Source organism: Centruroides vittatus, unplaced genomic scaffold, assembly GCF_030686945.1.
Source record: "Centruroides vittatus isolate TY-2023 unplaced genomic scaffold, ASM3068694v2 contig_460, whole genome shotgun sequence".
Taxonomy (NCBI): Eukaryota; Metazoa; Arthropoda; class Arachnida; order Scorpiones; family Buthidae; genus Centruroides; species Centruroides vittatus.
In genome coordinates this window covers 775,259-1,015,331 of record NW_027122256.1, presented here as the reverse complement: position 1 = coordinate 1,015,331, position 240,073 = coordinate 775,259, and the positions used below count along the sequence as shown (strand labels likewise).

At 29.2% G+C, this 240,073-nt stretch overlaps 3 protein-coding genes across 9 annotated transcripts; 2 read left to right on the top strand and 1 right to left on the bottom strand.

The window, feature by feature from the left end:
• Positions 1 to 9,359: 9,359 nt before the first annotated feature.
• asun (integrator complex subunit 13 asun) lies at positions 9,360 to 51,781 on the bottom strand. Its single transcript, XM_067273019.1, has 18 exons — positions 51,237 to 51,781; positions 49,045 to 49,286; positions 45,873 to 45,947; positions 42,477 to 42,676; positions 42,263 to 42,343; positions 41,637 to 41,727; positions 38,735 to 38,863; positions 28,057 to 28,141; positions 25,974 to 26,075; positions 25,781 to 25,870; positions 18,305 to 18,483; positions 15,507 to 15,591; positions 12,668 to 12,744; positions 11,667 to 11,824; positions 11,287 to 11,559; positions 10,360 to 10,593; positions 10,198 to 10,249; positions 9,360 to 9,495 (listed from the first exon to the last, which is right to left on the bottom strand). Exons 2-17 carry the CDS (start codon positions 49,264 to 49,266, stop codon positions 10,237 to 10,239), a joined length of 2,094 nt encoding a protein of 697 aa, XP_067129120.1. The 5' UTR covers positions 49,267 to 49,286; positions 51,237 to 51,781; the 3' UTR covers positions 9,360 to 9,495; positions 10,198 to 10,236.
• A 4,537-nt stretch (positions 51,782 to 56,318) lies between these two features.
• On the top strand, positions 56,319 to 134,171 carry LOC136977518 (ubiquitin carboxyl-terminal hydrolase 2-like). Of its 2 annotated transcripts, none has more exons than XM_067273012.1 (12): positions 56,319 to 57,248; positions 89,054 to 89,149; positions 92,381 to 92,507; positions 92,772 to 92,880; positions 94,176 to 94,289; positions 100,661 to 100,725; positions 101,887 to 101,990; positions 102,057 to 102,134; positions 105,430 to 105,508; positions 108,802 to 108,909; positions 111,999 to 112,122; positions 132,679 to 134,171. In XM_067273012.1, exons 1-12 carry the CDS (start codon positions 56,649 to 56,651, stop codon positions 132,767 to 132,769), a joined length of 1,695 nt encoding a protein of 564 aa, XP_067129113.1. In that variant the 5' UTR covers positions 56,319 to 56,648; the 3' UTR covers positions 132,770 to 134,171. The 2 variants fall into 2 exon arrangements, with proteins under 2 accessions (XP_067129113.1, XP_067129114.1); XM_067273013.1 differs by lacking the exon at positions 56,319 to 57,248 and adding an exon at positions 78,704 to 79,011.
• Positions 134,172 to 145,200: 11,029 nt separating this feature from the next.
• On the top strand, positions 145,201 to 239,032 carry LOC136977517 (HMG box transcription factor BBX). Of its 6 annotated transcripts, none has more exons than XM_067273005.1 (9): positions 145,202 to 145,399; positions 202,795 to 203,025; positions 210,613 to 210,784; positions 216,381 to 216,667; positions 220,060 to 221,264; positions 223,365 to 223,628; positions 227,438 to 227,547; positions 232,399 to 232,618; positions 237,866 to 239,032. In XM_067273005.1, the coding sequence occupies exons 1-9, from the start codon at positions 145,307 to 145,309 to the stop codon at positions 237,891 to 237,893; spliced, it is 2,610 nt and encodes an 869-aa protein (XP_067129106.1). In that variant the 5' UTR covers positions 145,202 to 145,306; the 3' UTR covers positions 237,894 to 239,032. The 6 variants fall into 6 exon arrangements, with proteins under 6 accessions (XP_067129112.1, XP_067129106.1, XP_067129107.1 ...); XM_067273006.1 differs by having other exon boundaries at positions 145,315 to 145,399; positions 232,399 to 232,650; XM_067273007.1 differs by lacking the exon at positions 145,202 to 145,399 and adding an exon at positions 146,688 to 146,714 and having other exon boundaries at positions 232,399 to 232,650.
• Positions 239,033 to 240,073: the final 1,041 nt, after the last annotated feature.

Here is a 240,073-nt window from a genome sequence, read left to right as displayed (position 1 = left end):
TAATGGGCTGCTTCTTTCAGTTTTCCTCCTGTGCTAAGTCATCTGGTGAAGACATTATTCTGCGTTAACTTGCAGAAAAAATTTAAAATTATCGCGATTGCAAAAAGAGTGGAATACCGAGGCGGTAAGTTCAAGAGGCTGATGGGAGTTGGAGTGATTGGTATCGCCTAATATAGGAATAGAAGGGACGGTCCATTGCAGTGAATAACGTCCTTGTCGGAACGCAAGAAAATAAGAAAAGGTGGTCATCGAGGTAGTGTTGGTGGTCGATGAACATCCATTAAATAAAGTGGGCCCGCCGTTGGACGGCGTACAACGCGAAGTAGGAAATGTTGATTGAAGCAGGATAGAATGGACGCCCACGTTTTCGGGAAGGGTTGATCGGAGGGGATTCCCATGAAGAGGAGGGAGGACCTCTGATACTGTCAAACAAGTGGATGTTGTTGCTCAGTGTGGGTGAGGAGAGTAGTTCGTTCTCCTTCCCATGAACAGTTGGTTTCCGTGAAAGGACAGGCTAAGGGTTTGAATTGGCACGTCTGCTGATGTTCCTCCCTTAGATGGATGGGCGTCCGCAGGGGACACCCGTGAGCCTTATAGAGGCATGCAACTCTGAAAGAAGAGGCAAGTTGCTCGACAATCAGACTCCGAATTTTGCCAAGAGGTTCTCGGCAGGTGTGACAATGGTCAATTTGCGTCCGGCAAGCCGAGCAAATGATATGGCCATTAAAACAGTGAATTATAGGTGCTTGGACCAAGTCATAACATATCGGGCATGTCAACAGCGAAGTTATAGTTTTTTCCTGCTCGAGAGTGGCCATTGCGTCTGAAAGGGAAAAAGATATGTGATACCCTAAGGTGAATTGGGAGGTATCGGTTTAATTCTATAACTAAACGGAAACAAAAAACGGAATGAATCCTAAGGAACTTACCTGAAATCTTTCGTCGACCGCTACCATGTAATATCCAGTAGTGTAACATCGATCTACAAACCATCTTACCGAGAACAAAGGAAATCAACCACACACGTGTTTCCTCGAACTACAAACTTTACCCTCGACCTCAAGACATACAACCAATCAAATTTGTTTACTACTAATCAACAACAAAAATCAAGAAGAGTGTGCTTCCGTCCACATAGACGTCGAAAAATTACTATTATATCTTATATTACAATAACCATTGCAATTGTACAAAAAAAAAATAAGAAAAAATTTTGTTTTGTTTAATTTTATTCTATATTATTGTAACGCGTTACGATTAACTCTGTACCTATTTATAATAATATAACTGTCAAATGTCTGCAATTAATATATCAGCCATCCAAGAGAGAGTAATAATCGATTTAACTCCCGGACAGTTAAATAAAATCAAACTAGTACCTTTAATTTAAGGACAAGTTCGATTTAGAAAGACCGATGTGAAGACCGGACAATGGTCCCGAACACAGCCCGTATTATTTCACACAATGTTCCCCCATGGGAAAGGTTAGAAAAACTCAAAATATAGACAGGATATTCATCCTTCCTCCTTCAGAAAGAGCTTCCTGTCTCTCCAGATTCAAACCCTCAGTCACGGAGAGTTAATCATCCCCCTTCACGATTGGTGCTTGACTATAACGTGACCCAGGGTATATAAATGGGGTGAGAACAGCAAATGGGGTCGCTGAAGAAAAAGAGGGAATGCTCAGTCTCGATCCAGCAAGATCAAGAACCCAGGGCCGAAATCCGCCGCCGCCGAGTCGCCATCGACCTCTCCCGCTGTTCTTTCCGACCAGTCCGACGACCCGTTTGAAGTTCGATCCGAAGACTGAGATTGCAACGAGATATCAATACTAGGAAGAAGTATGACCCCGAAAGTTGTAAACTCTCTCTCTTAGCCCCACGGTTAGGAACCGGACTATTTTATTAAGCACGATCTCCAATAAACCGTTGTTTTGTTTAAATGGAATTGATTATTCGAATATCGCCTTGATCTTATCGACGAACCCACACGCTTCCTCCACTCGACCTGACAATTACTTACTTAATCCCGACAATTCGGGATATCAGACAAAATTAGCCATCCGTGACAGTGGACGGGTCTCTCCCCGACCTGTGAGCCGAAAGAAAGGAAGTACGACTCCGTCTACCTCCCGGCTTTCCCACATAAACAATGGGTGTCCAACTACAAACGACTTTTACCTACGTTTTTTTTAAACTAATAAATTTTTCTCTAAATTAACCGTTTTTTCGCGTCTTTCGTAACGGGTCAGACCATAAGTTTTAAACAAATACTGGAAATGACAAAAATAAACAATTTATGTATTTTAGTTCTAAAATACAAATAATACACACACAATACAAATTGATACGATACAAACAATGATAGAAAAACTTGTTTTTTTAATTATTTTTATAAACTAACTCTATTCGGCGATTTTTTCCGCAAAGTCGTTAATTACTTTATCATAAAAGTCGCTGGTCGTCGACTCCATCAACGTATTTAAAAGCACTTTTTCTATCGAAAGCAACGCTAGCGACGACAATTTTTCCTCCGACCGAGTGTTCCTGGCCAATGTATGAATTCGCTCCGTGGTCAAAAAACTGCGCTCGACAGACCCACTGGCAGATGGTACCGTAAAAATTAATGATATTAAATCATATAATTCTTTTAGTACGTCCTTATTCGGATCGACATTAATTATAATATGTTTTATGTTTAAGAGTTACTTGTCAATATAGTCCGGACACGAATATAAATACAGTAGAGCGTCGAAAATTGGCGTCAATTGGGGACTGGGGTTGTTCCAATTAGTCATTTGTTCCAATTTCCGACTTTGTACGAAAAAATATATTAACCTGTCCGATGTTCAAATTTTTCTCCGTCGCGTATCGCTTCCTGTTGAATTTTTCTCCGTTGCGTGTCGCTTCGTGTTGAATTTTCGTCGATTTTAAGCCTAACGAAAATTTTTATAATTAACGATACGATAGCCTCGATTATTAAAATTATTTCTTTATTTTGTACAAACAAAATAAATATACTGAAGAATATAAAAAAAACATGAAAATTATACTTTAGAAGTAAATCTAGTATCAAAAACGTTCGATTCAGCACAACACAGTCCGACTGAAAATCGTTCCAATTTCCGGCCATTTCAATTACCGACGTTCCAATTAACGACGCTCTACTGTATTGCGATTCGCTAAACCGGCTGAGGTTGGTGCTCTGTAAAGCGCATGCGCCAATGCCTTCTGGCTGCTTACGTCATTCACTTATTCTCGCCTTGAAAGCTGTCTCGGAAGCGCTTCCATTCCGCTACTGACATTCGAATATACAATAGCAATCTTATCGTTTTTATCACATATAGTATAGAATTTTTTAATAAGATACATAATGCAGATATAATAAAATATTAATTTTAATTAATTTAAAGTACGTTAAAATATGAAAATTTATATTTTAGAAAATACAAGGGAAGGTCATTGGAAGGTGGATGCGGCGCTTCCGTAGCTTCCAATGACGGCACACCACTGTTTATCACATTATGCAGCTAGCGATCAACGCGATTGGGATGAATGGATTCCCTACGCTTTATTTGCCTATAATACCTCTATACACGCATCGACCGATGAAAGTCCTTTCTTCCTTTTATATGGAAGAGACCCTACATACCCATTTGAACTAGTGATTAGTCCTATTACTAGAGTCTACGATATAGAGGAAAATTTTGCCTTCGAATTAAGTCAACGAATGAAATATGTGCATCAGACCGCACGATAATATTCCGAAAAAGCGGCAGAGGTAGGGCAAGAGCGACAAAGAAAACAAAATAGGCCTCCCCGATATAGACTAGGACAGGGATGGCGAACCTTTTTGAGTCCGCATGCCATATTGTAAGCGTACTTAGCTTTAAAGATGTTAATGCGTGCCAATGTCTTAGACTTTGAATAATGATATTTAAAGAAATTAAACGAATACGCTTTAATTCGAATAAATGTAAAAAATCTGATTGAAAAAAAATGATCAGGAGATAAACAGAAAGGATGATTGAAAAAGACAGAAATCATGATACATTACGTGCCACTTTGGGCACGCGTGTCATAGGTTCACCATCCCTGGACTAGGAGATAGAGTGCTGTTAAAGGAAGTCGTCACGCCGCAAGGACTAAAATGGAAATTAGCACCCCGTGGTCCGGACCTTATTGTATTATCAAAGTTCTGGGACCTGTTAATTTTACCATTGAGAATATCTATATATATAAAAACGAATGTGTGTGTGTGTGTGTGTGTGTGTGTGTGTGTGTGTGTGTGTGTGTGTGTTTGTCCTTCATGCATTACCACACCATTTATCCGATTGCCATGAAACTTCGGGAAGTTGTTTAATACACTCCCGCGAAGGTTTGTGGCATATGTGAAGACCACCATTTCTCCCCTTTCAAAAATATATTTATATATGGATTAAGGCTTTTATGTCCAACAGATGGCGCTAACTTCCGACGACCTAAGTTTGCTTTTCTGTGAGGCATTATGCTTTTCTGTGAGAATGGACTATAGCAGATCATTTTCTATCTATCTATATAAATAAAATATAACGTTTGTTTGTTCATACCATTTCCTTTGAAATTTTGACACAACGTTGCATTCTAATACGCACGTGTTTTTATATAATACACATGTCGAAATTCCTCCCACTGAGGGGAGATGGGCAGGATTATGGCTTACCGTGAAGTACTCGGCTTCTATTATACTATTTTACGTGCGGTTTTTTTGCGTTTCTGATTGCGTTTTAATAGGTTACGTCAACAGAATATACACTAAAAAGGGATTTTTCGATATTCCCCAGCGGGGAGAGGGACAGGATTAAGGCTTACTGTGAAGAACTCGGCTTTTATTATACTATTTTAGATGCATTTTTGGTTGCGTTTTAATAGGGTACGTCAAGAGAATGTACACTAAGAAGAGATTTTTTGAAATTCCCCCACGGGGGAAGTGTTATACATTTATAATAGATACATTTTGAGCCACAACAACGCGTGGCCGGGTCAGCTAGTACAAAATAAACGAAAATTAAACGTACACGCCGATCGCATCAAACCAACCACCGCTAGAAAAGAATTCCAGCTCCACGAGGACTTAGCAGTCCATTAACCCAATGTCCCATCCGATTTTACTATTCCGGAGGTTCAACAAACCCCGTCGATTGACCCATGGGATGAATTTATTTTAAACTCAATACCGATTCCACCAGCAGAAGAACCGGACGAAATAGAAAGCGAGAGTATGAGTGATGAAACGGAGCCGGAGGAGAGGTCTCCGAAACGGAAGCAGAAACTACGCCGCCCTATGCACTCCGAAGTCGCGGTCCAGTGGCTGACCAACCTTGGGTTATGCCCCGGCCTAGCCGATTTATTTCTCCCGCCACGAGCCAATCATCCTCGCCTTAACCTTCAATTATATAAATTTACTTACACTGCTATCATTGCAGGCCGAGCTTGGACGAGAATGATCGAATTTCTCGGAAATCCGAATATATGCATATATATATATCAATATCTTAGTTTTAATATATCTTTACCTTGGAGAACCACTACTCCCTGAAGATTAACAATTTTAATGTTAATAATCACATTTCTGTTTTAGGGAAGAAATATTTGACTCGGGAGAAGTACCATATCCAGGAGACCTGATTTACTCCATAGACACCTTGTTAGCTGGGCCAAGATAATTTTCCTCCGACTTACAGTCATTTTCCTGAGTATTCGATGTACAACCTTGAAAACTTCCTCGGAACCCATGAAGTTTACAAAAGTAGTAGTTTTCATTCATCAGGAAAACTTCCTAATGGCAGCCAGCCATTGGACTTTGGTCAACGATCTTACTGTGGGTCAACGATCTTACTTTGGTCAACGATACTTACTTTGGACGACTAAGCCATTATTTCATTCCCCGAGAGGTCATGTTGCGCACTCTCCGCGATATACAAATCCAACTTCCGGAAGGTTACACGATGATCGAATCCATTCGACCATTTGGAACGACATATGATCGATGATCGAATCCATTCGACCATTTGGAACGACATATGATCGATGATCGAATCCATTCGACCATTTGGAACGACATATTCAATTTATTTCACAGTCGTTAGACTATTTAGAAGAACTAAGTAAGTGTAACCCCTTAATCAATGGCTCTAGCCCAATCGCCTGGAAATTCCCCACAGGCAGATTTCAATTAGTAAAAACTTCTTTCCTCAATTACCAGCGCGAATACCGGGAGCTTTTAACACTAGTCACTATAAAGGAAAATCACAAACGATAAAGGGGCCTTATAGATATCGGAGGGAAGGCACTGAAGTTCCTTTTTGGTACCGCTACCTCAGAGGAAGTCAAAGCCTTGTTTTCCGAGATCAAAGCTATAAAACAGCGCACTGACAGAATTATTCATTTATTAAAATCCCAAACAACTCTTCTAACCGATACCTTAAATATCAGTAAAAATAATCGCCATCAAATTTTCCTTTTATTTAAGTGCATTGAAAATTTCGGAGTATTAATGAACATATATCGCTACAACCTCGCTTATGAAATTATCCTACGAACTATTGAATCTGCTGTCCAGGAATAGCATTTTCAATTGGTCGAATTACACGAAGCGATCAACATTCTAGAACAGGGACGACTAAGCCATTATTTCATTCCCCGAGAGGTCATGTTGCGCACTCTCCGCGATATACAAATCCAACTTCCGGAAGGTTACACGATGATCGAATCCATCCAACCGGATACGCTATTTAAATATTACCAATGGGTTACGACTATCGCGGTAGTCCTTCCCGGCAAATTACGAATCTTCACTAAGATTCCATTGATTACTCCGAGCGGATCCTTTGATATGTATGAAATCATAAAATTCCCCACTTACATTCCTACTTAAAACACTTTCGTACAATTTAAGACAACCCATCCGGTCATCACACTCTTGATGGACAGACCACATGCTGTTACAACGTTACGACCTGACCACGTGTAAGATCCCTCACCTTCCTCTGTGCTCCTTAGACAGCCCTATACAATGAGACCCGTTGCAAAGTTGTGAATACCCTTTATTTAGCGGCAACGAAAACAAGATCAAAGACCTCATCCCGCGACAAATTGTCCCTCGATTTTTCCCGATTTTTAAAAGAATAGACTGACAAGGAACATGAATTTATTCCACTCCTAAGCCTCTCACCCTCACCATTAGATGTCCGACCAGACGTTGCAATTTCCCAATTCTACCATCCATCAAAAAATTAAACAATATGGGAACTATTAACCTCCCTAATGCTTGTATGGACTATCTGCCCGGGATTATCCTCATGGGACACTTCCAAAGACAATCAACACTTCAATTGGACATAGCCCAACAATTAGTTGTTCCCCAAATCGAACAAATTTTAAATCAGACCGAGATACAATTACTCCAAACCCATCTGAAGGATACCCAGACCCAACCCCGAGGAAAGGAGGGGCCTCGCGTGTCTCCAGAGAATACGGGCAGCAATGGAATTATCCCGCCTAAACCGCTCAATGTAAGGGGGTTTGGTCCTGGATTTGGGATCGGTGGCGGGTTTGCTGGGTTAGCGGGCCCTGCCGCAGGTTGAGGATTGTTTTCCATTATTTCTACTAACTTAAAGCAGCTTGGATATCCTTCCTATACTATTCCTTCTACTTATAATTTAAGTCCCTAATTCGACTTAAATCGACCTTGTTACTCGAATATGGCCTTTTATTTTTCTTATCGATAATTCGAAGAAGTCGAACCTCAACCCTGACACCAATTTGTGGGAATGCCAGGAGGTAGACAGAGTCATACCTCCTTTCTTTCAGCTCACAGGTCGGGGAGAGACCTGCCCACTGTTGTGGATGGCTAATTTTGTCTGATATCCCAAATTGTCGGGATTAAGTAAGTAATTGTCAGGTCGAGTGGAGGAAGCGTGTGGGTTCGTCGATAAGATTAAGGTGATATTCGAATAATCAATTCCATTTAAACAAAACAACGGTTTATTGGAGATTGTGCTTAATACAAATAGTCCGGTTGCTAACTGCGGGGCTAAGAGAGAGAGTTTACAACTTTCGGGGTCACAGTATTGATATCTTGTTGCAATAGATCATTCCGGTCTTTGGATCGGACTTCAAACGGGTCGTCGGACTGATCGGAAAGGGTGGCAGGACAGGTCGATGGCGGCTCATCAGCGGCGGAATTCAGCCCTGGGTTTTTGATCTTGCTGGATCGAGATGAGCATTCCCTCTTTTTCTTCAGCGACCCCATTTGCTGTTCTCACCCCATTTATATACCCTGGGTCACATTATAGTCAAGCACCAATCGTGAAGGGGGATGATTAACTCTCCGTGACTGAGGGTTTGAATCTGGAGAGACAGGAAGCCCTCTCTGAAGGAGGAAGGATGAATATCCTGTCTATATTTTGAGTTTTTCTAACATTTCCCATGGGGTTTTCTAACATTCCTCATTGTGTGAAATAATACGGGCTGTGTTGGGACCAGGCAGATATCAAACTGCCAGGCAGAAACCACAAATCGCAGAAGGAAGTCATCCTATGATCAGTGGATGATCAAATTCATCTTCGATTTTGATTTTTCTCACTCTCCAGGTAAGAGTCTCGTTATGTTTAGTAACGAGGCACAAATCACTCGGGAAGCGTGATTTGAATACAACCAATCAAAATGGATGGAAGAAAGAACGGAGATTGATATAATCTCTGACAATTGAGGACACCTGGCACTTGGTTAACATTCCGAATAACCAAAACGCTGCGTGTCAATGCGCAAAAAAAAAGGAAAAAAAAAGAAAAAACAGTTTCTTGTCTATTGTGCCAACCTGTGCCAGTTCGGACTTAGACTGTGTCTCCCTGAGCCTTACAGACTTGTCAACACCATGTCCCGGGGCCACCTTTGATCGACCATCAAAGAACCACAATGACACTCAGGACGTCCAAACAGCTGATTGTCCTAAAACAAACTATTTTGTACATGGTATATGTTTATTTTATGTCAAAATAAACAGTTTTTGTCAGATACTTGTCGTCTTTGTCTCTACAGCCACCACCCATGTACGAATGAACCTTAAACCATTACTGACACGCAATTAACTGATTGCCCCTGGAAGTCGGCTTCTTACAGAATCACAGCTTCCCTATCATAAAATGTCATGGCACGCCACTGCCCAAAATAGCTAATGTACAAACGTAATTTTGAAGATTTTTCTTATAAAATAAAATATAATGGAATTGTATTATTTTATATGAACTTGATTCTAAAACAAAAGTTAAAGCTAAAATTTAAGAAATACATAACTAAAGTTTATTATTTATGAAATAAATTTTTATCATTGTCAACTGTACATATGATGATGATATTTTATGACAGATATAAAAATATTTACAAAATCATTCTAAAAAATGGCTTCTATTTCTTAAACATATATACAGTTCTTATAAATTTATAAGGCAATCATCTGAAAAAAAGAATACAGATTAGTTATTTTCATATAAAAGGATAACAATTATTTGAAGATTTATGCCTTAGCTAATACATAATTACTGGTTTTGTTCCTATAATAGCTGTGAATACTATTTTAAACTGCATCTTTTTCTCTGCGGTTGCAATAATATAATTTTCTGCATTTTTAGGAAAGTTTCTTCCTTTGTACATACCCATTGATGTCCATTATTAATAAAATATTTAAATATATATTTATGAAAGTTTTGATTTTTTTAATAACAAATTATATTAAAAATAGTGATTCACTCTATAACACTCATATAACACTTCAACATACAACTCTATAACACTTAAAAAGAAAAAATAGATATTTTTTCTTTTTAATGAGTGTTATAGAGTGATAATTGAAAGCATTTATCAAAAAAATTTTGGTTGAAGAAAGATTTCAGGAAAGTCTAGATTCCTTGGTTTTTTTTTTTTTGCAAATTCCCAGTTTTTCAGATTTTAAAAAAGAATTTATATCATAATATATTTTGTATAAAGCTAGTAAACATAATATTTCTAACAGATCAGATAAGTTGATTTTTTAAAACAACAGTTTTTAAATTTTGATTATAATTAAACAGTTTAATGTCAGCAAAAGTAACTTACAACATTTGATAAAAGAATTTTAAAAAATTTATATATATATATATTATAAACAATAAACACTTACTTAAACACTGATTATAATTAAAAACATTCTTTAATAGCATCAATCACTGTTGCTAGAATAAAAATTAAATAATGTATATTAAAATGTAATTTTATAAAAAAGATCAAAAGATTAAATTATCAATTATTAATCTTAAAAATAAACCTTTATTTCAAATTTTACCTTTCAGTATTTAGATTAGTGTATAACTTTGCAATTCCGTTATTGCTATTAATTCTTCCAGCAAATTCAACATGATGTTTTGAATGTTCACTATTAATTCTATTTGTCCACAAAGATAATAATGACTGTGGTCCGGATAACTTATTTCGAAACATATCTACTGAAGATTTGGATTTCTTCCATGGTGGAAATTTAAATCTATCATCATCATCTCTATCAACTGCCGAAGAAAAACTAAAACAAAAAAAAAAAAAAATCATGATCATTATGCAAATTAATGTTATTCACAAAAACTTTAAATTCAAACTTTCGCAAAAAAAATTCCAAAAGAATCTGAATTCTTTACAAAACTAGCCAACAAAATAATCATAATGGAATAAAACTACCATAAAGTACTCAGAAAATCACTAAACAAATAAATAACACCTTATCTTTGCCAAGAAATGTATTTATTTTAATAACAAATGTTTTCAGCATGATTTACAGGCCATCCTCCAATTTAGTTCCAATTGCATTCAAAACCTGAGGATGGCCTGTAAATCAGGCTGAGAAACGTATTTATTTCAATAACAAAGATAAAGTGTTATTTATTTGCATAATGGTATATTTGAAAATAACTATAATTAAATATTGCTTACTATATATTTTATGCTTATTTTTTATTAAATTTTCATTAACAGCTTTTATTTTAATTGTCAGTTACATAAAGTTTTTATTAACTATATTTTACATTTTTAGTATTCAGCAAAATATTTTTGATTTACAAATACAATTAAAAAAGAATAATAAACAAATCTGTTAGACTATTAAAAGAATTACCCTATGTGCTAGTGTATGAATAAACTTTTTAAATTTGAATAATCTCTCCAAAACTAGAGGTTGACTTATATAAAATGTAAACTTCTAGCTCAGTGTATAAATATATACCTTTCTCCACAACCAAATTCTGTTTCAGTAAGAAGACAACTGTCAGATTTTTCTTCTTTAATAAATAATTTTTCTGTTTTTTTTATTGGCAATGGATTTGTATTTGTTGATGAATTTCCTCCACTTAGTTTATCTCTTGAATTATTCTCACTTTCACTTCCTGGCTTCCTACATTCTATTAAACAATCTAAAATACTACGATGTTCTGCTGTGCTACAGTAAAGACGAACAAAAGTTTCAAGCTCATTCCACATTACACGATATTGCTCTTCCCTACAAAAAAATTAATATTAGTTTAAACAAATCTGCATAATTAATATTAACAGGAAATAAATAATATAGATCATGTTTATTAGAACAAGACAATAAATTAAAAATACCTTTTAGGACCTTTTCCTCTGGTACCAATGGTAGGTACTGGTAATGATGTGCCTTTGCTTTCCATTCCAACCAATTGATAAATAATTTTTTTACATTCTATAACTTCGTCTTCTGTTAAAGTAGACTTTGTTACCAGAGTCAATAATGGATTCAATTGCTAAATAAATAAATCAAAAATATCACATTTAGTGTTTTCATAGAAATGAATAAAATAAAATCATTTTAACTATAAGATTTCATCTCATAAATTAAATGCAGATATATATTCCAAAATAAAACACTCATGATTACTATAATATATCAGCAACTCATTTTAATTATGTAATCAAGAGTTTGCTAAGGATTTTTTTTAAAAATTGGAAATTTTCAACCATTACTACTAGATACACAGTAAATAGTTGTATCTTGTAATTTTGAAGGCTTTATTTTTATTCATGTGAAGGAAAAAATAAATCAATTATTAGGAATTAAATCTGTTCTCACAAGAATTGTTAATAGTTTTTTCTCCCTCTATCAAAATATAACTTTAATTCAATTTAATTCATTCTATGCATTCACAAATATGAATGAATGCTTATCTGATTCTGAAACATCAAGAGTTTAAAATATTGTTTTAATTATTTGAAACTATATCTAGAATAAATTATAACCACCATATAACTTTCACTAAGAAAGTTATAAAATTTTAGTTATATGTTTCTTGAGAAATATCATAATCCATATTGACAAGAAACAAAGATTTGTTTTTGATAATTTCAATTTTTGTTTTAAATCACATAAATGTCTTTATTTTTCTTTTCAAAATACAGAAATTCTTAATTATCTTTCAGAGCAAGTAGTTTTTCATAAAAATGCATTATTTAACTTATAGAAAATTGTTGATTTTATATTATATGTTGTACAATGTATGTTTAATATTAAAAACATATTTTTTAAATTACCAATATTAAAATTTAATGAAATGAAAAAATATATACACAGTTAATTTAAATTTACTAACCATTGCCATGTTAAATATAGTTGTATGACTAATAACCATTGGCCAGTATAATGTCAGACGTTGTAATCTTTTTTTAGCTGTACAAATATATTTGATATTATTTAATAATTGATTTTATAAAAATTATACACAAAACTTAAAATTTGAAATAAAAAAATCTCAAAAGATAATTATTTTTTAAACTAACAGAATTACAAATTTACAAAATGATACTGTAAAAATAGTAAGAAAATAAGAAAATAAATTAATATAAAATAATAGTTCTAACACAGTAGAACCTCAATTATCAGTCCCAATTAACCAGAGGTTTTGCATTATATGAGGCAAACTTTTCTTATACTGTAATTCATAAAAGTTTTGAATGCATAAATACAGCACTATTTTTAACCTCAACTGTATTGAGTGATTCTTAAAATTATTGTATATATATTAACTGTACAGTAAATGATGTAAAAAATGTTATTCTTATGTATGATTAAATTCACTAAGGTGTAAAAAAGAGGCTTGAAAGTGATACCATATAAATCTTTTATATTTGTAATTTTAAATCCAAAATTTGTAATCTTATCTGAGTTTTTAGTTATCCACAGTAGCATCAGTCTACATTACCTCGGTTAATTGGGATTCTACTATACATATATTTTTGAACAGTTACTCTTTTTTATTACTTAGATAAACCTCATACATTTTAAAGTTATTTTATTTATAAAAATATTTTTATTGAGTTTTATATACATTTTTTGATGAAACTTAATTATAATTTTATTTTACTAGGAAAAAAAGCTATTAAATCACTTTTATAAAAAATTAGCTGAAGTATCTGGCTTTGCTCAAGGAAATGATAATTTAAGTAAAGTTAGTGTATGCCTGAAATCAAAATATGAATGGATTTGATTTACTTGATCTGATGCACAGAAATGAGAGAATTCAATCTGTTGGATTTTAAAGCTTAATAACCTCATGAATATAATAAAGCTCATATATAAAACTTTCAATTTTTACATATTCTTTTTTGTTTGAGAAAGACATTTAAAATGTCAGAAGTACTTGCATTTAATTCATCAAATAAATAAATAAAATACAACATCAAAAGACAGTACACTTTCTTCATGTTGGATTTTTTTGCTGGACCAAACTAATGAAGTCAAGTGTTCAGTATTTGAAAAATAATGGCAGCTAATAGACATTTGAACTAAAGTCATAGCCAACAGCCTTTTTTCATAGTTCTTAGTACAGTTTTGAAATTTTGTTTAGCTGAGATTTTTGATTATCTTTTCTACCTTTGCTACTTGTCAAGACTTTTCAATGAAATTATGGTGAATGGGTCAATTCATTATTCCCTTCTAAAATTGCATGACATTATTGACTCAATTATATATATATATCTTTTTTAGAAAACTAAGGAGTAAATCTTTAAAATTCAGTTCAGAAAACACAGAAATACACTCAAACCTGTTTTTATGCGGTCTATTTTCGTGCGATGTTTTATTTGTGAGATTTGTTTTGTGTGATTTTTTGTGTGCGGTATATGAATTTCAATCAAATTGGTATACCGCACAAAAATAATTGCACAAAACACATTGCACGTATAAAAAAATCGCACAAAAAAGACCGCATAAAAACAAGTTTGAGTGTATAACAAATTAAAATTCCAATGCAGCACAATTTGACCATTTGACCAAAAACAAATTTTATATTTAAAGAAATTCTAGAACAGTCTGACACAGACAAATAATAATCATACATTCAGAACTTTACACATTTTGTTCAAAAAGGCCGACCATTTCAAATTTCATTTGATCAGCTTTTGCTGATGTCTACTTATGGCCTATTAATGACCATAGCATTAGCCTATCGTATTCATATTTTAGGGTTCACTTCACACCCACCAGCCATCAGACGAAATTTCCTATTTATGCAAAAAATCTGATAACAACCAGATGGAAACTATTTACTCTAGCAAACAATATCATAATTCTATCAAAGCTTATAAAACTGAATGATTTTGGAAACTAACCTATGTCCTTCCCAACAGTCAAATCTTGGTTATCAAATGTCTCACTTTTCAAACAAATCAGTTCACGAACAGAATTTCAAACTCAAAATTGCACTGGTTGCCATATGATAACTTGGTTACTGACCAAACTACTTGGCAAGAACCTGCCACAGATTAGAGACACACAGACGGTCAACTTCCTATATACTTCCTGTGTTAAAGAAAGTCAAGGCCAGACTAATCAAAGACAGGACTACTAATTCAGAAGTTAATGGCGCTGAGATTGCCTTGTGTGATTAGGTGTTACAACACGAATCATCGATGACGTTACTATTTAAATTAGATTTCAGTGCATGTGTGGGAAAGACATCACCATTTTTTAGTACACACCGCATTTCAATTTAAATCAAATTTATAATATATAATTTTATATTAATTAAACTAATATTTATATATATAATATTACACTGCATTTGTAGGCATTTTTATGCATGAAATACAGCTAAAATTGTAAAAAAAAGGGCTTTAATCTATTCCCGACCTCCCAAAATAATCTATTTTATATTGTTTTTTATGGGAAAATTTGTTTCAGTTTTAAAAAAAAAAGGTTTTAGAACAACTTTTAGGAATGTATTATGTTCAAAAATCTCGGTTTGACTATACAAAGTTTAATAGAAATAGTTCAGATGTTCTCACAATACTCAGACAATAGACAGCCATGAATTCAATTATATATATATATATTACATTACACCAAAGAAAAGTTTTTGATTTACACTGAATTATTATAATACAGAATATTTTTTTAAAAGAATATTTTTAAAAATATTTTGTTAAACTTACCTTTTTCTATTGGTGGTTCTGAACTATCTGTACTATTCTTTCGACAAGGTAATAATTTATTTTCTTTCATAAATTCTCCAAAATCCTACATAAAAACACAATTGAAAGAAATTAAGAAATTTACTTAAATTAATTAAAATTATAACATACAATAATTAAAATTTGATTATTTATATAATATTTTATTTACTAAATAATATTGATTTATATATGTTCCAAATCTGATCTTTTTTTAAGAATACATTTTGAAAATTAAGATTCCAGCCAAGTAGTTTTCTTAAAAAACAAAAAATAATTTAGATGATTTACCTAATTTATTTTTATTAGTACAAAATTAATCAATAATTAAATGAATATTTCAATAGAAATAAACAATCATCATCTCTTAATTTAATAAATAATTAAAATTAAGAGATGATCATACCATAGTTATATTTGAGCTAAATATTAATACAAAGCTGAATCTGGTATATTCTCCATCTTCTCTGCAGTACTACTAAGTGTTTGGTGTTAATTGGAGTCATTACAATTTTCTACAGATTTAAATTAAGCAAACTATTTTTATGTTGATTGTGATAACTCCAATGATTCTGCCATATAGTCTCTCTTTTCTCTAGTTTCCATCTGCTTTATAATCTACATTTTAATTTCTAAAAATATTGATTTACGTTTTTGAGACACTGTGCACATTATATTATATTGGTTTATAATACTAAAAACTGAAAAACCACTAAGCACTTACACTTAAACTTTGCATCCTACTGTACATGCTACAACAACAACAAAAAATGGTTCTTTGATCATGGAAATACATGACGAGTACCAAAGTGATGTAGTGTATGCACATTAGTGCTTTTATACTGATTTTGTTATAAAAGAACTTTGTTTCCAGAGAATCTGCTAACTGATGTATAATTGTTTTGTATGGTATTTATTTGTTTGTGAAAAAGTCACAAAGAATTGTTATTTAAATTTTCAAAGAAAAAATCTAAATGTTTTTGTCACAAGTAATGGCCCTTCCAGATATATACTGTAGACATCACTAATTAAAATAACCATAATGTAATTTAAAATTTTGTAAACCTATATCACAATTTTATTTTTAGGTAATTCAATTTAGGTAATTAAAATTAAAATATGATTTATTAAAAAATATGATATTGTAAAACATCAACCACACGCTGCGATAAATAAACGATAATGTCCACCAAAAACCAAAAACGGTGCATTATCTCATATAAATAAAATTGTCACAAACATTTTCAAACATAAAAGTTCTTCATCAGGTGAAAAACGAACAAATTGCAAAAAAACATTCGATGGGACAGTTTTCGAAAGAGCTGTGCGAAAGATTCGAAACGAAACTCGTGCGGATGTCATCATCGTTGCGCATTTGATACTGGTTTACAAAATTTTAAATTATGTTATAATTATTTTAATTAGTGATGTCTATATTATAATCTGGGGATGGCCCTTACTAATGGCTGAAACATGTACAATGCTATCTTGTACTCTGAACAACTATAACTTCAAATGTTCCAGAGTTTTAATGCTAAATTCAAGAGAAATTTGGCTTGGAGTTTGAATGATGCTTCAACATTTGAACTCTGTACACAATGAAAAAATGAGCTCACTGAATAAATACTATTTGTTGTATGCCCAAGTTGTCTTTTGCTCTTGCTGTGAAAGCATCTCATGTTACACTTTAGTGTTTTCAGTGCTTTTCTTGCTTTATTTTTGGTGTGTTGGTTATATATATATATATATATATATATATATAACAACTATCTATTAACCATGATATCCAAGAAGAGGCTGTAGTACAAAGCCTAAGAGGAAAGCTAGTATTGATGACGGATGAAAAAGGAACTTATCATAAAACATGAAAGCAGTACACAAGTGGTGGAACTAATGGCCATAGTTGATGTGCACCATTCTTAAGAACAAAGAAACAATAAAAATAGAAAATTCCTTAGGAGGTTGCTTGTTATTGAGGAGATGGAAAAACTCTGCCAAGTATGGATAAATGAGAAGTAATTGGCTGATGATATCTCCTAGAGGATTATTTCTGAAAAAACCAAGCTGGCTGCATAGTGACCTCAAGAAATGGGACATCACCATTCTTCACTAAGGTACAGTAAATGCAATTTTAATTTTATTATACAGTATTTACATATTCTATTCATTGTCTTCATGTTTTAATTTATTATTGTGCTATTTTTATCTTGAATTATGTGTACATGCTGTTTAAGTTTATCAGAATGAATACTGTTTGGGGTTGAAAACTAATTCATTTTCCATTATTTCTAATGGGGAAAATTGTTCAGTCTTCAAATGACCTCCTGGAATGAATCAAACTCAAAGTATGAGGCACCACTGTAATGTTATATAGTGAATGAAATAAAAAGCCCTTTTTAAAATGAAAGTTTTTTTGAATGATGAAATATGAAAAACACATAACTTATGTGGTTTTTCTTTGAGAATTTAAATTATGAAAAAAAAATCAGTTATTAAGAAAGTGATCATTCAAAAGAGATTGTTTTTATTTTTTTCCAAAACTAAAAACTATTATTTAGCCTTAGAATGAATAACTGTCTGCATACAGAGTTCTTCATCAAAAATATTTCTTATTTTCGTGATATACTTTAATATTATTATAAATGTGATACAAGTAATAAAGAATACTTTATTTATACGTTTTATATAAATAATGAAACTTATGATTACAATAACTACAATTACCAACTATTAATGCACTGATTCTATCAAAAGAAAATTTAAAATAAAATTAATCTCACATTAATTCTGTAATCTGTAACTCTGCCACCACAACCTTCACTTATTGAGGGAGGATCTTCTAAAATTGATCTACTTGTACCTAAAGTATGGATAAATATTTCTCCACCATGACTGGCCAGCATATGAGAGAGAACTTTCGTACCTGATTTGCGTGGCATTTCTAACATAACAGCACGTCCTATTAAAGATACATTAAAAATTTATCAGTTGTTTTAATTAAAATTGTATTATTTGTTTTGTTAAATAGAAGATTTCTAATTTGTAAAGATCTCAGAAAATTTAATATCATATATTTACATTTATAACAAAGATTTTATCATCAATTAGAGTAATATTTTTTAATTGCCTGTTACTGTATAAACCATGCACTGACATATTCTCAAAAAATAATTTATAAAATTTCCTTATTCAAATTGCTAGATATTTTAGGAACGAGTGCTCAACACAGACTGATGGATCATTTTTTTTACAATTTGTTTTGCTTGTTATGCAAATTACTCATTATGCAAGGTGCTTGTTAAGTGAGGTTCCACTGTATTTCTGTTTTAGTTTTCTAATTAAATTTTGCAACACATAATCTGCCTATTGCATAATGACTGACAAGAAGAGAAGTCCCAGATTGTATGCATGATCCATCAGTCTGTGTTTAGCACTTGTTCTGCTAGCATCTTAGTGTCGCTTGTGATCTCACATTTTTTGAAACTTGTGTTTACACATATTATATATAAACATCAACAACCATAGCCTGTTATTTAACAAACAAGCCAAATGATATGCCAAATTCTTGAGTTATGTAAAGGCTATAATTAAATATTAGAAATTAATTAATTTGACTAGAGGTAGGTGTTATGCTGCCATCTTGTATTAAATTTAATGACCAATTCCAAATTAAATTTTAGAAATGTCTAAATTAAAAAATTAATTATTTATAATTAAGACTTGATAAACACTAATGTTGTGTGTTTTTTCTTCAGAGACACTTGGCAAGTTTTCTATCAGATATCTTTATTCGTTCTCGTTGATACGGTACTCTGTCTGTACACGTTTCGGGCTCTGCCCCTCCTCAGTCAACTGTTGATTATCTTTTTTAAGAAAATGTAAAATCTTGTTAACTGTATACATTACGTTGTAAGAAGTTTATCGACTATAAAAGGTGTATTATAACTTTAAAAGTTCGCTGTAAAACATAAAAATATATTGCAAATATTAAAGATTTTTAAAACTGTTTCCGCCCCCTTTTTCTCTTCCACCCCCTCCTTGACGTTTACACTGGTACGGCCAGTGTTGCCACGTATGGCGTTCGCCGCCTTGTGGTCGTTTACCAAAACTTTTTTGCAGGCTCATTTTTTCCAAAAGAAATTGTTTTTTCCCAAAATATTTTAATTTATAATATATTAAGCCAGTTGTCGTTTATTTTAAGACTTAGGTTTTTATTTATATTGTCTTTACTTTTTATAATTTCTATGGTTTCTTTAAACTTCCGGTTGTACGTTAATTTTTCTTTATGCAGTATTTTGACGTTATCTTTGTCTATGTTGCAGTTATTTAGAGTACAATGTTCGTAAAATGCAGAATTAATTCTATTGTATTTTAGATCTGCTATATGTTCTTTCAGTCTAATTTTTACTTTTCTTTTTGTTTCTCCTATGTAATATATTTTTATTTTTGCAGGTACACGGAATTTTATATACTGCACTTTGAGCTTCGGTCGGTATTTGTTGGTTTTTTAACGGGTTCGAGGTTAACAGCTTGCTCTCTATTTTTTGATATGTTGGTGCTAATTTGTAGTTTATTCTTTTTATTTCTGTATTGATTTGTTCATATAAGCCTTTGATATAAGGAAATTTAATATATTTTGTTTTAGTTACTTGTTTATTTTGGTTAAGCATTTGTGGGTTATTAAGTTTGGTTTCCCATCGGTTTAACAGTCTTTGCGGGTATCCTGCTAGGAGAAATTTCGTTCTTAATTCTATGAGGTCTTCATATACGTGTACTTCTTGGCTTGTCCGGTTTTTTATTTTGTCATATTCCATTTTATATATATTGTACTTGACGTATAACGGCATTTTTGAGTGGTATCTAATTGTTTCCTGGTTAGAACTTGGCTTTTTGTATATTCTATATTCTAGATGTTGTTTTAGTCTTGTTATTGTAATATCTAGGTAATTTATTGTTTGCTTTGTTATATCTTCGTTTTCTATTTTAAATTTTATTGCGTTGTGTATATCATTTACTTGCTTGTTAATTTCTTCTATATTAATTTCTGTTTCGTCGTATATTATTAAAATGTCATCAACGTATCTTTTGTAAAATTTTACGCCTGGTATATTATATATTATGTTATCGATATCTATCATAATCAGTTCGGCAAGTTTTGGGCCGATCACCGATCCCATGCTTATTCCTTCTGTTTGGGTATAGTATTCTCCGTTGGTTTTGAAGTGGTTACTTCTATACGTGAATTCTATTAAATCTATTATTTCTTTGTTGATGTTTAAATTATTAAGTTTTTCTTCTATTATGTCCCAAGTTATTGATGGATACATATTAACTATGTCCAGGCTAGCCATTCTGTACTTGTCTTTTATATCGATTTTATTTAGTTCTTGTATAAGTTCGTCTGCGTTTTTAATTGCAAGTTGTGAGTTATCGTATTTTTTAAGCTTTTGTTTTAAAAACTTTTCTAGGTTGTATAAGGTTGAATATTTAAAATCTATTATTGGTCTTACTTTTTCGCCTATCTTATGTGTTTTAAGTTTTATATTTAGTTTTGGTATACGGTTATTTTCTTCGTTTAGTATAAACCATTTTTCTGTTTTAGTAATTTCGTTAAGTTTTTCTAGTTTATTAATTCTTTTTTTAAGCTCTGAATATATTACTTCTATAGGATTTATAGGTAGCTTTTTAAAATTATGATCTGTTACAATTTCTTGTTTTTTATTTTTTATCCATTCTTGAGTAACTATTACTATTTGTTTTGATTTATCAGCTTTAATAATTTCTAATGTATTATCTCTTAGGAAGTTGTTCAGGTTTTGAATTTGGGTTTTATATTGAAAGTAACTAGGATCTTTTATTATTGTTTTGTTTCCTTCTCTAGTTATATATGTTCTGATTTTATTACTTAGTTTAGTTTTCATTATAGTTGATTCTACTTCAGGTAGATCGTTACACATTTTATCTAGATTCGGTATTATGTTTAGAACATCCCATTTGTTGGGACCGTTGAAGTCTAATCCTTTATGTAATATCTCTTTGATGTCTATTGGAAGGTTTATTCCAGTTTTATTTAATATAAGTGTTTCTTTCCAACTTGCGAGTTGTATTTTAGTTGGGTATTGAAATTTTTTAATTAATTTTTTATATTTATTGTCTTCGTATTGCTGGTTATATTTTGTTAGTTCTTTAGTATCTTGTGGCAATCTTATCTTAGTTTTTTTCCCATATTTTTTAAGGGTTCTTTTTAATCTTCTAATTTTTATATATTTATATTTTATCGCTGCTCTAAGAATTTTAAAGTTAATATAATTTCTTTCTCTTGTAGGTATAGCTTCTGCTATTGATTTTGGTAAAGATAATGTTCTAAGGGGTGTCCGTTCATTTAGGTGCGCTTTTAGGTACTTTAAGTCTATAGAAAGTTTTTCTATCTCACCTTGTATTTTTTCTTCTTGTTTATAATCCTGATGTTGACTTCTTTGCATTTTATTTATAATTATTAAATTTAATACAAGAGGGGAGCATAACTGTCTACTAGTCAAATTAATTAATTTCTAATATTTAATTATAGCCTTTACATAGCCCAAGAATTTGGCATATTGTTTTGGTGAGTTTTTTGTTTTCTGCAAATCGAATTCGCATTCCAGGTTGGTTCATTCCATGCTAGAAGAAAAGATGATGATGATTCATGCTCTTTAACAATGTATATTGTATAACTGTCTTTAAATAAACATTATACATAAAATATTTGAGCATTTTTTTAACACTTCCACCTCTTTCCTAAACTGAAAACTTGGCTAACAGGGCAGAGGTTTGAGACTAATGACAATCTTCAAAACAATGTTAAGACCCATCTCAATCACTGGTAGAAACATTCTATGAAGAAGAGATTGTCAAAGCTCGTCCACAGATAAACAAATGTCTCAATCTTCATGGTGATTATATTGAAAAGTAACCATGTTTGTACCTAATTTATGTTTGTATCAAAGACAAGTGCAAATTCATTTTATTATTTACACTTGTCTTTGTTTCATGGATCATCGGAAGTTGAAAATCTGCCCTCATATATATAATTTTTCTGTTATTTTATTATCTTCCATTATTTTTTGTACAGTGGAACCTCGCTTAATGAGCACCTCACACAACGAGTATTTCACATAATAAGCAAAACAAATTGTAAGAATTTGCCTCGCTTAACAAGTGATATTCCGCGTGAGTGACAAGGAGAGGGGAAGTCCCAAATTGTGCACATGTGGCATGCTCCATCAGTCTGTGTTTAGCACTTGTTCCACTAGCACCTTAGTGTCGCTTGCGATCACATATTTTTCCAAACTTGTGTTCACACATATTACTTATAAACATCAACAACCATAGCCTGTTATATAATAAACACACAAAACAATATGCCAAATTCTTGGGTCATTAAATTTAATGACCAATTCCAAATTAAATTTTAGAAATGTCTGAATTAAAAATTAACCATTTATAATTATTAAATTTAATACGGGATGGAAACTTAACTGCCTACTTCTAGTCAAGTTAATTAATTTCTAATACAGTAGAGCGTCGAAAATTGGAGTCAATTGGGAACTGGGGTTGTTCCAATTAGTCATTTGTTCCGATTTCCGACTTTGTACGAAAAAATATATTAATCTGTCCGATGTTCAAATTTTTCTCCGTTGCATGTCACTTCGTGTTGAATTTTTCTCCGTTGCATGTCGCTTCGTGTTGAATTTTCGTCGATTTTAAGCCTAACGAAAATTTTTATAATAATAATCAAGGCTATCGTATCGTTAAAAATTATTTCTGCATTTTGTACAAACAAAATAAATATATCGAAGAATATAAAAAACATGAAAATTATACTTTAGAAGTAAATCTAGTATCAAAAACGTTCGATTCAGTATGACACAGTCCGACTGAAAATCGTTCCAATTTCCGGCCATTTCGATTACCGACGTTCCGATTAACGACGCTCTACTGTATTTAATTATAGCCTTTACATAACCCAAGAATTTGGCATATCATTTGGAGTGTTTATCAAACATATTAGCTGTGATTTTTTTTTGTTTCTGCAAATCGAATTCTCATTCCAGGATGGTTCATTCTGCGCTAGAAGAAAAGATGACGATGATTCATGCTCCTTAACAGTGTATATTGTACATTTTTTTCTGTTTTGAATAAACGTTATACATAAAACATTTGAGCATTTTTTCGGTGTGGAACGCATTATCATATTTTACATTAATTTCTCTGGGAAAAATTGTTTTGCTTAACGAGTGTTTTGCATTACGAGTAAGACTCTGGAATGAATTATGGTCGTTAAGCGAGGTTCCACTGTATTTAAATTTGTGTATTATATTTTGGAACATTGATGTTCTAATCTTCTTGTTTTAACCTGAAGATGGCCTATTGAATAGACTGAAAACATTAGTTTAGCTTTAATAAATTATCTCAGCAACTTAAGGTGTATTTTGATGGTCTACTAATTACTCTCTGAATGTGTTTTGTTAATTGCATACTGGGCAGCCACTTTACAATAAAACCAAAACCAAAAATAAAATTACAATTAAAAATAAAATCAAATTTAATTAATAAAAACTGAAATCAAATCAGTTGAAAATTACAATAATAATTTTTAAAAACCATTTAAAAGTTGTTTTGAAATTTTCAAATTGTAAATTTTATTTATAAATATAAACACCAACAGAAACCCAATACCCCAATACTAAGCAAATATACACCCACAACTGCCTTAAATGATCAGGCTATAATTTGGATATAATGATTATAGATTAGAAATGAATTTGACACTAGAGAGAAGTGTTAGGCTCCATCTCATATTAAAATTAATAATTATAATTTTCTTTAACTAAATAATTTAGATTAAACTGGAAGAAAAGCAAGACTTGAATCCGCAACTCCCGCTTACTGTGCAGACGCATCCAGTTATACTACCCAGGCCTCCGGTCCAATCTCCTCTTCCAGTATATATAAGCTAAAGATATAACCATTGTCGGTTATTACAGTGCCAACTGAGGCGCATTCAGCACCCTCGTCCAGGAACATCCTCTCAAGGCATTCTGTCGGCCCTCACAAACCTGGCAAGGCATAAATATACAACACCAACAGAATCCCAATACTAAGCAAATATACACCCAGAACTGTCATAACTAATCAGGCTATAATTTGGATAAATTTAAAAATTAAATTAAATTTTAAATTTATGTTATTTGTGGGCAGTGGTGAAAGAACATTTTGCTTTTAATATATTTACAGATTTAACGATTGTATTTTTTATTTATATGTTATTGATAGATCCTTTTTAAGGTTTTATGATTTTTATGATTTTTTAAATGATTTTCTAGCTTTAGTTTGTTTCACTGTTTTTATGGTTTCCATTAACTTGTCAAACCATATATAATAATTTTGGTTTGTTCCATTACCAATAAATTGGTTTCCACTGTTTATAAAGCTATAAATAACTTTAGCATGCATATAGTCTCAAATGAAGTCCTCGTATCATTATACAAAAACTTTATCCAAGACTACAATAATTACACCTCACATCCAGTGGCGTAGCGTGGGTGTCAGCCACCCGGGGCAGAGGAAAATTTCGCCGCCCCCTTATTTAGGTATTTTTACAAGATATTATTATTTATTGTGAAATTTGCCGCCCCCTATAAGTGCCGCCCGGGGCGGGCCACCCCTGCCGCCCCCACTACACTACGCCACTGCTCACATCCCAAATCTGCATTGGCACATTCATACATCACTAGACTGAATGGATTTTATTGTGGAATCCCAAATTTTTATTGGAGGAATTCTAGGGTTCCATGGAACACAAGTTGTGAATCCCTGATCTATATCATCATCACATCAAAAAAGAACCTACATTTTAAGAACAGAGCTTCTTATAAAATTTAGATTAAGAAAAACATCAAATCAAATGAACAAATACTTAAAAATTACTATTACTATGTGAATTTAGGAAGTATACTTTTCAATTTAAAACTTATATACCTTTGTTAAAAATGTCTAATTAGAGGAGAGACATGTTACACAATTAACCAATCACAATATGAATTGCTTCAGTAACAAAAATATTTTAACTAAAATAAAGTGTAAAAGAAATAATTAATTTTTTAATTCTTTATTGATATTAATGAAAATATTAATAAATATATATATATATATATATATAAATAATTTCTTTAAAATTTTAATATTTAAATGTTAATAATAATATAAATTTGTACCATTTAATAAAAAATTTGTAAGGCAAGATGATGGTCTGCTATTTACATCAACAGGAGTTATGCGATATGAACCAGTACAATACTGAAGTTCTGAAAAATATTTCAATAATAGAGGAATTTATGAACATGAAAAAATTGAGCTAAAAATATTTCATATGATAGATTTAAAAGTAAAGTCTATAGAGAAACTTACCAACTGCACTGGATCGAGGAGTACACCATTTTAATGTCACAGTTTCATACACTTGGCCTTCTTTAACTGTACTTACATGAATTCCTTCGGTATTTACAAGGCCTATATAAATATAAATATTAGTAAAAATTAATAAGCAATCATAAATACATTTTAAGATAATTTTATTTTTTCTACTAACAGTAATATCTATTACTTCAATGATATAATGTCACAATCTGTTTTTTTCAAAAATTAAAACTTAATATTAGAGAGGTTGTGGCTGAAGTTCAAACGTTAAACTTGTATGGCAAACAGAAGTAAATGTTTGACGTTTGAACTCCAAGTAAAACATATTGCACCACATGTTCATGTCACGCACTGACTCATGGGATATTGTTGAAAAATGGCAGAACATGTTTAATGACGACAAATGTTACTACAGAAGGTAAACAAATTAAACTATTTTAAAGTATTTATAGGAAGTTTAATAACACTAAATAATTATTTTTAATTAGCTACGTGTCTCCTACTGTACGATAGGACTATCTCACACTTTTGTTGAGGGAAGTGGTGGCTTATGTAAATCCAAAAGCAGCTCAGGAAATTATTTTTAGAAAATTTACAAACGTATTATGCTGTGGATAGTAGATGCTATGAATGAACAAACCTACTCCTACAGAATTATGATAAGCTATTATAAACAGAAATATATGTGAATTCTATAAGCACTTCACATCACTTGCAAAAAAATTGAATAATTAAATAATTTCTGGATTAAAATCATCTGTTTCTTTACAATATTATTCATAAATGCTTAAATAATCATTATTTTAATAAAATATGTCATAATTTTAACCCCAAACACAAAAGAATGTAGAAGTTTAGGCTTATCTTTTACTCGCTATGCTAGATGTAGCGAACGCAATTACAGTAGAGAGTCATTTATCTGAACGCTTTTCAGTCGGACTGTGTCGTGCTGAATTGAACGTTTTTGACACTAGATTAACTTCTAAAGTATAACTTTTATGTTTTTATATTCTTCAATATATTTATTTTGTTTGTAGAAAATAAAGAAATAATTTTTAACGATACAATAGCCTCAATTATTATTATAAAAATTTTCGTTAGGCTTAAAATCGACGAAAATTCAACACGAAGCGACATGCAACGGAAAAAAATTCAACACAAAGCGACATGCAACGGAGAAAAATTTCAACATCGGACAGGTTAATATATTTTTTCGTACATAATCGGTTATCTGAACAAATCACTTATCCGAACAACCCCAGTCCCCAATTGATTTGGATAAACGACTCTCTACTGTATCATCAACTTTCTAGAATTGCCAGATGGCAGCACTCAACCTCCAACATTTACACTTTGGGCTGAAAACATCAGCTGCAACCTCTCTAATATGTTAACTTTTATATATACGGTTAAGTATATATAAAAGTTCCTTTCTACATATTGGATTATATAATTATTTTAATAAGACATGATATATATGTAGGAAATCATTCAAGTTTACAAATTAATATCAATCAAAGATAAATGCCGTTATAAAAACTTTCTACATAAAATATGATGAAAACAAATCTAGTTTCATATTCTAATTTTGTAATCAAGCAGATATCATCTTAACTTTTTATAAATGAAATTTGATTAATCATCATTTAAATTTTTTCAATATTACATCTTAAGTTTTTAACAATTTAATGAGTACAAATGAGCAAACTCTATTATTAAATATATGATTTATTGCTTACAATATCTTATACTTCAAATTATTTTCAATTGTTTTTTTTATGCAATTTTCATTCATTTATATGACTGATAAATTATTTAAAGTTTTTAAATTTGTTAAAAAGTTAAGAATCAAAACACTGCTCATCATAAGAGATAAAATTGAATAATAAAATAAAAATACAATTCCTTAACTCAAACTAAAATTGCATATTATCCAAAAAAAACCAAATGCTTATTAAAAACAAAAATATTTTTCAAGAAGTTTTGAGGTTTTATTTTATAAGTTATATTAAAATTGTCATAAGATTATTGATTTTTAAAATTTTATTTACTTTTAAAAATTATTTTTACTCACCAGTTTTAAATATTTCTGCATGAGCATGTACTGGATGTAAGAGTTCAACATCATAATTTGCAGATGAATTAGCATTTTGTTCTTCCTAATAAATTTATGAAAAATAAATTTAATAAAATATATTTGTGTTTATCTTTCAATTATTTGATTATAATGATAATTATATGAATATTTTTAAAAATACTGTTTAATGTAAGATACAGAAGGAAAAAAACTATTTTTTACAATAATTTTATATTAAAAGTATTAATCATTTGAAAATAGTACAAGTGTAAAAAAATAATAATAAAAATATTTCCTAATAACTGAAATGTTAATATAGAAAGAAAAATTACAAATTGATTTGATTTGTAAATAATAATAAACTAATGAGAAAATTTAAATTATTATAAATGTAACATAAATATTAGTAGTCCATGGCATAAAAAGAGATTTCCAGTCTAGATTCCTTATTTTAAGTCAAACATAATAATAATAATAATAATGCAATTGGTGATCAGTTAACGAACATAATCTGTTCCAAGACTGTGTTCACTATCCAAATTGTTTGTTAACTGATTATTGATTTACCATAGATTTTTATGGAAATTTGATTAATCTGTTCTGGAGACTGAAAAAATAAATAAAAAAATTATACACTTTCTTACTATGATACACAGTCTTGCATTTTTATCAGTCATGTTTTTTCTGTTTGTGGCGCATCAAAGTATCTGTCCAATGACGATTGCTTTTCTCTCTTCTTTAGGATTTTTCAGAAGTAATTAATAACATTGTTGTTGTAGAAGTCCCTAAGCCTGTTAACCTCAACCTGGTTTGGATGCCATTCTAAGACTATTGTTCTGACATCCTCCCGTTTCTTCAAAAGATTTTTAATAGCAGATGTCAGCATTAATCCTCTTTTTTGGAAGAAAACGTATCTCGCTGAGTTTCTTGGTGTTCTTCATTCAAGAGTTCTTGGCGTTCTTCTGTTGTCAGATCAGTTTCAGGTTCCATTATAAGCTCTTCAATGTTCTTTATTTCTCAGATGTGATTTTTGTTACTCCTTAAGCTGCTTGAATCTTTTTGATTATACTATATCTTTCTTAGATAAGATTGAACTGCAGCCTACTGTAGACCTGTTCAAGTCATACTGCCCAGCAACATCAGACATCTTCTGCCCACTCTCTACCTTTGCTATTATACTCTCACCTTTTGAAAATAAAAACCAATGCAAAACTTAATGAGTCTCTGCCCGACAGTCTTGCAAATACTATAAAAGAATTGTTTCTGTCAGAAAAATAAAAGGCTAGAATTACAAGGGAGAGTTTCAAAGTTTAAAGGAATACTATCCAGGTTGAGCTTTGATGTTGACATCTCCTGCACTCCTAAAAGTTTCAAATTGTTATCTGAAGACAAGGGAATACCAATTGGTATTCATTATTTTTCATCACTTCTTCTTGTATTTGTTCTATGAGATGTTCATTGTCCAAACATAAAAATCTTTTACAAAAGTGGTCATTGTCCAATTTGTTCATAGTCCAAACTGTTCATTAACCGATCACCCACTATAATAATAATAATAATAATAATAATAATAATAACTCTCCCGTGGTCACCACCTGGTCGTGGTGGGAGAGCCCAGTAATTTTACTGATCCATAGGGCAATGCAGGCTGGAGCATAAGCTCCTGGTAGGGACACCCATGCCAGTAAGGTCTATGGGGAGAAATGAAGCTAAGAGTGACCACACCCACATTCTGTGGAGATATTCATCATGGTAATAACTAGATCAAAGTGTGATACCGGCTCGGACGTCGCCCGGGTTAACAAGGTCCGCGTTCGTGGGTTAGGCAGAGGCTCACGTTCGAAAAATAGGCCACAGTCTCCCTTGGTTACCGGTGGCGAAAGCAGCACCGGCCCAAGCATGGCTACTGCAATGCCCTCAACAGATGTGAGGAACCAACCCAGCCTTGGTGTTTCTGTGGTAATGCATCCACAGACCACAAAGGCTGGAAAACCACGCCAACGGATGAAATGGACAGTAGAAATGAACGAGTTTATCATCCGTACTTATTACACCATCACAAAACTCGAAACAAACATGACAGCATACAGACAACAACTACACCATAGATTCACACAACAGTATCCTCATCTCACTGTCACCGAACAAAGGGTTGTTGATCAAAAAAGAACAATTATACACAACAACCTTATTCCACAAACAACACTTGAACTTATCAAACAACAGGTTGCTGATCAAATACATCAACAGACAGAAACATCTAACATTAATGAAGATCATGTAACCTGTCAGGATAATCCAGCAACAAGCATTGATAATAACACACATACAACAATTACCACTAATGATACTACAGACACTTCCTCATCCATCACTGATAACATAGACATGGATTTAGTTAATACGCTCTCACTTATATTTCAGGAAACACTCACTAAATATACAGGCACAGATCCCACACAAAGACCACGAATACCAAAAATCAACACGTCGAAGGAAGTAGGAAAAACACTAAATTATGTAAACACTCACTTACTACCACACTACATTCATTCAATTTCTACACTCGCAGACATTCATACATTAGTTTATGCTGGGGCAGTCACAGTAGTGACACACCATGGACTGAAAATACAATCACAGACAAATACACAGAAAACACAATTCTATCACAAGCCTGCCTGGCAGAGAAGAATAGAAACACAAATAAATGACATTAGACAGCAATTAGGCAGGCTGACACAATACACTAAAAACAACATAACACCCAAATTAAGGAAACAGCTCAAAAACATTTTTAAGAAAATAAAAACGCATACAAAACATGAACATCACAACACACACATTACAGAATACATTGATACACTAAAACAAAAACTTGCTGCCAAAGCACGTAGACTCAAACGATACAAAACATGTACACTACGAAAACAACAAAATAAATTATTTACAAACAATGAAAAACTCTTTTACAGACAAATTAATAACAAAGCAAACACTGATACACAGCACAGTGGCACACCAACAGAAGAAGAACTCACAACATATTGGTCTTCTCTTTGGTCCAGTGCTGTCACGCACAATGCTGAAGCAGGCTGGATTGAGGAGGAGAACAAAAACTTACACAACATACCAACTATGCCCTGTGTTGAAATAAGCATACATGATTTCCAATACACTGTTAACAGAACACACAACTGGAAGACACCTGGTGTAGACAACATTCACAATTTCTGGTACAAAAAGTTTACATCACTGCACCAGGAGCTAGCTAAACACCTAACACACATCATCATCAATCCACAAGACATGCCAAATTTTCTTACTCAGGGCATCACCTACATGAAACCTAAAAACAACAATACCACAGACCCCACACAATACAGACCAATTACATGTCTCCCAACACTCTACAAATTATTGACATCCTGTATTGCAAACAAAATATACAAACATGTTGAAGAACACGACATTCTAACAGAACAACAAAAAGGTTGCCGTAGAAATCACAAGGGATGCAAAGAACAGTTACTCATAGATTCAGTCATTCTACGGCAAGCACACAAACAACACAGAAACATACACATGGCATATATAGACTACAGAAAAGCATTCGACAGTGTTCCACACAGTTGGCTGCTACATATTCTACACATGTACAAAATACATCCATCACTCATTACATTCTTCCAAAACACTATGCAGCACTGGAGAACAACACTACATCTCAGGGTTCATAACACTTCCATACAAACAAACCAAATCTTTATTAGGCGAGGAATTTTTCAAGGAGATTCCTTGAGTCCTCTCTGGTTCTGCCTAGCCTTGAATCCATTATCCAACATGTTAAACAACACACAATATGGCTACAATATCAGGCATGAAAAAACAACACAGTATACACTGTCACATCTCATGTACATGGATGACATAAAACTTTATGCATCCACACAAAAACAACTTCATCAACTCCTACAAATCACACATTCATACACCAAGGACATACAAATGGAATTTGGCCTAGATAAATGCAAAACAGTTCACATAGAAAAAGGAATCCTGAAGAAAGAAGATTTTGCGCTTGGAAATGGAGACATAATTGAATCCATGGAAGAGGGCGAGTTCTACAAGTATTTAGGATTCCAACAGGCCAAACTAACAGAACATACACAAATAAAGCAAAGATTAATTAAAGAATACCAAAGTAGGTTAAATGCTATTCTCAGAACACAATTAAATGCAAAACACACAGTTAAAGCAATAAACACATATGTCATCCCAGTACTCACATATTCTTTTGGAGTTATACATTGGACTCACACTGATCTTGAGCAACTCCAAAGGAAAACAAGAACAACACTTACTAAGCATAAACAACATCATCCTAAATCCGCCACAGAAAGATTAACCCTTCCACGTAAAGATGGCGGACGTGGCCTGATTGACATAGTTAACCTTCACTACAAACAAATACAGTCACTGCGAGAGTTTTTCTACAAAAAACAAGAAACATCACAATTACATAAAGCAGTAACTCTAGCAGACTCGAATAACACACCATTAAACTTACACTCTCATAATATGGACACAACACAACATATAAAAAGCATAGACACCATTAAGCAATCGTGGGCTCGAAAGGCACTCCATGGCAGGCATCCTTACGATCTGGCCCAGGATTTTGTTGACAAAACTGCGTCAAACAGCTGGTTAGCTCGGGGATGCCTCTTTGGGGAGACGGAAGGATTCATGATTGCCATACAGGATCAGGTCATAAATACTAAAAACTACAGAAAACACATACTCAAAGATGCAACACTCACAAATGACACATGCAGAAAATGTCACATCATGCCAGAAACTATACAACACATCACCTCTGGTTGCAAGCTCTTGGCACAGACAGATTATTTACACAGACATAATCAAGTAGCAAATATAATACACCAAGAGCTTGCAAAGAAACACAAATTAGTAGACATCCACGAACCATACTACAAATACATTCCACAGACAGTATTGGAAAACAACACGCACAAAATGTACTACGACAGAGCCATAATCACAGATAAAACAATTTACCACAACAGACCAGACATCACACTCATTGACAAACACAATAAAATCACATACATTATAGACATATCCATTCCAAACACTCACAATATACAAAACGCATGCACTGAAAAAATTAGCAAGTACACAGAACTCGCCCAGGAAATAAGGCATCTGTGGAGGATGGATAGGGTGCTTATTGTACCTGTTGTTCTCTCCTCTACAGGTGTCATACCACACACACTACACAAAAGCCTGGGCACATTAGAATTGAATAGAAACACATACATCACACTACAGAAGGCCACTATATTGAATACATGTCATATTGTGAGAAAATTCCTGAATACAGACACACACACTGATACACTTCTTTAATTTCTGTTTTGGTTACTATGCCTTGACTTTGGTCCGGCATAGTACACAGCCACCGGTGTTAACCGAGTATATCTCACTTAACCCAACATAATAATAATAATAACTCTCCCATGGTCACCACCTGGTCGTGGTGGGAGAGCCCAGTAATTTTACTGATCCATAGGGCAATGCAGGCTGGAGCACAAGCTCCTGGTAGGGACACCCATGCCAGTAAGGTCTATGGGGAGAAATGAAGCTAAGAGTGACCACACACCACATTCTGTGGAGATATGTATCATGGTAGTAACCAGATCTAAATGTGATACCGGCTCGGACGTCGCCCGGGTTAACAAGGTCCGCGTTCGTGAGTTAGGCAGAGGCTCACGTTCGAAAAATAGGCCACAGTCTCCCTTGGTTACCGGTGGCGAAAGCAGCACCGGACCAAGCATGGCTACTGCAATGCCCTCAACAGATGTGAGGAACCAACCCAGCCTTGGTGTTTCTGTGGCAATGCATCCACAGACCACAAAGGCTGGAAAACCACGCCAACGGATGAAATGGACGGTAGAAATGAACGAGTTTATCATCCGTACTTACTACACGATCACAAAACTTGAAACAAACATGACAGCATACAGACAACAACTATACCATAGATTCACACAACAGTATCCTCATCTCACTGTCACCGAACAAAGGGTTGTTGATCAAAAAAGAACAATTATACACAACAACCTTATTCCACAAACAACACTTGAACTTATCAAACAACAGGTTGCTGATCAAATACATCAACAGACAGAAACATCTAACATTAATGAAGATCATGTAACCTGTCAGGATAATCCAGCAACAAGCATTGATAATAACACACATACAACAATTACCACTAATGATACTACAGACACTTTCTCATCCATCACTGATAACATAGACATGGATTTAGTTAATACGCTCTCACTTATATTTCAGGAAACACTCACTAAATATACAGGCACAGATCCCACACAAAGACCACGAATACCAAAAATCAACACGTCGAAGGAAGTAGGAAAAACACTAAATTATGTAAACACTCACTTACTACCACACTACATTCATTCAATTTCTACACTCGCAGACATTCATACATTAGTTTATGCTGGGGCAGTCACAGTAGTGACACAACATGGACTGAAAGTACAATCACAGACAAATACACAGAAAACACAATTCTATCACAAGCCTGCCTGGCAGAGAAGAATAGAAACACAAATAAATGACATTAGACAGCAATTAGGCAGGCTGACACAATACACTAAAAACAACATAACACCCAAATTAAGGAAACAGCTCAAAAACATTTTCAAGAAAATAAAAACACACACAAAACATGAACGTCACAACACACACATTACAGAATACATTGATACACTAAAACAAAAACTTGCTGCCAAAGCACGTAGACTCAAACGATACAAAACATGTACACTACGAAAACAACAAAATAAATTATTTACAAACAATGAAAAACTCTTTTACAGACAAATTAATAACAAAGCAAACACTGATACACAGCACAGTGGCACACCAACAGAAGAAGAACTCACAACATATTGGTCTTCTCTTTGGTCCAGTGCTGTCACGCACAATGCTGAAGCAGGCTGGATCGAGGAGGAGAACAGAAACTTACACAACATACCAACTATGCCCTGTGTTGAAATAAGCATACATGATTTCCAATACACTGTTAACAGAACACACAACTGGAAGACACCTGGTGTAGACAACATTCACAATTTCTGGTACAAAAAGTTTACATCACTGCACCAGGAACTAGCTAAACACCTAACACACATCATCATCAATCCACAAGACATGCCAAATTTTCTTACTCAGGGCATCACCTACATGAAACCTAAAAACAACAATACCACAGACCCCACACAATACAGACCAATTACATGTCTTCCAACACTCTACAAATTATTGACATCCTGTATTGCAAACAAAATATACAAACATGTTGAAGAACACGACATTCTAACGGAACAACAAAAAGGTTGCCGTAGAAATCACAAGGGATGCAAAGAACAGTTACTCATAGATTCAGTCATTCTACGGCAAGCACACAAACAACACAGAAACATACACATGGCATATATAGACTACAGAAAAGCATTCGACAGTGTTCCACACAGTTGGCTGCTACATATTCTACACATGTACAAAATACATCCATCACTCATTACATTCTTCCAAAACACTATGCAGCACTGGAGAACAACACTACATCTCAGGGTTCATAACACTTCCATACAAACAAACCAAATCTTTATTAGGCGAGGAATTTTTCAAGGAGATTCCTTGAGTCCTCTCTGGTTCTGCCTAGCCTTGAATCCATTATCCAACATGTTAAACAACACACAATATGGCTACAATATCAGGCATGAAAAAACAACACAGTATACACTGTCACATCTCATGTACATGGATGACATAAAACTTTATGCATCCACACAAAAACAACTTCATCAACTCCTACAAATCACACATTCATACACCAAGGACATACAAATGGAATTTGGCCTAGATAAATGCAAAACACTTCACATAGAAAAAGGAATCCTGAAGAAAGAAGATTTTGCACTTGGAAATGGAGACGTTATTGAATCCATGGAAGAGGGCGAGTTCTACAAGTATTTAGGATTCCAACAGGCCAAACTAACAGAACATACACAAATAAAGCAAAGATTAATTAAAGAATACCAAAGTAGGTTAAATGCTATTCTCAGAACACAGTTAAATGCAAAACACACAGTTAAAGCAATAAACACATATGTCATCCCAGTACTCACATATTCTTTTGGAGTTATACATTGGACTCACACAGATCTTGAGCAACTCCAAAGGAAAACAAGAACAACACTTACTAAGCATAAACAACATCATCCTAAATCTGCCACAGAAAGATTAACCCTTCCACGTAAAGATGGCGGACGTGGCCTGATTGACATAGTTAACCTTCACTACAAACAAATACAGTCACTGCGAGAGTTTTTCTACAAAAAACAAGAAACATCACAATTACATAAAGCAGTAACTCTAGCAGACTCGAATAACACACCATTAAACTTACACTCACATCATATGGACACAACACAACATATAAAAAGCATGGACACCATTAAGCAATCGTGGGCTCGAAAGGCACTCCATGGCAAGGCATCCTTATGATCTGGCCCATGATTTTGTTGACAAAACTGCGTCAAACAGCTGGTCAGCTCGGGGATGCCTCTTTGGGGAGACGGAAGGATTCATGATTGCCATACAGGATCAGGTCATAAATACTAAAAACTACAGAAAACACATACTCAAAGATGCAACACTCACAAATGACACATGCAGAAAATGTCACATCATGCCAGAAACTATACAACACATCACCTCTGGTTGCAAGCTCTTGGCACAAACAGATTATTTACACAGACATAATCAAGTAGCAAATATAATACACCAAGAGCTTGCAAAGAAACACAAATTAGTAGACATCCACGAACCATATTACAAATACATTCCACAGACAGTATTGGAAAACAACACGCACAAAATGTACTACGACAGAGCCATAATCACAGATAAAACAATTTACCACAACAGACCAGACATCACACTCATTGACAAACACAATAAAATCACATACATTATAGACATATCCATTCCAAACACTCACAATATACAAAACGCATGCACTGAAAAAATTAGCAAGTACACAGAACTCGCCCAGGAAATAAGGCATCTGTAGAGGATGGATAGGGTGCTTATTGTACCTGTTGTTCTCTCCTCTACAGGTGTCATACCACACACACTACACAAAAGCCTGGGCACATTACAATTGAATAGAAACACATATATCACACTACAGAAGGCCACTATATTGAATACATGTCATATTGTGAGAAAATTCCTGAATACAGACACACACACTGATACACTTCTTTAATTTCTGTTTTGGTTACTATGCCTTGACTTTGGTCTGGCATAGTACACAGCCACCGGTGTTAACCGAGTATATCTCACTTAACCCAACATAATAATAATAAAGTAACAAATAAAATACACCAGAAAAAACAATTTACCACAACAGACCAGACATCACACTCATTGCCAAACACAATAAAATCACATACATTATAGACATATCCATTCCAGAACACTCACAATGTACAAAACACATGCACTGAAAAAGTCAGCAAGTACACAGAACTTGCCCAGGAAATAAGGCAGTATGGAGAATGGATAGGGGGCTTACTGTACCTGTCATTCTCTCCTTTACAGGTATCATACCACACACACTATGCAAAAGCCTGGGCACATTACAATTGAACAAAAACACGTACATCACACTATAGAAGGCCACTATATTGAATACATGTCATATTGTTAGGAAATTCCTGAATGCAGACACATACATTGACAGTTTTTTAATTTTTGTTTTGTTTTGGTTGCTATGCCTTGACTCTGGTCTGGCATAGTACACAGGCACCGATGTCAACTACACCCAACATAATAATAATATAACACACTTGCACTTACATTGCACTTCAAATTAAATCTTTATCCAGAAATAAAAAATGAGTGAATTTTGAATTTTTATACTCTTGATATTAAATGAGTTTTGAAAGTCATTATAATAAGTTTATTTTTTCATTATCAAAAGAAGCATAATAGATTTAACTAATACATTTAAAGATACTTTATATACCATTAACATAAACAGCAACAATTTATCTTTGAAACAGTAGATATAAACATAGACATAGACTTATTCCAATAGGAAAAGGAGTGCATTAAGTTAAATAGAGGAATTTAAAAAATGTTATACATTTAAAAAAAAATAAATTCAGAAAGTATATCAATATTTTCTTCCATAACTGTATTTATTGTTTTCAAGTAAAAACTCATAAAATTTTCATATTTAAACAACTGTATTGATTAAATGACAAACTGAAAAATAAATTACAATCTGTAATATTTTTGTTGCATGCAATATGAAGAAAAATAATTTAATTGTCAAAGAATAAAGGTAATTTGATAAACTATTTTTATTTTAATGAAACAAATTAAAAGAAAAATTATAAATAACATGTTTCTTTTAAATAAAATAAAATAGAAAGGAAGAGTAAATAAAGGAAATATATTTTGAACAGGAAATCCAAAAATTATGCCACAAGAAGGAATTTCAAAGTAAATTTAACATTAGCTTTTTTAAATTTAGATTTACCTTCATTGGAATTCCAGTAACTGTAGTAGAAGCTAAATTATAATGCTGTTGTACTAAATATCCTAATTTTGCTGCAAGATTGCGACCAGATTTCACTACATGAATCTCACTTGTTATTTGTGGTGTAAGCTAAAATGAATAAAAATCATATTTCAAAATTATTTATTCTACAGTAAGTAGCTTAATTAGTAAGTAGATGAAATTTTACTTATGGAACCCTAATGGAGGTACTTCCATAATCTTGTTAACATTGCAATTAGATGATAATGTGTTCAATTCTGGTGACCATCCGTTGTTTTTTAGTGGTAGTCAGTAGACTGTAATTTGAAAAGTGTAATGTGATGTGTCTTGTGTTGTAATGCACAGTTGCATTATTAGTTTGATAAATTTTAATTACTTTTTGTGTTTAATGAAGTCATGCAAAACTGTCCAAGAGATTTGTTGACAGTTCTCAAGAAAGACAGATCTCATTCTTGGATGTTTTCCAGTTAATGTTTTATTTGTTTCCTGACATTGATGTCAATGAGCAAATTTTGTCAGATGTGAAGTTTGCAATTAAGTTGGGATTGCAGCCAATGGAAGTAATTTTTAAAAAGTATCAATGTTGGAGGAAAATTACTTTTCAGAAGGTTTCTTTTCAGTGCCATAAATGCAACTTGTTTACATCAGCAATCAATGGCACTTTTAAAAGTAATTTTGGAAAAATTTGTGGGGGACTATTCTGTTGTTTGTGTGACATATAATTTGCATTGAGTGCACATTGACTGTGGCATGCACTGATGTAGATTGGATGAATTTCATACAGCACATTATCATTATTTCCATTTTTAATTTAGCATTAATAAAAATTGATGGTCCCAGCAATGCATTTCATAAAATGATATGTTCAATTTGTATTTATATGCTTTTATGTACAAGAAACTTTTGCATTGGGAAAAGTTAAAGCCTAGCAAAAGTTTTGAGATGTTTGTTCAGCATACAGGAAAAGTGTACCATTTCTACAGTTCTGAAATCTACAGCAAAGAAACATGTTCAATGCAAGGAAAAATTGGGCCAAGATATGCATTTTGAGCACAGAAGAAACAGCCAAGAAATTTGCATGGAGTATGGAAGAACCAGAACAACCTTATACATCCAGTGGTATTCTGAAAAGAAAGAAGAAACAAATTTAGGCATATATTTTTGTGAGTAGAATTTAAACATTTTGATTGTTGCGATAAATAGTAGTGGCACCGGTTGTTCTCCAGTTTATGGACATCATGTTTACAAGCAAGGATGCTGATTAGCATCATCATTGGGGTTCCATAAGTAAAAATTTACCAGTAAACTAAATTTTCATTGGTATTATACTATTAATTAAGTTAAGTTTCTTAGCTTGTAGCTCAATTAATAGTTTAATACTAATGGAAATATATATATATATAGACAATTCTTATCCTTATCTAAGATGTTATCTTTAATTTACATTAATTATTAACTGTAAAAATAATTTTTTAAATTACATATGATGGTATGCAATAATTAATTAAAAACATACAGCTTATAAGTTTTAATTATAATTTAAATTGAAATAAAAACTTAAAAATATGAAAATGAATTACAATATTAAATATTTCTTTTCACTTAACTCATTTTAACATACAAAAATGTAATTTCAATAAAGATATAAATAACTAAAAGTAATGAAGACAATTCCATATATTTTTCTAGAGTACTTTCAAAAAATTCTCCTCTGTCAAATGTTTATACCGTATTAGCCCGAATATAACGCGATATTTTTCGACCATTTATTTTCTGTTAAAAAATTGACTCGCGCTAAATTCGGGGTTTAAGTAATGGAATGTAATATAAACAAGGACATTTTCCTACAGAGATTGAAACGCTACTGAACGTCAGACCTAGCTCAACCGACCACTTCAAAACAACCATGTGATCTAGTTAGTAGGCCTGCGCTTTTGTTTGCATAGCGCTACTATAGTAAGGCTATGTCTCCGCTTGTTCGAAGTTCATTAGTCACGTGATTTTTTGACCGCCTTTTAGTCACGTGGGCTCTCACAGACGCCATTTTTTATCTTAAAATTGTGAAATTTTTGGCTTTGCTCAAAAAATTATTATTACATCTTTCTTTTCTTTATTTTCTCTACTTTTAAACAATGTAAAATATTTTTATATTGACAAAAATGCTTTATTTGTGTCGAATTTAATGTAATTTGATACGTAAAACGCAAAAAATAAACATATCAAATTTCAACTCGCTGTAATTTATCTCATGTTTCACAGATTGCCATCGGGTTTGTTTGTAAATGGGGAAGAAATATGGCTCATTCAAGTTAAGTCAGTAGAAATTTCGTACTACTGCGAGAAAATTTGTCAATAGACCCGCTTTACCCCCTAACGCGAAAGTCAATAATGAATAACGGAAGTCAATGAGTTCTCATTCTGAAAACAGTTCAGATTCTGAATAAACATTTCCGTTTTTTGTTGTTACTTACGTAATATTAATTTTGTTTTACATTACTTAATTTTATTGACATGAATGTAACCTCTGTTATTAGCTATAAATACCTAAATAAATACTTATCTGATTGAATTTTACTTTCTTTGAATTCTTTTATGAGTATTATTTTTTTTTCTAAATATCTTTATGAAAATTTTGGAGTCGCGTTAAATTCGGGGTCGCGTTATATTCGAGCTAATACGGTATATTTTGTTGATCAAATAAAAAATTTTTACTTTGAAACTAATATTAAATTTCAAATAAAGATTTTTTTTTTTAAATAAGAAAATTTATGTTTACTTTCATAAAAATAATGTCCAATATAAAATAACATACAGAATATATTGATAAGTAATCAATATGTCTCAAATAATCTATTAGATAAACAGAGGTTACTAAACTTACTTCTCTTTTGGAATGGCCTTGAATAGTAGTTTCTTCAGTTGCAGGATAAGTATGTATAAGTACTAATTCACAGTGGTGAATTGGTATTAAACTGAAATAAATCAAAATTTTAATATTTTATTTCATTATAAAAATTATAGTAAATGTGAAAACATACACATGCATTATATACCGTATTTTACGGACTATATTCGCACTTTTTTCTTCGAAAAATTGCCTCCAAAATTCAGGTGCGTCTTATAGTCCGTAGCGTCTTATAGGTATTTTTTTTTTTTTTTAAATTGCTTAAAAATTAAGGTGCATCTTATAGTCTGTAGCGTCTTATAGTCCGTAAAATACGGTGTATATATATATATATATATATATATAATGTGTGTAAATGTTTATTTTTTCAAATAATTATCAAACAATAAAAAATATAACAATATTTTTAGGTACTGTTATTATCTCCAAAAAATTTTTTGCATTCAACTTTAAATGGCCATTTCTAGAATTGCATAGTGTTTTGAAATTTATTTTAATAAATTTGAAATTATAGTTACAATTAATATTTATAATTTAAATAATTTTTATATTTTTGTCTATATTTATATAAATAATAAATCATTATTAAAATAAAATAATACCTGTCAGAACTTGCAGCTAGTTTATTTTGTTGAGCTAATGCATCCTGAAAACACATTTCTAAAGTTTCTGCATGGCCTTTACTAAAAAGAAAAATAAAATTTCTTTATATATAAATAATATAAATAAATATATAAAAAAATATGAATGAATATATATATTATTCATATTTATTCATACACAAACACACATATATAAATGTATAAACATTAATACCTTCTTAAATAAGTAATGCATACTATTCTTCCTCGATTCATCACCTTTCCAGCATTTTCTGTGAGAGATGTTCTTTTTTCATGTTGAACTTCACTACACTGACAAAGAGATTCTATTGCCGCTCTCAAACCATGATGAATGTTACAATCTTTTTTCATTTGTGTATCTGGTGTACCAACGTGTGCAAGAGAACTCATCAGCTATAAAATTTATTTATATGTATAATTAGATAATTTGAATTATCTTATTTTTTAATTCATTTTTCCAATGTTATCTAATTTTGTAAACTAGATTAATTTTGAATGTTTGAGATACTGTTGTGAATTATTATTAATTAATATCAGTTATACAAACAACCCCAGTTCCAAATTTCAAACATTCTTGTAAAACTTAAGAACGTCTATTAGATATTTAAACACATTTAAATGGTTATTATAAAAGTTTTCCAATGTGTTAAAGTATACAAAATTTAAACTGTAATCACAAGTTCTGAAAATTTTCTTCATGCTAATATTATAATTAAGGAATGAAGGTAAAAGCATATTTTTTCCAGGTTTCCCTTGTTGAAAGTACTTAAAAAACTAAATTGTTTGGTCCAACTCCTGTTACTTTAGAAGATATATGGGCAACCTGCGGCCCCCGGGCCGCATGCGGCCCGCATTCATATATTTTGCGGCCCGCGACGCATAAAATGTGAATAAATATATCAATTTCCCAGCTTAAGGAAGTATGTAGCAAAAATTCAAACGTTATTTTTACAACTTATGTATGTGAATACTTTTTCCCGCAATGAATTTAGTAAAAATTAAAACATGAAACCGGCTAACAGACATATGGAAACTAATTTAAAACTAGCAGTGACGAATATTTAACCAAATATTTCCAATATATTACGTTTACATCAGTTCCAGAAGCTAAATTAGGTATACCTAATCTAATTTATAATTATATATGAATAAATAATTCTGATTTACCAACATTTTTTTTCCTCTTTCTCTTGTATGCGGCCCGCATCAGTTCAAAAGTCTTAAAATGCGGCCCTTACATAGAAAAAGGTTGCCCATCCCTGCTTTAGAAGATATAAAAGCATATTTAACAAATTTGAGACTAAAAAGCATGTTTTGTTACTTTCTTAGGTTTTATGCATATGTTATATTTCACATGTTAATAGCATGATAGATTTCAATAACTAATTGCCAATGAATTATCTTTATCATACCCATCATAGCCAAGTCTTATCAATATATCTAAATTAATTAAAATTTCAATGAATAAATTATGTATATAGAAGTATTACGTTTACATCTATTATTAATTTTGAACTATTTGATCTCATTTTACACTGAAGTAACCAACCACATTTCTACTGCCTCCAGGCAAAAGGCTCTACCTCAAAAAAAAATTTTAAATCAAATTGTGTACTTGATATTGTACCTAATTAGTATCCTTTATTGATTATTCTGACTGCTTTTTGTCCTGTTTTGTATGTTTTGTGTTAGAACACTTTTCCCAAAGACAGCTTAACATACTGGATTAAACATGGAACAGAATGATCCTGAGACACATAATTTACAGAGTAATTCTATGTATTTATTTTACAATATTCATTTCAGACAAAACAGGTTCCTCTTCAGTCTTAATACGTATCCTTTTATTTAGAATTTGTAGGCATATGAATATACATTAGTAATTTCATTGTAAAAACCTTACAACATACAGTAGATGCAGCCGCAACAAAACTCTACCAAACAAAAACATTTAAACCAGGATATAATCTTGAATGAAAATTTGTTCAATTCAATACAACCACCAGAAAAACTGATGAAGCCAAAATCAATTCACAGTACTATTATACTCTAGTAGAATTTACTAACAATATCTCTCTTATGTCTCTTACACATCTTTTATTGATACTGCCCAATATCTAGAATAAAAAACATTCTATAATAATTGCAAAAAATTTTTAATGCTAGGTGTTTTGTAGTATCAATGAAGAATAAAGAATACTAATTAGACATGATACCAAGTGTTCAACTTGATTTTAAATTATTTGGAAATAGAGCCTTTTGTCTTGGAGTAACAGATTTATTGGCAAAACATGGATCGAAAATTTAAAGCTGAATTTTAAATCAATTGCATATTAGATCAATCATATACTTTTAATACTTAAGTGAAATTAATGCAAAATTATAAATTAATAAATTAATCTTCTAATAACAAGACATAAATCAAAATACACTTGTATAATTCAACATCATTATGCAGGCCTTGCACATAAGTGAGAAATCTGTTATCCGAGGACCAAAATGATTTGATTTTGGAAAAATCTACCTGTATACTTGGTATTGTACCAAAAAGGTGTCAACCAAAATTGTTAATAACAGATGTCTCACTTACATGCAAGACTTTTATACAATTGATGAACCGTATTTTAATAAACTAATTTGATAGTAAAAATTATAATTATAAAATCAGAAGAATTATAATTAAAACATTTTGAATTTATGATTTGGTTATTTTTACTTTACTGGCTCTGTTATAAATGGCAGAGGGAAAGTATGCAATTGGTCAAAAAATGACTCCCAAGCTTTTTAAATTTTTGGACTCAGAAGACCTTGAAACATTGAGAAATGCAGAAAAATTTGGGAGTTTTTTCTGTATGTATAAACATTTGTATGGGGGGCATGATTTTGTTCCTCTTTGAAGCTTAACTCCTGTACTTTTTGTCAAAAATTTCTAAAATTTTACAGGGAGGTTTGTGTATTAAGGGAATTGAGGCTATTAAATTTTGGTGGTTAAAAGTCAAGGGGATGGGGGAGTTAAAAAAGGTCATGTGTCATATCTCAAGTAGAGTCGGACTTAATGACAGTTTTACTTATCAGCATTTACAATCTTTTATTAAATCCATCCCTACCTTCAAAATTAAACTTTTTGTCATTTATAATAATTAAAAATATTAAAAATTTTTAAAATAAAATATCAAAACAAATGGCATCACCAAAATTTTTAAATGTTGCTAGAAAAGTTAAATAACTCATTGCTGGATTTTTTAGAATATGTAGTGATGAAGTTTGAGTTAGTAACATTAGAACTTAGAACGGTCTTTTAGTGTAAGGTTTGGGCCTTTTTCATGGAAAGTGTTTTCTATTTTGGTTTATTTAGATCAATTTTTTGAGCTGACAAGTAAAATGTCATTGTTGAGAAAAAGTTATCAACAATACTCAGAAGAAAATATAAAACTGTATTTAGTTAGCCATTGCCTTAATTGAAATTACTATGGAAATACACAGATAAAACGTTTTTTTAAGGTAAGATCTTGAAAACGTTACTTATTTAATACTTAGATATATTTTCAGGAAAAGAAATACAATAGAAGTCTAAAACTAATATATTTACCAAATTCAGATTTTGCTCTGATTGCGACCATGTGTTTAAAGTCCTTGTAGTGTTATCACTGATGATAAACTGAATCTAAAAATAAAAATGAAATTGTTTTGTAAAATATAATTTTTATTTATAAAGTCATTCTCTAATTTACAGTATACTAGCAGATGAGCCCGACATTGCGTGGGTAAAAATAACAACAACAAAGATTAAGATCAATAGATTATTTCATACTTGTACTTCTAACCTTTCTGTTATATTATATTATAGTATTTTATTTATACAACTACAAAGATGATTTAAACTGTGTACAGTAGAGGAATAAAAAATTTTAAAAATGTGTTAGATTGTTCATTTGGTGTGATAAACTCTTACGTAAGATAATCTTCATAGTTATATAAATCAAATACTATAATATAACAAACATTAACACGTTTGTTTAGCAGAATAAATGAACTTTCTCAGTAATAAGGTGTGTTGGTTTTATAATATTGAAGAATCTGAGTGTGAATAGGAGAACAAACATTAAAACAAAAACCAGATCAAGTTTGATTATTTCAACCGTGGCCTGCCACTGTCATGTTTATTGCAATACTACAATGATATGAAATGGCATAATTTCATTGGTCAAGTAGACACCAATTAAAAATATGACATGTTAAATTTTTTAAAATATCATATTTTCTCCTAATGTTAACTCTAAGAAACTATCATTCACAGCCAAATATAAAATAGTAATCTGCCAATTAACAAAATTTTGTAAAAAATGGACCAAATATTTAAACTTGGCACCCTTGAAAACCACTTTAAAAATATTTTGTGCAGGCTGGTAACCTTGTATTATGTAATTTTTCAATTCAAAATGCCACCAAACGAATGGTCCAATAGAAAGAAGGGACTGTTGCTGAAGGGAGTTGAAAAGTAATTTGACCAAAAGTAATCAATGACATCCTCCTGGAAAAAGGGATGGTCAATGACTACTACTTAATATTGGCCTGCTATTAATATTTGAAAAGTAATCCATGTTGATGGCTCTGCATGTGATCAAATTGCTAACCTTAACGTTCAAAAGACTTCAAATGACTTATTTAAATAAAAAAATCTTGTAGCCTATAAATTCTGACTGTCCTTCCTCAATCTTGAGAAAGGAGCTAGATAGATGAAAGTTGAAACCAGATATGGAAAGCTTAGGGGCAGGAGGCCCAGATTAACTATGTAGAAACTTCCAGTTTAGACCAGAAGTCACATTACTTCAATTCAAAATTTTCCCTAAACAGAGTTGGATAGATGACCAACATGACTGTATTGCTAATAGGAAAAGTATGATGTAAAAGGGCAAGACACTGCTAAAAGAAATGAGAATACTTTGACAAAAAATTGCAGCCTGGCAATGTCACAATAAATAATTGCCCATTAGAATTAGTTTGTTTATTTGGTTATGGCAACATGACACATGAGCGATCTGCCGAGAGGGATGCATCCCAGGAAGACTTTTATGGGAAGCTGGACCCTATTCAGGTGTTACTAATGTGAAGAAAACCCAGATAACTCCATGTGGCCCTGTCGGCAATGCCCAAACCCACAACTAACTAATTACCAGTGTTCAGTGGTTTTATCTACTTAGCTACTGGAGGACACTTATAAGGTTAACAAAGTACCATTTAGAAATGAAAAACCAGAGTCATTAGATGTGGAAAACTAAATACTTACAGACTTTTCACAGGGTAACACTTTTGATTCCACACAGGCAAGTGCTATATGCTACTTGTCTCAGTAATTATATATGCTATTTTGTGATATATCATTATTGCAGTAATATTAAGTCAATATAATATATATTTTTCAAAATTATATTCTTTTTTATAAGAATTATATTTAGTTTATTATTTTGTTAAAACTTTTGCCAATAGATGGTGCTATGTGTAAATCAGCAAATCTAATGTAGATAGAAATTGATTGATTTACAGAAATCCAGTAGATATTTTGGAACGGGATATACGATATTATCTAAGAAGTATTTGAACAAAATTGCAGAGTTTCGTAGCAACTGGTCAAACAGCCTAGGAGTGTATAGCAAACAAACAAATGAAATCCTCATTCATATATATACAGTCAATTCCGCTTAATTGGGACACGTTAGGACTAATCTATTTTGGCCCAATTAAGCGAACTAATAATAAATTCTAAAATAAAATACATAATACGTAGGTAAATAAATAAGTAGGTAAAAAATAATAATTAGGTACCTATTTTAACACTTTATTAAACCAAAATACAGAAAATATTTGTACTATAAATTTGCCAGACTCAACCATGATAGATAACTGATTCGCATCATGCTAGTGTTGCCAAATACAGTATTAGTAGTGACGTACACAAGTGTTGACCATTTGATTCGTTCCTGATCAAACAATTTTTCCTTTCTCCCTTTTTAGTTAGAACATGTTCTGACTAAAAAGGTCTCCCTTTTTAGTTAGAACATGTTCTAACTAAAAAGGAAGAAAGGAAAGGGTTCATCCAAAAGTCACCTTACGGTTTTCCTTTGAGCACAGTTTCCTCTACTTGGAGATGGACCACTTTGGCAGGAGCATCCATAAAATCCGCCAGCTCTGGATGCTGGTCTCAACGATCAGATGGCTGCTGTTTGAATCTAGACGTAATTATGCACACAATACCTTCCAAAGAAAACTCTAGCTGTCTTCCAACTCAGTCGAGAGACCTTGAAAAATTGTCCCGGGATCTTTGTCCCTTCTCTTTTAAAGGGACTGTCTGGTCCAGTCCAGAACAGGGTCAGTAGCTCTCATTCAGGTTCATCTCAGGTGGGATCCCTGTGTAATATGTCCCACTATGGTGACCCCCTCCGGAAAAACTGAACTGCTCGAGCGAAAGACAAAATCGCTTTGTCTCTGCCAATTGTTAAGCCTACATGACATTAGTGCATGTAGTGTCTACATATTTTCGGAAGATCCCTGAAATATATCAAAACTTGCTAAATTCCTTTTCTGCTACTGTCCCAATTAAGCGATTAAATTATGTGTTAATTTATTAGTTTGGTTTCCATTCTTTGAGATTTGTCCTAATAAAACGGCTGTCCCGATTAACCAGTGGCACAATTAAATGGATCGACTGTATATATGTAAACAAAGAGAAATAGAAACCGAAAATATAAAACTCCAATACTTACTAGTTTTCCTGTTGGATAAATATCCCATACTATTCTACAGTATTCAATTGCAGCTTCAACAGCACAGGTCCATAAAGATTTTGCTATTGGAGCAAGAGGTATTATACCTGGTTGTCTCGTCTTAGTAAAAATATCAAACTCAACTGTCTGTTTGCAGGAAGAATGAAATTGTGGACTATGATCTAGCACAAATATTGTTTTATGACTTGTTGGATAACTCATGATGTCAACTAACTGCTAACCTGTAAAGTATAAACTGTTTTGAATGAATATAATAAAATTTCATAAATCAAATATGAACGTATTTAAAGTCTAAAATTCTTAAGCTGATTAGACATAATGTATAAATTTTAAATATCTTATAAATGTTTACAAAAGATTTGAAAATTTGCATATTACTATCATCACACGAAATCGATAAAATTATGTAAATTTGCATAAAATACTCTTACTTAAAAAATTTTATTTCTAAATAAATATAACTTTCATATTCTGATAGAAGAAATCATTCTTAACATTTAAGAAATACTTGACTCCATAATGTATTCCAGAATGTAATGTAATTCAAAAAATCTGCTTATATTTTATAAAATTATAGATTTAGTTCTGGATTAAACATGTTTTTACATTTTTTAAATTTGTTTTACTCCATCTTCAGATCCAATTATTAGAATCTTATTTAAAAATCCCCTGAAAAAATGCTTAATCCAGAAATAAAATTTGGACTTTATATGTAAGTGAATTTTTGAATAGTTTATTTCATGAAACACTTGAATTAACATTATTTGAAAATAATTTCTTAAAAATATCAGAATTTATTACGAACTTTCCATATATTTTAGTACTTTTTTCACTTTAAAACAAAATTATTTGTATTTTTGTTTAAATATGATAATTGTTATAAACTGTAATAATAATAAATCTATCAAATCTGTCTATCAAATCTATTTATGAATGTTGTCATTTCAAACACATCAGGAGAATTTTTACAATGTTATCAATGTATAAATTGTTTAGTGTATGTCATATGTAACAATAATTAACAGATTATAAAAAGTTAATTTTTAAAAAAAATAATATTAATAACATAAAAAATTACAAAGTATAATAATGTATAAAAAGAAATTCAAAGCTGCACATGTATTGTCTTTGAATTTTTTTTTTTCATACTCATAGTTTTGAATTGTTAGAATTAATCAGGCATTATATACCTGGCAAGCTTGGGACTGGAAATGGGGTCTGGATTTCTGGATTTTCCAGTTTTATGGACACAGGCTAAATATATACTTAAAATATAAAACAAACAATGAAAAGTAAAGAAAAAAAAATTGTATTTTACACTAGAACTGGCATTGTGCAATTATTCATGGAAAAAACAAAATAGCTGTATGGCAAACTATAGTTGTAATATAGCCAAATTCAAAACTATTTGGTTTTCTGGTAATTTCAGATTTTTGTAAGCCAGATATTTAGTCCAGTATGAATTAAAAGCAATATACCATGCATACAAAATTTCCAATAAATACTATGTATTCAAATTAAATATAAAACAAAACGTTTTCATTTTGTATTTAATTCAAATACATAGTATTTGCTGGAAATTTTGTATTCATGGTATGTTGCTTGTAATTTATGTATGTTCCTGCTATTAGTGACTTTTATGGTCCAGTAAGATATTGTGTTTTGCTAAATAATAAAGTTAGAAAAACAATACAAATGTCATGAAATATGTAATGTTTAGAAGCTGTATTTTTGTGTCCTTTTGCCTATTAATATATCAATAAATATTTGTTTTAATGGTGTATCGTAATATTATCTAGAAAAAATTTTAAATATAGTATACATGAATAAATTTTTTCACAAAATAAAATAGTAAATGAACAAAAATCAAACATAAACAATAATTATTATGTTTTGAAAAGGTATGGAAACTAAATTATTACTTTTAACGTAAGAAAATTTTATAAGCTGTATGGTAAAACCTACATAAAGTTAAGTTGTTTTTTGTTGCAAAATCAAGAGAATAACATTGCAAAATATATAAAGAATCTGTTAAGTATAATTTTAATTATCGAATATTTATTTAGAATTTTAAAAAATATATAGCATTTAAATAATAAACTGTACTCCTATTTTTATTTGAGCTAAGAGCATTACTCTGAAAATAAGATTATTAAAGAATATTTATTTACCTTAATGGAACTACCAGAAACTCCATAAAACCTAAATAATGTTAAAGTACAGTACTGTATATAATGTAAACACAGATGATAACTGTTTGTTTACATAACTTAAGAAACAAATTTCTGACTATTCAGATATTATTTCTATGTACTGAGTATGTCTCAGTACATAAAACAGTACATAAACTATGTAGTGAGACATACTCAGTGTATATAACTCCTCACTAATGTAGATTTAACAGATTTAAATAGGCTATTTTGTTTAAGTGCTTATTTAAGATTCCAATTAACTGTTTTATAAATTTAATATTGAAAGTTTTAAAGTATAAATTGGGGAGAAGATTTCTAAATACATCTAAAATAAACTGTAAATTTGGACTTTATCAATAATAGGCCTATTCAAACTTTCATAATTACAAAAATGAAAATGAAAATCATCGAATATATAAAAGTTATCTGAAATATCTTAAAAGAAAAATTTAATTATTTATTCAGTTAAGTTACACGAAAGAGTGTAATTTTCTCAATTTGTTATCAAATAAAAACTTCACAATACCGGCATGATACTTACTGTACATAATTTAACGTTGCCAACCAACATTCAATCATTCTTATATATTATATATTTTAAGTTATAAAGTTTTAACAAATAGAAAAAAATATTTATTTTCTACAACAAATAACTTATATTTGCATTATAAAATTATTCTTAAAAATTTAATATTTGGAAATTTACAATATTTTTATTGTCTATAGTCGATTATTTTCTTCGATTTGAATATGCATAAAGTGTGAAGCGGATTAAAACATACCGATAATATCTACCAAGTTAAGTATTTAACAAGAACAAATCTTTTTAATGATAACAATTAATGAAAACACGTCTTTTCAAATGATTTCATAACCGAATGTGACGACACTCAACTAACGATGACGGCAGGATAGCCGAGTGGTCAAGATGGCAGCCTACCGCTCTGGAGGACCCGGGATCGAATCCGGACGGGTCGAAAAATCCCCAGGAATTTTTCGGTGAACGGTTCGTTCGGATATATCTGGCCCCAGTTGCCTCATTATAGGCCTGACCGAACTCGTAACGGGCTTGCTAAAAAAGGCTTAGGCCAGGAACACACATGCGTAAAATTGTTTGGCAGAAAACTAAATCAGCTTTCAGTTCAGTTTCTGTTTTACGCTTTTATGCCAGAACACACATACGTAAAAATTCTGGCCGAATAGGAAACACCACTGCCACTAACAGTGCTAATTTTATTAACTTTTTCTCTCATATATCTATTCCTTTGTACCTTCCATTTTTTCTGTACTGCCTCTGCTATAATTTAGAAAATTTAAATTAATACACTTGTATTCCGAATTCAAACAAAGAACGTGTGATCTAAACACTAGGCCTATATATCGATTCTATTAGACCTCTTTGTTATTTAAACTTTTGCACCTACAGCCATCCATAAACATTGTTTAAATACAGTGTCTTTATACATCACACTGATGTGATCGAACGGATTCGATAAACTCCTCTATTTCATTTATTTTTCGTTTTTTCGAGACCGTCACAATTGTAGGGTTAACCCTCATTACCGCCATTGTTAGAATAAAAACCACGTGTCTACTTTGACGTCACAGAAAAGACTTCTCTTTAGGCCAGGAACACACGTGCGTAAAATTCAGCGTAAAATATAGCATAAAACAGAAAATGTAAAAATTTTTCTGAAATTTTGGCTGAAACAGAACTGAAAATAGAGTAGAGCATGTCTCTACTTTTTATGCTGTAAAATTTTTACGCCAAAATTCCTCCAATAAAGAGAAGTCTTTTCTGTGACGTCAAAGTAGACACGTGGTTTTTATTCTAACAATGGCGGTAATGAGGGTTAACCCTACAATTGTGACGGTCTCGAAAAAACGAAAAATAAATGAAATAGAGGAGTTTATCGAATCCGTTCGATCACATCAGTGTGATGTATAAAGACACTGTATTTAAACAATGTTTATGGATGGCTGTAGGTGCAAAAGTTTAAATAACAAAGAGGTCTAATAGAATCGATATATAGGCCTAGTGTTTAGATCACACGTTCTTTGTTTGAATTCGGAATACAAGTGTATTAATTTAAATTTTCTAAATTATAGCAGAGGCAGTACAGAAAAAATGGAAGGTACAAAGGAATAGATATATGAGAGAAAAAGTTAATAAAATTAGCACTGTTAGTGGCAGTGGTGTTTCCTATTCGGCCAGAATTTTTACGTATGTGTGTTCTGGCATAAAAGCGTAAAACAGAAACTGAACTGAAAGCTGATTTCTGATTCAGTTTTCTGCCAAACAATTTTACGCATGTGTTCCTGGCCTTATTGGAGGAATTTTGGCGTAAAAATTTTACAGCATAAAAAGTAGAGACATGCTCTACTCTATTTTCAGTTCTGTTTCAGCCAAAATTTCAGAAAAATTTTTACATTTTCTGTTTTATGCTATATTTTACGCTGAATTTTACGCATGTGTGTTCCTGGCCTTACAGGAAAGCGGCGCTGAACGTCTGACGTACACGTTTTCACGTTTAAAACTTCGGCCTCAACCTCGCTAATCTTAATCTTTGCTGTTATTTTTTGCCCGGGCAACGCCGGATCATCTGCTAGTATTTTATTAAACAAATGATTTATAATCACTTATTTGTTATTATTCCTTAAGTTTTTATTTTATTCTGATCCTAGTCCTAACAAGTAGTTTAGCGTAAACAAGTAAAAATTTGAATTTACGTGGGTTTACTTTTTATAGAATGACGCGCATTTGAATTTGCTTAATCTCATTCGAACTCTTATTTGTTCTATACATATGTTTGAAAATCTACTGCAATTTTTAACCTTATTCTTCATTCGGCTGTATTCTACATTGTACAGTACATACATTACACAGTAGTAGATTATCGCACTGTGCATCAGAAAAATCCTGAAAAAATTTCAAAATACAAACACATTTGTATTTCATTTTCTGCCATTAATTAAGTTAGAGAATTATTCTTAACAAAGTACTCGCGAAGACCACCGATTTACACATTTCAGTTCAATAATCTCTGTTTTACAGGTTTTTATTTCATGCCTTTGTATCAATACAAATTCGTAAGTTTTTAAAATTACTTTTATTTTTATATTTTTGTTTCGTTATGAATCGCGTACATTTTCTTCTACTTTGGCTTTCGGTTTAATTGTCATAAAGATTACCTTCGACTTTAATTATAAATTAGTCCAAAAATAAAATGTGTAGATATATTTAAACTAATATATGTAATCAATTAATATAAAGATAAAAAGCTTTCTCGACGTTTCAAAGTCTCCTGAGTCCAGAAATGTAAGAATCTTGGAGGTAATTTTTTGACCGATCGCCATACTTTCCCTCTGTTATATATAACAGCCGGAAAAGTAAATAAAATAAATAAATAAATAAAATAAAAAGTAACTGAAATAAATCGACTGAATGCCCATATATGTAATGGATCACATATTACCAAATGTCGAATTTGGAGTATGAAATTTTAATACTCAAATTATCCACATTAGCCTATTGTTGATATGACTAGTTTCAAAATAGGCATATCCGGTTTTCATTTATACTTTTCTTACGTAGAGGAAGAGAAAAAATCGACCGGATAGATATGAAATAAAAATAAGTTTTGCTATAGATTGTCGGATCATTCAACGTTAATTGTGATTTCGTCTAAGTTTTCGTCTTATTTCACCGTAAATCGGTGATATGACTTTCGTTATGGCTGTTTAATATTAAATATTTTAACAGAGTCGTATGAATTTTGAAGAAATAATGAAGAATGGAAAAGGGAGAAAGAAAAATACTTGTAAATATTATAATAATAATTATTAAGATTAATAAATGAAATAATAACGAAATGTTGAAATATATTATTTAAAATTTTAACTGCAAAAAGAAACTATGTTATTCTAATACTTGATTTTAATATTTTTCATTTTTTAATTAACTTCTGCGGGCGCTAACAGAGCTTTTTAATCATGACTTTCATGGGTAGCGTTGTCGACTTGGAGGAATTTTCCTCAAATTTGAAGAAAATGTGTTAGAAGGAATCATTAAGGATTCGAAGAAAAATATAGTTCTTTGGAGGAATTTTATTATGTTTTATTTAATTCATATTTGAAATACCAAACTTTCCAAATCGCACAACATGTTCGATTTGCATTAATACAAATCAAACCCTCTGTTGCGTATCACACAGAATCCCACATGTATCATAGATTTTGAGTTATCCACTATGGTATTACAGCGTCCTTTAATGCCCCAGAGGACATTTTTGCAACTAAATTTTGTTTTGTCTCAAATAAAATTCTATCACCAAAGAAGTTTCAGTGTAAAATATTGATTTTCCCAAGTTACATCTTTTTGAAACGAACTTTAATTACGAACGCACTGTATTTAAAGAAAACTATGTTCAAAACGAAAGTGAAATTCGTACGTACGGTGTATCCAAATTACTTGAGGATATTTAGAGAAATTTGTGTAACTGTTTGAGGAATCAAATTAAGATTAGATTCACAGTTTTTATCACAGATTTGGATAGGTACCGGTACATAAGGCGAGCAGTTGGATGGTAAGGGACGGGGTAAAAGGTGACTTTACTGTTTCGACCATCCGACTGTCCTTCTATTTAAATACAGCGTAACTTTATAGATATAAGAAACTAACGTAAATTGTTGCATACGCAATTGAAATTTTATATTATATTTCGGAATTATGTAATTCAGAATAAGTAAAATTACGCAAGATGTAGAACAGTACGCCGATTAATTTATAAATAATTTAAAAATTCAATGCTTAAAAAATTCAAAGCGATTTTTATGCGCGCTAATTTTTAAATTCCCTTCCCCATTTTTTAATTTTATATTTTTCTATTCGAATTAAAAAGCAAATGAATATTTATTTCAGTATATTTTTTACACGTTGTATCGCAATTAATGAATGTTTTTATTCGAAAGAAATTAATTGCCGATTTTATTTTAAACGAAATTAAAATATATTTACAAAAGATTTTTCCTATTTTAAAAATCAATCGAAGTTAATTTTTTAACTTTTATTTAGGAATAAATATAGCGTAATATGAGGAATTCTTAAAATAAACTTATTTTCTGGGGAGCTCCATTTTAGTACAACTACGCCATCAATAATAGCTTGGATGAAATGTGATGTGGAAGAGCTTTACGGAGATTCTTGAATGCGTTTTGTAGTGACAGTGTTGTGATAAAAAGATGTGTTAATTCTGTGAAAATGTGCTAAACATTGTATTGTAATTATAACGGAACATCCAGTGTGGATTTTTGTAAATGTTTAGAAGAATGTGCAAATTGAATGGGATGAAATACGATTGAATTAAATTCAATTTATTTATAAAGTTCAAAATGCCTGTGGCAACTAGCCCTCTTATAAGAAGATCGACTTCTGTGAATTCTTATACTTCTTATTATTCCTCTCCATCGGGCTCTGATCGAGATTTTTCGAAATATTCGTATAAAAGTTCGTACTTAACATCAAAGTCTTATAATCGTTATTCTAAGCCTCCTCTTTCTGGAACTTACTCGATAAGAGAATCCCGTACTTCGGATAGATACGGTTCGACAGACTACAATAGATCTTACTCTTTGCCGTCGGGCAGTTTGACTTCTAAATATTCTACCGACACGCTGCAAAATTATGAGAGAGACAGATTAAAAGATACCTCAAAATATTATAATATCATTAATAATTACAAAAATGATAGTTCTCAGTTATCGGCTCTTTTGAAGCATGCCTCTTTGTCCAACGATTATGGTAAAGATGCCGTGTCAAATTTGAATAATGACGTGGATGTGAATAAAGATTCGGGATCTCGAAATCGAGTGTCGTCGTACCAGAAGTCGTTAGATAGCAATTCAATAGACGGCAATTCGATAGACAGCGTTAGTTCGTCGAAACTGTCGTCCCGACCGTGGAGATCCCGGCTTTCTTCTTTGTCGACAAACGTATGCATTAATAATAGTTCTATATACTTATTTCAAATGTTTTGATATCTAGATAAATGAAAACCAAATTTCTACATTAAAATGTGTGTTTATATGCATATGTTTGCTATATCTGTAGCTGTATTGAAGGAAAAACTGATTATTAAAACTATTATTACAAATGAGGATATTTTAATATCATCATTTCTAATAATAGTTTTATTTACAATATGTAGTAAGTGTATAATTTAATTGAATTATACTAGTCTATCAAAAATTACACTTACGTAGCCATTAAGAGCATACGAATTACATAAATGGCGAGTGTGCATGTTTGCTTTCCTCAGGATGAATTATTACTTTCTGCAGATAACATATCTTTTATGTTTATTGATAAGTTAGATTACCTGCAGATTAATAATCTGTTCCTTTTATAGAAACAAATCAGAAAATATTGGACTGATAGAAAAGCTGAGTTAAAAATCTTGTAACAAATATTGATATATACATCAAGTACAATCAGATATTGAAATAAAAACACTCAGAAAATATTAGTGTGTCTTGATAGTAACCAAAAATATAGCTATTGCTTCAAATAAATAGATATGTAAAATATATATTTATTTTATTCTTTTATAGCTACTTAGTTGGACTTATTGCACCATGATTTTTGAGGAACTTGGTTTCTTTTTGACTACAAACACAATATAGTGCTTTTGACGATCACTTGGCTTTTCTTCTCCCTGTTATTTAGTTGAGACAAGCATTACGTGTGTATGTAGCTCATTTCAGGCCTAATATGCCCCTCTTCGGTCAACTAAATAATAAGACAATGATACTTTACAACCAATGTTTCAGGCAATGGCACTTTACAACTAATGTTAAGAACATTGGTTTTAAAAACTTTTTAACTTTAACACTTCTAACTTTAAACTTCGACTAAAATCAGTATTCTTTCCGTACATGGTAACTTAAAAGGTTGCAGGTTTCAGTCATTAATAAAACTTGGTTTCTTTCTTTATTTTTTATTAGTCAAAATCTCCAAGATGCATGTGCATTTTGGGTTTTCTACCCTTTAGTTGGAGTTTTATAATTTTAATAAGTTCAATTAAATAGTCAAAAAAAGTAGCTATAAAAGAATAAAATCCTATGGAATAGGACTAGAAGCTTTATGAATAAAGATACATTTAAATGAATTTGCTAATTTAACAATTGAACAAATAGAATACAGTAGCTTGAATATTGAATAGGTACCAATAATAATAATAGGTAGATAGATAGATAGATTTGATTTAAATACATGAATTTATTTCTTTGGTTAATGTTACCTATGGTTCCAAGATGGCGGTTTATCTCTGATTCCAGCAAATAGAAGAAGGGAAACAGTGGGGATGCATGTTCTAACCTATTCTAATAATTTTGTTGGTAATAATTATGGTAATTTATTAGAATAGGTTAGGTTAGGTTAGGTTAGAACGTGCGTCCCCACTGTTTCTTTTCTATTTGCTGGAATCAGAGATGAGCTGCCATCTTGGAACCATAGGTAACATTAACCATTTCGTTATATAAAAAAAGATTAATTTCTATTTTACTTGAATTAGTTTTTAATGCAGAACTGTAAGTATATATTTGGAAAATTTATAATGCAATTACTTTTAAATAGAATTTTTAATATTACAATATAAAATTGGAAAGAAATAAACTTTCAAACTAGCAGATTCATTTCAAAGCAAACTTCGATACTGTTATGTTCAACCCCTGCAAAACTCATTGCATGCCATGTTACAATGTTGTAATGCATCTTAATTGGATTACATTTTTAAATGAGGAATTTGAAGTGTGCCAAAACTAAAACTTAGTTAAAAATATATTAGTTTAAATAATTAATTCCTTTTCATTTATTGATTTTAACTAGTTTTTTGGTTTAATTTAATTATAGTCTGTAATAATTATAACTAAACTTGTAATAAATTTTAATAATTTGATTTTAAAATGACATATTGTATTTATTAAGTAGTATTAAATGTAGTATGGTACTGTACATGTACTATTTAATATTGTTTGTTTATATTTATTCTTAATATCAAATCTAATATCTTTTCAAGATTTGTTTATCTCTTTTTAGGTAGGTATTTAATAAGATGATATTTTATACAAGGTAAATTTATATGAATTAATCTGCTGTAGATTTGGCAATGTGATCTTGCTTCTTTATATCTCAAATGTGTTGCATGTTGTATCTCAATATCATGTGTATCACACTGCACTATTTCATGTCAGAGTTGAGGAAGTGCACTATACAAATTCCAATTTTATTTGAAAATAACCAACGCAACTTTTATAAAATTGTAGACTCATAGTTAAGTGTTTTTTTATTTTTCTTTTGTCATGGTGAGGCATGCTATTCAGAAAATCAAAATTGCAATTTATTTCAAAATTAACCAAATTGATAATCCTAAAAGTTTAAATTAGATATATTTTTTGTTAATTTTGTTACATTAAAATAATTAATTAATAATACTGGAATGACAATTAAAAGGAAATCTATTTACTTTTCTTCATCCTTCACATAGAATAACAATTCACATTTTAAAAATTGCAGTCAAAATTTAAACGAAGACAATTCCTCCAGTTTACAAACTCAAATGTAACAGAAATGGCAAAACTAAGTTTGATCTGTGCATTCATATATTACTCTTCATACCAAAATGCTCCTGAAAATTGATTTGGCATGCATCTCCAACTTGCTCTTGACACACTTAGAATAACTATAGAATGGTACCTTATACTTCAAATTTAATTTATTTCAGGAGGCTGTTCAAACTGAACAATACTCATGTCAATAAACTTAAACAGAAAATACACACAATTTAATTGTGTTATTTTTACCTAAAAAATAAATTAAAACAAAAAAATAAGTAAATACTGTATAATAAAATGAAAATTGCATTTCCTGTTCATTAGTGAAGAGTGATTATATCCAGTTTCTTAAGGTCACTATGCAGTTGCTTGGCTTTCTCACAAATAATCGTCTTGGAGATGATATCGCAGCTAATTGCTTCTTATTTATCCATACTAGGAAGAGTTTATCCATCTTAATAACATGTAATCTTTCTGGATGTCAATGTCATCACTCCTTTAGCCACATTTGCTGCTTTTATTGCCTTCTTATTTCTAAAAATTGGGCATATTGTTGACTTTGGCATCTTGAACATGGCTGTAAGATAGATCTGCCATACATGTACTTTTTCATGCTTTATGATAAGTTTCTTTTTATCTTAATTGTCAATGCTACAACCTTCCTCTTAGAGTTTGTTGCTTTCACAAACTTCTTGGAGGCCATGATTAATAGGTGGGTGTTATATAAATAAACAAACATATCAAAAATAAAGTGAAAAAACACTGAAAACACAAGAGTTTAATGCAAGAAATGCTTTCACAGCAAGAGCAAGAGATGACTTGGACTCACAACGGATGGCATTTACACAAAATGTGCATTTTTACTTTCCTGGCTGTTATGTATACATAAGGGAAAGTATTGAAATTGTTTAAAATTTGACCCTCCAACTTTTTTGCAAATCTCCATGTTTTGAAACCTCCTGAGGTAAACAAAGAGAAAAAAAATTTCATGTGTTGACATCTATTTTGTTAACATCTCAGGATGGGGTAATGATGAAGAAATGAAAGTTTGTATGGTAGCTTGTGTATAAGAGGAATTGATGCCATTAAATTTTAGTGGTTAAAGGTTGAGGGGGTGAGGAGATAAAGGGGTGTCATATCTTGAGAGGGGTCAGTCTTGCTGATGGTATTTATTCTTTGCATTTACAATTTTTTTTTATGAAATTCATCACCTTCAAAATTAAACTTTTTGCCATTTTATAATAATTAAAAATATAAAAAAATTTTTATAACAAAATCTCATAACAGATAGTGCCACAATTTTATTTATCATAATTAAGAATATACTGAAAAAGTTAATTTTTAACACCTGGGAAAGTTATGCTACTCATTGCTGGATTTTTTTTCATTGTAGAGGCAGTTTAAAGGTAGAAGCATTGTTCTGATTCTGGGTTGAATTTCTCTGGAATTTAATTTTTTAATTCTGGAACATTCAAAGTATGAAATACCACTGTATTTTATTACATTTTTTGAAAAAATGTTTGGAATGTAATATACAAAATTCCTGTAGAATACAAAATCTTCATTCTTATACAAATTCAAGGGTTGTCCTTTCATTTATTCAATCTTAAAAATAATTAATGCTAATATTAAGTACAAATATAAAATATATTAAATTTTTATAAACAAATAAGCAATTATTTATTTTGATGTCTTTGCAAAACTGGGCTGCAATTTTTATTATCTTTTAATTTAAAAAAGTCACATGACGTATGGTCCAGAAGTTCGTATATAGTTAATTGGGATTTCTAGCCTATAAGTTTTCCATATTTGGTCTGGACTTTAGTGGGGTTTTGCCCTGCACATCATACTTCTGATAACAATTGAGACATGCTGTCATCTATCTAACTCTGTTGTTGAGAATTTTTAATTGAAATTACATAACTTTTAGTCCAGACTGGAAGTTAGTACATACAATAGTTAATCTGGGCCTCTGACCCTCAACCTTTCCTTATCTAGTCTTGATTTTCATTTATCTAACTGTTCTTGCACTTAATGAAGGACAGACAGACACTGACAGTAGGAATTTATAGGTCTACAATTTGAAAATTGCAAATTTTCTTACTTAATTTTAATTTTTTGCACACTTTGCATTATGATTTAAAATGAGAAATTTAGTTAATCTTTGAGATGTCACATTGATTATAAAACAACAATCTGATAGAGAATGGCATAACATTGGAATACAACATATAACATGATGTTGGGATATAAATGATGGGCAGTATTGACAATATTTTTTTCATTATTTATTTATGTCATAAATTAATATATATATATATATATATCAATTCAAAAATCAATTTATAGTTAAAACCAAATCAAATAAACAACCAGATTTCAGGCAGTGTGTTAGTGAAGCCTCTTCTATGCAGTGGCGTAGTGTAGTGGGGCGGCAGGGGCGGCACTTTAAGGGTGCGGCAAAATTTCACAATAAATAATAATAATACCTAAATAAGGGGGCAGCGACACCCACGCTACGCCACTGCTTCTATGTGCTTATAGAATTGTGTGTATTCTCAAATCTGTTCAATCAACGTTGATTAAACTTTGCTATTTTCCATTAATTGCAATGAGGAATCCAAAAATGTAAATTTAAATCCATGTAAATGTAAAAAATAGAAGTCCATGACTTTGTTTTTGATATACAAAGGTATTAAAGTGACAATGTCTCTGCTCTCTGAGTGTGCCTGAGCATGCCTTATGGAATTTAGGTCTAAGAGTCAAAAATAAAAACAGTATTTCATTAACTTAATGGAAAATAGGTACAGAAAATGAGTAAATCACAAGAATAAGGCACTTGATGGTGATTGCTTTGTTCTTGGATTGTCTCTCTGTACCTGACCAGTGCAAGGATCGTGCCTCCCATGGCTGGCAGGTACAAGGATAGCCTCTTCTGTGCCTAACAGGTGCAGGAATTGCTTCTTACCAGCTTTGCCTCAATTCTATTGCAATATGACAGTCACGATGTCCTTGTATATTGGGCTGTAAGCCAAACATAGCCATATTATATAATTATCTGACTATAAGTCTGATAATTATATATTATAGTTATGTAATCAATTAAATACTAACTAATTAAATATTGGTAATGCATCCACACGATATATGAGAGTTATAGGTTCAAGTTCTGATCTGGGCTGATTCTTTTCTTCCAGAAAATTCTAAATTTAATTTAATTTATTATAATTATCAAATCTAGCTTGATATGGTATCATATCTGTCTACTCTAGACAAAGTTAGTATTTAATTAATTACATAGCCCATATTATAATTTGGCAATTTGTTTGGATCTAGCTAAGACATGTTTGCTGTTCTGAACATTGAATCTAGATTGGATTATCAGAAAATTTTCAAGATTATCTGGCTGAGATACTCTATATTAAGTTTGTTTCTCATCATAAAGCCAATTGTGGATCTGGCTGAGTCTACAATGTGTATGATTACCCTCTTACTGTCCATATGATGGAAAAAGTAATAAAATTATGTTTCTGTTAACAATTTCTTGCAGTACTAAAAATAACAGTATTAATACTCATAAAATAAACCTTTAAATCCAGCATATTTAACTTGGTCAAAAATATTAGCATTTTTAATTATCTTTAAATAGCCTTCTTCAGTCTATTTGTAGAACATCAAAATTCTAAATGGAATGGAATAAAAAAAATAGAACTTAGATTCAAGTTAAATATAAATTATGGAACATTATAATGTTCCATAATTTAGAATTTTGATGATCTGTGAATAGACTGAAGATGGTCATCATTAGAGATAGTCAAAAGACATTAGCATTTAATGAAGTTAAATATGGTGGATTGAGAGGTTTTTTAGTAAAAATTTTAGTTTTTAAATATATTTTTCAAATTTACTGCTCTTTGTAGTTTTTCAGCACATTGAAAAGTCACTGTTGTGTGGATTCAGCCATCTATTACAAAATTGCAAAATGTGTAGACTAATAATTATGACTACTGTTTGTGTTTTTTGAGTTAATTCCATATCTTGTAATGCTCAAGATAATGATGAAAATGATCTCACTCAATTCTAATGTTTTAATATATTGAAAAGTTTTTTAATGGTGTTCTGAAAAAATTTGAATTTTTGAAATGTCAAAATTTTTACTAGACTGATTATTTATTATTATTTCAAATGATGATTATAATCAGTATATTTATTACTAAATAGTTATTGATTAGTACAATTTATTGCAATTGTTATAGATAAAATTGAATTAGTCTATTTATTTTGTGATGTTCTTATTTAAATACATTTTAATAACAACTAAATTAAATTAAATAAGAATATAAAGGACCAATATTTTTATTACATTTAAATAAATTCTATTAAAGAAATTAATGGCTTTCATGCACACAAAAAAGTTTTTCAGCTAATTAATTGCATAGTTATTATCAGAATTACCTTTAATTTAAATTCTATTTTTAACTTAATTATATGCTTATTAAATATTAAAGCACTAAATTATTAACAAGTAGAAATGTTTTATGTTTCAGAATAGTAACAAATATGCATCATATATTGCATCATATTGCATGTGCCCTTTATATATATATACACTCACTCCCTAAATCACTTTTTATCAAGCTCATTGTGGGTTTAATCAGACCCACAATGGAGCATCTAGATGGTGAGAGACGAACCATCCCTCCCTAAAAACTTCGTAGGGTTTTTGTTCCTATATCTCCTAGAGTGGCAGGTTCACACCTTAACCATTTGGCTATCCAGCTTGTCTATTACATGTGCCTTTGAGACTTCTAATGCATCTAATTACTTCTAAATTCTTTTAGAAATGAAGTTTAGAATTTTTAGTAATAAAATATTGTCTAATAATATCTTACATATAGGGCTGTATTTTATTTATCCAAACTTAAAGCTGGATTTAGAACTGTAACTAGTTGAATAAGAAATAATACTAGCTATGTTATGTAAGTTTCTATGTTTTATATAAAATAGTTGTATAAATTTTGTAATATACAAATTAGAAGGATTTATATGATTTCTAGGACAAATACATTATAGTCAGACTATACAGCTTTTATTTAAATATGCTATTATTTATTTGTTACTTTACAGAATTTTTTTTATCTTATCTGAAATGCATATTTATGTTTTTCTAAGTTTTAGGAAATTTAGCCTTTACAAAAAAATTTTGAAGAAACAAATTAAGGTGCTTTTAAAAATATAAATACATGAAATCAGATAGCATAACAAATTTATTCTTTTAAAAATAAAAGTTCCCAAAATGACTGTAATGAATGATAATGTTATGCTTTCTCTTTAGAATCCAAAAATATAATAATAAGTGGGGTCCATGACTTTATTTTTGAGATACATTGGGGTGAAGATGACAATGTCCATGCTCCTTGATACAATTGAGCTTGTCTAACAGAATTTAGAGGCAAAAATAAAAAACATAGATTTTGTACATGCCTAACAGAAAATGTGCACCAAAAATAAACAAAACACAAGACAAAGAAAGTAATGCCAAGAAAATTGGATTGACAAATTTTTCTCTCTTCCACATGCAGTAGGTATACAGATCACCTCTTTCTTTCCAACAAGTCCAAGGATTGTCTTCTTGTATGACCAGAAACTATTTTCTTCTCATCGCATATACAAGCTCTCTCTCTCGCTCTTACACACATGCACATCCATACGTACATACAGTGGTGATATTCAGCGGGTTCGCACAGGTTCGGCCGAACTGTTGTTAAAATTTTCAGTTTTCTGAACCTTGTTAAACACACGTAACATTTCTCAGTGGTTTTGTTTCTTTTAAAAAATATATTAAAATATACGTATTATACTCTGTAATACTACTAAACTAGAGCCTTATACCCTGTTCGCACTGATCATTTCAATCTAGATTGTGAGCAAGGTTGGGGACTATGTCTTGGTGCGATCTCTCTTGACCGTTACAATCGCAATCAATTCAAAAGAGTTCTTGAAACTAGATCCAGTCATAAGAGAGATCCCACAATCTCTCGTGCGCGAGATAATACAAAATGGCCATGGAACACGTGTCGGGCTGTGGACAGTGAAATAAAAAGGATATTGTATTATGAGAGATGATGACATCTGTTTACTATGAGTAGTGCCATTTGGGGTGAAAAATTTCTCTGCCTGAAAAAAAAAAAAGGTCAACAGCACTAGTATATTATTGTTATCCGGTCTTCGCCCAGGGCTCGTTACGTTCCAAATATGCCACTGATTATTAGATATATCGCAAGAAAAGGTATTGTATTTATTTCTAGCCAAAACTTCCATTTCATTTGTCAGTGATTGTTAGGGAAAAATTTTCTGCTAGCAAACACTTTGTTAAATATTTCGAATATCACCACTGCGTACATACATACATATTCAAACACGTCAGCACATGGATTAGATGGAGTGAAAGATAATTTGTATGTATAATACAATTTAAAAAATTTTTAATTATAAAAATGCAACACACTGTCTCAATCCTATTGTGATATGACAAAGATATGCAGTGTCCCAAAGATATTGTTGATTTTTAAAAGTTTGTTCATTTTTCAAGTATAAGTATCTTGAAAAGTGGAAAAAGAATTAACAGATAAAAAAATTGATGAGTTGGATTCACTCGTGATCAGGGACACCTATAGGATTTTTCTCCAAACAAAAGATATATTATTTAGTTCAATCAATCAACCAATTCAATAAATCATTTTCCTTAGAGATTTGTTTCTATTTATTTTTCATATGAGTAAATAATACAAAGGGTTGTTTCAGCCTTATGAAATATTCTTAATAACTGTTAGTTATTTGGAAAAATTACTTTTGCCACCATGTCATGTTGTATCTGCTTTCTCTGGTTTCTGGTTATTGTCTATCATCAAATTTTCCGTTGCAGAAAGACTTAGATAATTTTAGTGCAGTTTCTTTCATTCGTCATTGCAAGTTTTCCATAATCGATCTAATAATTGGGATCGACAATTTCCAAGGACTCTTTTTAATAGCACAAAGGCACAAAAATCCATGAGCACTGCATCAGATTTTTATCAAGTATGTTCGAAAAGGATATTGATTTCATACCAGTTTCTTTCTTCATCTTATTTAGAAATGCTACAGTTGAATGTAAGAGTGTTGCTTTGTTGTAATGCAATCATAGGAAAAAGTTTCCAAACCAGACAATAACAGAATTTCATGCTTGAACATGGGCTCTAGTACTTTACTTGATAGTAACTAGAGTTGACTTTGATCTTTAAAACAACTTTTCACAGTTTTACAGTGTGTTTAATAAAAATAAGAACACTTAGTTTTTAAAATTTATCTCAGATGGTGAAATGAATTATAGCCAAATTTAATTTTATGTATTTCAATGTGTTTTTACATTTATATATATAAAGTATCAAGTTTAGCACCAAACTTTCTTTGTAGTACCTTCTAAACAATTCTCCAGTAGCTTATTATCTTGATAATGAATAATGTTTTTGATCCTTCAGCTGGATCTTCTTCAGGTTGAACATAAAGTATCAAGTTCTAATATAAATAATAGAATAATTTTATTGAAGAAATGAGTTTCTTGAAATATTCAGTAATTTTAAGATCACTTATGAAAAATGGATAGAAAATGATATTTTCAAGGTTATTTATGAAAGCTAATAACCAGATTGCTCCCGTTTGTTTATGATTACTTTGAAAACTCTATCCCTCATCAACTCCATCAACTTTTGAAGAAAACCTTGAGGAATTTTCTCCCATTTCTCAATGATTGAAGTCTTTGGGTGTGTGGTGTTGTCATGTTGTTTTCCATTTGCATAGACTAACCTGACCAGAAGATCCCAGACATTCTCCATAGGGTTGAAATTCAGTGACACAACTGACTATCCATGATTTGAACCCTGTTGGCCAGAAACCATTCCCAAGTGATGTTGATGGTATAAATGGGAGCATTATTTTGCTGAAACTGCCCAGTATTTCTCCAAAGGAAAGTAGATGCATTTCTAGCTGCTAGATATATCCTTCGGCATTCTTCAGTACAATATCATTCCTATAGGAAAGGCAATATTTGTTTTCCCTCACTCTGCAAAGATAGCCCAAACTGTCATGGAACCCCCACCCATTTGTCATTTGGAGTTTTTCTCTCTTTGTTAAATCATGCTAATAGTATTGGCAACCATTTGTCTTATCTAAATTGAATGTTTTTTATCTGACCACATTACATTCCTTCATTATTTCTTTCAGGTTATGTGATTTCTGGTCCAAGTCAGTCTGGTAGCCTTGTGCTTGTCTATAAGTTTTGACATATTATGAAATAATGACAATTATGACATATTTATTCAGCAGATAATCAGCACATACCTAAAGAAGGGGTGCAAATTTTAAATCATTTTCTTAAGTCTGATATAGCCAGTAAACATATTTAAAAAAAACAAAAACAAAGAAGATTAAAAAAAATATAGAATAAATCTCCGAAAAGTAGCTCTCTCTCAATAGTGACCTCTAACTGCAATATTTAAAATAGGACAAAACTGTGGTTAGTCAGATAGATCCTTGTGTATTAATGCTTGGCATAAAAAATACTATTGAGTTTACCATAAGTTTTAGTCTAATTTTTATGTTAATGAAATAAATTAATCAAATTCTATTTGAATGGGTAATGTCCCAAGACTGTTAAAGTTAACATTATAGTTTTCTGATGTGAGGTTAGCCGACTGGGGAGCTGTCTTGATAACAGCGATCGACACAGTTGTGTGGGAGTGGAAAGACTCACCAGGACAGGTTTTCCATCTTAAAACCGTTTAATAAAAATAGAAGTTTCTTACAACTCTCTTCAAAGATTGGACAAAACCCAGCTGTGGGAGCGAATAAAAAGTTTTTTTTTTCTTTCTTTTTGGTTGAGTGTCCAACATTCAGTCTGAAGTTCTCTCAGTCCCTCGATGATATATGTTTCAGTGGACAGCCCTGGGGTGTGCAGCACAGTTTCAAATCAAAAGTTTGGGAGAAGGGTAAATCTAGGAGCAACACGCTGTCTGCAGGAGCAATTGTTAGTTTCGGGCATCGACTAGTTGGTCGATGTTGGTCCACATGGTGGCAAATCCTGATGGTGAGCACCAACAACCAGAAACTAAGAATCAAGAACTCCGAATGTCCTTGAATGCGCAGTTTTAAAAGTTTTGCATCCAAAGTCTCTTCTCCATCGGTCTCTCATCGTCACCTGGTGACAATTCGAAACCTGATGGAGGGTGTGAGAGAGGTCAACGTCGCGACAGAATACAACTCCTCTCTAGCCACGTTTTTCTTGACTTTAGTCTTTTCTATTGTTTAAATAGTTTACAAAAAAAACTTCCATTGTTCAATTGAGACATTCAATTCCTCCTATTCGCGTCTGAAAAGGAGATCTTTAATTTCTCAATTGATACCCCACATTCAGACTTTCCAGTTGACCCCAGTTCAGGTCCTCACACTGATATGACTAATATATTTTTATATTAGATCCCTTAATAATAATATATGAATATAATCTGTGTAATTTATTTCCAATGTACAAGTGTCCCTTGTCCAGTTTTGCTCTAACATGATTCGAGAATTGGGGCAATATTCCATACATTGTATTCTTACAACTGAGTTTCAGTATAATATGGTACAAGAATTGGAGACATCCCAGTACAAAATGTCACAATTTTTAAGTGTAAACATCATCATTCAATTTTTTTTTTTATTCAAGCAAGCATGTGTGTTGCCTCATATTTGTGGAGTTTAGAATATTGAAATTTTTAATGTTGTTTTGTGCCTTTTGCCTAGTTTTCTTTAATGAGAATTGATTATATAATTTTTCTTCGTCCTTATCCTACCTTCCTATTCTATAAGATCTCTTAGACAAACACAAGCAAGTGAAAATATCAGACTTTATGAAAAAAAGTAGAGAAAAATAAATGTTGCTGATACTTCAGAGTAAGGTCAACAGGAAAGCTCAGATGACAATATTTTGCCAAAAAGAAAATGTCCTCATTTAGCAGTGTTTAGCAGTGAAGAAAAAATTAATTTTAACATGCAATACTTTTGATTGTGATTGTTAGTTAATTATTGATTGCTTTAATAAACATATTTCTCTTAATTACAAAAATAATAATATACTTCTGCTAACTTTTGGAACTTAACCCTATGTTCTGTATTAGTGATTTGTTTAATATAGCATGGCTTTACATAGCATGGCACTTTTTCTTAACCTAACCACTGTGTTATATGGTAATATCTGTAATTCTTAAAAAAATAAACAATTGATTAACCAAAAGAAAACCAAAATCTCCTTTTTGTAAAAGAGAGTTTTCATTTACTTCAGTTTAAATCCTTATTATTTTTGATGGATAACTTCAATTAACTGTTTTTATTTTCTACCATATTGACTAGTTTAATATTCTTAAAACATATCACAGTAATAAATTAAATAATATTTTTATAACAAAGCACTTTATTATGTGATGGAACTAGGGTTTCTCATTTCCTGGTCTTATGCCTGTCCCGAGATTCCGGGATAAAAGTGAACTGTTTCCCGGGATTCCGGGAAATCCTGGGAGAAAATTAATTATTTTTAAGATATACAAAATATCATGAAATCAAATGATATAATTATTTTTTATTTTTTAAAGTAATTTAATACGTTCTGTAACCTCCAAAATTATATTAATAATGCTGTGTAAGATATTATTAGAAATTACCTTTGTGAAAATTTCTATGTAATTCAAAATAGAAAAAATTATTAAAGTGTTAAGACCCTGAGGTTAGACCGAGGTCTACCGGTCTACAAAAAAAAAAGGAATAAGTCGGCTTACAGAAAACGTGTTTATTAGTAACTAACACCAACTGGTGAACAAAGAAAGCGTACATACAAATTCCCTTCCAGCCTCAAGTGTACCGACAATTTTCTCGCGTGGAGAAAAAAAAACATATATAATCGTTCAAGATTGTACCTTGGACTGTCCTATGTCTGTGCTGATTCACTTTAGTTCATTAATCTTTCATACGGCTCCGATGGAATTCGATTGTTGAAACACTTCTCCTTTGTTCTCCGGGGGCTTCCCGATCTTCGCTCACGTGCTTGACACAGGTCTTCCCCAACGGACAGCATTCGGCCTCCAAAGATCCGGAAAAAAGGTGCCCTTCTACGTCAGGACCTTCTATATATATACCGTTCGCTGTTGCCGTCTCCCACGTGATCCTTCGGCAACCAATCCAAAGGCCCCTTTTGCGCGCGTCCCTCAAAGGTGGAACAAAAAGGGACACGTGTCGTCAAAGAATGACGAAACAAAGAAAAAATAACCCGTTACAAAGAAAACGCGATAAAATAATACCCGATACACAATAACGCGATAATAACTCGATACAGTAATAACGCGATAATAACCCGATACAGTGACGCGAACTTAAGTCTAATAATATACAATATATACAATCAAAAAAAAAAACGAACAAATAGTGGCGGAGCACTACATATCTCCCCACCAAAAGAAACTTACTTCCCGTAGTGTAATCTACGGAAGTCAATTGCCCGCTCCCTCAGGTTATACGGCCTAACACGCGGTTCGATGTTAGTCACCTCGTTCGCTTCGTGTTGGTCACTCTGTGTAGTGACCGTCTCGCCGCGTCTCTGCATTAATCTGTCGTCAAACAATTCCTCCTCATTCTCCGATTCAACTTTCTTGTCTTTCTTTCTCTTTGCCTTCCTCTTGCTAACAATTATCCGATCGTAACAGGGCTTCATACGATCGACGTGGATGGTCTCCACATCTTTAGAGTCGCAACTCTCCACACGGTAAGTCGTTGGGCTTAGTACTTTTGTGACCCGGAACGGGCCTTTATAATTGCTGGAAAATTTTCCTTTCTTAACGCCCATCTTCCTAACCCAGACTCTTTGCCCTTCTAAAAATTTTGTTAAAGTCCTACCTTTATTTCGGTAGTCCCTTACTTTACGATTATGATTCCTCGCCCGCATGTTCGCGCAATCCCTCAACGAACGAAGCTTGGTTACCAAGTATGCCCTTCGCTCGTCGGTGGTCCAACGCTCGGAAACATGATCAATATTCGGGACGCGGGGGTCGAGGCCAAAAAGGAGGAAAGCTGGCGATTCACCAATAGCGGAGTGATGGGAATTATTATAAGTGAAACAAGCTGAGGGAACCATCTCATCCCACTCCACTCCCCCGCTGGCGGATGATTTAGCTATCATCTCGATTAATGATCTATTCACCCTTTCACACATACCATTAGAACATGGCCGATAAGCAGTTGTAATGTTACGATGGATCCCCAACCACTTACAACAATCTGAGAAAAGTGAGGACAAAAAGTTTGTTCCCCTATCGGAGATAATAACTTCAGGTGCGCCATACCTGCAGATCACCTCATTAAAGATGGTATTGCTAATAGACCAAGCCGTTTGATCTTTTAGGGGGTGCGCCTCAACAAAACGGGTGAAAATGTCGATAATGACGAGGATGTACCGGTTCCCGTTCCTTGTCGTGCGGATGGGCCCTATTATATCGATTGCCAACTTCTGGAAGGGTGACTCAGCTTTCTCATTTTCTTGGAAGGGCGATTTGCCTTTATGCACGTTATGTTTTTGGCACTTAGCACATACTTTGACGACTTGCTCTACCTTAGTTCTCAGGTTCTGGATATAATAGTGTTTTTCGATATTCCTGATAGTTTTTTTCACCCCCCAGTGCCCAGATAACTTATTCTCGTGCACCGCCCTGACCAACGTTTCGGCGAGACTCTTCCCTACACATAGTTGGTTTACGTACTGGTCACGAGACCTTAGAAATTTCTTTCGATAAAGACAATCATCTAGCATGACATATTGAGGCAGATGCCGTTTCAAAACATCATTATCGGGGTCTCGCGTTATGTCCCTCTTGATGGGGCCAAAGGTATCGTCGCAATCCTGGGATGAACGAATCTCATCACGGCTTACGCACGCAGTCTTGGCGAACTCTACGTTGAATTGGTTCACCCCGTCAATATTCCTAGATAAGAAATCCGCCACCTTGTTATCTATGCCCTTAACATGCTCGATCTCAATATGGAAATCCATCAATTCCATAACCCAGCGAGTCAACCGTTTGCTCCCATTCTGAATATTACTTAGGAACACTAAAGGTTTGTGGTCAGAAAGGATCGTCGTCTTCTGACCCAATATCAGGAATTTGAAATGTCTCAGGGCTAAGATAATGGCAAGGCATTCCTTTTCGATTGTTGAGTAGTTCCTTTCCGCCCCTTGGAACCGTCTACTAAAATACCCTATCGGGGCCAACCCCCCCTCTTTACGCTGCTCAAGCACGGCCGCCGCTGCGGTCTCGGAAGCGTCGGTATGCAAAAAAAATTGATTATTAAAGTCAGGGTGCACGAGGGTGGGAGGATTGATTATCGCCTCTTTTAGTTTCTCGAAACTCCGTTGACATTTTGCATCCCACAAGAACCTCCTCCCCTTTTTTGTGAGTTCGGTGAGGGGGGCTGCAATTTCCGAAAAGGATGGGACAAAATTCCTAAAAAAACCCATCATGCCAAGAAAGCTGCGGACACCCTTCGTATTCTTAGGTGCGTCGAGACGTTCAATAGATTCGACGTTACTAGGGTCAGGTCTCACCCCTTCACTGTTGATAATATGGCCCAAATACTTAACCTCGTGTGCCAGTAGTTGGCACTTATCCGGGTTCAACTTTAATCCCTCGTTTGTTAAGGTGCTAATCACGCGGTCTATCAGCTCAAGGTGATCCCCCAAATTCCGCGAAAACAAGACTATATCGTCCTGAAAGACGAAACAGCTGTTCCCCATGAACCTAGCCAGAATCTTGGTCATCACGTATTGGAAAAATCTGCCGCTGTTCTTTCCCCCCTGGGGCATTCTGCATAGTTGGTATTTACCCCAAGGCGTGGTAAACGCAAACACATGCCTCACCTTGGGGTCAAGAGGGATTTGAAAGTAGCCAGCTTTTAAATCCAACACGGAGAAGTATTTATTCCCGTTAAGTTGGGCCAGGATGTCATCGATTCTGGCCATGGGGAACGTTTGAGATTTCGTTATGTCGTTAACCTTCCGCAGGTCTAGGGTGATGCGGATCTCGCCGGAACTTTTGGGGACAATATGTATAGGCGAGTTCCAATCGGAGGAACTCTCCTCACATATTCCCGCCTTCATTAAATCACTGATTTGTTTCTTGAGGCCAGGAAGATAACAAAAAGGAATCCGGTATTGCCTAACATTAACAGGTTGATTTGTGGTTAGGGACACAGAATGCATGTAATTATTTGTACCGGGTAATTCGGATAATTCATTAGCAATGGAATCGGGATACCTATTCAAAACTTCAAGCACCCTTTTCTTAACGTCGTTATCAAGGTGATCTAATTTCCACCCGTTTTTGCTAATACCCATTTCACTGTTGATGTTAATGAGAAATTTTCCTTGGACAATTTGTTGGTTCGGTATAACCACAGATTTAACTTCGGTTAACACTTCAGGATTACAGCAGATAACATCCATGCCTATTATTATATCGTACTGTGCGTATCCAGGAAAATTAACACTAGGTGCTCTAATTCGGGTTTTATTACCGTTGTCGAAAAGGCATTCAATCATAACGGCTTCATGGCTTTCGATTAGGGTTCCTGACATCCCGCTTATTCGCGAATCATCCGATGTCACCCACCCTTTATTCTTCGACCTCATGCATTCGGTCAGTTTGCTCCTAATCACCGTCCTCTCGGCCCCCGTGTCCACCAGCCCCTTAATTCTTATGCCACCAATCTCTCCTTCCACTAAGGGTAGCCCTTTCTCAGATAATCGTACCCCTCTTGTCAGGTTAAGCCTAACGATCGGGTCATCCGCCTGACTTCCCGGATGACCCTCATCTAGTTTAAATCCTTCCTTTTACCGCACTGTCGGGAAAAATGGCCCTTTTCGCCGCACGAATAACATCTTTTATCCCCTTTCTCCCGTTTCCTAAAACCCCCATTCTCCTTTATGCATTCAACCAGTGAGGCAATGGACTCACTTAAAACTTGTACCTGATTCTCAAGTTTTACGATGCGATTATGCGTCTCATCCTCCTTTTCGGAAGGTGCATTCTTTTGGTCAGAGTTAGCGTATACTTCACTAACGGGCCCTCTTCCGCACGCGGTTTCGATCTTTTCCTCCTCTTCTGCCCTCCGGATAGCCTGGTCCAAAGTTTCAGGACGACCTTGTATAACAGATCTCCGAATGTCGGGGTTTAAGCCCTTCATGAAGCAGTCCTTGATGGTGTTATCACGTAAGGTAGACAGATTTTGATTCCGCGCTACGGCCCGAGAAAATAAGGATTTTATGCGTATACCATACTCGCATGCCTTTTCCCCTCTTTTCTGTGACATCTTCAAAAGTTGATCAAACGGGTCCTGCTCCTTCCCCTTACGATCAAAACACTTTGCGAGACCTTCCTTTATCTCGTCATATAGCGTCACCCCCTGATCCTTCAAGTCAAAAAATACCGATAACGGTTCCCCTTTTAGTCTCGCTTGGACTACGGTCACTTTGACCCTTTCCTCCCATCCGGCTAAAGCCGCTACATTTTCTACAGTCTGGAAGAACCGATGGATGTCTAGGGTATCGCCCGGCAAATTTGAAAAACATGGTATCATTCCCATGAACCCCGTAACAATGGGAACATTGCATATTTCTGCTACCGATCCACTAACTTCGCCGTTCATCTCCAGGGAAAACACCACAACCAGTAATACACAAAAAAAAATAGTAGCACTAACCCGAACTAGAAAGGTTTGAGAGGAAGGGAATATAATACCGGCCGACTTCACACAATGCAAACAACTATCCTGTCGCGGACGCCAATGTTAAGACCCTGAGGTTAGACCGAGGTCTACCGGTCTACAAAAAAAAAAGGAATAAGTCGGCTTACAGAAAACGTGTTTATTAGTAACTAACACCAACTGGTGAACAAAGAAAGCGTACATACAAATTCCCTTCCAGCCTCAAGTGTACCGACAATTTTCTCGCGTGGAGAAAAAAAAACATATATAATCGTTCAAGATTGTACCTTGGACTGTCCTATGTCTGTGCTGATTCACTTTAGTTCATTAATCTTTCATACGGCTCCGATGGAATTCGATTGTTGAAACACTTCTCCTTTGTTCTCCGGGGGCTTCCCGATCTTCGCTCACGTGCTTGACACAGGTCTTCCCCAACGGACAGCATTCGGCCTCCAAAGATCCGGAAAAAAGGTGCCCTTCTACGTCAGGACCTTCTATATATATACCGTTCGCTGTTGCCGTCTCCCACGTGATCCTTCGGCAACCAATCCAAAGGCCCCTTTTGCGCGCGTCCCTCAAAGGTGGAACAAAAAGGGACACGTGTCGTCAAAGAATGACGAAACAAAGAAAAAATAACCCGTTACAAAGAAAACGCGATAAAATAATACCCGATACACAATAACGCGATAATAACTCGATACAGTAATAACGCGATAATAACCCGATACAGTGACGCGAACTTAAGTCTAATAATATACAATATATACAATCAAAAAAAAAAACGAACAAATAGTGGCGGAGCACTACATATCTCCCCACCAAAAGGAAACTGCATACAACAACAACAAAGATGCCTTTGAATTGAGTTGAAAATTAAAAAAAAAGAACAGATCAAACTTCTAACTTAGAAGGTAATTTTTATTTTTTTAAATAAAATATAATACAAAATATTGTAAATTTTTATAAGATTTTAAAAAGCAAAGATGGTCAATACTCCGATCACTCAATCTAATTCTTATTTCAGTAATGAAAACTCTTGCTACCGAGAGTGCCTTTTCCGATTCAATTGATGCGATTGGAATCGTGTTTAATGCATTTAAGAGAAGACAAATATTATGTGTTTTTCACCTGTATCCTGAAAGATTTCTACTTTGTTTTTGAGATTGTAGTACTTCTTTTGTTCTCTAGTATTCTTGATTTGTCTACCTCAACTGTTTTAATAGAAACATTATAGCCCAGTAATTCGGCAGTTTGTTTGTCTTTAAAATCAGGTTATGAAGAAAAACTTCATACTCGCAGACTTCGTACTCATTTCTATCCTTGCCCAATTTGCACAACCTGGCATTACGCAGTTATTGAAGCTACTGGGCATAGTTAAAAATTAAGACAACAATAAGCACAATTATTCCAGGCATTACTGGTAAAGAATTTTGAGAGTCCTGCCACAAATAAGCTACGTATTGATTATTGATCATTTGTGACGTGCTATAACGAGGAAAAATTAAAAAAACTAATAAGTAGGTTTAAAATTAATAAATACAAATGTATTCTGACAGTTTATGAGTTAATTATACTTTCTATTTGCAAAATTTCCTCAACCTTAAAAAATAAGAAAAAAGTGAATTTTTAAGAAATTTGTGGGGTTTTCCGGGATATTTCCCGGGTTAAAAAAAAACGGAATTCCGGGATCCTGTTTGAAAAACCCTAGATGGAACCAAAGGAAAATATGAAATAACATAATGTATATGGAATATGAATAATATATGAATGTTCCATCTATTTATGTAAAATTTTTTTAAGATTATAATGGGTCTTAAAAAATTTCATTATCAAAAATTGTCTATTCATTATAGATAAATAGATTGTTAATATCCTAATGGTGAATATTAACTTTTTAATAAATTGAAATCCTGACTTTATCTTCCTGATCACTCTAGATATGGAACTATTTCAAGTTTCTAATGTGGAGTCAGATCTGATTTTTGCATGGAAAAATTTCTTCACTTAAAAATACAGTACTACTTATTTCCACTTTATTATGAAAATTAGGGAATAGATTAACAATTAAAATATAAAATTTATAGGCTAGTTAGACATATTTTTTAAAATAAAAAATAGTTTATATTAATTTTTTGTTCATAACAAAAGTTTTAAACTTGTATGTATTTCAGATTTAAACTAAACTCTATTTAGACATAAACAATGTATTAAATATATAAAAATTAAGTATATAATACTAATATATAAACTGCAAGAGAACAGAAATATGGAAATGTTAATTCTTTAGATTTTTGAATGATATTTTAAATATCCATTTGTATCTATTACTTATTAAATTTTTACTTTTTATTATTTAGTTAGAGCTAATAGCTTAAAAAAATATTTAGTTTTATCTGAGATTCTTTTTCATAATTTTCATTATAAATTATTATAGAATATTCTGTAATACAGTTTTATGTATTGGTGTGTATATGAATATAGTATATTAATCTTAAGTTAATAATTTATAAGTTGATATTTTGATAAATTTCTGTAGATGATGTGCATAAACTATATTTTTAGCTGCAAACTATATAAATTATATTAGGATTATTACTTAAGATAAATTAAGCTGAACTAAGTTAAAAAAGATTTGAAAATGAATTCAAGATTTGTGATATATTTTCCTAAAATAGTTACAGTAATTACAATCTTAAAATGAATGATAAATTGATGCAGGAAATTTATAGAATATATTTTTATATATTGCTGTAATAAATAGATTTATCTCTGTTAAGCTAGATGAAAATGAATATTAAAATTTTTTTATTTTGATAAATACTTTTAAAAATTTAATCTGTAAAAACAAGTAATAAATTCATAATTATTATTATTATAGTTATATATTAAAACATTTAGATATTAATTTATTGGATATTTTATCAAATTCAAATTCATTGTAAACTTGAAACATTGAATGTAATTATAGTTTATAAGGAGAAGTTTGATTGTAAAATCTGGATTGAATCCAAATACAAATATAATTGTAGTCTTCTCTTTAGAACAAGGTTGAAGTTGGTAATTTCTCCTTCAGAGATTTATTTGTAGATTTTTTTTAAACTTTATCATGAAATCTGTTCTAAAGAGAAAGTCTAGAAAAGCATCCTTGAAATCAGCATCATATCCAGCAGCATATAAATTATTGGAGAGAATTCATTATTATTTTAAAGATGAATTCTATACACTGCCATATATTTGTCTCTTCGTCGTTGCTTGTGTCTGTCTGTTAGTACTTCTAACGTCTTATATAAGTACAAATCAACAGTCATGTGCCAAATCTCGTCGAAAGGTATTGTAATTATAATTGATAATATTAAATTTATATGAATAAATTTTATTTCTGGTTTTTCTAACCCAGTTCTTTCTCTTAATTAGAAACTTATGCTATTTTTAGATAATGAATCAGCTGTTCAGTATAATTCTTATATTTAGCATACAGTTGAAAATATTTAAAATTTATTTTTAGTTAAATAGTTTGCCAAGAGTTGAATGTATTTAACATGATTAATTGACAAATATCAAGACATGGAATAAATTTCAAAATATGTTTTAAGATATGTTTTATTTTTTTTATTATTATATTATTTTTAATTAATTATGTAATTTGGAAACTACATTTTAAAGAAAGTTTTTAAATTCATTAGATACACAGAGTGGTAATAATTAAACTGACTACTCAGCTGGTTATGATGTATGTAGGGTTTGTACAGATCTGGAAAGTTGGGAAATAAGATTTTTAGCAGAAAAAGTCAGAGAATCTGCAAATACCGTGGAATCCATCTGTTGCTCTCACTCCTTTTTGATCTGAACACATCTTTAAATTCGGTTCAGTATAGGAGGGGCATATAAAAACTGGAGTGATCAAACATAAGTGCAACAAATCTTGTAAACTATAAATGATGATCTAACAATTTAAATTTTGTTGGATAGAAGGTTTATGTCCATATTTAAAATGGTGTGCAGCTGTGCAGGAGAGGGGTAGCAGTTGCATGTGAACCCTGAAAATAGGCAGTGAAACTTTGGATCGTGAAGAGATAGGATGTTGAAATTGGTGTTAATTTGTACAGAATGACAAGATCTACAATATTATTTAATAATAATTATTAATGAAATAGAATTTGTAAATTTATAAGCCAATAACTGTGTGAGTCGAAGAAATTGCAAAGCAAATATGAACAGAGATCTAAGAAATGTGTTTCATTGGAAAGAAAAATTTTAAAGGAATTAGAAAAGCCCAAAATGACTAATGCCAAACAATGCAGATTGTATAGAATGCTTAAGAAAACTGCATCCATCAACTCTGATGTGAATATTTTGAGTGTGCCACCACCTGAATCAATAGATATTGACTTGGAATGTGATAACAACCAAGACTTTATTTGTTTACATCTTATCCTTTTTCTAATAATACAAAGACAGATTCACTCTTTAAACAATTGTGATTGTGTCCCATACACAATCCTCCTGATTTTTTTGACCTGCATGACATTTGGTTAACACTGTCACTTGATGTTGTGGGGGAGGCAAAAAACCATCAGTCAGCTTAATGATATTGTGTATGGAGCATTTTGGACCACATGGTGGACCTCACACAATTCATGTATTTTTATTTGATGTATTCTTTGCTGTTGGCCACATACAGTATGTGGAAATAATCCTGCTAATTTTGACGGATTGATGATCTTTGATATGTCTTCTCTCTAACTACAAATTTCTATCTTCAGATGGCCTGGAATTTTACAACTATACCAAAATATCGCCATAGAGTTAAAATTGGGTTTTCAGAAACGCCATCGACAATGTCCTACTTTTCCACCAAAATTCTGCTGTTCCCACTAAGGTTTAGGGAGAGATGTGAAGAAATGTAATGACCTTGAATGGGTCCATGCTGGACCAAAAATAGCACAAGATAAGCAGTTTCTCCCTCTCGCGGAGTGTACTATTTCTTCTGTTTAAATTAATTTGAATTTATTGCCTCCTTACTTTAATCCTTAACTAGTTTTGTGGGGGCCACACGGCCCCCACGCATCATATTTTACAATTTTCTAAGGATCTAAGCATTGTGCACAGCCACCATTTTATGTAATCTCATTAAGTCGTGACTCACAGTGGGTGCCGGACATTCGGTGCTGTAGCACTTACCAAGACAGAGGTACATAAGTTCTGGAGGTCACGCGGCCCCCACGGTACCAGTTACATTAGTTTTTTTGTGGATATGTGTTTTTATGTTTTTTCATTTTTACAGTTATTTTGCAAAGATGTTGCAACCTTTAAGTAGTAGAACAAGTAATATAGCTATGAAAAGATTCAAATACTGAAAAAAAGATGAAACGAAAGAAATACATGAAATCAATAGGGATGGCACTAATTCAAGAACACATAACACATACACAGTTTTTCTGATTATGTGCTATTTGAAGTACCCAAAAGAATTTCGTGATAAAATTGATCGTTTCTTATTGTTGGCTTATAACATGGCGGTGTTTCTGCCCTCAACAACTGAAGTTGCTAGATCAATCCAAATTCTCCTGAAAAGAGGACATTGTCATTTATAAAAAAAAAAAAAAAAGATGGTAAATATGTTACTAAGTGCAACAGTTGTTTGAAATTTATTTGCAAAGTACATAGTACCACAAAAGTACTATGTGATAACTATCAAGACTGAACTACGTATTATACTTTCTAATCCTTCTGATACACTGGGATGATAAATCAATGCTATCTCTAACCTGTTAACTGGAGTAAAATTTATTCTAAAATTTGCTAACGTTTTCGTCGCCCCTTCCGGGCACTTCCTCAGGCATTTTTTTTTTTTTTTAATCAAATGTCTGAGGAAGTGCCCTGAACTACGTAATTCGATAAAATGTTCCTGAGTCTTAAAAGTAGAAGTGATTATGTTACCTGTGGTTTTTTAATAAATGACAGATAGAGGCTATAAGATTTACTTTTTTGTGAGATTAGTTTCTTAAGAATAAGATATAGAGTAGATTGTTTCAATAGGTAGATTTTTTTCATATTTTTTGTATTGTTAGGAAAAGCAAATACCAAAAGTTATAACATTTTTGTGATCTCTTGTAATAATTAAGTAAGAAGAATTATATGAATAAAAAAGAGTTGATTATACTAAACGAATGTTTTATTTAGCATTTATGCACGTTTAAACTGTCACATTGTTGAAACTTGCTCTCTATAGGCAAATTTTGCTTGGGGGCTGCGCAGCCCCCACAATACCAGTTACGTTTGTCAAATTTACGATACCAGCTAAGGGTTAAGAAAATTCAATTTTATGACGCAATGCAAGTCTTTCTCTTATTTAAATAAAATTTACGAATTAATTTAAATTAAATCATGAAATTTTTTACATGATGTAGAAATGACATAGCTAATTACATAATTGATTTTACATGAAGTTTTTTGTTTTTTTATAAGTGAATAGTGTTTTTTAATAAAAAAAAATTTATATAATTGTGTTATTGTGTTCAAAATGGGCTTAAATAGACTTGGCTGAATATTATATAATGGAAAGGGGAAATGCAGAGATGTTAATAAGTCAGGGAATGATGTCATAATTATTCACACAATGGGGAATAGGTTTCTTGGGAAAAAAGATTAGTTCTAAGTTTTGCCATTTGCCATTTGCCATAAGAAAAAATATTTGACGGCTGAATGGCTGAGTGGTCAAGGTGGCATCCTACCACTTTGGGGACCTGGGATTGCATCCAGACAGGTCAAAAAATCTCTAGGAACTTTTTTGAGGGTGGTTTAACCAGATATGTCACCCCTGTCCCTCACCAAACTCATTATGGGTTTAGCCACCCTATTAAGGGCTTGGCCAAACCCATAATGAGCTTGCTAGCAGAGGCCCTCTTAGTGCCCACAGGATGAAAAGTGCAAAAAAAAATAAACTAGGAGGAAATATGGTGGTTCAAGAAGAAAACCATAAGTCAGTAAAGCAAAGTGTTATTTTACACCATTTTAATCATGCATTCAATAAGTGAACCATTTGTGTTGATTACATATAGGAAGCACAATATTGCATGATCAATTTTTGCATGAAGTATTTTAGTGGGAATATTGGAATAGGCTGTGTTATACTGGTTTTCAACTAAGGCAGAGATTTTTACAGCCCAGGCACATTGTTTACTGCAGTAATTTGCATAATGTTACATCAATGTACTTGTTCTTGAAATGCTATATTTTTGCCTAGTGATGAAACTTTAATTTTTGTTTTCAAGAAATCTATTCTCCATGATGTGAATAGCATATATCAAGCTTTATTGGCATATTTCCTTTATGAACCAGCTGCAGTGGGCTCTGAGTAGAGTCAGTTTAGTTATCACCACCCTGCATAAACATTACATTCATTTCTTCATCATACTTAGTGAATCATAGTAATTATTTTGAGGCTTTATAATTTCTATAATAATTGAAGATTATAAATGCCACAACATCAGGTCAAAAACACAACACAGTAATGACTACATGATGCTGTTCATCTAAAAAATCTAGATATTGCTAGCCTTGTAATTGCTAGTCTTAATTTTTATGAAGTTAACAAGAAGCAATAACAATGAGTTATAGTGCATTGTTTATAAATATTATAAAGACTTATAATGTTTTTGTTTAAATACTAGTCATTTCCACAACAGATTTTCATAACAGACAACTACGATCTTTTTCAGATATCATTGTTAGTTAGTTACTTGTTAAGATTTTAGTAAGTTGGATTCAGCAACATCTTTCAATAATAAACTATTACTTATAGATTTTAAATCATTAATACCTTCCATCTATTTTTCTTATGTAATCAGTTAAAATTTCTAGACTAAAAATTCTAAAAACAAATGTTTTCATTTGCAAATTAAATATTCACTACATCAACAATGTTGTTTTTATTCCAGGTTAGACAGCAGCTACAAGTAGCATTGAAAAATTCATGATTAATAATTATAATTGATAGATATTAAATTTATATATATATAAATTTAATTTTGATTTTTCTCAGTTTTTAATCCAAATTAAAAACATATTTGTTGATAATGAATATCTGTTTAGTATAGATTTTATTTTTGCCATGCTAATCCAATTTAAACAAATAAACACCAATGAAACCCGATAATATAAGTAACAACACACCCAACAGCCTTATTATTAGTTTATTATTAGTCTTATTATTAGTTTGCGCAAGAGATGGCACTACTATAATTAACCCGTTACGGTCGTTGGATGTGTTGTTACTAATCCAATTTATTCGTTTCTTTGCATTAATTCTGATATTTTCCCTGAAACTTCTATGAACTACAATAAAAATGACTGATGTTTGGAAATAACTATTCTTTTAAGAGTCTTTTTGCAACCACCAGCTTTATTGAAGAATGATGTCTTTTATTGAAAGTCTTTCTTATTCTCATTCTTATAATTGAATACTGATGATTATGTCTGGTAATTTTCTACAAGTTTTTAAATAAAATTTTACAAGTCTTGATATAGAAATGACTTAATATTAATAATAGGATAATACAAGATATTCTCAAACCTCCCTAGGTTTGTGGATTAATTATAAAAATTAAGTTTGAATACAGTACTGCAGACAATGGTAATGGAAGGTGCATCTGAAAAAGTTACTTACTGCATTAAATCAGTTCATTGTCACATATGCTTCTGACATGGCACATAGGATATCCAGTCTGCACTCAATTTCAGCCCATGTGTGAACTAGCATGTCAGGAGTCATACTGTTAATGACATCCACAATTCTTGTGCACGTGACTCATGTCTGGCATTTTGTATCATACATATCATCCTTGACATCCACAAAAATCAAAGATCAAATGAGTATGTCCGATGATTAGATGGGGCAAAGAATGGAGTCATGTCAATCAATCCAGTGATGTAGAAAGTGCAGCACTGAATATCCAGATTGCCCAAGCATGACAATAGCAGCCATTTCAAGCAAATGCATATGAAACTTGAAATATTAATATTCTCTGACACATTTCATTCTCATACTGATGCAAACAGATTAAAACTACAGAAATTTGAGGGGAACACTCAGTTTATTGGCAGATGATTAGAAAAAATTAAAAAGTAATGAGAACAAGATGATGGTATTATTCACAAATTGTACAATGTGTAGGAAGAAAATTACTATAAGATTCTCTGTTAAGTACAGTATTGATAAAATCATAATATTTCTGTTATTTTATATGAATTTAATTGTTTCTTAATTTTTCTTGTACCATTAAAAATTTTTAAATTTACAACTAATAATAAACATTCAGAATAAATTCATAAGTAATAACAAAGCTATAAACTTAATGTATAAATTACATGTTCTTCTAAACAAAGTAACATAAATCTGCAAAGAATGTGTTTAACTCTGGTTGGAACCATTGTCCTTCAGAAACAGCCAAATTCTTTAATCATTGTACTAAGTTAATTTTAAGTACTGCTTGTTCATATGTCATTGTAACTGAGTAACTTCTTTTATATTAATAGAGTTAGGGAAAATGACTTAAAAGAAGGTTTCCTAGTGTAGGGATGACATTTTGTGAAGTGTGCTATATTTTTTGAAGATTGGATTATTTCTAAAGAAACGTTATTTTTGTTTTTGAATACATACTCTCTAGCAATAGTTATTTATTTAATAAATGTGCAAAATGAGGACAGGTTTCAATAATCAATAACATTGCTACTAAATTTTATAATTGATATTCAGTTGAAACTTTTAATAAGTCATTAACAATTATTAAATTGCCACAATATCACACAAGTCAAACATGTGTGATAGAAGTTATAAGGAAAAATTATGTTGTCCTATAATTGATGATTATGAATTACTTTGTTAATTTTTTAACATGTATTTTATATTTTATTACATTCTAAATTTATTTATGTTCTTTTGAAAAATATATGATTTTTAAAATTTAATACGTACTAATCTAAAGTATATAGATTTGTATAAAATATACCAAAAATAACTATGTGTAGATAAACCAAATTTGTGAATATGTTTATTTTCAAATTGTAAATTTTGTTTGTTTAGTGAGAAAGTGTATTGCATTGAAAGTTTGACCTGTTTTCCAAAATTAACTTTGACACCTTCCACTATTTTGGCAAGCTTAGCATTATTTTCATTTAAAATGTCAAATTTAATTTCAAACATGCAAAAATCCATGCTGTGATACAATTTTTAATATTGTGTATATATTTGTTAAAAATAAATTACCATATTTTTGCTAAATTTCTAGTTTAAAATATATCTTTTTTATTTTTTAATAATTATTTTACTATGAGTTTATTCTTAAAGTAAAAAAGAAAATGAAGTGATTAACTAAACAAATATTCAAGTTTTCAAGAAGCCAAAGAATGTTGTTGTTTTTGTTTTTATAAATTTATTCAGTAAATAAATAAATAAATAAAAATATTTAATAAAATAAATTTAACCATCTATTTAATAAAAAGAATATTTTCTGGCTTCTTGAAAACTTGAATATTTGTTAAGCTGATCTCTTCATCCATATGGAATCATCATATCTCCAGAATTGTTTATATTTACCAGAAATAGAAAATATTAAACATATTTAGAAGTTTAGGATTTCTTCAAAACAATTTAATAAATTAAACAATTTTAGTAATGCAACATATAATTATTTCGGTACTTAATGATATATCATGTTATAAAAATTGAGTCATTCACCAGCCAAACTAATTAATTTCCTTAGTTACAGTATGTGAAAAATGTTAAAAATAGTTTATCCTTGGAATAAATGGTTTGCTTATTTTTTTATTTACTTTTATTATCTTTTATTTTACAATGTTTGCTTAAATTTAAATTTTAAATGAAATTTTAAAAATAAATTATTTTATTAATTTCTCTATTTTTTGTTTAGGGAGTTAATCGATTTGGCAAAAGAGCAGCTCAGTTATTGTGTATTAGAGTGACATTATTAATATTATTTATTATTTTTTTTAATTTTGGCATTTTTAATTTTATAGAAAAGTAATACATTAAATATCATAAATGAATTCAGTTGTCTAGGGAAGTTTTAAGACAATAATAGAGAAACATCACATCATACAGTTCTTTGTTTTTCTCTATTTCTGAAACAGAAGATACCAGGAAATAGTCTTTGCTCCAAATTTTCTATCTTAGAATTTAATTTCAGACAGTTGATTTTTAATCTGTACATATTATATTGTAGAATTAGCTTAAAAAGTAATTTCTGTTCAATTTTATGAATTTCATTGATTCAACTTACTGATATCAATATAAATTTGAATACTTAATATATTTTGGCATAAGATGATATAGATTACCAACATTGGCGTAACCAGGGTTTTATGGGGGAGCCCTGACACAAAATTGAATTATTTCAAATTATTGTTCATTAAAATGGAATTTCCGTAGGAATCAACAATAACTTAACACACATATAATATGAAACTTCCTTTAATCATATGTTCTCATAACATTAATATCAAACTCTAGCAATGCCTTAAATAAAAATTAACCAATCAATTATTTTTTTACCATTCTGTAATATAGTTCACCGTCTTTAATCTAGATCTAGACTTTCAGTGGGTACACTACACCCAATTAAATTAGTTTCAGCTTTCTATTTCTTTTTGCAAATCAGCTCAATACTTTTTCGGCTGTAATTTTCTGGGGAGGGGCACCAGGTTAACTGGGGGGCCGTGCCCACCCATGCCTCTTCTCGGGTATGCCCATTATTACCAATGTTTGTGTAAAATTTTTCAATAGAATCATACCTAATCATTTTTTACATCAGATTATCATGTTGAATAGTCATTAAAATGTTTGTCATTGTTTGATAGAATAAAAGTTGTTCTTGAAATAAAGTTTTAACTTAATTTTTTTTAAATATTAGACTAATGACTATATGCTATAAAATATAATATCCAATAAACAGTTATTTAGTTAAATATTTATAAAACAAAAAATTTTACATTACAAAAACTTTGATTTCATTCATTTTTTGCATTTATCTGATTGATTTCCATCATTTATTATATGCTGTTTTTTCTTACAAAGCAGTAACATGTACAATGTTACCACTGTGGAGATGACTAAAAACTATATTAAACTGTTTGATGATCAGATTATATTGTGTTGTATTGTGCTTTAGTTACGTTTTCAGAAATTAGTTGGGAGTTTTGAGTTGATATCGTAAGCATTATTATTTTTCCCATTTAAAATAATGGAAAATAGATTCTGGTTAATGTTTTTTCACAGAATATCTGATTTTTAGGTGCAAATTACTGATGGTAACTGGGGAATGCCTGTAAATATGTAATAAATAAGTAAATAATTTTATACCATCAGTATTAATATATTTAGAAAAATGATTTAAAATAGATTTTCTAATTAAAACTGGAAAAAACTTGAAAAGCTTATTTTAAGTTCAGTAATAAAATTTAAGTAACAAATGATGATAGCATATATGTAATTTTTATGCAAAACTGTTTTTTACATTGTCATTGATTGATGTGTTTTCAATAGTGTTGATTAATATTTAAGTTTATTTGAAAGTCTTAAAAAGCTTAGTCCTTTAAAATAACTGCCATTTTCAAGGAATATTTTAATTGTCTTCTTTTGTCTACTTGAAAATATACTCAGATCTGAATGTGCAGTAAATTTTCAATTTTTTTTATTGAAAAATTAGTTAAAGAATTTGATATGTTTTAACAAAAAAAATTAAAACCTTCTAAAATATTCATTATATAAAATATTTACTGTAAATGCTGACAAAATAGAAAATACAAAACATAATATTTAAATTAGTTAATGTATTTTAAAATTTTATTTTACAATAAATATTTTTGAAATATATGAAAATAATTTCTTATCATATCAATTGAAATTCTGTTTTAAATTATTTTGCGTAAAGCTGTAACTAGAATTTTCAAAGAATTAACTCAATGAACAAACAATAAAATGGACAAAACATCTGTTTTATTAATTATTATAGAAGATTTGTTTATTTTATAAGATTAATTTTGAATGTTTAGTTGAATGTAATGTAAGAGTCCTAAAAATCTTCACATTTTTAAATAAATCATCTAATTTATTAAATATATTTTGCTAATAAAATCAAGTAAAAGATGAGAATAAGACTTTGGTGTAAGGATTATATTCTAAGATTAATTCTGATTGATTAATCAGTCAAAAAGTGAGTTAAATAAATTAAATATTTAACAAATAGATTATATATTATATATATATATAATGAATTATATTTTAATAATTTTCTTGTAGATTAAAGCATGGAAGATAAAAAGTTTTAAATATTATATTTTGACTGTTTCAGGATAATTATAATCGAAATAACAGTACTTACACTTCATTATCTAAATCATCTGAAAAAGAAAATGGACCATGTGGACTTCAAAATATTGGCAATACAGTAAGTGTAATATTCTAATAGAAAATATATTATTTTTAAATAAATAAACTTTATTTTAGGACTAAATGAGAAAATAAATCAAAATAGCAACGAATTGAACCTTAAAAGAAATTCCAGGATAATCAATTGCAAATTCTAACGTTTTCGATCTTCACAGGAGATCATCTTCAGGATTCTTTAAATTGGAATGCAAGAATGGAATGTTTTTAAGAGTTATTTAAAAAACGTATAAACGAGAATTTTTTAAACTAATTCTCTTAAAATATTTTTAAAATAATTTAAATCAATTAAATCAAATTTAAATCTCTCCAAAATGATGATTTAATTCGACTGTTTCCTTTGGTATAAAGATTGCCATGCTAAGATAGTTGTCCTTCCTCTTTGAAATTAATGCAACAGCCGCTCTTTACGGATTTAAATATTTTGAGAGCTTCCAGTGTCCTTATTTGGTTGTCATGATTAGATCATCGTATGATGGGAGCTTGATCTAGATGGGCTTGAATGTCATTGTCTGTGGCGTACCTGGCTAGGGCAGTGTTGTATTTTCCTTTACTGATATCATACTTGTGTTCAGCCAGCCTTACTTTGAGAGATCGTGTGGTGGCGCCGATGTACTCAAGATCACGTTGGAATCTATTGTTTCTCAGTGTAATCCTATAAATGCCAGGAACCCTAAGCATGTCGGTGTTGTCCTTTGCATTTCTGAGGATGTTATAGACAGTGGGAACACATCTATATGCTAATTTATCACCTATGTGACGAGCAATTTCTTTATATAAGCTTTTCATGTTGTGGTTATAATCTAGAACTATGTGGCGCATGTTGTGAGCATTCCCACTTTGTGATATAATGTTATTGGGTGTAGAAGGAGTACCCCCGTTGGAATAGACGTTCGCAAATCTACAAATAAGGTGTTTTTAGTAACTATGTTCTTTATCTTTGTCCTCCAGATGTTTAAGCACTTTTAACGTATCCTTGTAATTCGTGCAGTGGGTAAAAGCACATTTGGTTAAGGCATGAAAGGCAGCTATTTTGTAGCTATATGGGTTGTATGAGTTTGCTGGTATGAACAATGGAAGGTGTGATGGTTTATGATAAACATTGGTATGGATAACTCAGTTTATAATACTGATATTGAGATTAAAAAATGTACCCTTGAATTGCTGGCTTGGTCGAATTTTATGGAAAGTCTATATGGGTTGTTATTCATTTGTTCTATGAAGTTTTCTATATTTGGTTTTGCTTTCCACAATATAAAAATATCGTCGACGTACCTTCTGTATATAATAATATTAGGAAGGAAAGAAGGTAAGACTGTTTTTTCTAATAACCTAATGACCAACTCACAAAGATCCCCAGATAGGGGACTGCCCATCGGTACACCTCTTTTTTGTAAGTATGTTTTGTAATCATATTGAAAGGAAGAGGAATAGCATAACATATGCGCTAGTTCTAAAATATGTTTATGATGTGCTGGTTCATTGTCTATACTTAACAAAAAATCTCTAAGTGCACAAAAACATAGTTGTAAGTGTATTGATGGGTATAAAGAAATAAAATCTAACATTGTTGTATATACACTTTGCGTCACTTGGAGCTGCTGCAATTCATTGATAAGCTGCTCAGGGTTACTAATGGAGAAGCTGTATGCTTTTAAATGTTCTTTGAGCAAATCATTTAAATAATTATGTTCTAATAGCCTAGTAGGTGATTTAGCCTTATTGACAATAGGTCTTATTGTGTTCCCTGGTTTGTGGGTCTTTGTGAATGCAAATAGTTTGTAAATAAACTACTGTAATTTTGTGTGTGTTCTGTAGCTGTCTGTGTTTAAAAGTCAATTTGAATGGATTGATTTGAAAAAGCTAGTTATGGAATGGGGTACATTATATGCAATTTTAAATTATAATTACAAATTCATCAAACGGCTTTATCCCTAAAATTGGATCAGCTAAAATTAGTAAGAACACCGTTAAAAAATATGAAAAATCTTTTGTGCACTCAGATGTATTCATTTTCCATTGAGATTTTTCTCAAAACCACCAAACCTACCTTGCCATTAGTTTTTCCCATTCACTTTCTCTACATTTAATCCACACTTTCATTGTTATTATTAGACACTCCTATTTGAATTTGTCTCCTGAAAGCTAATAAATTTCTGGTAATTATCCTCTATTAATTTCTGGTAATTATCTATAAAATGACATAATTTTAGAAAACTTTGACAGTTAAGACACATGACACAATAACTGTCATCCTAATAAGCTATAAATTTGTTGGTGTTTTCCATTGCTATATAGTGAATTTTGATGATTTAAATAATTATATACATTTAAAACAATGGTCTTATATAATAAGTGTAATGTTTGTTTTGTTTACATACAATGTCATTTCTTTTTGTCAGTTTGCTAATGAAATTTTTGGTTTATTTGCTTAAATAACTTTTAAGTTAGAAGACAGCAGCAATAATGTTCTCAGTGAAATTCTGTTTTGTTTGTGTAATTACTGTTTAGAAAGATAGTAGTTGAATGAACAAAACAAATTTCATCATTATATCTGTCATGTCTTTAACATAAAATATATTTTATAATAACATTTTTATAATAAATATATAATAATAAATGTTAAACTCTAAAATTATATTCTATTTAATTTTTTTTATCTATTAAAATTTCCTAAATCCAATACAGGATATTCTCCATTTGCCTATCTCATTAGAACAATCTCTGAGATATTTTTAGATAGCTGAGTAGTTTGAAAGAAAAAGTCAATGTCATTGAAGTTTTTAGACGTTTCTCTTTTTTTAATATATTTGAGGCTTGTCTATATTAAATGTTAATCTAATTAAAATGCTTTTTTTAGAGTAGAAACTTATTCCTTAATTTCTGTTTAATGTTACAATGATAAGTCCTTAGCAAATTAGTAGCTATTAAGAATATTATGTAATAAAATAGGACAAAAAAGCAAATAATTTATTGTTATAATTCATACAATAGCTGGTTTAAAATTTATTAATTTTTTTTATTTGTAATAAGCAGAAAATATTATTTAGTACTATGTATTATATATTTTACTTATCTGTACAATGAAATCGGATATTATTAAAGACAATTAATGTGTATTTACTTACTTCATAAATAACTGAAAATAAAAGTTCTTTTAATGAAAAATTAATTAAAACTATTTAATCAACTGTTGTGTGAGATGTTTCCTTAATGAATTTTATCATTTCAGTGTTTTATGAACTCTATATTACAATGTTTGGCTCATACAAAACCTCTCTTAGACTATTGTCTCAGAGATAATTATACTATGGATATCAATACAACACAAAGCAGTATGAAAGGAACTCTTATAAGAGGTAATTCCAAATGATAAAAATATTTTATTTATTAAATAAAAACAAGGCAAATTAGATAGGTAACATATATAAATAGTATTCCTAATTATAAATATATTATAATTTATCTAATTATAAACATTTTTTTATGTAATGGCATTTTTCAACATTTTTACTTAACTTTATTATTTAACATTATAGTTATTTTTCAAAATTTTCTAAAGAAATATAGTTTTTTCAATAATAAATTTTTTATTTTAAAATATATATATTTTTTCTAATTAGAATTTTCCAATTTATTACAAATGATGTGGAAAAACACAACAAATGCAGTCAATCCACATAGTTTTAAAACTCAGATACAAAGATTTGCACCTCGTTTCACAGGATACAGGTAAGAAAATATTTAATTCAAAATATGTAATAAATTCTTGAAAGAATAATACTAGAAAAAACAGAACATTTGAAATTATGGCATTTTCCAGAATTTATGCCACCATATTATCTAGTGTTCATTGAAAATTCTTCATAATATAAGAATATATATAAATATTTCTAAGCCTGATAGTTATGTTAAAGCCAAATGAATGCCGATTAAATTGTGCTATATTACCACTACTATTAATAATTAAATACTGAATAATTTGGTACTAGAACTAGGCATTAAGTGCCATTTCTTATAAAATTTAATAATTATAAATTAAATTAACATTTATTAAATAACTTATAAATAAACAAGCAGGAGATCTGATGGAAGTCCACGTGGAATATCTTAACTGGCAGTGCATTCATATAATAACTGGCAGTTGTGGGTTAAAGTCCCACTAAGTGGCAAATTTTTTTCCAGAATTTTCTAAATTATTTAATAAATATTAATTTAATTATAATTATTAAATTTATTAAGAAATGACACCTAATGCCTACCAAATTACTCTGTATTTTATTTTTAATAGTAATGGTAATGTAGCCGAATCTGGCATTCATTTGGCTTTAATATAAAAATATATGATAAAAAAAATTAATGATGTGTAATATAAATTATTAGATGGCAAATGACAATGAATTATCTATTTAAAATTAATTATAAAACAAACAAATTTTATTCAGAAATGTACTAAATTACTACATGATGCTATTGACTAAAATATCTATGCAATTCAATGAGATCAAACAATTTAAAAAATTCACAAATTTTTGGTTTAGTTGCTGATCCAGTCCTGATTATTTATATCTAAATTTTTTGGGAGATTTTTTTTCTCTCCTGAAACAATCATTTTTCGTGTGATTTCTATTTAAAAAATCCCAAAATTTGATTATTGCTGTTAAAATAAATAAGAATGTCTGAAAAAAATTACACAAATATTAGTAATGTGAATGATATGGACAACTTTATCATTATTATAAGTATTACAAGAACTTTAAAAAATTATTAATTTAAAATGTAAAATATATTAATTTGTGTGTTTTACAAATATTTTATATAAGCAGTTTATTAATTTTTTTTATAATTTATAGTTCTAATTTTTTTATTTTTTGATGTTGTATGTTTATAGTATTATTTCTTAGTGCTGTAATTTAAGTTTTACTTAAAGTGTGATTTCAAGTGATTTAGAAAACTTAAAAAACAGAAAATAAAAATAATAATAGTACATTAATTTTGACAATTTTATAAACGATAATGATTTTTAGTCAACAGGATGCTCAAGAATTTCTTCGATATATTTTACAAGGTCTCCACGATGATGTGAATCGTATTTCTGTTATGAGTCGAACTTCTTCATCAGATTTAGATGATCATCTTACGTAAGTTTTAATTTTAAGATAATTAATGGGCGTTCAAATATGTTTTGTCATTAAGTATCAGTATCCGATTCATTGCAGTTATTGAAAATAATTTTGAATTGAAAAAATATAAAATAACTAAAGTATATGCTTTTCTAACAATAAATAAATAAATGATTAATGGAATTTTGTGCAAATAATTAAAAAATGTAGATACAGTGCATATAGAGCAAAAAAGAGTAGATTTTAGTATTGACCAAATTAAAGATATTAGATATTAAAGATTGATCTTAAAAGGATTTTGATATAGCATATTATAATTAGAATCTATCATTAGAACTTCTATAGGTATGTATCTATTCAGATTAAATCAAGGATAGTTCTATATATCAACAAAATAGTATATTTAAATTTGCATGTAATATCAGTAATTATTTGTTTTAACGCATTTGAACTGAAATAAACTTAAGATGAGGATTGCCAAGTGTCCGAGTGTCTGCACTTTATAGTGTTTAGGAGACAATTATTTGTTTATTGAATTCACAATTGTTTTTCAAACAGGAGTTTCAAAGAATTTTATCATAATTTTTTTTAAAAGTATAGAAGTACAGAATGATTCAATCTTTACAACTTTGAATTACAACAATCTTTACAACAAACTCTCAATATAACAGACCCTTAGGAACCAGCTGATTTGATTCATTATAGAGTTCATTGTAACTATATTATAGAAAAAGTTTATTATATTGTTGTAATGGCTGTGTTGTTGCATTCTAAGACTGAAATTTGCTGTGGATTCTTTTCTAATTTACTATTTTGTTAGTATTAAAAGGTTATAATTATGAACATGCCAATGGATATTTGTTAATCTTATATGTAGTACAGTACATGTAATTTAAGGCTCATGAACAATTAGCAAACTGAAAATTGAGGACTTTTGAATAGTGAAACACAACTGTATCTTTTATTGTGATAATAAAAAGGAGAGGGCTAAAAGGAAATGAACAACATATGCACAGTATTAAATATACAGTATACTGTGAATTTGAATAAAAAAAATACACAAAAATTTTTAATTTCAGATTTAAAAAAATTGTTAAGTTTGTCTGCATTTCTGGTTTTGATCTTGTTTTTTACCCAGTAAGATAATAAAGCAATATTTTGCAAAGCCCAATTAGGAACATTTTCTGCTTGTAGAATGAAATTGGAAGTCTTTTAATTTAATTTTCAGCTTGATAATTTGTAATAACTTGCATTGGAAAGAAGGGCTCATCATCTTCCTCTTTATTATCTAATTCTGTGTTTGCGAGATTTTCCTTCACATTAAAATCTTGCATTTCTGTTTCTAGTAGTCAGCACTTACAAAAACTTGCAAATTATTGTAGTATTCCTTTTCTTGATTTTCATTGTCATATGCCAAGTCAAATCTGGAAAAACTTCTGAATGGTGTAAGCAATGTACAATTATTGTTGGTGTTACAGATCTCCATACTTCAGCAGACAACTTTAGTGCATCCAGCATGTTAGCTCTTCAGGTAGTGTTACTTTTATTCGAATGCTGTAGTATTTGTTTGATCGTTAAGGATCTGTATTGAATTTAAGAATTTTGTATTATCCCTTGGTCCAAAGAGTGTATCAGAGGTCACATTTGGTGGCAAAGGGCATGGAATCCATTTAAGATTCTTAGGCTGGTACAACACAATTATCTATCAATAACAAAATTTTTCTTTTCTGTCATCCTAACTCTTTATCCCAGTCATAAAGCCATGTATATATCATGAATATCCATGCATTTTTTTACTGTGTCTGTAAATAGTAGGAAGTGTCTTGATATTTTTAAAGTCATGAGGCTTCTTTGAATCATCTATTGCAATTTGACAAGGTTGAAAAGACCCTGTCACATTGGCAGAAAGCAATAGTGTAAGCCCTTCTTTTGGCTGCTTGCTATCAGTTTTTGGAGGTAGTAATCTGTAAAACACTAGTTTTGTCACAATTAAAAATATTTGCTGGATTGTAGTTGCATGAAATAACAGATTACTTTTTCTTTATCCATTCTTCAGCCACAACGTGATTTTCTGATTCTGATTCTCCTAATATGCTTATATGACTTTAGAAATGGTGCTTCTTAACCTTTCATAGTCCATTCTTCACCTGCTTTGAATCCTTTGATATTCAGTTTTTTTGCAGTTTCAACAGCTTTCTCCTGTAGGAGAGGTCAGTTAAAAGAATCTATCATTGCTTGCTATACTGATTCATTTCATAAGATTTTTTTTGAGTTCAGGATGAGTTCCTCCTGCATGTTAAATATTAAAAATTAAAACCAGTAAACCTTATTAAACCTTTCATATACTGTAGTATAGTGTATATACTCAATTGTCAAATTAATAAACTGGTTTATTCAAAGTTGTTAAATGCTTACAAATTTTTGACCATAGCTTTATTCATATTGGTACATTATTTTAGAAGAATATGAAAAAAACATTAACAGTTGTTGTTATAAACAGATATTTGTTAGTATAAATTCAGTGTTTGGTCCTAATTTAAACAAATTTCTTAAAGATTATTGAAATTATTAAAAATTACAATCATGACAGTATTAAATATACAGTATGTAATACTGTATATTTAATACTGTGCATATGGTGTTCATTTCCTTTTAGCCCTCTCCGTTTTTTTTATCACATTAAAAGATACAGTTGTGTTTCACTATTCAAAAGTCCTCAATTTTCAGTTTGTTAATTGTTCATGAGCCTTAAATTCCATGTACTGTACTACACATAAGATTAAGAAATATCCATTGCATGTTCATAATTTCTTCATAATCTTTTGATCATTTACAATTGAATTTCAGATTTACTGATTAAAAATTATTGATTCAATGTATCTTTTTTTAAACTACCTTCTGTCTTAAGATAAAAAAGCTTGCTGTATCTTTTCTCTTTTTTCCATATTTCAGTAACTATTTTATTCAAATTTTTATCTCAAGCAATATCAGCTTGAATTTTGACATTACTGATTTCTTCGATTATAGCAATCTTTTTACTTAAAATTATTACTTTACATTTTTTTGTTGGTGTTTTCCATGATTTCTCTATACTTGCTTTAAGCTTTATTTTGCTGAGTGCATGGCACTGAGCACATTGCTGAGTGCATGAATTTGAAACTAGAGCATGGGAAAATAACAAGTCCATTCACAAGAATGGGAGTCTCTTAGAGACATACAGGAAAAAGGTCTAAGAGAATGTCTGCACTGGTCCATAATATCAAGTCTGTTATTCAGGTGTTCAAAATGTCGAATAATTTTCCTATTGTGAACTGTTATGTCTAACTAAACCAATATAAACATTCTATAACAAGTTGTCCATTATATCATGACCAGTAATAATGAGAATTTACTGTATATAGAATTTTAATCATAAGACTTCAGCTGAAATGTTAATTTATGGTAAAGCACATAGTTTTATATCAGTCATTTTGGTTTGCTGTGAATACTAGTTAGTAATACTGCAGACATCCTGTCTAAATTTAATATCTTGCCAAACTCAAAGCAGCATATCTGTTGTCACTTCAGTAACTGTGACAGTGATTTAAGTTTTGCGGTCAGCAAGATTTGCAAGCATGAGTGAAATAAACAGTAATCTTTAATGAAACTCCAGAAGAAAAAGTCAAATGGTGTCAAATCTAGGAAATGAAATGGCCAAGCTATCAATCCACCAACCTGGGAAATGTTTGAGGAAATTCCAGACATCTGTACAATAGTGGAGTGATGCACTGTCTTGACAAAAGTGCATACATCCTTTAAATTGGTTGTTTAACTGTAGAATGAGAAAATTTTCTAGCATATGCAGGTACACAATACCACTGATGGTTTTCTCATGGCAAAAGAAGGGGCCATGTACTTAATCTTTGCTAAGAAAACAAATCACATTTACTTTTGGACTATCACAAAGATAAATAAATATATAAAAACAACGTTTAACAAGAATTACTCTGTTTCCGTTTATTCGTCCGTCGTTCGCTCCAGATGACAGTCCAATTGGACTGTCATCTGGAGCGAACGACGGACGAATAAACGGAAACAGAGTAATTCTTGTTAAATGTTGTTTTTATATATTTATTTATACAATGTATTACCGTCGGCCATGATTTTTATAATTTTTTACTATCACAAAGATGTTGCTTGTGGATTTTCAAAGCCCAAATTCTGTAGTTATGGATGTTCCCTTTACCACTGAGATGAAATGTTATCTTATCATTGAAGATAATATTGACCAGGAATATCTCATCTTCCTCAATTCAACGTCCCATTTCTGTACAAGATTCTTGATGAGCTACCTTATCTGCATCAGTAGTTTTTTCCACATTGCAAGTTTGTATGATTTAAGGGCAAATATTTTTGTAAAACTTGCCAAATAATTGGTTGTGAAATGCCACTTTCAAGAGGCACACATTATGTTGATTTTGTAGGACTGTGAGCAAAGTTTGCCATCACTTGTTCCACAATAGAATCAGAAAAACATGAAGAATTTATCATAGTGAACAGAACAATTAGTTTTGGAACATCAAGAGTAAATTTTAGGTTTACTTAGAGCAGGGCTTCTTAAACTATGGGTCGCTTAGCGAAATCTTGGGGTCGCGAGATTTTAATGCAAAATATTGAAAATAATTTGTGAGAGTTTGAAAATGGTGCACTTTGTGTCATAGATTTCGTGAATTGCACTTTGTGTCAAACATTGCACCAAGATTTAGTTTGTTATGCAGTAAAAAGCAAGCACATCCATCTCATTAAAAAACAATTTACCTTTAATTTTTGTATACTTAACCATTTAGTGGCTGTGCTCAAATATATTAAAACAAACTAAGACGGCCAAAATGCCCCGGCTTGAATATATACCAGCGACGATATATTTTGCCCAATATTCTTTTTTATTTATGTTATTGCAAAAAATACAGTTTTGATGAAAAATAGGGTATATAATTTTTGTAACTATAATAAATACAATTTTACAACTTTTTGTGCAATTTTTTAATTTTATATTTTTGTATGTTTTTAAACAAATTCTAAAACTATATTTTTTCTTATGTATATATATTGTTACCTTATCAATAAATCATCACAAAATATTTATATATCTTTATTTTATATTTTTTTTTCTTTTGGGTCGTGAAAAAAATCACAATCATAAATGGGGTTGTGAATAAAAAAGTTTAAGAAGCCCTGACTTAGAGGATCCCTACAATATTGGTTACAAAAATTCTGTTAAACTGCTATCATAGATTTTATTTCCTCAAATCAAAACATACAATGAGCATACCCTTTACTAATGAAAGCAACCATTTTGAAATCTTGCCTCACAGTGGTGGAATTTGGACACCATGAGACAAACTTGATTATTTTGCTACTGTGGCTACAAGTTATATTGTATTATATATATTAATATAAGTTTAGTATAGTAGCCCTTTGTTCTCCTTTCTTCTAGAACTTTCCTCCCTAACTCTTTTCTCTTGGGTGAGATAAACGGTTCCAGGAACTAATGTAAACAAAGGGGAGAGTAAGACCCTGAGGCAAAAAAGGACAAGAGGCATGTCATTCTTTTTGGAGACCTGGAAGTGTACAGATGTGAATTTGAGTACTCTGAGTCACAGTCAGCAATGACTGGAGATCATTGAGTAGTCTGAGGAAGGAATCCTGTCCTATCGTGGTGACGACAAGACATTACAGAATTGAGGATTGCAAAGAGAAAGTAAGAGGAGAATTATCAACCCTTGTGAAAAGTCTCTAGTGACATCTCACTCACAAATATATAGAACCAATCCTGGGTATTCTTTTCTTTGCTAAAACTTACTCTTATACCTTCTAACTAACCTATCCTTTTTCTGTTTTTAGTTATAATTTAGTTTATAGGATTAGTTTTAAGACTCATACTAGGCATTGTCGCGAGTAATATATGTCTGTTTAGAGTGGTTAATGTAGCGATCATACTGTAATGTTTGGTGCATTTCCGTATGGCAACACTACGTTGGAACCCTTATCAAGAACTTGTATATGTATGCAAAATAAACTACTTGTGAAATTACCCAATTTTCTTTGTCTGCTAATATGTTTTCTTTGTTTGATCATGATTTCCGCAAACTAAATATCACACTACAAATTTATATCTCAACAGATGCTGTAAGTCTTCTGATTAAAATTCTTCTAGCAGGAACACATCAAAATTGACAGTTTTATTCAATTAAAATACAATTGTCGTATAATATTAATTATTTTTATTGAAGAAACCTCATTGCAGTTTTCATTACTTTGATATTTTTTAAAGGTATATTATTTGGTATAAATTATTTTATTTTTATTGAGTTATGTTTTTAAAAAATCTTTAATTGATATTTTTGCAGAGAAAATCAAAAAGCTTCAGAATCATGGAGAAAATATTTAAAAACTGATAACAGTAAAATAGTAGGTATGTATATATTGCATTATTACAGTTGTGTTAATATAATTTGTGACATTCAGAAGTCATAAGAGATTAATCATGTTTTCTTATATGGTCTTTTTTTTTTCCTGTTTGGATAGAAATTTGGTTATATAGAATGTTTGGAAAGGGTATTTCAAAAATGAAAATATGACTTTTACAACTGAAATTATGTAAAAAATGTTTTATGATTGTACGTGTTAGAGATAGTGGGAATTGAAAATGAGTGTGTGTTTTTGTACCTTTACAATATAAAAAAATGTAATAAAAAGTTGCAAGAATTTTCTGTAAAAAAACAAACATAAAAGTATAATAATATATATTAAAAGAGAAAATTTGAAGTTTATGAATTTTTTTAATATTCTTAAATAATGGTATTTGAAACAATTTGCAAAAATTCTAAACCCATTAATTGAAATATTTATTTTATCAGATTTATAAATTAAATAGTGAATCTTTCTAATTCTTGAAATTTTTTTTTAAGTGTATCATAGTAAAATCTAACAGGTTACTCTTATATTTTCAATACATCTGTTTTAGTATTTATACTGTTTAAATAGTAAATCAGTAATCTTTCAAACTTTAAAATTACAGTTTATTATATATATATGAATTTGGTTGTATTTATTAATTTATAAAATATGCAACACTTTTTTACTATGATTAATAATTAATCATATATGAATATTTCCCATTTTGTGAAATTGACAAAAATTTGTGTAATTTGTGAAATCAGATGCTTATTTAATGAATTTAACAGCTATTCAAAATACTGTGCTAGTGTCATTTTGCTAAGTATTAAGTAATCTTCAGGTAAGTAGACAATGCTAAAATAAACCTTTCACTTAACATTATCTAAGCCATATCTAATGAGTCATACAAATATTGGCATCTTAGAGGAAAATATAAAATGTTAGGCTAATGTTGAATTGCCAATTTTTTTATTTTGTAAATGAAATAGTTCAGTTTCATTGACAAAATTTGCTGTTGATGTGTCATTTTACAAATGATGGAAATTTTTGCCTATTTCAAGAAATACACATTTCCAGGTTCAGTGCAACATATATATTATTTAAATTATACTTGTTTTCAAAATATATGTAATATTGATAATTTGTAAATTAAAGTATTAAATATTACATTTAATAGATATATTTGTGGGACAATTGAAAAGTACATTAAAATGTTGTCATTGTGGACATACATCTGTTACATTTGATCCTTTTTGGGATTTATCCATACCAATATCAAAGGTAAACTATATAAACTTTTTAAACAAAACAATTTAGAAAACACTAACTGAAACATTTGTCTTACAGTCTTACAGTTCAGTGAGATTATCTGAGTGCCTCAATCTTTTTACCAATGAAGAAATTTTAATTGGAGATGAAATGCCAGTAAGTATTATGCACTTGATTTAATGACATTTTTAATGTAATAGAGCTATTCCATTTTATTATAAATACTAATATTTATGTTTAGAAAATACATTGTTTTTAATGGTCTTCGAAAAATCTGTCTTTGCATCTATTTTCTGTTTTACACTAAAAATAATATGTTCATATGAAAATATCAGAGCAGAAAGTGTTGTTCTTGCTCATTTGAAATTTCAATATAATTAGAATTTTATAGAATGTAGATTGTACTAATTATGGTAAAGCTTTCAAGCACTTCAACAGAAAAGGCCTATTGTATATCCCATAAGAAATTAGAAGTTTGATTTCTTTAAATAAAAAGAAAGCTCTGATATCCAGAACTTTAACAACTCTAGAAAAATTATAGGAAACATTCTGCTTAGCCAGTGAATATATATGTATGATCAATTTTAAAGTTGATCTGCTGTATGTATATATGTTAGTGAATTATTTGAATTTCTAGTTTGTAAAAGTGTCAATGGTTTAATTTTGAAATTAGGCATACAAAATTGATATTGCAATGGTAAGACAAATCTTTTAGTATGCAATTATTACTACACTCATTTACCAAAAATTATAAATTAAATAATTTTGAATTAATTAAATAAAATTAAAACTAAACAGTATATTGTATATAACTTATATTTATTTTGTAGCTGTTCGGTTTCTCATTAGTCTACTGCAGTGGTGTCAAAACTATGACCCCTGGGCCAAATCTAGCCCATGGTACCAGTACATATTAATCTATCCTACAAACATATTTGGCACATCACTTATAAATGATAGAGATAGATCTACTTTTGGTAGGTATATATGGAATATACAAAATATTTGTGACCTATCTACCCATAATTTAAGTGCAATTGGTCCACCAATCAAAATGTCTCAGTACCATTTGATAAACCGATATTGTAAAAAATATTGTATAGTATAGTAAACTATGCTATGAAAGTAACTTTTTTTTAACCCATACCCTTTTAAAAATTTGCATATGCCTGATTTCATTATTTATACTTTTAATAATAAAGTCAATAGTTCATAAAATTGTGGAGTAGAAAAGCTAAATGATAAAAGTGCCAAAATGTACAAAAACAGCTTTTTTCACAAAAATGATCATTGTATCAAGGTCAATGCAATGCTATATAATTTAAGTGCAAATGCTTTTCATTTTTGTTTTAATAAGCATTAATAGATGGAACTCTCAGTATATCCAAAGGCTCTCTGCACACTAGTCGATCTCTGTGCCTAACCAGAATTGCACTTGTAAAATTTTTATAAGTTGTGTTAAAAGCAAAATCATAGCTTGAAGATGTTTACTAAGAAAATCATTACACTTTTAACTACAATTATAGCCTTCTGTAGTTTTGAAAAGCTAAAAGTTACCTGATACAGCTGTTGGACTATTGTTGGACTTCTTTTTATTTGGAATTTGTGGACTGAGTGACAAGAAGAAGAGATATCTGTTTTACACTGGAATTTATGGATAAAGAGAACAAAGACTTTTTTTCAATGCCATTTTAAGTGAATAATGTCTGTAGATTTAAATTTTTTTTTCATTTTGTACCAAGTGTACTTAGATCAGTTCCAACTTTGTCTTGTTTTTGACTGTTTTCTATTGTATTTAGACAAAAAATTCCTCTTTGAATAGTTACCTTACATGTTTTTGAAGATCTTCATGATTATAAAAAGAAACATTTACTCTATTTGGCATGAACAACCAGTTTTTTCCTTCCCCCCCAAAAGAACTTTTTGGCACAGATCATTTAGCTTTGCCAGTCTACAATTGTTTTACAGTACTGCACCAAATATCCAGCAAACTTGGGACTTGAAGTGGTCTAGATTTTTCAGTTTTTTGGTTACAGGCTAAATACTGTACAGTGGAACCTCGCTTAATGAGCATAATTTGTTCCAGAGTCTTACTCATAATGCAAAACACTCGTTAAGCAAAACAATTTTTCCCGTAGAAATTAATGTAAAATATGATAATGCGTTCCATGCCAAAAAAATGCTCAAATGATTTATGTATAACGGTTATTCAAAAAAAATTGTACAATGTGCATTGTTAAGGAGCGTGAATCATCATCATCTTTTCTTCTAGTGCGGAATGAATCATCCTGGAATGAGAATTCGATTTGCAGAAACAAAAAAAAGTCACAGCTAATATGTTTGATAAACACTCCAAACAATATGCCAAATTCTTGGGTTATGTAAAGGCTATAATTAAATATTAGAAATGAATTAACTTGACTAGAGGTAGACAGTTATGTTTCCATCTCTTATTAAATTTAATAATTATAAATAGTTAATTTTTAATTCAGACAATTCTAAAATTTAATTTGGAATCGGTCATTAAATTTAATGACACAAAAATTTGGCATATCGTTTGGCGTGTTTATTATATAACAGGCTATGGTTGTTGATGTTTATAAGTAATACATGTGAACACAAGTTTGGAAAAATATGTGATCACAAGTGATACTAAGATGCTAGTGGAAGGAGTGCTAAACACACACCGATGGATCATGCCACATGTGCACAATTCGGGACTTCCCCTCTCCTCATCACTCATGCGAAATATCACTCGTTAAGCGAGGCAAATTTTTACAATTTGTTTTGTTTGTAATGCGAAATACTCATTGTGTGAGGTGCTCGTTAAGTGAGATTCCACTGTATATTTAAAATATAAAATAAATAATGGAAAGCAAAGAACTAAACTGTTTTAACACACTATAAGCCAGCAGTCACTGACAACATGTGATGTACACACCATGGAAATAAAAACAAAGCAGTCACATGGTAAACTACTGTTTTACTGCAGCCTGAAAAATTTTAAACTTTTCAGTTTCAAAAATAGCTGGTTTTCTTGTAATTTCAGAGTTCTGGAAGCTGAAGATTTGGTCTGGTACTATATTAACTTTTACATATTACACTTTCTATTACATTTCTGAATACATTTCGTGTTGTATCTATAATAGTGTAGCTATAATAGACTTGAATAAATATGAAATAATTTGATTTAATGATTGAAAAGCAGATTAAAATACTTATTTATTCAAAAAATATTTCTGAAAGAACATCAAAATTAAATCAATAAAATTAAGAAATAAATTACAAAAATAATCACTAATACTTAATCCTTTATTTTATTTTTATGCAATAAAATTCTCTTAGAAAATTTTTATTTTTAATTTCATTTATTTATTTATTATTTTTATTTTTAATATTTTTGCTGGTCACAAAGGTTATATATATGTATATATATTGCAACTTCTTGCAGGTTTGCAGTAGGTGTAAAGTAAAAAGAAAAAGTACTAAAAGTTTCACCATTCAGAAATTTCCAGAAATTTTGGTTTTACGTATCCTTTTAATTACATGATATTAAATTACTTAATGATTGTCAAATTATGCTATATAATTTGTTATTCATTGGCTGGTATAATTTGAACTAATGTAGGTCATCATTTGATGGTAAAAATTTTTAAGTTATTATTATTACTTTTTTATTATAATAAACGTTTATTCACAAAAAGGGAGAGTTTCCCTGTTAAGGGGATGTTACATTTAGTAGGGAAAATTACAAAAAAGGTTGGACAATTTACGTATATAAATAATAATCATTATAACATTAATTACAAGTATATTTTTGTTGGATAATAACAATCAAAGCCTTAAAGTTATTAATACATATAAAATCACAGTTATTTAGTAGTAATGAACAATGAACTATTAAGTTAAATTTTTTAACATTTTTGTAATTTTGATAAAGTAATTATATAGTTTATATAAAACATTTTTATTATCTTTGTTGATACTCATTCTAAGTTCAAGGAGTGATTTACATTGAATTGTTCGTTTGATATCAAGTGATTTGCGCACATTTGTTAAGCCTTGACAATCCTGTATCAGATGGTAGAGTGAGAGTTTTTCAGAATTGCACCAAATACAATGATTATTTGCAAAATTAATATAACTGTTGTTGATGTAAATAGAATATTTATTAAGGTGTATTTGCACTATTAATCTTTTCATATTTAAATTAATTGATTTAGATATATATGGGTGTGATTTTTAAGTTATTTTTAAATTAGTTAATTTTATAAAAATTGAGAATGAAATGGTTTAGATTAAAATTTTAAAAATATACAAGTTGTACAAATTATAAAAATATACTAAATGTTGATATTGTAAATTTCATTACCTATATATCGAACTGGATTATATATAATGAGTGTCCTGTATTTTCTTGCTGTTTACAAGTGATTAATGAAAGTTGATGAAAAAACAAAAAATATGGAATAAAATGCTGGAAATCATGGATAAGTTAGGCTGGGATACCGTGTTTTGAACATGTCAATTTTTTCACATTCCTATGTCAAAAAAATTTAACCTTAAGCCATGGCTGTTATTCTTTTCATTATAGTTAATATAATTGTGTGTGTGTGTGTATATATATATGATCAATGCAGTAAACTTGTAGTTTGGTTCAAAGTAATGTTTTACTTATGTGAGTTGTTATTAGTTTGCATGGCACTATGTGATTTTACACTGCATGAATCATTTTAAATACAAATTCTAAACTTGGATATTTCTTTCACTACAGACAAGTGCAGAATATACTAGTGATAAGTTATAGTAGTTATTGTTTATGTCTGCTGTTGGATGGTCAGAAGTTGTAGAAAAGCGATAAAAAAGCAAAATAAAAAATATGAATCAGAAATGAAGAGATTCAAAATCCTTGTGGCTGAAGTAATAGATATGAGTGATGAAAATGTTGATGATCCTTTTGCTAATGATTCAGATGACGAGTATATTGTTTGTGAGGCTGGAAAAAGTTCAGAGGACAATAAATATCCTCATCAAGTGTATTGCCAGAGCAATATTTATTCAAAATGTATAAATTTTCTGATTTGTTTAAAATATATATTTATTGAAGTTAAAAAATATAGTTATATGTCTTAAGGCAGAATAAATCAAAATAAGAATAAAAGTTTTTCACATAAATTTTACCTTTTTCTTCCTTGAAAACTGTTTTGAAAACATCATACATTGGAATTTACTGTGTTAAAGTAGCAATGAATGATGATAAATTTTTTTTGTATTAATCAATAGCATTGAGCTGAAATTTTGATGCTATATGTATGAAATTGTCTCCCATGCCATCATCTATCAATGCCCTGGGTGTTTCAATATTAAACTGTGAATTGTAAATAAACTATGAGACTTCAAACACAAACTTGTAATGGAGTCATATATAACTCCATATACAATGGAGTCACATGGCATTGGAGTCAGTTACCTATTGTGAGTTATATTTGTCTCACATGACAGTCAATATATTAAAAACAGTCAGACTAAATGAATAGAAATAATATAAGAATATGATGATAAATATTGCCCTTAGAGAGATGTCAGATACAGATATAATTACTGAAAATATTAACAATATAAATTTGAGATAATTTAGACATATATAATTCTACAGGATAAATGATGTATGAGAGAAGTAGAAAATGAATATAATGACCATATATAAAGGATAGAAAGAAAACATTTTTGGAAATATGTACAATAGTTTATTAAAGAGAAAATTCAAAAATCAGCAATTATTAACTCAAAGATATAATGCTTGAAGCCAAATCAACTGTGTATATGAAATGACAAAATAACTTCAATGGTAATGACATTACAATAAGTGAATGCACTTTAGAAAGACAAATAGTGATGATAATTTTATTATTATGTTGGGTTAAGTGAGATATACTTGGTTAACACCCGTGGCTGTGTACCATGCCGGACCAAAGTCAAGGCATAGTAACCAAAACAGAAATTAAAGAAGTATATCAGTGTGTGTGTCTGTATTCAGGAATTTTCTCACAATATGACATGTATTCAATATAGTGGCCTTCTGTAGTGTGATGTATATGTTTCTATTCAATTGTAATGTGCCCAGGCTTTTGTGTAGTGTGTGTGGTATGACACCTGTAGAGGAGAGAACAACAGGTACAGTAAGCACCCTATCCATCCTCCACAGATGCCTTATTTCCTGGGCGAGTTCTGTGTACTTGCTAATTTTTTCAGTGCATGCGTTTTGTATATTGTGAGTGTTTGGAATGGATATGTCTATAATGTATGTGATTTTATTGTGTTTGTCAATGAGTGTGATGTCTGGTCTGTTGTGATAAATTGTTTTATCTGTGATTATGGCTCTGTTGTAGTACATTTTGTGCGTGTTGTTTTCCAATACTGTCTGTGGAATGTATTTGTATACTGTTTGTGGAATGTATTTGTTTATTATTCTTATTATTATTATTTTAAATTTTATATCTTGATGTATTGGAAAATTTTTACTTTTTACAATTTTATTTACTTTCTCTGATAAAAACAATAATAATAATAATAATCATCATCTTAAAGTAGCTCATTACTATTTGTTTTCCTGAAAAGAAAGAATAGATAGGAAATAATACTCAGTACTTCTAACATACTGAGCATTATTAAAATATATTAATTTATAAAAAATGATGAGTTTGTTGAACTGTAAATTATAATTAGAGAAAATAATTATTTCTTATACTTTAATTTACATTATTATTTAAACATAATGCTTATTTGTTTTTCGTTATAAATAAATTCCCTAACAAAAGTAAAGATTTGAAACGTTTCACACCAGGAGATAGTTATCGTATGAAACTTTCAACAAAAGTAGATTTTCCTTTAAATCTAGACTTGAGTTCATACTCTACTAGTGCTTGTTCAGGTAAGTATTGATTTTTGTGATACTTAAAATCCATTTGAAAGTAAATACATACTTGCTTTTAAATTTGTGTGAAAAGCCCCAAATGAGGAACAAAGAAGTTTATCAAAGATAATGTAATATTGATAATGAATGCTGAAATTATGCTGTATTTTGATTTCTTTAAAATTTATACAAGGTCTTCAACCTGATGGTTTTTAAAATAAAACAACATTTTGTAAAAATATATAAATATTTATTTCTTAGCAAAGATACATTCCTCTTTTATTGGAGAATTAGGACAAAATACTACTTGAAAATTACATTACTTAAATGTCCACCTTTGCAATTAATACATTTGTTTAGGAAATGATTATATAACTTGCTGCAACATGTCTCTAGGAATTTCCTAAATGCACTCACAAATTCTTTCTTTCAGCTCATCAATGCCTTTGAAGGAAACTTCCTGCTTTGAATAACCCTACAGTGCACATCAGATCACGTGAGCAGGTGGGCCAATTGATGTTTCCAAAGTGAGAAATGATCTTTCCCTGAAACATTCTATTGAGAACTACCATGGATTAATGTGTGGTATCTGCTGTTGCTCTAAATTAATTTCATGCCAGAAATGTTTTTGACATTGTTTTGTAGCACTCAAAATTCACTATAACAGCATTGCCTTTTCCATCTTCAAAAAAAATATATGGGCTGATAATGCCATTAGATGAAATGCCACACCATACAATTATTTTAGTACTATGCAGAGGTCATTGGTGAAGTTTATTGAGATTGCTTTCAATCCAATAACAAAAGTTTTGTTTGTTCACATATTCCAACAAATGAAACTGGACCTCATCAGACATTATCAGTATGTTTTAATCAATTTTCATTAATTCCAGAAACTCATTAGAAAACTGAAGTCTCTTCCTCTTGTCCTATTCACTAAGATGTTGGACAACCTGTATTTTGTAAGGACTGTAATATAGATCTTTGTGCAAACTTCTGCAAATGCTGCTCTCTGACAAACTAAAAGCAAGTGCTTGTTTCAGAGCAGATTTGCATGGACTGTGGAGAATGGTGTCTTTTACATGATTTGCATTTTCTGGTGTGCAAACTGAATGATGACATCCTGGAGGTTTTTGTCCTTCACACTTTCTTCTTGATGCCATTTTGGCACCCATAGTAACACAGTATTGCAACTAAGGTGCATCATGCCTACCGAACTGTAGTCAGAAACTGCATTATGTTGCTATGATTAACTCTGTCTTTATAAACATCTCTACTGCCACAGTGTGATGTTGCATGGACCAGTGCTCCATCTTGACTGAATTGCAAAGCATAGGAAATGCAATGGTGGTTAGTATTACAGTGACACCCAGCATGCATGAAACGAAACTAATTTCAAAAACCATCAGGTGTTTCTGAAGATCCTGTAATTCATAATTTCTTTATTTTGACTAAACTATAGTGTAAAACCAAATATGGCTGTAACTGTATCTTAATTTCCTACATCTGAATTTCTGCTACAGTGAATGATGTCTTTTGATGCCCATCATGAAATCTGAATTTGAATAATCCTGTTGTTATGAATTTCTTTGAAACATATTTGTGAAAAATTTGAAATTTATACTATTAAAACTGGAAGATAGAGAGCAACTCTGTTCCAACATCTGTTATCATTTGTTTCATTGGTGTAGTATGTACGATATCGTAGGTTTTTATTTTAATGATCCATATTACAAAATTTCAGTGCTGTCTTCCAAGATTAATTTTCATGGCTAATTACAGTTTACTATCTTGTTTATTTATTTTCATTGTTGTAATATTTTAATATAAAATTTACAAGTATAATTATAATTACATTTTCATTGCTGTCTACTGTCTAAAAGAATATAGTTCATATATGATTTACAAAAGAATTATATAAACTTATTTGTTGTGTTGCTGCTTACAAACATAACCTTTAATTTTCTTACTAATAAACACTTGATAAGATCATTAGAGTCTATAATATTTATTATCATGCTAAAATCATGAATTGATTGATAGACTTTTTTGCAGTGTTTTAATGTAATTTGGGAAATTGGTTGGTGTTACTGGTATTTGGATGGATCAAGAATGAGTTAGAATTTTTCCCATGAGAAACAATAGAAAAAACCTGATATTTGAATTATTAATATTTGAGTTGTTTTTAGTTACACATTAGTAACTTATACATTATTCATCAGGTTGTAACAAGGTTAATTTAATGATTAAATATAAAGCAATTTGGCTATAGATATTAACTGGTATTGTATATGTACAGTATTTTCTAATTATTAATGCCTAGATGCAGTGCTGTAACTTGGATTTTGGAGGCCTATGGCAAAGAATAAAAATGGTGCCTTTTTAATTTTTGTTATTAAATAGAAATAAAAGTGGTGGTTTATTTTTGAAATATATGTTTGTAGAAATTACCGATCATAAATACTATATAAATATAAATATAGACTTTTTTTGTGTTATTAATTTCGAATACATATTATTTCGAAACCTTCTTGTTGGCGCCTTTATTAAATCCTTGCCTATGGCAGGGGCCACGTTGGTCATACCCTAGTTACAGCTCTGCCTAGATTAATAATCTAGCAGTTTGTTTGGCATTATGTACGGTTATGTACCTTTGGTATCTTTTTTTTAATTAAATAACTGAATAAATTAAATAACTGTTTGCATTATGAATATATTAGATCCAGGTAACAGAATAAGGCTGTACTTAGCTAAAGAAAGAAATTGTCATTCATGTTTATTTTAAATGTATCTTATTTTTATTATGAAAATAATCAAATCTAATAATTTCATATAATTTGATTTATTTTTAATTGGAAGTATTTTTAATTCTAAATAAAAAATTTCATTTGTAATTCACAGTAACAAATTATTTCATATTTGAGGATAAAATATTATAACAATGGAATAATAAATAATTATGTAAATTTATTGACAAATAAATTTTATTTTTTAAATTTTATATTATGAAAATCTTTAAATTACAATGAAAAGTTGATTTAGTGTATATTTTTAAATTTTGAACATTTTTCTTATATTAATTGCATTAATTTAATTTTTATTACTAGATCGCTGGAGAACATATAATTTATATGCAGTATCTAATCATAGTGGCTCAACTTCTTCAGGTCATTATACAGCATTTTGTAAAAATCCTTATTCAGGACAGTGGCAGGAATTTAATGATAGCAGGTATAGGAAAATTTCATTTATTGTTTTACTTACACTAAATTAAAAAAAAACTTTAATTGTGTATTTATTTATAATATTGCAAAATTGTATGTTTAAATTATAACTATTCATGTTCTAAGATAACTTGATATAAATAATTTTTGAAAATAAATTATTCTAGAGTTATGAAATTAATAATTGAATTAAATTTACACTGGAATATATTTTAATTAGAATAATTTGTTATATTAAATTGCATCTTATTATATAAAAATTAAATTTTTAAGTGATGTCTATCAGGAGTCAATTATAAATTTCATCTTTCAAATATTTAGTCATTATGTAGTTTTGAATAAATTAGATATTTATTTTATAAGTTATAACTTAAATGAATTTTTTGCATTTATTTCAAAAACTGTTAGATATTTTTTTTGTGTGTGTAGATTGAATTTTAATTGCAGTGAAAACATGTTAAACTGATAACTTTTGGTTTTACAATAAAATTAAACAAATGAACTGATTCAATAATTTCTTTAAGTTTACTAATATATAACTCTTGTCCGTAAAGTTCCAAGATCCACTGATTTAATATCTTGACTTAGGTAAATGCTATGTGGTTTGGAATGTTACATTCTAATAACTGAACATTTCATGAGTTGCCTGTGTTATTGACATTAGTTCGGTTGACTTCAGCTAGGCAGCATGGTGCAACAGAAAAATTCTCCTGACATGACATGACCTGGCTCGTACGATATCACAGGGTATATTAAACTTTCCTTCCTCGGAATTTAAAAGTGGGTATTGCCGTTCCTATGGCGGTGGTTGGCTCCCTAAGATGTTTCTTAATTTTTGTCTACGTCCACTGCTTTATGCTGTAAGAAGAATGATGTCCAGATTGAACAGCAAATTAACATCAAGTTTTCTGTGAAACTAGCAATACCAGCCAGAGAGATATTGCAGCTTTGTGTGATGCTAATGATAGTGAAGCTTATCTTGGGTGCAAGTAATTGAGTGGTACATGTGATTCATGTTTGGTAGGATGTTGGTGGAGAATGATTCAAGACTAGATGATTCTTTGAGTTCCCAGAGTGAAGGTAATATGGTTCTCATCACAGGCATAGTATTCACTATTCAATTTGGATGTCCATTCTTGTAGCAAAGAGCTGCCACTGATGTGTTATGAGAATTTTATGTTATGCCTTGCAACCTAGCAGATGTCAAGTAAAATAATAATGATGATATAAGAGACTGATGAAATGTCCAGTTACTCAAACATAACATCCTAAACCATAGCATTTACCTAATTTGAGATACTTAATTACTCTCAGAACTTTATGGACAAGGGTTGTAAATATTGTACTGATTTAATAGTTCAGTATCTCATTTGAACAAATATAATATGAAAGATTATATTAATACTAAAATTGAAACAAGTGAAATATAAAATTTTAATTTAAATATCAAAGGGAATTTCAATATCTCTGTTTTGTCTAGCACTGTATAGTAATAAGTAAAAATATTTATATTTCATTATATAATATATATACATCAAACCTGTTTATTATTATATTATAACTAAATACAGTAATATGTATTCTCATATTTATAATTTTATTTTTATTTTGTCAAAATATTATGTATCTTTCATATAAAAAAAATAAAAAGAACAGATTTCTTTTACTTTGGAATTTGATTGATTGTGAAATTAATAATTTTTGTTTTATTATTTAATATCTCAATAAACAAAGTGTTTATCTTACAGGAAAAATATTATTTAAAATATAGATAACATTATATTATACTGTGTTTTGTTGCATTTTTGTAACAACAGAAATTATAAAGTAAAAAAATTTTAGGTGTAAATTAGAACTATGAAATAATACTAAGAGGAGAAAAAATTAATCACCTAAAAATTATAAATGGTGAAAAAATTTTTACATAAAATTATTTACTATATGTAATTGTATTTTTAAAAATTTTAAAGAAATATTCATAAGATGAATTAATTCCATCAAATTTTGTTTATATAATAACGACATAAAATATATATTCTGTACAGAAACGAAAGAAATGGCATTAAAATTTCAAAAAGTCTATCTTACACTGTATAATTAGTATAATTAAATTGAAATATTTTTGAGTAATAAGTATAAACCAGAGTTTTTGACCTGCTCTGTATATTTTTACAAGTTAAGTAAAAGGTCAAGAAGTACTGAAATATCATTAAGATACTTAATGTTAATTAAATCTAATCATTATTATTATGTATTAAACAAAAGGGTGTAGTTATAATATACAGTACATTGCCAGTATCATCTTGAATACAACTTTTCAGATGGAACTTGAATACAAAATTTTAGATGGAATGGGGATGGTGTGACTAATCTAACTTGTGAAAAATTGTCTAATGGTGAAATTTATTTTGAAATATCATATGAAATGTATTTAACTTTTCATAAAATGCTTTCATGAGCTAGAATTAAGATATGCATTTGAAAGCATTCCGTAGAATGATTTAAAATATATATGTATATATCCTTATTTTTGTCATTTGCAGTATTACAGTGATTTTGATTATGATGTCTTTGATTGTCCATTTTTTCCCTCATACAGTTTGGCTTCTCAGAATAGGTGCAGGTTTAGAGGAATAATGGACGAAGTCTCATGGTAACATTGCAAATGATAAAAAACAACAATGATTGGGATTAAGCAGATTCATCATTGAATTTAGCTCAGCTTTAGGACTGGTTTATTTGTGTGCTGAGTATTGTGCCCCTGTCTGGATGAATAGCTCCCATACAAGATTGGTAGATACACAGCTTAATGTTACAATGTGCCTGATTTCTGCTACCATACGATCTACACCAGTACTTTGGCTACCATTGTTGGCAGGAGTCATGCCACCTGACCTGCATCGATCTAGGGCCCTTGCTCGCGAGTCCCTAAAGATAAGCAAAAATCCTCAACTCCAAATTCACCAAGACATTCCATCCTTGAGCATTAATCGCTTGAAATCTCAGAATCCAACCCTCCGGGCAGCTCAAGACATGGCTATAACTGATGACGACTATATGACATTGTGGAAAAACCGCTGGGAAACAGGAATGGGATCCCACTTGCATGGCCTGTTCTGTCATAGGGGAAAAGACCAGGGTTTCGACTTACCTCGCAAAACATGGTCCGCGTTAAACCGTGTCAGGACGGGCCATGGCAGGTGTAGGGACTCCCTGTTCAAATGGAAGAAGGTTCCGAGCCCGGGGTGTGACTGTGGTGCTCCACGTCAGACTGTTGAGCACATTGCACGCGAATGTAGCCCCGGGCTTACCCGGGAGACTGGAGTGACATATTAATGTCCACTTCAGAGGCCTTGAAGTGGATAAGCGAGTTAGATCTACAACTCTGAACGCTCTCTATATCTTTGTGTACATGTGCAGTCACACTTTTGTGAACTTTAGTTTAATTTCATTTAAATAATTCAAAGTTTATTCAATAATTAAGTTTTACAATAGTTTAATTGCTTATAGACTTACTGCTTCTTGTTCTTTTATTTCACTTATGGTTTTGTATTACTCCATTTTGTTACGCTTTGTTCGTGTCATGTATAAGCCATACGCTAAATAAATAAATCATTGAATTTTACAGATAAGTTATCTATAAGTTAGATTGATCACATCATTTCCATACAAAATTTTTAAGTTTGTATTCAAGATAATAATTTTTAAGATGGTACTGGAATTGGCCAAAATATGTAATAGGCACAGTACATTGATTGGTTTAGTACAGAGGTAAGCAACTCTTAGCATGTATAACAAATGTGGCATGCCCAATGAATTTTTTCCAACATACAACCAGGACTCAGCTTAAAAAATAAACATTCAACATCTTTGCCAAGGAGTATATTTTAACTTAATAAAATACAATTTTATTGAGTAGAGTGCTATTAAATAAAAATGCAATAAAGAAACAAACACTTTCAACTGTTTCAACTTTCAACAAGCAATAAGAAAATAAAACAAACATCCTATTTCTAAGACATCTATCTCTATTACATCTATTTCTAAGACATCTAATCTGACAAATTTTATCATGTTTAGTTGCATCATTTGCGACGACAGCCAGATGTGGAATGATTTCTTTACCATCATATTATATATTTTTTACTTTCCCAGCTGTTATGTATACATAACAAGGGAAAGTATTGGAATCATAATGCCCAGCCATTTATGGCCAAACATTATGAATAATGCCCATATTAATCACTTAGTCCATAACATATATACTGTAATTAACACACACTGAAATATACTATGCTCAACAATTGGTATGCTACAACCTTGAAATTCATGATTCAATCAAAGAAAAAGGATGCATGTGTTTTTGGAGTAAGAATTTTGGAGGAAGAGGGTTTTTGGAAATATCATCCTGTATATACCATTACATTACTACTGAGGCTGATATTGGTCACTGAAAGAATCTGACTTTCTAGTCAGACACTGTGTAGGTCAAAAAAATCAATACATGATCGCTGCATATCGGTGTTATTGGCCAATAATGTATTTTTAAAAATAACACACAAATACTCTGTCTCAAAGGGTCACACATTTCTCAGTTGTAACTGAGACTTTGCTCTAATTGAAAAATGGAGAAAAAAATACAAAGCCTACATGCTAAAGGATCTTGTGGACATCATTAAAAGTGCAGGGACCAAAAACCCTTTTACCTGCATAATATTTCAGAAGTTCCATGACTTTAAATCAATTTCTCATGCATTTTTGAATACAAAAGATCTAAGTATCTCAACTGCATCCCAAATTCGATTCGTATAAAATAACTTTAGTAAAGTTATGGTTGCTAAAGGTGGAGGTAAAGCAGCGAGATGGTGCAGTGAGGTTAATGTGCTGAAAGATGAAGTTAGCATTGATTATTTCAAAAATCTTCCACTTCCTCTTGCTTGCTCCCATTTTGGGATTCAGCGGCAAGTGCTTGTGTAGAAGATGAATGAGAAAACTCTCTTTTGATTAAAGCATTGTATGTCACTAACTTATACGAGAAAAAGTCACATGACCCCACAGGTATGTATGTGAATATAGACTCTGGTTTGCGGTAGACGGATGTGAGGATGCTCATCTCCTCCACTCTGATATTTATGTCAAGGAAGTGGACCTCCTTGTGGTTGGCTTGTTCGAGCTCTATGGTTAAGCCAAAGGGGTTGTCATTAAAAGTGTTGACAAAGGCTGAAATATCTGGAACTGTCCTCTAGAAAACTATAATATCATCGATGTATCTCCTTTTATACAGGGGAGACATCCCAAATGCAAAACTGGTCAGAATCCACGATAAACTCATGGTCAACCCGAAGACACGGTTCCACAAAAAATTCCAGTGGATTTTACGTTATCAAGTTCCCAAGTGTTCCAAACACCCCTCTGGGAAGGAGGGGTTTGGAACACATTGTTCCCATTTGTGGTTTGGAATAACATTAAGCCACCGGATTACATTATGGATGTGTTGACATATGGACCTGCATTCACACCTTCTCCTCCTAAGGCAGAAACACGGAATCTCATCCTGGACTTGGAGATCCTACTGCAGGGCCTTTCCAACAGGCAAAAGGAATACTACAGATGGCTGACCACCCTCAAAATTAAGAAAACCAAGGAGCCTTCCGAAGTTAAAAAACTGAAAGGAAAACTACGTCACATTTCTCGTTGGATGCAACAGAACGATGTCACTCTAGTCAGGACTGACAAAACCAAATTCCTGATCCTTATGAAATGCGACACTTATGAACAGCGTTTACTGGATTTCATTAAATTAACTCAATGTGATAAGGTGGACGAAAGTATAATCAACAAGCTCAAGTCCAGGGTTAAGCATTTCACCCATACAAAATTACCTGATTGCCTTGCTCTTTGTAACATCATGGTTGATTCCCCTGATGCTCCTAGGCTGTTTGCCTTTGCAAAGATACATAAACAGGGGCACCAACTCTGCCTGGTGGTCAAAAAGGCTATAGAGTACTTACGCATAAGCTCAAAAAGGCCGCACATACCCTGCTCACTCCCCACCTTGAGGGGTACCCCTACACCTTGACTCACCCTGTGGAGATCATATCCCTTTTGAAAGATGTTACCACCCCACAATTTATCACCGTCTTGGACTTCAAGTCTCTTTACCCCTCAATCCTGCTTCCACCAGCCTTTTGTGTATCAGGGACATCCTTTTACATATCGTGGACGATAACACCCTACACCACCACGTACTGGAGATAGCCCACTTAATCTGCTACAGTTCCTTTTTCCAATTTAATGGTGCAATCTACATGCAAGGAAGAGGGGTCCCATGGGCAGCACGATTTCAGTGGTCCTATGCGAAATGATTATAAGACAACTGGAGAGAAAAGTCCTTCCACAGTTCCTCCCAACATCCTTTTATAAAGGAGATACATCGATGATGATATAGTTTTCTGGAGAACAGTTCCAGATATTTCAGCCTTTGTCAACACTTTTAATGACAACCCCTTTGGCTTAACCATAGAGCTCGAACAAGCCAACCACAAGGAGGTCCACTTCCTTGACATAAATATCAGAGTGGAGGGGACGAGCATTCTCACATCCATCTACCGCAAACCAGAGTCTATATTCACATACATACCTGTAGGGTCATGTGACCTTTTCTTGTATAAGTTAGCGGCATACAATGCTTTAATCAGGAGAGTGTTTTCTCATTCATCTACACAAGCACTTGCAGCTGAGCTAATTCATATACACCATGTTGCATCTTTCCATGGTTTCCCAAGGCTCACTTATAAATTGATTGAACGCTATCACCGCAAGCACTCACAATGCACCATCATGGCTGACATGCAGAGTGACAACCATCCCGACGTTGTTCAACAAGTCCTTATCACATTCAATCTGTACATTAAAATGCTTTACACTGAGATTGCCAAGCAGTGCCAAATTCAGATCACATACAGGAGATGTCCCACCATGTTTGACATCCTCCACAATGGGAAATACTCCCCCCAAACCAGAACAGACTATCAGGCATGTACAGTATTCCCATTAGAGAGAACAAATTTGATAGGGACCTCATTTACATTGGATTGACCAAATGCTCCTTGGGGGTCAGATTGCAGGAGCAGATAGCAGACATACAATATAAGAGAAATTCCACCGCTTTCGCCACTTGCGCCTCCAATCCAGACATTATGGCGGCTTTAACCTTGCGAAGCTAGTCTGCACTACATCACACCTGGAACACCTAAAATGGCTACAGGCCATTCACATTTATAAATCGACCCTTAATGACACATGCATCAATTTTAAAGATGAGTTAGTTCTGTTTGTAGCCTGGCAGGTGTCGATGGACTCCAAACTTTAATTGTTAAGATCTGGTATCCCTACGAACACACATGTGCGACTCATGTTACAGATTCAAATGTTTTTTCTCGTATTTCGTTAACCAATTGCTCCATCCCATCGGAAACTCCGTTTTACACCTGAGGAAGAACTCGCAGCAGTTCGAAAATGTTTGTGGTGAACTTTTTTCTTTTTCTTTTGTTTTTTTCGTCGCACCAGATATAGGTTCTAGAAGTATGATTTTTATACACTTTTTTGTTGTGGATTCACTGATTATTAATTTGGACACATCAGATTCTCTTGATTTTGATTGGAACTGAACTACTGTATTTACTCACATATATGACGAGGTTTTTCTTATTTTTCACTGCTTCAAAAACCTAGGTCATCCTGTATGCATGAGAAAAGGATTCTTTAGGTTTTTGCAATAATTTTTGTAAACCATGTATTCGCATTTTTTACCAGATGCTTACCCTATGGTGTCTAAAAACAAAAGTATTTTATCTGGGTTGTTTGAATCGTTCTTGTGTATTGCAGGAGTAAAGATGAATAGCAATAGGAAAAGCAAAGCTTTTGAATTGAATTCCAAATTGAAATTGCAAAATTACACGGAGCCCAATATAAGTTTTAATTCATTCCCACGTGAAAACAAATTATTCGGAAATCAGAATTCAGAGAAACTCATAAGTGTGGATTTGACTGTTAAGAATTGGCAAAAAAGTTCCTGATTACATGAACAAATTATGTAATTATGTTGTCAATTTTACAAGATTTTTCCTTAAAGATTAAAATGCCAGTAATTTTTGTGGGACAATGTGTGCACTTATGTGCATTTGATATTTTATTTGTGATTAGATGAAATAAAATTAGAACTGTATTAATAAATCTAATTTTCTTTATTTTAATCTTTAAAGTCACACCTCATCCTATATGCGAGATCGTCTTATAGGCAAGTAAATATGATAGATTAGATGATATTTAATCACTAATGATAAGGAAAATCTTTTATTTGATAAAGTATTGTCAATTAATTAAAACCTCATTTTATTTTATGTTTGTTAAACATTATATTAACTTAAAATGAAAGGTAAAACTCTTCATATTATTTGTAAAATACAATTTCAGTAATAAAAATAAATAATTTAATAACTTATGAAACAGTTTGTCATCAAACTTTTGAAGATTTGTTTAATCTAAGACCACTATTGTTTTCTTACAATTATAAACACAATACAACACAATACAATTATAGATAAGTTTACAAAGTATATAATAAAGTATACTTTGTAAACTTAAGTAACAAAGCTATTTTATACAATGATCTATGGTAGCAGAGTGATACACATTCAAGATCCAACATGTCAACATTAGAGTAGACATACTCTAATAAATATAAAATGCAAAAATACAGCACATTCACAAAGAATAAAAACCTTTGTCTTTGCTTTCCTTTCCATTGTTGCAACTGATGGTGTGCAACAATGGAAAAGAAAACAAAGACAAAGGTTTTTATTCTTTGTGAATGCGCTGTATTTTTACATTTTATATTTATTAAATATTAAATAACGTTGGCCATGATTTATTTTACTATTTTTTCTAAAATGTCTACTCTATTCTGGGAAATACTGCAGATATCTGATTACTAGAAAATTGCTTTGTGTATTCAGAAGTTGACCCTGAATGGTGACAGGTTTATACATTGAAAACAATAGGTGAGATATTGATAAAATATCATATCAAGGAAAATGGGTTACTAAGTTAAAATGACAGAATGAGTATTTTCTGTTTCAGGATACAATGCAAATGTTGAGTGTGTTTTTTCCAATGATAGTAACACAGTAGATTAATGAATACAATCTTTTATTCATTGAATCTGTTAAAATTTTGTTGATGGTACAATATAATTTTAAAGAAATGAGTTGTACAGAATTTTATAGGTTTATTGTAAGTGCCATAATTATTACAAAAGATTAGTTTCTCTGAGGAATGTGGAATATTCAATAATGTCATTGTTATTTATTTTATGATGAAAATATCCAATGATTGCTTAGCTCTTATCACTGAAACATACACTAAAGTATCCAGTTTTTACATGTATACATATCAATAATTAAAGTTTATGATAAATACTTTGATTTATGGTGTAAATTACACTAGTATTTTCTAACAACAGTTTTATTTATGGAGAGAAAAGAGATGTTTTACATTTTCTTATAATGTCCCACATTTTGAGGTAAAATATATTTTTTTTTTTTTTACATTTTCAGCTGTTTGCCATATTTTTCCCGTTATGTATATCACTCAAAGATGGGGCCCCAAGATTTTTACATTTTTTGGACTCAAGACTTTGAAATGTCAAGAAATGCAAAAAAGTTGGGGGGTTTTTTCCTGTATGTGTGAATGCTGAGAGAGGGCATGATTTTGTTCACCCACTTTGAAGCTTAACTCCTGTGTCTTTTGTTGAAAATTTCTGAAATTTTGCAGGATAGTTTGTGTATTGGGAAAAATAATATATAGAAAGTTTCTGGAAAATTAGATCAGGAAAATGGTTTGGGAGATACAAAGGGTCATATCTCTAAAATTTTCAGTTATGTAATTCTTTTATTCCTACAAGTGCTTAGTTTACCAAATAAAATCTTGTAAGAATAAAAACAAATTTTTTTAAATAACATTTTATAACAGATGACACCATAGAGTTTTAACTTTTGGCTTTTGGTTAGTCATAATGTTTTTTAAACTTGATATTTTTTAAATAGAAATTTTTATTATAATTCAACAAAATGACTCCTTTTAAGCTATTTTTATTACTTAAATTTTATATCCCAGTATAACTGAAAATTATTGAACTTACTAATCATCCCCTTAACCTCATTTGAATACCAGGAAAGTCAAGCAAGAGCCCTTGTCAGCTTTTTTACTCTTGACATCTGGTCACATTATTCTCAGAGATTTGTTTAGAAGAGGATTGTCAATTTTAGTTAACTCTTTTCAGTGATAATAGCTAAGCAATAGGCTTATCATTGGATATTTTCTTAGTAAAATCAATAACAATGGCATTATTGGAAATTACTTTATTTACTATTAATTTACTCTATATATGAAAAGAGAATCATTCTCATCAAGATTCACATTGGCCATGTTGCTACCTGGACTTGCCACAGCCTCAGGTGGCTCTTAAAACATCAAGTATACTATAGATACAGCACATTAAAAATCATCTTTTTTTGTTTTTTTTTAGGATAGGCATTATTATTACATATTAATGGTAATATACACATATCTGAAACTTAAGGACAGACATTTGTACATAAATGGAGAGAACTGTAGATGAATGCAGATAAATATAGCAAGAACTGGGCCATGTTCAGTAATGCAGAACACTTAAGTTAGAATTCTGAGGGCTTAGTGAGCAGAGCTAAGAATGTTCTGGGCCATCATTGAACGATTATTCTTAGACAAATAGCTGGGCAAAATGGTGGATGAATTATGATTGTAACAATTGTTGCAAATGAACTGGTCGAAAAGGATGAAATAACCAATACAATTATTCAAATGAAAGCTGCATCAGATTGTGATGAAATTAATGAAGCAATTATTAATTGTAATCAATGAAATGGACTGTTATCTTTCGTTAAAATGTATTTGGAATCTGTTATACTGACGTATGATAATTTTGCATTTTGAAGTCATTTTAGATGAGTTAATGATTTAGAATGAGAGAATAACTTTGTGATTGTTATAATAAAATACGTTCAGTCCAATACAACAGCCATTTTGTAAATCATACAAGACAAAAACAATGACGTAGCTAGCAGAAGTTAGCATAGATAAAAGAAGCTGATTGAACTAGCTAAAATTCTAGCGATGAGAGGAGTCAAGCAGTAGTTAGAAACGAGTTCAACATTGCAGCATAACTAGACTTAGCAAGAATTCTGCATTACTGAACACTGCTCTGTATTACTCAATGCCTAACATGGTAATACTCAACAACTTGTAGTACTCAACAAATCAAAGCAATAAAAGTAAGTCTTTGGTGAAAAAGATATATAAAACAGTTGGACATAGGTAGAGAATGGATGGAAATTGTTTATCAATACCCAGGCAGAGAGACCTGTCAGTATGGAATATGCCCACATTGAACTCTGATGCAGCACTCAAAACATCTTGGCAGACTCATCGCCAACTGGCTTGATGACTTTTTCTAGCCATCACTGCTAGGAATTATGTTCATCCTTAAGTTTTGGACAATTGTATTTTATACTTGAATAAATGCTCAGAGTTTTAAAATTTTACTACTCAGACACCTTATACCTCTGAGAAATTATTAATTTCATAATGCAAACGTTTTCCACCTGTTCCACAGGTCATCTTCAAGCAATTTTTACTTTTGGAATGTTATCTCGTGCAGGATCGAATGTATATGTGCAAGATATTTCAAATTTTAAAAAACCGTTGGAGCATTCCATGTAAAATATAAAATATAAACAATAATAAAAACATTAATAAAATTAATTAAATAAACGTATTGATCCGCTAAATAATAAGTTAAGGGATGTAAGTTGACATAATATATATCTATATTTTATACGGGATGAGGATATGCTGTATGCTTGATTAAATGGGGTGTTTGTCAATCATGAATTTCCACGCAGTTGGCAAATTCGTTGCGTCTTCATAGTTCAAACATCTACCTGTTGTCCCTGATCTGTATATTTCAAATTTTTCCGTGGTTAATGCTAACGATGGTGAGCGTACTTGTTTGATAACTTTGGCTTCATTCCAATTAATTACTGATTCCTCCGTTTGTGCCATTCTTGATAAGGTGGTAGTGCAGTGTCCTTTACTGATGTCATACATGTGTTCTTTTAGTCTTTTGTTTAAGCCTCTGTTAGTGACTCCTATGTATTCTTTATTCAGGCCCAGTTGATCATTTTCGTATGGTATTTTATAGACCCCACAGCATTCATCCGCTTTTGTGCTATCTTTATCGTTCCTGAGGGCACTGTAGATGGTGGGTGCCCGCTTATAAATCAGCTTTGCATTTTTACATTTGGCTATTTCCTTCATTGTGGTGGACAAACCTTCTCTGTACGTGAATTTAGTTATTTCTCCGTTTGAATTCCCTTTCGGTTTCTTTTTATTAGGTGTTATATAAGATTTTATTAGGTTTTCGACTATTGACTTTTTAAATCCTAGGGTTGTCGCAATGGTTCTAATTCTATTCAACTCTAGTATTCTGTCATAAATGTTGGAGCAATAGGCAAATGCTCTTTAATCAAGCATACAGCATATCCTCATCCCATATAAAATATAGATATATATTATGTCAACTTACATCCCTTAACTTATTATTTAGCAGATCAATACGTTTATTTAATTAATTTTATTAATGTTTTTATTATTGTTTATATTTTATATTTTACATGGAATGTTCCAACGGTTTTTTAAAATTTGAAATATCTTGCGCATATACATTCGATCCTGCACGAGATAACATTCCAAAAGTAAAAATTGCTTGAAGATGACCTGTGGAACAGGTGGAAAACGTTTGCATTATGAAATTAATAATTTCTCAGAGGTATAAGGTGTCTGAGTAGTAAAACTGTATTTTATTTATCAAATATTAAATGAAACAATACAAGTTATTGTTTGGTTGCCAATTTGTTTTTTTGGCACCTAATGGAGTTTAGCTGATTCTGCCTCAAATATTCTGTTTTTTTTTTTTTTTTTTATTTGTTCCATTTCACTTGTTTATAATTGTATCTATAATGAACTGCAAACAGAAATAAAACAAATCTGGGAAAAATGGAATGTTTGAGATGTTACATTTTAAACTATATATCAGTTAGGTAGGATGATCAACCATCCCAGTTTTGATTCTTGGGTAATGCATTTTGAGAAAATCCTTCAAGATGTCTAAAAACTCTGTTTCCTTAGTTTAAAAATTAAAAATAGTGGCTATGAGCAATGCTGGTTTTGGTGTCAAATGCATCATAAAAATAGGATAAATAGGATAAATTCGACAATCTGGCAACACTGCAACAATTCTAATTTTGCTAATTCACACTGCCATAGATCATCCGTTGTATTGTATATGCCTTTGAAATTAACAACATTGTTATTGTGGACTCATGATAGCCAATCTTAGTGTCTACATTTAAGTGTTGACTTTTATATCAAGCTAGTATTATTTTTTATATATTTTTTTATCATTATGCATTCTGATAATGATTTCAATACCAACAAGATCCAGACACCAACAAGAAAGAAAGTTAAACATATGTATTACTTTAGTAGCAAATTGAAAAATATGTACAACTGGATTAGAGAGGTAGATAATAAAAATGCAGCATACTATTATAATATGTAGAAAAAGGTTGAGATTGGGCATCGAAGAGAGTGGATGGAAAGCTCACATGGAATTTGAAAAGTCTAAAATGAAGCAAGCATGCATAGGTGTTCTCAAAGGGAAGAGATGGATGTCCTCAGCAGTGTCCCAGAGATTGAGTAAAAGATTCCACAAATTATAATTATAAAAATGATTGAGATACGTAACCTTACACCCTCAACTATGGATGCTTTGTCTGTCTTCTTTATATCGATGCAATACTGTATTCTATATTCACAATGACAAACTAGACGAGATGAACGGACTGACAGAGCAAACGAGCAAGACCCGAATAATATATATATATATTTTTTTTCTTTTATTTATTATTTTTTATTATTTTTTTAAATGTTAACTACTACTAACTAAACTAACCTACCATAACCTAGGACGAACCTAACCAGATGCTAAAGCTAACAAACCCTACTCTAATTTAACCTAACCTATCATAACCTAACCGGAAACCAAGCTAAGAGTCCCTAATCTAATTTACAACTAGGACTAATTTAAACTAACTGAATTTAGACTGAAAAAGATGGAAAATAAGAATTAAAATACAAAGTTCAAAGGCAGCTATATACCGACAGTTGAAACAAAGCAAGGGAAGGCTAATTGCCAAACGTGACCCCGGAGTAAGTGCTCTCAAGAGCCCCACTAAAGGATATGAATGTGTGCAGATGATTGTACGCATGTGAATGAGCTGGTGTGGGTTGCAAGGCCAGTTGTATCCTTCAAGAATAGCAGTTCTCATTAAACTATCCCTAATGTGATTGTACCAATTGCAGCAAAAATCAAAGCGAAATGGTGTTTGATCCTCCTGAATACCACAATTGCATTGTGGATTGTCCCCAACGTTAAACCTATGCAAGTATTGCTTAAAGTTGCCGTGTCCTGTAAGTAGCTGAGTGAGGGTGTAACTAGGATAAAAGTGCCAAAGAATCGCAGTAATGTCAACCTTGAGGATGAAAGTATAGGTGAGCGTATCATGGTCCCAGCTGTCTTGCCAGACAATGATGATTTGCTTCTTGATGTGATTGTTGATGTACAAGTTAGGAATGTAACTGAAAGTACTAGTGATTGAAGACTTTGCAGCTTGTTTGGCAAGTTGGTCAGCTGTAGGGTTTGTTGGTTTTTAAAACCTGGATTTGAAAAACTGGTTTTTTAAGAAATTTATATAATTTGAAAACCCGGTTTTTCCAACTAAAATACCGGTTTTTGAGCCTAGACTTCAACATAAAAATTAATTAATTATTTGATTAAAAACATCAACATTTTGACACAAAATCATTTCTGGCGTAAAACGGGAATATAGTTAAATACTAAGTTTCATAAAACTAACTACAAAAACAAAAAAAGTCCCTCTACATCTAAAAAAAGCATCCAATTCTCCTTACAATAGGGAAAAATCTTGCAATAACAGAAAAACAATAGAAAGATTTGTGCACTTAAAGGAATGTGTTTAGTTTTGAATGACATTGGTGCTTCTCACACGTGGTTTGAAGCATAGTATTGTAAAATTGTAGATCTTCCTAAAGTTTTAGGACTAATACATTTAGCAGCTGATGCTTTAGATCTTGTTGTCCTATATATTAACGAATGAAAGCATATTTGAATTTCTTTTATGTGAATTGAAAAGTTTGAAAACTGAAATTAGTTCCAAGTTGTTACATGCTGTAGAGGTACAAATTCAAGAGAGAAGACAATCAGGATTAGTAAAATTGAACACTTCTGCTTTATTTACAGAATTCACAGAACGTTTGGACAAAGTCTTCTAGCATATTTCTTCCAGTAGCTGCAAAATCTGATATCTTTAAGTTATCTGGACAAATATTATCAAGATTATATCCAAATTATTCTACAGAAGATGACTGTGATGATGAAAACTGTGGTGAAAAAGAAAATCAAGCCATGGCTTTAAAAAATGCTATGGAAAAATCAATACATGAATATCTTTAAGAACCTGAAAAAGTGACTTCATCCAGCCTTAAGACACTAAAAAGGGAGTTTTTAGTATTAGAGGGTACAAACAAAGAACAAAATATTTAGATTTATTATTTAATGCTTTAAAGATGATTAAATTCAGCTCAATAGCAAGTGAGAGAGTTTTTTCTATTTCTGGCAATTTTGTCTGCAAAATAAGGACACGGTTGAGGAACAGATCCATAGACATTCTTTTCTTTCTAAAATCATATTTTCTTAGGAAAAATAAGAAATAAAATAATATTTTGTAGGCATTCATTGTTGTTTGTTTTTCTTTATGGTTTTCTATGGAGTAAATTTTATAGTTTAATGTAGATATATAGATATATATATATCTATATTAATGTAGATATGTAGATATATAGATAATCTAGTATTTTTTTTTTGTTTTGTTTTGTGTAGATGTTTATCAATTTTATTTTGTTATATTTTTGAAATACAGTATTATAAATATTAAATAAATTAAAAGTTTTAAAATAAGTTGTAAATATCCCTTATCTCTCTATTTGGGAATATGAAAATTCAAAAACCAGTTAAAACTGGTTTCATAGAAAGGTTGAGATTTGAAAACTGGTTTTTTAAAAAGTCGGTTTTTGTATAAACCCTAGTCAGTGGTCTTGTTGCCGAGAATTCCTGCATGACTCTGGACCCATTGGAAATCTATTCTAATGTTGTTGTCTAAGTGTCTGAGAATGAGGTGTATGAGATGGTGTAGTGTCTTTTGTCCTTCCTATGCCTAATGTGAATTAAGCTCATATAAATGGCTAAAGTTTCCACCTGTGCTTATCGAACAGTGTGTACCTAGACAGAAGCAAGTGTTGTGAAGCTCGTGGCCTAAGTCGGAGTAAACTATAAAGGCAGCACCCACATTGTCAATCATATTTGAACCGTCGGTGTAAATCCTAAACATGGGATGATCACCTGGATCTTCAAAGTAAACGTCAGGGGCAAGCTGATGGGAGGGATGGTAATCATAAGTCGGGAGGGTATTTTTGTCGATGCTGAATTTTTCATCATTGATCAAGGTCAAACTGGGGAGGAAAAGATTCCTCCCCAGTTTGACCTTGATCAATCATTTTGTTGACATCCGAGTCACTATAATCTCTCCAGAGTAAGGTGACAAGGTTTTCCTGCCAAATAATGCGTTTAATTTCTAAGTTGATAGGGGTCAATCCTGACATTGTATTGTACAAACTGGATAATTTCTATTGAAAAGCAAAGACATCTACAATTATTTTATATTTGACCTGAATTGGGATCAAGCTAGTCCAACCATAGTACTAGAACAGCAATGACTCTAACATGTCATATCTAGCTACTATGAAAACAAATCAAGGTTGAAAACATCAGTTTCACTATATGTATACTTTTTAATATTTAACTTGACTTTACTTGACAAGGTCTTTAATTGTTGTAATGGCAAATTTTTATGAAAGTGTTTGAAATGGTGAAATCCAAAAAATGTTTTTGCAGTAGATAAATCCCATCCTATTGGGTATCAAACTGTTTTGATTTGAATAGATGATAGTTAAGTAGGAATAAAAAATACTCTCTGCAAATTGATATGCCCTAGTCAATATTTATTATAGTAGAGCCTTGATTAACCAAGACCCATTTAACCATTTCCACATTATCCAAGATGAATTGTAAAAGAATGTTTTGTGAATAAAGATAAGAAAACATAACTAAATACAATACATTTCATGAATCTTGTGTGGGTTAAGTCAACTGATATATTTAATTTGATTGTCCAAATTGCCCAATCATATGGCGTAGTCATCAACATGGAAAAAACTAAAGTCATGATCTCTGATGGCTCACCAACTATGGTTCATCTTAATGGAGCCAAAATTGACCAGGTCAACAATGTCAAATATCTTGGCTCAATATTACAAGAAAAACAGACTGCTTCCACAGCAGAAATCAATAGCCAGATTGGCCCAGCAGCAACATTTGGCTGGCTCAACAGGTGCTTATGGAAAAGAAAAAAATATCTCTCTTGGCACAAAGATACATCTATACAGGGTTCTAATTTTACTCATACTTCTCTATGGTGCTGAAATGTGGGCTGTGCTGAAATCAGATGAAAATAAACTAGACATTCCACATGCACTCTGAGAAAAATGCTAGATATAACCCTACTACAACACATATGCAATGAAAACATCAGAAAGTACTGTTTAAATCAGCCAACTATATCAACTATATCATCAACCATTCGGCAGCACAGATTACAATGGTTTGGACATACATCCAGAATGGATCCATCTCATTTGTCATATAAACTACTTTGGACAGAAAAACCCAATAACTGGAAGACACAATGTAATGCACCCAAAAAGATCTGGAAAAAATGATTGAATTCAACTTACAGTGCCAAAGGCTTATGTTTTTGCTTTCTTGAAAGCAAAAACATAAGCTTCTGATTGCCAACTACAGAGGTGCATTGTTAAAATTTCCTGTAAACCCATGGCACATAGCAGCTTTACTGGCTGCATAGTCACGTATGTCCAGTGGCAAAGCTAATGGGATTTGATGATCTTGATGATGAAGTGCAGTACTAAGAAGGAATTCTAAAAGCTTTTAAAACAATTTATTCTGATTTCTGATGACTTCTCATGGCAAAATGAATTTTATAAAAGATTAAAGGAATTTTAATTATAGGTTTACATTTGCTTTAATTAATACAGTTATAAATAAATTTAAAAGTATTTTATTATATAATTTAAAAGTCATTATGCTCATTAAGTAGGTCAAACCTAAAAATAGACTACACTATCCATGTTAATATAATCCAAATCCAGTTTATTTAATACTTTATTAAATACTCAGTGTTGTTCAAGTTTTTGATTATCTGTTATACTATTAATCCATATTACTTTGGATAATCACAACTATAATGTATTTTGTTACCAGATGGTTAATGCTTTCACTTTAGTTTCAAAACACAGTGTGTAGATGCAACTTAATTTATCAGAAGGAAAAGTATGATTGTGTTTAAGGTTGTAATTAATATTTGTTAACAAATATACAAGGGCTGTCCATTAGGTGTACTGGTACAGTTTAAGGAGAGAGAGAATTGTAAAAATTACATCATTCCATGTGGTGAGGAGGGAGGGACTTGAGGCATTATCTATGTGGACTTTTTAGTATTATTAATGACATACACATTTGTTTTTATACACTTGCTTACTATCAGAAAATATTTGCAGAACTTTTTAAAGTCATTTCTTCAGTCAAAATGTCCATAAACTATTGTATATGTAATTAAAGGTTAAATAGATGCACTTCTGGCAAACCAAAAAGTACTGTACATCTATTGTACACAGCAGGGTATAATAGATCAAAAGTAGCTGAAAAATTGTACAAGTAATTAATGGATGGTCTCAAGAATGGAAACAAAATGGAATTCCTAAATCTTTAAACAATCCTTATATAAAAATATAGATTTCAATAAGTAAAAATAATGACTTGTTTAAGAAATATCCATTTCAATCTCTCTCATGAACAATTGAACTATTGGTGTGGATTACTGAGATGACTATTGTACATATAAAAGTGTCAAGATCATTGAATTTATTAATTGTTTATAGCCAACAAATAAGTGTTGTTTCTTAATTATGCATAATAAGTCATTACTAGATTTTCTTAAAACAGAACAAGAAATAGAACTTATAAAAATGTCTATGAAATTATTTCCAATGATAATTTAACAAAATTGTCCATATTCAAAATTAATTGAAAAACTTAATCTTAAATCTTGTTTCATTTCCCTTTAATAAATAAATAAATATATAAATATTCCTATAAAAACTAATGATTTATTATATTTTCATATAGCTTTGTTTGTTTTATTTTTAAACTTAAAATATGTATATTGAAAAATTTTGATATTGAAAATTCATAAATAATGTGACAGATTAAAGAAAGTGAGTCAATTTTTTTTTCTATTCTGGTCAATAATAATAATCGTCAGTAATTGCTGCTTCTCCACCACTGCTTTACAGTGAAAAACAGTTTGTATTAAAAAAAACAACATTATAAGCTTATTTTTAAATTAAATTTTAAACTTAAGATAAGTTTATTTACTTTGTTTTATTTATAAAACTACTCTATTAAATTATAATTCTTTGAATCAGTTTATTTTATTATTAAGTGATATGCCAGTCAAAAATTGCAGAAAATAATTAATAGTTTAATATAAATTAAAATATTAATTTGATCTTTGTTTAATTTATATATGAGTATAATAAAGTATTAATTGTAAGGATTACTTGAGAAGATTAGGCTGGATTAAATAATTCAACCCAGTATGCATTTTATCTCAGTCTTACTGAGTATTAGAATAAAAAATTCAGTTTTATATTTTATTTTAACTTTATCTGGTTAGAAGTGGAAATCTTTAAAATATAAGAAATTTATAAAAAAAACACTTAATTGCTCTATTGTAGTGCTCATAAGACAGAAAGAGTTTTAAAAAAATAATAAAAAGTCTGTTTAATAAAAATTTATTACATATAAATATATCATTAATATTTTAAAAGTGAATGATAATATATTTTTGATTGCTTTAATTTATTTTTAAAATTATTTAAATTCAAATGTCCAAAACTTTTAGAAACTTTCTTTACTACAAACTTCCAATCGAGGAATTTGTAGTAACTCTAAATGTATTTTTGTGGCCTGTAAGAATAGTATTAATCTATAAATATCACCACAACTATTTATTTAGTGTAAACCTTTTTAAAATTTGGAATTTGTATTCCAAAGAATTTTTTAGTTTAAAAATAGTAAATTAGAAAGGTACTTCATGTTTAAATAAAAATTTTATTTTATTTTTTTCAGAGTATCCAAAAATATTACAACAAATGACTTAGTTACAGCAGAAGCTTATATATTGTTTTATGAAATCTCGGGAAGATCTTCAAGACTGTGAACAACGATAACTGTTTGTTTTTAGAAGGAAAAATATTTAAGTCATAAAATTAATATATAATTTGTTATGTTTTAAAAATTTTATTAATGACAAATATTTATAATTGTGATATATAAATATTTAATAACAATACAACAAAAAACTTCAAGTAATGAATGAGTGAATAATCAAAATTATTTTAAAATTTACATGAAAAAAACTTGTTATACAATAATAATGAAATATTTTTAATAAATGTGTTATTTATATTTATTGTTAAAGCAGTTTATTGTAAAAGTTTATAATTTAAACTAGCAAATATTTTTATTTAATACAGTTTGTCTTGAATATTATTACTTTTTTACCCCTAAATTCTCTATTATATTTAAAGGACAAATTTAAAAAAAAATGAAAAATATATTCTGAATTAAATCTGAATTAACAAAATTGCTAGGAGAGTTCAAACATGACATGATGGTACATAACTTAGAGCTTAATTGGGCTATAATTTGAAAAAATTGTAGACCTGTAAATTCCCACCGTTGTCCATCTGCCTGTCCGTCTTTCCTTAATCTCGAGAACGGTGTTCGATAAATGAAATTCAAGACCAGATATGGAAAGCTTAGGTGCAGGAGATCTCAATTAACTACACATGCACTTCCAATGCAACCCAGAAGTCACATTATTTCAATTCAAAAATTTTTCCAAAAGCTAGTTAGATGACGGCATGACTGCATGCTAACAGAAAAATGTGATGTACAGGGTACAGGACACTACAGTACTAATTTGAGATGGAGAGCATATATTGCAGCCCAGCATTGTGATGATATCACAATAAATAATTGCTTGTTTTATGATAAATATTAAGTTTAAGAAAAATAATTTATATTTGATTTGATTCATATTTTTATTACTTCAAATCAGAATCATTCAATTAATTAGAAAAACAAGGGCATTTATTTTTGTTTGGGTAACTGCTATCAATTTATAAATGTTTTAATAAAATTTCCAATGATTTTTTAAGTATTATCTATCAGTAAACATTCTACTGTAAGTTGATTTATAATAAATGGAATGAAAAGAACTGAAATTCAGTCTGTTCATACATTTACAGAAGGTAAATCACAGTTATGAACCAATAACCAACTAAAAACAAAAATAAAATAATGTTTTGGTTCTTAACCTTTGTCTTTTTTTTTTTTTTTTAACTGTACTTCCAGCCATCCCCTCATCATTTTTATAATAGTTTATACATTTACATTTATCTAATCTCATATAAATTTCAAGTTAAAAAAAATTTTTTTGAAGAATTGGTTTTGGAAGAGAGAATATTTTTTAACAGATGTACAGTACATTTACTAACTAATAAAAAAAAAAAATGAAACAAAATGTACAAATCTTTAGCAGATACTTTCAGATATGATGCCTATATCATTGGTGGCATGTTATCCTACAGGCAAAAAGGCAATTGCCTGGGGCCTTAAACCAATCTTTTATAAACTCATTACTGTAGTAAGAATATTGAAATTTAAATTTGGGCCATACCTAGATTGGCAGTGGGCACAAACATAGGGTGCACTGGCACAGCACAGAGGTTTCATTAAAAAGCGAATGAGGATACTGGGGGAACTGTACACGGGCCCCCTAATTCAAATTTTCTTGGGGCTGCATGAAGCTATAATGTGCCACTGTATATGATTGAATATAATCTGTTGTTTGCTTTTAAAAATCTTTGATATTTAAGTTAAAATATTTGAATGAACTGTCTCTTTGTGTGTAAATAAATATATTTTCTTATAGAATTCAATAATAATCTATAAAAGTACAGACATTTTAAAATTCTAGTTACTTTATTAATTAATTATGAAGATGTATATATACTGATGTATTTATAACCAGACATATATTTTAACACAGAACATAATTTAAAAAAAAGACAGAAAGATATAAATAGAATACAAAATTAGTACTGGGAAAGTAGAAACATTTTAAATATGAAGCAATATTATCATCATTCTTTAATAATAAAATATGTTTTAGCATAATAGATTATTTCTGTACTGAGAGTTTTTCTTAACAAAATTTAAATTGATTAAATTATTCAAATTTATGTAAATAATAAAAACAGTTGAAGAATATATTAAAAAAAACTTGTATGTGTAGTGAATGTATTGTTTTTCAGCACAAGAATCTCTGCCAGATATTAATAAGATTATATATATATATGAGACATTCAAACAGAATTTTATAATATTAATAAGATTATATATATATATGAGACATTCAAACAGAATTTTATAAGAAAGTTTTAAAATTATAAAAAAAGTGATTTAAAGTGTATTTATTAAGAAAAAAAGAAAATGGAAATTTTTCTGTTTATTAATAGACTTTAAAGTAATTTATTTTATAATTTTTACACAAGTCACTCTGTCCATTCTATATTCAAATTTCATAACCAATCTATTATTATAAAATCTTAAATGTGTGTTTTTATTATCAAGTTATTATCATATGTTAAATTTCAAAAATTTTATTATTATACTTCTTTATTTATCATAGATATAGGAATTTGAATAAATGTGATTTCATGTATTATCTATCAAATGTACACGAGTCATTTACCACAATGAAACAAAATAATTTTAAAAATAAATTGTTTACCTCTATTGACATAATAAATGCAACTATTTTAAAATATATCAATAGTTGTATTAGTTAGATAATACTGACACATATTTGAATATATTTTAACTTGTATCTTATTTAAAATATTAAACTACAATATATTATTTTTTAAATGTAAAACAAAATAACATGATAAAAAATTCATATTATTAATTTCATTAAATCTAAAATTAAAATGCTCATATTTTGTATTAGGAAAAACAATTTGTTGTCAAAGATATCATATGGCAATTATGATAAAGAACGAAACACATTTCACATGTGGTGTTACTAATGCATGTCAAAAGTTGAACCTGATAATAACCAGGATTTTTCCAAATGGGAGGAGTTCAAAGACTTAAGTATCAGGTTTGAAGAAAGCACAATGTACAAATCAACTGCAACATCTAATTATTTATAACATATCAATAGTTCATGATATTGTATGTTGATATATATCAACATAAATATATGAATTAAATAATTTGTAATATTTACAGGAAAAGATTATATTGGAAATAAAATATATTTTTGTAATGTTCTAAGTTGTTAAATTATTGTTCTAGGAATATTGTTATTCTGTGATTGAAAATGTATTTTTAGATCCGTTTGAGAGATTCAGAATTAATGATACAAAGTAAAAAAAAATTATTATTAAATTACAAAAATATATAACAACAAAATAATAGAAAACTTTTGTATTCATCTGATTGCATTTCTTAACTAATTTAATAATATACTTTGTAATTAAACTGAAATGAAATATTAAAACAGTAAAAACTAAAAATATTTGTTATTGGATTATTGTTTGTGCTGATTATTGTTTATTAAATTTTATTAATAAAGATATTGATAGTATAGTTTAGGAATTTGGATTTCCATATTTTGAACGAGAGAAAAAGTGAAAATATTTTAACAAACTCATATATATTATAAAGTGTGTTTGTAAATACATTAAGTTTTCCTGACTTGCAATACGTTGATAACGCGTAATTTAGTTCATTAATAGTACATATCGGTTATTAAGGTTTAAGTAAATCATAAATTACAATGATATGAGATTTGCGATGAACAAAGTATACTTAATACGTCACTTACAGTAACTTTGTTATGTCATCTAACTTGTGACGTCACGTACCAAATTTAACTCTCAAGTCAGTTTATTGCCTTTCTAAATAAAAATGTTTCGTGAACTTCCAGAAAGGTGCTTAAGTACGAATTACGTGATTTACGAAGTCAAAGTTAATTCGTTTAAACATTTTGTTTTGACAATTCTTTTGGATTGTTATCCAATTCTAAAGAATGTGAACTTTGAACAAGATAGAACACTAGTCTTCTGTCTGAAGACACTGACATTGACTGACTTTTATATAACGTTTCAAAATCGTTTGGAGTTTTGCAATTTCGCTAAAAACTCAACTGTGAAATATCTTAGTTTGTTTCTAATCGAAATTTCAACATACTAATATGTTAAATACAAGTATTCATCCATTAAAAAGTCAATGTACTTAGAGTAATTCAATTTTGTTATATTTGAGGTTACTCAATAGCAAGTTTGTATGTATGTAACTATCTGCGTATTGTTTTCCTTATGGTAGACGAGTAGGCATAGCTCTCTGGACTTTTTAGGTTAGCATTTAAATTTTTTGTTTCTGGTTAAACAAATCAACCATTTTTCTTTATTAATAATCAAAAGCAGGCAAACAATATTCGTCTCGATTAGCAGTTAGGCCTACCGCATAACATAAATGAAAATTATTTTTTTTTTTAAATATACGCCTATATTATCTAGAGTGAACCATAACTGTTGGTAATAAATGAGTATGCTTAAGCGTATTCTGTAACTAAAACTAAACGTTTCAATAAATGTAGATCATGATTCCCGTACGAAAGGAGTTAGAACGAATTTCATTTTCATGCCTGGAAAAAAAATTGCAAAATCAATGCATTGCCATCAGTGGCGTAGCCTGGGTATCAGCCGCCCGGGGCGGAAGAAAATTTCGCCGCTCCCTTATTTAGGTATCTCAATTTAAAAGACTAAAATATACAGTAATTCTAAAGAACTTTTCAGCAAAAACAATCATCATTATTGTGTATTCTACAGGTTCAAATTTTTACAAGATATTATTATTATTTATTGTGAAGTTTTGCCGCCCCCACTACGCTACTCCACTGATTGCCATGAACGTGCAGAACGCCACAAAATGAAGACCGTATTCTCAATTCAGTAAATAAATGCTCCCATATTAGCTCAAGAACACTTATTCATAAACATGAACTTTCTTAAACATCTGTCATGTGAACTTTTGCATGGAAACCATTTTTAACATGGTTGAACTATGACACTTGACAATTTTCCTTGTAGATTAGAATATTGCCAGTGGATTTTGCAGAAATGTGCGGAAAACCCTCTGTTTCTTTCTAATGTTTTCTACACTGATAAAACAATGTTTATAAGAAATAGAAGAAACGAGATATTCAGTTTTTATAACCAGCACAGTTGTGCTGAGAACAATCCAACACAGCTTTTCCATCTCGACACTAACGTCAATTCTTGATTAATTATTAGAAACGAACCATTGGAGACCGATTAATTGGCCATTATGCGTGGTCAAACGGGCTTTCAGGAGAATCATGTAGACCAACGGTTCTCAACCTTTTTTTATTAGCGTACCCCCGTGGCATTTCCAACTTCCCAACGAGCAACGCATGCGCAAATCTCGCACTGCCTGTTTGTAGAGAGTGTCGCCATTTTGAATTTTATTTTGACTAGGTTCTCGGTCCCATGAATGCCTATAAATCTGATTTTTTTTTATGCGCGCATGATTTGGGCACCTAATCCTCTGTGCCAAATTGCAACTTCTGATATGTACTCCTTTCATACCTCATCTGGTAACACAGCAGGCAGTGCGATTTTATAGACAAGACAGTCTTGTCAATAAAAAAATTAATAAAAATACTGAATAAATAATGAAAAAAATTACCGCTTGTAGGAAAAACTGGAGAAACTAGCTATGTCCTTTTCCTCGCTAACAATAAAAAATACTTTTTATAAACAAAAAAATACTTTTTTCAAATAATACGTGGGGATATTGTTGAGAGATAATAATAATAACGGTAACACGCCTCACCATCAAAAGTCCGTAGCATAATCACTAATCACGCATAATGGTGTCCCCACTACCATTGACCGATTGCGCAACATTTATTGATCTGTTGCATTGTACAATCGGCAGCATAAGTTTTTATTTCTATTTTTGCATTTTTAAATATATAACAAAGTTTGTGATTGTTGCAAGGAACATTTTATACATAATAATTTTTTAATACTATTAATTTGTGATACATAATATATTATTTTTTCTGCCATAAACAACCTATGGCGTACGCCGGGTTGGGAATCACTGATGTAGCCCGTTCTTTCGCGAATTTTATAGAAAATCTTTTTTCTGAATTGTTAGAAGACATGTCTTTAAACATCAAGAACAACCATGTAGTTCATGAACGATGGAGCATCTCATTTGAATATGGTAGCAAGGTAAGGTACTGTCTACCTTGCTACATTATTAAAATATTATAATGATTGTTCTTGATGATAAAGAAACGTCTAAAAATTCAGGAAAAAAGATTTTCTATCAAATTCATCCAGTAAGTCTGTTTGGCAAAACATAAGGGCCAATAAATCGGTCTCCGATGATTTAACGATAATCGATCCCTGATTTAAATCCCTTTGATTTTTATATTTGGAGTCGTTTGAAATCTCTTGTCTATTCCACGCCAGTCACAACTGTGACAAAGCTAAGAGTAGGTCGAAAATGCGTGCAACACGACACATGGGTAATCTACCCGAAGTGGGTATGCCTCCCGGGAGGTCTTTTATGGGAAACGCCCTATTTAGGTGTTACTAACGCGAAGAAAACCCGAAAAAATCCACGTGGCCAGCCAGCCCGTTGGCCAAGCGCGAAGTCAGTGTTCAGTGGTTTTATCCACGTTCACTGATTAGCGCGTGCATCCCGAAAAATCGGCCTGGAAATTTATAGCGAGTATGACAATCAATGTTAAGATGTCTGAACAATTGTGTGGCTGCTACTTTGATCATGTTGTCCGATGGGAAAAAAGTAAAATTAAATAAATAAATAAAATACAATAGGTTCTAATTCCTTTTTTATTATTTTTATGATCTACGTTTCTTGGAATTTTTCGGTTTTAGACGTATATTACCAACAGTACAATTCCCCCTGTACTTTAAAGTTATAATTACAATAAATCAATTTCTCATTGCGTAATTGCAAAAATTATATAAAAATTATCTGACTGTACTTTCGCACTAAGCTCTTTCGATATATTGATTTTTATGTTGATTAATTAATGATCAATATGTTTTTACCGAGTTAAATTTACCATCAACAAACATAGCTTAAATCAAGATAGAAAGCAACTCCATTCGCTTTCCAAATTGAATTTCATAGAGTAATTTTCAATTTATTAAAAATGATTTGATACATTAGCAATTGTAATGTTTATTAATATTTAAATTCAATTTACACTACTGGTTACAGTGTTGAGAAAGTTGAAAACTTTTAATTTTCTATTAGAATTTATATTTTAAGAATATTTAATTTGTTTTAATTAATTAAAGTTAATTTTTTACAAACTCAAATTTTCGTAAAAGAAATTTTATGATTCTTAGAATCAACATGGCAGAAATGCTTTTGCTTTCAATTTTTAATGCAAGCTTAATATAAAATTTAATTTATTTGCTTATTTTATCTGAAATTTAATCTTACTTTCACTTTCGTATCAGCTATTTAAGTTTTGATTATAAAAATTGTTAATATTAGAAGAATATCAACATCTTTTATATCCTTTATCCAACATCCATTATATACCACTATGTTAAAAATAATAATAAAAAAGATAATTTCCTAATTTTTTATGGTATTAATAATTATCTATACAACAGAAGACAAAAAATGTCATTTGCTATAATAATAAAAGGCCAGTTCTTTAGAACAATCTCTATTCTCCATCTTATATATAGCAACTACTTATGAAAAATTCGTTTATAAGGATAATTACCGTATAGCTTTCATTATTTTAAATCATTTCTACGGAAAATGGCTATAAAATTATTTTTAAAACTATCTTTTAGTATACTAATTCAAATCTGATGTGTAATTTATTATGCATTAAGAATTCGAATTCATTGCTTCATCCAATTTAATGAATTTAAAAAAAATATATAAAAAAATTATTTTAAATTAAAATATTTTAATTCATGCTTTTAGTTATGTTTTACGTCGTAATTACCAAATTTTATATTATTTAAATCAATAAGAGATGATAGTGTATCTACATCTGAGAATGTACATTTTTTTGAGATTCCATTTGAAAAGATTTGGGATAACCAATTAGAGAAATCAAATGAATATGCCTACTTCGTTTTCTCTCATTCACTTCGTAGTGTTAAAAACCACAAGAGTTCTTCGTTATCATCATCGATTTCAACACTTCTTTATCCTTGCAGTTTCTTTCATTTACTTCTCTCTCAGAGGACCATATTAACATCCTTCTTGATAGCATCTTCCCATTTAAGGAGAGGTCTGACAGCGTGTTACTTCCCACCTGGAATTCCTGTCACTTTCTATTCAGATCCATTATATTTTGTGCGAGCTAAATGACCATCCCATCTAAATCTTTTCTTTATCACGTGAATTACATCATTATTTTTCTATTGTGTTATAAATATTCTTCTTATTTTGAATCTATTTTTTTGAAATTGTTTTTTAAACGCTTGATACAAATTTTTCTTGTTTATTTTTTGTTTTAGTAAAGATTCCTTATTCTCCTTTGTGAGTTAGTCTATTGTTCGTAAAATTTATCTTAAAGCTATTTTTAAATTTTTATATGTCAATTGTAAAATATTACTTTTATAGTGCAATTTAGCATATATTTCGTAAGAAGTAACAAAATTGGGCGCCGGAGAAAACTTGCGAGTTTGGTTTTTATTCGATTAAGGAGGCAACGCAAAGCATGGGCCATCTGTCGAGGGGAATGCCTCCCGAGAGGTCTTTTATGGGAAATTGGCTTCTATTTAGGCGTTGCTGACGTGAATAAAACCCGGAAAACTCTAAGTGGCCAGCCCATTAGAAAAGCGCAAACCCAGGACCAACTACCAGTGTTCAGTGGTACACTGAACACTGGTTTCACTCTGCTACTGGTGTATTTTTACATCCCAGTCTGCCACTGGTGCATTTTTACATCCCAGTAGTAAAAATTATGTTATTTTTACTACTGGGATGTAAAATATTTTAGACTGTTTTTTAAATAAAGAAACATTCTGCGTATTTCATTTGTTAAAAAAAATGACAAAAGGAGCCCGCTGTACCCTAGGACCCATACAAACTCATGACGGCACTGGTAACAATTTAATCATAATGACTTTTCTTGTTATTTTTTAATGATAATTTATATTAATTTGGCTATTGATGAATCCATATGTATTTTTCTCCCTGATATTATACAGAGTATTTTAAACATCGCTCTGTATCAATAAAACATTTTTGAAACATAAATGTAGATTGTAGTGTGGAACAGCATAGTTATTCCATGTTATAATCGATAGTGTTGTTTTTCTTTTTCCCGTAAAATAAACTAAACGATTTTCATATATATATATATATATATATATTAAAAAAAAAAAAAAAACAGTTTTATTGGTAATGCTTTTCGAAATTGGGGATGAGGAATGGTGGGCAGTAGCACACTCAGGATTTATTCTCGGGGAAGTCGAGTTGAACGGATAAAAACATTTTTAATGTCGAAATCAATAAAATTCTCATCTTATATGCGTCTAATTCATAAGTAATATAGAAATAGAAGACATGACACAATATAAATACAAAGAATGAATTTTAATTAGGTAAAGATTTTTGAAAAATTTTCTAGTGTTCTTTTTCCTTTTCCTTTGGAGTATGCCAGTCCGCATGGCCCCCTCTGGATGCGCCACTGATGGTGGACATACTGTCACGATTATACACGCCTACATGATTAAATTCTACATTTGGTTGTGTTTATTGGGATTCAGAGTGGGAGATATTGGGGATTACACTACCCCGAAAACATTATTAAAATGCATTGTCATCCGACTAGGTAAGTCAGTAAAGTTTCAGCCTTCTATCTTAATTAAAAATGGATGAAATTCGTGGACAAGATTGTTGACATGATACAAAGCAAATTAAAATAAGATGTTTAATAATAAAACTCATAGATGGGGTAAATAAAAATAATAGGCCTACATATTTTTTAATTAGAAATACATTACATTAAACTAAATTATAAAGCCTTTAAGGATAATTAATTCAATAGCTGTGCTGTACAGTACTTAATTTCAGTTTAATCACATAAAATTTATTTAGAATTAATAGTTTTAAAATCAAAAGTAAAAATAAATAATATTTGTTTCTTTTCGATATTCCCCATGACATACTGATATATATAAACATACTATATAACATATACAAAATATTATAGTAGGCTGAAAACGTTCGGAATAAAACAATAAGCTCAGCGAATATAAAACAGGTGTGTGTATTTGTTAATTGATATACAAAATATATATAACATATTATATATATTACATAATATTATGTTATATATATGTAATATATTTATTTATGTATTTAATTTATCTGAAAATAAAACAATATATAAATATATATATACTCTTTATATGTATACATGTAATACACATATCTGTATATGTATGTATGTATATAATCTATATAAATTAATAATCATGATTAATAACAATTGATCAATAATATATTATTTCAATTTACAACAAGTACATATATTATATTTGCTTTAAATGAATGAGATAATATGTTTCACTTTTACTACATATACACAGAAGACCGTTTAAAACAACATAAGTTATAAATTAAAAAATATTATTATTATTTTTGCCCTAATACTTCTATATATAATAGATATATTATGATAATAAAGTACTGTAATCATATACAAAAATAAAAAATATGTAAACAAACTATTAAATGTTAAACTAATTAATAATAACAAATCATTTTGTTTTTAAAACGACAATATTTGAATAAATGTCATCGAATTGCATCTATCTATAAATACATTTAAAAGCATCTCTACTTTTTACCTAGTTATTTTTTAATGAAAATTAGTAATAACTGTTCTCTGCTTATACTTATTAAATGACACAGCAAACATACAAACTCATACCCCTTTTTAAAATAATTGTAATAAAATTATTAATCCAGATATTTCATTCAATGCCTTTATTATTATTTTTTGAAGTAGAACATGTATGCTTCATGTATAAAAATTAAAGTGACCAGATGTTTCGAAGACAACACTGGAAAGTTTTGTCGGACAAGTTGAATAATACAAATAAACAAGGTTACATAATACTTTTTATATTCCATATTTCATATTTTTTCCGTTATGACACTAATGAAAACACACAAATCCGTAAAATGCATGTTAATTGCAAGCAGATGTGGACATTTTTGAATGTTAATTTTTCACATTACAAAATGCCAACGGCTATTCATCCAGATTTCTAATTTGATTGATGGCGAGATATGATGTCACACCTCCGATTAAAAGCCTATTGTTTGATATGATATGTCATATAATCGGGTTATTTCTATTTTGTTTTTTTTTAATTTTTTTTCATCAAAAATGTTTAGGATTATCTTTCAAAAATTTAAAAAATTTTAATGATTATATCTACAATATTATTAATAAACTGTAAGTGTTGTTGCACATACTTAAATACTAAATGGAAGCTGGAGAAGTCATATAATACAGCATTTGATATATATCTGATTAATGTAAATATACAACGAATGGTGAATAAGATATAATAATAATCACATTATTTTTAAAAATGTATTTTAAATCATTCAAACTTCACTACTACTTATTAAATACATTAATCTCTATTATAAAAATCGAACTTAACGAGTTAATATATAAATTATACTAAAACAATTTAATTAAGTAATACAAATCGTTTAGTTCCTTAATAATTCAGAAAACATAAATAAGGGGGTATAATTTTTATTTAAAATTAGGGATTCATTTATTTCAAACGTTATCAAATTTTGGCAATGAGCGAAGAACGAAAGAAAATAAATAGAAGAATAAAATAGCCGATATCGATTCTTCCACCAGCACATGATATTACTTCATTATAACTCTACGAGTTTTGGTAAGACCAAGTCGAACCTTTAGCCTATTTTCTGACAAGAAATAATTTATTGTTGTAGGATTACCTCTAATCTCGTTATTATCGATCAATATCTGTCAACGAAATAACTTTAATAATAATTAATTCAACTCTATGATATTTAGGTTCCGAATATTATTCTTTTTAATTATCGTTATTCCGGATGTTCTCTAATTAATAAACTTGTAACAAAGTATCAAAATATACTCCAACTTCAACTGTTGATTAATGTTACTTACGTAGAAAGAAAAATCAGCGAGTTTATTCTTGACAATTTCCCACTTTTGCCATTAAAATCGTGGGTCTTGGCATTTACTTGAATCGATTATTTTAGATAACATTTATATCTAATCGATTTAAAAAAATAATCGATTAATTAAAAAAATTCGGCGCAAATATCTTAATTGTTTCGTAGTTTAATTTCATGTAATAATGAGTGAGGCAAGAATACAAGTAAAAGTAGTGTTTTTGATGTGTGTATGGACGACGAACGGGAGATATCCGCGAGCGCATTTTATATAACATACGACTTTACGAACGTATTAGAGTTTCTCCTGTGTTAAGGTTAGCAATTGCTATATTGTAACAGAGATAAATAGAAGCGGGATAAACTGTAGTTTTACACTATGTACAGCTTTCCATCAATCCCAAGGTCGAATCGAAAGCGAGGCCGAATAAGTAATAAGACAGCTCGGGCCAACATGGCTCACGATAGAGAGGTAAGTTGAGATATATCTATCAAAACATCCCTAACTTCTAACCTTTGCTTTTAAAATGGGATTTCGTTACGCGCCGTTAGTATAAGATGCAATGATATTAGTTTGTGTTATACTTATGCTGAATTACGACATTTTCATTGAAATGTTCCATGTTAAAGTTAGTCATTTCTCCATACCTTCCGGCAAGCTACCAGCGGGAAGATATATACCTGTACATTTCGGTGTAGGTTGTACTTTTCCTAGACGATTCTGCGTTGTTGTCGATTGTTTTTTCGCCAATACGGCACATTATTTTTACTTTTATACGTCGTATTTTCATATTTTGATATAAAATAATTGGTGTTATGCGATGGGATGTACCATTGTACGGTCGATGGAGGTACGGCAGTGTAGTCGGATGTGCGACATACCCAGCAGCTATTAAATGTTGTCTAGCTGCTTCCACGCAATTTTGCGTGTGTAGTTTATACCAAGCCTAGACCTTGCATCTCTTACTATTGGTATATCGTTACGTGGTATTTAGCCTTGTTAAAAGCGGATGATTGGCATAGATTTGGCGAAAAGGAAAACTCCGCTACAAAATTATATCCTGCCCACGTAGTGAAAATAGAAAGTCTTGTTAATTTTGTAACATTAAAATTGTATAATGTTTAATATTATGTAGAGGTACAATGTCAAACGAGTATAATTGTCCTTGATAAAAATTTTTTCCGTACGCTACATTATTCCGCATTGGTTTAAATTACTAAATATAGGTCTACTTTAAAAAAAAAGAAAAGTTGTCAACTCGTCACATTTTTACAGAGATGACATATGCGAATAAATAAAAAGCAATCCTATTATTAAAAAGTCATTGCGCATACGTTATCATCTTTTGTTTTTTTGGGGGGGTGATATAATAATATAAACTGTCATTTTTCTGATCCTATCTTTCACAAAACGACGCACATTCAATTAAGATGAAAATGCCACAACCGTAATTCAAAAATAGGTTCTTCCAAGTCGAAACATGGCACAGTTGAATGTAGATCCTAAAATTAGATCTCGGGGATTAAGAAAAATAAAAAATGGAATCGTCATCATAAATTTTCAGATAAAATATATAAGTTGTATGAAAACTATTGATTATTTTCTATTTTTTAAGTATTTATCAAGATTTATATAAGGGTTAATTCTGTATTTACGAAAATTGGTAATGTACTGTACTTCTCATCGTAATGCTGCAACTTTATATAGATGTAGGAGATCAATATTGCGCCGTGTGAAACTAGATTGTTCGGAATTTTGAAAATTTCGCAACAGAATGACTTTGTTGGTAAGGATCATAAATAATATTTTGATTTAATATCATGGATTTTATTAAATTATTTCATAGAATATTTAATAATAATAATATATATACAACTATTACGTGTTTCGAATGTTGTGTGCACATATGATAATGATTTTCATGTTTCAAGTAGCAAATTAAATATAATCATTAATTTGATTATAGATATTTAAATATATATTATTTTATGCATGGAAGTAAAATACAGTATTTCTCGAGGAAAAAAAAATAAAACAACAGTATATAAATTCCGAGTGTTATTGTAAATTGAAAGGGTTAGGTAATTGTCCCGCTGAAAATGATGCCCGAATAATTCTACCGATTAAAAATGGTGCCACCCCGAAAAAAATGTCATCGCGCAAAAGGATTTGTTGGAAAAAAATGAGAGCTACTCCAAATATTATAATTGCTATTTTTTGTTTGTTTGTTTTGGATTCTAATAATTGGATTAGGAATGTAGACGTGATGTTTACTTTTATCGTTAAGTGCCTTTATTTCCCCGAAGAATTTAATATCAGATTATTCTGTGATATATGAATATTTTCATACATAAATATACATTTGTATGTTATGTAACATACAATTAATACATAAAATAAGAATGTATTTTAGGTCGTTGTACTAAATTTACATTTACAATTACATTCAGTTCATTACATATTTTAACATTCTGATGAGAGCGTTTAAAATATTTATAAGCGAATTTAATAGAACACTTTAAAAATACATTACGCATCTGTTATTTTATTGATTAAAATTTTAAAAATTTCTTTTAATATTTTAAGAAAATTGCATTTATTTTATTATTACATATGGTATTTCGTTCCGAAGTTGATTAGAAATGGATTCTTATTTAAAATTTGATATATTCCTCTTCGGATATTTAGTTATAATCCTGTTGAATAAACACAGTTGTTCACGATTTCAAATAAACGACATTTTGTAAGCCATTTAAGGAATTTTCTGTTAATATTTGAGCGAAGTTTGGTTTGAAAATTTTATTCGGATTCGGATTAATATTTGGCCACGAATGAACTTAAAATTGACCGAAATGATATTAAAAGAGGATCGATACGAATTTAAGATCGACTCAGTCCATTTGGATTGATTCGGATGAAATCAAGATTGATTCAAACGTTGAAACGACTCCATTCGAGAAATCACTTGCATTGAATTAAAATTTATTCTCTTTTGAGTCATTTCGCGTATTTCTGTTTTGGTAAATTTTAGTTTCAGTGCATTATTTATTAATATTGGGTAACTTCGATATTACAGTTTTCCACGTTCCAACAAAATTCCGAACTACAAATGTTGTTTTAGAAAGCGGAAATAAATTCTCTATATTCACGTTCGCATTTTAATCTTTTCAAGATATCAGAAATTCGATAGAATGATTTTAATATAAATATTATTTTAACTGGTCGCAATTTCATGAACTATTCAGCTTAGAATTTAATATTTGATAGGACTATATGCGTTAGTACAACAAGATTGAGACTGTTTGACGTTTCCTATCTTTCCCTTGGTAGAGATTTAATATTTCATATATTATAGAATGGGTAAAATAGGAGAAATTATATATAGCGATATTTCCTTTTTTTTTTTTTTTTTCTAATCCTAGTAGTCCTACAATCTATATCAATATAAAATATGACTTATCTGAGAAAAATACGCGTATCTTTTGCTGCTGATAGATTTGATATTGCTGCCAAATTATTTTTGTAGAAAGTACTTGTAAGTTTGATTAAAATGGGGAGTATTATAGAGAAAGCATTATTTGGAACAATTTATATAACATTTAATAGAATTGAATTAAATATCGATGAAAGTTCTTAATTAGGGCTGTGCTAACCAAAATCTTGATATCGATATCGGGCTTGATATCGAGAATCCTTCGATATATCGATATCGAATATCGATTTCAGTTTGATAGATCGATTACGGACACAGAACTATTATCTGAAGTGTATTAAAAATAGACATAAATACAGTACTTTAAATGGAATAATGGTTTAAATAGGAATTAATTTATGTTGCGATATTGTAACATTTAAAAAAAATATTATTACATTATAAATTATTACAAGGAGTGTTAATTTATTTCATGCGAATCTTTTTTTATCTTAATTAATATCGTAATATAATAATAGAAAGTTTAATAATACTTATCTCGAGTCAAAGTAATATTGATCTATTAGATCTATGTCATAATAATGAGCGTTAAACAATACGTATTGTACTTTAAAATACTATGATTTATTAATTTTAATATAGTAAACGTTTTTAAAAAAATTAATTAAAATTTCTGTTAATAAAAAATAAAAAGACTTTTCAAAAATAACAGAAACCACAATTTTTGTAATTAATGTAATAAACAACGAAAATTTATTAGCTTAGTAACTGGTTGTTGCTCTCTATTAAACATCGTATCACGTGATTTATCGTGATGTCATTGTAACAAATTACACCAGAATGGCGAAACTAATTCAAATGCAGTTGAGTATCCGGTCATGACGTCGAAACAAGTATGCCGCGAGACAGCACACCAAATGAACATTATTTTGCTCAGCGAATAGACACAACGTAGATACGAATACACATAAAATTTCGCGATGACGAAAGAGAATAAGGAACGTTTCACATTACGAAATTTATTTATTTATTTATTTTGTCAAATTACAACTATAAAACGTGAATAAATTATCTCACGTGGATTATTGACAGTATGTTTTCAAATATTTCGTCTCGTGCTTTAAGCTTGTTACTGTTGTAATTCTGTTTCCATACCAGTGGCTGGCAATAACCGGAGATATCGTGAATGTATATCTGGTCAATGACAGTCTTCTATTATTTAAAAAATGAACTGTTAACTAAAACAATGGTTGGAAAAAATGTTTCAATTGTTAGAACACAGAGTTTAATTTTTCTTAAGATTAAAGATTTAAGAATCTTTTTTCTGAAAAATATGCAAATTATAATATATTTATTTCAAATATTTTTTAAATTTAGATTTTATTTAAACCCTAGAAATCTGTTTTTATATTCGACACTGTGATATTACGAAATTTTTATTTTTAAAAACCAAAATTGTTTTCTCTTCAGTATAAATGCCCAGCGTGTAATAAATGCTTCTAAATTTAGATACTAGTTTAATTAACGTTTTGGCTTAAGTAATTGTTGGAAGTCATATTTCACCTTGAAATGTCTTTTAAATTTTACATATAATAAATATGGAAATAATTCGTTTTACAATAATATAAATCTTAATCTATACAATTTTTAAAAGGTTTTGATGTTTAATTTAAAGGTTATATATATTCTAAAGTATAGTCTATGTTTTGGTCTTCTTTTCGAAGCTGTATACAGTATAATAGTTTACACAATTATAAACATAGATAAGAACAAAAGATATAAGAAATTGTTATTTTTAGCTTGTTTTATTGATTCAATCTTAGTTATTTTTAATTTAAATTAATAAGAAATTTTTCAATTTAATTATAAAAGTGTTTAAATTATTAAATGTTTACATTTAATCTTTAAATATATATTTATGGTAAGATTATTATTGAAGTTCATTGATTGTTGTTATGCAACAAAATGTTTGTTCTCAGCTACAAGCGAAAAGTAAACACATAAGTCTTTAATGTTTATTTTCTTCTACGAAGATATTTTAAAAAATAAAACGAATAATACATTTACGTGAATTAAATAGGATCTTTGATTATTAGTAATTCATTATTTAAATTAAAATTAAATTTTAACATTTAAAAAATATATTTTAATGTTTATACTTTCAAGTGACATGTGGTTTAGTCTTGTTTTTTTTTTCTTTTTTAAATCTTTTATCATTTGATAAATTTTTAGTTTAGTCTATGTTTTTTTTTTCTGTTTTATTTTTAATTAAATCTGATAATACAAATTTGCAATTAGCAATTCTTTTCAGAATTTTATATTTATATTAATATATAAAAAGTTACTTTTTAAATTTGCGAGTGTCTTACGGATTTATATTTTTCTAAGAATTCTATGATGCAAATATTTATTAAAGTTTGTATATTCAATCATAATTTAGCATGAAATTAAAAATTGGGAATTGCTTAAACATTAAATTTTTAATCAAAATTTGTATTGTTTTCAACACTAACTTTGCTTTAAAGTAATTTGAAAAATGATGTAAAGGTACTGTACAGTACATGATATCACACACACCCAGAGAGAGGTAGAGAGAATCTTACCAGATTTTAGTAGTGTTAAATTAGTCACTTTTATGATAAAAAAAACAATATAATAAAGTATTGTTCTTATTTATAAATAATTACACAAGTTTGTTTATCTTAATCTTACTATTTTTTTTTCTAGACTAATTAAGAGATAATTTATGATGCGCTTTTAAAATTTTCAACGGAGAAAATTTTAAAAAGAAGGAAAACATTTTAATTAGATTATCGATATGTCGAGATTTTGATTGACATATTTTTAAGTATCCCAAACAGGATTTCGTTATTTATGTGGTTATTTTTATATGTAATCTGTACGTCTGTAAGCGGGTTATTCTGTTTATCATGGCTAGCAAAAAGTTTATCGACTGCAGATTTTAATGTAAAAAATTCGTTATATTCGCCTGATAAGACTAATATAACGAATTTTTTTCGTAACGTTCTAGTACCGAAAACGGAAGTTATTACTTATACAATATTTGAATGATCTAATAACGGAAACGGAAGTTATAACGTTATTTCTTGCTCAAGTCGCGACGCAATGCATCCATTCTTCAATGAATCGCGTTGCGTTTCGCTGTGTATTTTGTTTTTGAAATACTTAATAATCTCGGCATTTGAAATTATTTTTAAAAAACATTTTAGACTTAATTCGAGATAAGTCATTAAGTGTTTGCGTTACATCGCGGGAAAATACGATCATTTTTTAAATATATACTGTATATTATATACCAACGATGCCCAAATCGTGGCTCGTGAGCCACATGTGGTTCTTCAAGAGCTTAATTGTGGCTTAACTAATAAATAAAAAATATTTGTTATGTTTAAAAATTTCATTATAAACATTACAAGTTCATAAACCTTCAACTAGCAAAGAGTAAATAAAAAAATGAAACAAATATGTCAAAATTTCAAAATAAATACATTAGTTTTATTTTTATACCAAGAACGTTAGGTGCAGCTTCCAACTAGGGCTCTTAGAGCAAAAAGTCCAGGCACCCGTTATATACAATATATAGCCTATAATGTCAATATTTTTCACAATATAAGTTATATAATTGTGAAAAGTACAGTACTGTATTGTGTTTCCTCTTTTTTTTTTTTATTTGCAGAGGATTTGACATAACAGAATTTTAACAAATTCTGAGAAAGCTAGTAATGATGAAAATTTGTTAAAATTTATATTTTCAGTAGCAATTCAGTACCAAACTAAAAATTGAGGAAGTAGGTGAAATTGTTATTTTTTATGCATGTCATCATTCTAGCTCTACATCTCATAGGAACAATAAAGGCAAATAGCCAATATTGCTCCATGCATAACGCTGTAGTGAAACAAGTTGAGATAAGCTCAGTGTTATACAGAGTTTATATTAACAGAAAATGAATTTTAAAATGCATAAAATGATTCTTAGATTTATATACATAAGAATCATATATTAATATATCTAAAAGTTCATTGAATTCTATTTTTTGGGTTTTTTCTTTTATTTAAATAACTTTATCAATGTGATATTAACTTTAAATTTATAAATTATGACGTACTGTATATTTGATAATTCATGCAGCTTATTGTTAAATTTTATTTATCATTATCTTTAAATAATCTTTAGATTTAGAATTCAAATATACAATTAAGAGTTAATTTCCTAGATGAGCTATCCAACAATTTCTTGAGCAATTTCGAACATAAATTAAACATTATTACCTTAATCGAATTATAATTAGTTATAATGTTTCTAAATGGGTCTAATAGTTTCACAATTGAGAATAAAATTATCCATTAGAACGGTTTTTTTCCTTTCTAAATTGAGAATTTAAAATATGTTGATGCATAGTTTTCTTCTGTGAAGAATAAGATTAATAATAAATAAAATAATAGAATTAATCCGATTGAATTAATCATTTGGTCAATGGTCATTAACAAACAGGCGTTTCACAAGATAGTGTGTCAGTTGTATCGAGAATGCTGATCGTTCTTGTTGGGTGTGTAGGTTATCGGTTAACAACCTGGAAAGTTCATCGGGTCATAGGCTATTGTGTCCATTCCAGTCGTTGGTGGAGTTTTTTCTTAGGAATTGTCAATGACCGAGGGCCTCTCCCCAAACAGCAGTCTTTCATACATTATCTCTTATCCTTTTTAATTTCAATTTTCTTTCACACTGAATGAATATTCTAAATACAGTAAATATATGTAAAGTTTATTAGACTGTAATTAATATTAGCTTTACAATATTTAATACATGTACGTATAGTATTTTAAAAATTCTGAATTCTTTCATAGACTTTCCTGCATTTTTTTAAAAGCAATAAACTATTTAGGAATGGCAAATATCCATTTACCACTTAAATAATAAAAAACTAATTAAAGTTTGTAACTAATAAGTCCACAAATTTTAAATACTTTTAAATATTTAAGTAATATACTTAGTCAAATATAAAAAAAATTATTGTAAACATAAATAGATAAATAAGAAAAGATATAATGAAAGAAAAATCTCTAAATATTTCAGCTTGAGATTGGATATACAAAACTTAGAAAAATATTTTAAAAAAAAGCATTTATTTCTTTAAACTTGGATCCTTTCTAAAACATAAACTTGAACAAACTTATAGAATAAATAGTAGTTCCATATGTAAATCTCAAACTACTTTAAAAAATCTATCTGTAGTGAATAGATTTTTGATGTTTGTAAAATCAGTTTATATAAAAATAATGTGTAAAAAATTTGATGAAAATAAAAAAAAATCAAACATTTTATCTAAATTGTAAAAATAAATAATTTTAAAATTAATTTGTTCTTATGTCATTTGATCTTATAATTAAAATGTTAGGAGTCAAGAGTATAAATATATTAAGAATAAATTTTATAATATTATTTTTATCTGTTTATTTAATGCTATAATTTCTAGAGTGATTATTCACAAAATGAATTTCATCTGGAATACCCAAATTTTATGTACTGGTAGTTAAATGATATTAAATACATATAATCAGTACTAATATTACTGTGTAAAATATTAAGCTTTAATAGATATATTATGTAATTTTCTGTAATATCCAGTTTATCAGTAAACTAAATATTATAAGCTTGATAGAGACATTTAAGTGATTTTAATTTACAATGAGATATATTTTGTTATATACTGTAACATAAATATATAACAATTATGTAATACTTTTTAGTTTTTTGAAATGTATGCTAGATGATAAATATTTTATTGAATTTATTTTGGAAGGTGTTGGCGTAGTTATCTCAAGAGAATATCGATACTACTTTGTGTGATAATGGTTTGTTCTCAGGTGAATATGCAACCTCAATTGAAATGGATTTACAAAAATAGACTAACCCTGCTATTGATATTATATCTATTGTTTATTTCGGGGATAGAAACTAATCCAGGTCTGTTGTCTAGATCACCTCAATATGGTGGCCATACAAATATGCAAAAGAAGGGGCGGGGGAGGCCTCGCAATGTTAATCCTAAAGTTACAGATAAAACAAACATAACTGAAATTGGGCCCAGTCAGGACATTCATTCAGCAGAACAAGATTATGATAGAGGTGAACTAATAGATGTGAGATCTCCAAAAATACAAGATTATTTTCACACTGTCCGAGGAATAGACACTTCAACAGCAGAAGAACAAAGATATTCATTGAAATCTTGAAATCCATATATGAATTAATTCAAGAAGAATTCACTCAATTAAATACTGAATTACAAAATATCAAAACAGAAGTTAATATATTGAAAGAAGAAAATAGAGCTTATCAACTGGAATACAAAAAAATTGCACAAAAACTGGAAGAAATTGACTAACTAAGGATAACTCCCATACTAAAGGTATGCTAGAATTTGAAATAGACCAATTATTAAATGAAAAAATGAACAAAAACATAGTAATTATAAATTTTCCTTTTAAAACTTCTGAATATCTAAATGAAATAGAACAATTTATTATAATAGAACTAGGCATAACAAATAGTCATATGATAGTCCTCTGGGGAGAAACACATTTAGGACTCATACTTATATACTTCCATCAACTACTGATAAAAAGATTATCTTACTAGAAATCCAAAATATGATAATACAGAGAACTAAAATTACAGATCTGTGGATAATAGGTGGGGATGCTAATAGTCAAATATGTGAAAAAATGGACACAAAAAATAAAAATAATAATGGAATAATTGATAATATTAGAATGTCTAAAGATAAATAAATTAACTTAGGAGGAAAATTATTACTAGAATTTGTACAAGAAAATGGTTTATACATATTGAATGGAAGACTCCCTAATGATTGCCCCGCAGAATACACCTTTCTGTCTAATGTTGGAAAATCCATAATTGATTATATTATTTGTTCAGAATTTGTTCTAAATAAGATCAAGAAATTTAAGGTTTTAAATAATGATATTTCTGATCACTTCCTAGTGCAACTAGAATAAGTTGGATTTATACACGAAAATAAGTTAGGCCAAACTCAAAAAAACAGTTGAACCTATAAAAAAGAGATGGGAAGAAGATTTAATTTGACAAAATTTAACCCCTTAATGTCCAAAAATAAGGCATAGACTTTATGTCTCTTTTTATATAATTGCAATTGAACTAGTGCTGTCAATGTGAATAATGCAATTTGAATACCTCCATTTTTTGTGAATGCAAACTGTGTATAATTGAGGAATTTATTAGTATCAGTCCACTCATTAAACTTTTCCATTAATACTGCCGTAAAGAGTTTGCAGAACCCAGACAGAAGAGCAATAGGTCGATAATTGGCTGGGCAGTTTCTTACACCTTTTTTAAATATCATTTGAAAAATGACTTTATTCCAATCTTTAGGTATTGTACCCGTAATAAAAATTATTATATAGGTTAGCCAATACGTGAATACCTTCTATCGAAAAATTTTTGATTATCAAGTTGGTAATAGAGTCAGCATCAGGAGCCATTTTCTCTCTTAAGTTTTTAATACATCTATATAAATTTTCTACATTGAATATTTATGTTATTGGTTGAATCATAGCCATAATACATTGTAGTTTTTGCTCTTCGTATTTATTTTTACAGGTAATAGAAAATTCCTCTAGGTATTGCTTCCAATTATCGTACATCACACACAAGGGTGTCGCCGGGGGGGCAGAGGGGCAGCTGCCTTCTCCTAGAAATTCAAAAAAATTATTTAAATGCTAAGATTTAATTAAAATAAACTTCTTAGGCTTCTTGTAAGTTAAAAAAAATGTTTTAATTAAGATATTTCTTTTCTGGTACATAGTAAATGATTAAAACTTTATGAATCGTTTTTATTTTACCTACATACAATTCATATCCTCTATCAATTTACATCATCTTGCCCCCCCTGGCCCATTGGCTGGCGTTGTCCTTGGTCACACAGTGCTATCTTTAAAACATAAGGGGCCCTGGGCCAGAACCAGGATGGGCCCCCTTAAAAAAGCATACGACTCTGTGGTTATTGCGGTGTTGCTAGATAAGTTGAGTAAATATGGAGCAGATACTTGTATGATTAGAATAATTGACCAATTGTTTGGACACTATGAAGTAATAATAAAACAATTTGACAAAAAATGGCCAGCATTACAAGTAGTCAGAGGACTACTACAGGGCATCCATGGTCCCCATATCTTTTTAACTTTTTTTCTATCTGATATAAATGAATGTTTTGAGATAGAAGACGATGGTTTCTATATAGATGGCCAAGTAATTCACTCCATATCATATGCTGATGATATCATAATAGTTGCACCCACAGCTGCAGGACTCTGTAGGGAAATCAGAAAAGTTCAAGAATATCTTGATAAATTAAAATTAATTATTAACCCAAGCAAATCTTCAATTATGATATTTTGAAATGGTTTCAGACTTGTAAAAAAAGTACATCATTCTATTTGAATAAAGTACAACTGAAGATAACACAAGAAGTCAAATTTCTGGGAATTTTACTGACTCCCACTCTAACCTTTGAAAGGCAACATAAAGAAGTCGTTCACAAATCTAATCGACTGATTACTAACATGGTGAAACTTTTTGCTCAAATTAAGCTAAAAAACATATACAGCCATTTTAGATTATTTACTTCTCTAATTCTTAATGCAATAGCCTAAGCCTCACCAATTTGGAGTCTAACAAAATATAAAAAATTTGAAATAATTCAAAATAAATTCATTCGAAAAATTTTCACTCTGGACTATAACATAGCTGGATATGCTCTTAGAATTGAAATCAATAGATTCAAATTAACTCCTTTGTAAAATGATTTATTAACTTTCTTTATAAAATCAGAGACAATGGCAATCTACCAACATACTTGTTACACTTACTGTATAAAAATTCTTGTCAAAACCCACAAAAAAGTTCCTGGATTAGTCAAATGAGAAATATTGTCAATGAATATGTAGTTTCTGATGATACCCAATGATATTATTATTGTTATGATTAATGTGAATACAATATAATAACACCCTGTAATAACAGGCTATGGCCTAATATGACTAATAAATTTATTTCAATAATAGAAATAAAATAGTAAACACAATTGATTTGATAATCTTTCAAATACAGTATTTGTTTATTTTATCATTATTGATTTTTGAATTTCATTTTCTAAATGTTTTTAAAATTGAAAATTATTATTATATTAAGTTTGTGTGTCTGTCTGTAAATAATTTAGTTTTGAATTTGTTGGATTAGAAATTTGAACTTTTTTAGATATCTTTTAATTTTGGAATATGAATGGTATGTAAAATTTTTATTAGCCTGCCATTTCAAAATGGATTGTTTTGTAACATTAAAAGAAAAAAAATCATTTAGTTATTTATGTTAACATTCATTTTAAGATAATTGCTTCAGTTTTCACAATGAAAGAAACTGATAATCAACATTAAATTTTTTCATTTTTACAAAATTATATTTATATTTATAATTAACTTTACAGTATATTAAATATTTGAAAATTACTTATTAAAAACTATATTGTAATTCATCACTCAATTCAAATTGATATTGTATTACATTGAATAGTATAGATTTAATAGAATTATAAATCCTTTAATATTAAAACTTCTCTATAAATTGAGAATAAATTCAAAACTCAAGATTTTTCCTAATAAAAGAAAACAAATTTTAAGTATTATGAAAAAAAATAAAAATTTAATTTAAAGAAATTATTTTATAATTTTCCAATGAAGTGCCTCACTATGCCAAAAGCATTCATTATAAATAAAATTACTTGGATTCTTGAAAAATTTTATAGTGAAATTCCAAAAATTTGACTAAATAAACAATTTTTATAATTTATAATGTTATAGTATTTCATTTTTTAAAGTAGAAAGTACTTTAGCATATCAAAGTATATAAATATTTCATAAAATGTTGATAAATTATTGCCAAGATAAAAATTAAAGGCATTTTATATTGTTTTTTTTATTAATTAAAAAACACCAAATATGTAATTATAATTACATAATATTTTTGTCATATTTTAAAAATTAATAAATATGAAATTTGCTTTATATAGTAACTTCATAAGCCAGGTAAACAAAAACTATTATATATGATTATAGTTTTATTGAATTAATATGCAGAAGTTGCAATCGTGTAATAAGAATGCATAGGTATGACAATTCTTAAGTCTACTTATAATTTTTGCCATATCTTTTTTCGAAAACTGTAGGAATGTCTATTCTCTACAGTTTATTAATTGTATTACATTGTTCCTTACATATTTTGATTGATATTTCTCTGTTAAAATATTTCTTTGAAGCATTATATTAAAAAATATTTTATAAACTAAGCCAAAAGTATAATAAATCAATAACATTATAGGAAAACGTTTTCAAATTTTATTCATGAATAAATTATTTAAATATGAAAATTTTTTAAATTTAAATTTTATAAATTATAGTTAAAATTTTTTTTAGAATTTTACTTCTATGATTTGTAATTGTATAAAAATATGGTTTGTTTCCTTTTATTAATCTAGATTATCTTCATCCTAGAAAAACAAAAATAAAATTTCATCATTTTTCATTAGATATAGAATTTAATTCTACATTGTATTTATAGACATGTTTGCTGCCAGAGTGATAAGAGGATTATATGATAAAAAGAATATTGATGACAAATGCTGCTATTGGTACAGAAAATTCATTTGTAGTTTATGCTGGTGCTTTCCTGAATATGCTGATTTGTACATTAAAAATACATAGAAGTTTTAATTAAATTTAGTAAATTTTAATTTACTAAATTTAATTAAAACTTCTATGTATTTTTAATGTACAAATCATCATATTTCAAATTTATAAATATTTGTTTTTTTTCCTCTGAAATGAAATATTTAAAATAATTAGATATTAGTTTTTAATATATTCTTAACATTAACAAACAAATAAAAAAATGAACAATGTAATTATGAAAAGGGCTCACAGTCCTATATTTATCTACTAACTATGCCACCATTATCTTATTTGCATTTTTGTATGTGTAATATATAAATGAAAATGAGATGTGAAAAGTATTAGCAAGTTTTTAATTATGGTAGTTTTTTCCATATAAAGAAGAATGGGTAGTTTAACAAAAAGTAAAACAACAATACTATTACAAAAGTAAGTTACTATAAAATAGCTTTTGAGTATATAGGACAAAACAATATTTGGTTTGTTCTTATGTAAAAAATCAATGAATAACTACAGGGTTTTGAAGAAACATGAGTGTATTTGATTTTTTTTTTTTTTTTTAAATAAAGAATTGATCTAAATTAACTAGCTTAAGATGAATAGTGAAGCCTTTTGTCATTAACCGGTACAGCAATTTTAATTTCTAAAACAAATGACAAATAAAAGATTAATATAATTTTCCCTTAATTATTACAATTATTATTTATGCAAAAATTCTGTTAAGAAAATCTCAAAATTTACTTTTAAGATCAATAGCTCATTTCTCCTGCAACATTGGCAAATGTAAGCTCTGTTTGAACATTAAGTAATTATTAAAATCTAAATTGATTTTATTTTTATTGTTTATTTCTTAAAACAATTCCAATATTACAATATTTGCTTAAATGGTTGGAAATTATTTTTTCCATAATTGTTTCTAACTATTAAAATGTATTAAAAAAAATAATATACAAAATTTATAATCTTCTTTTAGCATAATGTTATGATGCTGTTTATTTCAAATGGAACTGAATGTGCAATATATATTTATTGCAATTATATTAAAAACCTGTATTGTTTTAAAATGTTTTCTGCTTCTTATTTTGGTTTTGATTAAAAATATAATCACAATAATCCAGAATAAATTTTACACTAAAGTAGTTATATTAACTATATTATAGTTAATAATACAATTAAAATGATTAATTTTGTTGTACTTTTATATGTTATATTTGTTCACTCTACTGTAAATATGTAGCCTAAAGGATTGTTTCTATTAAATAGCACTCATTTTATCTTTCATATTTAAAAAGTAAAAAAAAAAAAAAAAATTAAAATAGAAAATAACAATGTTAATAAACAAATTTTAGTAGTTTCAATCTATTAATTTTCTTTCATTTAAAAAATTGGAAATTTGTTTATTAAAGTCAAATTTAATGTTTCATTAGCATAATTTTATTCTTTTGCTTTATTATTTATGATAAAATAATATATGCTTTTTTTTTGTAAATTAATTTAAGAGTAATCTAAGTTTTTCATTTAGACAGATAAAGCTTAATCGATTCATTATAAAAATTACTTAGCTACATAATCAGTTTTAAATGGGAGTGTTTTCTTCCTTAGAATTATTCTTTATAATCTAAATTTTGCAGGCACGAAAAGAGATTTTTTATAGAAATATTTACTGTTCTGTATGAAAAAAAAACTAAAATTTATTATCTAAACTTTAACTATTTTTATCCTCGATTTATAATTTTTGTATATGCGCTTTTTAAATAAAGATGTTTCCATTATTGGAAATCTTTCTTATCAACAAGAAAAAATTATTTTAAATACTTCATTTAGGAACTTTTTATTTGAACCTTAAATGCTTTTAAATGACTCTCTTTAGTTAAGCTCAGACACAGATTTGAGAGGAAAAAAGAAAAAAAAAAAATCGAATATTTATTCTGAACTTTTATCAGTTTTTAGTTATTTTAATATTATTCTTTTAATTCTTAAATTCTAATCGTTATTGTATAAAATTTTATGAACCAATCGAGTGGCGAGTTTAATACATAAATGTGTACAAAACTGTGTAAATCGCTGTTATGGCAAATCACATATCAATCTAATGGAAGGAAAAAAATAAAATAAAAAATATCAAAGTAGAAAAAAAATGGGTTTATCTCGAAAGAGGACGGAATCAATGCATTTTCGTTCCTTTTAGCAGTTTTTCCACTTTTTCTATTTATGTTTTTTCTTTCATATAATCAATTTACTTTCTACAATTAATTTGCTTACTAACCAATTCACGCTTATTCATTTCATTAATATAATAATTAAAAATTAATTGTTTTATCAGAATAGAATCGCCGCTTATTTTTTAAAATTTCTACAGATTATTAAAGATTATACATATATATATATATTTTTTTTTATGTCAAAATGTTTTTTTTTTTCTTTCTTGGATCGAAGTATGATTTAGGTACTTAAGTGTTAGAGGAATATAAAATTTTCACCCAGTCTTGTTGAAAACTTAATTTCAATAAAGTTAATACCACATTTTATGCGATAAAAATTTACAAAATAAATGTTCAGAATGGCATGAAAATAATATTGAAAAGTTATCGAAATTTAAAATATTTCATTTAGAATGTTTGATCGTTGCATAATGCATATAGCCTAGGGTGTCTCCGAGAAAAATGTAATCGAAAGCTCTAAGAATTGCGTTATAATATAAAATCTTTATAAAAATGTCGAGGCAATATCTTTTAGTCATAAAGAATATATTTCTAATAGTAACAAAAAGAACAAGAAAATAAATATGTTTACAAAAAAAATACATAGAGTAGTAATAATATAGAGTAATTTGTTTTATGTTTTGGTTTCGTCTGAAAAATTTATTATAAATCATTTAAAACAGTCTTTTAATTGTATTTTTCTATTGATGAATATAAATGAAGAGCATATATTTTTATACATAAAAAAGTTGAATTCCTGCAACTATTATAAAATCATTTTCGATAAAAGACATAAACAGTACATAGCCTATATCTGTAATGAAAAGCTATTTTAACTGATATAAATTTATTCATGAACCCCATATATTTAAATATTAATTTAAAAGTTTTTCAAAGAAGTTTTAAAATGATATATATATGAATATTTATATTATTTAAATCCGATTAAAATATTTAAGCTTACTTATCAATCATAAGTATCAATCGTGTTTTTTTTTTTTAAATTAATTTTTACGTCGGAATCACGTAAATTAATCTAGTTGAGTAAATATAAATGAACTAAAATTGTAAAATTCAGTAAATGATTGTACAAAATTAAAATTTTCAATTAAATAAAATGAAGATGTATTAAAAATTAAATAATATTTAAATCACCTGCTTAATATACGATTATTATGAATTTTTTTTTTTTTAGAATAATATTAAATCAATATAAACTAAAATTCCACAAATATTAATTTATTTTTCAAGTAAGAAGTCGTTTAATTATTAAAAACTAAAATTAGAAAAATATAAACGGGAAAGAACAAATGCGTAATATTCCAGTAATAAAAATAAATTTAAACGTTTTAAAATTTAAATTATAATAAAAATTAAATTCAATTATATTGAAAATAAAGAAATTTTATGGAATTATTTAATTCCATTACTGTTTAGTTATCTTTTAAAATATAATTAAAAGTTAATCTGGTAATTAAAATCACAGATAATATGACGTATTGTTTTTAAAAAAATTGCGTAAATTTGATATTTTTGTTTCCTTTTTGTTTTATTTTTTATGTTTTCGTTAGAATCATCACTTATTCATGAAACCGGGGAAAAAATCGATTTTGTGAGCTTCCCTGTATAACATTTAATCCACTGCACCTTTAATCCGATTTTGTGTCCTTGGAGTTGGATATATACGGCTAGAAAACAGGCCGAACAGATTGTATAAACATTATACATCATAAATAAAAATTCCTTCGTTCGAATAAAAAAAAAAAAACAGATTGCTATTTTTAGATATTATTGGTTTTGATCGTTTGAAAAGATACTACTGTAAAGAAACTTGAAAGAGAAGGGGAATATTATTTTTCCCCGTAATGAATATGCTTATAATGAATTTTCAGTTTTTAGTAGAGAGTTAGATGTCGACGAACTTCTTTACTAATATAATAAATTCAGACGCGTTATAAAAACGTTTAAATATTAAAATAAAATTTAAAAAAAATAAAACAATTCGGAGTACATGAATATGAACAGAGTATGTAATTTACGAAATGTTTTACCTGGATTTTTTATTTATTTATAGATCTGATAAATATTTATATTATTTTTTATAAGATAAAAATAACAATAATTCAATTGTGCATGAAATTATTCGTTTCATAGCCTAGTTACGTAGCCAAAAACAACGTAGATATACATCCTATCGTCAAGCATGTTTTTGTTATAAGTCCACATCTTTAATGCAAGATTATTTTTGCTATTTTGTTTGTAAACATGTTTACAAATCAGTAAGGGATATATTTTTATTCGTACACTACAGTACATTAAACGTGATTTCTCCGTTCTCAATACACTACTCACGTATTTTTCTCAGGAAAGATTATCTTATAGTAATACATCCATTGCGAGTATACTATGTAACTACTCTCGTACATGAAATGCAAATCAGTTACATTCTTTTATCGCTGCCCTAAAGCCATTAAGTTACTTAATTCAATAGCGGAAATGACATCTTGCGAGATTCGGAACGTGATGCACCATTTTACTAAGTTTGCACGATATTTTGATAGTAGTTGTATTGGGAACAAGGTGCAGATGCCCGGATGCCCATGTGACCTTGACGGCTGTGTAGAGGACGAGAGTGAAAGCTATGACATTTTGTCCTTCAACAGCAAGTTGCGTTTGTTCGCTGATGCAAGGAGATATTGTCGGCGTTGGCCAAGTCGAATTGTCAACGATATCAAAATTGTTAGTTCCGCCATCAAAATGGTCCAAATTCATTCTAATTTTTAAATAATATAATTATCTTTAATTAAGATAATTCCGCTAATAGCCAGTTAATGCTATTTAATCTACGATAAAAACAAAGAATTTGATGTTTAAAAAAAAAGGGAACGACTTCGGTCCTCGTTACGAATGTCCGTATTTTAATGTTGACTAATTGCAATAAATTTAAAGGTGTAGATGTAGTGAATGATTTTCGAATACTGCAATGTTCTTGACCTATTATTTTATGTTTTATGCGCAGGATTCGTGTAAAATAAAATATTGTGTTTATTTTTTGATAAAATTTATGACATTGTTAAAATATACGAATATAATTATTTACTTTTTTATATACACCGCGGTTTAAATCAACGCAAATAGAAACATTTTAATGTTAATTAATTATATTGAATTAACTAATTTTACATTTAATTCGATTCAAACGATAAAATTTTTTTTTTTTTTTTTTTTTTTTATCTCTTAAATTATATTGTTAGTGCTTCAAATTTTATAACGTCTAATTCATTGTAAGAGCAGGCTAAAATGTATTACAATGTAGCACTGTTCATTTTCTATACTAAATACTTTACTCACACTCGCTGAGGTGTTTTACCTTACTCATTCCTTTGCATTTCTGGCAGCTGGCCTAATGAAACCAGAAATTATATCACCTCACATTTCACATACGGATATTGAGTCATGAATTTTTTAAAAATTTTATTTAGTTTTTTACCATTTAATAATTCTTCAATAACAACAGAAATTGCATTTTTTTGTGATTTTTAAATTATTCCACATTTCGTTTTTTTCAGTAGACTTGTTTATTGAAATGAGATAAGACAACAAATCGTTTTATGATTGATTTTTTTTTCTAATGAATTATTGATAAATCGATCGATTTTAATTAATTTATAACAAAGGAATTTTGATAAGAGATCGAGAAATTTAATAGACACGTCTCGAATGGCATTAAAATTAAATAAAATATTGGTTGCTGTAACGTACTTGTATAGCTTTTCAGAATTTTTTTTTCAGTATCTGTTGCCATTTAGTTATGTAAAAATAAGATTTAATTTCTTTCAGTTAATTTATTATTATTTTAAGCTTGGTTTTTTATTAAATAAAGACGTTATAAAGACTTACAAATCACTTGTCAGTTGACCAAAAGGGTTATTCGGGTCAAGACAACCAAAAAATACAATAACTGAAAATTCGTGGCACTGTATTAAATTACTGTAAACTGTTCGTTGAACATGGGGATTTCATTTGAATCAATTTCTTAACTTTGTTAATAGAAATTACTATTAAAAAATTAGCTTAAAAATTAGCTTTTGAGTCGCCTTGTATTTTGATATTATTCTAATGGATTTGAAAATAAATATTTCCATATTTTAAATAATAGTTTAAAACCTGTTTGAAAGAGAGTGTCGAAATTTGTGCATTATCTATTCGATTTTTATAAAAATGAAGGCCAGAAACATTTAATTAATCGAAGTTAACCGTGAAAAATACTATTTGAATTGCTTAGAATAGGAAAATAAGCAGTAGGCCTTGTAATTTTTAATTTCGAAATTTTTAAAATAATTGGAAAAATAGAACTGATATAATTTTTTAAAGAAAAATGATATAATTTGGTTTAGGTAATTGATTTGTCTATTTGCTCTTTTATCTGAATACAAAATAAGTATAAATTATGGGATGCTTTCTAGAGAAATTAATTTTAAGCGTTAGTTTAATTGTAAAAGATCACGTCATACATTCGTTTTTGGGCTCGTAAATCTCTTAAATATAGGCTACATTTCGCTAATCTATGAAATGTTTAGTTAAGAGATCTACAATATGTCTTCTAGCGTATTCTCATCTGGACAATTTGACAAACCAATCATTATTCTTCCGAAGGGAAGATACGAACATACAGGCATTATCCCTCTAGCAATATCAAAATAGAAGTAAAAGTGACAGTAATGCGATGGTATGAATTTCTAGTACAGTCCTTTTTGTCATTTTGAATAGTAGTGTTAGGATTTGTGTTCATTTCTGAATATGAGCCACAATTTTATGATTTAAATTAAATATATTCTTAATATTCTTCATTCTCTTCGTTAGTTTTTTTTTAAAACAAAAATCTGCGTGTAAATTAGGAAGAAATCAATAATAAAAATTTAAAAAAAATCAAAATTAAAAATAGAGAACTCAAAAACAAAGGAAAAAAATCTCGAGAAATTTTAAAATTAAGACTTTACAGCGTTTTTTAGTATTCTAATGCTTTGTTATGGCATTGTTTTGGTGAATCATTGAAAATTTTAATTAATCTCTTCTATTGTAAATTTAAACATAAATAAGAAGAACAAGTAATAGTTTCATATTCGTGTTTCAAGATCAAAAATATTCTAGACAAGTATTTATTTGGCTGAATTCTTATGTTTTGTACTTGATTGGGGTTTTTTTTTTTTTTTTTTTTTGGCTGTAAGAATGAAAAATTGATCCAGATTATATGAAGTCTATTGAAAATTTTAGTAAAAAAATGTTTTTTCTGTTATATATTCTGATTACTCTAATTGGGATGGAATAAAGTAAATAACTTATTTGCAAAAGAACAGTTTAAAAAAGTTCTTAAGAAGAAAGAAGAGAAAAAAAAGAAAGAAACAAAGAGAAAAATTTACTCGAATAATGCAAGGTGCACCATGACTTTCCTTATTCAGCCTTTCAAGTGTTTTTTTCTGTTTTTTAATTAATAAAACACAAAATGTAAATGAACAAAATACATGCACAAACCATCAACTGTGCTGAAAAATTATAAACTAGATGCTGAAAGTGTCCGCTTTCTCCATCTGGAGGCAGAGGTCATTCGACGACATATATTCCTACTCATGCGTCGTAATATTGTTGGCATCATATCCGCTATGCTTGCTAAAATATTGCGTTTCAGGTCATTCACATTGCGGAAATTATTTACATAAATCTGTCTTTTAGATATCCGCATAAAAAAATTCTCGCGAAGTTAAGTCCGGAAATTGAGATAGCCACAAGTCTTTAGAAATGATGCGGTGATCAAAAAACCGATCCATGTTTCATGAAACCTTCGAACAAGTTCGTATAAAGTATGCTTACTGGCTGAAAAGGGCGGATTTAAGGAGTGCTCAGGGCGCAGCTGCACTCCCCTTATGAGGGTTTTTTCCCGTGTAAAGCCAAGTACTGTATCTCAGGTAGTGAAAAATTTTGTAAGGCATGTTGTTTCTTTTCTTCATCACCCTCTAAAGACTTCTGGATTCGCTATTGCTTGATGGTACCTGGTTGGGAAATTTTTCTTCGAAATCGTCACACATCGTTTGTAAGGTTGTGCTGAAGTAAACCTTCCAAAAGTGTAATTCTTTGTTTCGGATTAAGCGCCATACTCGACATGGCCATGTTTCCTGCTTTCCAGTCGATGATATATTGTTATCCATATGGATTTTCTCGAAACACTTTCAAGATCGTCACAAATCGAAATCGGTAACGCTCTCTTATCACTTTTTCAACCTGTCGGGAAATAATTTTCAAAACTTGAGTAAGGAAACTTTCAGTACACTCTGTACTTAAAACATAAATACTGTTTAGAACAACGTAAAATTGTCAGCTTATTTGATATTTGCATGAATATTTTCAGCAATTTCAAAATAGGATAAAATATAAAAAGATATAAAGTTTTGAAACAAGTATATTTAAAAGGTAGGAAATGAAAATGAATTGAGAAAAGAATTATCTGAACAGTTTATTAGGTCCGAAAAAAAATCAAAACAGGAGGAAAGAAAAAATATACAAACTATTTAAATGATTTTATAAAACGTCATTTAAAAAGGAGCAAATTATCTAAATTTTTTTTCTTTAAAATAAATAGTCATTATAAGAAAAAATCATCAGAAAGATATTTTGTAAGAAATGAGAATTATTCTATTATTTCTGTGATTAAACATGTTATTTGAAAATAAACTTGCTTGATATTATCTACTTTGTATCATATCTGCAAAGATACTTCAAGAAAACTATATTCTTGTATAAGTGCTTATTAATTATGAAAACACACACACATATACACCTCTATTTGTTTTAAAATTTATTTAGTAATATTTATTCGAGTGCTTTTGTCTTTTACATTATTTCCACTAAAGTGATTGCGCATTTAAATCTACTATTGCATACTTTATATTTATTTGAATTATCTTCGACAATAAATTCGAATTTTGACCGTTTCCGTTCTTCTCGTTTTTTATCTTGTATTTCCATACATCATCATGTATCTATCTATACACGATGGATGTTTTGTAGAGTACGAGAACATTTATATAATGATCTATTTTCAGAGTAATGCAAATACACATGCAACAATAGATTTTATAAAATCGAATAGGTCTATATAAAGCTTTAATATGAAAAGAAATGAAAAAAAAATAATAGAAATATTTAAAACATAAGTAATACAGAAATTGAAGTTAAACATTTTTTTGTTACATAATTCGTGTTGAGTAAAATAATTATTTTACAAACGAGATTGATGAAGGAATATCAAATATTTAAAAAGTTTTATCAGTGATAAATAACTATAACTTTTGTTGATATCATTTAACTAATACATTGATATATTTTTAATTAGTTAATAGGCAAACTGATTTGCCTTTCTTCAATACTTATCGAACTGATCTTGTAAGGTAACGACAGCCTTATTTCATAATGGCTGCCTTAAAGCTATAACCTTTTGTCATTTACAAGATCGATTCGATAAGTCCGGAAGAATGGTAAATCAGTTAGGCTATTAACTGGTTATTAATTTGGAAACTCAGACAAGAAGCGACAAACCTTGATAAGTTTTGTTTTAAAACCTTTTATATCACAGATTTCTAAATTTTAAATGGTTTCTCATTCAAAATAAGTTATCAGTAACAGTCAAGTAAATGAATAGTTACTGAATACTATCCTTGCAGACCTATATTGATTATAGCCTTTTTTAACGTTATTAATAAATTAATTTTTTCAATGGCATTCTTTATATGACACTTTTTAAAAAAAATTCATTCCAATATAGAAGAATTTGAAATTTTCGATGCAATTAAATTTGATAGCGAGATCTCAAGTTTGATGACGATAGTTCTTAGAAGTAATTGTACTTAACTAATAAAAGGAAATCGAAATTGTATAATAGATAGTTAGGTATAACAGGTTTCTGATAATAGGTACTTAGATTTCAGTAGAGAGGAATCAAGAAAAAAGAAAAGAGAATGCAAAGTTGTATTACAATTTAATAAATTGAAAGAGAATATAAATAATCATTTCGTTCTGTAAAAGCTGTATCTTAAGTATTCATTTAATTTTTTTTTTTTTTTTTTTTTTATAGAGAATTAAGAATTAAAATTTTGCGTTATTTGCAAAGATCAGAGAAAAAGAAATACAGTAAGCACTTTTATGAATTTTTTAGTATATTTATTGCTTACGTTTGCAGTGTATATATACTCGCGAATAAAGTACGAATGGAAAGTAAAGTTGTAGCTTTTTCATAGAATTTTTTAATGAATCTTAAATTCCGTTGTAATTTTAAAAGCTTTAGTTTTTGAAGGGAAAAGAAATTATGAAAATATTTTTATAGTTTCAAATATATAAAAGTATTTAAGTCCAGGTATCGAAATTTATCAAATATAATCAACAACAAATAAGTAATCAATATTTATTGTAAAAGATTAGGATCCGTGTACAAAGGAAAGGAAAATACAGTACAAAAATAAATTGCAGTTTTTAGTACGAAACTTCTTTTTTACTAGCAACAATATTATCAAACTAAAGTTTTTACAAATGAGGATCAGGAACAAAGGCTATATTTTTTAAATTCAAAACATAATTATAAACATTTTCACCATTGTAATGTATACATTGTAATAAACTTGAATGTTTTACTTTTTTATTATATATAATATAACTTTGTTATATAACTGTTATAAAAATAAGTTAGGTAAAACTTATTTTACAACAGTTATGTAAAGAATATTCATAAAAGATGTTTCCATGTTTCGCGTATTGACTTATTACAAAAACGACATTTATTGATATCTAAAACACAATTTGTGATCATTTATACAAGCCTTTATAGAGTTATAATTCAACCTTAATTGTATTAATTAACAAGTAATTTTCAGGTAAACGACTTTAATTTGTTTATACAAAAGAAAATGTTTGCCGTTATACATACTTTCCATATCTGATTGTATACTCTGTTCTATATAAGCTTTTACAACTCTTATAACAAAGAAACAGCCATATTCAGCTTTAGTTACTATCATAAATATTCCTTTTGTTCAATTTATTTTGGATTACGAACATTTTTTATATAACAAGTGACATAATTTTGGATATCGAACTTAATCCAGTACATTAAAACGCGTTTAATCGCTACAACGGATAATCTAGACAACCTAACTCGAGTCCTAATATGTGCAAGGACATCCCCCTAGAACATATCAAAATTTTTTTCCAGCATATAGATAACATATTGCCCATATTTCTGAACAACAATATAGCCATATTTCTGAACAACAATGCCTACTGAGTTCACAAGAGAATGATAAATTCTCCAGAATGCAGCCAATGAAGTTATTTTAGCTTTACGTAGAATCGGTAGAGTTGAATTTATCGCTAAAGCTGCTTTTGAAGGAAAGAAGTCAAAGCCGTTGAAAATGAACCTGTAAAATAAAGAAATTCCAAGATATGTACGGCATAATGTTTGGATTATTGAATTCTTCCAAAACCATTTATCACATGCGCGAACCTTTCCTAAATACTATTATTTTAGTATTAGATAGATTTACATCTATTGAGCATTTTACGACGAATTTTTCTAACAATCTTATTTTCCTTTGCAAGTTACACCGAATATCTGGTAAAATGACATCATCCGCATAAATAAATGAATTTCTCTTTTTTCGTCTAAACTAATATCGGGAATATCAAATTCGTTGAAGATATTCACCATTATATATACTTTATATTAAATATTGCAGTGCTCAATGCATTACCTCGCAGATCACCCTTTATGACTTTAATTCAACAGCCAGGCTGATTTGTTTGAATCTGTGCTGGAGCTTTAGAATAAAAGTTATTAATTGGATAAAATTTACATTTATGTCTAAGCCCTAACTTTTCAGTTTGCTACGATTTACATTATCGAGTGCCTTTGAGAAATCTATGAACATTGCATAAGTTTTGAATTTTCTGTAATTTTAAATTGATTAAATTATGTAGAAGTAATATGCGATCCACGCTGCTATAACCCTTTCGAAAGCTTGCTTGACACTGTTATAGAATTTTGATTACTCAACCATTTGCTTACTTTTGGGTTAAGAATCCAAATGAAGAGCTTAGTAATATCAGATATTATTGATAAAGATCTATAGTTTGAAGGATCGTCTTTCTATTTGGTTGTGTAATCAAAATTCTATAACAGTGTCAAGCAAGCTTTCGGAAAGGTTATAGTCGTGTGAATCAAATATTACTTCTACATAAGTTAACAATTTAAAATTACAGAAGACATATCAGTTTTTTGCAACGTTCTCAGGAAAACATTTTCACCGTAATATTTTATTACACACTTTCTTAAAAGTGGAGCGCATTTAGTAAATGTATTATGAATATAGTCCACATCAAGACACGTATTTACTTTTAAACCTTTAATGGCGTCTTGAAGCTCTTTAAAACTAGTTTTAATGTTGAAAAATAGGTCAAGGTATAGTACAACCCATGTTCATTATCTCCAAAACTTGTAGCATTACACTTCATTTTTGTCTCATAGTAAAATATTCAATGAATAGTTATACCATATATCAAATGAAATAAATGAAGTAATAACCGATTTATTTCTGAATGTCTTCCTAAAAAGTGTTTGAATCCTTGGAATTTATCAGCGTGTCATTAATTTTCTTAGCAAATAGCCTATTTTTAGATTTACAAAGCGATTTAAGTTTATATTTTCTTTGCAATTTATTATACTCGACAAATTATGTCCACAATAAATGCATAAACGATAAAGGAAATTTCAACTTTCCTTCATAGAATAAAATAGTCATCGTCAAAGACAAATTTTAGTCACTCAATTTGTTTTGAGTGACCAAAATTCTTTTAACAGGTACAGTGATCTAGTTTTTTGCATATATCAAGAATCTCGTTGTATATATCTAAATCAGAAAACAGCGAAGAAATCATTACTGATATAGGCCCTATTCATCCCTATGCATACAACTAAATTCATTTGTTTTCTATCCATAAACTTCTCTCTTTCACGCCAAAATTATTATTCTTTTTATTATCCTTAATTAAAAAGGATAATTACAAATTGTCAGTACCGTAGTTATCTGAAACATCCGTGTACAATATATAATATTCGTATAGATAAGTCGATACAAATATTTTATTTATTTTTTTATTCTGCCTGAAATTTTTATCCCGAGCATCCAGATATCTCTCTTTTCCTGAGTAATTACTATTCTTCTAAACAAGAGACATAATACGTGATAGATCTATTAGGATCATAATTTTCGATTTATCTAAAATATCAGGTGATGTAAAAGATACCTCTTATTGCTTTGTAAAAAAAAAATCTTGTAATTTCAATAGAATTTCTGTATTACTGTGTATTATTATTTTTAAAAAATAAGATTTCATTATTTAGATGATCTAATTCGGAATCCCATTGGTTTCTATTCAAATAATTTCTGTTTTATCTTATAAACTCGAAAAGTTAAGGTATAAGGCATCCATTAGGTGAACAAAACAATTAAAGTATTGTTTGTCACACGTTTCTTAATCTGAATAAATTTTATATTCAAATCTATTAGATTAGAATTTAAAATTCTTATTTTATGTTTCAAGCTGCAAAATAGAACAAAGAAATTTGTTTATGAATATTCTTTTCAAAACAGTATTCAATAGCAAAAAACATTCAATGAACTACATTACTATAAAATTTCCAATGCAAAACAAATTTATTTCTTACTGTTTCCAAAGTTGAATAGTAATAATCATTTGTTTAAATTACTATTCGTTTCCTTTATTCATTGACTAACCTGAAATACTTATAGGCTATTAGCTATGCTAAAAATGTCGATTTAAATTAATTAATTCCTAAAAATTAATTGGTTTCTTATTGTAATCTATAGATTCTGTATTACTTTAATGTTTTTCAAGTTCTATGCATTAGAAATATTGATTTAGAAGCTTAAGGATTTCTAGACTTTTATAAATCTCAATATTGCGATTTCGGTAGTCATTCTGAAGAAAATACATTACGATAATTTGATAAAATTATTAAATTATTTTTGTTCTACGGCAGTCGTTTTAATCAGTTAGGATCGATTCTTACCTAACATTTATTTTACTTTTATCGATCTACGGTTATCGACCCACAACTACAATAGTTACTGCATCTTACAGTTAAAGTAACCTAGAGAACTCTATGCTAAAAGCATATTCCTATTTTACAAAACAAAGTTATTGTATGCCTTAAATGGCATAACTGAGAAATGTAACAACAGATTAATAATTAATTAATTAAAACAAACCCTTCTTTAATGGATTTGAATTTTCAGTAAGAGTCAAAATATTAACTTTTAAGTCAATTAAATTATAAATCTAAATCGATAAAATTGTTAATAAACTTTCTACATAAACTTACATCTCCTCCAATATAATGTTACTGAAATATTTTTTTAATAAATGCTAAAAAAAAGGAATATTTACGAGAAAAAAATATTCTACGAATTATTATAAAAAAATCAATTAATAAATAAAATTTCTGAACACGCTGTAGGTCTGTGCATGTTTTATAGCCTACAGCGTGTTCTATACAATAGCTAGGTTAATATAATGGCTCATAAATTGTATCATTACAAGGTAGAAAAGTTTTTGAATGACTGATCTGATATTATACAACATAAAGATATAGTAAATGTCGTATCAACCGATTAAATTATATAAATAGTGTAAAACTAAAAATAATACTATATTTTTTATTGTTTACAATTTTATGTTGAAATTACTTTTTAGTTTAAATTAATAAGTTAATTTTATTTATTATGAATGATGAAAATAATTTCTGTTTCAGCATTAGAGTGAATTTTTTCATAAAAAAAACCATTTAAAACTTAAACATTTTCGAAAAAAATAAAATTAGAATAGTTTAAATCGATTTAATATGAAATTTAAAGTGTTGTATAACCTAATAAGATATAAATTAGTTTAGCCTTTTAATTGATTTATTATTGGTAATGTTTGCTATCTAAAATATGGGAAGCGCTTTGACTTGCAAATTTCATTAATAAGTTATGTAAGATTTCAAAAAGCTGCTTCTGTAGTGATATAAGCACACAAGTGTTTAAACATTTATGCATAAAACAATTGAAAAGATGTAAACAATATAATTTAAATAAAAATTTAACTGTATATTAATTAAATCAAATGTACAGTACAATATAACCGTTTATAGTATATACAAATATTTACGTTAAGACGGAATAATTAATTGTGTATGTAAATTACATATCCATCCACGAAATACTGTGAATAAAAGAAATTTAAATTTTTATACGAATTCAGGTCTGAACCTATTTATAAGATTTAAAATCTCAAAAAATAATGATAAGAATATTACATAGAAGATTTAAAAAATTTTAGTGAAGGACATTGACTTATTTCACATACTGTATCTTATTCTCCTTTCTTCATGTTTTCTCTGTACACTGTTATGTGCCTTGTTATGTATCAATGTCAACGTATCTTAAAGTTTATATTGTGGATGCTAATGCGTTTGTTCTTACAAAAAATGCTAATGTAATCTTAATGTATTACCATTAGATTTGAAAGTATTGACAATCACTCGCATAAATAAATTCATTTGTTTATCAAACCAAATGAAAATAGATGTCGGGTGATTGAAATAAGTTTCTCTTCCATCTGCTACATTTGCATCGTAAGTAATTCTGAGTAGGAAATTCAACTTTATTATATGATAAAATTATATTTATACGTGCGTTATTTTTTATTCACAAGCTCATATAATTTTTTAATACGCTAAATGATTTTTTTAATTCATTATTTTCATCGATAAGATCTCTATTAATAAAAATTGCTTATTGACAATATCTGCCCAGAATATTTTATCATTTTTTATATAGAAAAACATGAAATTTGATTAATTAATTTCGTTAATAAACAAAATTCAAACATATCTATCTATATGGTAATAATATTTTAATCTTTAAGATTAATCGTAGCTTAATAATAATTTTATGTATTAATAAATTAAGTTCATTTAAATAATCCTGTAAAATATATTTTATCAAAAATAGCCATAAATGTAGATTATATAGACCCCTTATGCCCGTATGTCCTTATTATTTGTGTCATGTAGCAACAATTCTTTCTACTTAGTCTTTAAAAATTATATTCTGATAACATCCTGTAATATTGATTAATTCTTTACTAAGAAGTTGATATTTATTGATTAGAAAAATAAATATAAATATAAATTTTGTATAGAGGATGCTATTCCAAAACAGTATTTACGTACGTACAGCACATCGTAAATAACGTACATTTCTTAATTTCATATTCCCCAATGCATCTGGGAATTCGAAATTAAGAAATTTATTGTATAAGTAATCTTAAATCTGTTTTAAAGAAATAAATTATAAAAAAAAACTAGATTGGCGTGTTTAATATCTTTTCGTAATTAGTTTTATACTCCAGTTTTCTATTCTGGTACTTGCAATTTAAGCAGTTAATTGTATCTTTACATTATTAAATTTATTTAAAGAAGAAAAAGAATACTCCTTCTGTAGAAGCGGAATTGTGAAATAGGGCAGAATGGAAAAGTATTTCAAAAAGTTTTCTTTTTGGTTTATAAAAATTGTTATTTGTTATCTCATAAACGCAATTTTCTGATATTAATCAACTTAAAATAGAACACCCATTTATATATATGTTTTAAGTAATTAATGAAGTATGATTTTAAGATATTTTTTTCCTGATTAAATTTATAATTTAGAATATGTTAACTTAAATTATTCAGTTAAATCGGACATGTTTTTAATGTATGAAGTTTTATAATTATTACACCTATACTACATATTCAATTTAGCCGTTCGATTTTTTTTTAAATTGCAAAATATTAACACTAAAACGAACTTTTTTTCCTTTTTTTTTTAAAAAAAAAGCTTTCCTTCTCGTGATAGAAGCATTAAAAATCGTTATTGCAAACGTGTAAAAAATAAAGTAAATGCTAATGTACCAATGGCAAAAACTGCAATTCGGAATAATATTACATTTTGCGATTGATAAGTTGATTACAAAGCTGTCTTATCGACTGGTTTTATAATCAACGTAATAACACCAACGGTATCTTATATTTAAATGTTATTTTAAAAATACCAATGGTTGTTTTTTATATATGAACATTATCTTTATAAATTACCTTTAAAAGAATTCGAATAATTCGTTAAGGAAATTTGGGACACACATAAACCTGATTAATAACATATTATAATTTATTGATATTACTTGATATTTTGTTTTTATGAGTCAGCGATCAGAATTTTCGAAATTCATAATGCTCGTAATAACAGAGTATTCGTAGCAAAAATATTACATAAATTTTATGAATAATTACATTTAATTTTCATTTTCCGGAAAGATATTATTCGTAATCGATTTTATAAATAAAATTTTTAAGATGGAATTTATTATTATTATTTTTTATTTTATTTTTGCTCTGACTAAACCGATATAAGAAAATTTTCTTTTTCCTCTTTAAATCAAATTGACCGGGTGTTGTGCATTGAACTGCAGCTTCTATAGGTTAACTTCGTCCGCTCTGTCAGAATAGACCGATTGGAAAATACGGTGACATAATACGAGCAGCAGTTGGACTAGATAAATCGAGACGTTGACCCCGACTTGATTATCTCTGGTTTTCTCTTGATTCTCGATATCTGCTTCAATAGCAGATGATTGTGACAGGCGCCCATTTAATAAAATTCAAGACATTATATCACAGGTGATAAAAATGCGATTAATTGACGTTATCCGATAAGTTTTGTATGTAATATCTAGTTTAAAAATTTGTACAAAAAATTATGTATTTATTCAAAATTGAAATTTCAATTTAACGTCTGTTTTGTTTATTTATTTATTTTTCTTTTCAGTTTGTTTTACTTTTTCCTTCTGAAATGGTTTTAAAATACTCGGAGATTGAAAAGTTTTTCAGTTGTAGGCAAATTTTCTATACGGTATATTTCGAATAGTAAATAAACTTCGAAACTTTTTGTGATTAAGGATTATTTAAATTTTTCTAGAATTCAATTTAATAAATAAAAGATTGACAGAAGGCGATAAGACCCGTTTTTTTACCCGTTATTGATATGACATATTTAGAATACGGTATTGATTATCATTATTAATGATTGACGATGTCATCAATCAATCATTGGTGTTGAATACTACAGGGCATTATACTGATTTGGTTAATGGTTTTATGTACAGTACCAAAGACTCTCCTTTGAATACTTCATTTGTTATAAAATCCTAATGTATTTAGGAAAATAGTTTGTTCTTACAAAAGGTTTTTAATTATTCAAAATTGCCAATTAAACGATAACATTTTTAAAATGATTTTTCTAAATTCTTAATGTTATACTGACTATTGCAATTTTCTACATTTCCGGTTTTCTAATTTCAGCTTTCTTTGTAGCAGCATAATCAATTCCTGATAAAGGATCTCTAGTGTCATTACTATTTTTATTGTTTTTAAATCAAAATTAATTTAAAATATACTGTTAGTTTATGATCAGGATTGAAGAAACTTGCTTTCATAATCATTATCTTCGAATCGTTTTCTACTTCATTGGTCTTACGATTAGCATTATGATATGGATGAGTTGCCTTATTGAAATAGTCTATGATAGTTGAAGATTCTATCATATTGAATACGTACTGTACGAAACATCGAACATCGAACATTGATTTTATATATAAATACTCTCATGCGTCGTAGAAAATATAGTAATTTAGAAGATACATTCGGGTATTTTTATTTGGGTAAGGAAAATTTCTTCTTGTCATAATGCCAAAAATGTGGAAAATAGAAAATATTGAGTATGAAGGGATCATCTGGCTTTTTCAGCTAAATCTAGCGCGATCGATTATCTTTAAGTAAGTTTGATAAATGAAATCGAGCATCGAAAGCCTGCATCAAGACTTAATCAATTATCGTTATGTTAGCTTTGATAATCGCGCGGTAATGGATTCTCCTACCATGTGGGATTCGTGCTTGATTCCCACATGGTTGGAGGATTCGAGCACGAATCCCATACAGGAAAAAAAAAAAGAATTTTTTTTTCTTAATGGAAGAACAGCAGTATATATATATATATATAGGCCTATATATAGAAGAATATGATTCATTTTCTCTAAGAATACAATGGATCTCTATATCTTTGAGTTTTATTATCTTCGTAAATGACATTGACTATTTCAATAGTATTTATCAAAATTGGACTTTACAAGTTAGATTATTTAAAAAACATACGAAAAGATTGAAGAAAGGGCAAAAGTATATAAATTTTTTATTTCGTTTCTTATTGATCATTTAAATAATAAAAGATGAAGACTGGAACTAGTAAAATAATTTTTTCAAAGCGTAAATAAAACAATACAGAACTAATCTCATTTCTATTTTTCTAATTTATGCCAAAAGAAAGTTTTACTATTTATTCATGAAAAACATCTATATGCTAGAATAAAAGTTATAGAAAGTATATATATTTTGATGCTCCATATTATTGCCTTTTTAATCTAAATTTTGTTGATTTTATTACCATGTTTGTGGAGAAAAATAAATGAAATTTGAAATCTCTAATACGCGAAGTGAAGAGAAAGCGATCGATAAAACGCCTAGAATAGCGATTCTCGGTCACAATCCTCGAAAATATACAGGAGTTGATAAATATATGGATATGTACGCGATATCTTAATAAGTTTTTAAAGTGTATGTAACTTATTAAAGAAATAGATATAAATTTTAATAAAAGTAGTTTAATTATATTAGTGAAATAATTAAAGAGATAACTAGAATTTTTATTCTATACGATACAAATTTTAAAAATATTCATCAGTACGTAAAGAATTAAAATATATATATATATATATATTATATATTTATCGGTTTGCAGTATAATATTGAATTGGGACATTAACCTAATTAAGATTTATTGATCTTACTGAATCAAATATTTATGTATATTCATTAAACTCAATGAATATTCGAAACGATAACAAATTTTCATTTATTTATGTTTGAAATATAAATAAATAATTTCGCATATATGATAAATATGTTTTATTCGTTCAGAATTTTTAGTATCATAAATAAAGCTCTAACTCCATATAACTTTCAGAAAGAAACATTTTAAAATGAAAACATACAAGTTAAATGATTAATTTTGTTTTGTATATGCGAATACTACTTCTATATACTTTGCATGTCTGTTCTAAAATGCTTTATACATTACATCTACTCATTCTGAAATGTATTTTAGAATATTTTTCATCTATGGCAAAAACTAAATTAAGTTTATAATTTGCTAGTTTATAGTCGCGATAATAAAAATAAAATTGACAGAAATTCATACTAAATACTACATTTGGCATATGTATTATTTACTTTTCTTTTATCTGTAGCTGTAATAACAAGTTCATTCCCAGCTAATTAACAATAAATGGAATTAATAAACAGTGACAGGATTGAGTAATGAACTCAGTATTGTGTTATCTTATCGTCTATTGAATAAATATTCTTTATGCGATTTGAAAGTTTCAAAGAAAATTTGTAATCTGTTACGTTTCCATATCAAAATAAATTGTAGATATTTTGGATTTGAGTTTTTTTTTTTTTTTTTTTTTTTACGTTCTAATCGTCGTGGAATCTGAAAACTATCCGCAAAAACCAAATTTAAGTATTTTACGAGATTGTGGTAGGAGATTCATGTAAATCTACCACAATTAAATGAATGAGTTTTACTATTATAGTTACGTTGATTCAATGAATGAAATAAGTATATTTCCTAATAAAATTATTGATAATAAATAAATAGCAAAACTTAAAAAATAATATTAAAAAATTATGAAAATTCAATAAAATAAAATATTATTTTTACAGTTACAGATAATTTGGATTTTTAAATATCACGTTATTATTACTCCAGGACTATTGTGAGATTTAATGATTACTTTCCCTAAAGGGTTTTTAAAATTTCCTCTAAAACCTAACATTTTAAAATATTTTCCTTAATAATAAACAATAATATATCCTCAAAAATAATACTGGTATTAACTTTAAAAAATAATGTATATTAATGTATACAAATAAACTTCTTTTCCTACAATCAATTTATTAATTGTTTTTGTACATTATAAGATTCTAAACTCAGCTACACGACCCTCGTTATCTGCGGAATATCATGCCATGCAATACAAAACTTTCTGAATTCTCCAACAGCTCATTAATTCGGCCACCCATTTCCCCAATTAGATTAGATTATAGCTATTATTTTATTTCCTATAGTAAATTTTATTTACGTCGATGAGCAGAATAGTGAAAAGTGTACCAAGTGACAAGAATATATAATAAATGTCAAAATTTAAATGAAATTGATCCTTACTTTATTAGTACAAAAGTAAGAGAGGGGGAAAAAAATCGTTTATTCTTGGTAAAGTTATGAAATTAGATTATATTATATTATTTGATTTCAGATAACCAGGCTGCATTGATTTATCTCCGTAAGCTAACTTTATAATTTAACATAGTCAATATATTTTATTTTAAAATGGAAAACAAAACCATATAAAATCTAAAAATTTGTCGTCATTATTGTGATTCAGCAATTCTCAAAATAATTAAATTTATTAGTTATATAAATATTGTTAATTTATGTAGAATCGAAATTAATTATGAAATCGCTCATTATTTATTCTTTATAGATTTTTATCTTCAATTTATTAATAATAGCCATTTTATATTATTTCCTTCTCCCATTTTCTCACAAGTCATGGATGAGTCATTGTTAATATTGAAATAAATCTAAAAATTAAATTTTCAAAAAAAAATCTAAAATATTTTTAAATTTCTACTGCAATTTAATAAGAAGACATTCCTTATTAGGTCAGTTTTAGTTTGTTTTTTTTTAAATTGTCTTATTACTAGGTACTTTATCGTAAATTTAATTAGATCATGTCAACTATTAAGTTATATTATAAATTATTGTTACAGATCTTTTGAAGTATTGATCTTTTTAATATGATAAAATTATTTAATGTACTTGGTTACTCACTAAAATTCTTAGAATTAAGCCTGTAATGAATTTAATTTATAGCTATCAAGTTATTAAAGTAATTCATTATTTTCTCTTTTTTTTAATTTAAAAAAATGCATACTTAGAAATAAATTTATTAAGAAATACAGATTAGAATAATGTTATAAAATTTTATAGTTTTATGGCAGATATTAACTTATCAAGTAATTTCTCTCGTCTCTGACACATAGCGTTAAATAAGGATCAATATTAAACCTCTATCATTCTATAATGTGGCTTTGATACGTGCTGCGGATGAAAATCGATTTTTTTTTCTTAGCCTTTAAGTTTGAAATAAAATTTTAGGCCAACGACTTAAAATAAAATAAATGTATAATTTTATTATAGTCATGAAAACTTGCATAATTTTTATATATTGTTTTAAAATAAGAAAAAACGCCGTGTAGTTATTATTCCGAAAGCTTTTAAATGAATAAAAATGTAATGCTTCTAAATATAAAAAAAATATCTGCTGAATTATATCAACATCAAATTTATACTTCAATGTTGATTTTATTCCAAAGAAGCACGTACAAAGCTGATTTGATGTAATTCAATATATAGTTTGTTGTTCGTATTTGAACATAAAATGAAATGAAGAATTTTAGTAAAGCTTTTTTCAATCACTAATAAGTTATAAAATTGGCAATAATCGTTGGTAAAATGTACAGGTAACACAAATTTTATACAAATTCAATCAAATCCCCCATTTTAGGTCAGTGTTAAAACTAAAAAAAACTATCATGTTGAAAGGAAATTTTACATAATATTTACTTTTTTGATTAAATTCTTAATATATCTTTAACCATTAGATTTGGATAGGAAGTCCACAAGGACCAATTTAACGAAATAATTAATAGTGATTGAAACATTTTGCGAAAGTAACATACGTAAACCTAGATGAAATTTTTAAAATTTAATTGAGTTTTTTGACTTCATTCATGCATTAGAGAATTCAAATAATTTCAAAAACAGTACTAAAAAGTATATATATGATTTTCGACCAAAATAAGATGAATTGCTCCAGTTTAAGGAGAAAAAAAGAAAAAACAAAAACAAAATTAGAAAACGAGAATTTGAAGCTGAAGATCAAACTGTCTATTTTCAGAGTTGATATATTATATAATTTAGTATTACTGAAAGTAATTGAAGTGTATATATTTTATATGCAAAAATTCAAAAAGTAAATGTTTATTTGATAAAAAAAAAATTTAAAAATCATTAATTAACGTCAGATTCTGTAAAAGCTGTTTGTATTTGAAGATATATGCTTTGTAACCTCTAATGTACTAATCAGAAAAACTGCAATTCAGAATATTACATTTTGCGATTGATAAGTCGGTTATAAAGATGTCTTATCGACTAATTTTATAATCAATACAACAATACGAATGATGTTTCAAGAAAATATTGTTCTAAAATACAAACTTTTTAAACCAAAACTATTATCATCTTTATAAATTATTTTTGAATAATTTGAATAGTTCTTAAGGAAAGTGTTATCCTGATAATGGAATAAAAATCTCATTTTTATTATTTAATTTGAAACAGAAAAAAATATAATAATTATATTTGATACCAAAAAAAAATCTAAATATTGAAATATATTATAATACAGATGTTTGTCATAGAAAAAGTTTAATAAAAATAACGTAATAATAAACGAGAATGAAGTAAAATGTAAAAAAACTGCATATTTTTATCTTCATTATTTTGTCTATTTTCTTTATAATGCAGCTAAATCAGTTTATAATCGATTATCATTTACACGAAAAAATTGAATTAATTGAAATGTCAAACTAGAAAAAGAATGCAAAAATTCGGAAATTAAATTTCGTTATAAAAAAAGTTTAATATTAATTTTTTCTCAAAATATAAACTAAATTAACATTTTATCATTAGAAACAAAAATTTTAATGGAATTTAATGGTAAACAAGAGGAAGCTGTATTTTCCTCTTACATTTGTAATTACATAGAAAGCTAGCAAATTAATATTCATCATTTCTCTATGTTTACATCAATGTCTGGGAGATGGCCAACACCCCTTCTACTGATAGTGGAAAGGACTTCAACCTATGTAATGGGGATGCTGAGAACTGATAGGATGAAGACAATGAACAATAGATAAACATATACGCATTTAAAATTATTTGTACGCTAAAATAAGTGATACATTTTTCTTTTTTACGTAAGACATAACTATGTAGAAAAAAACTTAGAAGAATTTCTATTAAGTTTTAAGTTAGATTATGTGCAAAAAATAGCAGCTTAATTATACTAATTTTTCCATTTTTTTTATAAATGAATGAAATTAAACACTAATTATATTGACTGATTATGTAAATCAGATAATTATTTATAAATTTTCCTGTTCATTTTATAAGAGAAAAAATGCCAGGCTATCTCTGACCTACTATTCAAATATTGTTATTAAAAGTCTCTCATACTTTTATAATTTTCCTACTTATATTTTACATGAATAATTCATTCAAATTATAGAATAAGTCTGCCTAATGTAGACATAACTTTTATACACTTCATTAATATATTACTTAAAATTATAATATTAAAACATTTAATAAAATAAAAGAAACCTTATTACCAGTTTTTCTTTCTTTTTCTTTTATCTCTTTAATATATAATTCTTTGAATTTTAATAAATAAAAACTTACAAACACATTTCGATAAAAAGAACTGCCATTACATCCAAGTCTGCTCGATTTAGATGAAGCTTTACTATTATAGCCATTAGTTTTAACCTAGATTTTATATGGAAAGAACACACAGATCTAAAAGAGATTTTCGAGTAGAAAGAAAAATATGGAATAAATTATTTTTAGATAAAAGTTTAACTTAAATTTTCTTTTACCAAACACCAAACATTTAAATGAGATCAACATTGCATCAATAGGGGCATAGAAGTATGAGAAACGATACTAATGTCGTTTTGGTCAGTGAACTCGTAATGCTATCTATCTCTTCATGGAACGTCCTTTATCGTAACGACAGCATGACCTTTGATATTTCCTTCGTTCATCGCATAACATCAAGGTCAAATGGTTTCTTTTTATTTAAAAAAAATTAAATAACGGTGACCTAGTTTTATTTCTTTGATTAAGTATTGTTTAGACGTATTAGAAAAAAAACGAACGTTATATATACCCAATATATATATATTTTCTAAATTTGTAGATTTTGTCGTAAGCATTTTATGTATCAAATCAATTTTAATTAAAATAGAACTTAATGTAATAATCCACGTTTTAATATGTTATACATTTTAAAGGATTAGCATTTGATCGATAAATGTATTTTTAAATATTTGAAAACATACAGGAAAATTTAATGTTTAAAAGTAAAAAGGTAAATAAAAATCGAAATGTTTTATTTGATATTAAAACGTGAATATAGAAGTAGGTCACGAAGAGGCCCTGTGCACTTTTCCATTATCTTATTTCGGTCAGCTGTTTCATTAAAGTTATGACATAATTAAATCGTCGCAAAAAAGTATTCTTTATTTATAAGGGCTTTATACATACATATATATATATATACATTGTATAATAAAAAAGCGTGATGAGTTTTAATACTGAAATTGTTAAATATTTATTTATTTTATAATGAATGGTAAGGAAAACGTTTCTACCTGGAAAATAATTTCGTGTCTCTCGTAAATTAAACTGCCATGACATTTTCAGGCTTGTGAAGTAATTCATGTCGTTTTATTAAAATGAAAAATAATTGATAGATATAATATTTTTGTTCGTCATTTCAAAATTTTATTTTTTTAAAAGAGAAATATTTAATAAATAAGTTACATAAGAAATCAAAACAATTCCTTAGAAGAAAGTTGGACTGCAGCCTATTCCTTACGCTTGACCAGTCATAAGATAGCAATAAACTCATTGACTATAAATTTTTTTTTTCTTTTTATATTTAATTCATTAATTTTCATTTTTATCATATTAAATTTAAATAAGAATGATCTTATTGAACACATTACATAATATGATAATGAATATAATTATACCAATAGCGATAATGATTATGAGTTATCGGAATATTGATTTATAGATTTTTATTGGTAAAAATTTCGCATACAGATTTTTTTGTAGAAGCACAAAAATCTAAACAGTGTATTGCATCTATACATTGCGGCTTATATAAGCTGATCAAAATTTTATGCAGTGTCCTTAGCCCAAGTCGGAAGTGTAAGCATGTTGGGTACAAAGCCTTGGACACTATTTCCCAATCACTGTCTGAGGAAAAGTAAACACATTTCTGGCTGCTGTTCAAATTTAGTTTAAAAACAATTACTATTACGTCATTACACCTAGTTCCTATGTTGATGTAAATGAATTATTGACATCAAGAATTGGATTTACTACTTATGTCATATTTGAAATAATTCGTTTTGAAGCAAGTAGAATATTGAGGTTAGATTTTTCTATAATTTCATTCTTACATTCTGTCTGTCGTAAATATTTCAGTTATACTTGACTCTAAGCTTATGTAAGGCATAAACATACAACTTGTAATTGCTTCAAGTAGACTATTTTTGATATCAGAAATATTGTAATAATTATAAATTATAATTCTTTAGATTTAGAAATATAATGTTGCTCTGTAACCATTATTTATTAGAATTTCTGTAGATAATTGATTATCTTATGGGAGATTCCTTGATTTTCAATAGTACAGTATTTATGTTTAGGTTTTATTCTTTGGGCCTCTCAAATGAGTTCATTTCTTTCATTCCTCGTTTCTTGCTAATCCTATTAGCGATCAGAGAGCAAAGACAAAGTTTACAATATAGTGTATTGTATATACAATGAAACCTGTGTAAGCCGGACTTGTATATTCCGGTTTGACATGTTTCCGTTTTATTAAGGTTAAGTTTCAAATATAACATTTAAATATACATGTTTTTTAATTATAGTTCTTTGTTTACAATTTTTATTGATTTTTGAACCACAAGTTTACTTTATATTATATTTTCATTTAAATGTAATCATAATTATTTTTATTTAAACAGAATTTCACGCAGATACAAAGTCTAATTTCATACTTAAAATAATTGGAAGATTGTAAATCTATAAACATAAAAGTTTTAAATTTTTAAAAATAATGTCTTTATTTTATTTCTTGTTTTTAAATTGAAGACTTGAATTTAGGCATGTTTAAATTAATTAAAGTTAAAATTGAAGACAAAGTTTGTCGAAATAGTCACCTTTTTTAAATTCAATTTCATATCGAGCAAAAAGTATAGTCTCAATGTTTTACGGCCGGAAAGATAGAAGACATGTGTTTTGTCTCCGTTCCGTTTTTGGAAGGTGTTTTATTTAATCGAATGTATTTTTTCATGTTTTAATGGAATTTTTAAATATTTGGCGATCAAATAGCGTAAAAGGAAAGGCCAAGTCGGCAAAAAGATGTATATTCCGGAACATGAAAATAAATAAAAATATTACTATTTCGACAGACTTCTTCTTCAATTTTAATATTAATTAATTATTAATTATGGCGGACTTTTATAAATTGATTAAATTATTTCATGATCAATAATCAATAAAAGTAGCCAAATAAATTCGTAAGGCCTAACGTAAGACAAGGACTATAGTTTTATATTTTTAAGTGTAAATTATATATTTATATGTAATATTTAGTTTATCAGAGATTGCTGATGATTCATCACGAAAATTTTGATGGTATACATATTACTTACGGAAAAACAAATCACACTTGCGTTACTCGCCAATAAATTCACAGCGCATAAATTATTCACCGAATAATTGATTGTAACATTTCTCTCTGAACAATTTATCATCAAATAATTGATCGCTCTCTCTTTACCGAGACTAACTGTAAGTTATAGTAGCATCTTTCGAAATAACGAAAGCAATACACAAAATGAGTCGATTACGACTTCGATATTGTGGGAAGAAACATTAAAAATATTCGATTGTTTAATAATTTCTTACATCAAATATTTCCATTGATATCGAAATATATTTTAACATTATTTTACTTTTTTAGAATTATTTCATCATGAAAAGTTTTCAGTATTGAAACTCGTATTGAAATACTTGAGGAGGTAAATGACCTATACCTTGACATATTCCGACTGTTAACCATCTGATAATTTTCTTTTTTAAAAAGGAAAAATTTATAATAATTTCGCCAATAATTATTTATAATTTTTAGCTTAAATACATTTTAAGTTAATTATTCTTAATTATACTTTTTCTTTTTAAAGTTTTGGTTTAATTTAGTAAATTTATTTGCTCATAAAGTTTTCGAATGATTAGATTAAGTTCATTCTATTTTATTTATTTATTTATATGTTAATTGTAGTGTATTTTTATAATATTAAATAGATAAAATTTTATAAATTAATTCGTTATATCAAACTAACTTGCGATGGATTTCTAAAATAAGTAGCCTACAGTACTTAGAATGATATAATCATTTATAATAAACTACAGTATTTTTTATTACTATACATAGGTCATTACATTTAACAACAAAAAAAAAAAAAAAAAAGGAAGAAAAATAGGAAATGTAATATCGCAGAAATGATAAAAGTATCAAAATGTATACAATACAAGCTTACTTTTATCTACATTTACATCCGTTTAAACATATGAAATAGAAGTTAACGAATTATTTTCAAAATAATTGACTAAATATTTTTAATTGTTAAAAATTTTCATGATTAATTTAACTAGAAAATATTGATTTAAATTTACGCTTACTTTTGTTCAATAAAAACATTTAATAATTTAGTTATCTAAGCTGTGTTTAACTCTACATACGAATGTATTAATTTCATTACATTAATTAATAGAGAATTTAATATAATAGCTAACTTAGATAATACTTTTAGCATTTAATACGCCGGAGTTGAATGCTCTAGTTATTAGCACCTGCCGATATTTGTCACATTGCACATGCAATGCCGAAGTAATTAAACGGATATTTAATGACCTTCTGTATCAGAGATAAGGGCAAAAAATTAACGATATATTTTTAAATATGTTTACATGGAATAAATAGAAATCCGCGAAGTATATTTTCCGTGACTAAAGTATGCGTATCAGATTCGTTTTACATGCTATAATAATACAAAAATTTAAATACAATCTGTATCCTATTTATTAAGACAAATGATGCTGGTACTGTACATTTTATGTCTTATCTTTAGTTTAATTTTTACTCTAATAGCTCTCTTCTGCTAAGAAATTGGCATATAAATTTAATAGTCACGAGAAACATTAAAGAATTTTTTCTTCGGGAGTGTCTGCTATCATAATTTTTATGCACTACTGTTATAATTTCTTGATTTTATATTCTTGTCCGATATTAGTCTAAATACATACAGGTTTTTGAATTGGCATAAATTTCAGGTTTATTTAGCTATTTTCTCTTATGGTATTACTTCTAATTATAGTGTTCGCTGGAAAAAATATAGGCCTGTTATTTTCATATACAGTATGTTCAAAATTTATACATTTTAAAATCATTTAACTGCGAATGTCTCTATAAAAATTGAAGCCCGTATCACTTTAATACTTTATTACTAGCATAGAATATGAAATTTGAATTATTCTCGTCGTTCAATAAAAGGATATGCCAGTCGATTGATAAATGATCAGTTATTAAGTCATTCATGAGTTAAAGCTTTAGGAATTTTTCTTTAGATAAACATCAGTTTTGATTGCGGAACATTAATGGTCTGTAATCAATATTCGCAATATTAAGTATTTTTGATAGGTATTTTTAAATTTTTAATGAATTTGACATTTTCAAATTCTTCGGTATTGTTTTATATTAATCAAATATTGGATCTTACATTTGTTATGACGTATAATTTATTATTAGGACAGAGCAAACAGTAAATAATTATATATAAAATGATTGTAAGATCTGTCTTGATTATCTTATAGATAGAGGAGGAAACTGATGCTTAAATACCAACAATAATAGTGTTTAAGAGTTATTGATATCTGAAAGCATCATAAAATTAATTTAATGCAAGATATTTTGTTTCCAGTTTGTAAGTAAGGACTAATTAATTGTTATTTATAAATGGGAACAGACGGTTGAACTTTAGTAACATTCTTAATGCCACATAACTTAAAAGTAAGACTTGGCGGGATGATTTGCTGTTATTAATAGGTCTATTCAGATGTTATTTTTTTTTACATTTTTAATTTTATTGCCAATATTTTGGATATTTCGGTGGTGCTTAGTTTAAGGTATAGATATATAAGATAAAAATACATTTATTTAAAAACAATTACAACTTTTTAAAATACTTCAAAATAAATTTTTGTTGTTGTTGAATAAATTAAAATACTGTAATTAATTCTATCAGAATTTTTTTATACCAAATAAGTAAAAATTTTTGACCGAAACCTTACAGTATTTCTATAAAAAATCATCTTGATAAGGTTAGTTTTTTGTTGCGAAGAAGTAAACAACTTTGGAAAAATGCTAAATTAATTTCACAGATTTCATTTCAAATTCATTTCACATTCAAATTCGTATAGCAGCATCATTGATCTCATAAATTGTACGTCTTTCTGTAACAGCCTTAATATAGCTGCTATCGCATTACGAGATATAAAATGTTATAAAGTTAGTTTATGATCATAAAAATATAATAGCAAAAGTTCGATTTATGATTCACTTCTGCGAGTAAAATTATTTGTAGTTTACGATTTTACAAGTAGAATATGGTTCGATAGTAGATTAAAAGGTCGATCGAACTTCAGGTTAGGAGATCAGTTTTGTAGTGTTATTTACATCCTTTGACATTTACTGTATTTCATTGCCTACGCATGTACAGTACATAAAGCTAATAGATCCATCCTGATTTGGACCGTGTGATATTATCAGTTGTCACATGTGACCTTTATTTAAAAAAAAATATCTTGTATTTTCCCATGGGTAATTGAATTAATGAGCTTGCCTCTGTGGCTCCATCTGATGAGGATATATCCAAAGTTATGTGATATCTCACTCGCATCAGGATATATTTTCTTTCAGAGCAAATAATACGAAAATTGCTTTCAGAAAAAAATAATACTAAATGCATCAATTGTTCCTATGGCCTGTATCCAATATCCTTATTAAAATGCTACATTTTATTTGTGCGTAAGGATCATGTATATCGTTTATGAAATAATGATGAGTGAATAATGTAAATATTATAAATATTCTTATAAATGCTGCAATTTGTTTTAGAATAATGATATCCTAGTTCTGCCAAACAATATTGTTGCCAGAAAATCACAAACGATTCTTAATATATAGGTTTATTTCCAATACATCTCTAATATTTTCGTTTAATAATTAAAAGATATTTCAGTAAAAAGTAGAAGAAATAGAAAGTCTGTATCTAAAGTAACCATGTAACTGCAGTAACCTACATTACTCTCTCATTATGTCCACAAAAGTTATGACCTCCTGTATAAACGTCATGAAACTCTACACAGAAAATTGGCTCGCTGAATCCTAAGGGAAAATAAAATGAAATATGCCAATCAAACTTTTCCAAAATAAGGCAGCAATAAGACGAAAAATGCATTTTAGTTTAGTGACGCCATTTCCGGGAGGAGGAAGAGCAAGAGGATGAAAAACCAGTTTTATATAATAAATAAAAGAAATTGCTTTAAAAATAAAATCAAAAAGACACGCTAAAGAAAATCATTTTAGACATAATTGCAAAAGAAATGTCATATCCCCAGAAAAGCTGTTGCATCTAGTGCAAGCATGCAGTAGGAAGAGTAAGGAATATGGGTAAGGTATTTTCATGCATCAGAGAATCTTTTCTTCGAATTAATATATATTTTTGTGTAAGTGGTAGTTCGCTTTGAGCATTTGCTTTAAAAATGTTATCAGAAAAAACTATTTAGGGCACTCCTCGTTTTTTTTTTTTTTTTTTTTTTTTTTTTTTTTTTTTTTAGTTGCCAGAAATGACGCCATTAAACGGTACACACATTTTTCACTTTACTGATACTTTATTTCACAAAAGAAAATTTATTTTCTCTTCTAATTCAACTTGTCAATTTTCTATGTGGAGTTTTATAATAATTCGTATTTCTCCTCTTCTTTTTTTAATATCGAGTTGATGCAAAAAATTCTAATTTTTTAAAGAAAATAAAATATAGTTCAGTTAAAAAGTTTGCGGTAAAAAGTATTTATATCGATAAACATTATGACTTAATAACATTATTTTATTAACAGTGACATTTAAAAATATAAAAAATACGCAACATTTTTATGCTATTTTTTTATATAATTAAATATTTATTATGAATTAAACAATTATTCTAGTTAATTCAATTTAAAGTTAAGCATAAAAGGAGAATTTTTATAAAATGAATATTATATATATATATATATATATATTTATTAATAAAAGCTAAAAGTAAAGTTTTATAAAAATATAATTTATTTACTTATATTTTAAACACGTTATTAAATGACGCATATGAAATAAATGTAGTTTTCCCTCTTTAAAACCGAACAAATTAAAAGAAAAAAAAGGGTCTGAAAATAAAAAAAACTGGAATTTTTTTTTGGACGAAACTTTTTTGAAAGTTTTCTCCGTTAAACCGAGACAAGTTAATTTGGTTTCCTAATTCGTCCCCTAGCGGATTTTTCTCGAACTAGCACGAAATGGAGGAAAGAAGTTGGCGAGGTGAGTTCATCCATTCGACAAATGGTATTCAGGTGTCATAAAATTCGAAATATTAATCATTACTCGTATCAATTGCAAACGCTTTTACCATTAACTTACATTCGATTTAAATAATCATTTGTCAATTACTAATTGTGTCTTTCTTATTATAATTTAAAAAACGTATTGTGTTTTTTAAATATTGCCTTTATTATTATTATTATTATTATTATTATTATTTAAAAGACAAAATTATCATTAAAATTAGTATATTTCGACGTCGACACGTAACGTGCTGGTCGACGTTTCATCGAGAAAAAGACAATTTTTTCGAAATGATTTTATTAATCAATTTCATGAAATTGATTATTTATTTAAATTTTGAATGAAACGTGACTTTAATTCATTCTAAAATAGTATAAAAGAAGAGCTGTGTGGAATTTTTAAGATATTAAGAATAGTTTCTCTTTAAATTCTTTAGTTTACTGCATTTAGATATTATGTTTGTTTGTTTTTTTGTTTTTGTTTGTATTGCTACTAAAAATACATTCTAAAGTAAGAAACGAGAAGAAAAAAAAAGTAGCTTTACTTCAACAGGTGCATTTTTCTAAATTATTTGCTTTAATTAAATTAATCTTACATAGGTATTTTTTTAAAGAATTCTTCTAATTTCATTATTGACATTATTTATTTATTAAAATTTTTGTTAACGTTGGGATGTTGTTTTATATATATATAAATATCAACTAAATTGAAATGAATTATTTTTAAAAACTTTAAATTAATTAAAGTAAAACTGCAAATTCTCTCTTATTCTTATGTTGTTGTATTGTTTGTATATTTTTAATTCGTAAATAAAATTATGTAAGATTTTATCTTTAGTTTTAACAATTAAACAAAAGAATTTATAAATATTTTAAAAATTATTGTTATTTATAAATACTTATTCGGTTATTGTATTTTTTTTTATGCTGTGTAAAGCAGTTTTTAGTAAATATTTTTGTTTTAGGCATTATATTTAAAAATTATTACTGATTTATGGCTAAAATTACTACTACCAAAATAATTGTTTTTATTTACTTGGATAAATATTATTTACAAGATCTCTTTTTAAAAAGTTGAATTGAGTATTTAGAATCAAAAATAATTTTATGATCTTCACAAATTTAATCAGTTTATTTAATAAATTGATAAAAGAATTTTTATGTACTGTATTTAATATATTTAAAAGTTCCATTACTTAAATTTTTAGACTGTTATATAATTAATTATATGAAGTATGTGTCTTCATTATTTTGGATTTTATCTTTGATAGATGAAGTTTAGTAAAAATTCAAAATATTGTTAACTTAAGTGTTAATATAGAATGAATTAATCATATCTGATATACTTATTTCATTCTTTTATAAGTGTTAATATAGAATGAATTATCATTATTGAAAGTTTCTTCGGATGTTGCTCGTAGTAATCCAGTGTGGTATAAATTGCCCGTGAAAAAATATTTGATAAAAAAAAACACTTAAATTTTACTCTGCTTTCATTCTTATATCAAGTTGGAAAAAATGTCTTGAGAACAGTTTTGCAATGATAATGCTAATTAAGTAAAACTCTCGTGTTAATTGTTTGTTTGTTGTAGAAAAATCTTCTTTTATCTTAACAATGTCTCATTGTAATGGACTGGGATCTCAAAGAAAAAATATATTACAAAAAAACCGGATAAAGATTTATCAGATTTAGTGTATAATGAATGTTTATATATTAAGCTGTTAGATTTTACCTACTTTTCTTACAATGCACCCGACTCGACTGTCCGTCTATTTATTTGTTTTTAACTTTTTTGTCCTGTCATATTTTGATGGAATTGGACAAGTTAATTTTTTACATTTAATAATCTTTTAAATGAATCTACTTAACAAATAAAAAATTATTGAGTAATATCGTGATGTGAGAAAAAATATATTTTTTTAATTGTTAAAACATCAGATATTTATTAACAGTTGAGCAATATAATTACAAAAATTACTGTTTCATAAATAATTGGAGAGTATTTACAAACTTTTACTTTTTAATGACAAAATGAAATGAGAATTATTTTTCAAAAGTAGTTATTGATCTAATTTAAATTAGATCTCTTATATTCTCTAAAACATGTACGTACATTCTAGTGGATGAAAGCTACTTTATCAAACTTTTGCTATCATACTTAAAAGGAAACAAATAGGAAATTTATTAAGAAAATTAATTGATGTAAAAAAACGAATTTAACCTGTCATGTGAATTGAATTGTTTTAAATTGGAACTTCAAATTAGCATTATTGTGTTGTTAGATAAAAAAAAATCATTACTCATTTTTCTAACAAAAACCATAATTTCTAATTTTTTACTGATTATGAGATAACATTTAAAATAATTTGAGATAAGTCAGATAAAATGCTAACATGGAAGAGCATCAGTAATCTAGTAATTGTATCTAGATAAATAATAATGGATCTGTGGAGTGAATCGCACACTCATTACGGTTTACTTGTTTACTATGGCAAAGCATAAAATTGAAATAGTTAGCATGCTAAATGTAAACAATTCAAAAATATTGCATTATTAAATAAGTTTCAAAATTTTAATAATTTTTCTAAATTATATTATGTAGTATGATTCATAGAGAGAGATTCTGTTAACAAACTGCTCTATATCCTGTAATATTTCCTTCTCAAAAGTTTATATGCTAAATTTTATTGATACTAAAATATTAGCTTAATTCTGTTTGAGATTTTTTTTCTGTAGTATTTACTAAAAATGAACAAAACTGAACTATCAAACAAGTTTTTTAAAATTTAATGAAGTATGAAAAATATATTTTTAACCTTTGCTTACTTGTATTAAATTTTATGACACAAATGTCTGTTAGACATCAAAGACACCCAATGATTTCATTTTATTGAAAACATAAAATTGATTTTAAAATTGTTTAAATGATTTTATAATAATGTAAGTATTCACCTACAAAATATTTTAAAAATAATCTATTATCATTAAAGTCAAAAGTATTAGTAAAAAGTTTTTCAATAGATATATACTACAATATATACTTTTATAACTTTTATCATTTTTGTAAATAACCCACACATATTCTACACACAAAGTTATAGGGCCAAATCCCAAAATCTGGCCAACGTTTATAATGACTGGCCATTTCTAGTTTTGATTAGCTAACTTGGCCAAAAATCTGAAAAATCTACACTTAGGCATTTAGGTAGTGTTACCACCTTTACAAATCGCTGACCCGGACGGCAAGTCAAGTTTGTTCGAACGGAAGTTCCTGACGCATGCGCAATTTCATTTTACAATGCGAAGAATAACATGCATGCTGTTCTAAATCAGTTACAGTTAGGGACTAGGGACTTGCATAGGAGTAATGTATGTAACCTAAATTAAGAAAGAAAGAACAGATAATTTAGCTCCATACAGTACAAGCAAAAAAAGAAAAAAAAAAAAGGTCGAAAGGCAGGTTGCGCGTCATACATGGCGTAAACAAAGTAGCATGGTGGAATGGCAGATGAGTTTCAATGAGTGTGAGGTCTTTTGCTGTTCAAATGGTGTAAATTTATAAAATAAATTTGCAAGAACTTTGTTTCATCGTAATTTCACAATTTCTACGAAATTCCTGGACAAAATTAATAGTTCACCCGGACAGTGAGTCAATTCCCGGACTGTCCGGGTGAAAACCGGATGGGTGGTAACACTACATTTAGGGTCTCACCTGAAAAGTTTAGTATCTGCAAAAAAATGTTGGTCAGAGTAAGAAGTTTTCTTTTTTTATGGAAGAATATCTTTAATTTCAAATTTCTCAAAAGGTAAAATCAAAGTTTATAAATGAAAACTTATTTAAAATTTTCTCAATTGTAATTGAGAAGTGTGTCAAATTTATTAACTATTGTTACAAGTTTATATAATTGTTAATAAAAGATGATGTGGCAGTTATTAAACAACACTGTGGCAGAATGAGAGTGATTTTCTTTTACTTTCATTAGACATAATTTAGAATTGGAATTTAATTCACAACAAATAAATTATTCCAATAAGATTCTTAAGAAGCAGTTTAGTAATATATATACAAAAAAAATAATAACCAATCAATAAACACTATATCTTTAAGCACAGAAAAAGTACTTACAAAATCTGGATCTGATGAATGACAAAAAATAACCTTATCTTCATATCAGCAAATAATTTCAATGAATGTACAAATGAATACATTGACCTGATGCAGGCCTAACTTATTAATAGGTCAAAAATGTTTCTACATTTAGAAATTATTGCTGGTGGGAAGGTAAGATTATTTTTGTTACCTTTCAGCACTTTTCCAGCTCACTTATAAAAGCTGAAAACGTTAGTAAAAAATATGTCTTCTTAGGTCTGTCAGAATTTGCTATTCAACTGTTCTAATTCAGAATGCCTGCAGGTGTGATCACATGGGCCTCTCAGTTCTATCAGTGATGCCACTAAGTTGTGTCCATTCATATCCTCGTTGAGAAACTTGTATTTTTGAAAGTATGCTTTCACATGGGTATTAGTAGTGCATGTCTATGGAAGGGAGATGCAGATCCCTTCCATAAGTGGCTGCCACTTAGTGCCACTCAATGTCATTAACTTTTCACATCAACCACTGAATGATGTCCCTTACAAGGAGATGGCCAGACATTCACTTCTCTGATTTGAATGAAACTTGGTGAGCATGTAGCCCTAAACACAAATCGTTCCTTGTCCAAATAATGAGACCCACTTCTCAAGAATTTCTGAAAATTGAGTATTTAGCTTATAAGTCTAGAAATTCTACCTATCCTAGGAATGGCAGTAACCGAGTGGATAAGGTTCTAGATGCTGGAATTACATGATATAGATTTGATTCTTTGCAACTTTGGTTTTTTTTTATGTTTATTATTTTACAGTATCATTGGCATTATTATTACTATTCTTATTACTCATGTTTAAAGCTTAATAAAAAGACATTAAAATTTGTGATGTCTGTTTAGTGAAGTTTCTATAGATTTAACTGTTTTGTGTCATTAAATAAAATTTTTATTTTTTCATATTTATTTTCAGATATGTGGTAATGTTTTATTTGAAGTGTAAGTGCAGGAGGGAATTGTCCACAACATTAATGATTAAAAGAAAAACACTGCAACTATGCTATCCTATTTTCATAACAGACTTGTCTTTTTTCATCCATGCACAGTAATGTCTGGAGCTTATTTGCTTATGATGTCATAGTATATAACCACAAGTGAAAATATCTGAAAATAAATATTAAGAAATAAAACTTTTATTTAAAAATATACAAGAGTTAAATCTGCAGAAACTTTGTTTTCATTAATCAGGAAATGATGTCATAATTTTTAATCTCATTTTATAAGCTTTAAATGTGAGGAATAAGAATCATCATAATAATGCTAATGATACAGTATAATAAGAAAATAACTATATGACATTTATTTTAAGTATGTAACAAAGGATCAAAACTATATCGTGTAGCTTCAGCATCTAGAACCTTATCCATTCGGCTACTGCCAATTTATAAGCTAAACACTCAATTTTCAGAACCCATTTTTTGGAAATGTTTGAGAAATGGGTCCTATTATTTGGACAAGGAACTACTTGTGTTTAGGATTGCTTGCTCATCAAATTTCATTTGAATCAGAGGTGCAAACATCTGGCTGTCATCCTGTTAGTAGCATGTCTGAATCTCTGGTACTGTACATATGGCAGTGTCACAACAGAGTGGCCTGTCTGAAAGTGATCTAATAATGTTAGAGTGAACAATGTTATTGAAGTTCTGCATTATACAAATAGTTCCTGTATAGATTAAATTTTGAATTTGAAATATATCAAATGAATTGCCAAATTATAAATTAGAAGTATAACAAGGCAAATTTAGTGATTAGATATAAAGCAATTTGGCCCTAAGTAGGCAATTAGGCTGCCATCTAATAATAAATTTGATAATTAGAAAAATTTTAAATGTAAATTTAGAATATTTTTGAAGAAAAGATCAGCCTGGTGCAATTCCTGCTTACCATGCAGATTCGTTACTAGTTATGCTATCCATACCCCCATTTGATCTTTGCTTCCAGAGTATTAATTACTTTACAAATTTTAGATATAATCATATTAGTTAGAGAATTTGAAATATTGTAATGTCCAACTGATTTTTATTTTTATAAGCCTTTGTTAAAAGGCAACTATTGTATAAACAAGCAGAAGTAATGTACAAATGTATTTGCATTTCTCTGAGCTTTCAGCAGTACATATACATTTTAAATGCTTTACAGTTACTGTTGAATTTTCTTTATAAATGTAAAACTGTATGGGGTGGGAAATAGATGCTAAATATTACAGACATGATCCAAAAAGAATAATAATTACTAAATTCTTTTCTTAAAATCTGACTAATATAAGTTTCATTCAGAGGCTATAAATACTTATTCAGGAAACCAAAAGTATTTTATTTTGGAAATGTTTTTCACTACCTTGGTCAACTACAACCACAGAATATTTGTAAATTCTTATAACTTCTGATAGAACATCATATAAAACCAAATTAAATGACAGCATTCAAATTTAAAACAACTGTTCTGTACATGAGAGGATGACAAACAATCATTAAAATATAAAGGAGCTTAGAATTAAAATTAAATAAAATATTTTTGATGTTTCTAAATAAACAGTTATAACTCTAAATTATCATGATATCAAATTTTAAAGACTTTGATCATTTTTATTTATTATACTTTTACTTTTTTCAAATAACAAACCTATATCAAATTAACAACACATAAGAGATTATTTAATGACAATGCAAACAAACTTACTTAAAATACCCAAACTCCAGCAGTAACCTGTGATATTAGCATCAGAACTAATATTTTCGGAATTCTTATTCCTCCATCTTCAGGTTCTGCAGTCATTCAAAAGTAGAACAAATTCATCATATGTCTGACAAAAAAGTTTATTCTATGATGAATTTGTTCTAGATTTTGAATGACTGCAGAAGATGGAGGCATAAGAATTCCGAAAATGTTAGTTCTGATGCTAATATCACATGTTACTTCTGGAGTTTGGGTATTTTAAGTAAGTCTATTGTTTCTCCAGTTAATAGAGGTTATTTATATAATGCAAACAAACTTGCTCTGTTTGCATTTGCCATTTTAAACTTGTACAACATTCTCTGTAGTTTATTGGAATTGCCAATAAAAAAATTTACACTTACTATAACTATTGAAGGATAGTTATCAAGTGTTTCTTTATCATATAATTTTGACTCCATGTTATATACATAGAAAAAATATTTAACCAGTAAATGCTATTTCAATAAAAAGGTGACTTTATTTTAAGTATAAAGTGTTTTTTGTCTACTTGACTCAATTTCAGATACAACTCCAAACTCAATCAAACATAAGTGGAATGTTACTTACATTTGATTGAGTTTTTGGAGATGTATCTGAAATTGAGTCATGTAGACTCAAAAAACATTTTATAAATAAAGTGACCTTTTTATTGGAATAGCATTTGAAATGTTTCAATACTTTTTCTATGAAGTGTTTCTTTATTCTAAATGATAAGATAAAGCTATTTTAACTTCAACCTTAGAGTTAAATTAAATGGTTTTAACACAATTTAATTGCAGTTTATTAGCTACAATTTCTTAAACTACAAAGCAACAGCAGTACTTAGTGGTAGAGTAAAATGTTGCAAAAGACAAAATATTATTTTCTTTCTTTTCTTTTCTTTCGAAGACACAATGTAGTGATGTAAACTTAAACACTGGGCGAATTTTTCATCCTTTTTATTCGGTTGGAACGCTTTTTTATTACATAACGCGTTTCGGGCCGATGCCCCTCTTCAGCCAACTAAACATTAAAAAGTGAGAGATGACTATATACAAATATTTAAAATAAATATCATGACAGTATACATAATTAGTTTTTAGAGGTTGTTACCTTCTAAATCCTGGTAAGAGCTTGTATACTGTTAAAAGCTGGTCCGTACCTCATTCGGTAGTTTAGACGGATGTAATAGTCCAAGGGTACGAATCTTGATAAAAATTCCATAAAAAAGGAAGGTTTAGTATCAGTCTGTAGAAGTATACGGGGTTATTCTTTCACAAATCATATTCGTGAAACCATACCTGAGATTCGTCTTCCGGTGTGTTGTCTAACACTGGGCTCGTACTCCTCCACCTCAACTGCGGAGCACGATCTGTTTTTAATTTGCATATGTCTGGTTGAGCATTAGCAGGGGAATGTTCCTTTTTTTAATAGGTTTCTTTTCCGATAAAATTATTCGGGGGGTTTAGCAGTGATTTTTTTAGAACATAGCACGTGGCCATTGCTATTTTTTCCCGCTTTTAGTATTTTTAATATTTGTCGCTATGCAAATGACGTAACAGATCGTAAAACAGTTTTTTATTTTATAGTAATTTAATCCAGTTTTCATTGATTTTTATGCTTAGATTAGTATTTATGCAGGTCTTATTTTTATTTTTAATGATTTCTACACTTTCTTTGAATTTTCTGTTGTATGTCTTCTTTTCTCTATGTAAAATGCTTGTTTTAGTATTTGTTTGAGCTTTCCTCAAGATAGATATTATTTTCTGTTATCCTTTAATATTTAGTGAGTCATTCTATAATCTTCATTAATATAGTGCATCTCCAGGGCTTGGAGTCAAAGAAGAGATGACATTGTCCAATTCATTGTGTCAAAAATAAATTATGGTTTTCATTAATTCTGTTATGTTTGTTGGTGATTTCCTATTGATCTTCTGATTAATGATCTTCCAACATTTTTGACAGGCTTAATAAATGGAAAGTTTCCAATTCAACAGTAACACATTAATCTGCTTCAGAAAATTGTTCCTGATCTGTAAAATAGAAATTCCTATTAATATCAATTCTAGAAATTGAAACATGCTTTTTATTACTAAACATTGCAATACTGATATTTCTTGTAGTAAGGCTATAAGGTCAAATTTTGTTGAAAAATCCAAAATAGTCCGTCCCTTTCAGTTATGGCAATTTCTTTCTGGAGGACTTGATCATATCGATTGTCATTCAGGTTGCTAACAACACAATTTTTGCCAACAATTTTTCCTGAATATGTTTCTCTAGATCATGACAGACTTTACATCATAATTAATTAACAAAGTCGAGCTGATGTCCAAATGAATCTTGTATTATCATTTTAACTTTTAAATGTATTTTTATTTTACATTTAATATATATTGTGTACATGATGCACTGTATATTAAAGTAAATCTTATTGTATTAATATACAATTATTGTTTTTCAAGTGTATAATCTGTGACTTAAAAGGCAGTTTGAAAGGGAATACAGACCAAATTTCTATTCTAAATATTGTAATCATGAACTTGTGCCTATGGAGCAATGGCTTTCCCTATAAGTGTGGGTATATATAATGTCATTATATGAAAGTTTTATTTTTGTTCTAGCAATTTTCTATGGAGCATATATTGACACAGGTTACATGCACAAAAATATGGTATATAGAATATAATTCTAAAGATAGTACTTTTTCAAAATAAAAGTTGGAATTATTAGAAGTTGATTACTGGTGATTTTCAAATGTTTCCTCCTAGACGGTAAAAATTTTTAATGACTTCTGGGAATTAATTTTTCTTATAAATAATATATAGCATATATATAAATGAGAATTATTAATTTCCCTTATCAATTAAATATTTAAAAACCTGAAGTAATGACGAAACTTTATTATATATAAAATTAACTAAAACTAAAAAACTATAGCAAATATCAAATTACTTATTCTTTGTGAGAATAACCAGTTTTAATTGAAATATTGCCAAAATGTAAAACAACCCTTGTTTTTCTGCGATAAAAGTAATTTATTAAATTTTGAACAGTTTTTGAGACAGTCTTTCTTACTGAGAGCTAAGTTCTTTTTGAAATAAATAAAATAAAATTTATTTATGTTTTCAAAGAGTTGTGCTTTTGTTTTCAGAAATACATTATGAAAGTTAAGAACAGCAAACAAATTATTAAAAGTTCATTTTTTTTCTTCATTGCTATAATTTGATTGGAATACTTAAATTAAATTTACTTGAATTTAAAAACTTTTAACATCTTGTCCAAGCTTTGAAGAAAATAAGTAATAGTTTTCATTGAATATTATTTTATTACATATGATTTTTTTTTTTTTTATATTATATGTTAAAATTTTTGCAAATAAATAAAATGGAATAATTAAACATGCTGCACTATAATTAAATTTATTATGAATGCAATTCTCTGTATTGAAGTTTTATTTATGAAACATATGATATTGTTTATTTTCCTTTTTTATTTTAAATGATGATAATTTATTCTGTAATTTTTAACTAGTATAATTACCTAAAAATAGTTAAGTTTTACACTGTTTTGGGTTCTAAGTAAGTGTACTGTTTGATAGTCACCAGTTACTACTGAATAATTATTTCATTGAACATAGTTTTTTCATATTATAGTTTAAATATTTGAAATAGGTATTGAACTATTGTATATTGTTATTTTTTTAGGTAGAACTTGAGGAATTGGATAGTGAACACGATTCAAGTGAGCCGGAATGTGGAGGGAGTGGAGTTCGTCGACCAATGAATGCATTTTTTATTTTTTGCAAACGGCATCGAGATGTGGTTCGTGAAAAGTATCCCCATTTGGAAAATCGAAGCATTACCAAGATTTTGGGAGAATGGTGGGCTAATTTAGAACAAGAGGAGAAAGCTACTTACACAGATTTGGCTAAACAGGTAAACAGAATAAATAATAAATTTATATATATATTGTAAGTTTCATTTGAAAATTTAATGTATTACATCATCATATGTGAATCATAACAGAAACTTTTATAATTACAATGAGAAGATTGTTTTATCATTATAAGTAAATGTACTAAGTATTAAAAATAATTTTATATAAATTTTATTTCAATCAAAATACAATTTTGCTTATATTTTAAACTGTTCTGCCGACTGCTGGCCTTGTTTTGAAACTAGGTAGTCTGATAGTTTAATAAATGTTAATTTGCTTATAACTTAATTAAAATTTTTAAAAAGCTGACAAATTTATAAAACAAAAATTAATGAAATTACTAAAGAATTAAAATAAATTTAAATTTGATTATCTTTTGTGCAAAACAACAGTAAAGCAATTTCTGTAGTTGCAAAAGAAAAGCGTTGAAATTAATTTTAAAAATTGTAATTAAGGATTCAAAAAATACAGACAAAATTAATGCAAAATTAAATAAATAAAAGTTATTATAAAATAATAATTAAATTTAGAAATAATAAAATGATAATTAAAACTCTGATTAAAACAATGAAACTGAAAACAAACCAGAATAAAAAATAAAATTAAAATTAATTAAAATTAAAATCAAATCAACTGAAAATTAAAACAGTGTTTTTAAAAACCATTTAAAAGTTGGTTTGAAATGTTTAAATTCTAAATAAAATTCATTTTTAAATTTACATTATTTGTGTATGGCAGTGACAGAACATTTGCTTTAATATATATATATATATATATATATACAGAATATAGATTGCCAATCAAATTGACCCAATGTTAGCCAGATGGCAACTCATCCTGTTGCTCCTAAAATGGACACAGTTAGTACTGACCAAGTGCAATCTCTTATTGCTCTGACTACACGAAACAAAAGTCCACCATAACAGACATCACTTCATGTATTGGGCCTTGCAAACTCTCTTCTTTGTCAACATGAAAGTTTCCAATAAACTAATACTTAATTGTTAATGTAATTTTGAAAGTTTTTAATTTTTGACTGAAACAAATAAATAATTTTCTTATAAAATGTGGAAGAATCATTTTTAAGAATTGGAAATCATGATGAGATTTGCTTGATTCCAATTCCTGGAAAATGCCCAATTTTTCTGATTTTTGATTCTGATTAATCGTCTCATCAATAGTTTTTATGCAGTATAGGTTTATTCTTTTTTTATGTGTTGTTATCACGTTTGTGATAAATTGTTTTTAAGCTGATTTTTGAACTTTGAAAACATTTATAAATTGTCATTTAGTGACTTCATAGATCGCATTTGTAATTATAATCTTAAGATTATTCAAACAATGTTTTGATACAACATTTTGACATGATCCTATAAAAAAAAAGTTGAATAGCATTACATTTACCATTTTCAATTAGTAAAACTTAAAAAAAAAATTATTAATCTAAATTCAAAACACTAATGCATATAAAACTTATTAATTTATTAGTTTTCTCTGCATTAGTTTTATGAATTTGGATTGGTGTAATTTAGCATTTAAATACAGTGTATACTTTTGTTACACACTATTTTGCTCGAATAAATATGAGAGAGAGATATACCCAGAGTTATCAAATGATATTTTCACAACTTACATATGATTGTGATTATTTCATTTTAAGAAGCTAGGGAGACAGGGTGTCTGGAGTATCAGGATATTCTACATTTATTTTCTGTTCACTTCACAGCTTCAATAAAAGACAGAAAGGAAAGAGATAATCCTAAAAGTAGAGAAAATAAAGATTCCTTTATTGCATGTATTTTTGAGAACCTGTAAATTAGCCCAGTTATTAGATGAAAGCAAATTATTCTCTTAAAGAATCTATCCAAACTATAGTGCAAATATTGAATTTAAACTTGGACAAATATCTATGCATTGAGATGATATTGGAAAAATAAAATAATTGATACCTATAGCACTTCTATAGTACAGACATGCTAGATAGTACTTGATGTCCTAAAGATTGATCCTGATATTAAATTATCACTTTGGTATAACAAATAGAAGTGTGAATACATTAAATGAACTAAATCAAATTGCTAGATAGTTGATGTTGAGGTACTGAAGATAGATGATGTCAAAAATCTTGTCTATTTAATATTTAATTTCTGTAAACTTTTAAAAATTATGTAGTAATAATATAATAAATCTAAAAAATAGTTTGTGAATAATCCAGAAATTGGGTTTTGTTTATCATCTGGATATTACGATGCTTCTTGCATTGAGCTGCTCCTTACCTTAAACCTTTTCAGTGAACTTTGTGTGAATAGATTTGTTACCGACAAAATTCATAAATCATTGGAAAATAAAATGTAGAGAGATTAAATATAATACCAATAATCTATATAAAGATTGAGACATCTTAGGCATGTTTAAATATTTAAACTTTTTTTAATCAAACTGGAAGTAACATGACTTCCAGTTTGTATATAGTTAATCAGGGCTTCCTGTCCTTACGGTTTTCATATCGAGTCTCCTCTTTCATCTATCTAACTCTCTTCTCAAGATTAAGAAAAGACAGACAATAGACAGATGACAGTGGGAATTTATAGGTCTACAGTTTTTTCAAATTGCAACCCAACAAGGTGTATTTCACCTTTATTTGTTAACTAAGTATTTGAGATATTCAAGATATTCAAATATTCAAGATTTAGTTAATATCAAATTCAAGAAAAGTGATATTCATCCATCTCTAGTGTAAAATGTATCAATAACTGTAGATCAGTTACAAAAGATGCTCAGACAGATATATATCTACAGTGAGATAGTGTACAATCTTTGTTCAAATGAGTAGATTATTCACTTTAGGGTTAAAGTTGAAATCTCACTGCATGCAATAGTTATTTTTCCTAATAATTGTTCAAAGTTTTGCACAACAGGTTCATAAAATATTGGGTCCAGTTCAAAATTCCAACAGGATTCAAATCCTGACAAATCAAAATTTTTAAAAAACAAGAATCATGACAGGTTTACATCATCATCAAAATGTTGACAGAATTGAAACCTGATATTGTTACTGTTTTTATATATTCTTGTTTTAGTGAAAAATTTGAAATAAATTTTTTCAGATTGTAAGAGACTTTCTATTGAAAGTTTTGTACAGTTTAAGTGAAAAGAACATAAAAAAGTTTAGGTTAACAAATGTTTAATGATTGTTTTAATAGCCTGTTCTCTGTGCCAAACAAATAAAATGTATTATACAATAAACGATTATATAGTATTATGTATTGATTTATTATTTACTAACGTAACGTTCTTAATCTGTACATCTGTAGCTCTATGCAGTTGTTTTTTATTTGTGAAACATGAGTTTCTATGTCAACCACGTTCAAATTCAAATTTTTCTTAGAACAATACATAAAATTTTAAGTTAATTGATTTGTTGTTATGTTTATAATAATTTTCGACTTTCAGTTCATTTATACTCAAGAAAACAAATTACTTCCATGCTATGATCCGGTAAAAATCAACATTTCATTATGGATTTTTTATAACTAGTAAATAAAATGGAACAAAAATTATCAAAAGCAAGTAAATTTGTGACAATTATGAAAGTTAAAAAATTTTTGTTATATTTTGATAGAAAACCTAATTAAACAACATTAATTAAAGAGAAAATAGAAGATGGTGATCGTCTGATTTTTAGAGTGACTGTTTCTTTTAATTGTATAAAAAAACATTAATTAAAGTTTTTTGACAGTGCTTTGATGCTGACTTACTACACAAACATCTGTGTATTGAATCAGTTTGATGATTTGGTATTTGTTTATATAAATGTTTGCTTATGCAAATTTTATTTACTGTTTATTTTATAGTATGTCAAATTTTTATTTAATGAGATTTTGACAGAATTTTTATTTGTTAGGACTTTGATTATGTAAGAATTTTGAATGTTATGATACAGTTTGTTTGGATCCTTAAAATATTTCCAATTTCAAGTTTATCATAGGAAACTTTTAGACTTTTTCTTATCAAGTGGACAGGATGACAATTTCTTCATTCTCCATGTCTACTCCATTTTTCTGAAATCACTTGGTCCAACCTGTATATCTATAACATAATGGGAGAGCCCCAACTTGCTAAAAGAGATTAAATTATCAATCTCACTTAGACCAAAATTTTTGGTTGTGTATGATTAAATTATCATCATAGACCTGGCTTGGTGGAAAAGGCATCAGACACCGACGGGCAATGAGCTCAGGGTTAATGATGATGATAGACCTGGCTAGTCATAGATCTTTCTTATTGTATGATGATGATTATTATAGATATTATATCAGTCTCAAACAGACATTTATCAATGTCTGTTTGAGACTGATATAACCTTTAATATTTCCTTTGATAAAACAAGGCCTAATGGTTTGATTTGCCAAGATTCCTGTCCAGATATTAATTTTTAATTGGATTGTGTTTATGTTGAAGTCTCTGGGATTTCTCTCAGACTAAATTTAATAGTTGTGTTGATTAATATGACCATTCATATAAAAAGTAGCTTCATTGGAGAAACATATCACTTAATAAGATTTGCTTTTTGAATGATCTTGTTAGTAAAAATTGAATAAAACTCCATTCTTCTATCAGATGTGTTCTCAGCAGCTCTTGGATGTGATTTGATATGGATAGAACTTATGGAGATGTAGGATGCAGACAATGCAGTTCTGGCTCAATCCAGCATTTTTGGCAAATCAAATATAAAAACACGGTATTATGCTGCAGTGACAGCAAGTACAGCTATCTTAATGTGTTAATTTGTTACCAAACACTATCAGTTTGGTTTTTTTAAGTTATTCATATTTTCAGTTTCACAAAACTTCTGATAAATTTTTAAGATGACAGTATGAGGAGACTTCAGTTGGTTTGGATGAGTCTCATGAAAAGTAGATGTATGAATGTTTAGATCTGCACTACTGTTTTTCTTTAGTATGAAGAAGAACAAATTCCACCTTTTCTGAATGGTAAACACTATTTTCAACTTTTTTTTTAAAGCCTACTCAGAGGTATAATGCTACTAATTACTAATTAAATGTCAAGTAGTTTGGTCTAGAGGTAGGAACAAGGCATCATCTATTTATAGTCCTTTGGTATAGCCCTTTATATAATTGATGGAAAAAACTTTTTAATTTCTCCTATATTATCAAGTATAATCCACAAAGGATAAAGGTAATGTAGCCAATATTTCTTATTATTCCTGTGTTCAATATTTCTTATTATTTTATGTATTATATCAATAGTAATTACATATTTTGTTCAGGAAAAATATATTTACATATATATATTAAGTTTCAGTTAATTAGGCTTTTATTTCCATATTTGAAGAAGCTATTTACTTTTTGCCATACAGCTGGCTTTCAAATAACTGAATACTGAATATAACTAAAATAGTGAAATAAACTGAATTATAATTATATAGTAGTTACGGCAGTTTTTGGATGAGCATAAATATTATAATTATGTATTATTATTCTTGGATATTATTTGACATTAATCATTTCTCTACAGTTTTTTTAGTTCCTTTTATACACCTATTGATGAATAACATTTAGAATCACTGTTGCATTATTATTCTTATATCTTTAGATTTCAACCAAAACATAAACATTTTGTAAAATTAATAACATTGAATGCTCATAATGAAGTGTTAGGATTAGAATGGAAATATCACATTTCATTATATAACTTAGATATATATAGAGTAATACTTTATCTTTAAATAGCACATTTTTTTTTTTTTTTTAATTTATTAGTCTTAACATTCAAATTTTATTGATTCACTAAGTTTTCTAATAATCTTAACTGTCTGCATAGTATTGCTAATATTTAAATCTCATTATCAGAGAAATGAATAGCGAGGTTGAGGCTGAAGGTTTAAACACAAAAATGTGTACGTCAGACGTTCAGCACTGCTTTCCTGTAAGCCTAGAAGTTTGACAATGACGTTTGGAATGTCGAGCGTGATTCCCCTGACTTTCCAAACGCCATTGTCAAACTTCTAGGCTTACAGGAAAGCGGCACTGAATGTCCAATGTACACATTTTCACGTTTAAAACTTTGGCCTCAACCTCGCTAATAACTTAATCAGATTTGCAATATTATATTTCTGTTTTATTTTCAAACTCATTTGAAGCTGAATATAAAAAAATAAAATATAACATATAAAAAATACCACTATGTTTTTGTTTTTCATCCTCAGATAGAAATTGTGTCATTTATTTTATATTTATCTTGTAAGGACCTGGATATTGTGCAGGATATATGCTATTCTTCTCAGTTACGATATTCTTGACTCGCCTAGAATTTGTGTTGTTTTTTATATAATAGTGTTATATGAATATCCAAGTATTTTGTTTGAAAGAGATAAAAGATATATTAATTAATGATGACAAAACTTCTGTGAAAATAATAATTTATGTCTGTGGTTAAAAGATTTTTGTTGTTGGGACTATTTAATTGAAATCTTATTGTTATATATAAACTTGATTTGATTTTTGATTATTTGTGTTGCTTTTGAAGATGATTTATTCTGTTTAAGATTCTTTATTTTTACAGCAATTTACAAAATTATTTCTCATTACTGCTGGATTTGTAATGCACTTTTTTAGTACTAAACATTTCAAATATAATGGTACCTTGTATTTCAAATGACTCTAACTTCAAATGTTTCAAAATTTGCTTCAAAGTTTGAACTACACATGGAATGAAAAATGCACTCAAAGCATAGAATAAGCTTCTGAACAAAGAATATGATCACAAATTAGCAATAATGTGTTAAAATTCACAACTGTTATAATTAAATCACATATCTGTGTTAAATAATGACAATTGTTAAAACTAGCTAAAAACTTTTTGTTCAACTTAATATAATCTTTACTTGTTAATCGTGGCATCCAAGAAGTATGTGGAAACAATGAAGTCTGTTTCCACACACTTCTTGAAGAAGACTGAAAAGGGCTAAGATGAAAAAGGAACTTCTTGGAAGTATGAAAGCAGTAAACGTGGCTGATCTGGCAGCCACATTTAAGATGTCAAATTGTGCAAGCAGTAAATGCAATTTTCATTTTATTATACATTATTTATGTATTCTCTGTATTGTTTTAGTGTTAATTTATTATTAGGGCATCTAATTGTGTTATTTTTCCCTTAAATTATGTATTTGTCATTTTAAGTTTATTGAAATGGGTATTGTTTAGGGTATTGAGTAGATTAACTCACTTTCTATTATTTCTAATGGGAAAAATTTGCTTTGGACTTCAAACAATTCAGAGTTCGAACAGTCTTCTTGAATGAATTAAATTCAAAGTATGAGGCACCACTGTACCTTATTACCTTTTACTATTAGATGCATTTTTTAATATTTTTTTTATTGTCTGAAACATAATTGTACCTTAGAATTGATAGCTTTTTACATTTGCAGTCTAAAATATAGTTAGAAGTTAGTGCAAGTGAATTACATGATGTATAGACACTTATAATATATTATAATAAAAATTCAAAAAATATTTGATATTGATGCTTAAATTTCTTATTCTGATATATTATATTTTATGCAGTACAAAGAAGCTTTCATGAAGGCTAATCCTGACTTTAAATGGTACAAAATGCCAACTCCACCAGCTAGAACATTATTAACTCGACCATCCAACCAGAGGCCTTCAAAATTGCAGCTAGCTAGCAATGAAAATCAAGAAGGTAGTTGTGGTATTACACCTGGTAAATTGGCAGGTAAGATAATTGTTAAATGTAATTAAACAGAAACTAATTTAAATTTTCTATTTTGAAATGAATAATGCCAATTTCATTTAAGAAATCAAACGTATTTATGATTTAATAAGTTTGTGATTAATTATGTGTAAAAAACAGTGATTAATTATATACCTGAGAACTTTTATTTAACTTCAATAAATCCTGTATGTAGAAAACAGACTAATGTTTTTGATTCTTCTCTTTCTTTGGTTCTTCTTCAGGTCCAGATTTTCTTAAAATTATGAATCCAAAATGAACTTAATTACAAGTTCCAAATGTATGTTCTTTTTATGGAATATCTAACAAAATTTCAAATTCAAAAATTATTCCAATGTGCATTCTTTTTGTAGAATATTGAAAAATTTTTTTAAAAACTTTAATTATATGACATAAACAGAGCATGTGCTTAGTGATGAATAGGTTAAATGTAACTACGATCAAATTAAGTCTTACATTCGTTAGAAATTTTGTTAGGTGGATGCTATAGAAAAAATGTTTGCCATGCATATGAAATATGTTTTTCTTCCCTAAAAAGAAGATGCATTTGGAACTTGTAATTAAGTTTGTTTTGGATTCATACTTTTATAAGAAAATCTGGACCTGAAGAAGATCCAAAGAAAGAGAGTGATCAAAAACATTAGTCCGTTTTTTACATGACTTATTGGAGTTAAACAAGGTTTCTCAGGTGTGTAATGTACAGAAACTCCAATCTACAAAGAGTTCATGATATTCAAACAGCGATTAAATAGTCTAATCCAGCAACTTCAACCTTTAAATTTCCGGTACAAACGACGAAAATTAACAGAAAAAACTAACGTTTTCGAATCTCCATCGAGATCTTCTTCAGGTTCGTTAATGGAATGTCATGGGCACCAAGTTAGCGTACACGAGAACGCCATCTATCTATTCGCTTCTCAGAAACGCCAAGGACAAACCGAGCATTTTAAGGGCGCCGGGCGTTTATAGTATCCCGTTAAGAGACCACAGATTCCAAAGGGACCTAGTATATATTGGTTCTACCAAGAGATCCCTTTAAAAAAGGGTTTCTGAACATAAGAATGACGTTGCCAAAAAAAGGCACACCACCGCCCTCTCGACGTATGCCACGGACCCCGATGTAAAAGCGGACTTCGATAACGCCACCCTCATTAAGAAGTCGTTCAAAACGGACCACATTAGGGCATTGGAGACCCTGGAGATTTACAGAGCTACCAAATCGGGGAAATGCATTAATTACAAAGACAGCAACGTTTTATCGTACGCGTGGCGATACATCTCGGAGGTCAATCCACGATGGTAGACATGGTTTTATTTCCTGCATTGATATTTTGCGACGTTACATTAGTAGACTCAGGTCTATTATATCAATCTTATGTTTTGCATCGTCATCGCACGCTGGAGATGTTCGATTTTTGAACTTCAAAAGAGTTCTATTCTCATGACATTCCATTAACGAACCTGAAGAAGATCTCGATGGAGATTCGAAAACGTTAGTTTTTTCTGTTAATTTTCGTCGTTTGTACCGGAAGTTTAAAGGTTGAAGTTGCTGGATTAGACTTTATATGTACCGGTAGTCACGAGTGAAGTTTGTTTTCAGCGATTAAATAGCTAAGTAGAAGTTTTATCACTACTTATAAACATACTTGCCTTTATTTCTCATATTTCTTTTTGTAGATATATTTCAATATTAATGTTTTAAAATAAAAAATATCATAAAAATATGTTTGTTTTCAAAAAGAGAAAAATAATGAAAATCAGTCAAAAAATCTAAAAAAACTGCTTGTTGTAAAGAAATTTTGTGTTTTTAGACATTAAGAAGTCCATTAGTTTCTCACACTAAGAATATGTTATCTGTGACATTGGTGATAATCCCTTTTGCATTTGATTTCATTTTTATTTCCATTAATTGACATATTGCATCAAGCTTATTGTATATGCTATCCTATGATGATGATCGTGCGTAAAAATTTAGAGAGTGCTTATGCACATGCTTAGATTAAAGCTTTCTTTTAATTTAAAAATTTTTACATTAATTTTTGGGGAAAATTTTGGGTCCTGCAAATATTCTGCATCTCTGCTTATATGTAAAATTTGAACAAGCATAATTTATTTTATGAATGTAATATGATATATTATTTCCATCAATTATAGTTTCAATTGAATTTTATAATGCTTTACCATTTTTCAGGTTTAAAAGTTCATTAATTATATAATTAGTGTTTTTAATCAGTTTACCTTATCATTAACATTGAAATAATAATCTTCTATCTTGCTTAAGATGTAGTTCAACACACAACTTTCAGTTGTGATGAATGTGTTGCATGTCTATTAGCTCAACATTGGTTGGTATGATGAGATTAGGAATGTTTTCTTAAAATTGTTTTCTCGTCACTGATTTATAAATTGAGCTTTGTAACATACACTTTTTTCCAGCACATTTGATTGCAATGTCAGAAGAACACACATTATTTTTAGATGTGAGTATGAGCGTTTTTTGAACATTTACAACTTGCAACTCAATCTTGCAAATGAACAATTTTTAGAAGAGCTTAATCACTTGCGAATCTGAAGCACTCATTGTTTGTACATTCCATGTCACTGGTTTTGAATGAGCTAATTAGTTGGAGACTTGACATACTGGCAAAGCTATGTGGACAGAGTACTAACACCTACACATTTTATGTTAGTGCACTTACTCAGGAATAGAAAAAGATCATTCTGTAGTTTTTAGTAGATTGTCTGTAAGTCTGTAATTTACACATGATTTCTATAGAAACTGGAAAATCCATAATGTATAGTGTTGTTTTCTGTGAAACTGCATTAGTTCTGTGTCCAAGAAATCTCGATTGGAACACAAATTGAAAGCTCTAGCAATTAGAGAACATCACATTTTGTAAGATGGAGGTCAGGAGAGTTTGTTGGAATATAAATTGGTGAAAAGAAATCCAGTTTTCAAGTTTACAAAAAAGAAATCTTTCTTGTATGCACTACTGCTAATCTACAGTTGTACAGAGAGTTTTCAAACTAGCTTGTAATGACTGTTTTCTCCCTCAAAGAAAGTGAGTTGAGAAAACTTTTAGAATATAACTTCAAATAAAGGAAGTTGGCACTAGTCAATAAAACTTGCACTATATAAATTGAAGACAATTTTGCAATTCTTGAAAGAAGCTAATTTTTCTAAATGTTTTTTGAATTGAAGAAAGTGTATTGAAGGTCATGGTGATTAGTAAAATATTAAATAAATTTCTTTATATTGTGACATGCTTTGATTTCTTTGACTTAATCCTGAAATTTTCTATGAATGTATACATATATACACACTAGCTAAATATTGCCAGAGAACTGTAAAGAAGATGCTGTAAATGGTAGAAGTATAACTGCATATAAGTTAATGTACAATGCATGCAGCAGATGTATCCAATGCTGATACAGGGAATTACATTGGATAGTTACGACATGATACATGAATGGTCTTTCGTCGTAAAAATTTAGAGAGTATATTATATATATATATATATATATATATATATATATAATTATATACCAAAAAAAAAAAAATATTGTCAGTTTATGTTGAGGTTTAAATTCCATTCTAGATTAACTTTTCTTCAGATTAATAAAAATGACCAGGACAGTAAATGTAAATTCACAAAATAAAAGACTGTACAATAAAAGAGAACAAAAGAAAATAGAAGAGATAATCATAAGAACAATAAAAATGAGGTGTGAGAAAACAAAAGAAGAATGTTTTATTGTAAAGTCTCTTATTTTGTGAATTTTCTTTCAGATTTCCTAAATTATTTATCACAGTTTTTTGTATATTATCTACAGTGGCATACACCCTACAGAAAACTGCTGAAATAAAAATAAAAACATTTTTAATACTACTATCATCTTGGTACATAATTTGCACTATCATAAAGCCGCATTTATGAAGTAGCCTTGAAAACAAACTTGTCCTGCTAAATTGCATAGGGATTACATAATTGTCTCAGGAATGGGAAAAACAAAATGCCAGGCCTATATTCTCTTTCATTTCTCTTTCGTTTAATCTGGAAGTTGTTTAATTAATAATACACTGGTGTGCAAAACTTAAGCAAAGATATAATTTTTAAGCAGACAGCCATGAAATTATAGAAAAGAGCTTGTTGCAACAGTACAATGAACAACCAATTCAGTAGAAAGGTGATTCACATGCAGGAAGATGACATCACAGGTGATGTGAGAGCACACAAAACATGTGTAACCAGTGCGTGCAGTGCAAGACTATAATAAGATGGTGGCTTTGAAAAACATGTGTAATCAATGCGTGCAGTGCAAGATTATAATAAGATGGTGGCTTTGATTCCATACTGCATGTGTTCTATTCATTTTTGCACTAGTATACATTCTTCATCCTTTAAGTACAAAATACTGTGTCTATATTCTGAATTTCATGTCTCCCAAGTGCTTTCTTGCAGAGTTATGGCAGAAAAACAATCATTGCTTAAGTTTTGCACGCTAGTGTCCTTTTAACTTTTCTCAATCAATTTTTTCACATACTTTATTTCTAAATTCAAACAACAGAAAGCTGTTAAACACTTAACTATTATTAATTATTGCTTTCACATTATCCATTATTAATGTAGCATTCCTAATGAACATTTTAAACAAAATAGGAACAATGATTTTTTTCTAAAATTACAGCACATTGGCATTAACAGTAGTACAGGATACAGATTGGAAAATCACATCATAAATTGTCTTGCTGTGCTGCAATTTTTCTTTGTATTATCACTGGTGTTTTACATATAATGTTTTTTCACTTTGATTTTATCATTGCAGTCTTTTGAATCTAATCTGTGGTTTTTATGGATTATTTTATGTATTTAGTCATTGCATTAAAAGTCATCTCATATTACAATCTTGTTTAAATTAATTTTGTTAATCTTGATCATGTTTCCAAGCTGCACTTCTTTCTTATTCAATTCATATTATTATTCATTCTATTACTGCATTCCCCTTTATTAAGTCATAGCTACATATCTACTAACCATAAAATTTTAAAACAGCTATACCAATTTAATACTAAGAATGATTGTGTACAATGAAAAGGGGCTTTATTCCCAACACAAGTATTTTTAAATGTAAGCTTTGGAAAATTGATTCTGCAATATGAAAGTGAATGATATTTGAAAAACTACAGTTTTTATGTGTAACCTACAGAATGAAGATATTTTATAGTAAACATTTTGCTAAGAGGAGATGGATCAACAGTTGGTGAAATACTATCAGTCTAAATGTTCTACATATAGAGAGAGAGTAATATCAGGAGCTGCAAAAACATTTTCAAGGCCTATATGCAACTCCAAATCTATGGGCTACTGATCTCTTGAAGTTTAAATTTAGGCTAGATAATTCATCTTGTAATTTTTATGTTTTCTCTAATATTTTGTGAACATGAAGATTTGAAAGAATCTTTCAACTTAAATAAATAAATCAATAACATTTATAAAGCATTATGATGATATTTAAATTAACAAAAATAATTTATTTTGAATTAATTAATTGATTGATTATTTTTTTTAATATATAGATGAAACTCAAATGGGAGGTTTGAATTCTCTTATTACTCCAAATGTTTCATCATCATCATCATCATCATCATCATCATCTACAACAAGTGTTTCAGTAAATAATGTTGAAACTGTTTCTTTACCTAAAATGGATGTATCCAGTATTTCTGCTATTGCTAAACCACCAAAGAAACGTTATTTAATAAATGGAGCATTCCCTTCAAATTTAGAAACATCTGTCGTAACAAATAAATTGACTGATCCTAATACAACAAGTGTGTGTTCAGCATTACTAGAATTAGCAGAGGTAAGTATTTTAAAAATTTAAATATATTTACAAAATTATATTTAAAATATATAATTCAACAGTGACATGCTGTCTATAGAAGCTGTAGAAGCACTGCTTTCCTTGTATTTTCTAAAATATAAATACATATTGTATGGTTATTTTCATATTTTAATATACTTTGAATTAATTAAAATTAATATTTTATTATATCCTCATTATGTGTGTTATTACAAATTTCTATACTACATGTGAAAAAAATGATAAGATTGCTATTGTATATTTGAATATAAATTTGTATATGCATATTACCAATGGAAGCACTGTATTGTCAAATACAGGATAGCTTCCATGGCGAAAATATTTGAATCATATAAAGCAATCAGGTTATATGCATTTGCACGTGCATTTTACATAGCCCTAACCTCACTCAGTTTAGGTCATGGATGCTACATACCAAAATAGCGTATAATGCTTTCAATGATTCTATCCAGGGCTGGTACAGCTTCCCTATCATCAAATGTCACCACACACCACTGTAATTCAAGTAATGTAAACTTTTATGTATTTAATTTACAAAAATAATGTTTAAATCATTGAATATTCAGAATTTGTTAAAATATTTCAAATTATTGATGATTAATTATAAAAAAATAACATAGCGTGTGACTTAATGTTCTTTGTTACTGTTTTTCATTTTTTTGTTTCAAAGAATTTCCAATTCTTTAATTCTGTCTTGTGGTTTGCTGCAGTGCATGTATGCTCTTTTTATAAGAGCCCAGAATGCTGCTATTTTATATCTTGTCGGGTTGTGGGAGTTCCATGATAAGAATGCAATGGAATACATGGCACCTCTAAGCAGTATTTACAAAGAAACAGGAACAGCAAGAATTTCCAAATTTAAATTTATATAAATTGATGTATAAAAACACAAAACAAAAGTATTTCACAATATTCGTGCAGTTTTACTATAATCATCATTAATATTATTTTCATGCAGCAACAATAACAACTATTCCTGGAAATAGAAAGGGAATATTTATTGTTTGTAAATTAGGAAATGTAATTTTATATTTGGATTAAATAGTTTCCCTAAAGAATCTTTTATTGGAATCATCAGTATCTTAAGTATCATGCGATTAAGGTTAAATTGTGACATTTTGACTTTAGTTACAAATTCTAAATTCCAAATGGAACAATAAATCATTAGTCCAACTTTTCTGAAGTTGGCAGATAATTTAACTTCAGTCAGTCCAACTTTATAAAATTAGCATACATCTTTTAGAAACTTCCTAGTCTGGGGTTTGCCTAACATTTATGAATCAAAAATACATAAGAAATAATGAAACCTTTTCTCTTATTTGCCAAGCTTAAACTTTTTCAATACAGTATCCTAAATAAACTCTGATTTCAATTCTTTTATCAAATGTTCTCTGGTTATTTTCATATTTCAAAGTCTAAATCATATATTTTACAGTTCTTTCTGAAACATTGCTATTTTAAAATTCAAAATTATTCATTTTTCAGATGCAGATTTCTGCAATGTGTTTTCTTTTGACAGTGCGTGTAAACACACTTCATTGTTAATGAAATAAATTTAAATTTGTGAAAGATCTATTAAAGATATAATATAAATTATATATTTCATAAATTACAGCATTTTTTTTTTATTAAAAGTTATTTTATTAAAATGAGATAAACAGAATAAATTGTTAGTATAAGGACCACAAATCTTGACCCTTTATCCTCCACTTGATGAAATGCATTTCAAATGTCATACTCTTTATTGACATCCTTCTTCAGTCACATATATAGTGTTCTTTCATTTCTTTGTATTTTAGAGTATTTTGAAAATAAAACAATAAAAATAATTTAAATAATAACAAGAAAATGACAAATACTAAATTTATACCCATTATTTGTTATAAAAGGTTATTTGAAAAAATAAAACAGATTATAAGATACAACTTGTTCTGTAGATAAAACATCATTTTCATAAAAAACTGATAGATGATAAAAAAGGAAAGAATTAAAAAAAATTTAGAACACATCTTAAAAGAAACTAATGTAGTTTATGTGATCTCTTGTGCATGTAGTAACCAATACTATTACACTGGAGAAACAAAAAGGAAAGTTCAAATCAGATTTAATGTATATAAAAGGCCTATTAAACTTAAATATAAAAACTGAACAATAACAGAACACTGTGAGAAATGTAATTGTAATATTGATATGAATGGGAATAAAATATTACTTTATGAAGAAAATATGACAACACGAAAAATAAAAGAACATATAAATATTATAAATAGAAAAAGTGAAATGAATTTAAATAATGGAATTGAACTTAGCACCATCTGGAATGAATATATTAAGAAAGATGTGGAAGAATAGAAAGAGAAGAGAATAACAAGAATGGAAAATAAAGTGATAGGCAAGAGGATTACAGGAAAAACTATTCAAAAGATCACAGACAGAGGAAGTTGGATCAATACAAAGTTGAAAGAACATTATAAATGTGACTGAAGAAGGATGTCAGTAAAGAATATGACATTCGAAATGCATTTCATCAAATGGAGGATAGAGGGGCAAGATTTATGGTCCTTATACTAACAATTTTATCTGTTTATCTTGTTTTAAAGTTTTTTAAAAATTTCTATAATTCTAAGAGATTTTTAATAAACAAAATAAATTATATAAGCTACCATGAATTTGAATTATATATGAAAACAAATTTTAGTTTACATTTAAATGCTTTTTATGCATTTTACGCATATACGTTACTTTGGTTTGTTTTGTGAAATGTTGACATGGAATGTTGTCTTCATCATCATCGGTAACAGCATTAAAGAACAACTACTTACTTTCTCTATTATGGATTGTTTCTGCTTTCATTTTTCTCCATATTTTCTGTCGTTATTTTAATTTTCAGTCTTTTTTGATCTTCCATCTTCATTCTTTTTTCAATGTTACTTTTTACATTTAGAATCTTTCTTTGCTTCATAAATCTTTAATTTATCTGTGGTTTGTAAATTCATCATATTTTAGTTAGAAATGAACCTATTATAAATTTTTAGGAATATATATCAATAAATAATAACAAATTAATGCAAAAAATAAATACTGGAATATCAGTGTAGAATGTGAATTATTTAATGCATAATGCACTACTGAAAACAACAACAGAAATCAGTGAATTTTGTAATATTTTTGTTTAATTTATTTGATGAAAAAGTTTTGGGAAGATTTTAATTAAAAACCAAATAATTACAAAATTTTTGAAGCATTTTGTGAATTTTAGTGCTATATAATTTAGTAACAAATTTATTTTTTCTTTTACATTATAGTGTTATTTAAAAAAGATTTCATTTATATTTTTGTAGATGTATTTCAGTTATTTAACTTTTTTGTAGATGTGCACCAATGCTGAAGTGCAAAAAAGATGTGGACCACAGTCTACCTCTAAAAATTGTACATTTAATGTTGGAATATCAAATATCCAAGGAAATGACAGATCTGCCAAAGAATCTCCATTTACTCAGTCCAGTTCTGTTCGAATAAATGCAGGGAAAAATACCTATAGTCAAATACCTGTTTTTAATGTTAATGCTGCCAATTATGTCATTGACCGTGCCTTTAGCCAGTCATTAAACTCAGCTAGTTTTTCCAAGAGCTTTTTAGAGCATCCAATTTCAAAATCATTTGAACCACTCATCTCAAAGACATCAGCATCTACAAAATTAAATGAACATCCTACAGAAATGCAGTTATCAAATCAACAAGAGCAACCACTGAATTTATGTATGGAAAAAGAAAAAACTATTAAAACCAGTCAGCAGCAATTAATTAATCATTTAGTTGTAAAATTTATGGGAGGTCCAGGATGTAGTAATATAATTGATTCTACAAATGATAAATCAGTGCAAAAATATAATCATACTTCTAATAATTTTCAACAAGAACTCAATAAAGATGAAATTACATCATGTAATTCATATGAAATAAATCATAACACTGATAATATGAATAATAAAAACGATACAGAAAACTTTAATCATAAAGATGATGCTTCTTTACATTGGAACAATCAAATGCCAGACAGAGATATGGTTGGTTCAAAATATGAACTAACAAGAGAAGATTATAAAAGTAATGTTAATCCCCCTGTAAAAAGATTAATTTCTTCACCTCCAAAAAAAGCCAGAGCACTTAGATGTTTGATATCAGATAATCCAGAAAGTGAAAGTCATATAATGGAAGTAGATACTGATAAAGTGACTAAAGAAAGTCCTTCTAATAGTCATACAAGTAGTCCAGTTGACAGTAATGGTGTATTTGATGTATCACCTGGGCAAAGAAAGTCTCAGCGTTTATGCAAAGGAAAACGTTATCAAGCACTTATTTCAGAAGGTTTGATACAACCGGTAAAAGAAAGAAGAACAAGTAAGTCATCAACAAGTGAAGATAAACAAGGAAGTGATACAGAATCAGTTAAAGATGTTGATGTCAGATCACCTGCAAATCGACGTAACAGAAAACGAAATGCTTCAGATTCGTCAGAAAGTGTTACAAGCATAAAATCAGATAAAGACGAACCCTCTAAGAAATCAAAGGGAGGGTAAGTAATTATTAATAATTATAAAAATTTAAAGGATAAATATCATAAAAATTTTGCATAATAATTATTTAGTAGTAAATGTTAATGATGTATAATAAATATTTATATTTAACATTATAATAATTTTTTATTTTACCTTTTTAATAAATTTAAAATATAGAATTTAAAAATATTGCAATAATAAAATATCCTTATAAAATTTTCACGTTATCAACACATCTTTCAAACACATCAATTTACCGGATTGTCTCTTCCACTTCGACATTATTTCTTGATTCTCAAAAGTCTAATAAGTCACAAAATTCTTTAAGTTGCCAGATATTAGAGATGTATTTACAAAGTATACTTTATCGTATTATAATAAATCTTGTCTTTACTAAAATATTGACTAACTCTCTAAGTTGATATATAGTACAAGATGGTAAGTGAATATTTGGCATTAAATAGTCAAATCATTTATAATTTTCTTAATTAAAATGTTTGACTTAAAAACTGTTTATGCATTGTCAAATTTAAAACTTGATTCGAAGGAAACTAAATTTGAAAGAATTGAAATTGAAATATGTTATAGAACACCATATGAAAAGATTTTATACATTATAATTTATCATTTTTTATACAGAAACTTTTATTGTCAGCCCATTTCTTTCAAACTTCTTTCGGCCCTTCTTTTAGCATAACCAGTAGCATTAATTGTGACACAAATTTTGTTTCACATTTGAATTTCAGAGTTTACTGTTGTTTCAAGATAGTTTTCTTTAATTCTATTTGTATGCTTGAAGCATTTCAATTCTGAAAATATAAAATTTGATTGTCTTTTTTTTCCCCTGACATTATGGGTACATGGGAAATGAAGAAATTCAAAAATGAAATTGATAATAAATCATTAAGAAGTAATCGTCAATAATATCATCAGATATTACTCGTTATCAAATTTTTTGTTTTGTCATAAATGTTTCAATGTGATTTTTAATACAAGAAATAAAATATCCTAAGTTCTTAGTAACCTTAAAACAAGTATAATAATGTTTAAACTTGTTGGGACTAAGTATGTTTCATTGATTATTTTCACATTACTGACAATACTCAAATATCAAAATAAAATAAGCACTTTTAATTAAGCACTTTTGCTTGTTACTTTTAAGCATCTTCAGAATATACATAAAGAACAATGGAAATTGAATTGCATAGAACAGTTTTTTAAATTTCAAATCTAAAAAAATATGAATAATATCCTGGAATGCATTCCAGGATAAATAGCCAATAAGGCCCGTAGGCTTACATGATTATTTACTTTTATGTTTTTGTCTAAATCTTTTTAAAATTCATTTAGTTTTTAAAAAGTAATTGTAATTTCTCAAAATATAAATTTAAAAATAAACACAGTTTTTTACGTAGAATTACGTAATTCTATGGATGAAGTCAATGAATTTTCAAAAATATTACAAAAAATTATTATTGCAACTTCTAGAAGAGAGTTGGTTTTATAGTGCCTAGATGGAGAAAGTAAATAATTTAAATTATTAAAAGATGTGCAATGCCATATTTGTTTAGTCTTAATTTTATAATAAATTAATTAATTTAAAACATTATAGTAATCTGTAAAGAGTAGCTGTATTTTTAATTGCAAGTTTTTTTAATGTTGCAAAGAATTATTTACAAATTTAGTTTTAATATTAATATTCTGAAAATTTTATTTAAGTAAAATTATTAATAATCAGTAAATATTAGATTTTTAGATCTAATCTAATAAATTGTTTCATTTGTACATAAATTTACAATTTACTCAAATTAAGTCCAAGAGATATCATTCAATTTACTTAATTATTAAAGACAAAATCATATGTACCTAAACCTCTCCAAAATCACAAATTCAACAAATAGAATAGTAGTAATTGAAAATATATAATGCAAAATTTAAAAGGGGGTATCAAAATTCATGACATTTTTCTCAATTTATATTACACGAACAACTCAACATATATTCTATTTGAATATATAATAATTGAGAATATTGATTTATTTACTCTGAGAAAAAAAAATCTGATAATTTCAAAACTGTCATGTATTGATAAATGATGCTGAAATTTTATTTTGTAGATTATTTGATTTAGATGAGCAAATTGCTGCACTTCCAAAATGCAATATGGAATCTTTTACTAAAAAAATGAAACAGCAAGTGTCTGGAGACAATTTTGCCTTTCATGATGATCGTTTTCATAGTGATACTGATCCTGCTAAAGATCCTGATTTTAAACCAAGTGCTGCTATTGCTAGACGTTTACGGCACCAAGGAAAAAATACAGATTCAACTTCAGGAACTTCAAAACACAATAATTCTTCGAGCAAAAGATTTAAATCTGGGTAAGAAATCTAAGATGATTTTAAAATGTACCGTTATTAATTTCTTCGAAACGTTTTTCAGAAGTTTATTGTTTCTATCTGTGTAGTTTGCTTTATACAATTATAAAAATTACAATTAAAATAAAGTACCAGTTATTTAACCAATTATTCATTTCTCATCAAAATTACAATTCAAAGTGATCACAATGAAAGAGTTCATATTCAGAACTCTTTGTAGAAAGAACTATTGGGTGAATCTCAACCTAATTTAGTATACATACTGTTCTATGCATGCAGATTTGATTTCTGGGAAAAAATTTTACTTTAAGTTTCAGTTGCTAGAGCAAAATTTGGTGCTATCATCTAATGTCTGTATTACATAAGTTTTATAACTAATTTTGGGTATAAAAACAGTCACTATTCTTCGACAGGTGAACAGTCATGCTGCTGTCTTTGCCAGATTGTGCATTCCTTGTTCAATTCTTTTATTAATGATATGGCGATGCCAGCTTGGCACTTAAGGAATTTTGATCTTCCTCTGACTATTAGGAATCTTAGGAAACTGATTTTGCATTTTGCGGAGACTAGAGCTTTTGCTGTGAAACCAGGAGAGAGTCACAAACTAATTGGATCTCTAAAAAATGAAAGCATTGCTACTGCAGTAGTAGAGCTCAGAATGAAAAATTATTGTGGCATCAATAGTACATGTGCAATATCATGGCAAGTAGACATTCCCTACACATCAGTGTGGAAGGTTCAATACAAAAAGTTCCAATCCATATGAGATATTCTACAATCAGGAATAGCTTTTTTGTAATAACGATAAATGAAAAACATTTTCCATGACATCTGTAGTTTGGATGATAATTGATGATGTATGGACTTGGCAAATTCTGTGGAGTGATGAGGGTTATTTTCATTATATGGCAATATGAACACACAACTATTATGTTTAGTCTGACAAAACTTCACATGTTCACCAACAAATTCCATTTCACTAACCAAAGATAACAGTGTGATATGGTTTCACAGTACATTTTGTCATTGGTCTTTATTACTTCACATGGGCCAGTGACATTTTCTGTTAATACCACTAAGTATGACAATATGCTCCAAAACTGTCATTCCAGCATTGCAGCAGGAAATTGTCTGAACACAATCCTTATGCAAGATAATATCAACCACTCATATCAACTTAAGTGCTCAAACCTTACTGCAATGTTTTTGCATGAAAGAATAATTAGCTGATCATTTCCAACATTATAGTCATCAAACCTAAAAGAGCTTCATTTTTCAAGGCAATGTTTCTAATCCAGCTGTCTTAAAGACAAGATTTCACAGGTTCAACAACTCTGTGCAGGTCAGTTTCATTCCATCATCAAGTGTGTTGTGCAGCAAATGCAGTTTTTAGAGCATGGAGATGTAGATACATGTCTTTGATATAATTGCCAGTTTCACATTCCACACCTGTAATCATATTAATCATATCTAGTAATTGAAATAAAATCATTAAAATTTTGTTTTTTAACTCCTGAAATTCTTTAGAGAATGTATATAATTTGCACATTAAGGAGACAGCAGTGCCAAATTTTAGCCAAGCAGCTGAGTTTTGAAGTAAAATTATCTCAAAAATTGAAACCCCACATACAGAAAAATGTGTACCAAATTTGGTTGAGATTTACCCAATAGTTCTTTCTACAGAGAGCTCTGAATACATGCTATTTATGATCCTGTATGTGTGCGTGAAGTTATATTGTGTATATATATATATCTGCTTTTTTTTATACAACTATAGATGATATGATAAAATTAATATTATTAATATGTTGTTTTGTATGATATTGTCATGCTACAAATTAGTAAAAAATTTAATTTCTTCATTTATAAGTGTATAAGTAACTTTTTTGAGATACTTAATTTGAAAAAATAATTCAGAGTTATAGTTTTTGATGCCAAAATGACAGGTAATTCAAATAGTAAGTTTTACTTGCTTTGTGTAGTTTAAAGTCTCCGATGAAATCAAATTCCAAAAATATTTATGTAGTTTAAAAATATCTTCATCAATATCATTCACTTATTATGGACAGATTCCGTGATAGCATTAAACTGGATAAGCAATGACTTCAATGAATAGACAGCATTTGTCAAATACAATACAAGAAATACAACTAATGATTGTATCTGATTAATGGAATTACAATATACCTGCTAATCTGACCATTCCTTGCACAGATCAATGTTGGATTAGTAAGAGTTCTGGATTACTGAGATATAAAAGATGTCAGTTTAATTCTTTATTAACTTTAATGTTACATGTTTACTGTCTGTAGTACACATGTATTTAAAAATAAATAAGTGTCTAATATTTCTGTACAGTAAAACAAATTTAAAATGTAATATAGCACAATTGAAACGTTGCATAATTCTGTTCAGTGTAGTTTATTTGCTTTAATAGAGATGCTAATCGATAGCATGCTTTGTCACACAATCATTTTATGAGCATTATATCAGTACTGCATGTGTCTGGTTGTTGCATAATGTACTGCAAGAAAATGTTGCACCAGCTTTGGCACCAGCAGTGTGAGAAATCTTTGTTCTCTCTGCCTCTATGGTGTCCTCTTCCTCATCACTTTTATCTTGCACACTTTTGATGATTTCTTCATCTGTTAAAGAATGGTCTATGTCATAATATACCTCATTCAACCAATTAGTAATGTCCTCTTCATCAACTTCTCCTGGAAGCTTGTGGAATATATCAATGATCACAGCATCTGGAAATGATTCTGAATTGACTGACTGACTATCGCTTGATGTAGACTCCAACTCAGTGCCAGTCAAAGGTCATGCTTTTTTTCCATCATTTCAGTATTGTAGTACTCTCTGCAATGTCCCTTATGTCTGTTGTTTGGAAAACATAATGCATGTTGATCATCTATGTCTTTAGCATAGCTTCTTGGATTTACATCACAGCTGGAGGTCAGATAATTGAGAGACTGGATTAGTAAGACTCTACTATACTATCCCAACAAACAAGATTCAATAGATTTTTTTAAGTGAGAAAAGTGTTTGCTTGGATATTAAAATAGTCATAATTTTTTGTTTTGACTAAGTTAGATGGTAAAATTGTCAGAGGAATGGCTAAACTTACAGTATCAATAAATAAATGGTAAAGTTAATTTTGTAGAAACTGAGAAAAGAAAACAAGTGTAAGTAATAGTGACAGTTCTAAATGAGAAATCAATTTTAAGCTGAAAATGTAACAAATGCTATTAGTGAATTATATATACAACAGCATAGTCTACTTGATTTACAAAAAACAGTGTAAAAAATAGACAAGTGAAAGAGGGAAACAAATTTTATAGCAGAATCTGTAAAGATTTATTGAAATAAAATTATACAGAATGCTTACTTTATGGAGAGAATTTTTATATCAATGATCTACTAAATGAGTCTTTAAATCATTTGTACAGTACAATTCAGTTTTAAATGAAACAGAACAGTTAAGAATAAGATGATGATGATGATTCATTATAAAATCATAAATTATTATTTACCACTTATCTTTGTCATAATTTAAATTATTTATAATAATCTAATTACATTTAAAGAAGGGATCAACAGCTCTACAAGATAAACAAGATCAAAACACATTAAATGCTAATGTTTTTCACTGAATTTTCTGGACTTTCCAGTCTAATATTAGCTGATTTGTTTTCATTATTTTATTATTTTGAATTTATATAGAAATAGGTTACTTTAAAACAATTACTAAATGATATTTGTAAATATTTGTATATTATATTTTAAAATTTTACATAATTTATTTAAAGGGACTTTGATCTTGAAGAACACATTGCTGCACTGCCTAAATGTGATATAGAAATATTAAACAGACCTCGAAGAATGAAAAGACGCAATTCATCATCTAATAATCGACAAGGTATTGTTATATAATTTTTAAAATGAATAATTTATAATTATTTGAATAAAATTGATTTAACATACATGAAAATAATGATGATGATCTTTTGCTATAAATTCCAAAATTTTTATTGTAATATCGAGTTTAAATTTTAAGTTCAATTTTATAAATATTGAATATAAATAATAACTTCTTAAAATGACTTTGAGATGATAAAATTAAATTCCTTTTAAAAATGTCTTTGTGTATGATACTGAAATTATTCTGTTTCATATCAAACAACATATTTTTGTAGATTTTCAAATTTTATTAAATATTAGCTAAGAAAATAAACCAATAAGGAAAACTTATTTTATTCATTTGTTTTAAGATTTTATGTAAGATTAAGATTGATATTATTTATGAAATACTAAATGAATCAATGTATGCATATTTTCAAATGAACTTATTACTAGATAAACACTAATTAGTAATTGAAGATCAAGATTAATTCATTAATGATTTGCTACTATTAATATTCAAATAAAAGTTTTAAAATTGTTGTTTGAATGTCTTTATTTTTTGACAAGTCATAACATATTTTTAACTCTAAGCTCTGAAAATTTCTTCTTTTTATGTACCTGGAGACAAAATTGTTTTTACTCAATATGTAATTGGTTCAAACACCATTATTTTTTAGGAATTATTACATCCACAAACTCCAAAAATATTAGCCAATCAACAATTTTATTTCACCCAGATGCATTTCAGTAATTACAATATTTCCCTCCTTGGTGGATTCTCTTTCATACAAGCCAAACAAAGCAAAGACACTTTTTCAATACTCTAGTAAATATACAACAATAACATTAAACTTACCATTTACAATTATACATCTAAAATATTTACCCCTCAGTAATTTTCAATTTTTTCATTATTTTGACTACTTTCATATTAAAAACATTTTTTTCTGTTTTAAAAAAAGGGAAAAAAACATAATTCTTTAAATTTAAAAAAAACTTAACTTATATCTTCAATTATTGGAATACCTGTGTTATTTTCATTATCCATGCTTCATTAGCTGTATTCCTTGTCGTCATTACCTTCATTTGTTGCTTTCCTCCTTATTTACCAGCACTCCCACTGCAAATGGAATACCATATTGTATTTACTCTTTAGGCCACAAGAGTAATTTTTATAGCAAAACCAATCAAACAACTTTCTCTTCAGCTGATTTTGTCTTGAATGGATTAAGCTGATTTTGGCAAATTTTGTGCTTAGAGTTAAAAAAAAATATTGAACAAATTGTAAATTAGCTAATGAAAAAATTCTCCTCATCTAAAATGGATTACGTAAAATTCCATTTCATTTCATTCATAACAACAGAAGTTAATATGGCCAAATTTCTAATATATATTACCAATATGCTTCTCATTTAAAAAAATTACATATACAGTGGGTGATCAGTTAATGAACATAATCCATTCCAAGACTTTGTTTGCTATCTGAATTGTTCATTAACCAATTATCAATTTACCATAGGTTTTTATGGGAATTTGATTAATTCGTTCTGGAGTCTCCAAAAAATAAAAAATATATACTTTTTTACTATGTTTATTTATATGTAATAATAAAAATATATATACACAGTCTTGCATTTTTATTAGTCATGTTTTTTCTGTTTGTGGGGTTAAAGAATCTGTCTAATGTTGATAGCTTTTTCTCCTTCAGGATTTTTCACAAGTAATTAATAGCATTGTAATTGTAGAGATCCCTAAACCTATTAACTTCAACCTGGTTTGGATTCCATTCTAAGACCGTTGTTCTGACATCTTCCCACTTCTTCAAAAGATCTTTAATAGCAGATCGGCATTAATTGTCTTTTTCAGAAGAAAACATGGTTAATGTGAGCCTAGGTATACAAAATGGCGCGCTTCCGGTCGCCATCTTGTTTGCACACGCAAATGTGCAAACAAGATGGCAACCGTCGACAATAACATAAACGCGCCTATATTTAATTTTTTTTAAAACTAAAACATTTTTAAAACGTAAATTTGCTACTTACTTTTTCCCCTGCTTTTGGTTACTTTTCCTACTCTTGGACCAGAAACGAAAAATAAAAAAGTCATCATACTACCTATAAATTCAATCGATGCATGGACGAAGTGAATTACGAGATTCTATACATCAGTGGTTCGAACAAAATTTGCCTGTATTGTACATAAATTTTACTCCTCTTAAGAACTGCAGTCTTACGATTCACATCTCTCGACTTTTCATATATGATAGGTAGCGTCTCCATAGAGGTTGGCACCTGCGATCCACGGCCACCTAGCCTTCCATGTGTCGTTCACGTTGTCTTTCGTGTTGGAAATCACTATTACATATACTTGGTTATGACAAATTTAACACGTTTAACACACATTTGCACACTTATAAACACGTTTAACACACATTTGCATACTTTTAAACACATTTAACACATTTACACACTTTAAACGCAAATTTGAACCACATATAAACCCTTTACAAAATTTTTACCTCACTTACACAATGTTAACACACCTTTAATACACTTTTATGACATTTAACACACATTAAACACATTAATGACATGTTTATCATGTTAATTACCATTGACAAACTTTCCTCCTCGATAACTTTAGACTTCGAGTAAATTGTACAAATTTGAAAAAAACACAGACACTTTTAAAAAATTAACAACGTACATAATCCGTCTACATCGTAACCAAAATTCGAAATTCACATTATTCCTCATGTTTCCCGAACGGAATTTTTTGATGGATATTTGCATACGAAGGCATCATTACTATCAGCGCCATCTACATTTCTTTTCTAAAAACACTTGCCATCAAGGTTACCGGAAGCGCCGCCATTTTGTATACCTAGGCTCACATTAACTGAAAACATATCTCGCCAGTTTCTTCATGTTCTTCATTCAAGAGTTCTTGGTGTTCTTCTGTTGTCAGATCAGTTTCTGGTTCCATTATGAGCTCTTCAATGTTCTTTATTTCTCAGATGTGATTTTTGTTACTCCTTAAGCTGCTTGAGCCTCCTTGATTATACAGTATCTTTCTTAGATAAGATTGAACTGCAGCCTACTGTAGAACTGTTCAAGCCATACTGCCCAGCAACATTAGACATCTTCTGCCCACTCTCACCTTTCAAAAATAAAAACTGATGCAAAACTTAACGAGTGCCTGCCTGACAGTCTTGTGAATACTATAAAATAATTGTTTGTCAGAAAAATAAAAGGTTGGAATTACAAGGAAAGTTTCACAGTTTAGAGGAATACTATCTGATCAGTATATACCAGGTTGAGTGACGATGTCGATGTCTCCCGCACTCTGGAAAGCTTTGAATTGTTGCCTGAAGACAAGGGAAGACCAATTGGTATTCATTATTTTAGTCACTTCTTGTGTTTGTTCTATGAGGTGTTTGTTATCCGATCACAAAAATCTTTCGTGGAAGGGTTCATTATCCAATTTGTTTGTTAACTGATCACCCATTATACATATAATTTACATTGGTTTTTTTACTCATAAAAAAAATCTGCTTATTTTTATCAACAATATTTGTGATTTAAGCAATTGTAAAATTTGTTGAAAATATTTAACACTGTGAAAGTTCTGTGACATTTTTTTCCACTTTCTTTCCACCTTGTAGGCATTAAAAGTGCCCTTTTTTTTCATATTTATTATTAGTATGGTTGGGTCCACAATGGAATGGCCAATTAGTGAGAGACAGGGCACAACATAACTGGAATATACTACTACTGAAAATTTCCTGGGGTTACTTGACTGGATTAGATCCTGAGTTCTTAGAGTGATAGCTGTGATAGTTAAGATGTCATCCCATTTAGTCATTGATATTCTATAAGATTCAATAGTGTCTTTTGGCATTTGTAAAAACTATATTTGACATTTAGATAATTGATATACAGTAGAGCGTCGAAAAGTGGAACCAATTGGGGACTGGGGTCCTTCCAGTTAATGATTTGTTCCAGTTTCCGACTTTGTACGAAAAAATACATTAACCTGTCCAATGTTCAAATTTTTTTCCGTTGCGTATCACTTCCTGTTGAATTTTTCTCTGTTGCGTGTCGCTTCGTGTTGAATTTTCGTCGATTTTAAGCCCAACGAAAATTTTTATAATAATCATTGAGGCTATCGTATCGTTAAAAATTATTTCTGCATTTTGTACAAACAAAATAAATATATTAAAGAATATAAAAAACATGAAAATTATACTTTAGAAGTAAATCTAGTATCAAAAACATTCGATTCAGCACGACACAGTCCGACTGAAAATCGTTCCACTTTCCGGCCGTTCCACTTACCGACGTTCCACTTATCGACGCTCTACTGTATTCGATAAACCTCAAAAATTTTATTCAGTTTGTACTCCAAGAATGCATTTCATAGTATATAATATAATAATTTATCTTTGTAATAGTTAAATATAATATCTTATCATTTTATTTAAATATTTGGTAATAAAGTAATTAGATTAGTAATAATGATCTCTAAATAATGTCGTTATTCAACTTTGTGTTTCTTCACACCAATTTTATAATTAAAATGATAAATTTAAAACATTTGGTTCATTGTTATTTGAATGAACTATTGATTTTAACCGAATAATTGAATTATCATTGTTATTGTTTTCAATTTTATACTGATTAGAATGTTTTTATTGCTAATTATGTTTTTTTATTAAACCCCTAAAACAATTTGGTTAAATTCAGAAAAAAAATCATAAATTTTTTATTCTGCATTGTTTTTTAATATTTTCATATTGATGGTTTATTTTATAACTGAATTAAATTACAATTACACAGTATTTAAAAAAGTAAATTTAATTTTACAGATAAAGGCAGCTTTTATCCTCTTTCTTATTCACCTTCAAGTGAAGGAGAAAAAGTACAAAGTGATACTGAAGAATTAGTAGAAACAGATAATGAGGATAAAATAAACAATCAAACTCAGGCGGAAAACGATGATTCAACAGAATTACAAGAATCAGATAAACATTTCCAGCATCCTCAAAATTCATTAGTTGGGAGTCAGAAGAGAAAAGCCAGAAAAAGGTCAATAACTCATTTAAATATTGATCATTCAGGTAAATTTATTTACTAATATAAGAATTAATAAACAGAAATCTCTTTAAAACAAATTTACATAAAAATTTATTGTAAATAACAAAATTTTTAGTAAAAGGTTTACTTTAATAAAAACATACATTAGAAATTTTGTTTTTCTTTTTTTCTTTATTCTAGAATTTTTATTTAATGTGTTTAATATTTTTTTATTTCTGGGATTTTTTTGTTAGAAATTTGGAAAAATAATTAAGTAGTTTATAGAGTGCATAAATTTTTTAAATATAAAATTAAATAAATTGTAATAAATTATCTGTACTGAGTATTGATATTTACTAAGTGACTTAAAAAACTCTGGTTATTTTTGATTTAAAAACTTCAGGTTAATAAATGTACATTTGTCAATGAAATAGGCATAATTTATTAATTGTTACATAGGGTGAGTATAATTAAACTGATGGTATTTGAAACATTGTGGAGGGTGATCTGGTAGATGGATTGTGGCAAGAGTTGGTGAATGTCTTAATGAGATCAAGTTGTGTATGATGTGCAAGTAAAAAAAAATAGTTAAATTTTGTACCACCAGATGATGGTGATACATATAAAAAACAAAAAATACAGGTTGAAGAGCAATAAATTTGCAAATCCATTTTACACTTTTGGCATCTATTGCTAAAAGTGTAAAATGGCTTGGTCCACAGTTACTTTAAGTATATCTTGTGAGATAGCTGAAACATTCTACTTAATCTTTTTCAGTTTGGCAAGATTTGCAACACTAAACTCTGCTTTTCAAATAATCCCATAACTGGAATCACAAGGGTTTAGATCTGGAGAATAGGGTGGCCAAGCAGTTGGAATATTTTATGAAATCACTATTGTTCTCAAATGTGGAGCATAGCAATTGTGTTCATGCAGTATGAAGTGGTTCTTCATCTTGCATGAAAGTTATGATGTCTGAAAACAGTTTTTCTCTTGTAAAGCTGAGATAATATCATTATGAAGAAAATTTGTATATCATTCTCCATTCAGTATCCAATACATGGGGCTTTGTAGCATTACTTTTTCAATGAAAAAGGGTCTAATTATGAAGTTTGCAGTGAACCCACACCACACAGTAACATAATCTGAATGCAAGTAAACTTGCATGTTAATGTGTTTTATCTGTAGGCATTTTTGGTGTAATGCTGCCACTTATTGGTAAAAAAAAAAATTGAAATTTTTTTATTCATGCATCTTCTTTCTCCATGATCCTATTATGACATTCATCAAGTCTTGTTGCAATCCACTCTCTATCACATTTAAGTATTATCAGTTTAATTAATTTACGTAGTATATTAATAAAAGTTCAAGGACAAATATACATACAATTAAAAATTCTGTGTAATAGAAGAAATCTGTCCTTTTTCACAGACCTCAGGAATAGAACAAAGTTGCATGGTGGAGTTGACATTTATTTTGAGGCTCTTTTCAGTCTCAATATGGAATATTTGCTAAAATTTCTGTGGTAATTTTTACAAGTTTTTTGTCAATGAGTACATTTGTTTAACACGTTAACTGCCACCTGTAATATGATATTTTCCGTTTTTTCAGGCCACAACGAGAAAATTTGATATTTAATATTTTATTATGATATAAATAGAATGGTCATTATATAACAGTCGGTAGGGTGAAGATAAAAAAAATATATGAACGACGACTGGCGGTCGTATGGCCTTGAACCGGAGACTATAAGACCACGGGCTATTTATATTACAACCCGCTGTAATTACACGTGCTCATCTAATTAAAAGTTTTTACATCTATGTGTTAAAAGTATTTTACAGTTTGTTTGGACTGCACATGTTTATTTCATCTTGTAATCTAAGACACGTGCAGTACAAAGTAGTACATGTGTGACGTAGGCTAATAAACAATAGGTGCTGGTCGAATTTTACAAATTTGCTATAAGCAATTTGACAGTTATTCACAGTTAAGATGGCAAGCACAAGTGGTGTGTCGACCTCGCGTACCGAGCACAAAGAAAGCAGCGAATCTGATGAGAATACTATATCATATTCCGAAGATCTGAGCGACTATGATTCGATACATTCATCTGATGAAGATGAAGATGAAGATTTGTGTGAGGTGAGTGACGTTTGGAAAATTATTCCACCTAACGGATGCATAAAACATCAGGTCTTTCCTCACACATTCAATGCAGGACTGAGAAACATAAATTTGTCCCCCAATGATGAGCCGATAAAGTTCTTTGCACTTTTTATGAATGATAATGTAATTGAACATATCACAGAACAAACGAACATTTATGCTGCACAATCATTGGCAGGAAAAACTATAACTAAAAGTAGCAGGCTAAGATTATGGAAAGATACAAATACAGGGGAAATGAAGAAATTTCTTGGACTTTTATTATGGATGGGGTTAGTAAGATACCCGAAGTTAACTGATTATTGGAGTAAAAAACGTATATATAAAAACGATATTGCACCACAAACCATGTCACGTAACAGATTCGAATTATTGCTATCGATGTGGCATTTCTCAAACAACAAAGAAAGTGATGGACACTGACTACATAAAATAAATCCTCTGAAAGACATACTTGAAGAGCTTTATCAATACTATAATATACCTGGTGAATATTTATGCGTAGATGAAACAATGGTCCCATTTAGAGGACGATTACATTTCCGTCAGTATATGCCTGGAAAACGTCACAAATATGGTGTTAAATTGTACAAAATTGCTGATGCTACTGGATACACTTATGGCATACAAATTTATAAAGGTAAAAGTGAAAAACCACAGGGAAACGTTTCTCTATCAACCGATATTGTGCTAAAGCTAGGTGAAAAATATTTAGGTGAAGGACGTACATTCACAACAGATAATTACTATACATCGATTGAGCTGGCAGAACATTTATTAGAAAGAAGTACCCATCTTATAGGAACCCTGAGAACAAATAGGAAATGCATCCCCAAGGAAGTAGTAAACAAAAAATTATCTAAAAGCGAAATTATTGGTATGCATAATGAAAAGGGAATAGTTGTAGCTAAGTGGAAAGATAAACGAGACGTGCTTATGTTGTCTACAAAACATACAACAGAAATTACTTCTACAGGTAAAAGAAACTACGAACAAGAAGAAATTTTGAAACCTAAAATAGTTCAAGACTATAATATTGGGAAAATGGGTATTGATTTATCTGATCAATATTCTAGTTACTCCAGTGCAGTACGAAAGTCGGTAAAATGGTATCACAAAGTTGCAATGGAGCTTATATTTGGGACTACCGTTGTCAATGCACATATTATTTACAATAAGATATCTGATAAAAAAATATCTATTACTACGTTCAAAGAGTTTTTAGTGCAAAGTTTACTCAATGGTGATGAAAGTCAACAAGAACCTGCAGTTCCAAACCTGAAAAAACACACATTGGAAACAGTTACAGATGTCGACAAGAGAAATAGAAAACTAAGGAAGCGTTGTGCATCCTGCTACGCTGAAAATACACAGCAATTTGGAAGTCGTAGAGCTGATAAGGCAAGCGTAACGCCACGAGTTGCTACATATTGTGCGCAGTGTCCAGGAAAACTGCAATGTGTGCAAATTGTTTTGTAAAAACTCATAAATGAATACTATATATGTATGTAAAACTCTTATACTCATTTTTATACTTTTTTTCTATAAATATATATTATTTCGCACTTATATACTTTGATTTTTGTTTTGTAATATTATTTACTTTATATGTAATAAAAGAGAATAATTAAACTAGTTTTCGATATTTTGTTCCTTTTTTTAACTATTCACTATTTAAAAAACACTATCAGATATAAAACAGTTTTTTATTTAAAAAACACTACGACCGCCGGCCGTCGGACCACTTCGTAAGACCATATGACGACCAGAAGTCCGAGCCAACTTTATAGATGTACACGAGAGGCCGCCACTAGGATGTAAAACAATGTCTTATGAAGCCAGGATAATTTAACCTTGAGTGAAACTACATTGGTTATAGTGACGACACGAGTGGTCGGATGGCTCTGTACGGCCCTAATTAGTACGACCGCCGGCGCGTCGGATGGCAGTTAACGTGTTAATTTTATTTTTGAGTAGATGTGAAGATGATCCATAGTTAAATCATAAGTACTAGTCAAATTAAATGAATTTCTGCTGGTTTACAAGATTAGCTTTTTTAATAACCAAATTAATGAGAGGTTAGTTTTAATTTGGAAAGCAGATTTGATATTCAAATCTTGATAGGAACATAATTGAATTTGATTTTAGGATAATTTCTTTATAGGACTTGAAACTATGTTGTGAGATTTGTCTTCCTTATTTTTATTGGTTTTAAAATGAAAATATATCAGGATTGAAATTTTATTAAAAGTATTTTAATAAAATTTTATATATAAATAAACAATAACATCAATACCCGATGCATTCTAACTTACAGGCCATTAATGCCGTAAGATATCTGGCTGGATAAAGGCTTTAATATTCTTTTAATTACAAAATAATTTGGTACTAGAGTGAGATGTTAGGCACCATCTCTTGTTAACATTAATAATTATAAATTTAATTAAATAATTTTAAATAATTTAGGAATATTGGAAGAAAAAAATCAGCCTGGAGCAGGACTCAAATCCACAACTCCTGCTTACCGTGCAGACGCTTTGCCAGTTATGCTACCTGGATCTCTAGTCCGATCTCCTCTTCCAACATATAGGTCTGGGTAGTTTAACTGGCAATGCGTCTGCATGGTAAGCAGGAGTTGTGGATTTGAGTCCTGCTCCAAGCTGATTTTTTTTCTTCCAATATTCCTAAATTATTTAAAATTATTTAATTAAATTTATAATTATTAATGTTAATAAGAGATGGTGCCTAACATCTCACTCTAGTACCAAATTATTTTGTAATTAAAAGAATATTAAAGCTTTTATCTAGCCCGATATCTTACGGCATTAATGGCATGTAGGTTAAAATTTTATAATAATTTAGAATTCATTGAATGTAATAGTGGATTTTTTCTACATTATCGACATGTTATTTATAATTTGAATGAAAAGAATAAAATAATTACATTGCAATATAAAATATGTTTTTGTGTTTGCTAAAAAAATTTCAAGGTATGTTCAATGTAAAATGATATAAAAAGATGTATAATTTTAAAATTTTAATTTAATCTTAATTGTTTATATAATTTTCAACTTTGATCTTTTTTTCCAGAATAAAAATACAGCATACCATTATTTAAATCCTCATTCTAACCTACATGGTTTGCCTATGCATTAAAGAAATTGTTGAACTCTCTAGAAATTGGAAATAATGCAGAATTAAGAAGAAAGCAACCCATGTACTGCCAATCAAATAAATATTAATAAGGATAAATAGAATGGATTTTCATCGTGTTTATTTTATCATTGTTAAGTATGTCATTATTCTTTGATATATGTCAAAATTTGTTGGGTAGTTGTTTAGTTGTTTTTGTTAATTAAATGACTTCTGTATACATACAGTACATTTATTCTTGCTTTATTTCTCATCCCAATATTTGTGTAGTTAATAAATTCATTTCTATTTTTAACATAAATTGACAAAAATTGAAATAGCATTTTTTATAATTTTGACAATAATAACTAGAGATTGGAAATTCTTGTTATAATTTATTTAAATTGATATAATATTTTTATTTATCATTATTAATTATATAATATAATAATAAAACAAAAAATGCTTAAAAGAAATTATTTATTTCTAGAATAAGAGTAAATTAGTAGTTAATATTTTAAAATTATTCTGATATGAATAATAAACACATATTTTATCTTTACTCATTTCAAAATTATAAAAATCTTAATAGGGTGAATCACAAAATATTGTGAGATTGTATTTTATTGGAAAATTGATAAAAATAGTTTACAAAATTCCTATTGATATATGAAAAGTTATTGTGCAGGAAATAACTTTCTTAGAAATATTCTGTGAATGTCAATTTATTATATCATTATAATACTTTTAATATTTTTAAATTTGGATACAATGTCTGTTCTTCAAAATATTTTAAATAAATGATAAATTTTTTAAATAAAATTTTTGACTTTAATATAAAATTGCTTGGATTAGGTTTCTATCCTGTATTGTTTAAATTATTTCAAATAAATAGGAACATTATAAAGTAAAAACTCCTATCTCTTATTAGTTTTTTATGTAAAATCATAATAGCACAAGTAGTTTATGAAATTTATCTTGCACTTTGAACTTCTATACACAATGTATTAAAAGATGTCCATTTGATGGAAAGGTTTACCAAACATTTAATTTTTGCCATTATTAAAATACTAAAAATGTTCCTGTTGTTCATATAAATTATAAGTTTTTTTCTATTATTATATCTTTATTGGATCATAATTTTTTTTCATGTCTTTAGATGAACTTTTTTTTGTTATAATAACAAATTAAATGTTCAAAAATTTATATGAACTTAGTTATATTTTAATGAAACATTGCATTTTATTGCTTATATTAGATATTATGCAAGTGTATTTCTTTAATTCCCTTATTGTGCAGATAAGATTTAATTTACCTTTGATTCAGAAATATTGCATGCAAAAAGTTTTCTTGCAGATTCCTTTTCTAATCATATCTCTGTCATTTGAAAATTGAGACAGTTTGTATAAAGGAACATTTTTAATCCTAAGAGATAATTTCTCTTTTGCCAAATTGGCTGTAGTTATTTTTATATATATATATATGCAGAACCATCCATACAAGAAAGTATTCAAATCTAAGAAAATAATAAATGTTATTAATGTGAAATTTAGAAACAGATAATTCAATATACTTAATGATGGAATACACATAATGATGATGGATATAACAAAGCCAAGATAAACTGTAAAATCAGATTAAATTGAGCTTTGAAATGTTGATTGGCTTGTTAATAATCACAGATTTCATACTTATTATTAATAATTAGATTTTTTAATATATTTTTTTATTTGTTATTTGTCATAAATACAAAAAAAGAAACAAAAATGAAGTATTAATTACAGTAATTAACTGAAAATTTTCATTTGTTATTATCTAATCATATTAATTCTGGAACATTTACAATATGCAGATATTAATTTAACTGCAGAAGTAAGTAAATGTAATTTACTTTACATATTACATATAATTCAAATATACTTCAAGTATCTAAATAAATTTTTAAAAATTTACTAAGTTTTTCATTTATACAGTTCTTATATCAAAATTTATATTTAGTTTTATTATTATATAATGTGTTAAATTTAAATTTAATATAATTTTTTCATATGTAAATTATGATAATTATAAATTGAAATATATTAAAGAAATACGCAATTTCATTTTAAGCATTTTTATTGTCAATTCTTAAAATTTTCTAGCAGTTTAGTTGCCAAAGTGTATGTA

Bases quoted from the DNA above. Each gene is read 5' to 3' on its own strand.
- asun (XM_067273019.1), bottom strand. From the start codon at position 49,266: ATGAGTTATCCAACAAGTCATAAAACAATATTTGTGCTAGATCATAGT. The intron at 42,677-45,872 runs GTAAATATATTA...TAAATTTTATAG, and splicing joins CAGAGCAAAATCTGAATTTG to CTGATGAGTTCTCTTGCACA. The intron at 26,076-28,056 runs GTGAGTAAAAAT...ATATTTATATAG, and splicing joins TGCAGAAATATTTAAAACTG to GCCTTGTAAATACCGAAGGA.
- LOC136977518 (XM_067273012.1), top strand. From the start codon at position 56,649: ATGCCTGTGGCAACTAGCCCTCTTATAAGAAGATCGACTTCTGTGAAT. The intron at 92,508-92,771 runs GTAATTCCAAAT...TTTTCTAATTAG, and splicing joins GAAAGGAACTCTTATAAGAG to AATTTTCCAATTTATTACAA. The intron at 101,991-102,056 runs GTAAACTATATA...TTTGTCTTACAG, and splicing joins TATCCATACCAATATCAAAG to TCTTACAGTTCAGTGAGATT.
- LOC136977517 (XM_067273005.1), top strand. From the start codon at position 145,307: ATGTACAGCTTTCCATCAATCCCAAGGTCGAATCGAAAGCGAGGCCGA. The intron at 145,400-202,794 runs GTAAGTTGAGAT...TTATTTTTTTAG, and splicing joins ACATGGCTCACGATAGAGAG to GTAGAACTTGAGGAATTGGA. The intron at 232,619-237,865 runs GTCAATAACTCA...CTTTTTTTCCAG, and splicing joins AAGAGAAAAGCCAGAAAAAG to AATAAAAATACAGCATACCA.